Source organism: Melanostigma gelatinosum (assembly GCF_949748355.1).
Source record: "Melanostigma gelatinosum genome assembly, chromosome: 22".
In the NCBI taxonomy this organism is placed as follows: Eukaryota; Metazoa; Chordata; class Actinopteri; order Perciformes; family Zoarcidae; genus Melanostigma; species Melanostigma gelatinosum.
This window is the reverse complement of record NC_136655.1, coordinates 8,265,105-8,551,899: the sequence shown is the minus strand read 5'-3', so window position 1 is coordinate 8,551,899 and position 286,795 is coordinate 8,265,105. Positions and strand designations below refer to the sequence as shown.

The window sequence follows — 286,795 nt, the reverse complement described above, 5'->3', positions numbered from 1 at the left end:
GCTTTCGCACTGTGTCGCTCAGAAGGCTTCTGTTGTGACAAGTCTGAGTGAACAGCTGAGCGGTTTGCTGACTGTCTGTCATTTGAAGAGGTGACAGACTGATTGACTGTCTGCTGCGTTGACAGAGTGACTGACTGGACGTAAATCTGACTGACTGTCGATCTGTCTGTCTTAAGTCACTGATTGGCTGTCTATGGCCAAGTGACTGGTCATGCACTTGTTATTATAGGCTGGACAGCCGTTTTTTTTGCCATCTTCTTATTCCAGTCAGAGCTGCCCCTTCTCTGCGTTCTTCTAATCCGTGTGACGCCTTAACTGGAGCTTGATTAAAAAACATAATTGCATTAGTAATGTCTGTCTGAGTCAGCTGCATGTGACTTGATGTGTCCCATCACTTACTGTCAGAAGCTGATTGAGGAAGGCCTTTAAATGTGTTCGTACTGCGTGTGCTGTTTGAGGTGTTTGCCCATGTCAAAACAGAGGAAGTGATACTTTTACTGAAGCCAAAGGAATATAACAATCAACTTCATCATCCCCTCTCATCTCTGCAGTGAAAAGCGCTCCCCCCCCCCCACCCCCTGCTTACATTCTCCTCTTAAAATCCCCATCTTCCTCACCCTCTTTACAGTATTCCCTCTCGCTGTCCTTTATTTATTTTTGTTCACCCTCTGCCTTCTTTTGGCCCAGCATCTTTCATTCACACATCACTCTCTGCACTTTCTCAGCTTTTTTTTTGTATTTTTCCTCCTCACTGTCTTCCATTCACACGCGGATGTTTTTTGGCAGTCATCTTCTGCCTCCTCTTTCAGACTGTTGGTTTTGAGCACAGCAGTCGGAGAGGTAGAGAAGGTCACTGTGGAGATAAATGGAGCTTGTATCAGTCTGGCATCTCCTCCCCTCCGGCTTTGGTTTCCTCCTACCCTACTCCCACCGATGCAGAATTCATATCTCCCTCGTTGTCTTTAATTGGTGATTTCTGTTGCCGTTTGTCCTCTCTTTCTATCCTTTCACCTCTGTTTTTTGGTTGTTTCTGTTCCTTCTCACTATCTGCTTGTCATCGCGGACCATCGCTGTCTTTAATATTTGTCTTCTTTTCCATGTTTTGATCTTCTGTCTCTTCACGTCCCTCCTGACTTCCTTTTCTTCCGTTTTTCTCGATCTTTTCCCATGCCAAGTTGTTCTGTTGCACAAAACAATTAAGGTTGAGAAGTGAGTATGAAGAAACTGCTGGAAGGAGTTGGCACATGAAAGTTAAATATGGGTCTGTTGTATGTCTGTTGTAATCTCTCTCTCTCTCTTGACGTATGCCTGCATGCAAAGCGTTTGTATTTGTATGAATTCATGTGCAGCAGGCAGAAGCCAACCCGGAAGAATCAAAACTTTATTGGCTTTTCATTGAAAGCAATGGGCGCGATCTTGGGGTCCACATGCAGTTTAATAATACATTCATGGTCCAGGTTCACAGAGCCAGTAGCGCGCTTGTACACTCTCAGATGTTTGTGTATGTGTGTGCGGTCTGAACCCAGATTTATTCTCTGTTGCAACATCATCATTACTACTACTAACCGCTGTTAGTGCCATCATTTTAGCTCGACTCTTTTTATTGCAACCTAATGTCAGGTTTTGTCATGAAAAATGACACGAGCACTTTCTCATCTGCAAAAGAAACTCTGTGGCCTTACACTGTACAATCTGCACACACACACACACACACACACACACACACACACACACACACACACTAACAACTAAGTGTTTCACCTCCTGAATTGCTCCTAACAAATGAGTGTAAATAAGGCCGTTCAGGTGTAAGTGTGGTACTTCATCATTCTTACGCGGCAATAATTATTGGACTTTCTTTTGCTCATTTCATCTCAATGCAGAACCGGCTGGCTGGTTGAATTATGCATGTTTGTTTGTTGGTTTCATTACAGAAGCAGACGTCTCAGCTGGAATAATGGAGGATGTTAGAGTGTTAATATGTTGTTGTATTGTTTTTTTTGCTTCCTCGTGCTCTCTGGTTGTAGAGATGATGAGCACGTTGGGGTGTTCCATTAACTTTCAGCCATGACGCTGTTTCATCCAGAATTTAATATCTGCATTGTAGTCCTCATTTCTCTACACAAACACATCATTTAACAATGCGATGAAGGCGGAGACACTGATCAAACAACCACTGTACATAATGCGTCTCTAAATCACACACAGACTGTTTCCCGTCACCCACAGACATTACAAAAGCAAAGTACTTCCATACTCTGCAGTAGAAATGAACACCAGGGCATTTGATGTCAGTCTCTTTTAGTAAGAAGCGGTGGCAGCTGCAAACTTATATACTTTCCAATAATCAAATTTATATGATAGTTTACGACCCCCAGTGGAGATTTCTCCTACTTCCATCAAACCCGTGCAATAAGGACGTGACCTTTTCAACCCTGCTCTTTCCCCTTCAAGCCTTGTAAAGACTGTAATTGTATTCCTGTCATTCAGACCCAGGCTGTGAGGACATTTGTATGCAAATGAATTGTAACTACACACAACTGACAATCGACACAAACTCTTAAAGAAGGGATTGCTGCCGCTGATATAGCAGCGGGAATTGCACATCACTTGCGACTGCCATTTGCCTCAAAGTCCGATTCATTACAGATATTGTGCGAATGATATTCCTGCGCAAACACACCCAGAAAGTGCAATTTACCCTTTTTTAGTTTTTTATCAGATTGCAATTATCCATGAGTCAAGGTATACATTTTACCACCAACCTGTTTGCAGATACCTGATTTCAGTAAGATGTTTGATTTCTGGGAGGTGCCCATGTGTCTCTGAACCCATTGGCCATCGGTCAGATTACCGATAACACTTTGTCGGCAAGGGGCGATATATTCCTGGTGTTGCCTGCGGATATATTGGACGGATATATACGACTACTTTTACCCTGCACTGCTCGTTGTATTCTAACTGAGATATACTATAAAATGCTCTCAAAGCACTTCTTATATGATTATCAATGTCCCACTCCAGTTATGGATACATGTACTTGGATATTTCCTTATTATGCAACTCCACTTCTAGGAGGGATTTAGTTCTTTTCAAAACTATAACTTAAAATGAGTTTGTTGTTCACAAAAGATTTACATTTTCCATTCATTCAAGCAAGTTGTTCTGGCACACGTGTGGAAAAGAGTCATTGCAACTATCTACAAATGTGCCACTATCACCACTTCCACATGGCTTGCTCATTAAAACTGATTCTCAGTTTAGTTGTCATGCTCTTCGCGCCTTCTAAACACTCATTATTTGAGCAATCGCATGCAAAATGATGCATTGAATCATCGAAATCTGTGTATAGAGCTAGCCTATAAAGCATTGAGCTAGATAAAAATGACTTATTGTACAGTAAGCAGACAGTGTCAACAAAAACAGTAGAAGAAAACAGAGATATATTTATAAAAAATATGTCCAGGGTTGACTGCCAGATCCTATTTATTTTGATGCTTCCTGAAGCTTGACTGTAATATAAGATGAGGCGACTGACTATCCGCAAGAGCAAGTCCCAACATCTCAAAAGGTATTACTGCTGCTCGGTAAATCCATTGAAAACCGAATAAGAACAGTCATTTCTAAAATATATGTTGTTGTTGAAGCTACCGTATGAGAGCAACATTCAAAATGAATGATAACTCCTCATGGCCATTCCTACATGAACACAGAGTATGGTAGAAATGCAGGGTTAGCTGTTCGGAGCTGTCAGGCAGTAGACAGTGTGCCCAGCGAGACCCCGGGAGAGTTAGCTTCTCCATCCCAGCCTCTTCCTTCGTGTCTGGGTCACAGACTTCTCCTCCTCCTTGCTAGTTGGAGGCAACAGGACTCCCCGGGGGGTTTGTAATGAACTGCGGAGTCAGCAGCTTCGACTGTGCACACACACACAGATATGTGTATACTCGTTGACATTGCACCCTTGTCTAAAACCAGGCTACAGTCCAAGCAACGGCCTAAACAAATAACACAAATACAATGTGCAACTCTGTTATCTACTAACAAACAGACACATAGATGACGTTACCTGTAAAGCAGCGTTCTGGCACACCGTGTATGCCCATGTTTGTGCACCCACTCATGATGAAGAGCAGCGCATTGGAGGCAGGAGTAATGAAGCAAGTAACGAGGCCACGCTGAGCCACAGTCTCCTCAAACTCCTCTGTTTCTCTGCTTCGCTTTCTCTATCTCTTTATGTGTTGGTTGACTCCACACATCACGCCTCTGTGCCACTGGATCTCTTCTTCTTGTCTTCTACTCTGTCGCTAGCTTCTACCTGTCTGAACTTAACTTGTTTCCCCAGCTGAGGGATCATGACACGCTTATCATACCAAAGTATCTCTAAATAGACAGATCGATATACAGGTAATGATTAAACTATAGGGAACACACACACACACACACAGATAGGCCCACACACATTCATTGTGTGTATAAGGATGTGCATGGAAACAGGAAATGATAAATCATGCACATCCATGTACGGAGACACTCATAGAGCACACGCTTGGGAATTTACCAAATCATGTAAATAGCAGAGCCAAGCCAAAGTGGTATCACTTCAACCAGCACGCCGAATTGAATTCCAGTCACGCTTCCCCTGTCCAGGGAGGGCAGTTAATGGAGCCGGCAGCAATATCATTAAAAAACAAATACGTCGCTGTGCACATCAGTTATCAGCTGCGTTTAGCAATGATTATGTAGGAAACAGACGATCAAGCGGTTCGAAAAATAAGCACTGTGTTGAATGTTTCCATCCAAATATTCTTCTATCCCCCCCCCCCCTGCCCCGCCTGTCTTTAGCGCTCTCTTTCTGTGACACAGTGACACCTGCTGACCAACTGAGAAACTACATACAGTTAACAGAAATCATGCAGTAGAGAAATCTCAACCATCTGTGCGCTGCTGAATTCCAACAGAAACTGTGCTGGGCTCTTTCAGTGTCAGGCAGACCGGTGCAGGGAGGATGAAAAGACAAAGGGAGAGCATCGGGTGGTGGGTGGCACGCTGCCTCGGTGGCCGGAGGTGAATAAAATGTCACCTCTGAAAACCTTCAATGCCTCGAAAAAAATATTGGAAGTCATCAGATGAATGCCATCAGATGAATGCACAGCAAAGGCAGTTGGAAAAGCACAGACATATATTAGATACACATACTGCAGGTTCACCCACATATTCATCATCATAGTGTACAACATGGCCACAAGGAGCCACACAGCATCAATAAGGACCGATCATTCAGTCAATTATGTTTGCCATGTCAGCCATTCACTGAACCCCAAAATACATGACTGTGGGTGTTCTGGATAGCTCCCAAGTGGGTACAAAGGATATGTAGAAAGGTTCAACTTAGGAATTAGCATATCAGCATATATTATAAACATAAAGAGCTCTGCGTGAAATAATAAAGAGAACATCTCTGCAGAATGAACTTCTCATCGAATTGAAAGTTGTTTTCACCATAATGCGGTTGACTCACAAGAGAACAAAAGATGATGCAGTGGAGTGTCTCCTACATTCACTAATGCAACACTTAGACTCTCTTAGGCTCTCCGTAACAGACCACTTGTCATTGATTACTGCCGATGCCATCCATTGGCATCGCATGATGAAGAAGCTCCTTGAAGCACTTTAAAGTTCTCAGCAGTTTCCTTTAACGCACCTCAAGCAGTTGAGGTTGATGACACTTTTTTTGTAAAGCCGCTGTCATTATCCAGAAGTCTGTGCTCAGCCCATGTCTTTTCACTCTCTATACAAAAGACAAGCCATCACCTGTTACACCCAACACTCCTCAAATGCACTTCCTCCTATCAACAGACAATATCTTTGTTCATCAAAGGTGTATTTGTCTTTTTTTTATCCAAATCACCTCCTCCATCTATACGGTAGTGTCGTTGCACCAGATCTTACACACCCAATCATACAAACCTGAACAGAAGTTAAATACCAGACTACTTTATTCCTTCATTCTCCCTATAATGTACTGAGCTTAACATTCAAGAGGCGACTCCATTCTGATTTCTATCACTCCTCCGATGGCAACCAGCCCCTATAAATGATTCTCCTTATTAACGTAGTCAGCTAACCAATTTTGGACCGTATCCCCAGAACTGTGCGTCATTTGTTGAGGCCTTATCCCGAGTCAGACGAGAAGATCAATCTCAAATTGTTGGTGCAGGATCTGTGACTGGAGGCAGGTTTCCTTTCTTCCATCAACTTTCAACATAACCCTCAATTTTAACATTATTGCCCCGACTCGTTAAATTAGTCTTGCCGTCAAAGAGAAACACAACACGTGCAGACGTGAACATAAAACCAACCAATTGTGTATAAAAGACTAATTATCAATATCTATCTGTGTATGCCACCCACTATAATATGTGCCCCTCCTTTAGGATGTCGCTATAAACATGTGTTTGTGAACTAAATGTCAGGTTCAATAAGTCAGAGTCTTCCTGTGTCTCCACTCTCCATGGCACTCATATGTCCACTGTGTCAGGATCAGTGGCAGGGAGATTCAATCATGTGACGTCATCTCATTCGTCTCAAAGTCACATCTGCTTCTGCTCTCTGATATTCTTTGTTGTTGTTTTTTTTAAATCTCACTTTGAAAGCGAAATAAGATTACCTTTCCCCCTTTAATGGAAGAGTAATTATGCTCTCAATCACAGCTGGGATGAGATTCAAGGGCAACAGGCGGGTAATCAAATAGGCTGAAAGGCGGGATGAAGTTAAAGCCAATAACAGATAAAAAAAAAGACATTCATTAAGATAGATTTTGGAAAATGGGCTCCTGCCAAAAGGTATGTGCAAGAGATGCGAGGAAGGCAAGACTCAAGGAGAGGTGTGGACAAAAAAAAACATTGAGAGAAACAAAAGGAGTAACATAAAGAAGACCAAATTAGAGGAAAACAAAGCACCTTAAAGATTCACTTCATTAGAAAATAAATCAGCCTCTAACTTGAGTTTTTCTAATATAATAGTGAGATCAGGCGAATATACCAGAGGATTTCAGAGAACCTTTCAGTGTTCTTGCGACCCCTTCCCAGAGCACCGGATGGCGCCATTGAGCTATGCGATGGCATGTGCTGAGCCACTCTGAGTCATGTGTTTACCATGTTGCCACAGCCTGGTAAACACACATCACCACTGAGAGCCTCCTGAGGATGTGCTGACATTATTGGACGATAATTCATCGTAAAAGGGTTGAAGCTTAAAGGATAACAACGGGGATTGGTGAAAAGCTCTCAGAGCAACAGCCCATTGTGAGACTGTGAGCAGCGGGATAAAAGCCTCGCGGTGGAACGACACAAACATAAATCTCATTCAAAAGCAAAAAACAAAAACAGTTTCATAGCTATGAAATCCCAACTGTGTTAGTAAAAGCCTCTCCCACTGATCCTGATAGTTCATCGGGACGATTGCACAGTAACGCGGTCTTACAAATTGCAGCTACAGGCTCGCTGATTCACACAATATCCGCCCTTTGTATGGATTTATTTAGAAAAATAACTTTTACAGACAACCGTCGGGAGGTAGAAGTGTAAATAATTTAGATGAGTGAGAGTATGAAAACTGTTTCCCCACTGGAGCCTCCCACACTGTAATCACATTTAATCTAACTGACTGCTTCTATATAATTCACAGAAGCCTCTATGCAGCTGTAGGCTTGTGTTTTTGGGATCTGTTGTCTGTTTTAGTTTAGCCTCTGTCTGTGTGTGTGTGTGTGTCTCTGATTATCAATCATTCATAGAGTTGCATGTGTGTGTGTGCATGTGTGTATAATTTGTATTCCACACAGCCCATACACAGTGAAATCCATGAAATCTTCATGGTGCTAACATGTTCTCTTTGCCGCCTGCATGCCCTACTAAACTCCAGACTTTCACTGTGTGTATACGTGTGTGTGTGTGTGTGTGCCCTGCTGTGTGTACTTTCTATTTGAGTTTCATGTGAGTCCACGCATGGTGTGTGCCCTTGATGTCCCTCTGTGTCAGAACCGTTGAGTGTTTCCACGCATGAGTACATCTGCGAGAGAACCTCTCCTCTTTATCTCCACCCACACACACGCCGACTAGCAAGTCTCCACGGACCACACACACAATCGACATGATAATTACATGTGGAGTGTTGCCCCGTGCCTGACAGCTGATTAAAATGGGAGCGTAAATTGCTGTGGTGCTATTTTTTCCAAGGTCAGATACACAGTGTAATTTAAAGGATTTAATTAACCTGTGAAGCCCAAAGGATGCTGAACATGTGAGTAGCTTTGCTGGGATTGGCTCGCATGTAAAGGACTCATTTAGACATCAAAGGGGGGGAAAAAAAATCAACTGTTTCCATTCATTCGAAAGTAGCCATGCATGACTTGACGCATGCACTCTGCAAAGAAAAGTTAACATGCAAAAACTAAAATATTCCCCATCCATACTCATCTAGGGCTCATCAAAACTTCACATGTAGGACTTCTTTCTTTTAAATTGAATCCAGGTCAGATGAAGATATTGGCAGCAACAGCTCCAGTTATCTATCTTCAGTATTCTCCCCCCAAGTGAAACTTGGCTGTGAGTGTGTGTGTGTGTGTGTGTGTGTGTGTGTGTGTGTGTCTCTCTCTCTGTCTCTCTCATTTCCTGCGTATGTTTTTGGACAGCAAACATGCACACAAATATGTAAGTACTTGCATGTTTATACAACCGTGTGTTTGCGTACACCTGCATATACGTCCATTTCTATGCATGTTTGCATACTTAGATATGTGTGTGTGTGTGTGTGTCTGTGCACATTCATGCTGTGTGTGAATATGTTTCCCCCACATGGTTCAGACTGTATGTGGTCTGAAGCTCCAGCAGTGTGAACTGGAGCAGTACTTAGAACACTTGAGACATATCGTGCTCATTTCATTTAGTCTAGGGCGCGTTGAATTATTGATTGAGCTACTGGACAGACAGCATGGGTTGTGGTTGTTATCGACACATTTCCTTGGATATGTTAGTTTCCATGAAGGGGTCCTTGATCTAACAGGGCTGTGAGGGTATGCTTGACTAGAAATCTTTAGAACCACTGGTAGAGCGGCCATTTATCATTTGATTTTATTTATTTAAGGTCTTCGAACCTTATTTTTTACCATTTAATATTCAAGCTATTCCATCGTTTCCTTTCCTTTAAGCTTATTATTTAAATTGCTGATCCATGACTTTTAGCTTTCAATCTTAACCATTTGTCCACACGTGGTGTTACGAAGGCAGCAGGGCGTAATCCCTGCTCGAGATAGAAATGTACTAGTTTGAGAAACATGCCAGTCTATCAAACTGGATAAATGACAGTAAGACACTGAGAGATGCAGACTCAGAGTCAAGTCAAAGTGCATTATCACAGCGAGAGGTCAGAGTACACTTTACAATAATTATACTTCAACCCACCGACCAATGTTTCCCCTCAGTTACATTTCAGACAACCTTTGCGAGTCTGCAGCTACTTCATATCGCCTCTTAATATAGCCTACAAAGTACCAAGTGGCTGTTTGAAAGGCTGATTGAATTACCTCAAGCATCCTTTTTAGAGAAGAAGAAATATGTTTTGAGAGTTGCCTTTCGTTTAAAACAAGTGCAACTGTCACTCACTCTTTTTATTCATATTCGCTTATAAACTACATAGAGAGGAAGATTAAATGGCATCTGTTTAATGTTGCGCAAGCGTCACACAAATAAAATGTATTTATTAGCACGTCTGTCGGGCGTGGCTGGCTTGCCTGCCAGAGGGGGAGGGGGGGGGGGGGGGGTCTGTAGTCTGCTCGGGGGCTGCTGGATGCTCCGTGATGGATGAGGAGTGACAGATCGGGGTTAGCCGCCAGGGGAGACCATTTTTCTTCCAGCGCCCGGTCCTACCCTCCTACAGAGAGCAGAGGAGGTGAGGCACTGGACGCAGAGGAGGACGGAGCGATTTCAACCCCTCCTCTTTCCACTCTCTGTCACTCTCTCGCTCTCTCTCTCCACTCCCGTGCATCACAACCTAGGGGGGGCTTTACCCTGCACCGCATTGACGCTGCTTCTGCTGCCAGCCGACCCAACCCACCCAAACGAACGCACTGACATCTCTCGCTCTCTAGCCGTTTGCCCACAGCTGGAACCTGGATGAGGTGCGGATTGTGTGCGTGGACATGCAGCGAGACCCTCTCCACCTCTCGTTGCTTCTTTCTCTCTGGATCGGGACTCTGATTGGCTGTCCTGCTCGGTAATGTCAAGACTTTGGAAACGGGAGTGACCCCTGGGAGTGATGCGGCGATTTGGAGATTACTGCATAGTGGCAAGACAAGGCGTCGGGATATAACTTACAAGTTTGCAAAGCTCGCCGAATGAATGGAGCTGTATTCCTTGAAACCGTGAGCTCCCCACTGTGCCGTTTCCAACATGGGTGTTGACTGAATGGAGCAGTATATTCCCCGCGCTGCCACAGAGGTATGAAGATGCATTTGTGAGGATTAAATCTGCGCTCAACCATTCCTGGACCATGCAGATTCTGCCGCCTCGGGCGTTATTTGTGTTGTTAGCCCACGCGCACGTATTATTATCTCTGAGAAACAATGGAGAAGTACGAGCTAAAGAGGACAGAACATCCAGCGCATACTCTGCGAGGACTTTCCACGGGTCTCCACGGGAGAGCCGTCAAAACAAAGCCTGGGACCGCGCGCTCTCGTCGGGGCACGCCACAGGTGCGTCGTCGGCGGGGCTGCAGGCGCAACGGGCAATTATACGAGGGCCCCTTAACTCCACTCATCCCTGGAAGAGGGTGATGGCAGGAGAAACGAGGCGAATTGGACACAACAAGCGCGACTTCAGCAGGACCGTGACACCCGTGGAGGATCCCAACGCCGTCTCACATTGGGACCCGACGCGCCACCACAATAGGAGGATGAAGTTGAATGGCGCTCTGACGCCAGCAGGTGGACACTACAATGCGGCTAAGCCCTCGTCAATGGGCCGGGGAGGCGGAGGAGGGGGGCCCGAGGACGGCGACCGGCACAAGAGGGGCACAAAAGACGAGCAGAAGAAAGCCTCCAAGAGGGGGAGAAGCCGGCTGAACAAAAGCTCGGGGGTTTTGGCTCTGTCTCACGCGCCGCCGTGGGAACCCATCCCCAAGCCGGTGGCCCTCACCTCCACCGACCTGCCCTTTGACCTCTTCACCAGGAGGACCGAGTCCTTCACTTTCAGGGAGGAGAACCCCTGGGACGCCACGCCGATCACCCCTCCCAGCTCGCAGGATTTCGGGGACGAGATCAAGAACCCCTTTTACCCGGTGACAAGTGAGACGTACGGCGCTTACGCCATCACCTGCGTCTCCGGGGTTATTTTCCTGGTGGGGATAGCCGGCAACATTGCCATCCTGTGCATCGTGTGCCAGAACTATTACATGAAGAGCATCTCCAACTCGCTGCTGGCCAATTTGGCTGTCTGGGATTTTGTGCTCATCCTGTTCTGCCTGCCCATGGTGGTCTTTCATGAACTGACAAAGTCCTGGTTGCTGGGGGAATTCACCTGCAAAGTGGTGCCCTATGTGGAGGTAAATTCATTCTAGATTTGTATATTCTTCTCTGGATATCTCGGAGACAATTATTTCATTTCGTAGTGGAGTTTTTGAAGCAATGCATGCAGGCAGCATCGTCATCTGCAGGGATGACAGATGATTAATACGGCTCAATCAGTGCCATTTACACACCATCCACCTGATCAACAGGGGTTTGAAAAATAAGTTTCACACTTTACCTGAGTAAATTGACTGAAAGAGGTGAGTTTCAGGTTTTAAGCCCTGACTGGCCAAGATAGAACACAGGCATGGCTGTAGGATGTCGCTTCAGCCAATAACAAGGAGACTCTGTTTGTCACTTGTTGTACACCTGCTATAGAGAGAGAGAGCCTCACCTGGCCCTCAAGGCGTGTAGACAACATAGAATCTCCCATTCAGTCTGACTCCTGTTGCTTTCACTGTATATACCGTTGATGAAACGTTTTCTAGGTAACCCATATTCCTGCCCACACACACACACACACACTCTCTCTCCTCGTCCTTGCCTTTATTCTGTTGGTTCAGTTCATGAGAAATGGATGGAAGCTAAGATTGTTGTTTTTTTACACGATGTCGATACCTTTCCCTTTGTGTGCTCACCGTAATTACACCAGTGTCAGATTCACCAGCCAGTATGAAACAGGGGTTTCCAGCTCATGGGTCTTAAGCTTGTGTAGCCATTGTCACAACCTGGCTGAAGGAGGGACAAAGAGGGATGTAGAGAGGAATGTAATCAAACTCAGAAGAGACTAATATCAGGGGAGCGAGCCAGGCAGTGAGCCAGAACAGGTGACGCCCTCCGGAGACCACAGAGCCGGCAGACAGGGAGGGAGGGAGGGCTGTCACATAATGAAGTGATAATATGAGCCGGTGAACCACGTTATTGTCTTCCAATCAGATTTGATGCAAAAATGTCCATGCCTGATTCATTTGGGGATGTTGAGCTTTGAGTTTCACAAAATGTGAAGCTCCCATAGCTTCTAATTACGAACAGATGTGAAGAGCAGCTTCTGGAGCTACATCGTACATTCATATTTATTTTAGCGTGAAAGAGACTTTCACCAAATCCAGTCCTTTTCTCTGTTCTTTTGAAATACAGGTAGCGTCCTAGTTGAAGAATGATACCATAGTTCAGCAAGAAAATAGGTCACAACTAGAAATACGAGTATGCTTTGGAGTCACACCCTTAAGTCTGCTCATATTCACATACAAGTGGGGTGGAGTTATTCAGCTGTATGTCATGCCAAATTACTATCAGTTAGAAATTGCTTGCATTTGCACCTTCGTCTCTTCTTTTCTGCAATCTTGCTTGCCAGCTTTTGTCCTCACTGACCACTTACTGTCGTACATCTCATTTGCCATTTCGTTTGCCTGGTTGGTTTTAATGATTGGGGAGGAGAGTGAGAGAGATGGAGCCCCTCCCTGTTCTTGCATATGAGCTGCCCAAGGTCTACGGGATATTATTTAGTAACTTTAATGACATACTTACACGGACCGATGGCTATTCTTAATGCAGTGTGTTTGTGGCGGGGTGGTGTTCACTTGTCTCCGTGCATTTATTACTACATGTGCATGTGTGTTCAATGGTGAAGATCTATCAGGACGTGTGCACTGGGGCCTGACTGTGTTCACAGTGCCTTCAGTGTGTGTGTGTGTGTGTGTGTTAAAACAGGCCTTGAGTAATGCAGCCTGGGGTTCACTCTCTCCCTGTGGAACATTCAGAGAAACACACACGCGCACACACACACACACACGCACACACGGTCGCCCCATGAGTGCCTTTATTCTTCACTTAACCCAAATTCAGCCATGGGGACGATCAACATTTGGCCGGAAACAAAGACACACATGCTTGGATGTACACACAACACTCTCACACAAACATGAAACCTAACTTCACGTGTCCATGCATAATCAGAAGGTGGCATAGATAAGGCATCACCGTCCCCCAGGAGAGCAGCTTCCCGTCGTGCTGCCTTCAGTAAACCTTGTTTTATTCAGTGTTTAGTAGAGCATGGAATCGTCCAAACCTCAGAGATTAAGCAGGTGTGAGATGTGACAAAACGGGACAGTGTAATTGTAAGAATGCGGCACAAATTAAAGATGTGGGTCACACAGCCCGTCTGCATCATTTACGCTCCTGTTTCATGCTGCCGCCGTTGCAGACGACCTCTCGAGGCAGTGATGCACAGAGCAGCAAATTCAGGCAAAACTAATGGGCAATAATTGGGTTTTTTGCACCTGGCAGTTGATTGGAATAAGACTTGAAAGTAGGCTGAAGTAACAAACAACCAGTGCAGTAAGCATATTTTATAAGCCAGAGGGGGGGGAACGAGTCATTTGTCAAGGTTCATTCAGAACTGTGCTGCTGTAACACAGGGATTTCTGTCTCATTACCCCGAAATAAAGAGATGCTTACGAATCACAGTCTAAAAAAGGCAAGAATAGAAGCGTGTGCTTTCAAAGTAATACAAATGATGGATCTTTTTTTGAATGCACCCATTGCTCTTTATCATATAGTTTGAGTTTACTACAGCATAAAAACACTAGTGTTCAAAAGAATACAATGATGACGGTAGTAAATGACACATACACTGCAAATGTTGAACAATATGGTTCCTGACAACATCTGTGTATAAATGATGCATGGAAGATGTAAGTCTTAAAGTATGAATATGTGATACATAATGCAATGTGGAGAATTGAATTGCTTTATGTCAGCTATGTAAAGCTATGTAAAACCCTATTCATGTGGTTATCATGCATGTCTCTCAATTATTAATGACTATGCCCATTAGCGGACAGAGATGGCTGTGTTCACAGCACACCTTCTTTTTCAAACCTGATTAACAGCTAATTGCAAAGCCCCATCGTGGGACATAAATCTAGTGACTCTCTACAGACTCATTGTCTCCTTAGTGGTTTATTGGTAATTCCACGAATAGTCCTGCCATATCACTGTCATGCTATAAAGTGTGAAGATTAATGCCTTTGCTCATTGATAGTATGTGCAACATATTTTTCTTTGGTCATAATATATGTCCCCGGTGTAGGAAAAATAATGTTACCGCAAACATTTTCTCTTGTGCATTATTCTTTTCTGTAATACATGACCTTATTAACTGTCTGGGGACTCCTTTAGTTTGTGCACATCTGTAATGTTCACTGCCCTGTAGTCTAAAACGAATGGCGGACTTTGCAGAGGTACAGTGGGCTTCAGCAGGCAGAGAGACATAGATTGGGAGGAGAGAGAGAGAGAGAGAGAGAGAGAGAGAGAGCTGCATGGAGCCACAGCGCCGGACGTAGACCCATTGAAATCGGTGGTAATGGCAGGACATACATCAACTTGACACATTCACTGTTCCAACTCTCTTTCACACACACACACACACACACACACACACACACGCTTTCAAGTTTGTAATCAGAAATACAAATTCGGTCACTCTGCATTGGTTGTGTAACATCCAGGAATGTATGGCCATTTCACATGCAGGACCAGGAGAGCCAACGTCTAAACACTGTTTTCTTTCTGGTGTTCACATATTCCAAAAACTACAACTTTCCTAATCACCAGATAGAATTACTGTCACTATCACTGAGATGTCCTCCTCCTTCTTGTATCAAGAAAGTGTCTCTCACCATGTACACTTATATACATCCTTTCCCATGTCTGTGTATATATCTAGCCTGTACACACACACACACACATGCACTAAGTCAGGGTGTGCTGATCCACCAGATGGGTGGGATGGCCTTCTCTCTACTGATCACTGCCTCCCTCTCCCTCTCTCTCTCTCTCCCTCTGCATCAGCTATCTGTGATTAGAAGCAAGCCTCGGGGGAAGACGCACTCACACCCACTTACATACAGTATGGGAGCATTTTGGCACGCACACACTTGTGGTAAAACGCTGAATGCACACAAACAGTTACAGCATCGACGCCACAGTAACACATCAACACAGAGCGAGTGCACAAACACACATACGGTCTCATGCCCTCTCCGTTCCTCCGCCCGTCTATCAGACATGCGAATGATCGTTAATTGGAAGATGTGTAAATGCGTCGGGGTATATAATTAGTGCCTCTACATAATGGTGAGGCTATTCAGTCAGCTTTGTGTCCGCGGCTGAGTAGATATTGTGTTTCGAACGACGAGACAAGACCACACAACAGCACGGAGCAAAGATGAGGCTTGCTGTTGGATGCAATTAACCAAATTGGTAGTTATCCACGTAAAATATGAAATATTCATTGGATGATTAGCATTATGAATTAGGTATGTTGGGGAAATGAGTATCAGTTTCAGATCAACACGGAACAGGCCGGCCGGTAAGCCAACCTCAACAGGACACAATAGAAGAGAAGAGAACACTTGTGGGTGTTTTCAGCAGCTGCTGTACAACTGAGAGCGGAATGAATTTAGAAATGTCCGGGGGAAATCTGCCACAAGTCAGGATATCATTTCATGGAAGAGAAATGTATTGTGCAGGAGAAACTCCCTCAGACACACTGTTAAAGACTTTAAAAAGGCAGAACGCCAGAGAATAGAGTTGAACACTGTAATGGATGGTTGCTATTCATTTAATTGAAGCAAGAGAGATGATGATTTGTGAGCGCTCGCCCCGCTTATTGGGGAATTCTATGGATCTCAGTTAACCGGCTGGTGGAGACTGTTCCTTTTGTTCATGGAATAGAATAGAATTGACTGAAACACTTCTTTGGAAACACGAGACAAATTTAGCACGAGGTCCATTGTGGAGCTTTCGATCACATCACACAGTCGTCCCCAGCTGGTTGCCTGGCAACCTGCCGTTGACAACAAGACAACCACACTTCATATGCACACGCCCACAATGAAATACAACTTTTAACAATTCTGCATGAGCGTGGACGCGCACAGACATGCGCATACTTCTAACTGTGCATGCAAGCTCACATACATCAGTGTCCTGTCTCTCCCAGACACACAGCCCAGCTGTTAGACGGATGGTGGCTGTCAGAGGCAGGGTCTCTCTGGTTAGAGTTATGGTCTGCTGGAGCCTGCACTGGGTCACACACTCAACCTAGAAATAGGACTGCAGCTGGAATAACCCTTTGTCTCGATGGCTCGTTGTTATACGACTGTATGCGTGTGTGTGTGTGTGTGTGTTGTTTTTGCGTCTCCACATTCATCACCTGATAACACCCATTACCCCCGACAGTGGCTGTGTAGTCACAGTATGGCCACCCAGGCTCCACCGGTCCTTGTTAAAACCCAATTAATAACACGGGGTCTTTGTGCCACCAGCTCACGGCACCTTTAATCAGTTAATGGGCCGTTATTAAAAGCAGCACACAGGGAAATGTCTCTCACCTGCTGTGCAGATAGACGGCCAGACATGTGTTGTAGATGAAAAGCCTTTTTATGTTATTTTTTTTCCCCCTTGAAGTCCAAGGTTGAGAAGAGAAGTCTAACATCGAATGGAAAAAACGACACTTCACAAGCGTTTATTATCATTTCATGAGTTGGTTTGAATAGAGTGTCAAAAAAATACAATTTACAGATAATTCACAAAACTATGGTAAGGGCATACTCCCACATTTTGGGAAATACACATATTTGCTGAGCGTCAGATGAGATGACCGATACCACTCTCTTCTATGTAAAGCTACAGCCAGCAGCCGGTTAGCTTAGCTTAGCATATAGACTGGAAACAGGGAGAAGCAGAAAGCCTGGCTGTGTCCAAAAGTAATGCCACACAAATAACACCAGAACAAGAAATGACATGTGACCTGTCAATAAGTAAGCTACTGCTAAGCTAAGCCGCCTTGTATTCAGTTCACAAACATGAGAGTGGTGTCTTCTCATCCAACTCTTACAATTTATAATTCCTAAAATGGGCGTAAAAACCATGAAAAGCAACAAAAAAAAAACCTCACTCTGGAAAAACGTATACGTTATTTTTAGAATCATCTTTTCCACCCTGAGGCAAGCATGCCGATCATCTTGCCAGCAGCTAAATGGAACATGACGGGGTCAGGGCTACTTTTTTGCAAGAAATGCCACATTAGCACTGTTAATCATTCTGAAGAGGTTGGCTTATTTCTCTCTTCCTGTCACATCGGACTGCCTCTAACTCACTGACGTGTTCCCTCGCTGTCGTCTCCCGGTCACTCATTCCTTTCTTTCTCCCACTCTTTTTCCTCATCCATTCTTCTATCCCTCTTTCTCCGTCCCTCATTTGCATAACCCCCTTCCACAAACACACGCAGCTTCATCACCCTACCAGGCCTGACTCCTGGACTCTCTCATCTCCCCTCTAGTACAAAGCTATGCTTGTTCATCCTGCCCTTGCTCGCCACCCCAACACGCTGATCAAAGCTGGGTTTCCAGGTCCTCCATGACAGCCTTTAAAACTGTTCCAGCACTGTTGTTCAAGCTATGAAATATTCACTCTGTGCAAGCACCTGTACTGGATTGGGTATGTGTGAGTGTGTGTTTGTGTGTGTGTTCCCTTGAAGCCACCATATGAGAATACAGATGTGCAGGTGTACAGGGGAGATGCACGAGTCGATGCGTAATACGACGCATGTTTAACTATTGTAAAATAGAAAACTATTGTATTTCCTAGGGATGCAATGCCACTGTGATACGAACCAGCTGTCACAAACACCTATTGTTCTCCATTAAATCACAAAAATGTATTCCTAACATGCAGTGTTATAGCGTGTTAGCTGTGGAGTGGAGTGGGGGAAATAAATACAGAGCAATTTCACTGAATGGTGTATATACGCCAACGGATGAGTCACGAGAATGAAGTGAGTAGAATTGCCGTGTGTCCGTATCAGCAGGTTTGTGTTTTATTCATGATGGAGATGAGCTGATGCTGTCAAACTCCTGTTTAAACGCGAGCGCCATCGCGGCTCAAAGCTCACACTTCATGGTTGTTGCACAAAACACAATTGGATTCTGATCTTTTTCTCTAGGTCCAGCAGTATGACGGGCCATTTGAAACGCCATGCTGTAAACAATTCAATGTTTACGACATGTCAGACAGTGACAAAAATGACCGTTTACTGCAATTACATGCATTAATGCCTTTATTAATGTGTGATTTAATTTAGGCTTTGTTTTAGATGGTTGTCTTACAAGATTCCTGTCACTCGTGCAATCAAAACGAAAACAAACCCTTGAACTGAACAAGAGCATGATTGACTCTTAGCTCTTACCTTTTCAAGAGTGCTGCACAGTCTCCTGCATTTGTTCGATTTTTGGTCCAAAGCACGGGTAACGAGTGCACTCAATATGTTGACACCTGCCCAAATCACCTGAAGGCTAAATCCGATGAGAGAGTGAATACACCACTCGCATAAATATGCTTGGCTTAAGTCTTCTCCAAGTTGGTCTGAAAAAAAAATGAATTGCTTAAAAAGCGAATGAATAATAATTGTTCTCACTTTGGCTAAATTTCCAAACAATTAACGACAATGACAGCTACAAGATTGCGGCGTAATGGCATGTAATACACATTGATAACAGCTACTGTCCATAGTGCTGGAGTACGTTTATCTACCCCACTTACCCCTCACTGTTTCCTTCATTCGTCTGGTTAGGCAACCATGTTAGAGGGTCAGAGTGTGTGTGTGTGTGTGTGTGTGTGTGTGTGTGTGTGTGTGTGTGTGTGTGTGTGTGTGTGTGAGGCCGAGATACACAGAACATGTTGCAGTGTGTACATCTGTATCTCTCCAGACAGCATGTGTTTGGAGCACTAAACCCGTGGCTCACTGGGGCCATCTGGAAAGATGGCTGTTGTAATTAAATTTGATATGAACGGAGGGCAGGAAGGAGGGATGTATAAGGGGGGGGGGGGGGTGAGGAGCTAAAGGAGAGTAAAAAAGAGGAGAGATAAGGGAGAGTCAGAGGGAGAAAAGGTAAGCAACATGAGATAGGACGGAGGATTGTGGGGGGGGGGTCAGCGGCTGTTCTGGCAGATGTTTGTGCTGGAGGCAAAACCATTGAAAAAACTGGTTCATGCGCACACACACACACACACACTCCAGCTGCAGATAGATGTTTTACACTCTCCCAGAGTGACTGATAATCCAACAGATGCTTTCTGGTGCTAAGAAACGTTGTGAGCTCCCTCACAATTTGCAGATTAACTGAGAATGTGGAGGCAATTAGTTTGATCGCATGAAGGTTTTGAGTGAAGCATGAGCAGGACAACAGTGGAATGTTTTTGAAAGTGTGTTAATGAGTGAGACTCATCGAACAGGTGGTGTGACAACACAGGAATGAGTGAGTGCAGTGCTTTCAATCCACCCTGTCACTCGCTCGCTGTGTGTGTGGTCTCTGTTTCTCTTCTCTCTCACACACACACACACACACATTCAGGGATGCTACACAGTGAGCAGCTTACAGCCGTTGTGCTTCTGTTGCTGCACTGCTTGTAATTACACCAGTGTCAGGTGCCCCCGAAAGGCCGACGCCACTCCCGTGTGCCCTGCCGTTTATTTTGACGTGGTGTTGGGGCGACCTGCCAACTCGCAGAAAGGCCTTTGTTTGCCTTTGATGCGAAGGAATCTACTCGTTTGCTTCACCGGCAGCCCTCCCTTAAGATTCTGCAAGATACTGGCAGTAACATTTTAGTACACAGGAGATCATTTTGTCAGTTCCTTGTAATTATTGTATTCATTTAAGACGGGGGACCTGACAACCTCGGCATGCTCAATTTGTCAGTTGAAGTGATTATAGTCAAGTTTATTTAAGGAGCACATTTAAAAAACGTTGACCAAAGTGGTTAACTAAGAGATTAAATGAAACACAGACATTAATAAGAGATTATAAGTCAACAAATTAAATCCTAGAAGATACAAATAAGACTAGATTGTCTCCAGTATTAGACAATTGTTAGAATATTAGCTCTCTGGATCACTTTGCTCTCTATTATTCTACAGTCCTCTTTAAGATATAAACAGCATTCTTAAGGCGCATCGATTCAATCAAGTAAAGCCTCTGCAAGCCACCAAGACCACATTCATTGTACACAACGACTAAAAGGACGTTGATTCTGACGAATGATTGTTGTATGAATTTGTCTGTTCCCTCAGGTGGCCTCTCTCGGCGTAACCACCTTCACGCTGTGCGCTCTGTGCATCGACCGCTTCCGTGCGGCCACCAATGTCCAGATGTACTACGAGATGATCGAGAACTGCACCTCCACCACCGCTAAGCTAGCCGTCATCTGGATCGGCGCTCTGCTGTTGGCCCTCCCAGAGCTCCTCATCAGACAGCTGGTGGTGGAGGACACGGGAGTCCCGGACGAGCCTCCCGTCGAGCGCTGTATTATCAGGATATCCACCTCACTTCCCGACATGCTCTACGTGCTGGGCTTGACCTACGAGGGCGCTCGGCTGTGGTGGTGCTTCGGCTGCTACTTTTGCCTCCCCACCCTCTTCACCATCGGGTGCTCTTTGGTGACGGCGCGCAAGATCCGGCGCGCAGAGCAGGCCAGCGTGCGCAGCAACAAGAAGCAGATCCGACTGGAGAGCCAGATGAACTGCACCGTTGTGGCGCTGGCGATCGTCTACGGTGCGTGCGTGGTGCCCGAGAACATCTGCAACATCGTTTCGGCGTACATGGCGGCAGGTGTTCCCGAGCACACCATGTCTGTCCTCCATCTCCTCTCCCAGCTGCTGCTCTTCTGTCGGGCCGCCGTGACGCCGGCGCTGCTGCTCCTCCTGTGTCGCCCGCTGGGCAGAGCCTTCCTGGACTGCTGCTGCTGCTGCTGCTGCTGTAACCACGCTCCCTCCTCGGCCACCGCCAGCGACGATAACGAACACGAGTGCACCACCGAGCTGGAGCTGTCGCCGTTCAGCACCATCCGCAGGGAGCTGAGTAACTACACACCTGCCGGCTCCAACTGCTGAGCAGACATTCCTCACCGGGGATGATGTCACTAGCCTGCTATTAGCCTTTGGCAGACTAAGCTAGGAGAGATTTGCCTTACCTAGTCTCGTCACGTTTTCAAAAATGGGTGCATGAAGGAAGTTGGACACTGAATAATCGCATTCAGCCAGTGTCCTCCATCCTCAACTTTCATTCCTTACAATAATTCTGTACGCTTTACAGTATAACCCAGGAAATCTAGCAAAGAGCAAACTCTTCTGTCATTCGCGCCCTGCTGTGCTCTCAACACAGGGTCAGTACATATTTTTAGCAATCCTGCCCGAAACCTTTAAAACTGACAAACATCCCTGCTGTAGACCTTGTATGCCTAAATATCGTTGGACAGGCTCATGTCTGGTTCCACACAAGAATTTTAATCAAGTTAGATTCTTTAGGTTACATAAAAAAATATTTCCCACATGCCTTGTGCTGTGAGCGGCAGGTAAAGGTACTATTCATACTGTACAATAAACATTGTACAGAATATGTCCCAATATTATCTGTTGAAATTAACAGAATAGTTCAAGACGATAAGTGGGTTATGTATGTATGGGACACTGCACTGTACCTGTATCTTAAGGGAGATATCATCGATGCCAATCACCTTCTAAATGTGTCACGGTTGAAATTATGGGGACTAGGCTAGTTATTCACAGAGTGCAACCTTGAATCGTAACTCAAGCATCCAGCCGTACGTGTGGGCTGATACAACCTATAGAGATACAGGACTCCAGTTACAGACTGCAGCCGGTGTAAATGTACAGTTCATGCAATGCTGCACACATTGGAACAAGGCTTAGGATAATTAAACTGTAGCGCAGGGCGTCTCTGCAGTAGTGACAGTTTGCAAGAGGAAAACACAGAGAGGTCGGCGGATTGGAGGGAGAAAAAAAAATGTGCACACACTGCATATTGTAAAATATCCAGGTGACTTAAACATAACTGGGCTGGTCTCAGAGATATACATAAACACGGACCTTGAGTGGAATTGAAAAGTGTGGAACGGACAAATTGCAATTAAATTAGAGTTGAATGGAATCAAATGAAACACTACAGATTGAATTGAATGGAGAGAATATGAATACAGTGGAAAGTAACGGAACACAACCCCGTGGAATATTAATGTGATGGACTCAGCGTGGACTGGACTGAAAATAAATATCTGCACTCCACTGTTGCATCATGTCACGCCTTACACTTTGGCCTGTATATATACATATATATATATATCTATATATATATCTATATATATAGATATATATATGTATATATATATATACATATACATATATCTACTGTACACTATCTTTGGTGCTCTTATGATGAATGCGCTGTAAACAACAATCTGTTCGACTCAGATTCTCAAGTAATTGAGCTGCACGCTATTTTTTTGGGGTCAAGAAGACGGATTGCAGTTGTGTGTTGAATACATGAACAATGGGGTAAAAGAATACATTTAAAAAAAATCAATGTAGAGTTTCACACAGCTGCCATACAGTCTGGAGAGATTGCCTGAATCGAGTGCAAATACTGCCTTTATTAGCAAGGATGGTAACACTTTATTTTACAGTACAGTAATTACCAGGTCCTGATAAATGAAAAGCTAATTACCATGTTATAAACATTGCAGAGACTTGAACAGAGTCAATAATTAAGTTGTGTTTACATATTTGTATTATTGCGTTGGTACAGAAATATGATTACTGGTAGTTATGAGATGTAACAAAGTGCCAATGCTGCATTGTAACATCTGTACAACTGCTGGACTGTAATTATAAGGGGAATTTATAGTAAATACAAAAGTAGCTTTTTCATTTTCAAGTTATTTATTTACAATTACTGCAATAACTGTAAAATGAAGTGCTACCTCAAGTGTGTAAATTATCTCGAAGGCAACACAACCATTGACTGATTTTAGCGTGTCCTTAGCGCGTAATCATGTATGTAGCCATCAAGTGCATATTTAAGACCCGTTTTCCAAAGTTTCCTTTTTGAAATGAAGTCAGACAGAAAGATGAAATGGTCAGCCGGAGACAGCAATCAACTAACACTGCAAATGTAAGCTTAGTTGGCAAGCTAGTTACAGCTAACAAAATACAGCTGATAGTTGTCGACAGTTGTTTTTTCATTACGGATTACGGCTTTACGGATGCTACATTTTACAGTGTTGTTTTTTGACCTCTTTGCAGTTTCATTACTTGAGTTTTTAAGGAGAACAAAAGAATAGTTTTTTCCCCCAGTGTGTAAATTGACACGTGTATTGTACTGTAACTCTCTTTTCTTAATCCTACCGATCACACCGGGGTCAAAACAAAAGGTTCAAACCACGATTACAACTTAATGCGGTGCAGGTAATTAAAGTCGGACTGAAAACTGAACTGCCTAATAACCATTTAATACATACGATATCATGGCAGAGGAAATGACGCTTGAAAGCCTTTATATTTTGCTTGTTTAACCATCATAAAAAAAATCCAATTTCTTTTAATGCTTATGACAAAAATGAATGGTCGCGCACTCTGTAATGACCCAGGTGTGATGTTCATCGGTATTCTGTATATTGCAATGGATCTTTTGCATACGATTCTGCACTGCCAAACACCGAATCTCTGTCTGTCTCTTGTGGTAGTAGCACACTATCTCTGGGTGTCTCTCGCTCAGCGCGGAGGTCAGTTTGCCCTCAGCACCATCAATACAGGAAGAAGAATTTTACTAAAAAAAAAAACACACATCACAACAGGTTTGACAGCACCCAGGGCCAGTCATACTAAGAATATACGCATGGGGAAAAACTGTGGATGAAGGCCGTTCCGTGCACAACCCTTTTGGCTTCAATGAACTACAGTTTATGAGCTCCAGGAGATGCGGGTGGATGTAGCCTCTGGTTGGCGCTGCCTTCAGTTCTTCGAGTTAATCGAGGAAATGGGCAGAAACAAAGCACCACTGCAACATAATGCCCTGCAGCCTGTTTGACAACTCTTTTTATTACCAACACTATCGTGTAAACCTGTCCAGGGATCTCGGTTTTTATGCCCTTGCACCAGCTCAGTTTTTAACCATTAAATGACTTCAAGAGGGGTTTTTTTTGTATTTAGTTCAGTGAGCTTAAGTCTTCTTATCCCACTTGTTGTTGTTTTTTGGCGTGACAAGTGTAAACTGACCTCCCGAAATGTATCCTCTTTCTCTGCACCCTTTCTGGGAGTATAGCTCATTCTAAATGGCTCGGTGTGTAGTAACGTGGTTCAAACTATTGATGAAGTGATTCTTGTAAATCAGTCAGTGAGACGTTTATTCTGAATTGTGTGAGTTTCCTCTTCACTCCCCAGCAAATCGTGTCTGTATTTGATACCTGAACGTGTAAGCACACAGCCACTGTTGTCTCTAAGTCTAGTCACTGGTTTCTAAATAGCTTTTTATATATATATAGCCAAAAAACTGTCCCTTTGTTTATCAAAGAACTTTATCTTGAAAACTACATTAAAATCCTAAATGTACTATTGCTGTGGTGTTGATTTATTGTGTGTATTAAGGGTCATCTTTATCTGCTGAACTATTTCTGTTATGAGAGTCTACCAAAGAACAGTTGAGTGCTAAGAGAGCCATCGTCCTTTAATCTTTTGTTGTTCCCCTTGACTAAAACAGAACTCTGCATAATCCCATCAGCTCCTCCGGCATGAAGCAAAGAAAGAATCCTGCCTCTATGCCGAATGGTTGTTGGATATAAGTATTATTAAAAGGGATAATCCATAAAGCTCGAGTTGTAGCGCATTGAAGTTTACACATTTTTCAAAGCAGCATTTGTCAATCAGTGTTGCTCGGTGTTCACACCCATAGGATCACCTGCTTTCAGACCGAAGCCGAAGAATGCATCTTAGCTTCTTAGGTCTGGTCTATTCCGGATTCTCTTTGTAGTGTTATAAATAAACCAGGCTGAAGTCACATGGACGGACTGACTGACAGGTGACACAACCAGTTCCTTTAAAGCACGTTGAACATTCTGTTGTTAAAGGTGCTATGTACATGAAGTTATTTTTAAAGCTTCTCTAAATGAAAAGGGAAATTTTCCGTGTGAAACATGAAGAAACTCTAAAACCGGTTCCTCCTTGGGAATATGTCTCAGTGTGTGTCCTCGTGTCCTGTTTCTTTGAGATCCTCCCACTACAGCTGTACTACAGCGAAAAAGTCTCTTCCTTTTCACATAACAGAGGACTCTCTAAAATATTCATCAGCGATGTATCACCCTGCTCTGTTCTCCCACCACATCCTACACACCCTCTCTCTCTCCTCTGTGCTGCCTTCTCTTTGTCTGTTGCATCCAAAGAGTTACACAACGATGACGACAGCGGCCGACGTCCTGGGTCTGTGTTCGAGATAAGGACGCAGACCAGAACTGTTTATGCCTCCTGTAACAGCATTAGCTGTCGTGGTGGAACACTGAGCAGATGCCAGAAAGCTTCCGCAACCACCAAAGATGTTCCACCCGCCCACCCACCCCTCCCTCCCGCATGGACGCTGCGCACTCCCACTGCTATGAGGAGGTGGTCTCTTATTCTTGCTCTGTTTCATGTCAAGGCAGAGAAGTGAGGGGTTGGAGGGACAAGTAAGATAGAAACAGCAGTAGATAAAAGGAGATGTTGTAGAATTTGTCTCAAAAAACAACACTTCTGTGACATTCAGAAGAAAGCACAATTCATCCTTATAGATCTAATAAATAGCATTTTCAAACAGACTCAAAGATGCTCTACTTGAGGTGAATTTGGTTAATCTTCTTTCAGCACCTTGTGAGCTTCAGTTGGGCACACACTGTTACTGTGTGGGGAATCTTGGACCAGAGGAAGGATCTAAATGCAGTCGACAGCAGGAGGCTGCAGGATACATTAGATGTTTTGCGGTGGAAGAATGGATCGGCTGACAGGCATCAACAGCCCAAAGCTGGAGAAGGAGGTCCAGCAGACAAATAACAAGCGAACAAAACACCACATAGCAGGCCTAACAGTGACAAACTGACAAGGAACAAAGGAACTGGGCTGGTGTATGTAGAGCTGATCTAATCAGAGGGAATGGAAGGCAGCTGGGTGCTTGGGCGAGGAGGTGGGCAGGGGACGGCCAGGCAGAGCAGATGAGGAAAGTGGAGTCAGGTGTGCAGAAGGCCGAAAAGTCCGAGAGCCGATGGAAGTGAACAGGAGAAGATAAAAGGGCACAGGGAATAGGGAACGTGGCTGGAGAAAAGAGACACACACACAATATATCAAAAATGACACATCAAGCACTTGTAACATGATTTTAAGAGTCTAAAACGCATTTGGGGTGTCTTATTTTTAGTCCACCAACTCTCCGTGATTTATCTTTCCAGCAGAAAACGAGAAAGCCCAGTTATGAGAGGAATTGTTCACTTTGAAATGCGCATCACAGTTCTGGCTTTTGTCTGCTCTCTCCCCTATCTCCTCCCTCCTGTCACAAGAGAAGCACTGCGTGTGTGTGTGTGCGTGTGTGTGTGTTACGGGACATCTCGTCCCAGAAAAAGCTGACGGGCAATGTGCCACTCATCTTAGTAATTTCCCTGTAACAGTTGGCCTCCTGCCAGTGCACTCGCTCACGCGCAATCAGCCCCAATCAGCAACATACTTGCTAAAGTGCGTGCAGCCCCGACTGTGCGTGTGGCTGTTTGTCTGTCTTTTTTGTCGTTTCATTCTGCGATTGTCTTCGAAAGCCCTTTTCCCCCAATTCAGCTTCCTATTGTAGTCTTCCCATGATCAAACACTGACGAGTTCTGATCCAGCGCTTTCACTGTCTGTCATTGTGCCTCTATTTCTGGGCCCTGACGCACCAATTCTTGGCCTTGATTGTAGCAATAATTTGCAGCAGTGTGGTTGCAAACTGTCTGGATTGTCCTACTGATGTCCTTGTAGTTGGATTGTGAAGCATACAAAATACAATTGAAATTTTCAGATAATGGAAGAGAAAATGTTCCTTTTTTGTTTCTTGTTTTTTTTTTGCCTGTAAATATAACTGCATATAAATTATTTCGACCACTTTCATATTGAATTATGGAATGACATGAGTCACAAGATAAGGTTTCAGAATTTACCGTCAGCATCCGCTGCTGCAAAGCAAAATGGGGACAAAAGAGCGGATAGGGTTGCATAAATGATGTGGCTGTGAGCGTTTCATCTGTAACTGACCACCTTCCAACCATCCGATCTGAGTATTCAAACCCATGACGATGTACAATGTGTTGAAATGATTGTTGTTGATATACAAGTCAGTCATCCAATTTTCCGCTTCATATCCATGTTACAGTATTTTCTGCTTTAGGAATTAGACCTGTGCTGTGGACTGACGGACTAGTGGAGCAAAATGGCTGCCATTGTTGCTGACGGCATATATTTATCTACCCAGGTTTCTCAGTGCATGTCGTATTTTCAGTTGTACGCAACATCAAAACTCAGTCCCCATCCCGCTGATCATCCCGGTTGTGTAATCTTCTATTTGTTGTTTCAATCCACAGAGGGAAGAGTCCATCAAGACTATTTTAAGATTGCTGTGCTGAGATTCTTCTTCTCGCTGTTGTTCAGGCACACTCCCACCGTTCTGTCTTTCCAAGTGTAACTGGGCATTCATCATAACAGGAAGTCCCAGTCAAGCGTTCCGGCTGCGCTAAGGTTTTTCCTGGCTGTGCTTAATGAATGGTTGCTAGGTAACGAGTGAGAAAAGTTACCATCTTTCTAACTTTCTCCTTTAGCTGTCGTGTATCTTGCCTTGCTACAGGCCAGCCGTTCAGGAACCATGCACTAAGTTATCCATATATGAAAGTAATGCGAGTGTCATGGGTGTTGTTACGAATCAAGGTTACACCACTTTGAGGTATTGTAGTATTAAAGCTATCAATATTCTTAGATCGACAACAGAATGGATGAATATATGTTTGACTAACCAGTCTGCAACTCTGCAGTTGCCCTCAGCTATATGGAGCTTTAAAGTTTTGGTTCACTGTCACCTCTTTCATCAGCCTTACAGCCTTAAATAAGTAACTGTCGGCTGTAACATTTACATTTTAACAACGTTTTATGGCCAAAATCAACTGATACTGATTCAAAAAACACAGAAATAAACTGTCACAGACAAAGAAATGCAGTGATAAAAGTTGTTTGAGTTTGGGCATTTTGCATGCAATCTGTCGATACGTTATGAAACGAGGTCAAACGAACTTTAAATTCCATCTTCTTTCCCATCCTACTGATCTGTGTGATCTGTAGAGGCAATGGAAAAGTCAGCCATTGGAAAGAAGTAACTTGTAGCAAACTCTTCCTTTTTATATCAACCACACACACTCAACAAAGAAGCGGCAGACATGCATGCATGCAAAGACAATCATACAGAAACATGCAGACAGTCAGGCAGTAGCAGGGAGCGACGCATGCACACACTACTCGGGAGATCAGGTTCTAAACCAATATTACATTTCAGTCTTTACGAAGCAAGAAAATTGTGTTATATTGCAAAGATATATTGAGATAGTCCATTGGGAAATGCTTAATAATACCCCCCCTCTTCTCCCATCCTCCCACTCCCTCTCTTTCTATACCTTTCCATCTCCTGCTCCTCCATCCATTCATTTCTCATCTTCTCTGAGCTTTACCCTCTCGTACATTTCAATGGCAGCAGTTTTGATCCGCCTGGTCAAAAAAAAACAAAAAAAAAAAACATTGAAATGCATCCGCTCGTATTGAATAAATACATAATTCAGCAACACATCACAGCTACTGTTCGGCGTTGTGGAAAAGACAAGATGAATATTTCCCTTTGTGAGGAGATGAGATGCTGAGTCCTGTGCGGTTGCTAAATGTGCTAGAAGTGTTGTTTTTCAATGGAAGAGAGAACCACTGTTGGATGACTGTTCATCACTTGTTTCATGTATACAATTTTACAGGCACAAGAAAATAGTTTTGAAAAAAAGAACGAAAACGTGAGCATAGATGGAAATGATGCCCTTCGGTTAGTAACTGCACCACTAAGATGTATGCATGTATCAAACTGAGGAACAGCGGTACATTAAAATAGTGTTCGAAACAAACCGTATTACATTATTGTAGCTCTGTCCATCCATCCACACATTGTCTCACTGCTCATCAGGTCGAAGCTATCGCGGAGGTAACCCATATATCCTTCAGCTCCCCCCCCAGTCACTTCCTCCTGGGGGATCCACAGGCATTCCCAGGCCAGATGGGATATATAAATCCTGGAGCGTGATCTGGCACTGCCTTGAGAGTCTCCTCCTAGCTGTATATGGGCATGGAATACCTCTACAGGGGATCAGGTACCCCAACCACCTCAAAGGCTCTTTTCAAAGCAGTAGAGCAGTTCTTCTATTCCATGTTCCTTCAAGATGTCTGAGCAGATATATATACCTTAAGAGGGGCCAGGACACCTCCGTCCATCAGTCACTCTGTTGTTCTTTTTCTAAACTCTCCACATGGCAACTTGCTTTGGCTCTGCTCAGTTGAAAAGCGTGTGTATTCACATTTTAGTTGATTCGTTCATGTACACATGATGTAAGCTTGTCAGGTCTATTGAACTCTACATTTTTACACTGCATAATTACCCTTTTTCCAAAAAAAATGCACATCTCACATTGAACAAACTTGAAAATATTAATTTCCACAAAAACACTGATTCTCAATTTAACACGCAATGTAAAACCGAATTCCTCAGTGTGCAGTGCAGCAACACCCTTACACGGATGAGCACGTGCACAAAGCCGGTTCAGGTCACACACACACACTGTCTGCTCATCATCTTTACGTACAAGACAGAGCCAGGCGAGATGCGACTCAGTGGGTCGAAACCTCATCTCCGGCTCATTTCCAGTCTCTGTGAGTCGACATGTCAGCTGGATGTAAGTTAACGCGGGTGAGAGCGAGAGCAGCGCTGTGTCACGCTGCGCAGTGTGTCTTTTGATTGTCCTCTCTGTTCAGCTGAAGACAATCTTCCTGTCCCTTCAATCTGGCCCTGAACTGAAAAATGCACTTCATAGAGCAATATATAGGACACCTGCTGTGGTATTCACATGCTCTGTGCATTTTTATCATATGGATGCTTTTTGAGGAGGAGGGAAGGTGTTCATCAAATTCATAATTCATTTTTTTTTACGAGAATGAGACCTGGTTACATTAGTGCATTTAGTCTACCTGCTACTTTTGGTAATGAACAGACGATGCAGAGCAACAACAGCTGATGAACCTAAAGAGAAATGTACAACAGACGCCTGTGCTACAGTCATTACTTTAAAAGAGTGGGGTGATGGGTCATAATCACAGCCACCTACTTTTCGGCACCTGATTACTCTTGTTGCTATGGATACTATTCAATGCTATAACCACCACAGCTTTCACCACATCATTCAAGTGACCTCGACTCAAAGCAGGTGTGCCGCCTGTGTCTCTTCTGGGCAATTTCTTCCTCCATATCTGATCAATGTGCAGAAGAAAATCTTTGCTTCGAATGAAAATGCCCATTCAATCCATATTGTTTTGTCAGCAACGTGACATTTCTCAAGGATTTTAAGGTTTATTCATGCCATACAAGGGTAATATGTAGTACAATGAATGTATGCAAGAAGTAAGAAGCACATAATGTCACAAGTGTCTGAAGAAAGAAGCTTTTTCTTCGTCTCTCTGTGTTGGACTGAGCGTACAGAACCTGGATAGTCTAGGCGTGGCAATATGGGTCCTTCATAATCCCACTGGCTCGGTCTCTGCACCTTCCTCTGTATAAATCCAGCAGAGTGGGAAGTATAGATCCTATGGTGTGCTTGTCCAAGCGAACCACTAGTAATAAAAGTATGTTTAAAAAGAAACAGACAGTGTGCTGTTAGAAAGAGTTTAACCGCATTCATTTATTGGCTGGAGTAAAAATAAGTGACATTTTCAACAGGTTGACATTAAACCCTCCTCAGAGACAACGCTTTAAGACATTCTGTGTTCAAGCGCGAGATGAATTTAAGTTAAATTGAACTAGAATTGAAAACACGGGCAACTGCATAATATGTTTCTTTTTGTCAGTTTGCGTAATATCTTCTCCACATATACACAGACTTTGCTTGATGACAGACTTCTTGGCCCTCAGAGAAAGGAGCGAGCTATCGTAGCTTTTGTTTGCCTTGTCGTTCATTTCTAGGTCACTGGGAGAACTGAATGCTTGGCTGAGCTGGAGACATGCTCAATGAAGGATCTCCACGTCACCATTCCCATGTGTGTGTGTGTGTGTGCGTGTGTGCAGTGAAGCAAAGGACCTTCACCCAAAATCCAAAAAGCTCAAGCACTCACACCCAAATCTCTCCGATACACAATTGGGTTTTCGTGTCTCAAACGGCGCCTATCAGCCTTTAGTGCACTAAAAAGAGCTATTTCTTTACCCGCATGCTGTCTCTTTCCATCTTGGAGCTTTAAGCTGTTACTTTGTTGAAGCACTGAGGCTGATGGGGATCCGTTTCACTTCAAAGGTCTTTTCTCTGCCCTCCTCCAGGGCCGAGGATGAGCTGCATGTCAGCACATCTGGGACGGCTTGTTAGAGATATGGCATGGTGGACGTTGCACATTGAATGGCTGTTTATGTGATTCTGAGGTATTTGTGACTGAGCCCTTCACACTTCAATGACAAAAAACAATGTCATCCACTTGACCCCGTTTCGATTATGGCAATAGGAAGGACTGTTCTGTGCAGAACTAAAACAAACTACCTTGAAATCGTCATTCCCTCAGCAGATTATCCTTGTTTAGCTCAGAGGGTTGGCTCTATGAGAGCTTTGTCTGGTTTAGCTCCAATTAGCTGAGGTATTTCAGATTAAGAGATCAGAGGACAAACTCCCCTTAATATGCCCGAGTTTCATGCCAAAGGCAGAGACGAGGTTGTGCAGAAAGTCTCTCCAGACAAAAAGGTGGAGATTCTGGAAAGCCTCTTAGAAGTAAGAGACAGTAAAGTTTTCTTCTGGCTGCAGAAACTCTGAATCGACAAATTTGGGTCACGTCTGTTGGTCTCAATCGTAATGCATTCACGTGTATAGCGAACACGACCCCCATTGTTTTTCCCATTTAAACGTTCAGATATTAACATTGTTAATTTGACAATCTTATTATGGATGTAATAATAATGTTGATATTCTTCTGTATCAATATAACTGTCCCACCAAGGAATGTTTTAACAGCCAAAAACAACATATATTGTAAGTATTTGCTGCATTCAATTTGGGGCCCTTGGTGTTGATCCGATCGCACGGTTTAGTGGCACACCTGAGTGGAGCCGAGTCATTGTTCATGTTACGACTCACACCTGTGCTTTCTGCTCACAGTGCTGATGAGACGACAGCACGCCACCTGCCGCTTTTTGACAATCAAATCACATATGAGCCAGTGATCGCTTCGTCTTGAACGTAAAACTGATTACTGTAATCAGCAGACGAGAGAAATAGTTGCACTCTCTGCGATGTGCAAGTCAAAATTAAAGAGGCAGAACACTCTCACTGTACCACAGTGAGCTAAAGTACCACGTCAGCAAAAAGATGTGAAATGGCTAAAAAGACCCAAATCACCCCAAGCAGCTTGAATAGCTAAATCTAAAGTGTGGGGTCCAAATGGTCGGTGTTTACCACATTATCTCGACATTTAACGACATAGCAGATGCTGCCTTCCAGTGCAATCAGGCAACTTTCTTTTTGCCTCGCCATTGGAGGAAATTATTTTGGGATATAAATGAATGCATTAACCATGCTTTAAGATACAGCAAATGCACTGTGTAGGGCAACATAGGGAGGGATGCTGCAGTGTTGTCCACCCCTTCAGTCACCGTCACTAGAATGTGGTTAAGATCAGCATAACAGACATGATCCACACTGCAGCACCACTTGCTTTGCATCGAATAAAAAGCTCAGCACTTGGAGATAAAATGCTGTCTCACACAAACACTCAAATGATAATATGGGCTTCACTACCTCTTCAGTAGCAGATATATATACAGAGAGTTGGTGTTTGCTCCTGCACAGCTGGTTCCAGACACATTGATATTTGGTTACTGTGTGCAGCACAGACTCTCTGTCTAAACTGCGTCGCCGGTGAGGAGGGAAACTCACGGGCATGCGCAATAAAGCAGACATCCAATGCATGAAAGCACACTGAGGTTAAAAAGCACAATGCATACACACGTGCACGGGCAGCAACACATGCACACGCACAAAGAGTCCCAGGAGTTACAATCACAAACACTGTCAGACTGCATATACTCATCCCTGAAAGGTAATTACTTTACTCTCCGCAGTCATCGTACCCTTTGAGCCTTAATATGAAACCTCACACTGTGACAAACCACTGTATTTATTGTTTAAGGCATCCCAGCTCAGTCATACAGAGAGCCGGTGCTGGAATAGATGGGAGGCTTGAAATTAAGTTTGACTCGTGCAATCACACTGAGAAATGGACTTATTGTTCACATATGGAGTTGCTCTATCGTACCCGAAGACATAGATGCATAGCATTGTGCTAGTCTATCAATTTTACATCGATACAGTGTCATTGTCATTTAAGAGAAAAATGAATTCATATTGTTTTGACTACAGCTATTGGAAAGGTATCGTTCAGCTTTTATCTAGAGTTCATAAAAACAATAATAAAGATGTCTTCAGAAATTCTCCCCTATGTTTTATTGTTAGTAGTAGTAGTAGTAGTAGCAGTAGTAGTAGTAGTAGTAGTAGTAGTAGTAGCAGTAAGACCCATGACAAAAGGACAAAGATGCACAAGCACACATGAAAGGAACAGAACAAGTAGAAATACTTTTTTTTTAAAGAATTTCATATCAGTAAGCTAATCTTGAAAATGTAATTTTCTTTGTTCATATATTTTAAACAACTTAACTCATCTTGGCAGATTGCAACAAAGCTAAATTTCATTTCTATATATTTTTTTACTAGTTTTGTTATTTCATTTGTAAGTTTCTAAATATTGTCCTTTACTTTATTTGTACGTCGCAAAATTTTGAAATATTTGGTTTCTCTCTCACCCTTCTGTATTCATTCTGTGTCCAAGATTGCCTGCTACGGTTTGTGTCTCCAATATTTGTTTGAAAAGGGATGTGAGTACTTTTATGTGGAGCGCAGTCAGAACAGCTGTAACGTATTTGCTTGAGCAAATATTTCATCATCGATGTGCTGCACAGTTCTACCGAAGTTTGCCTCTGAACGAATGGTTGATTCCATCTTCGGTGCTTTGTGCCATGAAATGAATTAACTTCAATACTCTTGAGTTTAAGGGCTGCTGTGAAAGCAATGTGTGACCGTGTAAGAGTCTTTAAGGGCTTGTAAGGTTTGCAGCATCTTTAATTGCACTAAGGTGTTAACACACGGTTGGAAATTGGCTTCATGCTGTTTTTTAATGACTCTCTCCAGCAAGCAATCATTGCTGTTCCAGGTCGGTTTTGAGAATCCTTGCAGTCTAACACGGTTACATAAAGACTAAAACAAATCAAATAACAAGGATGAGGAAAAAAATGCTTTTCTTTTAATAGACAGTATAACTTGCTGTTTCCCAGTTGTTTCAACTGTTGTGTTGAGTCAAATAACAAGGCCGGTCTGATCATGTCTGACAGTTCAGAGCAAATAGCTCGTCCGCCCACTACTTGTGCATCAATGTGAGGCCGCATACGACATAAAATACATCATTAAAAACCTTTTCTGTGTCCAGGTGGTGGACTCTGGTTCTGCCGAGTGGAGCCAATGCAGAAGTGTCTTAAAACTTGTTATTTTCTCTACTGACGAGCAGGGGGCGACTCCTCATTTAGCATACAAGAGACCATAAAGCAGAGTATGCTTCAGTGCGGGCTTACTTTGATTGACAGGTTGCCGCCACTACCAGAGCCGCATACGGCGTCTCTACGTCACTCCTCCGCATTCCAAATATCGTAACTTCTGTTCATTGGTTGCAAAAAAAAAAAAAACGTCACGTTACAGACTGATTGATGGATATCTGTTTGGAGGACGACCACAGACGGACACCTGCTGCTGACTACTTGATGGACCCTCTTTAACGAGCTGCACTTATTGCCATGGCAACCCCCCTACACACACACACACACACACACACACACTCACAGTGGAGCCTGCAGCCTGATCATTAGTCTAGTGATCTTTCTCTTATGTGTCCTCTTCTACCCCCACCGGCCTTCCTTTGAGATCCAGGCAAATTGCAGCCCCCCCTCTCTCACGCCCATCCTCTCTACCTCCCCCTCTGTCCTTCCTTCCCGTCATCAATCCCCCCCCCCTCGTTTGTCTCTAATGGTCCTTTATCTCCTCCCTCCCACTATTAATTTTATCCAGATTCTTATGAGCAGCTCCATCACTCATATCCTTTAAAACTCTTTCCCTTCATCCGTCTACCACTTCCTCGTTTTCAGACACAACCTAAGTTCATCTACCCACCTCCCCTCGTTCCCGGCCTCCCCCTGCGATCCATCCATCATCCCTGCATGTGCCTCTTTTTTTACCCTTCCACCCCTCCACCCATCCATCGCCTCCAATAATTACCCGGCTGGAGGTTTTAATTAGAGAGAGAGGAGGAGCCGTCTGGTGCGACAGAGCTCTAATTGAAACCCCAATTAGCCTCCTCTGGTTGTCTGTATGCCGAGGGAGCTACCACTCCACCGAAAATCAGATTTTCATCAAGAGGCAGATTTTCTGAAGTGATTACTTTGAGTTATAATAAAATATCATAGGGCGGTAAATCAAAAACACAGACAAGAATCAGTCTCCCTCATTGCTAATGTTTATAATTGTCCAAAGCAATCTGCCTCAATCTACTCTGGAAATTAGCAGCAGGAAACTGTGGCAATTGGGTGAGACAAACAAAAACAACAACAAAAAAGTCACGAAGGTAACTTGTTGCCTTGGTGATTACCATAGTGATGGCAAAGTCACAGGAGAAAGCAGCCGCTTTAGTTTGGGGAGGGAAGCGTGGTACGGATGCGGGATTGAAAATGGTTAGTGTGTGTGTGTGTGTAGGTGTGTGTGTGTGTGTGTATGTGTGTGTGTGTGTGGATGGATGTGAAAGGACCCAAACCTAACCAAATGCACCAAGTATGGTTTGTCTAACACACACATACCACCTGTCTCAGTCTCACTCAACCATACACATCAAATCCTCCACACACGTAGCGCCTGATTGACAGCCACAGAGCACAGCACATCCTGATAAGCTCCTATTGATTGGCTTCAGACTGGCTGAAAGGTTGAACACATTGTCGCCTCTCTCTCTCTCTCACACACAAACACACACTAACATGCACACATATTCGCTGGGGCTAAGAGGAGAGAGAGCGAGAGAGAGAGAGAGGTTGATGGAGAAGAAACGAAATTCACAATGACAAAAGCGAGACAAATCAATACGAAGGGGGAGGCTGACTTGTTTGGGCAGATAGCCTACTGCTGCTGGACAGACAGGCCGGGAAAGGGAGAAATGGGGAGAGGGATGCGAATCTGAATGTGGAAGTTTATGAAAAGGAGCTGAGGATAAGACGCACATTAGAGCTACAGAGACAGAAAGACAGGCAGGAAAGGAAACAAACAGGCGGATGGACAGCTAATCAGACAGGCCGACAGCCGACAAACTTGAGTTGAAAAAGCCCATTAAGACAGAATCACTGTCAAAGCTTTTGAAATGTGTCGTTTTGACGAGTAGTTACACCACTGGATCATTAATGACGTGATAACACATCGAAAAAAATGGTCCTGAGCATCAATTAACATTATATCAGACAGGTACGAATACCTTTTTTTTTAAATATGAACCAAAATGAATGATCTCTTTGGATTTCACCAGAAGTAGCATTCTGATGTAGCAGCTCTGGTCTTTCAGTGTGTGTGAGAGAGGGGAAGGAAATCAAAGGAGACAAAGCCAGAATCAAATCCTCGAACTTGCGAAAATGCATTCCGTGCCGTCACCCGCTGTGTCACAAGGACGCCTCCGAATGGAAAGATGGGTTTGTAGCCGAGGGAGTGGACCCCTTCCGTTGCCGAGGTGTGAGTGCGTGATTGTTCCACTCGGCTGCAAGCTGCGGCAGACAGAGTCCTCCTGGGGAGACGGCAGCTGATGGAGGGACTAACTGCTTAGTTGCACCGGCAGCAGAGGGCAAAAGGGAAGCATGGTGGAAAACGGGGTAGAAACTCAGGATTTGCGAGATCGAGTAATCGGTCCATTACGAGATGAGACCAAGACCTTAAACAAGTGGTCTTTGAGGTATGGGTCTCGGGACCAAGACCCGCTCTTGAGTACTACAACAGTGCCTACACGAACAACCTTTATCCTCCAAAAACACATCATCACCTGCGTGCTGTTTTCTACGCTGACTGTAACATTCACTTCTCTTACAGTATGAAAATCTGGTTGTGTGCATTTACAGTCAATAATTCAGGCTACTGTGGCATCCAGGGAACCACTGTTCAAAGCCAGTGTGTGTGCGTGTGTGTGTGTGTGTGTGTGTGTGTGATAAAAAGACTCATACAGAGAGGAAATGTAGCTGTGCCCTCCAGTCAGAGAGAGAACAGCAGGGTACCTTGGCATCACCTCTCTTCCTAGCGTTCTCTCTCTTCCCCCTTAAGACCTCCCCTCCCGTCTCCTTCCACGTTCTTGTTTTTTTTTTTTTTTTTTCCTGGCACACAATGTCTCTGAAAGAAAGGCTAACCTGCCAAAAGGTACGAAGAAGAGAAATCCCCAAACACTGTCGATACAACCGCGTGTAATATTCTGCTGCTCTGTGTTCTTTCTGCAGTTGTAGTTGGAGGGTTGCATCAGATTGTCCTCGACTGTCCTGCTCCACTATCTCTGTTTTGGCCCACAGTCCGAGGGCTATTCATTCGATCGATGTCCTCTGTCTTGCGTCGTCACAATTTCCAGACATGATAATCTTCAGAGACTGGAATCGTTACAGAAGTGACGGTGCACTGATAATGCTAACGGCAGTGATTTGTATTGGACTGGCTGAATGGCTGTCAATATTACAAGAAGTGCCCAGAGACTGGATTGCTATATTCATTCACAACAGGATACAATGGCCTCAGTTAGAAATCAATGGAGCAATCGGTTGATGACAGTCTAAGAAATAAATGTCCCATCAAGAGGTTCTATATTTCATTTTTTAAGGCCATGACATGTGACAAAAGTTTACAATCACAGACTATATTTTAAGGAGTTACAAGCCAAATGGGTTGGGAACTATTGCTTCAACCAAATAGAAATTGTATTATTTTGTGCAACTGTTCTATATTGCATTACTGTGGAAATAAACTGTAAGTCCCACTAATATTGCCTGGGTTTCCGAACAGACAGTGGACCGTGACGATGGCGAGTAAGCTCTTAAATTGTCCAGAACATGTGTGTAAAGTGGGACGATGGCTACATCTTTCAGACAGCTCGATGTTCATGCCTCAAATAGTCTGTCGTATGTTCTGCCTCCTTGCCCTTTCTTCCTCACTGCTCCCAGGTTTATGGCTCACACAACTGTCTTCACTCGCACACAAGGACACACACACACACACACACACACACACTCCCTGAGCACAAATGTCAGCCAATATTTCACATTCTCTTCTCCAAAATGTCAGTGCCTTGGACAAAGCGTGTCTGCCTTCCTTCCTTCCTTGCTTCCTTCCTTCCTTGCTGGCTGTCTGCCCGCGTCCCACCTAAATCAGTTGTCACTGCCTGACATTTCACATGCTCACAGGACAAACTTACCGGCTGAATATTCCTGAAGTGTGTCACGGAAGGTTAGCTTGTGCGTACTAAGGCATGAGAGTAAAATAAACTGAATTCATAAACTACTTACTGGTTTCATGATGTGCACTGATGTGGCGATCCTTAAGTGATATCCCTTCACTAAACCCATAGCAGTTGCAAATGTAGAAAGAGGGATATTGGCAAGCAGAGCAGAGGGTTTTTTGAAGCTCTTCTGGGCCGAGCTCTGAGAGGACCGAAAAATTACACTTAGCTGCAGGCTGACAGGTTTTAGTGCCATGCATTGTTACAGCTCAGCTTCTCTGGGGATTATGTTCATATTGGAGGAATCTGCAGTGCACTATTTCAGTCCAGTGCCAACATTTAGTGCATACGCAGGATGTAATGTGTTATGCTTGAGTTTACTAGCTAAACGCTGATGTTAACCCTTTCAGTATTGAGTCTTTTCCTTCCTTTCCTTTCAGGTTTTTCTTTGCAGAATCATCCACATTGGTGTTAGTAGGTTATTATTATTTGGGTGCCTTACTGTATGTAGCGTAACTCCCTTAAACACTTCATGAAACAGTTTTTTAACAACATCAACTCTATCTGTAAAAAGAGAGACGTAGTCTTAATCTGAGAATGTGTTGGTGGTTACCATGTGCATACAAAGTATTACATCTCAGTGAATATTTTCAACACCCAACCAAATTAAGTGCTACACCTAATTTGCCTCCTCTGGGTTGGAACAAAGGATTGAAAACTGCACATCTGATCTAATTAACAGTGTTGCTTTAAGCTCCAGGTTGGCTCTGATCAGGTAGAAGCCTCTCCACTGCTCTGCCAATCAGCATTAAGACCTTAATTGAATCAGAGGTGGCGGCTGCATTAGGAAAAATGCTGACGACAAGTTTTCATTTTTTGCAGTCCAGCTTACTGACGAGCCCATACGAACACTAAGAGTTATAGGTTGCTGTGTAGCTCAAAACCTAAATGGATGTGAGCCATCATTAGCAACACCTGTGTTTTTCCTTCTGTGACGGGTCAAAATATCTGCTGTGAAAAGAAGCTCCAGTTTAGGGATTTAACATAACCTGTTAGTAGTCTATGTGTAAGGTCTTTGTTTTGCAGTACTTCCCATGAGCCTGTATTTTTTGAAAGTCATGAGCGATTGTCTCATCATCCGCTTGATGGATTTTTCTCTCAGATCATGATGATGAATGGTTATTTTTGTTCCGAGCACAGACATCAGATTTAGGACTAAATCACTCAAAACTGTTATGACAGAAAGAGGAGAAATCTTTCTTTTCTTCTCCATTTTTGTTTTTTACCGTTTCAGCCTCTCGATACCTCACGCCCACACCCTTTCAGTGCAGCGCTGCAGTTTTTCTTCCTGATTTGGACACGAATACGTTTGTTTGATGTAAATTTGGCTGAGAGATGCATGACCCTGCTGCAGTGCCTGCAGACGCTGTTTGGCCTCGACTGGGATTTTATTTGCGTCTTGTTTTTCACCGTCTGTGTCCCTCTACTCGCATATTACCAATCGTTCCTTCTTTTTCCTTCCTCCTAGTTTGTTTTTTAAATAGTTTTGCTCTTATCGGCAGTACAAATATGACAGACAGCAGGATGATGGGAAGCAAAGACGTCTTCATTAATTTGTTCCGTTATCCACCATAATGGTACTTAAACAACAAAAGGGAGTTTAAACCCGGGCCTTAGCATCAGGGAGATCAAATAGAAACCATCATGAAATGATTCGTTTCTGAGACAAATACTGCATTAGAAAAACACTGTGAAGTTCTAATTGAAAGTCTGATTGTAATTTGATAATTACAAATTCATGATTTTTTTTATGCATTGGCACAATCCATGCTGAAATGACTTGGACAATCAGAAACATTAAAAGCCACTCAAAGAAAGAAAGCACCCCCTCTATGCCGAGCACAAAGGCAGATGATTTTAGCCAGAGCCTGGGAAGAGGAACGTGCCATCTTTGCAGGGTTGGCACCAGAACAAACTAAACCTAAGGGTAAGAGGACGGCCAATGTGTGAGTACAATACAAATGAAATACACAGTATTCTTAGTTCATAGCAGGTCACAGAGTGCTCAGCAGACATCTACTTTAGGCAAACGACAAGAATAAACGAAATGTTAGCCAACTGTACAAACTACGTTGTAAAATCGACAGCACTTTCAAACAAAAAGCATTGTATCAATTCTTAAATTCAGTGTTAGATTAAAAATGACAGCAATAACTAACCAGGTTTTTTACCCCACAGTACATAAAAAACATAATGTAAAAAATGTTAGGTTTCGTTGACACCGGAAAGGCGTCCTTGACTTCTCTTCTCATAATGTTCTTTGCCAACGTTATGAGTCTTCGTGTTTGTCATCTAATACGTGGGATACACAGTATATGGAGGCTCTTCAACCTGTAATCATTACTGCATTGCAACCCTTTATTTATATTATTCTCTATGCATCCTAGTTTATTTTATCCACATGTTTTATCCACTGATGGTTACAGTCATGACTAATCCATCGCCGTTTAATTCTCAGGTTTCCTTCCACCTCTACCTTCAAGTCACTGTTGGATTAGTCTAATCCGAACACACACACACCTCCAACACCCACTCTCCAACCCACTACCACGACACTTCAAAGCACCATCATGCACACACACATGTTCACTCACACAGTCTAATCTCCTGGTCATACCTGCCAATGACTCACCTAAAATGGATCAGGGAGTGAGGGACTTTCTTATTTTCTCAGTGGCAGGAGCAATAAAAATCTCGAGCAACACACACACACAGCAAGTCAAGCGGTTATCCATTTTTAATGACGCACTGACAGCTTGACCTAGTATTGCTGGGCTCTGTGTTTGTGCCAGTCTGTGGATACAAAATTGAATGTGAGGTCCTGAAAAGTGTGTGTTTGTTTGTGTGTGCGTCCTAAATAGTACGTGCGGCTTGCAAAAGCCATACTGAAATGAGTCATTTCCTGTCTGCTCACGCACACTGGGATGAAATTAAACACACACCAGTGGACAACAACATGCAGAGTGTGTACCCTAACAATCCACCTGAACATATTTCCTTGTTTCCCATCAGGCCCACCGTAGTGAATGATAATCTCGGTAGCTTTGTGGCCAGGTAGCTAGCTACCTAGCCATCCTGTCCAGATAGAGCTCATGTACTTTCACTCGGTGTCTCACTTCAGTAGTATGAGTCATTCACTCTCACTCTCACACGACACACTTTTCTTTCTGTGCCCTCGGTGCGCGTTCTCCCTCTGGGCCAGCGTTCGCCTGCGTCGCTCTAGTTCTGTAGTCCATGCTAGCTGTTAGCTGCATGGAGCTAGCTGCAGAAGAGGTCTGCCGTCATTACAAATTCTGATTCACTGTGATGATTGATTAAATGTATGCATTTCTTCAATCACTGTCAGGCATCGTCTTTTAAATGATGGGCCAACTGTCGCATCATATACTGCAGCATGGTATCCTACATCATGTATCTTGATTGCATCAGTGCTGCGGCAGAACCTGTACATATTATACATGTTGGTCATATGTAATTACCGCAATGTCCATATTTTGGGGGGGATTTTAATGCAATCAGATGAAATTGATGATGCCAGTGTTAAAGGGAAACACTCCACTCCAACCGGTGAAGCCTTAAAGACTCAGTATGTTGAAAACTAAGTTATTTTCAGATTCTCAAACTCAACTAAAAAGTCATTTGTTGACAGTGGAATTGGGGGGCTTTCTGAAAAAGATTAACTGACAACTATGTGCAGGGATTGACACGGAGAATTGTGAAAGCAAGGTGGGGCTTGAACTTATCTTTTATGCTCTCTTTTTGTCCCATTCTTCACTACATCCCTCTTTTTGTATCTGTTTGATTAAGTTTAAAACCATGAATGCCTTTGAGGAGAGACTGAATGGACAGAATAGGATTGGAATGTATTCTTCACATATCCTGACACACACACACACACACACACACACACACAGATCTCAGATCCAAGACAAATGTTGCATTGGAATTGTATGTCAGAGTACAAGGTTATTTGGTTGTTCAGCCTACTACAGTATGCACATGAAAATACTATTTACACAAGGATTGTGTGTGTGTGTGTGTGTGTGTGTGTGTGTGTGTGTGTGTGTGTGTGTGTGTGTGTGTGTGTGTGTGTGTGTGTGTGTGTGTGTGTGTGTAAGCCACAGGAAAAATGAGTCACTGTTGTCATGGGGAAAGCAGAGCAGCGATACTGGAGGGATTTACTGAACCATGTATACACACAGGCAGACACATGTGCACAATTAAACACAACTTAAATTGAGTATATCGGTCGAATAATCAAACTACATAATAAAGTACTAAACCGCTGCAGCAAGGTAAATGTGCAATCTGCAGGCAAAAAAAAAAAAGAGAAGGTGAGCTGATGCACAGGAACATTCACAGACCTGTGAATAGCACACACACTCGCTCACACACACACACACACACACACACACTGAGCATCTGTGCCAGGTTGTTCGCAATAGCAGTGAGCAGATCAGAGACGCAGATGCTCTCACCACTAAACAAACCAAAATAACACACACACACACACATGCGCAAGAGCATTCAGAAGACTATTTTATCTTCTGCCTGTCTCATGCATGAATGCATACAGCACAGTACACAGTGATTTCAACTAAATCCCTGAACATATGAAAACTCACATGGAGCATGGAGGACACCTCATTAGCCAGAGGTGCCAGTCGCAGAAACTGCAGAAAATCTCCAGTATTTCCAGTTTAGTGGTGCTTTACCATGAACTAAAAAGGTCTGTTATGATCTTTTATGTATGTGGTGAGAACATTTACTCGCCTTATATCTTGTGAAAACAAACCAAAAGCTGTGATAGTTGAGAACTGCATTAATTATCAAAAAAATGTTTTTTGATCAATTTCATTGTTAGTTGCTGGCAGGCAGATGGATTTAGACAGACGGGGAGGCATCAGAGAGCGTGTGTAGTCATGTGATTCGATGCGAACATTGATTCAGAGTGGTGCACAACAGAGAGAAGAATGAGAGTGAAGATGGAGGGAAAGAAAGGGCTCATTGTCCGCCATGTTGATGTGAACATAGATATCTAGAAGGAGAGGTGGATGACAAAGGAGGAGGAATGACGCAAAACTCTGAAGGCGGAAAAATAACTCTGTCTCAACCAAAAAACAAATTATACAAGTTCTAACACTTCAGAATTGTTTGGGCACTGGTTTTTTTTCCGATGTGTATGCTTCCTCAATTCCCTCATTGTCCAGCAGAAGTAATGCACCCACCGTCTCAGCCTTTTTTGTACAATTTCAGTGTGTTTCAACATCATAACTCTCCAGATATACACTGGGGAACGACACTCCTCGCCTGGAGCCTACAGTATAGCGGGAGGGATAGAGCCACACAGAGAGATGGAGAGAGAGAGAGAGAGAGAGATGTGTGATGATGGCCAAAGACAAAGCACTGCGGTACAATGCAGACATAGGCTTCCCTCCATTACAGTGAGCTCATTGTACAACTCTGTGTGAAGTGTTTGTGCAGCAAGACTAACTGGGGAAAGGGATGGAGGGGGTCATCGTTCTGGACATAAAGGAGAGAGAGAGAGGGAGTGTGTGTGTGTGTGTGTGTGTGTGTGTGAGTGCATGGTGGAGAGAGAGAAAGGGAGGGTCACTATTCACTGTCGTCTCCCTGCTGTTTGTGTTCAGCTGTGTATGTGTGTGTGCACTACTGTATGAGGCTCAGCAGCATGTGTGAATGAGCTGCTGGATGAAAGAAAGGGTGTGGTCGTGGTGTGTGCGTGTGTGTGAAAAGGATGGGTCACTCTGGGTCTCATCGTTCATGTTCAGTTGTGTGATAAAATCAGCTAGATCATAAAATATGAGCTGACTGAGTGAATCAATTTAACATTTTTACATATGAACAAGAGATTATGGATCAATCTGCTGGTAAAACAATGCCACAACAGAAAAAAAAAAAAAAAAAAAAGGAAAAACTGAAAAACCCAGAAAAAAATATCACGAGAAAAAGAAACTTTGCGACCAACCATTTGTGACGACACGTTGTGCAGCGAGTCTGTGATGCCGGCTTCTGCAGCTCCTCAGAACTCACCGGCAGATGGAGAATAAAGCCTGGAAGAGAATCAGGATCAGATGTTATTGAATTAATGTAAACATCACATATTTCCTGCCCTAATGGTCTGCATGTCCTCCAGATTCACTCGTGACCTCATTCAACCTCACATGTGATGCATGTACCACCAACCACGATTGTGAACGTTTGTCAGACTGTGCAGTACATCATGTTAAAACATCATGTTATGCATGCATTAAAAGGCAAAAGAAGGAAAGCGTGGCATTATGTGGAAAGTCTGTTTACTATAAAACAGCGCAGTTTTAAATGAGCTGCCCATTATTCTGTAATGTCAGCTACTTTAAAAAGGCCTTTCATGTGAATTCACACACTCGGCTGTAGCTGTTTCTTAAGGTGGCGGTAAAAAAAAGAAGTAATTTGCACAGTCACATGGGCAAGATGGAACAATAGTTGCAGTGTGTTTGTGTTGCCTCGGTGGTGCGATGGTGTGTGGGAGCGATACGAATGGACCAGTCGGCTCTGTGTCACAACATCCACACAGAAGTCTGACCGGCAAGCTCACCCTCCTACATACACGAGCATATGTGCGCACACACACATATATATATATATAGACATGCAGATATTCAGATTCCATACTGTGTGAACGCACACAGGACACACACACAGAACAGAGATGAAGGCGGGCAAAGTTATACAAATGCACGTTCTTTGAAACAAAGTTTGTATAGTTCACTCTGTAAGGCACACACACACACACACACACACAGAGAAGACAAACAACGGGAAGGAAGTGAGGAAAGTTGGAGCATTCAATTTAGGGTTGGCCCTCCGGCAAGAGTTTCTGTATCGTCCTGTGTGTGTGTGTGTGTGTGTGTGTGTGTGTGTGTGTGTGCGCTGCCTTGTGTCCTGTGTATGTCAGTGTGAATGGATGAATGGAGGAGGTGCGGCCAAGGTCAAAGTGGGCGGAGTCTGACATGCTACAGCCTTGCTCTCTGTCCCTCGTATCACGCCTCCTCTCTCTCTCTCTCTCTCTACATTTATATGTCTGCCTCTCCGGCTCTTCGTCTCCATTTCTCGCTTGCATTGTGTTATTTTGTTTGTTCTTGTTCTCGCTCTCTTTTTCAGAAAGCTCAGAAAGAACGTCCGACTGCATTCATGAGGAGCCTGTCACATTCATATCGTTGTCATTGTCATAGTAACCGAAAGGTCTCTTTTTGAATATCGTTCTTTAGAAGCTTTTACGCAGCCGAGAGCCCCGTCATCAGATCTGCTTAAAGACCAGCAACAGAGGAAGTGTGTGCGTGTGTGCCTGTATACCTGCATGTAAATGAATCTCCAGTATTCCCAGTCACAGCATGGGAGGGGTGGTTGAAAGAGAGCGAGAGATGAGAGGGGGCAGAAAGAGAGAAACAAGAGAGAGAAGTGTGCACCGTGCAGGCTGTTGCTAGGTGGAGCAGGGTTGATGCTTTGAAGCAGTTTGTAACCGCACACAACAATTTCTCTCTTGCAAATGCATAAAATGTGCACACAGTGACAGGCACACAAAAAATAAATATGACGGCACGCCTATCTACAAACAGCATCCACGCAATCCAATGCGCAAAACACACCGAGGCCCTGTGACTCAAAGAAGCAGTGTTGAGGATGGAGCCACAGAGCCAGAGAGGTGAGCTGAGGTGAGAATGAAAAACAGGAAAAAGTCAAAGACAGAAGAGCTGAGGGAGCCGATAAAATAGTGGGAGACATTAATAAAAAGGAGATAGTGAGACGACAGAGAGGTAGATAAAGTGAACGGATGGGGAAAGATAGCTATTCAGTGGGGAGGATGGTGAGGAGAAAAAAATGTTTCAGACGTTCACACAGAAAAGTGGAATAGAAAAGGATTGGAGAACAGGGACGAGCTTAGACTGTGTGGATATAACAGAGGGAGAGTGTAGGGACGGAGATATGAGAAACTGTCTGAGTAAAGTGGTAAAAGGAGAAGAGGGGAGAATTAAAATAAGGTATTAAGAATACGAGCAGGTGAAAAGAAGATGACAGAGCTTCAGAGGATTCAGCTCCCAGGAAAAAGGTAGAGTCTGTGGAGAATAATACAACTGCTCCGAGTTTACTGTTGTTATTAAGGAAGTAGAGTACAATAGTTTTTCATATCAAATTCAATATGCTGTAGATCTTAAAATATGACGAGAAAGTTAAGCAAATATATTAACCTGGTACAATGTATATTACAGCTGTGGCTGGAAATGTTTGTTTTTTTATGTTGGCCTTCTCCAGCTTCTCCAGCTGTTTGTGTGAAATGGTTATGGGATGATATCGTCCTACTTTGATGGTGAAATACACAGCTATCTTCACTGTGAGCATAAAGGCTATATTCATTGCAGCACAGGCCTATAATCTACTCTCAGCCGGAGCCTCTCAGCCCCTCTGTCTGTCCTGGTGTCATCTTCCCAAGCACCTGCATGAGTTGGGAGTACAAGTGTTCAGACACGTGCTCACAAGATTCAGACATGTGGCCCGAGATGTCATCGCCGGTCAGTCTTTGACGACAGCGCCTCTGCTTCCTGAAGCGACTGCGCCTCACCAGCCATTTGTTTGCCTTCAATAACGACCAGTTCTCAACGGCTGCGTTGCGAGGACGCCTTTCTGAAATAATCGAACAAGTGATAAGTTTGTCCGACGTAATTGTCTGTCGATCGTGTGACGGATTAGTGAGACGTCATTGAACCGGCCTGGTTATTCATCCACTTCTTTGTCAGCTGGGGGCCTGTGACAATAACGCTTTGCTTCAACAGTGATCAATGCAGTACTTCATGCCAAGAGCCTGTGTAAAAAGAGAATTTATTTGAGGGGAGACAAACAGCCGGACTAAAAGAGGACAAGGACCTCTTACCTACCACAATCTCTGAGTCATCACACCCCTCCTCCCACATCTGCCCTAATACTCGATGGCAGAGGACGCGTGCGCACAATAAAACCCAGGCTGACACTCTTGATGCAGAAGCACATGTGTGCACGTACATAAAGCACGTGTGCACGTACACAAATGGTCACAGAAGCACTTGTACCTGCGTTAGTGCACACTGCTCTATATAGCCATGGATACACACACACACACACTCGTTAAAATCAAAACATGAAGTTGTACACATGAGAGACGCCCACACACACCTAGGCACTTGCTGTAGGCCAAAGGGAGTTCACCATGGCAACAGGAGAGTGGGGCAGCAGGATGCAGCCTCTGACTGACACAGGTGTGTGAACAGATCACACATACACGCATATGCACACACACACAGAGGCAATAAGGGGGGGTATGAAGTCAAACTGCAGGATCAGTTCACAATGTCTGAACAGTGGCAGCCCGCCTCTCCTTGTCCGTTTTGTTATAACAAGTGTGAAGGCATGTTTTCAGCACAGAATAATGTTACATAACTGCTACACGGCCGTGGGTATATGTGAATACCGGATTAATGTCATTTTCAGGTTCAGTCCAGCCACACTGGGATATACAGAAGACTGGTTCTTGAGAAAAACAAATTACCAAAGGACAAAAAAGTGCCGAAGTGTGGCAGTTATAGAGACTTTACAGCCTGAAGCTATAAACGTCCTCTGATGGTGTAGAGCGTGTCAGATATGTGACAGAGCAACGTATGGGTTTGCATCAAAGTCATCCTGACTAAACGCGATTGTGTTGTCACTCAGTGATCATCAATCTACTTCCTGGATATCAGCCAGTTCTGTATGAGAGAGACAGAACAGCAAGGATTAAAGGTGAACTCGTAGTGGTGTGACGTGAATATCAGTAATTAAATAGAAAGTGGAAATAGGGTGCTAGGTTTCTATCTGTCGTGCACTCTGATTTGTGGGCACCCAGCTGTCCTAAACATGGAGATATATCCTGTTAGCTGCAAGTAAACACCACTGGTGGCATCATATCAAGAAAATATCATCTTAGCCACCAATCTCTGAGTGTTCATTTTTTTTTTTTTTTTTTTTTTTTTTTTAATGTGTCACAAAAATGGTGTTACAGTGTAAAGGAGTAGTCTGAGAATTACACAGGACATGATGCTGACTTCAGCTCCCTTTTGGCTGACTCGCTTACTTCTTGCAGGCCGATAAGGAGGCAGTAAGGAAAAATAAATCTTGTGGGAGGCATGCATTTTGAAGGAAGGCGTTTTTATCTATTTCAAGAGAAATATGTTCCCAAATAGGAATCTCTGATGCGACACCAGTATTTATGTTCTCACCACCGTTGTAAAGCCATTCTATTATGCAGTGTGTATATGAAGGCAAATCACTGTCAAAATCCGAGAGCGCAAATGAGATCCGTATTTTACTTTACCGAGCGCTTTTACGTCGCTCCCGAAGCTTTAACCCATTGTTGGAATGCTGTTAAGCATTCCAACAATTAACTTTTGTTAATAAACTATTGTTCTTCGAAACTGTTGTTCTTCGAATCTTTATTCCTCTTTATTTTATATTTCTTCCGTACGCTTTTTGCTACTTAACTCCTTCCACATTCTTTAAGCTACAGAAACCATTCAACTATCAAAATGTTCAGCTCTTTCAGGACACCCCTGCTATATCTTTCAATATTTCTAACCTTTAAACTTTTTGAATTATTAAGCTTTTTGCAGTTTTTTTTGACTGGGTTTCTATGGAGAAAATGTTCAAATCCTCTCTTCAAATTTCAAATCCTTATACTTCCTCATACTTTCAGCTACAGACACCATTTCAACTTTACAATGTTGAGAAAACCCTGAGCTATTGCCACATGATTCAGCTTTTTGATATATTTTACACTTTTTGAACTGCAGCAATTTAACTTATATGATTTTTCAGTCCTTTTCTGACTTTATAATGGGTGTGTATTAGAGTGCGTGATGTCACCGCTAGAGTGAAGAGCAGCTTGAGATTCTTGTGAAAAAAACATTTTGCCACTGTGTCCACAATCTTCACTCTTTATGCATAATTTCTGGATGTAAAAGTAGCTAATCTTGTCCTTGTCGTAGACAAATGACTGTGGAATCCCACAGACTTACACATTTGGCACAGAAGCCTTTAATTGAGAGGAAAACCAACTTTCTGCTCCATAGAGACCAATGTTAAATTTTGCTTCAAAAATATCTTCCACAGAACACGGTACCCCATTTCTAGATCGCCAGAATAACTTTGGAGACCAAACTTAACTAAGACAACACGGAGATGGAGAATTAAACTGGAGTCTTGTATTTATTGAATATTAAAATGTTTGAAAACTTTTTTTTCAACAAAAGTTCAAAATGTAAAAGGGGTAAATGGAGGTGAGTCCAACTATATCTAGCTGGTATCGCTCCACCTCCTGCACCAGCTCCGACTCTTTCCCCGCTAGCGTGGTGACGTTCCACGCCCCTAGAGCTAGTCCATGCCGCCGGCGATCGGCATGCCCAGGCCTCCTGCCCGACCTGCTGCCCGGTCTGCATAGCACCTGACCCCGATGCATGTCCCTGCGGGTGGTGGGTCCACAGGGTGGCTGCTCCATGGTGTTTATTCGGGCTGATCCCGACCGGGCCCCATGGGCAAAGGCCCGGCCACCAGACGCTCACCTACGAGCTCCCCTCCTGGGTCTGGCTCCGGGAGGGTGCCCCGGTTTCCCTGGTCCGGGCGAGGTGGCTAAAGTCCGTGGGCTATCTATGGGTCGTTTTGAACCGCTCTTAGTCTGGGCTCTCCCCTGAAACCTCTTTGCCTTGGGCTAATGCCCCGGACAACATAGCTCCCAGGATCACTGAGCCACTCAAACTCCTCCACCACGATAAGGTGGCGATTCGCGGAGGAGATTTATTTATTTATTCTTTTTTTTTGTTGTTGTTTTTTATGTATATATATATATATACATACTTTTTTTTTTTTTTATATGTATATATATATATATTTTTTTTTGTATATATATATATATATATTTTTTTTTAAGGTTTTGAATGCAGGACTTCTGCGTCTGGCAAATAGTTCATACACAAAGAGTGGTTAGGGTTAGGGGCTCCAGATCCTTGATCCGGTCAAGGATCTGGAACCAGGGTTAAGAATCACTCTTTGTATAGTAACTGTTTTCCAAACTGTCTGATGTTTACTGTCTGATGTTTTGACAGTAGGGAGCCGGGCATTAGAAGAGTTTGAACCATTTTTTCTTCTTCTTCTGCTTGTTCTTGATCTGGCTCTGAAGATCTTTTTCAGTGGCCTGAAGATCTTCGGTGGCCTGAAGGAGGGAAGACTTCTCCTGATGCCAAAGAAAACGTTCAGTTTCGAACAGATCTTCTGTATTTTTCTGGGCTGCTATGATCCTCTTTGTCAGATTCAGATATATCTCCAAGTCAGCCTTGGTGGTAGTTTTATGTTGAAGATGCTCAGTCTCCAGCAGGTCCTGTGTTTCTTTCAGAGCTGCTGCGATCCTGTTTGTCTCCACTCTTTGTTCGTCGAGTTGGGCTTGGGATGCCTGGTCTCTTTTGACCATCTGCGTAGCTTTCTCCTCCAATGTTTGAAGAGTAGCTATGTTCTTCAGCTGGGCATGATCGTGGTCCCTGCAGGTTTTTTCCAGGTGTGCCGTGAGGGATGACTGTTCCTGGGAACGGAGACGCTCAGTCTCCAGCAGGTCCTGTGTTTCTTTCAGAGCTGCTGCGATCCTGTTTGTCTCCACTCTCTGTTCCTCCAGCTGGCCTTCATGGTCTGCCTGGAATCTCTGCAGGGTCTGCTTAGCCTCCTCCTCCATTCTTCCAGAATCAGCTGTGGTCTTCACCAGAGTATGATAAAGTCCCCAGGCTTTTTTATTCCGGTCCAAGTAGCAAGACTTCTCCTGTTGCCACAGTACAACTCTGTTCTTCAGCTCATTCTCAGCCTTGATAAAGGCTGCCTTGAGCTTACTGTTGTCATCTCCCAGTTCAACAATTCTAGCCTGATAGAGATTCTTAGATATCTCCAACTCAGCCTTGGTGGTAGTTTTATGTTGAACACGCTCAGTCTCCAGCAGGTCCTGTGTGTCTTTCAGAGCTGCTGCGATCCTGTTTGTCTCTGCGCTTTGTTCGTCGAGCTGGGCTGTATAGAAAGCCTGAGCTTTTTCCAGCTTCTGTTTTACTGCTTCCTGCTCTTGTGCGCGAATGGATGCGATGACCTGCACCTGGGAGTGAAAGTGGTCACAGTTGTTTTGCTGGCGTGCTTTGAGGGAGGACTTCTCCTCTTGCCATTGTAGTTGTCCATTTGTCAGCTCCTGTTCGGCCTTATGAAGAGCCTCGCTGAGCTGACTGATGACATCTAAGTGTTTATCAACAGCAGCCTGACAGAAGTTCTTGAATACCTCCATCTCCTCCAAGGTGGTAGTTTTAGGCTGAACGTGACGGGCAGACTCCAGCAGGTCCTGTGTGTCTTTCAGAACTGCTGCGATCCTGTTTGTCGCCGCTCTCTGTTCGTCCAACTGGGCTTGATAGGAAGACTTCTCCTCTTGCCATCGCAGATGACAATTTTTCAGCTTCAGCTTGGCGTTAGCCTGACAGAACATCTTAGATATGTCCATCTCCTCCTCGGTCTTTTCGTGGAGAACATCTAGAAAATGTTGAAGACGGTCTTCATTAATTTCTAGGAGGACTCTGTCCTTGGTTGTTGTTCGGGTGAGCCTCGCCTCACTGTCCAACAGTTCACATCTTACTTGTTCCTCCAGTGAACTGAGGTAAAAATCCATTGGAGGTTCAACCTCTTTGGAATTTAATTCCATCTTTGAACCAACTTGGTTTCTGGTGTGAAATACTGTACGAGAGTTTTCCATTGCAATTGTGTTTCTGAACCAACTTGATGAGTACTTTGAGATACTGTATGAGAGTTATCCAATGCAATTGTCAAGTGTGTCTCTGAAAGAATTTGCTATCAGCTGTTAACAACGGTGAGGGACTATATGTAGCTGAGAATCCGTGATGTCATTAGGAAAACATTCTATATCCATGGAGACCTCAACATTAAAAGGCACAGAATCTGTGATGTCATCAGGACAACATTCTATATCCATGGAGACCTCAACATTAAAGGCACAGAATGCGTGATGTCATCAGGACAACATTCTGTCCATGGAGTCCTTGATGGCGTCGTTACTATGGATACCAGATTGAATGTTTATCTTTGAATTTATGAATGTAATGATTTCTCATGTTCCTTACAATATGGCAAAGAAATGAAACTATATATATATATATAAAAATAAAAAATATAAACTCTTAAAATGCTGATATAAATGATTGTGTCATGTTTTATGTAGTTGGGCAGATAGTAGATTAATCGTGCAAATTATGATACAAGCATGAAATCTTGGTATCTGGTCAAACCTGCCTGATTGGCCATTCAAAAATCCAAGATGGCCGCTAATTGGGCCTCCCGAAAATTTGGTTTCTTAATAAAACTTTGTATTTCCCCGATTTTAATGATCTTGGTGTCTTATTTGTAGGTAATAAAAGATGCTTTAATAATTACCCACAACTACAACACTAGAATAATGAATGTGCTGATGTCATTGGACATTTAGTGGAAAGATTAACAAATATAAGTGTCAATTAATAATTCAACTCTTTTATTAAAATAATTTCCTTCAACTATGTTCAAATTGAACATTACAAGAATATGATGTCAAACTGGACAAAACTAACTGTATGGCACTGGACACTTAATTCATCTAACAATAATACATTTGATTTTCAGCTTTTCTCTGAAGAAACCAATTTCAGAACATAATTAATCTTCAGGGAGAGATGTTTTGTGCTGTTTGGTAAAGGTGGAACTCAGTCTTCACTGTTGCGGAAAGTAATTGAGGACAGATGATGATTACAAAACCAGGGACTCTGAGAACTGGCTTTGTCACTTCATCGTACCTCAAACACATTTAATGTTGCCACCTGTCCTGTAAAATGCATTTAGCAGCTGTTTTTGATTTATATTACATTCTGCTGTCCCCTTGGCCAGGACCATATATTTTTCCCTTTCTATAAGTTCACTTGAGACTGTTGTATTCATTTTGCTTTTAAGTTCTGAACAAAAAAAAAAAAGAGAAAACTCTCAGTACTTTTCATTTATTGAAGTCACAGGAGTATACAAAAACATACTTGACCATGTGGTCATGAAAAATACCCATACACTGAACATTATTTTGGATGATTACAAAGAAATGATATCATATATGGGTTTTTTACAACATTTGGATCCACCAATTTGCCTGGATGGACATATTGAATAAAATAATACTCTATTGTAACACACCAAGGTAAGTATAGTTTGCTGGATGAATATGCTTAACTCTGGGCTAGTATCAGATGGTTATATGCAGTGGCGGCTGGTGGAACATGTTCTAGGTAGGGCTGTGCCACATCCAATCAATTTCAGCAAACATCCCAGAATGATGTAATGCAGGGGTCTCAAACTCATTTTCACTCCGGGCCACATCAGCATCATGGTCGCCCACAAAGGGCCGGTTGTAAATGTAACTACTCGTAAAACATGTTGTTAAATAACTGTCTGCATTTGATTATTGTTTATTCAAGTGTAAAAATATTGTACATTGTTTTGTATTGTAAAAAATATATTTAAGCACATTTCTGCACAACTTAAATCTTTTTAATTTAGGGTTAATAAACCCACATTAGTCTATCAAAGATCAAACTATTAAAGAAAATAGCAAAGACAAATATCAAACACAAGTTATTACAATAACTTTGTTCAATGCTTAAAATCCTTTCAAGGGTACGTTTGCACAATCCCACATGAAGTACTTGATGTGTTTTAAAGCCAAGTTTAATAGCCTTCAATGTACTCACAATACATTTCCATGTCAAATACAGAAACCAGCCAAAGAGCTGCTTCTATGACTGTGTGTTTAAGTATCTCATCCTTTTGACTTTCAATCTCATAATTTTGATTAACTTTAAAAAAATAAAAATAAAAAATCGTTTATTTTTTGCTGGCGGATTCGCGGGCCACATAAAATGACGTGGGCGGGGAGTTTGAGACCCCTGCTCTATGTGGTGTTAAGAGAGAAGAATGAATGATTCTGCTAAAAGAGCCTGACAATCTTATACTTGGAGATTGGATATAAGATACATGAATTTACTAGTTATGTGTATGGATGTATCCACCTTAAAGCCACAAAACATATCAGTGTCAGTGGAAGAGCTCCCGCTTCTGTGTGTGTGTGTGTGTGTGTGTGTGTGTGTGTGTGTGTGTGTGTGCGCGCTCTGACGGGGGTCAGATCTACATATATTGATTGAACTCGCCTTGGTAAGAGAAAAGTCACGTGCGAGTTAAATTGAGTGGTGTTCCACTGTAAATAAACTTAAACACTGTAAAACAAGGAGATTGGATACGATGATAGAGAGAATCCATTACAACCACACGGTGACCCTGAGACAGCCAGAGAGAATTGGGTCACTAGCTAATTGGACAGAAATACATCAGCCCGCCTTATGAGCACACATAATGGCAGATACACACGTACTGTACACACACGGCTGGCACGCTCACACGTTCAGACCTGCATGAATACACATGCATTTCAAAAGACTTGCATACAGATGGTATACTGGTCCTCTTTAATTTATATTTCTTCCGTACGCTTTTTGCTACTTAACTCCTTCCACATTCTTTAAGCTACAGAAACCGTTCAACTATCAAAATGTTCAGCTCTTTCAGGACACCCCTGCTATATCTTTCAATATTTCTAACCTTTAAACTTTTTGAATTATTAAGCTTTTTGCAGTTTTTTTTGACTGGGTTTCTATGGAGAAAATGTTCAAATCCTCTCTTCAAATTTCAAATCCTTATACTTCCTCATACTTTCAGCTACAGACACCATTTCAACTTTACAATGTTGAGAAAACCCTGAGCTATTGCCACATGATTCAGCTTTTTGATATATTTTACACTTTTTGAACTGCAGCAATTTAACTTATATGATTTTTCAGTCCTTTCTGACTTTATAATGGGTGTGTATTGCACAGCTTAGAGTGCGTGATGTCACCGCTAGAGTGAAGAGCAGTTTGAGATTCTTGTGAAAAAAACATTTTGCCACTGTGTCCACAATCTTCACTCTTTATGCATAATTTCTGGATGTAAAAGTAGCTAATCTTGTCCTTGTCGTAGACAAATGACTGTGGAATCCCACAGACTTACACATTTGGCACAGAAGCCTTTAATTGAGAGGAAAACCAACTTTCTGCTCCATAGAGACCAATGTTAAATTTTGCTTCAAAAATATCTTCCACAGAACACGGTACCCCATTTCTAGATCGCCAGAATAACTTTGGAGACCAAACTTAACTAAGACAACACGGAGATGGAGAATTAAACTGGAGTCTTGTATTTATTGAATATTAAAATGTTTGAAAACTTTTTTTTCAACAAAAGTTCAAAATGTAAAAGGGGTAAATGGAGGTGAGTCCAAATATCTAGCTGGTATCGCTCCACCTCCTGCACCAGCTCCGACTCTTTCCCCGCTAGCGTGGTGACGTTCCACGCCCCTAGAGCTAGTCCATGCCGCCGGCGATCGGCATGCCCAGGCCTCCTGCCCGACCTGCTGCCCGGTCTGCATAGCACCTGACCCCGATGCATGTCCCTGCGGGTGGTGGGTCCACAGGGTGGCTGCTCCATGGTGTTTATTCGGGCTGATCCCGACCGGGCCCCATGGGCAAAGGCCCGGCCACCAGACGCTCACCTACGAGCTCCCCTCCTGGGTCTGGCTCCGGGAGGGTGCCCCGGTTTCCCTGGTCCGGGCGAGGTGGCTAAAGTCCGTGGGCTATCTATGGGTCGTTTTGAACCGCTCTTAGTCTGGGCTCTCCCCTGAAACCTCTTTGCCTTGGGCTAATGCCCCGGACAACATAGCTCCCAGGATCACTGAGCCACTCAAACTCCTCCACCACGATAAGGTGGCGATTCGCGGAGGAGATTTATTTATTTATTCTTTTATTTTTTTTATTTTTTTTATGTATATATATATATATATATATATATATATATATATATATATGTGTGTATATATATATATATATATATATATATATATATATATATATATGTGTGTATATATATATATATATATATATATATATATATATATATATACATACTTTTTTTTTTTTTATATGTATATATATATATTTTTTTTGTATATATATATATATTTTTTTTTTTTAAGGTTTTGAATGCAGGACTTCTGCGTCTGGCAAATAGTTCATACACAAAGAGTGGTTAGGGTTAGGGGCTCCAGATCCTTGATCCGGTCAAGGATCTGGAACCAGGGTTAAGAATCACTCTTTGTATAGTAACTGTTTTCCAAACTGTCTGATGTTTACTGTCTGATGTTTTGACAGTAGGGAGCCGGGCATTAGAAGAGTTTGAACCATTTTTTCTTCTTCTTCTGCTTGTTCTTGATCTGGCTCTGAAGATCTTTTTCAGTGGCCTGAAGATCTTCGGTGGCCTGAAGGAGGGAAGACTTCTCCTGATGCCAAAGAAAACGTTCAGTTTCGAACAGATCTTCTGTATTTTTCTGGGCTGCTATGATCCTCTTTGTCAGATTCAGATATATCTCCAAGTCAGCCTTGGTGGTAGTTTTATGTTGAAGATGCTCAGTCTCCAGCAGGTCCTGTGTTTCTTTCAGAGCTGCTGCGATCCTGTTTGTCTCCACTCTTTGTTCGTCGAGTTGGGCTTGGGATGCCTGGTCTCTTTTGACCATCTGCGTAGCTTTCTCCTCCAATGTTTGAAGAGTAGCTATGTTCTTCAGCTGGGCATGATCGTGGTCCCTGCAGGTTTTTTCCAGGTGTGCCGTGAGGGATGACTGTTCCTGGGAACGGAGACGCTCAGTCTCCAGCAGGTCCTGTGTTTCTTTCAGAGCTGCTGCGATCCTGTTTGTCTCCACTCTCTGTCCCTCCAGCTGGCCTTCATGGTCTGCCTGGAATCTCTGCAGGGTCTGCTTAGCCTCCTCCTCCATTCTTCCAGAATCAGCTGTGGTCTTCACCAGAGTATGATAAAGTCCCCAGGCTTTTTTATTCCGATCCAAGTAGCAAGACTTCTCCTGTTGCCACAGTACATCTCTGTTCTTCAGCTCATTCTGAGCCTTGATAAAGGCTGCCTTGAGCTTACTGTTGTCATCTCCCAGTTCAACAATTCTAGCCTGATAGAGATTCTTAGATATCTCCAACTCAGCCTTGGTGGTAGTTTTATGTTGAACACGCTCAGTCTCCAGCAGGTCCTGTGTGTCTTTCAGAGCTGCTGCGATCCTGTTTGTCTCTGCGCTTTGTTCGTCGAGCTGGGCTGTATAGAAAGCCTGAGCTTTTTCCAGCTTCTGTTTTACTGCTTCCTGCTCTTGTGCGCGAATGGATGCGATGACCTGCACCTGGGAGTGAAAGTGGTCACAGTTGTTTTGCTGGCGTGCTTTGAGGGAGGACTTCTCCTCTTGCCATTGTAGTTGTCCATTTGTCAGCTCCTGTTCGGCCTTATGAAGAGCCTCGCTGAGCTGACTGATGACATCTAAGTGTTTATCAACAGCAGCCTGACAGAAGTTCTTGAATACCTCCATCTCCTCCAAGGTGGTAGTTTTAGGCTGAACGTGACGGGCAGACTCCAGCAGGTCCTGTGTGTCTTTCAGAACTGCTGCGATCCTGTTTGTCGCCGCTCTCTGTTCGTCCAACTGGGCTTGATAGGAAGACTTCTCCTCTTGCCATCGCAGATGACAATTTTTCAGCTTCAGCTTGGCGTTAGCCTGACAGAACATCTTAGATATGTCCATCTCCTCCTCGGTCTTTTCGTGGAGAACATCTAGAAAATGTTGAAGACGGTCTTCATTAATTTCTAGGAGGACTCTGTCCTTGGTTGTTGTTCGGGTGAGCCTCGCCTCACTGTCCAACAGTTCACATCTTACTTGTTCCTCCAGTGAACTGAGGTAAAAATCCATTGGAGGTTCAACCTCTTTGGAATTTAATTCCATCTTTGAACCAACTTGGTTTCTGGTGTGAAATACTGTACGAGAGTTTTCCATTGCAATTGTGTTTCTGAACCAACTTGATGAGTACTTTGAGATACTGTATGAGAGTTATCCAATGCAATTGTCAAGTGTGTCTCTGAAAGAATTTGCTATCAGCTGTTAACAACGGTGAGGGACTATATGTAGCTGAGAATCCGTGATGTCATTAGGAAAACATTCTATATCCATGGAGACCTCAACATTAAAAGGCACAGAATCTGTGATGTCATCAGGACAACATTCTATATCCATGGAGACCTCAACATTAAAGGCACAGAATGCGTGATGTCAGCAGGACAACATTCTATCCATGGAGACCTCAACATTAAAGGCACAGAATGCGTGATGTCATCAGGACAACATTCTGTCCATGGAGTCCTTGATGGCGTCGTTACTATGGATACCAGATTGAATGTTTATCTTTGAATTTATGAATGTAATGATTTCTCATGTTCCTTACAATATGGCAAAGAAATGAAACTATATATATATATATATAAAAATAAAAAATATAAACTCTTAAAATGCTGATATAAATGATTGTGTCATGTTTTATGTAGTTGGGCAGATAGTAGATTAATCGTGCAAATTATGATACAAGCATGAAATCTTGGTATCTGGTCAAACCTGCCTGATTGGCCATTCAAAAATCCAAGATGGCCGCTAATTGGGCCTCCCGAAAATTTGGTTTCTTAATAAAACTTTGTATTTCCCCGATTTTAATGATCTTGGTGTCTTATTTGTAGGTAATAAAAGATGCTTTAATAATTACCCACAACTACAACACTAGAATAATGAATGTGCTGATGTCATTGGACATTTAGTGGAAAGATTAACAAATATAAGTGTCAATTAATAATTCAACTCTTTTATTAAAATAATTTCCTTCAACTATGTTCAAATTGAACATTACAAGAATATGATGTCAAACTGGACAAAACTAACTGTATGGCACTGGACACTTAATTCATCTAACAATAATACATTTGATTTTCAGCTTTTCTCTGAAGAAACCAATTTCAGAACATAATTAATCTTCAGGGAGAGATGTTTTGTGCTGTTTGGTAAAGGTGGAACTCAGTCTTCACTGTTGCGGAAAGTAATTGAGGACAGATGATGATTACAAAACCAGGGACTCTGAGAACTGGCTTTGTCACTTCATCGTACCTCAAACACATTTAATGTTGCCACCTGTCCTGTAAAATGCATTTAGCAGCTGTTTTTGATTTATATTACATTCTGCTGTCCCCTTGGCCAGGACCATATATTTTTCCCTTTCTATAAGTTCACTTGAGACTGTTGTATTCATTTTGCTTTTAAGTTCTGAACAAAAAAAAAAAAGAGAAAACTCTCAGTACTTTTCATTTATTGAAGTCACAGGAGTATACAAAAACATACTTGACCATGTGGTCATGAAAAATACCCATACACTGAACATTATTTTGGATGATTACAAAGAAATGATATCATATATGGGTTTTTTACAACATTTGGATCCACCAATTTGCCTGGATGGACATATTGAATAAAATAATACTCTATTGTAACACACCAAGGTAAGTATAGTTTGCTGGATGAATATGCTTAACTCTGGGCTAGTATCAGATGGTTATATGCAGTGGCGGCTGGTGGAACATGTTCTAGGTAGGGCTGTGCCACATCCAATCAATTTCAGCAAACATCCCAGAATGATTTAATGCAGGGGTCTCAAACTCATTTTCACTCCGGGCCACATCAGCATCATGGTCGCCCACAAAGGGCCGGTTGTAAATGTAACTACTCGTAACATGTTGTTAAATAACTGTCTGCATTTGATTATTGTTTATTCAAGTGTAAAAATATTGTACATTGTTTTGTATTGTAAAAAATATATTTAAGCACATTTCTGCACAACTTAAATCTTTTTAATTTAGGGTTAATAAACCCACATTAGTCTATCAAAGATCAAACTATTAAAGAAAATAGCAAAGACAAATATCAAACACAAGTTATTACAATAACTTTGTTCAATGCTTAAAATCCTTTCAAGGGTACGTTTGCACAATCCCACATGAAGTACTTGATGTGTTTTAAAGCCAGCTTTAATAGCCTTCAATGTACTCACAATACATTTCCATGTCAAATACAGAAACCAGCCAAAGAGCTGCTTCTATGACTGTGTGTTTAAGTATCTCATCCTTTTGACTTTCAATCTCATAATTTTGATTAACTTTAAAAAAATAAAAATAAAAAATCTTTTATTTTTTGCTGGCGGATTCGCGGGCCACATAAAATGACGTGGGTTTGAGACCCCTGCTCTATGTGGTTTTAAGAGAGAAGAATGAATGATTCTGCTAAAAGAGCCTGACAATCTTATACTTGGAGATTGGATATAAGATACATGAATTTACTAGTTATGTGTATGGATGTATCCACCTTAAAGCCACAAAACATATCAGTGTCAGTGGAAGAGCTCCCGCGTGTGTGTGTGTGTGTGTGTGTGTGTGTGTGTGTGTGTGTGTGTGTGTGTGTGTGTGTGTGTGTGTGTGTGTGTGTGTGTGTGTGTGTGTGCGCGCGCTCTGACGGGGGTCAGATCTACATATATTGATTGAACTCGCCTTGGTAAGAGAAAAGTCACGTGCGAGTTAAATTGAGTGGTGTTCCACTGTAAATAAACTTAAACACTGTAAAACAAGGAGATTGGATACGATGATAGAGAGAATCCATTACAACCACACGGTGACCCTGAGATAGCCAGAGAGAATTGGGTCACTAGCTAATTGGACAGAAATACATCAGCCCGCCTTATGAGCACACATAATGGCAGATACACACGTACTGTACTCACACGTTCAGACCTGCATGAATACACATGCATTTCAAAAGACTTGCATACAGATGGCATACTGGTAGATTAGCATTTGATTTAATTGAGAGGAAAACCAACTTTCTGCTCCATAGAGACCAATGTTAAATTTTGCTTCAAAAATATCTTCCACAGAACACGGTACCCCATTTCTAGATCGCCAGAATAACTTTGGAGACCAAACTTAACTAAGACAACACGGAGATGGAGAATTAAACTGGAGTCTTGTATTTATTGAATATTAAAATGTTTGAAAACTTTTTTTTCAACAAAAGTTCAAAATGTAAAAGGGGTAAATGGAGGTGAGTCCAACTATATCTAGCTGGTATCGCTCCACCTCCTGCACCAGCTCCGACTCTTTCCCCGCTAGCGTGGTGACGTTCCACGCCCCTAGAGCTAGTCCATGCCGCCGGCGATCGGCATGCCCAGGCCTCCTGCCCGACCTGCTGCCCGGTCTGCATAGCACCTGACCCCGATGCATGTCCCTGCGGGTGGTGGGTCCACAGGGTGGCTGCTCCATGGTGTTTATTCGGGCTGATCCCGACCGGGCCCCATGGGCAAAGGCCCGGCCACCAGACACTCACCTACGAGCTCCCCTCCTGGGTCTGGCTCCGGGAGGGTGCCCCGGTTTCCCTGGTCCGGGCGAGGTGGCTAAAGTCCGTGGGCTATCTATGGGTCGTTTTGAACCGCTCTTAGTCTGGGCTCTCCCCTGAAACCTCTTTGCCTTGGGCTAATGCCCCGGACAACATAGCTCCCAGGATCACTGAGCCACTCAAACTCCTCCACCACGATAAGGTGGCGATTCGCGGAGGAGATTTATTTATTTATTCTTTTTTTTTGTTGTTGTTTTTTATGTATATATATATATATACATACTTTTTTTTTTTTTTATATGTATATATATATATATATTTTTTTGTATATATATATATATATATTTTTTTTTAAGGTTTTGAATGCAGGACTTCTGCGTCTGGCAAATAGTTCATACACAAAGAGTGGTTAGGGTTAGGGGCTCCAGATCCTTGATCCGGTCAAGGATCTGGAACCAGGGTTAAGAATCACTCTTTGTATAGTAACTGTTTTCCAAACTGTCTGATGTTTACTGTCTGATGTTTTGACAGTAGGGAGCCGGGCATTAGAAGAGTTTGAACCATTTTTTCTTCTTCTTCTGCTTGTTCTTGATCTGGCTCTGAAGATCTTTTTCAGTGGCCTGAAGATCTTCGGTGGCCTGAAGGAGGGAAGACTTCTCCTGATGCCAAAGAAAACGTTCAGTTTCGAACAGATCTTCTGTATTTTTCTGGGCTGCTATGATCCTCTTTGTCAGATTCAGATATATCTCCAAGTCAGCCTTGGTGGTAGTTTTATGTTGAAGATGCTCAGTCTCCAGCAGGTCCTGTGTTTCTTTCAGAGCTGCTGCGATCCTGTTTGTCTCCACTCTTTGTTCGTCGAGTTGGGCTTGGGATGCCTGGTCTCTTTTGACCATCTGCGTAGCTTTCTCCTCCAATGTTTGAAGAGTAGCTATGTTCTTCAGCTGGGCATGATCGTGGTCCCTGCAGGTTTTTTCCAGGTGTGCCGTGAGGGATGACTGTTCCTGGGAACGGAGACGCTCAGTCTCCAGCAGGTCCTGTGTTTCTTTCAGAGCTGCTGCGATCCTGTTTGTCTCCACTCTCTGTTCCTCCAGCTGGCCTTCATGGTCTGCCTGGAATCTCTGCAGGGTCTGCTTAGCCTCCTCCTCCATTCTTCCAGAATCAGCTGTGGTCTTCACCAGAGTATGATAAAGTCCCCAGGCTTTTTTATTCCGGTCCAAGTAGCAAGACTTCTCCTGTTGCCACAGTACAACTCTGTTCTTCAGCTCATTCTCAGCCTTGATAAAGGCTGCCTTGAGCTTACTGTTGTCATCTCCCAGTTCAACAATTCTAGCCTGATAGAGATTCTTAGATATCTCCAACTCAGCCTTGGTGGTAGTTTTATGTTGAACACGCTCAGTCTCCAGCAGGTCCTGTGTGTCTTTCAGAGCTGCTGCGATCCTGTTTGTCTCTGCGCTTTGTTCGTCGAGCTGGGCTGTATAGAAAGCCTGAGCTTTTTCCAGCTTCTGTTTTACTGCTTCCTGCTCTTGTGCGCGAATGGATGCGATGACCTGCACCTGGGAGTGAAAGTGGTCACAGTTGTTTTGCTGGCGTGCTTTGAGGGAGGACTTCTCCTCTTGCCATTGTAGTTGTCCATTTGTCAGCTCCTGTTCGGCCTTATGAAGAGCCTCGCTGAGCTGACTGATGACATCTAAGTGTTTATCAACAGCAGCCTGACAGAAGTTCTTGAATACCTCCATCTCCTCCAAGGTGGTAGTTTTAGGCTGAACGTGACGGGCAGACTCCAGCAGGTCCTGTGTGTCTTTCAGAACTGCTGCGATCCTGTTTGTCGCCGCTCTCTGTTCGTCCAACTGGGCTTGATAGGAAGACTTCTCCTCTTGCCATCGCAGATGACAATTTTTCAGCTTCAGCTTGGCGTTAGCCTGACAGAACATCTTAGATATGTCCATCTCCTCCTCGGTCTTTTCGTGGAGAACATCTAGAAAATGTTGAAGACGGTCTTCATTAATTTCTAGGAGGACTCTGTCCTTGGTTGTTGTTCGGGTGAGCCTCGCCTCACTGTCCAACAGTTCACATCTTACTTGTTCCTCCAGTGAACTGAGGTAAAAATCCATTGGAGGTTCAACCTCTTTGGAATTTAATTCCATCTTTGAACCAACTTGGTTTCTGGTGTGAAATACTGTACGAGAGTTTTCCATTGCAATTGTGTTTCTGAACCAACTTGATGAGTACTTTGAGATACTGTATGAGAGTTATCCAATGCAATTGTCAAGTGTGTCTCTGAAAGAATTTGCTATCAGCTGTTAACAACGGTGAGGGACTATATGTAGCTGAGAATCCGTGATGTCATTAGGAAAACATTCTATATCCATGGAGACCTCAACATTAAAAGGCACAGAATCTGTGATGTCATCAGGACAACATTCTGTCCATGGAGTCCTTGATGGCGTCGTTACTATGGATACCAGATTGAATGTTTATCTTTGAATTTATGAATGTAATGATTTCTCATGTTCCTTACAATATGGCAAAGAAATGAAACTATATATATATATATAAAAATAAAAAATATAAACTCTTAAAATGCTGATATAAATGATTGTGTCATGTTTTATGTAGTTGGGCAGATAGTAGATTAATCGTGCAAATTATGATACAAGCATGAAATCTTGGTATCTGGTCAAACCTGCCTGATTGGCCATTCATAAATCCAAGATGGCCGCTAATTGGGCCTCCCGAAAATTTGGTTTCTTAATAAAACTTTGTATTTCCCCGATTTTAATGATCTTGGTGTCTTATTTGTAGGTAATAAAAGATGCTTTAATAATTACCCACAACTACAACACTAGAATAATGAATGTGCTGATGTCATTGGACATTTAGTGGAAAGATTAACAAATATAAGTGTCAATTAATAATTCAACTCTTTTATTAAAATAATTTCTTCAACTATGTTCAAATTGAACATTACAAGAATATGATGTCAAACTGGACAAAACTAACTGTATGGCACTGGACACTTAATTCATCTAACAATAATACATTTGATTTTCAGCTTTTCTCTGAAGAAACCAATTTCAGAACATAATTAATCTTCAGGGAGAGATGTTTTGTGCTGTTTGGTAAAGGTGGAACTCAGTCTTCACTGTTGCGGAAAGTAATTGAGGACAGATGATGATTACAAAACCAGGGACTCTGAGAACTGGCTTTGTCACTTCATCGTACCTCAAACACATTTAATGTTGCCACCTGTCCTGTAAAATGCATTTAGCAGCTGTTTTTGATTTATATTACATTCTGCTGTCCCCTTGGCCAGGACCATATATTTTTCCCTTTCTATAAGTTCACTTGAGACTGTTGTATTCATTTTGCTTTTAAGTTCTGAACAAAAAAAAAAAAAGAGAAAACTCTCAGTACTTTCATTTATTGAAGTCACAGGAGTATACAAAAACATACTTGACCATGTGGTCATGAAAAATACCCATACACTGAACATTATTTTGGATGATTACAAAGAAATGATATCATATATGGGGTTTTTACAACATTTGGATCCACCAATTTGCCTGGATGGACATATTGAATAAAATAATACTCTATTGTAACACACCAAGGTAAGTATAGTTTGCTGGATGAATATGCTTAACTCTGGGCTAGTATCAGATGGTTATATGCAGTGGCGGCTGGTGGAACATGTTCTAGGTAGGGCTGTGCCACATCCAATCAATTTCAGCAAACATCCCAGAATGATTTAATGCAGGGGTCTCAAACTCATTTTCACTCCGGGCCACATCAGCATCATGGTCGCCCACAAAGGGCCGGTTGTAAATGTAACTACTCGTAACATGTTGTTAAATAACTGTCTGCATTTGATTATTGTTTATTCAAGTGTAAAAATATTGTACATTGTTTTGTATTGTAAAAAATATATTTAAGCACATTTCTGCACAACTTAAATCTTTTTAATTTAGGGTTAATAAACCCACATTAGTCTATCAAAGATCAAACTATTAAAGAAAATAGCAAAGACAAATATCAAACACAAGTTATTACAATAACTTTGTTCAATGCTTAAAATCCTTTCAAGGGTACGTTTGCACAATCCCACATGAAGTACTTGATGTGTTTTAAAGCCAGCTTTAATAGCCTTCAATGTACTCACAATACATTTCCATGTCAAATACAGAAACCAGCCAAAGAGCTGCTTCTATGACTGTGTGTTTAAGTATCTCATCCTTTTGACTTTCAATCTCATAATTTTGATTAACTTTAAAAAAATAAAAATAAAAAATCTTTTATTTTTTGCTGGCGGATTCGCGGGCCACATAAAATGACGTGGGTTTGAGACCCCTGCTCTATGTGGTTTTAAGAGAGAAGAATGAATGATTCTGCTAAAAGAGCCTGACAATCTTATACTTGGAGATTGGATATAAGATACATGAATTTACTAGTTATGTGTATGGATGTATCCACCTTAAAGCCACAAAACATATCAGTGTCAGTGGAAGAGCTCCCGCGTGTGTGTGTGTGTGTGTGTGTGTGTGTGTGTGTGTGTGTGTGTGTGTGCGCGCGCGCGCTCTGACGGGGGTCAGATCTACATATATTGATTGAACTCGCCTTGGTAAGAGAAAAGTCACGTGCGAGTTAAATTGAGTGGTGTTCCACTGTAAATAAACTTAAACACTGTAAAACAAGGAGATTGGATACGATGATAGAGAGAATCCATTACAACCACACGGTGACCCTGAGATAGCCAGAGAGAATTGGGTCACTAGCTAATTGGACAGAAATACATCAGCCCGCCTTATGAGCACACATAATGGCAGATACACACGTACTGTACTCACACGTTCAGACCTGCATGAATACACATGCATTTCAAAAGACTTGCATACAGATGGCATACTGGTAGATTAGCATTTGATTTAATTGAGAGGAAAACCAACTTTCTGCTCCATAGAGACCAATGTTAAATTTTGCTTCAAAAATATCTTCCACAGAACACGGTACCCCATTTCTAGATCGCCAGAATAACTTTGGAGACCAAACTTAACTAAGACAACACGGAGATGGAGAATTAAACTGGAGTCTTGTATTTATTGAATATTAAAATGTTTGAAAACTTTTTTTTCAACAAAAGTTCAAAATGTAAAAGGGGTAAATGGAGGTGAGTCCAACTATATCTAGCTGGTATCGCTCCACCTCCTGCACCAGCTCCGACTCTTTCCCCGCTAGCGTGGTGACGTTCCACGCCCCTAGAGCTAGTCCATGCCGCCGGCGATCGGCATGCCCAGGCCTCCTGCCCGACCTGCTGCCCGGTCTGCATAGCACCTGACCCCGATGCATGTCCCTGCGGGTGGTGGGTCCACAGGGTGGCTGCTCCATGGTGTTTATTCGGGCTGATCCCGACCGGGCCCCATGGGCAAAGGCCCGGCCACCAGACGCTCACCTACGAGCTCCCCTCCTGGGTCTGGCTCCGGGAGGGTGCCCCGGTTTCCCTGGTCCGGGCGAGGTGGCTAAAGTCCGTGGGCTATCTATGGGTCGTTTTGAACCGCTCTTAGTCTGGGCTCTCCCCTGAAACCTCTTTGCCTTGGGCTAATGCCCCGGACAACATAGCTCCCAGGATCACTGAGCCACTCAAACTCCTCCACCACGATAAGGTGGCGATTCGCGGAGGAGATTTATTTATTTATTCTTTTTTTTTGTTGTTGTTTTTTATGTATATATATATATATACATACTTTTTTTTTTTTTTATATGTATATATATATATTTTTTTTTTTGTATATATATATATATATATTTTTTTTTTAAGGTTTTGAATGCAGGACTTCTGCGTCTGGCAAATAGTTCATACACAAAGAGTGGTTAGGGTTAGGGGCTCCAGATCCTTGATCCGGTCAAGGATCTGGAACCAGGGTTAAGAATCACTCTTTGTATAGTAACTGTTTTCCAAACTGTCTGATGTTTACTGTCTGATGTTTTGACAGTAGGGAGCCGGGCATTAGAAGAGTTTGAACCATTTTTTCTTCTTCTTCTGCTTGTTCTTGATCTGGCTCTGAAGATCTTTTTCAGTGGCCTGAAGATCTTCGGTGGCCTGAAGGAGGGAAGACTTCTCCTGATGCCAAAGAAAACGTTCAGTTTCGAACAGATCTTCTGTATTTTTCTGGGCTGCTATGATCCTCTTTGTCAGATTCAGATATATCTCCAAGTCAGCCTTGGTGGTAGTTTTATGTTGAAGATGCTCAGTCTCCAGCAGGTCCTGTGTTTCTTTCAGAGCTGCTGCGATCCTGTTTGTCTCCACTCTTTGTTCGTCGAGTTGGGCTTGGGATGCCTGGTCTCTTTTGACCATCTGCGTAGCTTTCTCCTCCAATGTTTGAAGAGTAGCTATGTTCTTCAGCTGGGCATGATCGTGGTCCCTGCAGGTTTTTTCCAGGTGTGCCGTGAGGGATGACTGTTCCTGGGAACGGAGACGCTCAGTCTCCAGCAGGTCCTGTGTTTCTTTCAGAGCTGCTGCGATCCTGTTTGTCTCCACTCTCTGTTCCTCCAGCTGGCCTTCATGGTCTGCCTGGAATCTCTGCAGGGTCTGCTTAGCCTCCTCCTCCATTCTTCCAGAATCAGCTGTGGTCTTCACCAGAGTATGATAAAGTCCCCAGGCTTTTTTATTCCGGTCCAAGTAGCAAGACTTCTCCTGTTGCCACAGTACAACTCTGTTCTTCAGCTCATTCTCAGCCTTGATAAAGGCTGCCTTGAGCTTACTGTTGTCATCTCCCAGTTCAACAATTCTAGCCTGATAGAGATTCTTAGATATCTCCAACTCAGCCTTGGTGGTAGTTTTATGTTGAACACGCTCAGTCTCCAGCAGGTCCTGTGTGTCTTTCAGAGCTGCTGCGATCCTGTTTGTCTCTGCGCTTTGTTCGTCGAGCTGGGCTGTATAGAAAGCCTGAGCTTTTTCCAGCTTCTGTTTTACTGCTTCCTGCTCTTGTGCGCGAATGGATGCGATGACCTGCACCTGGGAGTGAAAGTGGTCACAGTTGTTTTGCTGGCGTGCTTTGAGGGAGGACTTCTCCTCTTGCCATTGTAGTTGTCCATTTGTCAGCTCCTGTTCGGCCTTATGAAGAGCCTCGCTGAGCTGACTGATGACATCTAAGTGTTTATCAACAGCAGCCTGACAGAAGTTCTTGAATACCTCCATCTCCTCCTCGGTGGTAGTTTTAGGCTGAACGTGACGGGCAGACTCCAGCAGGTCCTGTGTGTCTTTCAGAACTGCTGCGATCCTGTTTGTCTCCGCTCTCTGTTCGTCCAACTGGGCTTGATAGGAAGACTTCTCCTCTTGCCATCGCAGATGACAATTTTTCAGCTTCAGCTTGGCGTTAGCCTGACAGAACATCTTAGATATGTCCATCTCCTCCTCGGTCTTTTCGTGGAGAACATCTAGAAAATGTTGAAGACGGTCTTCATTAATTTCTAGGAGGACTCTGTCCTTGGTTGTTGTTCGGGTGAGCCTCGCCTCACTGTCCAACAGTTCACATCTTACTTGTTCCTCCAGTGAACTGAGGTAAAAATCCATTGGAGGTTCAACCTCTTTGGAATTTAATTCCATCTTTGAACCAACTTGGTTTCTGGTGTGAAATACTGTACGAGAGTTTTCCATTGCAATTGTGTTTCTGAACCAACTTGATGAGTACTTTGAGATACTGTATGAGAGTTATCCAATGCAATTGTCAAGTGTGTCTCTGAAAGAATTTGCTATCAGCTGTTAACAACGGTGAGGGACTATATGTAGCTGAGAATCCGTGATGTCATTAGGAAAACATTCTATATCCATGGAGACCTCAACATTAAAAGGCACAGAATCTGTGATGTCATCAGGACAACATTCTGTCCATGGAGTCCTTGATGGCGTCGTTACTATGGATACCAGATTGAATGTTTATCTTTGAATTTATGAATGTAATGATTTCTCATGTTCCTTACAATATGGCAAAGAAATGAAACTATATATATATATATAAAAATAAAAAATATAAACTCTTAAAATGCTGATATAAATGATTGTGTCATGTTTTATGTAGTTGGGCAGATAGTAGATTAATCGTGCAAATTATGATACAAGCATGAAATCTTGGTATCTGGTCAAACCTGCCTGATTGGCCATTCAAAAATCCAAGATGGCCGCTAATTGGGCCTCCCGAAAATTTGGTTTCTTAATAAAACTTTGTATTTCCCCGATTTTAATGATCTTGGTGTCTTATTTGTAGGTAATAAAAGATGCTTTAATAATTACCCACAACTACAACACTAGAATAATGAATGTGCTGATGTCATTGGACATTTAGTGGAAAGATTAACAAATATAAGTGTCAATTAATAATTCAACTCTTTTATTAAAATAATTTCTTCAACTATGTTCAAATTGAACATTACAAGAATATGATGTCAAACTGGACAAAACTAACTGTATGGCACTGGACACTTAATTCATCTAACAATAATACATTTGATTTTCAGCTTTTCTCTGAAGAAACCAATTTCAGAACATAATTAATCTTCAGGGAGAGATGTTTTGTGCTGTTTGGTAAAGGTGGAACTCAGTCTTCACTGTTGCGGAAAGTAATTGAGGACAGATGATGATTACAAAACCAGGGACTCTGAGAACTGGCTTTGTCACTTCATCGTACCTCAAACACATTTAATGTTGCCACCTGTCCTGTAAAATGCATTTAGCAGCTGTTTTTGATTTATATTACATTCTGCTGTCCCCTTGGCCAGGACCATATATTTTTCCCTTTCTATAAGTTCACTTGAGACTGTTGTATTCATTTTGCTTTTAAGTTCTGAACAAAAAAAAAAAAAGAGAAAACTCTCAGTACTTTCATTTATTGAAGTCACAGGAGTATACAAAAACATACTTGACCATGTGGTCATGAAAAATACCCATACACTGAACATTATTTTGGATGATTACAAAGAAATGATATCATATATGGGGTTTTTACAACATTTGGATCCACCAATTTGCCTGGATGGACATATTGAATAAAATAATACTCTATTGTAACACACCAAGGTAAGTATAGTTTGCTGGATGAATATGCTTAACTCTGGGCTAGTATCAGATGGTTATATGCAGTGGCGGCTGGTGGAACATGTTCTAGGTAGGGCTGTGCCACATCCAATCAATTTCAGCAAACATCCCAGAATGATTTAATGCAGGGGTCTCAAACTCATTTTCACTCCGGGCCACATCAGCATCATGGTCGCCCACAAAGGGCCGGTTGTAAATGTAACTACTCGTAACATGTTGTTAAATAACTGTCTGCATTTGATTATTGTTTATTCAAGTGTAAAAATATTGTACATTGTTTTGTATTGTAAAAAATATATTTAAGCACATTTCTGCACAACTTAAATCTTTTTAATTTAGGGTTAATAAACCCACATTAGTCTATCAAAGATCAAACTATTAAAGAAAATAGCAAAGACAAATATCAAACACAAGTTATTACAATAACTTTGTTCAATGCTTAAAATCCTTTCAAGGGTACGTTTGCACAATCCCACATGAAGTACTTGATGTGTTTTAAAGCCAGCTTTAATAGCCTTCAATGTACTCACAATACATTTCCATGTCAAATACAGAAACCAGCCAAAGAGCTGCTTCTATGACTGTGTGTTTAAGTATCTCATCCTTTTGACTTTCAATCTCATAATTTTGATTAACTTTAAAAAAATAAAAATAAAAAATCTTTTATTTTTTGCTGGCGGATTCGCGGGCCACATAAAATGACGTGGGTTTGAGACCCCTGCTCTATGTGGTTTTAAGAGAGAAGAATGAATGATTCTGCTAAAAGAGCCTGACAATCTTATACTTGGAGATTGGATATAAGATACATGAATTTACTAGTTATGTGTATGGATGTATCCACCTTAAAGCCACAAAACATATCAGTGTCAGTGGAAGAGCTCCCGCGTGTGTGTGTGTGTGTGTGTGTGTGTGTGTGTGTGTGTGTGTGTGTGTGTGTGCGCGCGCTCTGACGGGGGTCAGATCTACATATATTGATTGAACTCGCCTTGGTAAGAGAAAAGTCACGTGCGAGTTAAATTGAGTGGTGTTCCACTGTAAATAAACTTAAACACTGTAAAACAAGGAGATTGGATACGATGATAGAGAGAATCCATTACAACCACACGGTGACCCTGAGATAGCCAGAGAGAATTGGGTCACTAGCTAATTGGACAGAAATACATCAGCCCGCCTTATGAGCACACATAATGGCAGATACACACGTACTGTACTCACACGTTCAGACCTGCATGAATACACATGCATTTCAAAAGACTTGCATACAGATGGCATACTGGTAGATTAGCATTTGATAACCATTTAATGAATTGCAGCCCAGAGAAGACCCGGGGATTTTTCATTATGCATGACCAAGTCTGACACACAGAGAGATACACTCTATATACCATTAATCACATTGATTATGACCTCATATACAGAATGTGCATGCACAAACGCACACGAATGACATTTCTATGCACTCAGACTTAGAGGCTATGAATAATATTTAGCAGACACTATCAAAATTGTTCACCCCTGAGTTTCTCTGTTGCAGGGCAGAAAAGAGTGGAGGGGCGTGGGAAGAGGAGAGAAGGAAATTAATGGAGAAAGTGTGGAGCTATATCAAGAGAAGGGAGGGAGAGGAGGAGAGCAAAAGACGATAAAAGGCTTGGAATAGAGGAGCGTGACGTCAGAGTGTGTCCGAGCTTCAAAGGGGCAAAGACAAGGACATGAATAGTCCCTAAGACACACATTTACTGCCATTTTACTCATTAAAGGTATTTTTTTGCATTCTGCTGTATCATGCTACTCATTACTGAGGAAGAAGTGGGAGCAGGGTGGGGAGTGAGGAAGGACGAGAGAAAAGAGAGGGAGCACACACACATGCACGTAGACTCACACTCTGAGCCTTGATGCTGAACAGCACCGAGGTTTGAAGCAGCGATACTTTGATCAATCAGATTCCTGAGGATTGTAAGATGACGACGATACTGTGAGACGATCACTGAGAATGACGGCGTCAGTGTTCTTGTCGTATTCGTGTGCCTCTCCTCTATTTCCTCTTTATCTCACACGGTCTGTCAACTCCCTGTCTCCCTTCTTACATTTCCTACCTCTTCCGTCTCATCCTGCACTTCCTCACTTCTTTTCAGCATTTCTTTCCTCCCTTTCCATTTGCATTCCACGTTTTGATAAATCAATTTCGTCAAACAGTCTTCAATTGAAGCTTGTCCATTATGGCAGCAAACAATCAATTTCTAAGGCAGTTCATGAATAAATAAGGCATTATTTTGTGATTGCATGCATAATTTATAGGACACAAGTTGATAGTTTCTCCGTTTTAAGTACCAAAACAAGCACCAAAATGATTTTAAAAGTATACCAGAAGGCAGTCATGTTTTAATGAACCTGCTGCATGTATAACATTTGGACATTTTTTCACTCGGACGTCATATTGTCACAGAAAGCTATAGGATTACGTATCTGCACAGCTTTAAGACCTGGTCGCATCAGCATCAACAGAAAATCACACTGAATATCTAGTCATTCTAATGGAAGTTAATTCCTGTTGTTGACCAACAGTAAGCAGTCTTGACAGCGCTGCTGATCTTTGAGGAGACAGAGGAAGCTGCCTTGTGTGTTAGCAGTCAGTATTCACCAACCGAGTAGCCCATACGTCACCAAATTCTTTGAACAGACTGTTTTGCAAAGATGCACAGGTGGATTTCATTGTTCCACTTTCTAGTGTGACCAGGTCTGTATTCTTTGTTTCTCACTTTGCAGACTTCTCAATTATGCAGCTTTAAAAGCTCAGAGGCTGTACTTTGAGTCGAAAGACGCGTTTCTCATTTACTTATGCATGCGAGTGACAGAGAGAGAATATTGGAGGAAGAGTGAGAAGACAGGCAGAAAGAGAGAGTGGATGAAAGATTTTTTTTAAAAAGCAGAAACATGAGGTGAGAGAGAGAGAATGCTAAGAAAGATAAAGGTCAAAGAGACAGCAGGGAAAGAAGATGAGAGATCATAATGAAGAAAAGAAAAGGACAGCAGGGAGAGATTTGGATGTTTTCCTCTGCACGTCTGGTACAAATTAACAACAGGGGTTGACAGCACACCGCCGGTACCACTGGCAAAGTGTGTGTGTGCGTGTGTGCATGAACAAGACTGAATAATTCAAAAACAAGCTGGGTCTCACTGAGTAAACATTAAGTCAACATGGAGATGCAGCCTCACACACACACACACACACACACACACTCCGGCTCCCCCGGTGTGCAGGGAGACTCTCGGCTCCTCTGGGTGCCACAGACAGATGGGACAGGAAATGTGTCACTGGGTCAAACTCAGGCAGCGGCGGCCATCTTGGTACCTCCGAGCCAACTGTCACCTCTGTTAGCTTCGGAGGGAAAGTCTTTTTTTCCCCTGTTTATAGAGACAATTAACTTCCGGTCACAGAATCCAAGCTGTCCGTCTTCCTGCTACACTGAGTGTTAAACCCTTGTCTGATGATGTCATAAAAGATGTGAGACCGAAGTATTGACTGGATTGGCTTGAAATGTATCATCAGAATAAGGGGAAGTGAAGTAAATCAGACATGAGAAATAAGAAATTAATTTATCAGTCATACACAGCCTGGTACAACATGTGTAAAAATGTCCTCTGTGGCTCAGGAGCTTTGTCAAGTCTGAGAAATTGATGACACCACTTGAGTTACCTCAGCTTGAGCTCAGAGACCACACGTGTTTAAAGTGGAATAAATCTTGCCTTCTTACCAAGAGTAAGACAAGATGAATGCACATGAATGTCAATGCATTAAGTGCGGAACTAAAGCAAGGAGGAAGCAGGCGTAAACAGCCACGGTGCCTCTGAAGCTCACCAATTAATGTGCTGTATTTCATTTTCTTTCACAAATAGAAATGTAAAACAATAACTTGGGATTTGAGAGGGAGTTAGGCAGTGTAACCGTTGACTACATATTAAACCACAGCGATTGATATTAGCAATTTAGCTAGAACTGTTTACTGTTCAGGTTATTCATGCTTTCTTAAAATTCCCAATGTTAAGCTGTCATGTTAGAGAGTGGTACTATGTCGTAACATGGCAACATTTTACATAATCCGTATGTTGAGGCAAAAATAATTAGCTCAGTGATTGAGCAACACGTTTAAACAAAGCTTTGATCGGTACTCTTTATTCTTCCTTCATGCATGAGTGACAAACGGTGTAGCTTGCAGGCTCACTTTGATAAGGAAATATCTTGAGGTTCAGACGAATGAAAAATTAGTGATTTTGCCGTTAATTGCAATGTCCTGAGTAAATGAACACTGCAGTCTTCATGCTGACCAATCCAGAGTCTTCTGTGTCTGTTTGTTTACATCCTGTGTAGTTTAATCATTGACTTTTCAGCTCAACTCCTCCTCCTGTGTGCGACTCCAAGAATAAACCATCAGCAATTCTTTATCTTGTGTTTTCCGCTCTGGTCTGTTGGAGCAGTGCAACATGCGGTGGCTGTCTAACCCCCATCACCTGTCGAGATACGCTGGATGGATGCACCCCGTGGAAATTATCGGCGGGATTATGCAAATCCAACTTGAACTGTGAAGTAAAGAGGCTCGGCCCAGTGACCTCGTCATTCGAACACAGGCAGGGGACGGGCGTACAGACAGATCAACGTACAGTATTCACATACACGCACACACAGACACACACCGTGTGTGTGTGAGAGTGCGTGCATGTGCGCACTAGTGTGAGTCCATTAGCCTCTCCTGCCTGTGTGCATGAGCTGAATTAGAATTTGGTCATTATTGATGTGTCCTAAATTACCACACACACAGTCACGTGTATGCACAGGCCACTGGTTTCTCCAGCTGTGACTGCAAGACTTTATTTGCACTCTCCAACAAAGAAGAATTCTATTTATTTCTTTTAAAAAACACGTAGCCATTTAATGAGGCAGCACAATGCCACACAGGGACTTCAGTGTGTTTTTCCAGTCTCCAAATGGAAAACCACAAAATGATACAAAGACTCCAGATTTAAATCTACGTTTGAATCTTGCCCTATCCAAAACGGAGTTTGTTGTGCTCAGTAACCTGTGTCAAAAGTCTGTGATGCAAATCAGGACTCACTATGCATCTGAGCATGTAGGCAAATATAACAAAATATGAGCATAATCATACTAAACTCGGATGTAATTGAATCATTTATGGCAGATCCAGGCTCAGTGATCTGTAATACATTGTTAACGTTGTTGAACATTAGTGAACAATCAGGCTGGTTTTAAATCAGCTCCATAACATTTCACTGCCGTGGGAAAACTGAATTGATGTGAAATTCTCTTACATTTTGGAGTGTTTAGATTATACAAAGGGCTAAATTATTGTACAAATATATTTATTGTGCTACTCCTACTAAAGATTCCTCAACACATACATTAGTTTTAGTCCGAAGAAGCATGACATCACTAATATTGTGTCAAGCTCAAAAGGTCCTAAATGGAGGATAAGAATATAAGAGGAGGAAAGCATAAGAAAAATAGAACGGCAGAGAGGTGGGTTGAAGAGGAAGACATTTTATCCTCTTTTCATAGATACGGTCCTTCTGCCTGACCTCTGACATATGATGGATCACAGATGACAGATACTTATATACACACACACACACAATGATACATTCACAAGTGTGCTAATGTAATAAAACGTGCATTCACACAATCATACCCATTTGCTCACACGTCCCCATCTTATTTAAGGTTCACAGAGTCTGCCAGGTTTTCAATGCTGGTAGAACGTAATGCTTGGCATTAGCTCAGCATTCCCCTGACATTTCACAGTAAAGGGGCTTCAGCGGCTAAGTGTGTCTGTGTGTGTGTGTGTGTGTGTGTGTGTGTGTGTGTGTGCGCTCACAGGGCCCGAACAGACAGGCAGACAGCAGTGAGTGTGGGTGGTGTGTGAGGGAGAGAAAGAAAGAAAGATGAGAGAACATTGGCAGAGATGGAGACAGGATAAGAAAGGGAGAATTACAGTCGGATAGCAAAACTGAGAAAGAACTAAAAGAGCATAGAAGAGGAGAGAGCGAGAGCGAGGCTAGGACAGTGTGAAAGAGAAATATCTATCCATGCTCTCCCAGTGGCAGCTTGCGACCATCAGTCGCCATCATCAGCATCGCCATAAGCCAGACTGCTAATGTCAAGTTCCATGTCTCAAGTATGTGTCTAATTGATTTCTACTGTCGCCCCGCTGTGTATCACAAGCCTCCATTCCAATTTTAGGAATTTGTCAGATTTTATTTTGAATATGGAAGTTGCTCCTTAAAGAATAATTCCCATTTATTGCAACTTCAGTTCTCTTTACATTTTGCCCTAGACACAGATATTAACCATTATACGATACTATTGTACACCCGTCACTGATATGCAAAACAACAAAGATTCATTTGGTCCAAAATCTCAATTTACTCGTCGCCATAGAGTAAACTACCGAGTGTCTTTTATATCGAGTTCACCGTTTGTTTAAAACCTGTATGATTGTTGGAATTATTTCTTCTTATCGTAGACTTTCAGGAGTCTGATATAGATTCAACTTTTGGGGTTTTGACTCTCTACATGTGTGCGCATCAGTCTTCCCTTCATCCTCTCCAGGATTTACTCATTTGATGTGACACTCATGCCTCTCCCTTTACATGCTGCTTCTTTTTTCTGTCTCCCTCCCTCCCGCTCTCTCTCAACCCCCTCCCATTTCATTGCTGCTTCTCCTCCCCCAATACTTCCGTTTACCCTTCATTTCCCAATGACACATGGGATCATATCCTCTCTCGAGGGAATGCAGTGTAACTTAATACGGGTCAGTGATATACAGAGAAATGCCCGCCCACCCCGAACCCAGTGAGTCACTGAAGTGAGTGTGGCGCTCGGGGTGTGTTTGTATCGTACATATACTGCATGTGGCATGAGTCTGTGCAGCTGTACGTATGTATGTATGTCGCCTGCCAACTGCTTGCATTAGTCAGACAGTAGATACTGCCTTCCACGGCACGCTAAAAGGGTCATTATGACCGTAGCACACTTCCTGAACTCTGCAACGCTTCTTTAGATGCTGACAGCGTGATGCACGATAAGGACAATGATAATGAAGGCCCCTCCAGTTCTCTTACATTTGCAGTTGATTAGGTCAAGAAAAAGCAGAATTTTCAAATTCATGATGTCAATAAAAACACCATGTCCTCGCCGCTGTCCTCTGCAGGGTTCAGGAGCTTTTTGTACATGCAAGGGCACGCTGCTGAGGAGTAATAACCGAGTGGGTTCACGGGTTGTTCTATTGAGGCATATTCCACTTAACTGAAGGTCCATCATTTAACAAATGGATGTTGCATCACATGGGGGTTTTTCTCTGGTATGGATGTGTCATTCTGTGCAAAGGGGAACGCTGTCCGCCATGCAACACGCTGCTGAGTGATCCTAGTCGATGGAGATGAGCAAGCATCACGATGACCTTGATTGGGACTGGCCCGCATCAATACTGCGTGTCAATCGACCAGTAGCAGCACACACCACGAGTGTCTCTTCACCGGCAGATGAACAAAAACAGCAACAAAGCCGAGCCTGCTTTCGAGCTGTGCCCCTAGTCTGAATTTGTGTGTCTGAACATTTATCCAGGTCATTAAACTTCAGTCGTTTCGGTTGTATGGAAACATTTGCTTGTCCACCACAGGCAAAGAAGAGGCCAGGGGTTGACTCACCATCTTCAATCCCGGGAGTTTTCTCATGAGGCTAGACAATGAGTCAAATAGCATCACGCTATTGCTCGTCTATAGCAAGGGTATAAAATGGTTCAAGCTCAGCTTTTCTCCGACAACAATCTCTTCTTGGTGTACTGTAGCTTTCGCAAACCACAATCAATAATACAATTCTTATGCAGAAATGTTTGCAATCGAGTCATCCAACCACTTGAACATTGTAGTATGAGAATAATTATTATCACAACGGTCGAGTGTCTGTGGGTTGGTTGTAATGGGCCAGACACTTTTACCGGTCGGTAGGATATTTTAAATGCACAATACAGACACTTCATTTTGATATTTGAAGCCGTTATGTTGGTCACCTTCGCAGACAAAAACAGGTGGCAGCTGAGGACAAGCAATCTGCTGATCTCATTCGTTTCATGTTTAATGACGCAATTGAGTTAATGGGTATATTAGCACAGAGAATTCAATTTAAAATGTTCTGATTTTGTGATTTCTGTGCATAAGTCGAAGCTTCATCACATGGTTCATCTCGTTGATGAGCAGTACAAGACACTGGCATGTATAAAACAGATGCGGTGTCCTCAAGCGTCGCCTGCAGACAGTTTTTGCTGCTCCGGTCTCCAAGCCGCTGCAGCTAGATGAAGCTTTAATGACACTCATGAGGCAATTGTGCCTTTATTTGTTCCTGCGACATCTTTCTCCCCTTTGGAAACATATTGATGTGTCCCTTGTAGTCAGAAATAATGGTTTAGCACAAGAGCCAGTAATGGTTGATTTATTTTTCTGCTTCTGCTTATTTTGAACTGAAGCCGTGCAGAAAACAATAAATAGGATACATACAGCTACATTTTTTACAGAGCGAGTTCTCAACTGAAGGAAGAGATTGCGTTATATTGTGTTTTGTGTGTGTGTGTGTGTGTGTCAGAGCAAAGTTGAGGCTCATTCATAGAGGAGCCAGAGAGGGGGGGGGATCGAAGACTGGAGGCAAAGAAAACCAAATGAGGAAGAGAGTGTTGCTCTCATAAGCACGTATACGGCATAAACGTTCGTTCCTTGGGGATAGCAACATTTGAGACGTGTCGTGCTGATTATTTATAGATTGACAGACGCCTTTAGGCAATCACCTGTAAGGAAACACATTAGTGTGCAGCTGGTACGATTTACATTCTCACGCAATCGTTTTGAACGATCGGCCCCGGTGATTTATGTAAAAGCAATTGAAAAAGATAGTCATTTGTGAATAATGTTAACGCAATGAGCCTCTGTTGGAGGCTCGCCTGCGGTCACTCATTCATTTACATCTGACAAGAGGTCAATTTTGACAAATGGGAGGCCAAAAGGAAAAAAAACACAACAAGCTGCATGTTTATAAGGGTGTTTTGGTGACTGAAAAATGATTTATTTCGTGATTTATTAATGCTAACGTTGACTGAAAAGCACATGCACAAGTCACTTGCCTGCTTTGGCACTAACCTATATAACATACGTGATGAATCACTTGTAATAAATACATAATGTGTGAAGCTATCTACAGTAGCATGACCTCTTCCTAACCTCAGAGGTTTTCCCTCAGAACAAATAAACAGAGTTTCAGAGTGAAACATCCACTGGGGCATTTGTTTTGTTAACCCGTGTCGGCACGCCACCATGGGACCTCATTAGGGTTAAGGTTTTTGCTTTGTGTTGTTTTGCTTTTCCTCGTAGAATTTCTTTCCGTCGAGAGCAAAGTCGCATCTTGACAGCCATCTTTATTTATTGTAGGAACTTTATTTTAGGATTGTGAGGCATTTTGACATCATAAAGTTGAACAGTGTCATATTTCCATATCCAAGCTTTTATGTTTACCAAAGACACACATTGTGCTAAGAATAGGCTTCAAGGAGCACGAACAGAAGTATCCTTTGCTTGAAAAGTGACACTTGATAACAAAATGGATTTTTCTTTGAAAGGGACCGAGAGATTGTGTCTGTGAGGGTGCTTAATAGTTTCTTCTGAGAATAAGATAAAATCAAACATGAAATATGTTAGGTATGCCTTAATAAAGCATGTAATAAGAGCTGAAAATACTCACATTCCAGCTCCTAGAGAAACCAAAGTATGTATTTCTGTATGTGGAACTTTTTTAACTGGAGTACTGCTCTCGCTTGAAGGGGTTTTGAAAAGCAAATATAAAAAAGGTTACATGACCTGAGTTTAGGTTGGTTGTATTACTGTAGCAGACAATATGCAAACACAAATTATATTAATATGAAAATGTTGCAGACTATTACACCCCCATCCATCTATTAGTATGTTCCTTAACCCTTTATCAAGTCCAGGTTGTAAGGACTGGAGCCTTTACAAGCATGCATTGGCTAAGAGACAGAAAACCCCCATCCAGGTTGCCAGCCTGTCACAAAGCTAACACAAATTGACAAATAAACATACAATTTAATTTCCAATTCATCGAAGCTGCCACTGAGCGCAGACAATGACAAAATAGGTCAGAGGTCAGGGTTCCAGGCTCCTGGTATCACAGTTAAGAGACAACATCCTACGCTCTGCTTCCACTGGATGTCTATACATCAACACATCCCACTGATAACTCGCAATCTCATGCGGTCACTTGTTTCCTCCATATCCCTTTCAATATTCTCTCTCTAACCGTCTGTGAGTGGACAAAGAAACAGACAGAGAGGTGTTGTACTGTACGAAAACAAGTCGACAGCTGAGGGGAATACACAGACAGACAAAAGAGAGACTAAGGGCAAAGAGAATGAGAGACAAGGAGCATCATCAATGATCCATATCCATATCAGTACAGGTCTAATACATGCACTAGCTGATGGCAGGTTGAACCAATCAGAGCGTGATATGACATTCATATGGGTTGGTATCCCATGGCTACAATCTCCCACACACTCCCTGGGGCGTACAGAGGATGGTAAACAGAATGGATGGAATGCAGAAAGGCCCACAATACACAGCCCATAGTAGTGTCGGTCTACTCCTTACTTTCTTCCATCCGTGCAAATTAACACAGTAGTTTTGTCCCAATATGAAACACACACACACACACAAACACACACCAGGTGACTGAAATTGAATTATGCCATCCTCTGCTGCCTTGGCTGTCTAGACTAATATGGAGAGGGCGGCATTGAGGGAGGTTGAGAGGTCCACGCACACAAAGCCAGAGGCAGACAGACGACAGAGACTGTCTGGCAACAGGTACACAGAGAGAATCTGGACTAACTGGGTTTAAGGAGAGGCAGAAAAAGAGGTTTGCAGCAAAGTAATTGGGATGAGCAAAGGTCAAAGGAGGAACAAAATACTTGTAATTGTCAAGAGTACGTTGACAGGAGAATAAGACGGGTGAGTAGAATGGGGTCATATAAGTGTGGAGGATTACGATGGGGGAAATTACAACTACCTGAGTGAAGAGGAAGGAATAGGTCAAAAGGTAGAATGGGCTTTGGACGGGAAAAAGGTGACACATTTGAAGTGAACCAGAGAAGAAAAGGAGATAACACATTTGATATAGCTGGGAGAAGTATGAGAAGTTATATAAAAAGGCGTACAAAGTTCTGTTTCCATCAGAATTAGCCTTTATGGGAGGTTTCTATCTCATACTGTGGGAAAATCAAACAGTGAGCCGACACTGTATTGCATGCATGAATCGTTTCCTGAAAATCCCTTGTGCACGTAAAGGCAATTTTCTATCCAACAGTCAAGTGACTTTTGAGAGAACATCTGAATCGTTGTGTGTGTTCCATCGAACCCTTGGCCCTAATGCAGTCATGAAGCAAAAAGCTAATTTCTTTTTCCACATAAACAAATTCAATTTGGGGAGATTTTCCATTTATGTGCATCACAAAAAACACAATGATAAGAAAACAATACAGAACAAACTTAAAGTGCCAACTTTAAGCAGAAGAAGAAAATGTTTGAGGTGTATAGGAAGGGGTAGAAGAAGAGTAGAAGGTTATGCAACTGGGAGGGGGCATGAGACATAACAGCACTGCAGTTGTGAGAAGAATAATAGATTCTGCTGAAAAGAGGTAAAAGATGTTTTACTAGAGACAATACAAGCTATGTGGTGGGCGGTATGGGGGTTAGGAGGTGAAAGAAAGGGGGAATTAATGTTAGAGTGAGGCTGAAGACATGTGAAAGGATGGAGGAGGTGGTGAGAGGGTTATTTAAGACGACATGGTTAAAAGGAGGGTCACTAAGGTTACTGCAGAGATGAGGAGAGGAGGAGATGAGATGGGTGAGTGCAGGCACAGATTAATTACAGAAGTAGATCCACCGGGACGTACACAGGAGAGTAGAAGAGAGAAAAGAAGTTAGAAAATATATGAGAGGAGAGGAAACGGGTGAGGACAGTTGAAAGACTCCAACAATAGCATTATCCAGTATCAAATGAATATATTACAGTTAAACTATTGCCATCAAGACCTGGAGAAGATGTGGTACATAAAATCATACTGGCAGAGAGGCAGTGACTGAATACAAGATGGGAAGGTGTGAGGGTGAGGAGGACAGGAGAGACAAGGGGGAGTAAGGGAGGAGAGAAGGGTAAGGCGAGGTGAGACTGGAGAGTCTCGGGGTTGCACAGAATTCCTAATGAAGAAGAAACTGCAAACAAGAGCCTGAACTACTCACGGGAATATTGCAAAGCGCCGATTGGGATGAGTGATCTTTGTACTTTCTTCATCCTCCCCCTCTTCCTCCTCCCATCTCTGGAGGGAGCACACGTTTACATACGTGCAGACTCTCTCGCATAAGCAACAGGCACACTAGCATTATTTGATGCATCAAAAATGTATACATTTGGGAAAGGAACACAGACATACAAGCACAGCATGAGCTTATTGGCACACACAAACACTCCCCTATCCCAGCCTGACCATACGAGACAATGCGAGAGCATCGGGCCAGCGGTCCATTCAATAATGGCTCATATTGGAGGAAATGGGTTCTGAAATTACATTTTCAGAGGTTCTCATTTTAAGTGCATGACAGCAGATTCACATTCATTTCCTGCGGGACTCGGTCAAGCGTCGCATCAATCAGACATCACATAGCTTCGTCTTACAGCCAGTCACGGGCTGTAATGAGACCAACAGGATATATCGGATTGGAAAATGTTTTTGTATGCACATGTGGAGAGGCTGTCAAGCACCTAATGTGATATATCTGTTCTAAACCATACAATGAGCCATGGGTAGATGTGCAAGAGGCCGATGAATACATTGTACGACCCTTCAGAACCCAAATGAACATATTCAGGTTTCAGGCCTTATCTAAATAACACCAGCAGTAGAATAAGCTTGAATCCTCCATTGTTAACCTTTCAATCGGCACACGGTGATGAGTATGAAGCAGTGCAAGGCCACAGTACAGACACAATCGCGTGTCTATTCAGGCCACACATTTGAAGTATTTTGCATTGGCCATCATTGATGCACAATTATAAGCACTGTGCATTTAAATGTGCTCCATGCATAACAGTACGAGTAGTTTGTTTCTGTGAATTAACACCTGAGTCAGAGGGGCCCACCCAAGCCATGGGCGAGTGTGCCACACTGCTGCCATCTAGCGTCAAAGCCTGAGAAAACACCACAGAGACATAAACGGCCTTCTTGGGAAAATAATTCTAGATTTCTGGCAATTTGAACACTTTTAAAATTGATTATATGAAGTGTAAATGGGATGATATACTTGTATGGTCTGGTGTAACAAATGCTTAACCAGGAGTTATTGTGCCGCTACATTTTCTGCGCCATTGCCACTCCTGAGCATCCATCACTTGGCGTCCAAGAATCCACCAAAACACATTCAAATGCATAAAACATAGGCTACCCAACATGGAGACCCAAAGAGAACAGACCGGCTGCCTGTCATAAACTCAAGGTCCACAGTGTTTCATCTGGTGAGCGTGGAGACTCAAACTCGCAGACAAGCAGATGTTTCACCGAGGGACTCACTTAGGATCAAAGAAAGTGTAGAAGCCTAACGATTGCATGAAATATCAAGATCATAATCACGTCTTTTATATCTCCGGGGATTTGTCTTGGTGGCACTGGCACACCTCACACAGAGATTATCAGCACAAAGGAGAGACAATGACATCAAGCACACACGGAAATTAGATTCACTGTTTGACTGCTAGTCAGTGAATATTCCACAGTTTGCACGCTTCATAATAAGAAAGCCACTGTGCCAGTCATCCGAGTAAAAGACACGAGGAAATTAATTATCTGTGTCGCTATACGGTGACATCACGAGATATTTTACCGTTCTGCAAAAACAGTGTTATCATCTGAATAACTAATGTATTCACCCATCCATTTGTCTCATTTCACTCTAACTTTCTTCTCATAAAATAATGAATATTAATTTTTCAGGGTATTTGTGTCCTCTTATTAATGAAACTATGGTGAAAAATAGCACACAGTGATACAAAGGGAATCCAATATATATATATGAGACAGCATCAGAGCTAGAAGAGGTCAGTGCAGTTTGATGCGGACTGGCTTCACGCCACAGATTATTGTTATTATTTCAAGACTAGCGTCTACATTCTGAGCATGACGAATTATGGCTATTTTCTGTAGCAATCAGTCGAGGTTGAGAAAATGCACTTTGGCAAGGAGGTGAAGATGTGCATGTGTGAGAGAGAGTCACGACTGACTGGGCTCAGGCTCGAGTTCAATGCAGATGCTGACACTCGGAGCACTCAAGAGCGCAAACAAATGCTGTTAGTATACACTCTGACACCATGAAAGACTGTTCCAAGAGGTAGAATACAAACTCACACAAATCCCTACCCTCTTACACAAACACACAACACCAAACAAACCCTAATGCATGCATTCAGCACACACACTCTTCTTCACAAAGTGTCAGTCAGAGCTAACGCAATAAGGCACATCATAAGAAGAGGTGAACGAGTTACAAACGCCAAACTGCACCATTGACACTCATTGAGCCGCCGATGAGTTTCCTTTGGTGAAAATAAGCCGGATCTCTCACGGACTCAGTAGTGCCCATCTGTGGCCGTCCAGTCATACTGCAAGCCTTCTCACCAAGGTACTAAATACTGTTTACGACCGCAGGGTTTAGATGAACATAAAATGTATATGTGCATCTTTTTGTTTGCACTGTAAAGTACCATATTGATCCTGCGCCATATCGTTATCCCTGTTCTGCTCATTTCTACAAAGCAAATGAAACACTTAAAATCATATTCGTTATGTGTCACTATAAGCTTTCTTCATCTCATTCAGAATACTTGTTCTGGTCATTTAGAATCAAATTACTGCACTTGTTCAGCATCCGTTCAGCCACTGGCGGCTGGTGGAACATGTTCTAGGTAGGGCCATCCTATCAATTTCAGCAAACATCCCAGTATGATTTAATGCAAAAAAAATGTAAGTATCAAACACGCATGATTACCTGGCAGTTAAATATTTAACATGTATTCCAACACGAAAAAAATCAGTAAATAACACTTATATAATATAATATAACATGTTTATGTATTGAGATGCCCCTATGGACCTTGTTATAGGAGGTAAAGATCAGGAGAAGTAAACATGAAGTGTAATTATGAATACTGATGTTAAATTAAGCTATGATGAGTTTTCACTGTTAATTTAACATCTCTATTACATGTTGACGCCTCCAAGACCAAGTTAAGCAGATGAGACTGAGGCTATGTAGAAGAAAAGATGTTCACTTTGCATAATATGTAGCTTGACAGAGTTCTCCATGTGTGTCCTGGTGTTCTCATGTTTCCTTACCTCCTCATCCCTCACTCCTGTAACTGTCCGTGCTGGTTCCGTCCCCGTTGTTTTAAAAAGCTAAATAAATGATTAGCATGACGTCATCCAGCTAGCCAAACCTGTCTGGTGTTCAGCTAGTACAGAAGCTTCGCATGTACTGCTTCCCTTTCCCGCGAGTCTGCTGTCTGATTGTGAGGTCAGGCTGATCTGATATCAGCTCTTTGGCTGCAGAATCTCCGCCAAAGTTCTCCTCTCAAACGGGTCTTGGAGGAGGAGTGCTCGCGCTGGCGCTCGCGCGTAGAGACTTCTCCTGACGAGAACGCGCAGCGAGGGGGCCTGATCGTTCTGGCCCACAGCTGAATCTATTTGAGGGCGCTGATTGGCTAAATTGTATGTCACTCATTTATATCTTGAATCAGCAATTGGCTAAACTGCTTCATAGACCAGTCTCTTTTGGGCCAAAACGATTAGACTCCCCAAGCTGCGCGTTCTCAGAGTGTCGTGCACACAGACAGAGAGCACGAGCAGAGAGCAGACAGGCAGAGAGCACGAGCAGGAAAAGCATATATTTTGCGCAGATATCATATTTTACACAAATTACTGGGTACATTCCATAGTTCAAAAACACAAATATTGACAATTAGTATAATTTATGATTAATATCATTTTTCTTTTTTTGTGTGGCTCATGGTGGGGCCATGCCCCATGGCCCTCTATTGACCAGCCGCCACTGCGTTCAGCATATGATGGATAGTCCGGCTGATTAATAGCCTTAATCTTATCATTGAAACCATGGTCTCATATTGAGATTAACAGTATACATGTTAAACATTGTTGGTCAGTTCATAACCGCAGCAATAGCAAGATAGTAAACAGGAAACCAGAAGAGGAAATATTGTGACTTGGCGGTATCCATTTCATGTAACCATCGATGCCTGACAGTTCATTTATTCATTACACCTGATGTTCAAAGTGTCACTTTGAGCATGAGATTCATGATACAGGCCATCTATCTATCTTAAGTCACACAGGTCTATGTAGCCTACCTAATGGGTGATCAATTCATTCTGATGAAAGATGATAGATTAGTTTACTACAGGGCCGATATTGGTCTATCATATTAACAGAATAATCGCATGTAATTATCATTAATGACTCGTAATTAAACAGTCAGGACGTCGCCTGGGGATGAGAGTTCAATTAATAACTGTCAGAGCCAAAACGTCCCGTCTCCACCACAGCTCTACAGCTACACCTCCATCAGTTCCTCTTATGTTGCCTTCAGGTGCTATTGGAAATTTAGAACATTGTTTTGGCGGTGCACCAAGTGCGTATGACTGAGGTGGCCGCACCTACTGCCACACAGCAGATTTTAAATACCTGCAATCGTCCTCCTTACTTCTCTACTGAGACCTTTTGACTTCATTCACATTGGACCAACATCAGCAAACAGATTTATAATGACGTTGAGCCAATTTGTTGACCCCTATAGAGTTATGTTTTTACAGGGACACGCATGCACGATCGACAGTTGGTGAAGGTAACATGCCAAAACGTTTGGCAGTGCTCCCACAAAGGCAGGAAGAGGACTGCTCGCTAGTAAACAACGTAGAAATAAATAATGCACATTTCAAAATTGGCTACGTTTCATGAGGAACTAAATGTGCTAAACATGAGGTTGCACACAATGCGTTTGATGAATGACACAAGATGTAAACAGAACTTTTGTTTGTTGTCGTCAAGTTGGGTTCACAAACTGGTTTAACAAAAGCAGGTATTTCCGGGGAACACGTGAAGGCAGCAGCAGTTGTAGGGGGTGGTTGCAGACGCAGCTTGCTTCAATGTGCTGGAACAAACAAAGTGTAGGAAGAGTGAAGCTGGATCTCTCTGGAGAGAGTGACCGATCATGGCCAGTCGGTGGCGAGACGGTCCTCGCGGTCATTCAGGAAACCCCACCGGTGGCCTGAATACGGCGCGAATGCCCCGCCAACAAGAAGCGGTCGGAGAGACGGGGGAGGCGGTGGAGTCGCTCCGGGAGCTGCCGCGATGGATGCGGCTTTACTTCTACGGGATGCACGGCGTGACTCTGGATGTCCTGCTCTCATCGGTACAGGGGTTTTTTAATCATCGAGACCCTAAACTGGTGGGCTTTTCCTCTCCCTATCTTTGCATTATACATTCGCTGACCCACTTTGCGCTGGAGAAGATTTACTCACAGAAGAGGTGTTTCCGAGGTCGGCCTGTGGTGTTTCATCTCGTTTTCTACCCGTCTGTCTACATCGGGCTGCAGATTCTTATCGGGAACATCAACACTTTGCCCGAGCGCGTGCGGGTGGTATCTGGCACGCAGCTGCTCGTGCACTACATTCTGTCTCTCTATTTCGCCCTGGTGTTCCACAGAGGCATGTCGAGGCTGCAGTACCACCGCTCCTGCACCCCCGACTGCCCGAGCGAACTCCGCCCGGAGGACAGAGTTCATGATCGGGGGCCTCTTCGCGGTCTCCCCGGCTTCGTGCGTTTCTTGTTCTTTGGGATGCAAGGCTTTCTGGACGAGGTGATTTTCACCTCCATTTTCAACCTCGTGGAGAAGTCTGACCGGAGCCTCAGCGGCCACACGTCCCTGTGGTCCTTCCTGATGTACGGGAGCTGCAGCTTCGTGGTGGAGAAGCTCTACCTTCACTTGCACTACAGCAGAGGCTGGGGGACGTGGCGGCGGCTCCCCATCTACATCTGCTTCATCTACGCCTGGGAGCTCTCCTGGGGTCTGGTCCTGAGGCAGTTTGGCGCCTGCTCCTGGGACTACTCCCATTATCCTCACAACTTCATGGGACTCATCACCCTCCTCTACTTGCCCGGCTGGGCCTGCCTCAGTTTATACCAGGACGTGCTGTCTAATGTCCTGCTGAGAGTCAAGCGCACCAAAGATGTGAATGGTTTGAGCGAGGAGAATGGAGAGGTCAATGGGCCGGTGGAGTCAAAGAAAAAACGACTTTAATTTGTATTCAGATCGGACTGATTTAACTGGAAAAGACGTAAATGTTGATATTGATAATTTAAAAAAAAGGGCAAGAAGTGACTCTTTGGACAGTTGGTCAGCAATGTGACAACAGATGTTGAATTCAACATTTTATGCAGCTCATGTTTCCAGTAAGTTTAGAGTCGTGATGCTTTGGACTCTATTCACTTATTACCAGTATGCAGATGAGACAGTTGTTGACTCTGCAACGCCTGATTTTTCTGGGTCCAGTGATAAAGATAAAACACAACCGAGGACCATGATACACCAAACTTGTGTAAATGCAGTTAACCTACTGCCATTTTATCGAAAATATAGTTTTAATATGAATATTTTTCAAGTCTACAAGACTTTGGAAGTTTGGAAATTCCGTTTTTAAAATGATTGCAGTGGCAGACTTACCATCTTCTACATTGCATGCATTGTAGCAGGTCTAGTTTGAGTTGGATCGATTGTCATTCACATAACCATTGGCATGCTTTAACTGTAGCTCATGTCTGCATGCTGAAAATAAAACATGTAAGGTTTATGGATTAGACATGATATTCATAGTCAGTATTTCCAAGACAAAGTCAAAAACAACTGGGCATTAACCTCTTTTTCAATGTGAATTTATATTTTGAAACAAACTCCCTATTTTCACCCATCTTGGTAATATGACCCTCGACTATTTGCATGACAACTAATAGAGTAGAAATAAACCCGGTAATAAATGTAGCAAGGAAACCCGTGATGATCATTATGAAATGTTTTTACCTTCAGCATTAATGACAGTTAACCAGTTATCATTTGCTCAAATGATCAGAATAACTGGTTACACCAGAATGATGCACATTTAATTACAGCTGATCAAATTTACAGATTTCTGTATCCAACACAACAAAAACAGGTTTTTCGTTAAGTATTCCCTCCAGCAGAGCATATTCTCACACCAAAATTTGCTTTACTAATTAACAGACTAATCTAGGTACCTTGCACTGTGACCAAACAAATGGTGGTACATTTAGCCGTCTTGTCTCCTCTACACAAGTAACTTCGTCAGGTTTACATCAGTCGGAGTTTGCATTGCCAGCAGGTGAACCGGTTTCACTCCCACATGAGCATTTTAACTTTCTGCTGGAATCAGTCCGGTCATTTATGAATCCGCCCTTTAATCATGTCTTGATAATTAGACAATATTTTGTACGAATCACAACTCTGATAATTCGTTTTTAAGATATTGTAGGATTGAGAAGTATTTTCTGAATGTTTGGATAAGCTTGGGATTGAATTTGAAAGAGTTTCTGCTGGAGTTGGGTCTGTTTTGAGGGTTCAGTAAACCGAGTAAAATACTTAAATACAGGGCAAAAGTAATCGGTAAATTCTTTGTGCTTTGTTATTCACCAATTAATAAATAGACCATACTGCTTTTAGAAACCTGAATTTCAATGGCATGTACCGTACGACTTCATTAAATCTGAAATTTCCCTGGGACATGACTGGCATTCCTTTACTTTAATGTTGGTAAAATACCATTTACATCGTTCAGCAAAGTTCTGAGCAATAACCGTCTCACACTGTATCGCTGCAGCAGAGCGGCCAAGCAAGCCTGAGGGAGGAAACATTTGGTTTCACTCTCTTTTCATTTGGTCTCCTGTGTTTAGGCTTTGTTAAAATGTGCCCTAGGCTACCAATGAACAAAGGCCCGCAACCTGTTTGCAGGCTGACTCCTAACTGTCAACATATCTTAGGCATGAAACTGTAGCCACAGCAAAAACTAAAGAAAAAGAAAAAAGGTGCTAAGACACAAACAACAGGAGGTCATGTTGGCTGTATGCTGTGGTGGAAAAAGAAATGTAACAAAGAATAGTTTACCAAAGTACTATAAGCTTGTTAAAGCCTCCCCCTTCGCAGATGTCCCCGTCCTCCTCGGTCCACCGATTCATCCGCCAAGGCCAAGTTCCCAGCCTTGGTATTGTTTTCGCGTGAAGATATGACGACATTTATTATTTGGGTTCAAATTAGTCTGGATGGTCTGCATATATGGGGTTTATGCGATGCAAGTTATAACTAAAACAAGTTAATTGCTTTAATACACTTGTGTTTGGTATTGAGAAGTGTTTATTAGAGCTTTTTGTTTTCTTCAAAAAAAGATGGCAGTTTGGCTACATTTTTGCGTGTTTGTCACAATGAGTCGCACCTTTCACATTAACCTGGTTCACACAAAGGCCACTTGTGCTATCTGGTAACTACTTCCCTGTTGAGATGAACGCCCACGCTTTAAATCTTTAACCGATGTCTGCATGTGTTCTGAACTCGCACGCTCACTGTGGCATCACAAGTTGACGTCGCCGTGACAGGGTAAAACTGAGCTGCATAACCAAGAATGTATCAAGCCTTCCTCTCTCGCTCTTTAAAGCACCCCGGAGATCACTGACGCAAGCAAGCTCGTGAGTCCAGACTCACCTCACACGCTTCCCGCCCAGAAGACACCGTCAATACACCATTGGCCTACAGTATTCCCACACTGGGAATATTAAACACCAACTCCTCCATGCAGACTCATTAGCACCCTCAATCAGCAGTTTACGACTGCTGTGTACAAGCTGAAAACATGGTTTCATGCAGATGAAAACAGGGAGTGAGATTCAACAGTTTGCCTTTTAATTAGTTCATTAACGTTAACCCCAAACTCACGAATACAAAACCTGGACAATTTGACTTGCAAGGTACTCAAGGTAAAGTTCGATGTGTAGCAAAGCTGAGAATCACAATATCTTAATGAGTTCAATCACTCGTGAGGGAGCTGCACCTAGAAGTCAAAAGACACAGAATACACACACACACACCCAAGCACAAACATTCACAGCAGGACATAGAACCATACGTAACATATGACAAAGACAAAGTTTAAAAAAAAACACTCCTGCCTCCATGTCTCTTTTCATTTATTTACATATGGTCAAAACATAAACAAATTCCCAGTGGGATTAATATTGTCAAGCAGCTAATAGTTACTTAAAATAGCACCGCATTTGTAAATTTGATCTTGGATTATGAGCAAAGCCCTGTTCTTTGGCAAGACAGAATATAATGCACATATTGTAAAGATGAAGTGATGCTTCCTGGGTGCTTATAATACTACAGATGAACTGTCCAACGCTGGATTGCGACGGGACGGGTTATTCCCATGGTCCGAATGTACAGTGTTTGGTTTAATTGGTGTTTTTTCAGAAAGCTCGGCAAAAAAACTCATTCATTACAAGCTAAACTTTCAAGTTCTTTTTAAGATTGTCCTTAGTAATACTGGCTTGTTGCGCATCGTCGAACATGGCTTTATTTAGCGTGTGAAACTTCTGGTACAGCCCTTGTTTCACACTAAATACCAGGGCCTTGGCTAGCTCTTTGTATGTCCCGGGTAAGCAGCTCAGTCCTTTGTAGCACTGACAGGTAAACCTCCTGCTCAAAGCCTTCAGGTCTGAGAGGCTAGGTCTCCCCAGGACGAGGTAGCGGTTCTGAACATGCAGGATCCGGAAACTCCCGGGGTTTAGATGGAGGTAGTGACCGGAGTCGTAGCTTTTGCGGACACAGCGGCCATTCCCTCGACACAGGAAGTTGCTGCAGAGCTGGGCGGCGATGGTGACATTGGTGATGTAAGGGTTGAGGGTGGAGGAGAGGTAGGAGGAGAGGGCTGCACAAGACGTCTGGGGAGACGAGAGTGGAAGAAGGAACAGGAAGGGCAGGAAGAGAACATTATTCAAAAGTACCTATACTTTGTATATTTATACACTGTATGTCTGAAACAGAACATCACAGCAAGTCAACAGCCCTGAAATATGTTGATATGTACTTAAAGGAATCGTTTAATATTTAAGGAAATACTTTTACTGGCTGCAAAGAGTTAGAAAAGAAGATCAACGGCACTCTCATGTCCATTCGATTCGAAGCTGAAGCTAGGCGACTATTAGCTTAGCTTAGCTTAACATACAGACTGTAAACGGGGAAGCAGCTAGCCTGTGTCTGTCCAACATGTTATAACATTACGCTACTTTATCCTGTGCAAAAACTGCAAAAAGTGTTTTCGGAAACATGTGCTCAAGAACGTACAATCCCCAAATAACAACCTAATGCAGTGAATAATACGCAATAGCCGTAAGACGATTACTTAATTTGAATTTACAGAGGTATCTTTCAGAAGACTATAAACCGTGAAGCTCACTATCATCAAGCTAATCCTGGCTTCCCTGCCAAATACTGCTACACTATACCAACCAACACTGTCCATCAGTACCCGAGCCACTCAGGTCAGTCAGTCAGTCTCAGAGGCGAGCGGCCTGCTATATCATCTAACTGAACACATTGTCTCCGGTCGTGTCTTTCAGCAGTGCGGTGGAGGTCTGCCGGGTGATGTTACCTGGTCATCATAGTCAGCGCTGGCCCCCCACATCACAGCGCCAGACACTCCCGCCGCTGCACTCTCCCCAATGGTGCTGACCAGGTCTCCCTGGACACAAATTGTATTCTTTATTGCCTTTGTTTAGATACGCAGAAGACAAAAAGCATGCATGGTCCACAGACTTTTACACTGTTTATTTCCCTCAAAACACTCACCCTGCGAGGTGAGAAGAGCGGATGATGATTACGTGCTCGGGTGAGGGTTACCACCTGAGCAGGGTGTTGTTACACCAAGAAACCAAACTCCTCTTAAAACTGGAACCTCATGGAAACGCCTCACTGCGAGGATGAAGAAGTAACCCGAGATGCATCTATTCTAGTCGAGTGTGTGGTCGCTAACGAATGAGTTCTTTCAAAAATGCAATGCTTGTACAGCAGATTTAGAATAGAAATAGAAACATCACTGACTCATTTTTAGAGAGTGGTTGTCAGTCATTTCTCCCAAAGGACAGCTCATACTTCCTCTCATATCGCTCAGAACATTTGTTAAACAAATTACACTCTTGTTTACCTGGCTGAGGAAGCGTCTGTTCTGATCAACAAAGACAGGTCGCATGTAAGCAAACACGGGCGCAGTGCCACTGCGTCTGGGCAGGGCGGATACTCTCAAAGCTTCCTGGACACGGTTTCTCACCATCAGAGCAGCCTTGGGATTGTCTGCCAGAGAGACCTGGAACAATGCAAGGATGCAGGGGGGAAAATAAGGACTTGAAAATTTTGGAAATAATATTAGAGATGCATAAATAGTAAATGTCACTAACCTGCAAGTAGACAGAGGGGTAGAGGGCAGTGCTGGACTCCCACAGCCAGAGCAGCTCATCATTCTGCCTCCTCACCTCCGTGGAGCAACGGCCTGTGTAGTCTGGCCTCTCCCAGCCATAATTGTAGCAGTTAGGAAACAAGTAGAAGCCCCAGAGATAGTTGGGTCTCATGGCTCTGCCCATTGCCAATATCCCTGACATGAAACTCTTGGCTGCCACCTAAAACAGAAGGCAGAAGGAAGAATAACATCTGAGTTCAGAACAAAATTTATTTGTTTTCTGATTTTTTTCAGTTTTTCACCTGGAAGTGTTGTTTGGCTTTCTCTGTGGCCTCATGCACTGACAAGGAGCGGTTTGTCTGCATTAGGTGTTCCACAGATAAAGCCTGGTAGATTCTCTTAGTGCCCCAGTTTCTGTCCCATAGGGGGCGCCATTCCTCCCAGTCTATCACAGCCAGGCCTCGGCTGGTCCTGCGGGGAAGACAGGAGGGTGAGGAAGTAGGTTCACGATCAGCATCAAATGTGTGAAACAATAACGGGTGAATCGCAAGTAGGCTCACTTGGATGGGATGTAGTAGTTGATATCTTCTCTGGCTTTGTTCATACTGGCTTTCAGGTTACCTCTCTGAGGGATGCCGCCATTGAACTGTTTCCTCCTAGCGAGGTCTACATGTGGGTACAGACCCAACCGGTCTGTGTAGAACAGAGACAGAAACTGGCCTGGGACCTGCCGCGGGCACATGACAAGGTATAAGATGAAAATTTCAACAGCTTTATAACCACCAGTTAATGAAGTATCTTTCCTACATGGAAATGAACCTGTATAATTCAGTTAACTTGATGTATTGCACTGTGTTGGCATCATAATAAAACCCAGTTGGCATGCATTTAAAACATGTAGCAACCAATCAAATTTAGAAAACAATTTACGAGCAATGTTCTTCCAGCTGTATGTAAAGTAATTTAGCATGTCATTTGATTACAGCATGTGCTTTGCAACCATGGATTTGCATGTGACTAGAATAGACCCAATGCTGTCAACTCAATCACCACACAACATTCAAAGATGTGTCCCCTTACCTTAGCAGGCGTGGCCACGCCTTTAAAGGGCGAGGTGTCCAGTGAGATGTTGTGCCTGTTACACACCAAATCAGGGATGTTCCAACTAACGATGAACGGCTGGCGCTCAAACAGCGGAGCTGTGGTGTGGGGGAGAGGGGGAGGGGGAGGCGGACGTGGTCCGGGCGGACAAGAGGCTGCTGCCTCTGGAGGAGATGGCGAGGTTTTGGGGAGACGGGTGGGTGAGGATTTGGCAAGAGGGGGTGGTGATGTTTTAGGGGTTGAAGGCGAGAATGCTGTGAAGAGGGATGATGTTGAAACAGGAGAGGGAAGCTTGGGTGAAGCAGTCTGAAGAAGAGGGGATGATGGCAACCTTTGTGGAACGGAAGTAGAGATGGAGGGGGGAAATAGAAGTTTAGCAGTGTGAAGAGGACGTTTTTCAGAGGACACGGGGGTCATTTTAGACCAACGGCATAGGTTTTTGTGCAGAGGTGACCCGATAGTTTCGAGGGGTGATGTCAGATGTTTGCAGGGGTGAGGTAGCGAGTAAACTGAGGGTGAGGATGTGAGGAGGTCTCTAGCCGATGTTTGGTCGAGGAGTGGCATCGTAAACGTAGCTGACATTGATTTTGAGGGTGTTGCGGTAGAGGCTTGTGACGAAGACGTTGGGCTGAGGGTGGAGGCGGATGGTTTTATGGCAGAAGAATTGGTGGATATGTTGGTGTTACCGGCAGGAGGGGTAGAGGTGTTTGGTGTCGCCAGGACAGATAATGAGTAAACAGGCCACCAGACAGCGATGGTTAGAGCAGAGAGGATACGCAGCAGCACGCAGCTTCTGTTCTTCTGTGTGACTGAAACCATCCTTTGCCGTCGCTGAAGACAGCAGAATAGAAAAGTAAAAAATCCAAACAGTGCCAATCAAACGCTACTGTGCATATTACAATAGGCTTACAATAAGTACATATTTGTAGCCAATGTTGCTATGATGAAGCAAGCAAGACAATGCTACATTTTCAAGATATTCAGATCACACTGTTGACTAAGAAGACCTACAAGCTAATGCCCCAAAACTTTTGCTTCTACCTCATCATTTACATTGAAATGAAATGCACAACCTAACTCTCTGAAGTCCTTTTCTCTTCATTCCAACAGCTCTCAGCAGTTTAGTATGATTTCACTCTCCCTGTCTTCCCAAACACAAAAGCTTGATATCCAGGATGTAAACTGGTCTCTATATCTATCCAAGCGTTTCTAAATCAAGATGAGGCCACTTTGACAATCATAAACCACAACATACCAACTCAAAACTACAGCCTACAGACAATGTAAAAAATGTTTTTTAAATAAAACAATACCTGGACATGCCTTCAGTGGACCCGTCTCACCATGAGATGTGTTGACTGGAGCACAGAGGGTGAGAGTGTCCTCACAAAAATGACTCTGTCTGATATAGGGGAGGAGAGGCATGGTGGGCAGAGCCGGGTATGAGGACGCTCTCGTACACAGGCTTGTTTTGACCGCACGAGTCTGACTTGGAGCAGAGGAGGAAGGCACACCTGGGTGTGAGGTTATGGAGCGTGCACTGTCCTCATAGTGAAGCGCACTGGGTGGGGCATTAGTACGGAGCTTAGATTGTTATCGCACTGGGGTTGATGCTAGTGGTTGTGTCGTGTCGCGTCTGGACTTTCTCTGAAGAAAGTCCCTCTCTGGCTCGAGGTCCGTCAACAGAATAGTCGAATCGATTTTTATTTTATCAAAAGCAAAAAGAGTTACATCCAGTTATCTTCATTTGTTACTCTTAGGTGGACATATCACAAGGCATCATTGTTGCACCACACATTCATTAAGTTTCTATTTGGCTTTGGCCTTCAACGAGTAATCATATTGTATCACACTGATCATCGCTAGGAGCGCTTTAAGGCACATTTTTCTCACAGTAGTCACCTGGTTTGGGCTGAATAAATAATTACAACAATGGGGGCGGTGAAGGCAAATGGGATTACTCGATAAACTGACTTTCATCCCTCGATTTTTCCAAACTACAAGCACGGTTGATGTCATCGTCTTTGGGCTCATGTACTCTTGTACAGTCATAGATTTAAAGTGATTTTGTGAGGGTTGTGGCTTCAACCCTTATGTGGAGTCATAGCACAGTAAAACAGATTAAATCCACGCTCATCAGATCCATGACCACCTGTTTTGGTGCAATGTTTATTCCTGGCTGCCTTTTCTCGCCCATTAAGGAATCAAGCAAATGGAAGTTGAAGATTGTAGTTATGGGATAATGGCAATTGCGTGGCATGTTGAAATGAAAAAATTGCAGAATATGCCACATGCTATCAGCAAATTCTCCCCCATAGGAGACGGGAAGGGTTGACACCTAGGTGGCGAGAGAGGAGTTGTGGCATTAATAACATGCGTCCAACGTCTGACACACACACAGTGAAGTTTACAGACAAAAATAACCTCACATATAACTAATAACAGCATGTTTTACCTCCATGTTACGAGTAAATGTAAATCTGGGATTCATACATTGGGCAGTTTACCCTGCATGTGTTTATTTGTCCGGTCAGCGACATGTAACACCAAATGGTGGTGGTCATGTCACAGGTTAGTGGCACAGTGTGAACAGAAGCTGTTTTTTTTAGGAGGGTGGTGTGTGCTTTGCAGAGACAAGTCAACTTTAGCAAAACAAGATTATTAATGTGTCAGTTACAAAAACAATGTCAGTGACTGAAAATGTAACTTTCCCCCTGGTACATTTGGTTTATTTTTTATTTCTTAATGATGAGAAATCAAATCCTCTCCAGAAAGGATCAATGGAGCGAAATGTCATTTTCAGGACCGGTTCTGATATTTCATACAAATTGCTCAAATATTTAAAAAAAAACTTTCCTTCCTGCATGTTTCATACGGCGGGCATGAGGTACAACAGCACACAAATAAAAGACCTGCATGAGGCCAGTTTAGATTAGATTAGAACTAAGCCTAGAAGGTTAGGGAACAAACCCTTTCATATTTTTTGTAAATCATGGATTAAAGCATGTTGGGACAAAACAAAAATCTTGATTCTTACCTCTTTTATTCTTCCTCTTCTTGCATAGCTGGTCATCGTCAGACAGTACACCGTTTTTAAAGGAAGTCCTATAACTAAGTTCATGTCTCCTGCTTTGCAGCTGCATTTGTTTTCCTCCCATCCATGACACTGCAACCTCCATTGTTTCCGACAGATTGGGCAGAAGCTCTTCCCCACATCACTCTCATCACATGGTTGCATGACGATGTACATGCAGGCAGCATTAGGCACAACAGCACGGGATAGTTGTTGTGCTTTGGCCTACATGTTTGGCTCATGTCATTTGATAACCAATGTGCTGAGTGCACTATCCAGCAGCATCAGTGACATAATATCTAGCATAATGCTGCCATCTTGTGGTTATTGTGCACGTCTAGCTTTGACAATAATTCCCAAACTTTTCTGACTTTATTTCTGTGAATCAGTGTGTATGAATGTAATGTGTGTATGTATGCAAACCTCTTTGCTAATCGCAAGGCAAAATGCCAGACTTGGCACCACCCCAAACTTGCCTGTTTGAATATATTCCTGTTGAGTTGACCCCCATCGTGATCTTTCCAAAAGAAATGTTGTAGAACACGATGATGAGATGTGAAAAGGCCAACTTTATTAAATATTCATACAGAGGCCTAGGGGATGTCTTCCTCCAGAATTCAAAATATAATATTCATGTTGTCCTCTTACCTCGTCCTCTCATAACCTCAGTTTGCTTTGTGGAAAGTGGGTCAAATAAATGTTTCACAATCTTTCTCCCACTCTTCTCTTTCTCATTCATTGCCCTTTTTTCATGTTTGTGCATGACGAGCACATGTGTTCTCATAACTACTCATTCAGGATGAGTCATACAATGCTTTACCTTGCTAAGCCCAGGCTAGGTGGAGTAGTGCATAGTTTCACTCGGTGTTTCTCTGCCTGTCTGTAAGGTTTTTCAAGTTTGACAAGATTTCTGTTGAACGGCATGTATTTAGGCTAAACCAGGTGGAAGTAGGTGTGAAAGACCACGTACAGGACTCTTAACAGTAGGAAGCTATTAGTTTATCGCTATGTCCACATTTCCCTCAGATATTAGCCTGCCCTTCACTGAAAAAATATAACCTCACTACCAGCTTTGCTTACAAAGGGATGTACCGGAATCAAGACATCCCTTTTCACTCTTAAATGTGTTGTCTGTCTTTTTTAAAGGCAATATATTGTGGTCTGGTATCCATATTACTCCTGACTGTACGGAGATGAAGGATGAACCAAATAGGGATTGTGTTTCTGTCATGAAAAGCTGAATTTGGTTGCAGCGTCATTCACGACAGGTTCCAGTGACATTTGACTTCATGTCGTCATCTTCCGTGAGCTCCACAGGAACTTTCTCGTCCCCATACTGACCAGGCAAGAGAGGAGAAATGGTCTAAGTTTCTGACACACTCGTATGAGACACGCATGCATGTTACAACAAACACACTCACACACACACAGACTAAAAAAACCACACATGATCATGCACATGTGTTCATGTTTACATGCAAAGAATCAGAATCACCTTTATTGGCCACTTCTGGAGTGTATTTATCACAAGGGAAAGTATTTTCTTCAAATCACCTCTCAAAGACGACCATCCTGCAAACAACACCCATTCATGAGCCTGACTGAGCATGTTGCATGAGTATTACAAACACCCTACGGCACGTTAGTAAAATATGTATGAGCCATCGTGTGTGCTGCCCTTGTTCAAGGCTACTCATAGTAGCCTCTAAGCGTGTCTGCTTGATGGTTGAGCGCTGTTTATTGTGAAGATTAAAATGTCTGACGCAAACAGGGCTCCTGAAAGTGGTGTTTCATTTTGTGGTCTCAAGTCAATTGACACAAATTGTGGAGAAACACACTGAAGTGTACTCGTTGAAGCATATGTTATACCCCAGAGGGCATTGTATAGTAACTGGAGCAGTCTTAATCGTGCTTCACTTTTTTATAGCCTATTTATAGTTTATTGCTGTGAAAGAAAGAGACCTGTGTAACATCCCAGAAGCGTTTCAGTTCAGGGGGCAAATTATTTCATGTCCCAGGGAATGCTTGTGGTCTGGGAAATCCTAGGGCCCGGATGACAGCTCTGCAGCTGAACCATGACTTCTCTGACATCAACATTAAAATAGAGCGTTATAATCATGAGAGTGAAATTACAATTTCCATGATTATTTTGTTCACACTTGTTCGGTATTCAACAATTCCTCTCACATTGAGTGTTGTATGCCATTATCTTGACAACTTACACCTTATTTCTTATCTCCTCCCATTATGCACTCGCACACATTCCTGCCATAAAAGCCACGAGCAGACAGGATCAAACCATCTCCACGGGGAGTGCGCTGAGAGTTGTGATTTTATTAAGCATTATTTCCTCACTCGAATTTGAAACAGAATATAGTTTCGTGTTGAAATTTCAGATGAAAAACAAAAGCCCCACCATTTGCCGTGCCAGAATGGGCTCTTGGTAATTATGTGGCACACAGCTGGGAAAGGTAAACCCCATTCCCAAATAGTGGACTCGTCCTAACACTGCCATGTTGGATGGAACTGGCTCAGGGCTCTCTGGCGGACGGACTTCCCAGGAAACTTTTTGCCGTTTTCCGTTTTCGCTGAGTCGCTGCAATTGTTTTACCTTATTTTAAAGAGGAGCGGGACGTTGCACCGCGTCCCTAAACGGCATACATTCCTCGGCACCCCAATATCCCTGGAGCTCCAGCACAAACCACCGGTGTGAGGGGGGTCGGAGCAAGGCCACGGATGACCGGGGAATTGTTTATGTATCTTTTTTTGTATCTCACACGAGTTACAGTCGGTGCACACTTAACACATTGATTCCTAATAATGAGTGGACATCCGACGCAACGGCGACAAGCAAATCTCGGGTCGATACAACTGACACCGCAGGAAAATGAATGCCTTTTCAACCACCTTGGCAGGAAATGCATCGTAAGTTTTTTTTTTCACCCAATCAAATTGTTGTATAATAGCTGAGAAAAAGAAAGCTAATAAAGCTAACCACCTTGTCTGTGTTTCTTGTCCCGAGACGGAAGACGACGTTAGCTAGGAGGTGTGTTTGTGGCCTTTAGTTTGAATGTTGTGATATCGCAGACAACGTGTCCGTCTTCCCTGGGAACCACTTGATACTTCTAGCTGAAGAGGGTGGTTTGTTTTGACAGTGACTGTGTCCGGCGTCCCGTTTTGGGACGGTGACATTTTGGGCAACAGCAAGTTTTCATTACTGCCTCCGCTCGTGCGCCCGTAACTTAAAAGCTCGAGACACCTGGGCTGTTAAATCCATCAGCGAAAAGTCATAGGTTTACATAACATAGCTGAACCTTGGTTGTTTTTCGGGAAGTGTGTATCCACTGTGAGGAATGCACCGGCCAGACAGCGCTGACTAACGTTAGCTATAAAGTCCCGCTAATGCCAGTCAACACAATCCCAGGGGAGCGCAGTGGAGGGGGTGTGGGCTGCGGGTACCAGTGTGACTGCAGTCGAGACCAGTAGTGCACTGTCACGACTCAAATGTTGTGAGATAGTCAGATATTACGGAACACGTGTAGCATCCTGCTGACTCATTTTTATGTTTTTGTGGAATATGGCATAGCCTGCTAGCCCCATGCACAGCAAATTGTAGCCACATTTTAAGTAAAGACGTTTGCAGCGGCATCAAGCACCATGACTCAGCATAGCTTAATGTCATGTTTCTTTTATATGTTTGCTTTATGATCTGGCAGGACAGGTTTTTTCCCCTTAAGGCTCATCCACTGGGTGAACATTTGCATATTAATAAACTATACACAGACACTGGCGGCTGGTGGAAAATGTTCTAGGTAGGGCCATCCTATCAATTTCAGCAAACATCCCAGTATGATTTAATGCAAAACAATTTAAGTATCAAACACGCATTACTACTTTGCAGTTAAATATTTAACATTTATTCCAACACGAAAAAAGCAGTAAATAACACTTCTATAATATAATATGTGTATTTATTGAGATGCCCCTATGGACCTTGTTATAGGAGGTAAAGATCAGGAGAAGTAAACATGAAGTGTAATTATGAATACTGATGTTAAATTAAGCTATGATGAGTTTTCACTGTTAATTTACCATCTCTATTACATGTTGATGCCTCCATGACCAAGTTAAGCAGATGAGACTGAGGACAACTATAGAATAAAAGATGTTCACTTTGCATAATATGTAGCTTGACAGAGTTCTCATGTGTGTCCTGGTGTTCTCATGTTTCCTTACCTCCTCATCCCTCACTCCCTACCCTGGTGTTCTCATGTTTCCTTACCTCCTCACTCCCGTAACTGTCCGTGCTGGATCCGTCCCCGTTGTTTTAAAAAGCTAAATATGTTATTAGCATGACGTCATCTTGCTAGCCAAACCTGTCTGGTGTTCAGCTAGTACAGAAGCTTCGCATGTACTGCTTCCCTTTCCCGCGAGTCTGCTGTCTGATTGTGAGGTCAGGCTGATCTGATATCAGCTCTTTGGCTGCAGAATCTCCGCCAAAGTTCTCCTCTCAAACGGGTCTTGGAGTAGCGCTCGCGCGTAGAGACTTCTGACGAGAACGCGCAGCGAGGGGGTCCAAATTGTTTTGGCCCCACGCTGAATCTATTTGAGGGTGCTGATTGGCTAAATTGTATGTCACTCATTCATATCTTTAATCAGCAATTGGCTAAACTGCTTCATAGACCCGCCTCTTTTGGGCCAAAACTATTTGGCCCCCCTAACTGCGCGTTCTCAGATGTGTCGAGCACACAGGCGGAGAGGACGAGCAGGAAAAGCATATATTTTGCGCAGATATCATATTTTACACATATTACTGGGTACATTCCACAGTCCCAACACACAAATATTGACAATTTGTATAATTTATGATTATTATAATTTTTCTTTTTTCTTTTTTTTTTTGTGTGGCTCATGGTGGGGCCAGGCCCCATGGCCTTCTATTGACCAGCCGCCACTGCACACAGATACAACTAATATTAACAGACAGCATCAGAACAAAGGTTGTTTGCCTTCCAGAGTAGTTTTAATTTGTACTAAATATAAATTGTCACCCAGTGTTATCAGGTGGAAAGAATGTCGCACCTTCACCTGTTAAATAGCCTTCAGATAAGACTTTGATTTGTTCTCAGGTCACTTCCCCATATTGATCATGCTTTCCTTTTAATGTGCACACTCAAGGTGGCGTGACAGAGAAATGGCTCCTCACCTCCTCATTCTATCGTGAACCAGTCATGTGCTTGTTTTTTTTTTGAGGTCTCCGTGTTTGCTTTGGAAAGGCTACATTTCCTGTCCCCGTGACATGGGATGTCAGGCCTGTATGTGGCCTGTATGTGGTCACCATGTGGCGGGGTGGGGGAGTCCCGCCTCCCGCTCTGCAGCAGGTTCCCGTGGCGTGTCTTCCCACACCTATGTGACTTGTTTTAAAAAAAAAAATCCAATGATGTCTTTCCTCTGGCATTCTGGCAATTGTGTCATTGGGCATGTGACGGAGAGATGTGGAATCGGGAACATTCCTCAGTCCTACGCGCTCGTGTGTCCGCACACATCCTTGCATGCAGAGAGAGTTTGGGAGAGAGGCGGACTGTGTGTGTCTTTATGTGTGAGAGAGAGAGTGGAAGAGGCGGACATTGTGCGTCTCCCCCAACAGTCTAATTAGAATGCCCACCAGTGATTTAGTGGCCGAGTGATCGCGCCTTACATAATGTGTGGTTATTGTGCAGAAAATGTGAGTCACAATCACCTTCACTTTGTCTTTTTATTGTCTGCACAGCCATTACTTGGCTCAGTGCGGCTGAATTAGACTCGATTTATTCTAGCAGTAAAGGGCTTGTTGTGTGCTTGCTTGAAAAACAGTGATCCAAAGGGGCAATGTTATTGCACTACATTGCTTGATTTTGCTATATATATATATATATATACACACATACACATACACATTTATGGTCACCACGTTTGGCGAGACAGTTCAAGGTAGCAGGACCTATTCCTGTAAATGTGTAACTACTTGGATCATATTTTAGGAATTGAAAGTACTCCAGCCTGTTTTTTGGCTTGTGTGAATAATGCAGCCACACACACACACACATACACGTAAAGAAAGACAGACTCACACAGGTACACACACTGGTCTTACTCATTTGGTTTTACTCATTGGTATTCCTTCTGCTGTTTTTGCCATCAGCAACACTGTTTGACTGAGCAAGAGGTGGAAGGGGTCCAATTCACACTGTGTGGGTGTGTGTGTGTGCGCGCAGACTGCCTGATCAGCACTCCTGTCCTACAGGAAGTCCCGTGGTCGGCCTCCTCTGGGGATTTGTGCTGGAGAAGTGCAACATGACTCCTCTTTTGCTTCACTTTACTCCCTTTCTCTCCTTCCTTTCTCCTTTTCATTCATCTTTCTCCTTCAGCGCTTCTTCAAGCCCGTTCTTCCTTCAATTTTTTACATCACGTCCCACACTGCCTCTCTGCATCAACAACTTGTCCTGTCTTCTGTTTCTTCCCACTCCTTCTAATCTAATCAGAATAAAACTTCTTCAAGACTCGCTACTCGGAGACAGAAATTGCAACCCTCCTCATTTCACCATTACGTGTGATTACTACTAGCCAGATGGCGTGTGTGGCTTGTATTGTTTTCACCTCTAGTGTGTGTGTGTGTGTGTGTGTGTGTGTGTGTGTGTGTGTGTGTGTGTGTGTGTGTGTGTGTGTGTGTGTGTGTGTGTGTGTGTGTGTGTGTGTGTGTGTGTGTGTGTGAGATCATGGTAAAGCATGGTCCTCATTGGAGCAGGAGCTACCGCAGAAGCCGTTTTAAGTACTTTGCCACGTGTTTCTATGTCTGTGTTTCTGTCCGCCTGTGGACAGATCTTGTCACGAGTTGAGATGAAATTGAAGGCTGTGTTTGAAGATGGGTGTGGTTCGAGCAAGGGGGGTAGGAAGTGGGAAAGGGGCCGTTGCCCCCCCCCCCCCCCCCCCTGCCCCTGGTCCAATTTGGCATCGCGGCTGGTGGGATCACGTTGCAAGATTCTCACATAATTATCTTTCAGAAACCTAAAGGAGTGTTTTCCACCTTCAAACACTTGAGAATTGTTCTCTGACATGTAATGTTGTGTGGTGCCTACCAATCTCCTTGAAGATATTATTGTGTTGTTCAGATGATGGGCGTCCTTATAGTAGCAGAGAGATGTAGAAATTGGAGGTGTTTGACAACAAGTAAGCGAGAGAGAGAGAGAGGGAATTAATGTGCAGGACTGTGTATGTAAGAGTGAGAGAGTGTTTTTCGATGGGTTCCGATGATGTCACAGACAGAGCTCCACTTCCTGCAGCCTTTGGCCCTGTCGGGAACAATCAGCGCTCCACGGGCGGATGAAAGCCCCGGGCCTCAGAGCCTGGACACAGTTACAGTCGCTGTTCAGAAGAAACCCCGTCACCAAAACTCTCTTCTTAGTCTCCTTTTGATCCAAATCCACACGATCCAGAGCTGTGATGCTGCTCTGAGAGTGAATGTTTGTATAAATATGATTACGAATATCTTGGTACATCTATGATAGAGTTTGACACAGATGTGGGAGGAAAATAAAAAAAGTTGCGTGCCTTTCAGTTGTGGGATTTTGTGGATGAAATCAATATCTTATATTGTGGGACACTGATTGGATGATGTGTTCTGCAGCGTCATTCATACTGCGAGGTCTGATTTTCGCACTATGACGTGACTGTCCCTCTGCATGCGCACCTGTTCTGTTGCCTGTGTTGTGAGCACGTTACTGTAAATATCAATATTAGGATAAGGACAGGAATTTCTCCTAATGTTACTGATGTTTGACTACAGCTGTACTGTTGCTCACGTCTTGAACAGTCTGAAAAACGAGCAAGATGAAAAGAAACGAAAGTGTGGAAGCAGAAAGATAACCACAGAACGATCCTCGCTGCTCTAGAAATGGGTGTCTTGCTGTCATTTGTTGTTTTGTGGGCTGCGATGTTGTCTCGCGGTAATTCCTGGAGCCATCGAGTTGAAAAGGCCCTAAAGATCAGCAAGCATTTCCCTTCTCGGTGCCGTCGCTTTCATCTGCGAGGTAATGACTGTGAACCGGGGCCCCTTGGTGTGAGAGAACCCCTCCAGCAGCCTGTAAAACCAGTGAGAGGCTGATCTGGTCATGTGATCATGGATGTGTTTGCGGGTGTGCGCTACAGGTGTGCTCTTCCCTGTGTCTGTCTGTGTGTGTGTGCAGTTTAGTCTCAGGCTTTGCTTTTTATACGTGGCATTGATGGACTCTCTTCTGTGGGGCCCCCACCGAGCCTGCGTTTGCTACTCGGCCCAATTCGGACGGTTTCAGTTTTAAAATGTGCTCTTGTTTGCCAATTTCGGCCTACGTTGTGAAAAACACTGACTCAAGCTCAGGCCGTTTAGCTGGAGAACATGTGTGAACAGCTGTATTTAGCTGACACCACAGACTCTCTGAGATTCTGGTCGGGACTCAAAGAACAATTCTTGTTCTGAAGCTATCTCTGCGTAAATGCGACGTCAACAACCCTGTTCAAAGAGTGGCACTAAACTGCACCTTTATTGATCTCCTTCTCATTGTTTTGTCTTATCCTTACTTATCTCACTGTGGCTGCAGCTGGAAAGCACACGGCATGTTGCCACCACTTCATTTGCCATGGTAGCAATGTTGTTAGGGGATGGCGAGTCCAGCAATACATCGGGTTTGGAGGAATGTTATTACTATATCATACTATTGACATATATTGATGTCCAAGAGTCATTTAACTATTTTGATCATCCTAAAGATATTGGGCTTCACTCAACTAAGTTATGGGCTTGGTGAAAATGGCATTGAGGAGGCAGTGATCCCTAAATTAAGTTGAAATTGGAAAGAAGTCATGGTCACCTCCTCGTCCCAACATTTTGAGGCTGCTGTGGTGTTTTTGAGCGTCAGTGGAGTAAGCAGCAGTGCTGTATCTCCACCATCGCAGCTCACACATCGTGAGTTTTGCAAACTTGAGCTTTACAGATTTAAACGGTTGACTAGTTCACAGAAACATTGAAGTCCGTCTGCTCTCGTCCTTTTGAGGCAGACGGTTAAATTAGCCAAATAAAACGACAAACGATGTACACAGTCAATCGCCAATACATTCGGCCAATAGCCCAGCCCTATACAGGATGCATTTCATTACTATCGTCTGCTGTGCTGGCTTACAACCCCTGTGAGATGCATTAACATGGCTACAAATAGTATCAATTAAGCAACACAGGATAAACGTGACTCTCTCTCTCTCTCCCTCCAGTCATTGTCTGCAGCAGTGGTCCAGGTGTTCACGTCAGATAGGAACTCCAGCTGGACCAAGAGATGCTGCGGGGTGGCCTGTCTGGTCAAAGACAACCCCCTGCGATCCTACTTCATCAGGGTCTTGGACATCAAGGTAAGTAAATAGAGCGCCGGGAGCAGTCCTGCACTTCACATCGTTGTGGTTCCTCCCTGTAGACTCTGGCAGACGATGCTACCGCCGCCATTTGATCTTCATATTATATTTTTATCGCCACACAATTAAATCTGTGGGGACGTCTTTTCATTTAAGACCTCTAGCATTAAGCTGCTTGTTGTACTAACCGCTTCCTAATCCTTCATTCAACTTTGCCTTTGTGTGTGTTTTTTCCCCCACAGGATGGTAAGATAATGTTTGAACAGGAGCTGTACAACAACTTCAACATCTACGTCCCCAAACCTTACTTCATCACATTTGCTGGCGACGTGAGTTTCCCTCGCTACAGCTTTCTCTTTTATTTTATTCACGATCCTCTGTTTCCTTCATCATCGTCGTCATAGACGAGTACTTTTTCTGCTTTTTTTTAAAAATTGTTTTTATTTATTCAAGAAAAATGTAGCCGGAGAGGGAAGAGGAGGGGGAACAGCATTAATTGAGATAATCTCAGTGTTTGCCGTCAGAGATCCGTCATTGAGTGTTACATTTGAGTCATCAATGAGTCTTTGGACCCAACCCTAATAAAAACCTGTGTAGATTTATGGAGATGATTTTGTGCAACCAAATAGTCTCCGAGTTTATATTCTTCTCCAAAAAACTAAATCCAGTAATCCTATTAAAAAGCTGCCACGACAAGCACTTTGCCCACCATAAGACGGTGTGTCTATTTGCATCACACGGCCTAAAACTAAATAGTGTGTAGAACTCCGAACTCTATGTGAACTCCAAAGCGCTTCTTGTGGAAAGACGTCTTTATTTGTGGGTCAAACGTGTTATCTGGTGGGAACGGTGGCTCAGACTGCAGCAGACCATGAGGTATGTGGGGCAGCCGGTTGTGATGATGATGATGATAATAATAATAATAATAATGCTGGGAGTGTGTGTGCACATCATGGTTTTTAAATTCTGCATGGGAATTAGGTAGTTTAGGGAGGTCCTTGACAAAACATGCATTGAGTTCTGTGTGTGTGTTTACAGACATGCCAAGTGGGTCTGAACTTCGCCAGTGAGGAGGAGACCAAGCGTTTCCATAACCATCTGGCGGAGCTAATGGGGAGAAGACAGAGGAAATCTGGTACCATCTTACCGCTGCTGCTCACTTGCCTACAAATCCTACCCACTCACCTAACTCACTGGAAAAATGACATGTTTCGTAAATTCATATCTCGTGTTCAAAATAATCCCGCAAACCATGTTAACACAGGGATGTTACGTTCTGTAATGTCTGCTTCTGTGTTTGCTTTGGTTCGTGTGTCTTTAAGAGGTGAAATGACCTGTTATCTAATATCAGTGTGAGCACGAGATACATTTCATTTCTAAACGTGTCATTTTGGAAAACTAAATGCTCTGAACTTTCCCTTCTTCTTCTGATCTCCTGCGATCTCTTTTCACTCCTCAGCACTTTGATAACACACATGGCCGTTTTCAGTGTCATTAAGCTGCTCAAATCCCCAAAGTAAACAAAGGGCACTCCAGTTTCATGTTCAATGATCAGCAGTGAGGACTTCATCCCTCATGAGTGTACTATGTCCAGGTGGAAGAGCATGAATTGAACGAGGACGGTTTCATTTACCGTTTTGCCCTTAAATATTTTAACTCGGATAATACATTAGTAGTACTCAAGGAATGTAGACTCCGTGACTGAGGCTTCAATTGCAAACGCATTGCAAAGCCGCTCGGACGCCGTCTTTAAGTAATTAGTGGCACTCGGTCCTTAACTTTCATCCTCTTCTGCTTAAGACCGTCCGTCTTCCCTCTTCTGCGAGTCATCTCCTGACCCTTCAGTTGGATCATTCTGTCATCTTTCACCCCCTCAGCCCTCTGCACAGGGGGCCTAATCTTATCTCCGAGGCGTCTTCTGATGGAAATCTCAATGTGTGTCAATGGCATTCCTGTTTTAGTATTTATATTCTTTATAGTACTAAATGAGAGCGAATGAGAGATGAGTGTACCGCTGCAGAGTTTAGTTTCTGCAGTGTTGAATTCATCTATGTATATAATGTCAGCTGCCGTATGTGTGTGTAAGAATGTCTGACTAACGTCTCCTAAACCAAACAAACTTTGGTTTGCAAACTTGCCGATCTTTCCAAATAACTCTCCGTTCTGCGCAGCACGTGCACAATCCTGCCGAGCCGCGCGCGAACAAACCAATTCTATCTCTGTGTATATCTGTGCGCTGACGCACTTCCGACACACACTTCTCACTAACACAACCCACTGCTGCCCGCTAGATGAGATTGTAACGACTGCATTTGTCTGTGTGTTCACAGAGAAGAGACGCGACCCTCCGAATGGTATGTTTTCCACTGTTTCCTGTCGATTAGCTTTCAGGAATACACAGACGACGTGTAAACCAGAGTCAGACCTGCGTCTGACGGCATTGGCAACATTTTTAATCATCTAAAATCAACAGCTGTCCAAAAACTACGTTTTCACATCAGCTGTGTCAGATTTCCATACAGCATAACTCTTAACCAGGTGTGTTAAAAAGATTACGTTTTACCTTCTCTTCGCAAAAAATTGTCATTCTCAAATTTCAGTTTGACTCCTAGACACGACCGAGCTTCCTATACACATCGCTTACACACTAATGCAGGATTGAGAACTTCTAGGAAATAACTGGAGTTGTTTCGGAATTTCGAGGGAAATAAAGCGCAAGCTCATAATACCGTCACGATCCGATTACACGTGGAGTGGAGTCTTGATCCGTGAGCTGCATGCCCTTCATGGCCCGGCCCTCGCTCGGTGCAGTCTGATGACTCAACATTTGTGGACATGCACACATTTGTTTAACACGGCATCGTTTGACAAGCCAGCTTTTGACTGACAAACGGCATGATTGGATGCAGCTGGCTTATTGATATATCTGTGTGTGTGTGTGACACAAATATGACACATTTTTGCGTTCAGCCGATGCTCCTATCCAGAGCCGCTTAACGTCATTGGGCCTGTGGATGCTTAGTTTTGGGTCACATGTGGTCAGACGGCCATATATGACGTGTCGTACATGACGTAAGCCACCATGTAACTGCGAGCTACACGGTGAACCATTTTGGGGTTGGATTCAGAATTATTTTGGCTTTGTGTTGGTGTACTATGATGCAGTTCACTGGGAAGGAGAAAAGGGACGAGCGTTCTCTAAAAGGGGTGTGTTCCAGTTACCTGCGCAGAAACGTTTCTACCAGTTCCTGTCTTGGATCTTGTGTTTTGAATTGCTTCCATTCCAGAGGAAGTCATCCTTGTCTTCTCTCCGTCTCCATCTGTTCTCACTCTCACTTCCCATTACCGCATCAGAGCTCTGTTGCCGTCTGTCATCTCCAGCCTGGTTCTTGCTTTCCATCTGTTCTGCCCTTTTCTCCTGCTGCCCTTTCCAGCTCTTCCCTTCTCATCATTTGTCCCCTTCGTCCCTCTTCTTCTCGTTGAATCTGTCTTCACCTTATCCCCCCCCCCCCCCCCCCCCCCCCCCGGAGATTAACGTGGGATTATGCGTGGATGGGTTTTAACGGTTACGTAAAAAAAAATAAAAATCCAGCGCTAAACCCAGAACAATTTGCTGGGATTAGGTCCATGCGTGTGTTTTTGCAGAGAGCGGGAGGAGACTGTAGCGGAGGTGGAGCGGGGGAGCCAATCCCAGCAAGATAATCTGACGGTGCTCCCCGCTGTGATGCAAAGTCAACGGAAGAGAAAAATGATTGCAAAACAGATGCAAAATATGCAGAGCTCAGGCAGATGGATAAAGCAGGGAAGCAGAAATCTGGTGAACAATTTGCACAGAAGAAAACTTGCTGTGATGGAAGGAATGTGTGAGCGACGGTAAACTTTGGCTGGCTGAGCGTCGGTTGTCTGGTCTCCCTTCTGGATGGCAGTGCTGGATATCTGCCTTCACAGCTCAGGCGGTATGCGCGTTAACCCCACCAGATGTCTGATGAGGACATTACTTCAGTAAACGCAGACTTGCGCCGTCACAAGTTGGCTTATTTTCCCGTGCTGGTGTTGTGGTCGTGCTTTTGGAAACCTTTGGGATCATCTTGTATTGAAGTGTCTGGCCACGTTAGGGATGAGGACCTCCTGGATTCGGTACTTCCGAAAGACAACATTTCGCCGTTGACTGAGAAAGAAAACCTCTCTGGTGCCGAAGAAGCAAAGGCTGCATCTGAGCCACAAATCTGCATTCAAAGCTCTTGTTTGACCCAGGATCTCCCTCGGTGTCTCCATCTGAGCTTGTTCTCGCAGTCAGCTGCAACGATGATGTTCTGCACCACCTTCCTGTCTACTCCCTCTGAGGAACTTAATTGCGAAGGCAACGGTGGAGGAGGAGGAGGAGGAGGAGGAGCAGCAGCAGCAGTAGGGGGTGGAGGTCTGAGCCCCGGGAGTTGCCTGTCCTCATTACACTGCCTGGTCCCCCCTCAGGACGAACTGTACCCGTCTCTCTCCGACCCGACCAACCGGCTCTCCGCGTCCCCCGAAAAGCGAGCTCACAACTTTGTCGGCGAAATGCTTCTCGGTGTCGGTATGAGCGCCTGCGAAGCGAGAGGAGGCGGTTGTATTTGGGACCGGGTGAGAAGGCGATGCAGCCGTTCGGCCTCGCCTTCGCCCAGCAAAACACCCAAAGGTAGCGAGAGCGCCAAAGGTATGTGCTGCCGCTGAGGCACCGGTACCGCTGGCTGTTGATCAGAAATCCACATTGTCTGGCTGCACGTGTATGTTGGAGTTACTCTTGCGTGGACCTTTTTCCCCCTCAGACATCGTTTTGTTTTGTCTTGTTACGTTTGCTAACTCCTTGTTATTTCTGCCTGTCGAGGCCTGATTGAGATTAACATCTTAATGAGGGCCTGGTTAAATAACGGTTAAAGTAAATAAAAGGAAATGCGTTTACACAGAGAACAATGTGGATGATTAATCGAGACTCACCAAACTGACAGAACCAGTTTGACAACAGATGCCTGAAAGACACTTGTTTGGTATCGGTCTGTAATTTAGTTCAAATAACCCGAAGTAATGAGATGATGCTATAATCCCACATATCCCCTCTTCACACCCACTAACCCAGATCAAGAAGCGAGACCTCTCTGTGCCAAACAGTCTGTAACAGCTGTTAAATAATGACTTACATAACTGATACAATACTGCTGGCCCTGAAAAGCCCCACGCTTGGTTGTCAACATTCATGACGTTTTAAACAATTGCCGGAGATATCATTTGTATCCATTCATTGTAAAGACGGTATACGTGTTATTTAAAAAGCACTCTTACTCGTTGCTCTCGTGGGGGGAAAAAAAAACCACAAGTTTGTGTCTATATATTTCCTCATCCATGCATTCCGGTGCTGTGTTGTCATACAAACCGTAATGTCGTCGTCGTCTCTTGTCATTTCTTCTTTTTTTTTTTTTTTTTAAAGGCCCGACGTTGCCCATGGCTACTATCGACATCAAAAACCCGGAGATCAGCAATGTTCCACGTTTCCACAACAACTCTCAGGTGATCAACAGCGTGCACTCGTCCTTCCGCAAGAGGGAGAAAAAGGGCAAGGCGAAGAAGAAGAGGCTCACCAAGGCAGACATCGGCACACCGAGCAACTTCCAGTGAGTCGGCACCGGCCTCTCGTAGGGTGGGGTTCAAATCAGGTGGCGCTACATGAACTGATACGACCATAACTCAGAGTTCATCCCTTATTAAAGCCCTTATACTGCCAGTCAGGATTAGTGTACATGCTCATGTGCTTCCATGCAGAACAAGATACAGATTAAACATTTGTGTATACGCACCTCCAGTAGACGGCTATGTGACCGCAGGTCTTTAAAAGGTTATTGTAGACGTTTCCAATACGACATGTTGGCCCAGAATCCCTCTCGTCCATATAAGGACTGGTGAATCAGGCCACGGTATTAATCCAGGCCGTCTTCATTGAGAATCTAATCCGACAGAATGTGTCGTGTGATTGGTAATGCAGGAAAATCTGTGCTGTGCTTTCAGGGAACGGTCAGCGGCAGCTCTCAGTCTGTTATGAGATACTGCAGGTTACAAACGGGCCATCTGGGTAAAATGTACTCCTCATTTGATCTCACATGCTCTCTCTCTCGCTTTTGCTTCTCTCACAGGCACGTTGGGCATGTAGGATGGGATCCAAATACAGGTTTTGATGTAAGTGCAATAGAAGAATGCAACGTTAATGCTGGTTTATACGTCTCTCTGCACACGTGGGAGTATGTCACCTCGAGATATTCTCAAAACTTGGCACCTAGTTTATCTGTTAGTCAGTCACTCATCCCTCTTCTAGAAAGATTTATTTCACAATATTAAGCGGAGCCGCGTCGTCAGGGCCGTTGCACACGGAGATTCTGGAGCGAAGAGAATCAACTTTCATTTGCATAATCCATGGACTCGTTCCCCCAAAAAAATCGGTAATTCTGATGGACTCTGGATGATTAGTATGAGATCATGCAGGTCAGAGGACTTACTCTGTCGGCTAATGAAAAAGATGAAATTCAGATGATTTTGCGTTCATAAGTTAATGTTTTCAAGGACTTATTTGAGTGGGTGACGTCAGAATAAAGCTCGCTCACCTCTCAAATCCTCAGGCTTCAAACTGGAGCACAAATAAGTGGATTCACAAATGAGCTCGGGATGTATTTTATAGTCTTACCGGCTAATATTTGCTTTCCTCACTCCATAGATGCAGATAAACAGTGGCGGCTGGTCAATAGAGGGCCATGGGGCATGGCCCCACCATGAGCCACACAAAAAAAGAAAATTTATAATAATCATAAATTATACAAATTGTCAATATTTGTGTTTTTGAACTGTGAAATGTACCCAGTAATGTGTGTAAAATATGATATCTGCGCAAAATATATGCTTTTCCTGCTCGTGCTCGTCTGCTCATCCTCTCCTCCTGTGTGCTCTCTGCTCGTGCTCTCTGTCTGTGTGCACGACACTCTGAGAACGCGCAGCTTGGGGGGCCTAATCGTTTTGGCCCAAAAGAGACGGGTCTATGAAGCAGTTTAGCCAATTGCTGATTCAAGATAGCTTAATTTAACATCAGTATTCATAATTACACTTCATGTTTACTTCTCCTGATCTGTACCTCCTATAACAAGGTCCATAGGGGCATCTCAATAAATGAACATGTTATATTATATTATATAAGTGTTATTTACTGATTGTTTTCGTGTTGGAATACATGTTAAATATTTAACTGCCAAGTAATAATGCGTGTTTGATACTTACATTTGTTTTGCATTAAATCATACTGGGATGTTTGCTGAAATTGATAAGATGGCCGTACCTAGAACATGTTCCACCAGCCACCACTGCAGATAAAGCACCCACTTTTTTAAGTGATAACTCACCAAAAAGTAGTAAACATTTCACTGTCTGTGTCTGCCTGTAAGTGTTACCCCACACCACCAGGTGGCAGAATAATCACTGATATTGTGGTCTCATTTGAGCCATCTTCATATCTGAGTCCTCACAAGGGAGAGTGTAAGAACAGTTACTTCTCACATACTTAATCTTCCCTGAATGAACAGCAGCCAGTGTCAAACTAGTTTGTCAAATGTCTTTTTTTTAATCCCAACTGAACCGAACTCAACTCCTGCCACGTCATGTGTTACTGAGCTGCAAAGCTCTTGAATATCACCAGTGAGACAGAATGATCCGTTCTATATCCTTTAGTTTCTTTAATTAGACTCTTTTGTGCTGATTCCGTACAGTAAACCCGAGGCACAGAGTGAAGTTCTCCTGTTTTTCTTTCTTCAGTTGAACAACTTGGACCCCGAGCTGAAGCATCTGTTTGATATGTGTGGCATCTCTGAGGCTCAGCTGAAAGACAAGGAGACCTCGAAGGTCATCTACGACTTCATCGAGAAGAAAGGAGGCGTAGAAGCTGTCAAAAACGAGCTACGGAGACAAGGTAAGGCCGACGCACCGTCTGGAATACCCTAAAAAAAACAAGTTTACTGCCATAGAAGCAAAAAGGTATTACCAGATTATTTTCTTTGGACAAAAAACATTATTCTAAAGGGAAATTAAAAAAGGTAACCTCTCACACGTCCACAGTAAACTGCACTATAATGTGATATGCATTTCAAAGGGTGACTGTCAGTTTAACCCGTGTGGTGGTTTTATCCCCAGGTCCGCCCAGGTGGATTGGTAGGTTTCTGTGCATGATCTGTGCACGTCAAGTTGAACTGTAATTAACGATTAAATGATAGCGAGTGAGGGTTTTTTCCTGTTTCTGAAGTGAGTTCAGTGTTTGCTCTGTTACACTTGTTTGTATTTGAGTTTTTCTTTTCATCATTGGCTGACATCGTGTTGACGTCTGGAGACACTAAAAGCTTTCAATAGTGAGCTCCTCATGAGATACATGGGGGAAGGCTGCCCCCAGTGGTTTGATTGTATAACTGCATGATGCATTGACACTTAGCAAGAATTGGGCAACTGATTTTTGACAGATGTGCCGTGAAATAGATTTTTGACGGATATGCAGTTGTTTTTTGAGAAAATGTGAAAAATACATTAAATCTGCAGTGTGATCTCTGAAGGATCCGCAGTGATGATTACAGCGCTGCTCCTTTTTTCTCTTTTTTTCCTCCAGCTCCTCCGCCCCCTCCGTCCAGAGGCGGCCCCCCTCCCCCGCCCCCGCACCACAGCTCAGCCCCACCTCCTCCCCCCCCTCCAGCCCGGGGGCGAGGTGCCCCGCCACCTCCTCCCCCCTCCAGAGCTCCCATCTCTGCACCCCCTCCTCCCCCTCCATCCCGACCGGGCCTGTCCACTCCACCGCCTCCCCCGCCCAGCCGGGGCTCTCTCCCGCCTCCCCCTCCGCCAGCCCATGCCTCAATTTCGGCAGGGCCTCCCCGGCCGCCTCCTCCTCCCTCATCCTCCGCTCTGTCAAGTACCGGAGCACCGCCTCCCCCCCCTCCGCCTCCGCCGCCTCCCGGCCCTCCGCCCCCTGCCCCTATGCTGCCCACGGAGGCTAACGGCGGGGACAGCGGTGTGCCCAAGTCGGCACTGCTGAATCAGATCAGAGAAGGCACCCAGCTGAAGAAGGTGGACGCTAAAGAGAGGCCGGGGTCCACCAACACCGGCCGAGACGCACTTCTGGACCAAATCCGACAAGGAACCAAACTCAAAGTGGTCAGTAAACATGCGACGCACGCCACACGCCTCTCAATCAAACATGTGTTTGTCTTAATCCTGTGCTTTAACGCGTGCTGTCTTCTTTACAGAGGGATGAAAATGATTCAGTCCCTTCCACCCCGGCCCTCTCGGCAGGCATCGTGGGGGCGCTGATGGAAGTGATGCAGAAACGGAGCAAGGCCATTCACTCTTCAGGTACACAGAAACAGACACCGGTCGCTGGCACTCAGACTATGCATCATTGACTGTGTGTCAGATGACGCACTGTCGCCAGAATATAGACTTTCACCACTTCCTCCTCAGTCGTGAACAACCTCGTAGTTCCTTTTTTTCTATTTTGAGACGGTGGAGGAAACTTTTCTTCCCATGATTCAGAGAAAGTGAAGGTTTACTGTTAAACAGACAGAAAAATATATACGAACTTTATCTGGAAAAAGAAGTGCTTTGGAAAATGCCAGTTTGATATCTAATAGGATAATTCGTTCAGTGAATTTTATTATTTCATTGCCTGTAAGAACACTTCAGCTGTTTTCGTTATTCTTCTTGTGAACGGCTTCTTCTCTTCCACAGATGAGGATGATGACGATGACGATGATGAGGACTTTGAAGATGATGATGAATGGGAGGACTAGCGAGATATATATATATATATTTTTTTTTTCTTTTTTTTTTCTCCCCACTCCACCCCGTGGATGATCATGACACTAAAATAACTCTTGTCTTTCCATAAAGAAATCTTTAATTTCAAAATTCTAAATGGAAAAGTTCTATCAATTTGCTGTATATTTTTGTTGCCTTTATGCTTTTTTTTAATTATTATTAATCTGTGCAATACCTCATTTAATCTGTAAATGTTTGTCATTCTCATATCTAAGGCTTTTTCTTTATCGCTCCGTCACGTCTGTCTCCACTCTGTCGCCTCCATCTCGTCTCTTGATGGCAATATGTCTCATTTTAACTGTGTTCGGCCTTTTCCATCGCTCTGCATCTCTTTCTCCTCCTCCCACATTCCCAACCTCGCCTCCATCTGTTACTCAGCCATCTTTCACATCTGCTGCCTCTTATCATGTTACCGCATGTTCACTTCCTGTCACTCTCCCGTGTTCCCATTCCCCAGATTAACACAATAATTTCGCATCAACTTGTCTCTTGAACCGTAGAGTTAAATGTTTTTGTTTTTTTTTGGTCAGTGATTGAAGGGGAAGGGCTTAGTCGCCAGAAATCCTTCATCAATCGTGTCTTCATTGTTTGTCAGGAGAAAAAAAAAAAAACTATTTTCATACCCTATTGCGCTCTAGTTTATTTTTACTTATTCAAATTAACCTAGTTTAGCACTCATATTTTCTTAAAACTGAGAAGAAGAAAAATGCTCTTTTTTGGAATGTTCAGCTTCGTTTGCTGTCGACTGTAAATTTGCTCCAGAGTTTGAGTCTTGTTATATTTTTGCACAGATTGAAAGAGGAGACTCGCTGCATGAATACAGGACATTTTCAGGTCTGTATCGTTATGGAACATTCATATGCTTTAAGTAATGAGGCACTTGTACATTAAGCATTTTTAAACCGTTAACCCACCACACTACATACAGTACGCGCAAGGAGGTAGCCCACAGTTTTATGGCTGACTATCTCTTGTGAATTTTATTTTATTTCTTTATTTGGTCACTATCTCACTTCAGATGCTGTTGAAATTTCGTTTTATCTTTTTTTTTTTTACAATAGCAAGCAGAGTATTAATAAATGTCTGTTTGTTGGAATCAACATGTTAAGCTTAAGTAATAAAGACATTTTAGTTTTACACACCTGATGCTTATAATGGGTCCATATGCCAAGTTGCTGTACAGAGACAGCGGGGATAAAGTAGTATTTGTCCTGTTGTAGACACTAAGTGCTGACAGTTTAGGGAGAAACACTAGATTCATGGCATCATTCAGTATCCACATGTTCTTGACTAACTAGTAAATCATGAGGTGTAATATAGGAATAGTTCGAATGACTCGGTGGTCAATTATTCTCTACAAAGACCAAATGGTCAGATGTATTTTATTTAAAGGTGGATTTTTCACACGGGACAAGGCTTTAAATGCCAAATTGTTCCATCAATGTCAAAAATGATTTTAAAAATCTGCTTATTTTTGACAAAAACACAACTGCAATGGCATGACTTGTCCTGGTGTGGTTAAAGTCTGACTCAAAAGTACAAGCAACGTATTAGGAACTGTTATTTCCGCAGTTATTGCGACTCTGTACTTATGGATTGCTCGCTAACCAACGAGGCGCTAATGCAGCCACAAGTGACAATTGTGGGGAGAAATGCTATAACCATACTGTAGCAGTAGCACAAATGGAGATACCGTATATCTATCTATGGTTAGCTAGCATTAGCAAGCATATGCTAACTGGTCATACCAGGCCGAAAACTGCAACAGCAGCAAAACCCCTGAGTGTATCGAATTTAAAGCAAGACTGCATTTTATTGCTCATGAATTCTACTTTAAATTTGTACGGGGTACTTTTTCAAAAGTCTCACTTTAACTCCAGAGCCGGTTAACTGCTAACCCCGTTTTCCTTTGAGCGTCAAACACAGTTTGGCCTTCCAGGTTTTCTCAATGTTAGCATTTTGCACAGGCTAACGAGTAGCATGCTAACATTGCTATCATGTTTTGGCTTATAGGAGAGCTAATGCCGAAACGTCTTACCCTCCGTGCAACAAATATCCAGAAAAAATGACATCAAAATGGGTTTTTTTTGTGTGTTTTTTCATTGTTTGCAGAAGAGGAATGTTTAAATTCTGTCTTTTAGAGACAAATTGCCACTTGTTTGATGTAAGAACTGACCTCTTGTCGAATGTCAAGATACTTTTTTGGGGGAAACCTTGCCATGTTTTCACTGATGTTAGCTTCTGTAGGTGACTCGGTAAATAAGGACACCAGGCCTTCTCAATGAGGCTTGACAAATCATGAACTCTTACATTGTACACTCCAATAAAAGGTTGATATTTACATATGTTGGTTTTTGGGCTTCCTTTCCCTTCACAGCCTGTTTTTTTTATGGATTTTTCTTCCCAAGGCTTTTTATGGTTGAAGTTGATTTAAGTTTGTAGAGTTGACCTTTTAAAGGAGAAAAAGAGACCCAATACTTAATGTGCACAGACTTTGTTGCACTTGTGTAAGAGAGCACAATAATGTCTGTCAGGTTTGTAATTCCAGTATGTGCATCTGTTTGTCCGTGTGTGTGTGTGTGTGTGTGTGTGAGAGAGTGTGTGATGAAAACAGGCCTCATCACCGGCAATAGACAGCCATACAGGAAGTTGGACAGATCTGGGAACAGCTGAGCAGAGGATTATCACACCCTTTACTGCTACCATGTCACCCACTGAGTCAAGTAGAAAGGAAAACTAGGTGAGTTAGGACAAAGCATAGTTCGGCTAGTAATTTCCAGTTCACCCGGTACACGTTGTGTCATGTAACCGACCTGATTCCGGTTCCCAACGAGGAGTATTTCTGTTTCTCCGTGGGAATATGTGCAGGCCCGAGATGAGATGAGAGCATCCTCCAGGAAATTAACCTTTCAACAATAGTTTTAGAAGCTTATTTAGTGTGACCATCACAATAACGAACGCAACAATTCTATGCCTCCATTTATTTTTAGTGTACGGTCCACATCAGCTGACTCCACACCCTGTATTCTCTGTGCTGCAGAGTTTATGAGGGGGATTAGATCAGGTATGACACTTTCCACTTGTGTGGCTGCTTGCTTCCATAGAGATCCCGATCAACACCAACAGGACACACATGCACATAAACAAAGGCATTAATAGAAGCCATGGAGCGCCGTTTGTCTTTTGACCGTCGATCTTTAAACTCATTGTATATAGAAAGCATAAATAATTGTATACATTTTACAAAAATGATTGTTGCTGTTAAAATTCAGCCAGATGTCCTGAAGCTAAATAGAATGAGACAATTCGATTTATTGGTGAAATTGCCCTTTTATGCACTTGAAGCTAGGTTTTGCATTTTATGATTTATAGGTAAGGATAGTCTGCTTAATATTAGCACAGTGAAATAGATTGTAAATCGGCAACAATGCATACATCCGTTGGGGAGGAATGCAAAGGTTCAAAGGGTGTGAGTGCTGTGACTGAGAAGCTAGAGGCTTTTCTGTAGGTCAGTGTTAAAGGAATACATGTTACCGTGTGTACCCAACAGTCTGGTTTGTGGTTAACAGACATTAAAACCATTAAAACCTCTGTCCATCCTGTGAGGATAGTGCAGAGACCGCATTTACAAGCAGGAAGTCCTTCCATATTCTGGAAGGATCCCCTGTTGACAGTTTGACAGATATGGCAAAGTGCTGTGCTTGAATAGAGGAAGCTTTATTCTTAGGACACTTAGTCGAAGGAATGAATTATGCATACTGAGCCTATTTACTTGGGAAGGCTATTTAGTGTACTGCTTTTGGGGGAGGGGGTGCACTGCATATGGAGATGAACTCAGCGCTGTCTTGTTTAAGGTTGGATTTTCTTCTAAATACTCTTATCACGCAATATACCATCTCATATCCTCAATAGTACTGCCCACCATTTTCCTGTGCATACCACAGTTTTTAGACTAATGGACTTAATTAATGGAATGCCTTTGAAGCCAGACGTCGCTCTAAAAGGGTCTGGAATTTATGTAATTGGTAGTTTTCTCATTGTTGCCACCCTTGAGCCCCTGACCGTGTTGTCTTTTGTTGGATTTCGGAGACTGGGAAGATTTCCAAGAAGCATAAACAAATGCAGGACCAGGATTAGGATGCTGATAGCTCACATCCCTCAGTCTCTTGCTGTCACTCTCTCTTCGATTTTGGGATTTTTGTTGCAAGTCGATGTCTCCTCTGTGATGTCAGTGGAGCTAGTAGTGGGTGTCTATTCCTTCTCTTCACTTGTCATGCATTGTGAATTGTTCAAACGAAGTGCGCCAAAGCCCTGCTCTAATGCGTGCTGACTGGCGTGGGTGTGTTGTGAGTGGGAATATGCATCAGTGGCGCTTGACCAGTAAGATGACTCACTGATGTAAAAAAAAAAAACACTGCTGCACAACAGCGTGACCCTTTTCTTTTTAAGTGGAACTCATCCAGAAACCAAAGAAAACAGTCCACGGACAAGTATTGTAAACACCAAATGGCTATATTTAGAAATGGACACATAATTCAACCAACAACCGATCATATTTACAATTTTACAAGAAAACAGTGAAATAGGAAACATATCAGTAAACAGTTCAGTCAACTAACTGCAAATTAATATACGAACACCATAACCAATTATGCTTAAAAACTTAAAAAAAACAACTTGTAAAGCTATAACTGCTGTGCAAATTTCCAGTAAATTTTCTTTTTCACGAGTCAGAATTCAGTTTTTTTTTTGGCTCCTCGGCAATCCCAACATGCTTTCATCCCTCGAGCGTCGTCATTACGCAGACTCCATGGCCGTGAGGAGGCCTCTTTTACGTTTGCTTTTGTTGTCGTAGATGATGTGGGACTTCCACCTGGAAAATGACAATGCTATGTCAGTTTTAAATACAGGCATGAATGCGTTTTAACAGATGTGATGGTGACAGCAAAGATAGGGACGAGAGGAATGGACATAAGTCGGTGGTCAAGTTATGAGCTCTGAGCCATGGCTACAAGAATGAGGTCTTCAAACCACTTTCCCCATAAAATGGCCTCGTTTCATTAGAAGGGAAGAAGCTCATTTATTGTTGCTATTTCTTTCTAGTTGTTGGCAGTGTACAACCTCGCTACAACTACTTTAATTGGCTGCAACATTGCTTAACAAAAGTTCAAGCAACTTAAAGAGATTATTTTACATGTCAAAAAAATATAAGAGTTCAATGAAAAGAATGATAGAACCACGATATGATGCTGTAGCCGGCAAACGGTTAGCTTAACTTAGCTTAGCTTAACATAAAGACCAGAAACAAATCTTTTTTGTTTAATATGCACAAATGCCAAAGTGTAAAACTAAGGTTGTGGTTGTAATAGATATATCTTCATTTGTGAGCAGGAGATGGATTTTGTCACCTTTGTACGCCAGGCTAGCTGTTTCCCCCGTTTCCAATCTTTATGCTATCGCTAACCCACTGCCGGTCGTGCACACTTTTCTAATTGTTGGCTTTTCAGATGACAATATTTGCGGAATCATGGTTGCGGTATGTTATTTAAAATAATCTTTTGATTATAATCTTTCCTGATAAGCATGCAAGCCTGGACATTGCATCCAAATATGTGCGTGACATCCTTAGTGGTGTCAACAGATGAAGTGCTAGTGGGCTGTTGTTGGAGAGTGTGCGTGCTGTGGTAACGACATGTCATGTCTGTTATCAAAAAGCTCCTCTGGACGGTTTCTATAAATACCTTCACTAAGTGGCAGGAATTTCACAGCTAGCAGACCCCGTAATCTCAGGGCAGAGCTGATTTTCCACTAACAATGTTACAAGCTGTGCTAAAGCTTCAGCCAAGGTAATACTTCACTCTCTTCTCCAAGATAAAAAAAATAGCAAAAAACCCCGTTTCTGATGTATGAATTACATTTACAGTGAAAGTAACATACTGCTTAAAGATAATTATAAGATAACCCAGAATGCTCTCTATTTGTTTGTCTCATTCTCTTTGTTTGAAATCCTTTTTGTTTTTACTTCTTTGTTCAGCTTATATTGGATTTTCTGCATCTCTCTCGCTCTGTCTCTCTCTCTCTGTGTGTGTGTGTAGACAGAACATATATGACTCAGACACCACTGACTCTGTGTCACCCTCATCTAAATTAAACCTCCCTCTTGTTCAGTTTGCCTGTAGGGGCACTTAATGCAATTTGCATGAAGTCCATTGCTCTGCTTGTGCAGGATGAACGTTGTTTTTTTCCCACTCAACATATTTCTAAATAACCCAGCTTCAATCTGATGCAGTACTCAGGGGATAATAACATCAGGTAACGAACATCATTTAAACGTCCCTGTTGCTGCACACTTCCTTGAACTTACCCGTTTCAGGCTGCCGGTGCTGCTGTTGCGAATGGACTCCATCAGCTGGTCGTGGGCTGACCTCACCGGCGTGGACGGCCTGCTGGCCTCCTCCCCTCTCCTCTCCACCGACACTGGCCTCAGCGCGTTCTTGAGCTCCCTCAGGATGCTGCTCGTCTCCGCTTTCTCCGTCTCCTTCCCCTTCTTGCCCTTCTTACCCTTTGTCTTCCTCACCTTCTTGCTGCCCGCCTCGTGCGCCCTGATGACCTCCGCGATCATCCTGGTGGGCTTCTTCTTCTCCTCCCGCGGCGGGGGAGGCGGTGGCGGAGGAGGTGGGGGAGGAGGCGGAGGTGGTGGAGGGGGGGGAGGAGGTGGAGCAGGAGGAGTCTGTTTTTTAGCCAGGTCTCTCCTGGGGAGTTTGGGTGAGGACCAAGGAGAGGCTCTGGGTGAGCTGTAAGGGGATGAACGAGGAGTTCCTTTCTAGAGACAGAGCGCAAAGTGGATTGTTACAAATGCATTGAGAACGACTAAAGGCTAGTGGGATCGCAGGTGTAAACACGTCTCATAGTGGAGCAAAGTGACATACCAGTGCGCTGGTTCTGGGGTTCACAGCTCCCTCTGGCGCCCCCTGTTGGCCCTCCTGCTGCAGCTGTCTCTGCTCTTGTAACCGTTTCTGTCTCTGGCGGTCCTGGTTCCTGGTGAGGATCCCCGTCATGCTCATCCTGGGACCAGGCAGGTTGAACTGGTAGCCCAACTTGATCAAGGTGTGGTTTTCCCTCAGTATCTTCACCATCTCCATCTCTACCTGAAGGGGGACGGGAGGTAGACATTGTTACTCCATGCAGATAAGACAAGACAAGAAGAACCGCGTTGTGAAGAACTCACCTGTCCGCCGCACATGTGTCTCTGATTGTGGAACCGAAGCTCAGTCAGGGTGTTGTTTCCAGGAAGTGCTTGAACCATCGCCATCACGCCCTTTCCACTCACATAGTTGGACTCTATATTCAGACTGGTGATGGACGAGTTTTCCCTCAGCATCTTAGCAATGGCCAGCGCCACTGGGTCGTCGGCTCGGGTGTTGGCGACGCTGAAGACCCTAACGTATGTGTTGGACCTCAGTGCTTCAGCAAATCGGATGAGGGTTTCCTAAAAAGTAGATTATAATATTCTCAGCATGAAGCAAAGCTGATGCAAAGGTCAATTGCCATCGAGTAAACCACGAGGTGATGTAAACAGTCTTGTGTAAACAGAAACGATGTCAATGCGGTTCATTTTTCCAGTTGTAAGAAGTGGTCGTGCTAAATATATAACTATGCTCCCTCCATTTACGTATCACGGCAAGCAGCCTGGTTCCAAAAATAAGCTGGCACACAATCAAAAGTTACTCAACAGTAAAGAGCCGGATGCTAGCAAGCGGCTCTTCGTACCTTTGAGATGTCGTCAATGTTGTTCAGATTAACCTCCGTGAGCTCAGGGTCGTTGCCAAGAGCTCGTTGGAGAGCGTCGTCGACGACGGTTGGGTTTCCCATCGCATTCGGGTCGACGGGTGGAGGGGGAGGAGTCAGTCTCACAGGCTCCACCCTCTGCGGCTTGAGTAGCTTTAGGGTGTCGGCCCATGAGGGCTCGGGTTTTAATTTATTATCTTGTCCCTCCTCATCATCATCATCATCATCGTCATCTTCCTCCTCCTCCTCATCTTCCTCTTCCTCTTCCTCCTCCTCTGTTACAGCTTCCTCCTCTTCCTCACTCTCCTCTTCTTCCTCCTCCTCGTCCTCTTCTTCCTTCTGCTTTAGCGCTTCATGCTTTCTCTGTTCTTTCTCATTTTCAACATCTTTTTCCTCCTCTGCTCCGCTGTTTTCTTCTGTCACACACTCCTCTTGTTCTTCATCCTGTATTGTGATCAAATCATTCAGTGTTTGAGATGAAACGCTGTAATTATAAGTATTTGTGTTCTGTAAAGCTAATTAACGCAGATGTTGTTTAGGCAACTTTGGTAGAAAGTGATTTATAATGATTTTCCTTTTAGTGAAGATATTACTTTTAAGTCATCTACGTAATCTGTTTTTCCATTTGATAGAACTTCAAACAAGCTGGCTTCACCTCTGCCACATTGTGCAAATGCCAAGCAAATCTAATTAAATATCATTACTGACCGGTTTGGGGCTTCCTCCACAAATCTCGTCCTCCATCAGTCTACGTGTCTCGTTTTCCCAATACTTCATGAGGGCCTCTCTGCTGAAGGTGCCCGTTGGGGTCTTGTCCGTCTGGTCTCTCTGTCTGAGTCCTGTTGGCACGTTGGCATCAGGATCGATATCCACCAGCTCCTTTTCCAACTCAGCCAGCTCTTCGGGGGTGAGGGAAGCCAAAAGCTCGTCCTCATCAACATCTTCGTACTTACTCAACTCTCGGCGGTACCCAAAACAGCTCATGGCCAAAGTGAGATTAGCACAGATAAGTCAGTTCAAACTGTGCGAGTTATGGAGTTTCATGCAGCCTGGACCCCAAAATGAAGTAATGATATGGGGATAGAGGTTCAAACAAAAGACTAGGTCCACCGTGAGGTTGCTGGAGATCCACGGACATAAGAGGTCCAGTTTAGGTGATCCTTGACGAGTGAAGCTGTTTGGATGTACCCACTCCAGTTTGAACCGGATCTATCCTGGCCGGCCACGTTGCTGTGAGTGTGTGTGTGTCGGTGTCCTCTCCTTTCTAATCTCGCCAGCTGCTGTTTAGGCCTTAAGAGAGGGATCACAGGGGAACGTACCAAAGTGTGGGCTCCATGATGCAGCGTCTTTTTTGGGAGGCACTGCCCTCAGAGACACAAAAAGCATGTGAGCTCAGAGACGTAGCAGTCTGTCACCACGGCCTGAGCGTCTTCGTTCATGGCCAAAAACACCAGCGGGGCCCAACAGAACAGAACTAGAAAGATAAACGGAGATAATTTCTCCAAAATCTTGATCTGTATGTCCATCAGAGGTGTTGACACGTCCTCTGTTGTTGTTGTCAGTTGATTATATGTTTTCAAAACTGCCATAACGTGGCAGAGATACATATGAAGGGAGGAGCAAAGAAGTTAGTTACGGGCCGATTGGTTTATGAATGTGTGTTTATGAATTTTTTGCAATAGATAATGTGACTTCAGGGCTAACATGCCATGCTAGCAGCTTGTCTTTAGGGATGGCGATGGTCTGGCTGTTCCACTAGACAACAACAAAACTAAACTTGCAAAACTAATGACATTACTTTGAAGAAGCTTCACTTTGTGTTTGGTGCTAATTAGCAAACGTTAGCATGCTAACACGCTAAACTAAGATGGTGAACGTGGTAAACATTATACCTGCTAAACATCAACATCTTAGCATTGTCATAGTTTGCATGCTGTCATACCATTAGCATTTAGATTAAAGCACAGCCTCACAGAACTGCTCTAAAGTATGAGTGATATAAAGTAGCTTGACCTCACTAGTAAGTTTATAATTTTCTCTTTTTTAGAATGTAGATCTGGTTCAGAGCATATTTACTATTTACTTAGCTACTCCACAATCACTACTCCAAATCTTTCACTCTGGCGCAGAGAACACGATGAAAGAAGCAGCATTATGCTGACATTATTGAGGGCTTTCAACAGCTGATAGTTCTGTCTGTGCTAACCTGCTGTTACGTCACAATGTGTGGTGTCGCTCAGCCAGACCAAGCTCAGAATGGTTAACACGCAGAGAGAACAAAACATTATCGCTGCTTTGTTTATTTCAACTTTCAGTAAACTTCAGTAAACATGAGTACTCCACAATTACTCCAGTTTTTACTGGAGTTTTTACATCATTGTTCATTACAAAAAACTTATAATAAATCCAATGCAATATTATTATATATATATGTTATACAATATGAACACTTATAGCCAGCACAAAGTGAGAATAATGTTGTCCACCCACACAGGTGTATTCACTTAACCTGCCTGATTAGACCTCCTCTCAGGTCTGCCCTTGATTGACATTTCTCTCCCACTCCTTTGCACCCGTTGGGGCGGGACAACTCATACTTACTCTGATTGGTTGACGCAGTTTGGTGACCTCATAGAACTTCTCCTTGAGCAGAGGTCTAATTAGTGTGAAGTGAAAACACCTGCATGAGTGTACAGTACATTTAAGACAACTACACTCGACGCAAATAGAAAGAAAGCGGTAAGGCAACACAGAATATAATATACTGCATCTGTTCAGGGGTAAACTAGGATGGATTTCAAAGCTTATCATCTCAGTATTTATTAGAAAAAGGGACATAGTGTTAGGACATGTCAATGCAAAACAAGAAAAGAGACATTTTAATGCCAAGGAGGAAATATGAATCTTCTTTTGTGACACTTAAAAGAAATGGTAGACATAGTCGCACACTGCAAGGCACTCCAGCTCATATAAAACTTAACAAATTAAATACAAAAGGACTTTGAGGGAAAATATATTCCCATCGGCTATTTTTACAATTAGTGTTTCAATCACGCATGAATAAAGGAACGTGTGTTTCACGTAGAGGACTGTCTGTAGGTCAGGTAGTTCTTCAGTCTCGGGGGATAAGGGACAGCAGCCACGGCTTCAGGGTCATTCAGCACCCTGAGGCTCATGTGACCTCTGATTACCAGTCGACACAACTGCTGCAGAGGACGCGGCTTGCCTGGGAACACAAACAAACACATTCTTAAAAAAACACCCATGGCTTTTAACACCGTGTAACTGTTTTTTTAAAACGCAGGATTTGACGTTTTACTCAGTGTGTCAGAAATCTCGTCCCACTCGGGCGTCTTCTCCAGGACTCGTTTGAGGACGGGACAGATGTCGACGTGGCTGACGTACTCCAGGAGCATCCTTACGACACCGCCGATCAGATGTGTGAGCCACGACACCGATACAAACTCACAGAACTGAAAGAGAAAAAAGAAATGGTGGGTTATTGGTCACTTGATGAGCTGACTCTGTGTTCATCTTTATTACCAAGGAGTCTACCACAGACGTGTATGTATGTCTGCCTGGATTTGCTCTTACTGAGATGACGTCAGGTTCGCTGTAAATCTGGTAGGCTTGGTTATGGAGGTCAATCCAGGTACTGTCCATTTCTTCACTCTCACCATGGAAACAATGGAAGCACCTACCACAGACAGTGTTGCGGGGATGACATGTTCAAATGGAAAACGATTTTAAACACAACCTCTCAATCATCTCAGTGCTTGAACGTGTTTTACTGACATTCCTAATCACAGAAAGCATCTTTAAACTTAAATCTTTAAAGTTGCTCGACTTACCTGTAAGCTTGATATCCACTGTTGAGCAGCAGTCGCAGCATGACCGGGTCCCTCAGGCTGTACTGCAGGGCAGTAGGGAACATTGTGTTGGTGATCACTCTGAAGTAACAATTCACCTCTGCTCCATAGGACAGCAGCAGCTGGACCAGTTCATGCCTGGAAATGGCCAAACATCAGACCAGACCAACTGTGTACGTGAGCTATAAAATGAATGCCTTGTGTGTGTGTGTGCCACACACACCTCTCGGCGCGTATAGCGACCAGGATGCATTGCAGCGGGTCCAGGTCAGTGCTCGCTCCAGCTGCCAGCAGCATCTCGGCACAGGTCGCATCACCGTTTGAAACAGCAAAGTACAGAGGAGTCTTTCTGAGGTCCCCGTAGTTCTCTGCAACAAGATTCACATTTCATCAGGGGGCCAGGTTAAAAGATGAATAAAGTCATGATGCTACACTTGTCTCGAACACCTGAAAGATGATGCCAGTTGAATGTAATATGCTTATAATCAACAGGATGCATTTATAAAAAAAAAAGGTGCTATTTAGAAAAGCTTCCACGGGTTACACCACAGCAGGAAAATCAAATGTTCTCACCATAGTGAACAGTTATAAATCTTTAGCAGTGGCAGTTTTAATTAGTTTTTGAGCAGGTGTGCGGGAGAGACGGTTTAGCATCCAGCTGTGCCCCACCAGAGATGTGTGTGCCCAGCAAGGCGTTGACGTCATATCCGTTCTGGAGAAGCAGCTCCAGACACTCGACCTGTCCCCCATCGGCTGCTGAGTGGACGGGGTTCTGGCCCGAGAGACGGACAGCTCTCTTTGCAGTGATGGGGATGAGAGTCCTCAGGACTCTACACACACACACACACACACACAGAGAGAGAGAGAGAAACACAGTGAAAAACAAATGCTAAAAGAGGAAAATGGGACATCGAGAAAAATGTTCATTAGATTGCGGTTTGAGCCACAGTGTTGTTCGGTGACAGAACTGCAAAACAGCGATAAACAGAAGGCTCTTTGTGGAAATGACTACAGTGACAACACTGCAGAGCTGTGAGGTGCAGAGAGTGACATGTTACAGTCTGATCAGGCTGCAAAGAATCAGGAAAATAATGTTAATTTGTCTTTCTGTCTGTCTGGAACTAGATTATCTTTTCTTTTTAAACAGATATTCTTTAGGCGTGACAATATGCTCATATCCAGGGCTTCGGGATGATCGGGGTGCTCTTTTGCGTGGAGGTCAGCTCACAGTGCGTGTCCCTCGTATGCAGCTCTGTGGATGGGCAGCTGGCTACGTTCGGGCTGGCTCCGTGCTGCAGGAGCAGCTCGACACAGTCCAGGTTTCCAGATCCAGATGCATCGTACAGCACTGTGTCTCCATTGCTGGCCTGGGCGTTCACGTCACCACCTAGTGGAGCACGGGGACAAATGCAACACGGTGAGGAAAAATGGTTGTGTGGCGTTACTCCTCATACAAACATGACAGATGTGAAGCAGTACACAATATATGTTGGTGTTTTACCTTGCTGTATCAGTAGATCCAAAACTTCAGAGTTGCCATATTCAGCTGCGATCCCCAGAGGAGTCACCCCATGCCCGTCTCTGGCAGTTACTTTGGCTCTGTGTCGAAGCAGCAGCATCAGAATAGCTGGACAACCCACCTGGTGCAAGCGATAGGAGGCAAGGACATAAAGAAGGTATAGGAAAGAGGGTATGAGAGGAGGGAAGGAGGACATGTGAACTTTATCCTGGATCTTGAGTTCTGATTCGCTCATTGTTCTAGCCCGTATCAATGCAGCGCTGTTCACCTTCGCAGCTTCATGGGTGGTCGTCCACTTGGTGAGACACACCTGCTCCACAAAGGCCCCGCCCATGACGAGCGTTGCAACCATGTCGTACGACCTCTGTCTCACTGCTACAAAATGACGACAAAACAAGGTAATGCGGTAAACGGCCATACTAATGACGGATGAAGGATGTCTTATTCATGACGGAGTTGATGTTAAAAAACTTTATTCGGCTAATGTCTACAGCAGTTACAGATGTTTTAACAAGGCTTAGACTACAGCCACGCCAGCGGCTCTGTGCAGCTGCATTTTAGGGACCAGCGGTGCTTTAACAGCATGTTCCTAACCTGCTGATGCTTAGCCGGCATAATGTTTACCACGTTCAACATCTTAGTTTAGCGTGTTGGCATGCCAACATTTGATGTGTGTGTGTGTGTGTGTGTGTGTGTGTGTGTGTGTGTGTGTGTGTGTGTGTGTGTGTGTGTGTGTGTGTGTGTGTGTGTGTGTGTGTGTGTGTGTGTGTGTGTGTGTGTGTGTTACCAATCAGCAGAGGAGACTCATTGCTGCTGTTGGTGGTGTGTGGTGAAGCTCCGTGCTGCAGCAGCATCCTGATGTTCTCCACCTGGCCGGCCTCTGCTGCCAGAGTCACCGATGTGTCCCCACCCTCTGTCCGCTCCTCCAGGGCCACGTCTGTGGACGTCAACACTGCTTACGAAGAGTACAGTAACGCTAAAGTTGAAAATATGTTCACTCCTATGTACATTCCTTTAAAGTGCAGATGCTGAATGGTGTTCGGTTAAGCCTCTCACCCTGCAGCACCACATGCAGGATCTCCGGCTGCGGCTGCACAGCTGCAGCGTGCAGAGGCAGCTGCCTGCTGCTGTCGCTCTCTCTGAAGGCAGACGCACAACCTGACAGCTCCCGCAGCGCGTACACATCACCTGTGGAGACACGAGCACGATCCACGCAGGACTCCCAGGGAAGCATTTTATAATATTCATGGGGTGAACACAGCGAGTTCATGCATACAGACACGAACGTTTGTGTTTATTTGTAGGTTAACTTTCGTAGGAATGAAACTTCAACGCCACGTGCACTTATTCTTGGGCTAAAACAACGATATAATATAATGATACAATATAATACCTTTGTGAATGGCTGCCATTATCATCATGAAGTTGTCACTGTTTGCTTCCTTTCTACTGATGCAAAGGAGAATAGTGAGTCAAATAAAAGGCGTTGATTACCCTTATATTATTTAATTCAGGATTTCCCGTGAACTTAGAATCAACATCTTTTGTAAAAGTGTTCATTAGCCCATCACTCAATTTGTATCAATAGTAAATATTAAAGAAGTCCTTTTGGTAGCCCCATCCATAACCCTCTTAGTTAGAGCATTTGGGACATTCTTGACTCTCTCATACCCGTTAGTTTGTATCAAACATGGCAACTTGTGGGCATCTTGAATGCTCTCTCCAATGGCAAACTTGATAAGTTCCTCATTTATGCCTTCCTGCTCAAAGACATCCATTTCTATATCAAGGGGGAAAAGTGAGGAGTATCGTCATCAAATCAAAACAACAGTTCCGTGCAAAAATCGAGCAACATGCACAACTTCCAACATGTTACGGTTACATCTATCTGTACTTTATGCTTTTGTCCACGGCTGCAGGCATGCAGCCTTGTTTATCAGCAGAGGGCTGCTGGCACAGTGTCACCCCTGCTCGAAATGTGAGTACTTGAGTATGAATCTGTTACATCTGAGATGACACCACAAAAAAAAAATGGAAGTTGAATTTTGTTAGTCGTATCAATCCGTCTCACCTGACGATCTGAAAGTGCACCCCAGCTCGCAGCCCGTGTGTTTTTCTTTCTCGTGGGGTTCATAAAGCTCGTCTGGGTTATATTTAGATGTGACCTGCTCCACATGTGACATGACTCGGCTCAGAGTGCCTGTTGCGTTTTCTAACTTGGGTGTACAGAGTTCTCCTTTTCACATTAGGTCATTGTGCACACGTTGAACACAAGACACCACCAGCCTGTGCTTCACTTGCAGAGCATTGCGTGTCGAAACAATTATGAAGCAAAAATGATGGCTGGAAATCAGCTACCCTCATATTGTCCTACATGAACAAAACCTCTTATCATCAAATTTTCACTTTCTTAAAACAGCTTTAGGAATAGCCTTGACATATTCTAAGCGAGATATTCCCTCAAGAGAACAAGCGCCCACTTTCTCCTGACCAACAAGTTGATACGTGGGAGTTTGTGGAAAAAAGTCTGACAGCGTCAGTGTGTGACACAGTGACTCAGCCTGTAGGCGGCCTCTCCACCGCGCCAATCGACTTCACCAATCTGTCCGGGGTTGGAAGCAGACCAACCAGCTCCATCGTCAAGTTTCACTACACGCTCGGACACCATGCACACAATGAGCTCTGTCTCTGAACTGAAAAGACTTCATTTAACGCACCGGATTTGAAGCAACCACGGATTTTTGCTCCATATGAGGAAGAAAGTAAGTGGTAGAATTTCCTTTCTTTCTGTTTTTTTGCACTGATTGTGTGTTGTAAAATCGTACAGACTCATATACTGATGCAGCTGTATCACATGGCTTAATTCCCAATTCCCACATTGTGCTTTTTAAATGGCTGAATGAATATTTGTGTTTGGAGTAAGGGTGATATCAGAAAGAATTACAAAGCATCTCGCTGTGTTTCCTCTCTAGTTTTTAATGGTTAAATGAAATGTTGCCTATTTGATTTCTGAACATCATCCACTTTTCAGTGTAAGACTAAAAGTACTGAAGAATACTTCCTTTAACGGTTTCATTAAGAGGTATTTTAATGCGTCTAGGCTTGGAAAAAGGGTACATTAAGTGAAAGGACACCGTTTGCTTTCACTCAGTATGTTTAAATAGAGAGGATATCATGTGTGCTCCCAGAAGTCCATCTGCATAGTATCTTCATCCTGCTGCGAGATAATATTTTACGAGAATGAGAATCCCCTTGAAGAGAACCACATTCCTGCCTGTCGTCCTGGCAACTTTGAAGCCGGATTCATCCGATTTGAGCTCGTTACATGTTTCGCATTTTAGTCTTTAAAGATGCAAAGAAACCCAACAGTTGTCAGATCAACGTTAGTTTTTATTCCTGTGCATTTGTACCTCTACTGTCATGGTGCTGAAGTGGTTCTTTTGATTATGATGAAAGGGGTAAAATGAGTTTGTATTTTGGATTAGGGCTGCAATTAATTCATTTTTCAATTCATCTGCTGAATATTTTCTTGATTAATCGTCACAAAGGTTCACAATTCAGGATCAGAAAATGTTTTTTTTATTATGTATCAATGAATCGACCGATGGTTGATACAATATAAAACCAAGGAGTAGTTGTACTTTTGAACGAAAGTCACCTGCATCCTTGTTAACAAAGTAAAAGTACGAAATTGAATTGGATCCTCTGTTTGAGAAATAGATAATGCTCCGTTTTTTAACATATATAGTATTTAGCGTTTAATTTCAGCATGTGTAGACTGATTTAACAAGCCCTAAAGAAGGGGCTATTAGGGTTGACGCTCAGAGACTTGATATGCTTCACAGAAATAGTTCATTATTGAGTTTTAGTTAACGGTATGCATGTTTAAGAACAAAATCAGACGACGAAAAGCATCCTCAGTCAAATTAGATACACTACTTAAAACCCTACTTTCAATGACCTGTACCCTGTATACACATACTGTTGTCTGTTTTTCTGTTAGATCTTGAAAGCACCTTGTCTCCTCTTGAGTCTGTTCACAAGTTGGAATCTCTGCTCCGGAAAATTTGGGACGCCGATAACCGACGATGTAAGCAAGCTGTCATTATTGGTGAGTTTACTGAATTGCTACAGCTCCTCATACATATCAAATTCATGTATCACATTCACATGTTTGTCACATGATCTGTGTGTCCGTATGCCAAAATATTGTCCCAATAAAACCTGTTTCTGTTTTGATCTCCGCCGTAGAAGCAGAATATCCCCTCCGATTATGTGATTCCTGTTAGTTACATTCCCAAAGAAGTGGTATGTATAGGAAGATGTGAAAGCAGAAATAATGTCAAACAGATGATATAACTTTGAGCGAAAGAACGCTAATTTCTTTGGTACCTACATCTTCAGGCTGGCACGTGCTGGGTGGTGTTGAACATCTATCCTTTGGAGCAAAGCCTTCGGAAGCTGGCCGGCATGTTCGGTGCCATCTCTTCCAACAGAGAAAACATAATTGTCTTCATTGCAATGCTGAAGAGTCTGCGCTTCACCTTTGAGCATGAGGAACTGGTGAGTAAATCCTGATGGATTGTGCAAATAGGCACTGCAGCTCAGTTTTGGGGAGGAGTGCGTAATATGTTGGTCCTTCGGGGGCCGTTCTGCGCATGTAATTGCACATTTGAGAAATATTTCAGGACTGCTTGTTGTCTGATTCCCCAGGAAACAGCGATGCAAGTCTTCCAGTGTCACTATCAGGAAGGGAGCTTAATATCTGGTCTTTACTTTGACTACATCAAAGACGTCTTACATGCCGCCTCTCAAGGAACATCCGGCTTCTCGTGCAAGCCGCCGCCGTGCCTTAATCCACAACAAACACCAGGTACAACCATTCATTAGCATTTACATTTTAAATATTTAATGGCTAAAGCAGCTTAGTGGCCTATTAGTGGGCAGATATTGATTTAGGGTCAAGGACACACAGCTGGGGATAGGAACCAAATATGTAAGCTTGAACACACAGTCAATTCAGATGATTTAAGGAATTATTTAATCATTAAAAGTCTCATGCAGCTAGTACGTGTGAAAGCCTGCTTAGTACGTTCTTATTATCTCACAATGGAAGAAAAGTCCGTATTTGTGAGTGATGGAACCGTCAGAATCGTCTCTACTTGGCGAACCCACCATCAGATTTCTACAGTGCAACTGTAGTCTGCGAAATTTCCAATCATATTTCCGTCTTCCAGGGGGTCGGGAGGAGGGTCGCGAGTACAGCTGGTCCAAGAGAACTCCCTTGCTTCTGGCTCTCATCCCCTTCACAGCTTGTGTTGTTCTCATCGTGTACCTGGTAAGTAAGTGAACCAACTGAGAATACTTTTGAGAGATACAGAGTATTTTTTTTTTTCTTGTAACATGAAAAGCTTTCAACCAGCACCATCAACAGGTCACAATTTCAAATGGTCCAAGCAAACTATTATTCTTTTACACGAGACTAAGATGGTGAAGACGGTAAACACACCTGCTAAACGTCCATATGTTCGCATTGTCATTGTGAGCATTGGAGCTGCTACACCTGTCTGCAATTGTAAAAGCTCCTTTTGTGTTCCTTCATTGAGTACATTGGAACTAAGTCAACACACTATCCAGGCGGATAATTGCATGTATGTATAAAAGGGCAATAATGTCAAACTCATAAGGCATGAATAAATTATACACCACAATGAGCTATGATTGCAACTTCTAAAACTCGCTATTTTCAGCATGGCCTCCCGGCTCTTCAAAGATGAAAAGTTCTGCTGGAAGCCATTTCACAATAAGTTATTCAGTTTGTGTACAGCTCAAATTATAGTAGTTCTCTTGGGGTTTTAAGACCTAAGAGCCCCCCCCATCTAAAATTTCCGTCCTTAGTGGTAAAATTTCCATCAACGACACTTTTGTGCCTTTGGTGGGTCAGCTAAATAACGACCACATGATAATGTGCCTTCACTTTGGTGAGCACTTTTCCAGGAAGGCAATTCTTGTAAAAATGAACAAGTGCTCATCAAATATTCAGCAGTACTTTGAGGCTGTTGATACCGAATGTCATGATTTCCGCTTTGGAGAGTTTTAGTATCTGTCATTTGTTTATCATAGAAAACCGGATTTAAGAACACTGTTCAGATTGTGAGTGTGATTTTTATTTTTTTATCCTTTTTTTTTTTTTTTTTAGGTCAAGTCTGGGAGGCTTTTAGCAGTGTGCAACACTGAAAATAGCCAAATGGTCCCTTCTGACATGATCCCAACGGTGTCTGTCTCCATCCCACTTCAGACACTCACCCACGCTGCTGACACTCAGCCAGTGGGGGAGGCAATCCCTGAACATGAGAGCGGATGAAGCATGATTAATACAAGAGGGAAATCTGGACCGCAGTATAACAACTCACTCTCCAGGTTATTCTGTTAGTGGCAGGAGCCTGCTGGATAACCCAGTGTGGTCTGACACTCTTCCTCTGCTTTCACTCATCTGAGTGCATGGACCCGAGCTAGGAGAGAAAACTCACCTGCTGTGAAGGCAGCTTGCCCGGGCACTTCTTGCACTTAACCATCCAAAGAGGGGCTTTTTTTTTTTTTGGAACCAGAGGAAGAACTCACTACACAATGGCTGGTTATGTCCCCAAATGGCTGGTGAAGTACATTAATTGTCTCGTCTTGGCCAGTGTTTAGCGGCATCTGGCGTGCCTTCTCTGAGCAGATCAAGTTTTTTTTTTTTTCATTGCTGCCACTCTGAACCATTGCCATTGAGGGTGTTGCCAATTCTCCAGTTTTGAGCTGTGATCAAACGTACCGCTGGAGCCTCACATCCAAATGATACCACACTGTTTGGGAAGATTTCATTCTGAGTTTGAAATCCCATCATCAATTTGTTGGCTGTGTCCCGATGGTTACAGAGACCTTTGTCCTTTTACTGTTGTAGAGTCAAGAGTCAACACACTGTTCCCAAACCTGCTCCTGTGTTCGGGCTTCTACTGAAACGCATTAGGGGTAAATGCAAAGAAGTACATGCATAGGAGGTAAAAGCTCGATTAGAGAAGCTGCATGTGATCTACTGCAGCTTGTCTTATACTTGTTGACATTATTCTGATCTGTCACAAATTGCAAACCTTCTCGTCGCAAACAACACTTCAACAAGCGTCCCACTTTGTGTATCAAAGATCTGACCAGATGGCCTGTAGCCACCAGCAGAGGCCCTTTGAATCCCGTCATTGTGTCTCAAAGCTGTTGCCCAGTGATCTACAGCTGCTGCTCGGCCACAGCGAGTGTGTTTTTAATGCCTTATTCACTGAGTCAATCATGTTCAGTCATGAGAACATGACTCCCCGAGTGAGAGCGCTCTTGTACTGTATGTGTCAGAGCGAGGGATGGGCGGACAGGACGAGGGATAGTGAGGGAGATGGGGATAGATGGATGGATGGACGGATGAGCTCAGCGAGAAGCATAAGGAGGGCTTGTTCTTGCCACAAAAGAAGTGGCCGTAGGCTGGAGGAAATGCCAGTTACAAACACGACTGATGTCGGCAGATCCCTATGAATCAACAGGCTAAGAGTCTTTCCCAACCGCAGGCAATGGAGCCTCATCTTCAGAGGATGGTTAGTATTTCAATAAGTTTTCTGTATTCGAAAGATTTACGTTCAAAACTCATCAATGAAATGTGGGAAGATATACCTTTATTAAACTGTTTTCAGGTCTACAGCTGTTTCCTTGTCTTTCTGGTGAACAACTTGTATAATTTGAATGTCTGTATTTTGTGAAAGTGTATTTGAGATATTTAAGTTATTTTGTTACAAGATACATCACTTACAAAATACAACTCACTTTTTCTACAATTCTAATGTTGCAAATATATAATGGACCGGTTCAAGTCACGAATGTAAAGGGGGTGGACAAAATACTGTGAACATTCTGTGAAAACACATTAGGACCTTGATGTAACTAAATCAGCATTGCAAAGCTTGCTACAATAAGTTGTAGCAGATTACAAATGGTGATTTGGTCGATGTCCCTTTATGTGAAATGTTTACATTATTTAGTGTACCCCCTGCAAATGGCCCATGCACAAAATAATGTCAGTATTATATGTATGTTTTATGACTATTTGTCAACAATGTAAAAAATATACGGTATATAATGATACATCATATTATTGTTGTCAGTAAAACGTTGTCTGAATGTGTTCTTGACATCATTTTAATTAAAAGAATAGAATAATACACAATACTACTTTAAATAAAACAATGTTTAGGTTCAGTTAACCAGACGGAAAGGGGCTTGATAAAAGTCCTCTATTCTTGTTTTTTGAAGTCGCATATTTGTGCATGTACAGATCCCAGAACAGATATCAAACTTCCATGTATTCATTGTCAGGTCATTTACTCAGTTCTCTATGAACTTTGATGTCATTTCAAAGATGATGGACAGCATCAATAAAATGTTTTGGTGATATTACAACTGCATTTGTGTTTGTTATGCAACACATGGAGCAATGCTTTTGATCTGGATCTTGTATACTGTAACTCCTTTTCATTGGACATTTGACTACTTATTTTTAGTAAAACTTAATTTAGACATGTAAAAGGACGAGTGCATACACTGAACCCTTCAACAAGGCAGGAATATCGGTATTATAGGTAAAATACGTTATGAACTAAGCTATAACCATCATAACTCATGTAACTAATTGCGTTTCCGTGTTTTTTGCGCCTTCGCAGCAAATTCAAAACAGTGCTTTTATTTTATATACGAACATCCGCCGGAAACACTCCAGCTTTTGTTTTGGAAAGCCACTCCGCAGTGGTCGCCATTATTCTTCCTGGCTTGACTGCCGGGAGAAAGACGGTTATCTACTTTAAAACATGATATTGCGGGGTAAACTGTAACATTGCCTGTCCTATTTGTGCAGTCGCTTGATTATAGCTCATGAATTAGCTCCACACCCTGGGCTCAGAATGGAGAAACGATCTGATACCGCGGGTAAGTTGCTAAGCTAACGTTAGCACGCTAACAGTAGCTGGCGGTGAGAAAATGATCCGCAACGAACGACATCTGCTGCCGTAAACGGACTGCTTGCTTTTAATCACAAGTCAACGTGCGTGTATTAAAGTCTGTTTGGTTATTTTGGCGATGTTTGGTGGTGAGCTAGCTTTAGCGGGGACAGTCCAGGCGGCTTGTTTTTTTTAAATTAGACCATCCTCCCCTCCGGATGTCCCGATCGAGCGCTCCATCGCGTTAAATATCAACAGTGATGAACCGGTGAAAGCACGCAGCCCCGCACCGTCGACTGGAAGTTTGAATCTTAACTCTGCTAACGTTACAGTTTGGCGCTCGTTCTCCCTACTACTTCGCGTGCACACGCAAACGTGCACACTTTCAACCCATCAGCACAGCTTATCTGCAAGCGATCAAAGCAGGGTTTAGCATTGCAGCGCCCCCTACAGCCGCTAAAGACTCCCCCTGCATAGCATGGTCTGTTGCTGGTAGTTTGTATTAAACACCCAGTATACGAACCCAATGGACATTATCACTGATAGAGGGGGGACATTTATGAACTATAAGTTAGTTGCACTGCATTGAAACAGAAACACACAAAGTTCAAAATAGAAATAAGTGAAATAGAGTGCACAAGTTAAAGCTAATAAACGCGTGTAGATGTGCTGATGCTACCTTTGTGTTATGTTCTACACAGGTGGAGGTTCCCTTCCCCTGTCCTCCCTCCGCCTCATGGCGTCCCCTCTACAGCTGACGTACTCGTACATATGGCAGGTCATACGGCAGAGGAACGTCAAGCAGTACGGCAAAGTGGAGGAGTTTGTGACCATGGTGACGCAGACTGTTCCCGATCTCATCACCTTCAAGCAGACCGCCCAGCTCGTCCTGGGGCTGCGAGCCAGGGTGAGATTTGTTTTTTTTAACCATCAGAACAGCTGACTTATTGTTTGTGTTTACAGCAGATATGCCGCAGATTCATAACTTGTGTTTTCTACTGTAGATCATTTTGGATCTGCTTCACAAAGACGGACCACCAGATTCCAGGGCTATTCAAACCCTCATAAATAAGTTGAAGGTCTCTTCATCTTTAGGGGTAAGAAGGGGAACTTTATTTTAAACACGGCGTGCATTTACGTCTGTTCAACACACTCGGCCCTACAATCATAATGCGTGAGTATTAACACAGTATTTGCTGTGTTACAGAAGGATGCAGAAGTGGAGAAATCTCAAACAAACTTCATGGTGCTGGTCCAGAATCTGCTTAAAAACCCAGCTGAAAGGAAGCGCTTCTTCCAGGTATCGGCATCTTTTAATGTCATTATTACTTTGTCTTTTATTCCAGATGGTGTGCATTTATGTTATTGTTCCACATCCGTCTTAATGTGGTTGCTGGTTGCCATTTTCCTGTTTGAAGTACACGCTTGCAGCTCATTAGGATGTGAAACACCGAGCATGTGGCGATAAAGCACATTCAATTCCTCTATCTCATTTTCTCACGGTTTCAGTCACAGTGACGTGTAACTCCAACACATTTCTCTCCCTGCAGGATGTGTTCCCTGTTCAGTACGGCACAAAGTTTGACACGGCGCTGCAGGCCCTGACCGCAGGTCTGGTGTGTAAGCTGGAGCAAGTTCTTCCTGTCCCCAATCTCTCCCAGGTGTGTACAAACACGTGAGGTAGAAATACAACTGTACTGTTAACTAGGGGTGTAACGATACGCGTATTCGTATTGAACCGTTCGGTACGAGGCTCACGGTTCGGTACGCATGACGAACCGAATACGTTTGAATAAATAAATAAATAAAAAATTTGTTTTTGTTTTTTTAAACCTTTATTTAACCAGGTAGTCCCATTGAGATAAAAAATCTCTTTTGCAAGATGTAAGTAACAATACAAGATGTAAGCAAGATGTAAGTAACAATACTACATAACATTAAGGAGCAGTTTTTGTTTTTTATGCTTATGTGTTGCTAAGAAGACACCCCAGAAGATGGGTCACTCAGGTATAGTTCCATCATTGTTCAAAGTCAAAGAATAACTTCACAATGTTAGTTGTAATGAATAAATGTATTTTAAAATCAAGTACATTTCTCTGGCATTTATAGTTTTCTACTGTACCGAAACGTACCGAACCGTGTCTCCACTGTATCGTACCGAACCCAACCGTGGATTTTGTGAACCGTTACACCCCTACTGTTAACTCGTTCGTTGTTTCCATTTCCTGCCTCTGTACCTCAGCTTGGTGCCATGATCTCGGTGGAGCCCTCTGTCCTGGAGGCATGTGGAGGCTTCATCCCCGACACCAGGGACCTGAAGACGCTCCTCCTGCACCAGCAGTCCAAGGGACTCCTTGGTGTTAAAGGTACACTTCAGGTTGATGAACACAGAGAGAAAAAGGAAGTCATTGAAGATTGACAAGTTAATACGGTGAAAATTAATTTGACAAAGCCTTTATCCATTTCTGCAGCCACAATCTCATCCTCGGTGGGAAACTGTGTGCTCTCTTCACTCGCCTTCCGGCCCAAACCAGTAGAACCACCGCCGCCGCCACCAGAGTCGCCAAAGCGACTAGAGGTCCCTGAACCCACCCCGGCCCCCCTCAGTGACACTGAAGACCCGGGAGTGATGTCGGACGCCTCCGACAGCCCGGCAGACCCAGCTGCTGGAACACGGGGGAGAGGGCGCCACGCTCATAAATCAGCCGATAACGCTGCTGAAAAGGAAAAGAGTGTCCCCACAGCAGCTCAGGGGGAGAATGTGATGCAAGAGAAAAGTTATGCACAGGAACAGCCTGCCATGACTCTGCAAAGCACAGGGGAGGGCGCGGCGGCAGATAAACCGGAATCACAGCGGCCTCCCTTGAAATCCATCCCCTTCCGGGTAGTTCCAATGCCGATCAAACCCGCACAGAGTGCAGGCAACGCGGGAGCGAAAGACGGCCAAAAGCCTCAGACCCAGCGGGTCACGTTGCATCAGTGGGTGTCGCAGATTGCCACGAACTCGCTCTCCCTCCCGGCCCTGCCGCCGCTCCCGCCGGCCAGGTTCGGCGCAGGGGACGACATGAAGCCCAGCATTCGAAGAAAAAAGCAGATCCGGCCCCCGGCGGACAGATTCTCTTGCGCCGTGTGCGACAAGAGCTTCCCGTATCAGTCCAAGCTCATGGACCACGAGCGCATTCACACGGGCGAGAAGCCGTTCGCGTGCCCGGCGTGCAGCAAGAGCTTCAGAACGCAGGCGTTCCTCAACAACCACCTGAAGACCCACAGCACGGCGCGACCGTACGCCTGCGGCCAGTGCGGGAAGTGCTTCAACAAGCTGCAGAGCCTGACGAAGCACATGCTGGCCCACAGCGGCCAGAAGCCCTTCTACTGCAACGTCTGCAACAAGGGCTTCACGCAGTCCACCTACTTCAAACGGCACATGGAGTGCCACACGAGCCAGATGACGTTCCCCTGCAAGCACTGCAGCAAAAGCTTCCCGACGGCGTTCAAGCTGTCGAACCACGAGCGCTGGCACACCCGAGACCGGCCTCACATGTGCGAGCGCTGCGGGAAGCGGTTCCTCGTGCCCAGCTTGTTGAAGAGGCACATGGGCTACCACATCGGCGACCGCCAGTACCTCTGCTCCCAGTGCGGCAAGACCTTCGTCTACCTGTCCGACCTGAAGAGGCACCAGCAGGACCACGTGCCCAAAGCGAAGATCCCGTGCCCCGTTTGCCAGAAGAAGTTCTCCAGCAAGTACTGCCTGCGGGTTCACCTGAGGATCCACACCAGGGAGCGGCCTTACCGGTGCTCCATCTGCGAGAAGACCTTCACCCAGGTCGGGAATCTGAAGGTCCACATCCGGTTGCACACCAACGAGCGCCCGTTCAGCTGCGACGTGTGCGGGAAGACCTACAAGTTGGCGTCCCACCTGAACGTCCACAAACGTACTCACACGTGCAAGAAGCCGTGGACGTGTGAAACGTGCGGGAAGGGATACTCCGTCCCGGGCCTCCTGAAGAGGCACGAGCTGCTGCACCTGCGGGACGCAAACCCCGAGTTCGCCGGTAAGCGGAGACACCGGGGTAAGCACAAGAAGCACTCGCTCAAGAGGAAGTACGATGAGGAAGACGAGGGCAGCGACGATTATTAATCAAAGAAACACCATTTTGTATTGAATAGGGAGGCTCGGATTAGGGGTTCCAGAGCTGGTGCGGATCACCGATATAATCAAGACGAACTCAGTCAGATAGCTACTGCGGACATGTCCCTTTGGACCGGGTCATTTTCAAAGGCTTGAAGTTATTTCAAGGTTTGTTAGCTCGTGGTGGAGATCAGGTCACTATGATGGTCTGGGTAGTGAAAACATTTAGAATGATGTTAGAATCATGTTCTTTCTTCTTATCAGCAGTTTTAAAGATCACTTTGAGTTATGATCGGTGGCCTCAAGTCTTTTTCCGGCCAGGTGGAGCGTCTCGAGTAATCAGTACTGTTTTTCACATGTGACAAAACGAGTTTTAGGAAATCAAGTTACCCTAAGCTGGCACACTTTGAGAGATCATCTCCTTATTATTTTTGCAGTTGTTAATTACTGGTGATCATTGTAATTACAAAAAAATGTGCATTATGTTAACAATACAACACAAAATATTTCAGTGCATGTGACTTTGGATTATTTGTATAATGTAACAAAATGTTGTAGTGTCTCCAGGAAACATTTTATCTTTGTGGAAACTGTAGAGATTCAAAATGACCTTTATCACTCTTTGTATGTAACCCTCAACTGTTAACCTTACAATTCCTCTGCTTTTGTTTGAGAGTGAAAATAGGCTGATTTGTGTTTATTAGGACTTTTTTTTTCTAGCCGTAGGTGCCGTGATATTGCTGCAGCACAAGAAAGTATGATCAGTTTTATTTCGCTTGGACACAGTAAACTTTATGCAAATGTACTGTGAATCGTATCTACTCCATTACCTTCTGCTATAGTGAGCTGCCGTGTATACAAGCCATGAAGCAATATAACTTTTTGATGTTTTGGAGAAAAATAAATGGCAGCACATAACAAAGGACTGGTTTACTGGTTTGTCTTGTGAAAGATTTAACTGCAGCCTTGACCAACGAGCCTTGAAGCGGTATTGTTCTGTGATAAGTCCTGTTTTCATTGGTATGTTTAGTAGTTGTAATTGACCTCACTCACCTAAAACCAAGTTTATGATGCAGGCAAGGGGTCCAGTGACCCACGCCAACCCCTTTGCTGGATCATAGACCAGTTCAGCATTACCCAAAATATAGCCTCCTCCCACCCAAGTGGCTGCAAAACAACAGGACACATACAGGCAATATGAAAGAGATTTAATGAAACTAGGGCCACCAATTATAAATTGATGGAATTAAATAGATTAAAATTAAACATTTGCTTTGAGTCCCCTGATTTCAAAATGAATGTCCCTGAATGGTTTGCTCTTACAAACGCATAAGGCCCCATTCAGTGACTATGAGAATCTATGATGTTATTGTCATCATCATTATTTTTACCTGTCATAGTACAGATGCTGACCCAAAGATGCTGAAAGAAATGTGAGGAATAAGAAGAACATCTTCAGTTTGGGTGTGCATCTGCAAACAGTGAACCAGTTTGAGAACATGCCCTTAAGACACAAGCCGTCTTTACAGTCAATTATCCAAACCACAACATAGTCAAAACTGAAATGTGTAAAATGACTGTATCATGCTTGCACACTCACTTTACATCCTGGGGCCACCGTGCAGCCCACAAACTGTCTGTTTGGGACCCCTTTCTCTGATCGGCCCTCTCCCTGTTCGAGAGTCTCCTTTTAAAAATTGCTGCAATTGTTGAAAATATGCAACGTCAGGGTATAGGGGCAACGCTGTGCCTTGCCTCAAAGGAAAATAAGACTCATAACCAAAATATTATTCGATTTATTCATTTTGTATTTATCAGTACCTTTAGTCAGTGATAGGGTTTTAGACACAACCCACTCTCAAGTTGGAGCACCCACATGCATTGTGAAAAGTGTTCAAGTAGAGCGGATAAGTGAGGCTGTTCTTTCAGTCTCCTCCACATCCGTTTGGACCGGTGCCGTGTAAGTCACGTGTGTGTCTGTTTCAGCGTCACTTATTCTTCTCAGCAACCCCTTCTCAGACAACCACGAAGCAAAGCATGATACTACTAACATAGTCGCCATGGTGGTGAGCATGATGGCAGTGCGGAAAGGGAGCAGGCGGTATCGGTGACCGTCCACCATCTTGTCCCACGGCAGGGGCAGGATGTCAGGAAGGCCTATCGCTGGTTCTCCCACCAGAGCTCTGAGCAGTAGTGCCAACACAAAGCCAGCAAAGGCGCCATAGTGGTTCACCCTCCGAGATAAGTAGAAGATGCATATCACCTGGGGAGCCATCATTGAGTATAATATATCTGCACTGATGAACCACAACAGATAAACAGACTTTGTTGTCATGGCCAGACCTGCTCCCATTATTCCACACAGGAGGATTGACCCTTTAACCACGATAATAATCAGTTTTTCTGACGCCTGAAACAGAGAAAGTCATCAAGGTATTTACTTCTATGAAACGAAAATATGGATCACACTCTTGGTTTCCTATAAATTTAAATGTTGGACGCATCATTATATGTGAAATGCTTCGTCTCTCATGTCATTTCTACAGTAATGTAAGAAGTTACCCCTTTGTAGAAGATGTTCTTGAAGATATTTCGGCCCAGTTGGGAGGCGGCAGACAGAAGTGCAGAGTCAACCGATGACATCACAGAGGAAGCAAGTGCTCCCATACCAATCACTGAGATGTAAAATGGGCAAAGATGCTGAAGGGCAATCGGCAAGATCATCCCGGCTTTGCCCTGTTCGTATGGGCTGGGAGAACCGTAGCTGGTCTCATTCCAATCTGACAAAAAGACATTGAACACATCTAATTACAACAGACATGTTCACATTGCTGCACAATTTCAACTCAGCAGGGTCATTACTCATCACAGCTACTATAACACTGAAGACATTATTATTCCAAGTTAGCAAAGACAATAGGAAGCTAATTAAATGTAGGTACTGGTAGATGCAGCTGCAGCCCCAATGACGATTGACGGGATGGCAAGGATTGGGCATAATACTGCTGCAGCATAGCAGGTGATTTTGGCTTGCGCATCAGTGGCTGTGGACAGGACTCTCTGGTAGAAAGCCTGGTAGCAGAGCCCTCCAATGGCCTTTGAGAGGAATACAAATCATGTTGGGGAAACGTCATGTTTGTTCTACAATAAGTGCTGAACTCAAGTTTAAAAAAAATGGCTGTCCATGAAACACTTAATTAAGGTAATGTGGTTTATGTCATCACAGTGCAGTCTTTCTTGTCAATCTTGCATATTTACTGTAGAATAGGTTTCAGTGGAATTGCCTTTTTAAAGATATGTACTTTGGGGCTGTTACAAGTGTTCATTACCATTAGCAATAAGTTATCCATCCAGCGACCTGCTTCTTCCGGCTTTAGCCTGCCGATCCATGGCTCCTGGTGCAGTTTGGTGACTGCAGCAAGAGTGATGTTGGCAGAGGAGGGGTTTGCCAGTATGAAAGGCACGCAGAGCCACTGAAATAGGCAGCAAAATATAATTGAGTTACAAATACAGCATATTCGTCCCGCACGAGCTGAACAGCATTAAAGTCAAAGCACGTGCTGCATTCTACTGAAACACGCTCACAATAACGATGCGAACGGGCTGATGGGCAGCAGCTATAAAATCACGAGTTAAAATGCTTTGAATTCACTTAAAAATGTAGTGTTTGTACCAAGCCAATGAACATCAAGCCAAGTTGGACGACATCAGTGTAGGCCACAGAGTACAGTCCTCCCATTAACGTGTAAAGGACTGCCACAGCAGCAGAGATGCCCACGGCCAGCGAGGAGGAGATATCCACGACCACGCTTATCGTCCCTCCTGTAACCATACAGACTGAGGTATGCACAACTTTCCAAAAACTCCAACTCAGATGCTTGTTTACATACCATACTGACTCCCAACTCAACTGTTTTCTCTGTGTATATCTCAATGTATCTCATCTGTCATACTTATGGTAAAATGTCTCTCTGCAAGGACTTAGTTGTTGGAATGCTGTTAAGCATTCAAATCTTTATTCAACTTCTTCCGTTACTTCTTCCGTACGCTTTTTGGCACTCTTCTCCTTCCACATTTTTTAAGCTCCAGAAACCGTTCAACGATCAAAATCTTCAGCTCTTTCAGCTCATGTCTGCTATGACTTTTCATATTTCTAATCTTTAAACTTTTTGAATTATTAAGCTTTTTGCACATTTTGTTTTGAATGGGTTTCGAGGAGAATATTTTCAAATCCTCTTAAACTTCTTCAACTTTCAAATGTTGAGAAAACCCTGAGCTATTGCAAAATGATTCAGCTTTTTGATATATTTTATACTTTTTGAACTGCAGCAATTTAACTTTTATGATTTTTCAGCCCTTTTCTGACTTTATAATGGGTGTGTATTGCGCAGCTTAGAGTGTGTGATGTCACCGCTAGAATGAAGAGCAGCTTGAGATTCTTGTGAAAAAAATGAATGGGATCTCTGTGGAGAAAATCTTCAAATCCTGTTCAACTTCTTCACCTTTCAAAGCCTTCTTCTTCTCATACTTTCAGCTACAGACACCATAGTTAGACATTTCAACTAGAAGGGTTTTCAGCAGTGCAGTTTAAATGCTTTCGGGCTTCAACGTTTTTCAGACAGGTAGTCTCCCATTTCTTAATTTTCAGCAACTTTTTCACAATTCATTTCAGCTTTCAGCATTCCAATGCATTTTCAGCAGGAAATGCATTTTCTAGTTCATTAAGTTGTTGTTTCTGACTTACCCAGTGCGCCAAGAATACATGCTATCCACAAGATATCGCCTATGAGAGAGGGAATGAAAAGGACAGCAGCGGCAGCGTTGCCGTATTTCTCCTGAAATGGGTCCATGAGGGTGACATAATTCTTCGACCGAATAGGTTTGACAAAGAAGAGTGCACCTGAAGTCACACAAACGGAAACATTTAAGTTAAGTTTTCAGTCTGACATATTAATCACCAATAAAATGTCCTCCTCTTTAGTGGTTCTGTGATAAAGTCCTTCTGTTTTCATTGGTATGTTTAGTAGTTGTAATTGACCTCACTCACCTATAACCAAGTTTATGATGTACGCAAGGGGTCCAGTGACCCACGCCAACCCCTTTGTTGGATCATAGACCACTTCAGCATTACCCAAAATATAGCCTCCTCCCACCCAAGTGGCTGCAAAACAACAGGACACATACAGGCAATATGAAAGAGATTTCATGAAACTAGGTCCACCAATTATAAATAGGCATGGCAAGGCAAGGCAAGTTTATTTGTATAGCACATTTCAACAACAAGGTAATTCAAAGTGCTTCACATAAAACCATTAAAAGCATCAAAACACAAGGCAAAAGAACAGGATATTTCAAAAACAATTAAAAAACAGTGTAAGAAATAAAATGCAGTAGTAAAATGCAGAAATGCAGGAAATTGATTAATATATGAATTGAACGTGGTTCAATTAAAGGCAGCAGCAAACAGAAACGTCTTCAATCTTGATTTAAATGAGCTGAGGGTCTCAGCAGACCTGCAGCTTTCTGGGACTTTGTTCCAGATATGTGGAGCAGAAAAACTGAACGCTGCTTCTCCATGTTTAGTTCTGACTCTGGGAACAGAAAGTAGACCGGTCCCAGACGACCTGAGGGGTCGGGATGGTTCATAAGGTAGCAGCAGATCGGAGATGTATTTTGGTCCCAAACCATTCAGTGCTTTGTAAACCAACAGCAGGATTTTAAAGTCAATTCTTTGTTGGACAGGAAGCCAGTGCAAAGACCTCAGAACTGGAGTGATGTGGTCCACCCTCCTGGTCTTAGTGAGGACTTGAGCTGCAGCGTTCTGAATCAGCTGCAGCTTTCTGACGGACCTTTTACAGAGACCTGTAAACACACCGTTACAGTAGTCCAGTCTGCTGAAGATAAATGCGTGGACAGGTTTTTCCAAATCCTGTTGAGACATAAATCCTCTAATCCTTGATATATTCTTCAGGTGATAGTAGGCTGATTTTGTAATTGTCTTGATATGGCTGTTCAGGTTGAGGTCTGAATCCATAACTACACCTAGATTTCTGGCTTGGTTTGTGGGTTTTAACATCAGTGACTGAAGCTGAGCGGTGATTTTCAATTGTTCGTCCTTGGTACCAAAAACAATTACTTCTGTTTTATCTTTGTTTAATTGAAGAAAATTCTGGCACATCCAGTTGTTGATTTGTTCAATGCAGTTACCCAGCCCTTGTATGGGATTATAGTCCCCTGGTGACATAGTTATGTAGATTTGTGTGTCGTCTGCATAATTATGATAACACACTTTGTTGTTTTCCATAATCTGAGCTCGTGGAAGCATGTAGATGTTGAACAGAAGAGGCCCCAGTATTGAACCTTGGGGAACACCACATGTCATTTTAGTCAGCTCTGATGTGTAATCAGCTACAGACACAAAGTATTCTCGGCCCTTCAAGTAGGATTCAAACCAGTTAAGTGCTGTGCCAGAGAGTCCCACCCAGATGTTTAGTCTTTCTAGGAGTATGGCATGGTCGACCGTGTCGAATGCAGCACTGAGATCTAGTAACACTAAGACTGAACTTCTGCCATTGTCTATGTTCAAGTGAATGTCGTTGAAGACCTTAACAAGAGCAGTTTCAGTGCTGTGGTGCTGTCGAAAGCCTGACTGGAAAACATCAAAGCAGTTATTTACGGCCAAGAAGTCGGTCAGCTGTTGGAAAACCGCTTTTCAATTATTTTACTTAAAAATGGGAGGTTTGATATTGGCCTATAATTTTTCATCGTTGCGGAGTCTAAACTAGCTTTCTTTAGGAGTGGTTTAATAACTGCAGTTTTTAGGGCTTGTGGGAAGACACCTGAGAGAAGGGATGTGTTTACAATTTGTAAAAGATCAGTGGTCATGCAGTTTGAAATATTTTTGAAAAAGTGTGTTGGTAGAATATCCAAACAGCAGGAGGATGACTTCAGATGTTGTATGATGTGTTCTAGGCTTCTAAGGTTGATTGAATGAAATTGTGTCATGATATTTGAATGGATGTTATTCAGAGATCGGGACAACACATATCCTGTGGTTGATGTGGAGGCACTGACTGCTTGTCTAATTTTCTGAATTTTGTCAGTAAAAAAGGTGGCAAATTGATTGCATGCCCAGGTGGATTGGAGTTGGAAATAGATGGAATTAAATAGATTAAAATTAAACATTTGCTTTGAGTCCCCTGATTTCAAAATGAATGTCCCTGAATGGTTTGCTCTTACAAACGCATAAGGCCCCATTCAGTGACTATGAGAATCTATGATGTTATTGTCATCATCATTATTTTTACCTGTCATAGTACAGATGCTGACCCAGATGTTTAGGTTCCGCCCCCCAACCATTGTGACTTCACTGCGGTTCCCCGTGCACTTCTTCTCCTCACGTTTGGACTTCCTGGATGCCCAGATACCCGTGCCCAGTATCATCATGTAAAACACTCCTATGGACACCAGTCCTGGCCAATTTACCGCCATCTTGCGAGTCTGTGGGGAAAGGACACAAACAAAATAACATTTTATATATCCCTTTTCAGTGAATGCTGTACATTGAGCGTGCATTGCTTGCAGCTATATACGGTCATATGATTACATGTAAATTTCCCTTTGCAGCAAGTTAAGCAAAGTTCACACTTTATCATGTTTTTTGGAGACCAACCCAAATGTGAAAGCCACAGTTCTGGGTTCATGTTCTGGGTTAAAACTATCATTTAAATTGAAGAAATTAAATTCTCAATTTGAACGCCTTATATTCACAATGTTACTTCTTCACAGATTTCTTTAAGAAAGGGGGAAAAATAAGTCTGACTGACTGCCACTTGAGTAAACATTCACTCAGCAATTTACCAGTGAATGTTATTCAACTATAATACGCCGTTGTCTTGTGTAAGTCTGTTTTTTGTTGTTTAAACAATACAGTCCCAACCGTCCCCACCTATCTGTCCCAACCGTCCCAGGGATAGAAACGTTGTCTTGGACCCATGTGTTTGCTCATCACAAAAATTCAGCTTTACAGCTATAACTCCATATAACACTATCAACTTTTTTGTATATGGAATAACTAAAAACAGTATGATGGAAGACAAATAACAGACAAGCCAAAAATGTACTGTTACGTGATATGGGGTGACCCCGCACGATTTTTTATTATTTTATTTGATCATAAAAATAAATAAAAATAATTAATTAATTCATTTTTTATTTGTATTCATTATTTTAATTTGATTCATTAAAACGTGTGGCATCACAAGGGGACAGGTTGTGGAGGGGCGCTACATCCTCACCCAGGATCAGGGCCCACAACCCAAAATGGCCACCGGGCTAGAGACTACAGCTCCCAGACTGCCTCATCATGCACCCAGCTGCAGGTGCTTAAGGCCCCTAATTGAGGCAGGGCTGGGAAACGGAATAAAGGGGAGAGCACCACGGCAGAGGGGTGGGGCCCGGAGTAGGAGAGAGGACGCATACCTGGAGGAACCGAGACCAAGGACTTTGCAGGGTGGGAGTACTTTGTTGGATGAAGAAACCCCTTTCTCCTCCGGGACACTTTAGGTTGATTGATGGACTTTTTTGTTTGAGGTGTGATTTTTGGAGTTAAAGGAACTGCCAGTGAGATGGGCCAATAAAACCTTTATTTTTGTTTCTACGGTCTGATTGTGCCTGTTTGATGCTCTCTTTTGCAGTGCCCCACCCTAGGGACAACCCGTGACACTACAAACTGTATTCCCTGTCAAAATTTTTAATTTATCAGGAAATAATTCGTAATAAACAAATAGGAGGCCTTTTGTTTGAAACTAACAAAAGTGAAACAGGAGTAAATCCTTCAGTTATTGATGCCCAAACTGAAGGGCCTCTCTGTCGGTGATGAACAAACCCTTGCGGTCCACCAGAGGGACCACGACTCCACGAGACTCTTGCCTCGAGGTTTGGTCCCTCCCTGTAAGGCAAGGCAAGGCAAGTTTATTTGTATAGCACATTTCAACAACAAGGTAATTCAAAGTGCTTCACATAAAACCATTAAAAGCATCAAAACATAAGGCAAAAGAAAAGGAGATTTAAAAACAATTAAGAACATTCATTAAAACATTTTAAAAAAACAGTGCAAGAAATAAAATGCAGTAGTAAAATGCAGAAATGCAGGAAATTGATTAATATATGAATTGAATGTGGTTCAATTAAAGGCAGCAGCAAACAGAAAAGTCTTCAATCTTGATTTAAAGGAGCTGAGGGTCTCAGCAGACCTGCAGCTTTCTGGGACTTTGTTCCAGATATGTGGAGCAGAAAAACTGAACGCTGCTTCTCCATGTTTAGTTCTGACTCTGGGAACAGAAAGTAGACCGGTCCCAGACGACCTGAGGGGTCGGGATGGTTCATAAGGTAGCAGCAGATCAGAGATGTATTTTGGCCCTAAACCATTCAGTGCTTTGTAAACCAACAGCAGGATTTTAAAGTCAATTCTTTGTTGGACAGGAAGCCAGTGCAAAGACCTCAGAACTGGAGTGATGTGATCCACCCTCCTGGTCTTAGTGAGGACTCGAGCTGCAGCTTTCTGACGGACTTTTTACAGAGACCTGTAAACACACCGTTACAGTAGTCCAGTCTGCTGAAGATAAATGCGTGGACAAGTTTTTCCAAATCCTGTTGAGACATAAGTCCTCTAATCCTTGATATATTCTTCAGGTGATAGTAGGCTGATTTTGTAATTGTCTTGATATGGCTGTTCAGGTTGAGGTCTGAATCCATAACTACACCTAGATTTCTGGCTTGGTTTGTGGGTTTTAACATCAGTGACTGAAGCTGAGCGGTGATTTTCAATTGTTCGTCCTTGGTACCGAAAACAATTACTTCTGTTTTATCTTTGTTTAATTGAAGAAAATTCTGGCACATCCAGTTGTTGATTTGTTCAATGCAGTTACCCAGCCCTTGTATGGGATTATAGTCCCCTGGTGACATAGTTATGTAGATTTGTGTGTCGTCTGCATAATTATGATAACACACTTTGTTGTTTTCCATAATCTGAGCTAGTGGAAGCATGTAGATGTTGAACAGAAGAGGCCCCAGTATTGAACCTTGGGGAACACCACATGTCATTTTAGTCAGCTCCGATGTGTAATGAGCCACAGACACAAAGTATTCTCGGCCCTTCAAGTAGGATTCAAACCAGTTAAGTGCTGTGCCAGAGAGTCCCACCCAGATGTTTAGTCTTTCTAGGAGTATGGCATGGTCGACCGTGTCGAATGCAGCACTGAGATCTAGTAAGACTAAGACTGAACTTCTGCCATTGTCTATGTTTAAGTGGATGTCGTTGAAAACCTTAACAAGAGCAGTTTCAGTGCTGTGGTGCTGTCGAAAGCCTGACAGCACCACAGGTGTAACAGGTGTAAGCACCCCTAATGCAATAAGCTGCTGCTAGAAGGAGGAGACAAGTTTTTCAGTTCGTTCTCTATATGATTTGGTCACCTGACCTTACTGGGAAAAGGGGGAGGAAGGATCCCTTCTTTCTTGTCCCTGTTTTGCCTCGTGTACTGCCCTACTTTAAGAGTGACCTCTACCGGGAGCTAAGTTTCCACTAAATAGTCTTAAATTGCAGACACGAGCCAGGTCGATGGCTCGCTTGCTGTCCCATCCGAATCGCCCCACAGTGACTCACATTGATAGTGTAATCGGTCGCTCGGACGAGCAGTCTGTCTTATAAAAGTCCTGTATTAACTTTTGCTTTCATTTAGGTTTTTTTTCTTAATCCTTTTTAAATTGATCGGTCCCTGCTTTTAGAGCCCAAGCAGATATAAAGCTCTTTCAAACACAAGCGGGCCTCTCCCGGGTGTCCCTGCCTAAACTAGAGCGAAACTAATTAGAGCGAAACTAATCAGTGTGGATTGAGCATACCAGGAATGCAATCAGTGGTGTACCGTGCTGGATCGATCACAAACTTACCTCAGGGGCTGCGGGAAAATGAAGAAACAGACTCGATCGAAGAAACTAATTCGTTACTTATTTATTTGTGTTCAAATCAAAGTATACTCTCTTGGTCCAAATACAGAGAAAAAATGGTGAACTGAAAAATATAAGAAAAAATCACCAAAGTGTTTAAAAACCCCTTCAGAGCAGTTTACAGACAGAGTCCAATTGTACGGAGAAAAAGTTGAAATATTAACTAATGCAGCAGCCTTGCTAACGTCCCTCTCCCCCACACAACTGCTAAAACTCAACAAAGGATCTTTAAAAACTCAGCCAGCAACCTGTCTCCCAATGTATGGAGGAAAAAGTTAACGATTAACCGAGCGCAGGTCTAGACCTGGTTCGCTTCTCTCTTGACTCAACTCAAAAAATCAGCAAAGTATTCGTTAAAACTCTGACTCTCAAAGTCCGGAGATCTGCCAAAAGTTAAAGTTTTACCCCGTGTGGGTAGGGACCCACACGGGGTAGACTCATGCAGTAAGGAATCTAGGGGGCGGGAGGCGATAGTTGCTATTGTGGGAGAGTACCTCTGGTGTCAAAATAGGGGTAAAGGTTTTGCTACAACCGGCCAGCCTCCCCGGAAGCCTGAGACACTGAGGGACAATAACCAATCGTCAATTGTTGAAGAGAGAAAAGGCAACACAGTGCTAGCCACTACACCACCATGCAGTCCACAAACTGTCTGTTTGGGACCCCTTTCTCTGATCAGGCCTCTCCCTGTTCGAGCCTGGGTGGAGTCGGGTCATCAGGGAGATTTAGCTCACCTGGTCTGGCTGCAAGACTTTATGAGATGGTGTTCACAAAAGTTTAGTTTGAGGTTCTTCTGTTGTCTTAAAGGTTGAGCTGATTAAGTCAGTATGAGCGCAACTGCAGAGGACATTGTTGAATAGTGTGTGTTTGCCACTCTAGTAAACAGAGGTCAGGTGTGAATGGTCCATTGGTAATGCCATTCCAGGTCCTGTAAGCGGGGCCTCCTAAGACTGACAGAATGCTCACAAGCTGTTTTCATGTTTTGAATCAACATTGGATTTTGACCCTTCACTCAACAATACTGTCACGCACTTCCCCACAGTGTTGGAGGATTCCTGGCCTTCCTCCGCAGACAGTTGGTTGACATGTGAGGGCCGTCAGCTGATTAAACTCACCTGCGCATGTAGGTTATAAATGTTGGCCCACATTGTCGCTCTATTTCTCTTATCCCACATCCACCCTGCACTCATTTCTTCTGGTTTGCACCTTCAGCATTCCTTTATGCATTTGAGTTATTTTTACCAAATTACTCTAGTTCTGCGTATAACTTTCGTGTGGACTCCCATCAACAACTATTTTTTAAACTGCTTGTAAAAAAACCAAACAGTTTAAAGATTAAGGCTGGTGGTATTTTATTTGTTCAACAAATCCCATGAAATATCAAAACCAATCCTGCGTTAGTTTGTCTCTTCATACTTTATATCTTCACTACCCCTACCTGTAGCACCCAATGCTTGGCTAATTCGTTTCAATTGAAGATACAAATCTACAAAACTGCATAATTAAATTTTTTTATCAACAATAAAATACATTTCTATATATAATGTGAAAGGGGAAACAAGCCCACAGACAATAATCCCCTGAATCTGCAGTTCCCTTCAGCTGTCTGGAGCGTTTTTGCATAATTGTTTACGGTTTTGGTTCAGTTGTCCGATCAAGCTGCCTCAGCTGGTGCTGAAAAATGACGCCTTCGTAGAAGTGCCAAAAACTGCAGTTCCTCAAATGGCCACTTGAGTTTGGCTCCAAAAGCCAGTCAATCCCCATAGACCAGTGGTTCTCAAACTGTGGGGCGCGTAATTAATACCGTAAATACATGGCGAAGTGCCTGTACTTTCGTGGAAATGTTTACGTTACGCCGTGAACGGGTTACGCTTGCGCATGCGCGACGGCCATGATCCTTGGCGACTCACATGTGTGGCTACGTGTTCCAAATGAAGAGACATTTGGCAGGCGGGAACAGAAAAGCAACTGCAAGCGATGCATCCAAGACTACCAGCAAGCAGCCAGGAAGAACATACGATGACGCCTATCTTGCTCTGGGTTTCACAGTGAACGCGGTAGGAGATGAGGAGAGACCAGTCTGTGTTTTATGTCTGAAAACTAGCTGCGGATAGTATGAAACTTGTTTTGTTTAGTTTTTCACAGGTTGCACTTTATTGTTATCTTGAAAAGATGTTTAGTGCAAAACAGGTTAATTGCAGCCAATTGCAATAAGCAATTTTTTGGCCAAATTGTAGTTCTTTTTTGCACAGATATAACTTTATTTGCATTGTTCTAACAAAGTGATTGCACATTTTATTTGTTTTTGTCTGATGGAGCAATCTGGTTTACTTAAAAGTGATTGCAATTTTCTTTCTTCTATTATTTGAAACAGATGGAGTCACAAAATGTTGTTTCAATAAAAATTCAACACAGACCATTTTGTTGGGGCGGTGGGGCATGAACATTTTTGTGGGGCGCGACAGAAAAAGTTTGAGAACCACTGCCATAGACCACCATGTTAAAATGCCTGGTTCGAGTGACAGGTGGGTGCCGTTACAGGTTGCTAGCTTTCTGCTCTGCTGCTTCACTCAGCTCCACCGACAATCCACCTCTTTGTCCATTTTTAGTTGGAGTTAGACTGTGTCGTCTCTGCCAAGGTGGCGACGGCCGGAGCCATCCACTTTGAGCTTTACAACGGCCCTTCAGAAACCTGACGTCATGATGGAGGATTAAATCGGAAACTGATTGCTGACGCGTTTAACAGTCAGTGCTTTTGTTGTCGCTGACACCGCTCTATTGACATTGTTACCATCATCCTCACTGCAGAGTGTGTACCCCTCACTGCCGCTGACCCCAGCCTCTTACAGTGAACAGACAGTCAGACAGGCAGTCAACAGAAAATCACTGGCCACTCGTCTGACCCCAGAAGGAAACCCCCCTCTGGACCGGCTCATATAGAGCCAGCGACACTGACTCAGAAAGCCCCCACAGTGAGCTCACTGGGTAAGTCTGCTGCTGTTGACTTCTATATGACTATGTGGGATTGTTGTGGGTTCTTAGTCATTCAAGTCATATGCTGTGATGACTTGACCCTGCTTGAAAAAGAGGCCCATAGCTGAATGGAGCTGAATGAATAGAAGAACATATGGCTAATGTCGTGTTGGAAATATGAGAAGCATGAGTGACATGGAAAACATATGACTATGTTACAGCTGCTTGTTATGTTAAAGTTCACATGAAGAAATGCGTTGTGAATTATGGATAAAAACACGCAAAACAATACAGTCACTGCCACCATCAAACACAATACTGCCAACTCGGCTGTTTCCAGATGTGTCACCAACCTCATATTTAATGGCTGAGCAATTATCAACAACTCAGCACTCCAGTACAATCCAACATCTGTCCCCAGTTGTGAATCGGGATGTAACGTCTCAGCTAAATGTAACACAGGACGTGTCATCGACCACACTAGAGTTTCAGCTGACCCCGTCTGGACAAACTGAATTAGACTCTTCGCTCCCGACGTCCTCGTTTGAGCCCTCTGAGATGACGTTTACACCAGCTTTACCTTCGGCGCTTGGCTTTTTTAGTCCACAACTTGAGACAACTAGTATTATGAATCCTGTGTCTACAGTTGAATCTCCCAAAGTCTCATCGTCTACGACACCGCCATTGCAGACATTCCATAAAGCTTTGCCACCTGATATTGGCGGCTCATCTTTGCAAAATAATCTTGAAAGCCCACTTGTAACAGATTTACAGTCACAATTAGGCACAGAATTATGTTTCGATCAAAATGCCCCCATGCAGACGTTAAGCTCAGACATTTTATTGATGTCCCTACGACCAACACACCCATCTTTGGCTCTTCACACTAAACTTCCTTTAACTAAAACCCTTTCGGTCCCAGTACCTATGCTCAAAGACGAGCCCTCTAAAGAACAACCGTTTGTCAAGTCGGCTCATGAGTGTGTGCAATTCATGTCGTCATTGCAACAAATGATCCATACACTGCCGTTTGGGGAGTCACAGCAAATTGATACGTTTTACCACATATCCTGTCATTGCAATCACAACAAGCATGCATTCAAACACAGCAGCAGGCCTAAGTGTGGCCGACCCCGTTCCTCTTACACTGAGAACACTCGAGGAGTGTCCGAGGACCATTTTGATCCAACTGCTCCCTCTACTGTTCAGGAGTCGTACACCATATCCTTCATCCATCAGATGCCGCTACAGACAGCAGTGGGCCATTTACGAAAGGACGTCCCACCCAGCAGATTCTGAGCACGTCTTTGAGACGATTTTATGGGACGTCAACTGTGTTTGTGACATCATTACAGGCAGAAGAGAGAGCTCAGTCCAGGCAACACCTTCCTCAGCTTCCATCTCAAGTAAGTATGATCAAGGGCACCGTTACCGTTGACCAAGGAACTTACTGTAAATACAGTCTTAAATACATGAATACAGTTTTTGTTGATTAGTTATTAAATGTGTACCTAATACGTGTTTTATAAATGTAAATATAGTGATTTGACATCAGACTTTGGCTTAAACGAGATACCTTTTTGCAACAGCAAAATCACTGGAGTCCGTTTTTGACTTGGATCAATTAGATCTTATGTTTTTTAAACACAGTAATGATACTATTTCCCTCAAATGCAATGTCCTATTTTAAATCAATGACACCAGACATCACTTCCATATTAAACAGCAAAATTCTCTATTGACAGCTTTTATTGTGTTACACAATATGTGAACAGCATACATACAAAACCATGAGTAAAAAAAAAGAAACAGTAGAAAGTCCTCGTTAAGAGTTCACTGTTATCTGAGGCCCTGGTTCTGGGAGTACGAGGTGACACCCAACTCTGAAAAAACTCTGTGGCTCAAAATCTCTGTCCTTGGCAGGGGTGAAGCAATGGATCGGTGAAAACATCATCTGGAGGCCTTTCCGTTTTCGTGAACATCCATCCTGTCAGTAGGGAAAAAGACACGTCTGGTTAAGACATAGCGAGCAGACATGACACATTCAACCCATAAAGTGACAGATTGATTTTTCTCACGCACCCATTTTCGTCTTTGAGCTGCTGGTACAACTCAAACTTGTTGTTGACGGAGCTCACTCTTCCGACAAACTCTTGGTGCTTCCTGGAATTTGCTACAGTGATGCGATTGCTCCACATGGTGAGGAGCGAGACCGGACCTGAACAAACAGCGAGACAAAGACACAGATAAAAAAACAAAACGCATATAACCAGTCGGTCCCCCGAGTGATGTCATCAAGTGGCATTTGCCAGAATTGGCCCTCACTGGCTCAGTGCTTTTCTGCCACTTTTCTGGTCTGTCAGTGATTTCTTGGGGTGGTGTCTATTCTAAGCAGATATGATGGTGGTTGGTACCTTTTGCTCTCTCTGGAGGCTGAACCTCCTCCGTGCACAGGCGCGGCTTCTTGTTGAGCGGCTCTGGAGAGTCCGGGGAATCCTTGATCACCTCCGACTCCGGCTCTTCTTTTTCCAGCAAACCTTTAAGTCTTCAGGTTTAAAAACAAAAACAGAGTGAAGCACTAGAGAGCAGAAATTTAACAGACACATCCCATTCTTTTTGATACAAAATATAGGTTATTATTCACATCTATATGATACATAAGACACCCGAGCAGCACCGACCTCTCCGACTCCTGCCAGCTTTTGTCATCTGTGTCCTTCGTGCCATTCTTCTCTGTCCTGTCTTCCCTCTCCTCCCTCTTCCTCCCTCTCTTCTTCCTCTCCTCTTCCTCGGGAGGTTTGCTGCGACAGGCAACGATGCAGTCCAGCACCCGCTGGTGTCTGTCGGTGGCCCCGGCGTGAGTTTTCACTAACGTCTCAAGCTCGTTCCACATTGTACGATACTGTTCATCTCTGAGAAGAACAACAATGCGGATACGCATCAGTGACTCTGCCGTTTACTTTCATGAATTGCGATGTTGATTTTAGAATAAATACCTCTTGGGGCCTTTGCCTCTGGATCCCACGGTGGAAATAGGGAGAGGGTCGTTCTTCCTCTCCATGTCCACCAGGTTGTAAACGGTCTTCTGGCAGGTCAGAACATCCTCCTCAGACAAAGTCTCTTTCACTATCAGGTTCGCTAAAGGAACCACCTAGTGGAGGAAAACAAGAAGACACCCAGACACAGGAATGACGGATGATAATGATGCGGGCCAATAGGCATAGAAACATGGGAAAGAGGTCATCTTTTATGTGCAGGAAACAACAAGTCAAACATTTTGGAGCGTGATGGAAACTTCACTTGTACGATAGAAATCTAAAAGGAACCACAGTATCGCTGCATGCCGCTCACTCACTGCCTGCATGTTGAAGATGGTGGTCTGGGAGATGATCATTGGCCAGTATCGAGTGTGGCGTTCCAGCTGAGCTTTGGCCCTCTCCACCGGCAGCTTCCCCGAGGGATCATGGGAAGACTCTGAAACAGGAGTGAGCCGGTTCTCCCTCATAAATTCCCCAAAATCCTGAAACAGACAAAAAAAAAAAAAACAACAGTTACCATTTGAAGCTTAATGATGTTTATTGCAACCGGGCTGGTGTGAGCTGAACGTACGGTGATGCGGTAGTCGGTCACCCGGCCGCCGCAGCCCTCGCTGATGGAGGGCGGGTCCTCCAGGGTGGAGCGGTTGCTGTTGAGCACGTGCAGGAAGATCTCGCCTCCGTGGCTGCTGAGCATGTGGCTGATGACCTTTGACCCAGACTTCCTCGGCTGCTCCAGCAGCACCGATCGACCTGCGGTGAATCGAGGAGAGAAGGCACAAACGGTTACAGTCAATCAAGAGATTAAGACAAACAACCGGATGAAGAGAAGGGTTTACTCCCGCTTACCGTTGAGGAGGAAGTTTGTCAAACAGGAAGAGGGACGACTGTTTACGTCTGTGGGGGAGATGCGGTAGGCTCCTGTACAGTAATGCAGTTCTGAGGTGGGAAAATAAAAACACAAATCAGGCATCTCACATCACGGCTGGGTCAGTCAATGCGGCAATGATTAATCTGCACAATATACTGACGAATAGAAGCGTGACTGTGCCCACCTATGCTGTTGGTTCGTGGCGTACACCATTTCAGTGTAATCGTCTCTTTGAGTCCATTTTCTCGCGTACTGGTGCCCGCCATGTGCAAGTCTCCTGCACAACACACAGACGACATATGAATTGGTCATTTCTGATGAGAAATTGACGGATTCCAAAAAAGAATAAGTACACATGAAATACATGCAAAAACAATCATGACGGATGTCCAAGAATCTGCAAACGGATTTCCTTACCCGGTGCTTATAATGTTAACAATGAAAGCTACTTCGAGCACAAGTTATATAAAGTTTGAGGTTGTTTCCTCACAAAGTATTTGAATGGCTACTTCTTCATTTTTTTGTTTCACTCGAGTTCTCACCACTTTTGAAGAACTCCAGGTGAGCATCTCGGTGATGCAGGAGCTCAACGTCATAATTGGCCGAAGTGTTGGCGTGCTGCTCTTCCTGTCCATCCGCAGAGACAATAACACATACGGGTCAGCATGAAGTCAGCTCTCACAATGTGCAAACTAATACACTCTCACACACACTCACACACAAACACACACTAGCACTGCTGATTTCATGTTTCAAAGGGTAAATGATAATGACCAAAGTAAAAGAAAAAAAGCTCTCTGGGTGACTTAAGTATGTTTTCTTCTACTCACATCACAGACTAGTGTTTAACGCAAATGTCCTTAAATTCACACAATACTGAGCCTGTACTTGTTTAACATAAATCATGGATTCTCAATCTTACAAACAGCTCTATATGTTTAGGCCCAGGCCCGAAAATGGGGTCTGGCAACCGCTGATCTAAAAATAAGTTTGGTTTTTAATCAATTAAACGCAAGCTTTAAATTTGACAACTTCCTACAGATGGAAAAATAGCCGTTTTAGGACAGCTAAAAAAACAAGTTATCCAGACAGCACAACGGACCACACCAAGACACTAAAGGGGGAAAGGGGGAATGGGGGGAGGGGGGGGAACAGAGACCAGGGGACAGTTTAGGCAACTTTTAACCCGACAGACACTGACAGTATTCAACAACTCAGAAGAGGCAACGCTGGTCAAAGATGTTCGGACATTAAAACGGTTGAATTCAACATTCTTATTTTGCATTTTATATCAGTCTTTGGCATGAATCCTGAAGCCAACAAAACATTTTCAAAGAACAATTTGGATTAAAACTAATAATAATAATAATAATAATAATATCATTTAATTAAAGAAAAGTTAAGTTTGTAGACTCTCAAACTCTGCACTCCCCGGGTGTCCACAGGAGACCAGAGTTGCCTGTCCTTTACTGGAGCCTCAACTCCGAACTGTCACATCAAAACAAATTCATGACACTGTAGCCTGTTGCAACAGTAGCGCTCCAAACATACACTGCACACTACGTGGTGTAAACTCTGACCCTTCCTCACTTTGATGTGTGTGTGATAAGAGTACTAACCTGGTCGCAAACATTTAATGTGGGCTAGCAAAACAGAAAATACAGCATGAAACCAGCAGCAGATTCACAGTCAAATCAACATGCAAATGAGATAAACAAAAAGATGAGACTGTAAAGTTTCATGAGTAATTATCGGTGAGGAAGGGCTCACGCGTAAAGATTAAGCAAGCAAAAGAAGTAGTGCGAGAGAAAGATAAAAAAAAAATAAAGTAAAAAGAGGGAATGGTCTGTATTCTGGACATGACAACATTTGTGTACGAGCAAAATAAATTAAATATTTAAGGTTGATGTGAGATGTAATTCTGGTGTGGCATGTGCAAGGCCAAACAAAGGGCAAGAGGCCCCTTACCTTCATGGGGATGTTTGTTATGGTGGTGGAGGCCAAGTCAAAGTGCTGCTGGACCAGAATGTTGAGTTTGGTGGAAAGGTGCCGCCCGGCACGGACGCTGTGGACCTCGCTCGTGAGCAGAGGGGAGATCTGAGACAACCGGGGGAGGAAGATTGCAGTGAGAACTAACAGCTGTGACATGATGGCGCGGTGTCAGCATTCGGCGCCATGTTTTTCCACACAAGCTCGTGTCTTCTTTGTCAGCACTCACCTGTTTCTTCGGCCGGTCAGACACCAGCGTGTCCTCCCCCTGTGGGTGGATGTGAACTAGGACCAGGTCACACTGCTGGATGGCCATCAGCCTGAAACGCACAACGATGAGCTGTGAGCCATTTATCACGTGCTCAAAAAAGGGAAGAAACGCTACAATCATCACATCAGCTGATACTGACCTGTCTGAGCCCGCTGCCATCTTGTTTTGATCTAAAATAGTCTCTTGGATGCAGTCTTCCAACATCCGCACATGAGTATCACTGTGAGATAGAACACAGAAAGAGCACTGCATTACAGTGACAATACAGAGTTGCTGAACGGGAAATCAAACGATCAACATCTGGCTGATGGCTAAAGTTGATTTTATTTTCCGCCACGTCAGTGTTTACCTTTTAGCATTGGTTAGGCAGATAATACGACCCCTGTTGGCAACTCTCTCGGCCGTGTCCATCAGACTGGTGCGTCTCTCGTGCTGCAACTCTGTGATCTTGCATAGCGACTCCACGGCAGCAACCAGGCCGTGCAGGATGCTGCAACACTCGGGGTCCTCGCGCGGGTTAGGCGGCCCGACAGCCGCAAGCGCTGACATGAGCTGCCAGGGAGGAGGAGAAACAGGATAATCAGTCCAGTTCTGCTGGAAACATGTGGTCACTGATGTTCATATTAATGTTGCACTTCTCCAAAATACGGCAAACTGGAGGTGTGCTGAAAACACTCTCACTGCAGGACCCACCGTGGACTAACAGTCATATTATATATCAGGTAGAATTGTTATTCCGTCACTGAGTGTTGTGGGCAGTGGAATACCTCATGAGTGCTCTGGTCTTCCTGCCTCCAGCTATTCAAGATGTGGAACTCGGAATCACTCACAAGGTAATTAATCTGTAAAATAAAGAGAAGTCAGAGCGCGTTTATTGAATGTTGAAGTAATTGGTACACTGTAACTAGTAGCTACAGTGATTGCAACTTTCTAAGATATTCACACTCGTTTAGTACATATCTTAATTGGAACCAGTGGTGGAGAAACAGCTAACACATTGATTAACACAGAGATAAACTAAATAAGAAGCTAACCAGTTTGTGCAGTGGATAAACATCGTAGAGGATCCGGCAGTACTCCATGGAGCACTCCACAGCACAGGTCCACAGGGACTTGGACACGGGGGCCAAAGGAATGACCCCTTGAGCTCGACTCTTCGTCAGCACATCACACTCCACCTGCTGACGACTCGACTCGGCCATGTAGGGACAGTGGTCCACCACAAAGACCGTCTTGTGAGACACCGAGAACATCTTCATTTTGCAGAACTCCAGCGTGCCCTGATCTGTAAGGACAACGGTAAAAATACACAAGTGTGAGATTCTAATAAAGGCACACACACATAAATGTTATTGAGTATGTTGTAAATATGTTATATGAAATATGTATGACAGCAGTCACATTTAAGTTAGATAAACAGAAACATTATAAACATAACACAACTTATTGCATCATGCATCTTCCTTTTACCACTACAGAAATAGAAGGCACAGTAATAAAAATACTATTTGACGGTTGCTGGGGGCAATATCTACTGATGCGATGTTCATAAATTCTTAGTGTCAACTCACCTGTAGAAACCCTTATCAGGAAATGATATGAACCGGCGAAAAGCCGAGGGCGCTCGCTTTAGGTCGAGTTTTGACTGTTAAACAGAGACCCAATCGGTCTCAGAATACGTTATTTGCCAATAACTCCAAAACGTCAGCAAGCTAACATGACTACTTGCTAAAGGAGCGTGACACTAACCATCGCGTTAGCCTTTTAGCTAAGCTATCACTAGCCGGAATCATTTGTTAGCTGATTCGCGTTTATTACCGCTAACATACACATTTAACCCTTATGGCATTTGTGCAATACTAAACTGAATGTTTTCTATTTAATGTACCTACAGGTGACCGTTTACTAAATATGTACACACTTGGATTGACTAGCACGAACAATACGCTTTAAATCGTGTCAAGCTAGCGTCTTGTTATTGGCGGATATTTGCCCACTAGTGTTCCGTCACCGTTTTCCTTCCCCTGAAAGACGGGACGCACTGTTTAAAAGGTTCCTACCCCCCCCCCCAACTCTGTTTTTTTTAACTGTTTTGTTAACTGTTGCACGTAGCAATGGGTTGAAACTGGGACATGTTGGATTCAACGCCCCCAGGAAATCATGTTATCATTCGATCATTTCGGGTAGACACGATAAAATCTTTGCTTTACAAAACTGAAACTGCATGATGGGTAACGGTTGAATGCCGAAGGAACGCACATGTTATGTGAATGAATCATGTGGAATGAATTTAGAGCAGCGTACGAAGCACTGGTTCCCGCTGTTGAGGCTACCTGAATGCCAAACATCTCGAAACAAAAGACATATTTCTCCACGTGCACCGAGATGTCAAGTGTGTTCATGCGTTACATGCATCAGCACGATAAACAACAAACTTCAGAGGAATTGAGTGGGCGTAACGTAACTGTCAAATGTGGCTGAAGAACAGCAACACCCTCCTCCTCCTCCTCCTCCTCACCCTCCCCCTCCTCCGACCCCGCCCGTGAGACTTCTTCCATTCTCTCAAGTCGCAACTTGGGCGAAACTTTAACCGGCTCAATCCATGTTGAGAAATAGATACAGCATGCGTGGAGGACGGGGCTGCGCGTCGAAGCTATTGTCGGTAAAGCAAAGTTGTTGTTTTGTTGTCTAAGTTTTTTTGTGAGCCGGACCCCCGACAAGGACCATGAGCAATAACGACATCCACGAGATGGACTCCGTGTCTGAGACAGATGAGATGGAGTGTGATGCTGTATTGGGCATGATAGACGAGGAAGTTGGTAAGAGGACCGCTTTGATTTCTCGAGATGTATTGTCTGTGTGCGCGCTGTGAGGGTTTACTCACATGTGATACTTGAAACACATCTAGGTCATGTTCACCTCTGGGTGTGTTAGCTGACCTCCCACTCATTCATCCACTGCTCCAGCCTACTTTATAGTTTTAAAGTTACTCAAAAAGCGGTGTAACGTTAGTCAAGTAGCCGACATTAAGTGCAATTTTCTACTCCTTTGCGCCATTTGTCTGCGTAATGAGTGCTTTTTTACTTTGGGCACATTTTGTTGCTAATGATTCCAGATTTGAAATGCACTTCTACTTATTCTCTATCACTGTTCTGGTTGAGAGGTCTGCTAATAGTACACTGTTCATGATTTCCTGAATGGACACATTATGGTTTACCCATTTATGCCATCATGAAACATGAGGTGTTGTCACCTTTACAGGGTAGATAATGAGTAGAAGTAAATGGGCAGGGGTCTTCGCGGACCCCCTGTTGAAGACCTCTGGTCTAAAGCTTTAAGTCATGCATGCTGCATATAGCAGAACAACTGTGTGGGTGTGGTGCACACATTTTTAAGGAAGCACAAGCTCACAACACCACTTCTGCCTTAGAAATTGATATTAATAACAGATGTTGGGGGATTAAAACTGCCCCCTCCCCCCCAAAAAAACAGCTGGAGTCCCTGTTTTTGTCAGATATGTCTCCCGTGGCCCTTTGGGAGGCTTCAAACTAGAACGGATCTCATTTCTAAACACTCTTTTGTTCTTTGCATGTCTTACATTCCTGACGCTCCAAACTGAAACTGCAACTTAACTTTGGAATCGAGTAAATCTCTGCACAGCTTCCACAGTTGTGGGAAATATTTCTCAATTTATACGCTTCTTTCATGTCCTGTCTTGCCCACAATGACAACCGTCTGATATTGCATGTATTTCTTCTTCTTCTTCTTCCCACACCTGAATGAGAGATAATTGGTCCTTTGGGTGAACGTAAGTTGTGAGGATGTTGTGACATTGTAGAAGGCCCTGAGCACATGGAAGTGTCTAATGCTTTTCACTAAGTGCACTCTATTTAATGGAGCCTATATTCACTTGTTATGAATTATTGCAGCCACGCTTTGTTGCAGCCTGTGATGCAGTGATTGCAACAGAAGAAACATCAGCAAAAATAAGATTTGTTTTGTTTCAACTTAATAATAATGTGCAAAAGTAATTCTATGGTGATACAGGAAGTCTGATTATTAACATGTAGCCAGCACATCGGTACAGTAAACATGATGCATTGGTGATTACAGATTAGCATGTTAGGGTGAGACGGCTATGTCTCTCGACTGCTGGAAGCAAGTTCTGGAGCAGATTCTGTTCCTGTGAAAGACACTCGACTTGTCACGAAATGATCCACTTTTTGCTGCAGAAAGGAATTTCCTGTCATATGTGCGATGGGCACTGTTTTTTTTTGGGCTTGACTTAAGTGTTTTAAATGTCAGCCTTTTGGTCAAATAAAATGTGTTTCGTGCTGCACAAAATCAAAGTTTGGAAGTTAAAAACAATACATTTTTTTGTTCATGCCTTTTATTGTTTTGCGTGTTGTCATGGAGGATGTTCTCTAAACAGGAAGTGAGCGCTCTGTGGCAAGAAAGCAGATTTTTATTGCAGACAGCTCGTGGGCATTCAACATGCTTTTCAAAAGAATCACAGTGACTGACTGTAGGGTGCAGAGGTTTCGTAACAGCGTTCCTGTTGGGTTTAATGACTCAGGAGCCCGTGCACATTTCATTTATATTACACACCAAAGTAGTGACTGTAGAAAAAAACAACTAATCGGGTACAGTGTGACCTCCAGTCTGCAGCAAACAACTAAAACACATCATGTGACATTACAGTCATGGTACCGTGTACAGGGGAGGATTTATGCCCACAGTACATCAGTGTAAAAACAAAAAGTGGGGTTAGCCTTTCGTTACTGGCTCAGCATTTGAGTTCAGACTGTTACCCTGGAGGACTTTGTCAAAGGAAAGTCTTGTGATGAACACTTATTCCACTGTGAAGTTCCCCCGAGTGTTACTTTGGCCAGTGTTTTGAAAACAACATCTGTCTTCAGTTAGTTTTGTCATCGCGCTATGCTTTATGTGGAAAGATTAGAGGGCCTTCCATGTTGGATGTCATCTGTTGTAAAAAAAACAAAACAAGGCATGTATCATTTAATTATGAAGCATAAAACAATGCATGTGATGTTGGTGGTATTGTTTGTTAAGCTGTGATGCGGTCAGTGGTGTGAATGCTGAGAGCAGATTTCTAAATGAATCTTCGAGTGTATTTTGTAAATGTGTCGTCCGCACTGCAGTAGGCGGTGACCGAGTTCTTCTCTTTTTCCCGGGGAGTAATATGACATTGTGGCGAGTGGGCCATTGTGTGCAAGGCAAGCAGTAAAAGCAAAATGCAACAATAACAGCGTGAGGCTTGTGTTAGGAGGGTCACTGGTTATAAATGAGCAACAGTCGTCGCTGCTTCAGTGAGCACCGCTGAGGTGGAACATGAATGTCGTCCTGGTCAGAGTTTGTGTGGATGGGAAGTTCTTGTGAGGTCAGCAGCACCTTTACCGGCAAATACAGATAAAACAAGACGGACATGCTAGCAGCTGAGGCTGTCTGGTAACAGAAGATCAGCTGTTATTCTTTTTAAGTTATGTAAACGTACGTACACGGCATAAATGTGCCGTATACATGTGCTAAGTTGGACATATTTGCTCTGCTGCAACAAGCACTGCAGCTGAAGCGGATGTATGACGGGGGCACGGTAAGTCCGTCCCCCCGTCATACATCCGCTTCAGCTGAAGCTGAACTGCAGCTGAAGCGGATGTATGACGGGGGCACGGTAAGTCCGTCCCCCCGCAGGTTGACTCAGAGGAGCGTCACATACTGTACTTCTCAGAAAATAGTAGTGAAGGTAATGAGTTCTGTCGTTCACCTCTAAGAGAGGGATTTAAAAAAATCGAAACAAGACACAGCGATGTGTACAAAAAAAAATAATTTTTAACAGTGAAGTGCAACATCAATCATCTCTAAAATGTTTTTTGTTTTTTTTACAATAATATTACAGTACTCACAATACACCTATGATTTTTTTTGCTGGCTCAGGTGAAGCTGCGTTCGCTACTGACAAACAGACCTCAGTTAAGAAGACGAGCCTTTGAAAAAATAAATAATGCCATGAATCAACCTTTGTTTGTTGTGCGTTTTGCCTCTTTGTTGGCAAATTAATTACACTCTAAATATGATCGGGAGGTGGAGAGAATGTAACCATTGAAGATACACAGGATTATTATATCTAACTGATCATGTGTTATTAACAGGATATCAATATTTCATTTTTTTTAAACCGTCTTCCTGACACTGTGACACACCTAATATACATTTACAAATATGCAAAATGCAGTGAAATTGACATAATGGTAACAACATGATAATATCAGCCTGCTAATGTAGCGGTCGGGCTCAAGTGCATTTGTTTATTGTGACGTCTGTGTTCACATTTATGTGTTTTGGTCTTATTTTCACAGTTTACACCCAGGAGTTTTTACCGACGTATCACAGTATTGAAGAAGGAGCAGCAGTCACCAAAGCAGTACTGGTGAGTCAACACCGCAATGTCGATGCCAGCTACAGTAGCAGCAGATCACTCAAATGCACCTGTATTTCTAGTGATTCATATGAATATTCTGTTCTTGAAGCACGATAATTTAGCAAACAGATGGCGGATCACTGGACCACAAGACACCAAATCACTACACAAAGCACACATGAGATGAAAGCCTTTACATATGAAACCTGGTAGTTACATATAAAATGCATGCGTGCAAGCGCTTTGTATATACCCGGTGATGACACAAGTGTGATTGTGTGGAGAGAGAGAGAGCGAGAAAGGGCGGGTGTCAGAATGTTTGTTTACACTTCCCACTCCTCCTGAATGGCCCACATCGCACATTAAATAGGCCGGTCAATGTCAGTATTCAACAATATCTCACGCACACGGACCTCTTCCTCACTTCCCGTCGCGTCTCAGTGTGCAACATGTACGGCACTATGGAGGAAGATGATTATCATTATGAGTCTACGGCCGTACCTGACGAGCTTTCTCGTTGCCCTCAGGTCGAGTTTAATGACAAACCCGACTCCTTGTTCTTCAACGACGGCGTGAGGAGGATCGACTTCATCCTGGTCTACGAGGATGAGGATAAGAAGGATTTTGATAAGATGTACACGTTCCATCAGCACAAGGTATGTCTTTCATTTTATTTCGATCCTTTTTTGAGCCGGGTGGTTCACCGCAGAACAAAGTAATCTACTCACAAAAAGAGAGCCGCTGCCAAAGGTGGTATGTTTGGGTATTTTAGTATTCTTAAGAAATGTTTTGCCATTGTTAGATAGCGTTGAGAAACTTGAACCTGTCAGCATCCCAAATCCTGAGGCAAAGAGTTTTAAAATTAAGATTCGGCAGCAAATCATTTGTCTGAATGAATAACATACTATTTGTATCAATCTAAGTCGTAGTTTTCTCATAGAACCTAAATGTAAGTCATATTCAGGTGACATGTCTTGTGTGATTAATTACACATGCAAACTCTATTGTTTGTAAAGGGAGTTTAAATGAAGTACTCGTGTCTATTCAGCACAGGAACTTAAATAACGCTTTTAATTATCCAGCAACGGGAACAGCTTGGCATACATTGTTCTGAAAGTGCCTTTCCACTGAACTTCTCATTCATTCAACACGCATTGTGACTCAGTTCCCTCAGAGGGAAGTTGAGCGTTACTCCTTCACTTAAATCCCCCCAAAACGTACTGAAAAAACAAAACAAAAAAACCCAGAGCAGTCTGGTTGTAAGTCTCCTGAACTGAATCGCTCGCAGCGCACCAATGAAGAACACTGAGACATGGTTACGTGCCCAGGTGTGTTGTTTGTTGCTGCCAGTGTCTTTCACAATAGATGTACAGTGTGATGGATGTGTCTTGTAATGCTTGTAGATCCACATATCTTCGAGATGTTACCTGCAGTGTTGCAACCGTATCCCCCAAGTGGTTTTGAAATGGAAACTGTGTCCTGTAGAGGCTAAAATCACAAATAAAATCATTTTAAGAACGGACAAAACGTTAGGTATTTAATGTTTGGTATGTTGTTTTTCTGAAGCAGTGAATGGATGTAATGGGTGTAAGACAGTTCCTTGAGAAACGGCCGGCTGGTAGAGCTCATGAAGGAGACACAGATTCACCACAGATTCACTGGGACTGAGGCAATCGCTCATTCGTAATCATCCCAAAGCAAACTAAAGCCAAAAAGTGATGGGGGAGAGCAGCAGTCTCTACCAGGCACTCCCTTTACTTTGTTTTTCCAGAGCCTAACCTGTGTCAAACACAAGTTGCTCAACCTTCTGCGCCGACTTTAACTGCTGGAAAAGGGTGTGGCTCAGTTCAGGTCGTGTTTGCTAAATCGCTATCTTAAAATAAATCATGTGGGGAATGTGTTCCCCGCGTGTCGTGAAAACATCCACCCCGAAAGCAGCGACTATTTGACGTTTTGCTTTGTCTCTCGGAGGCATTCCTCAGAATTGACATCAAGCGGAAATGTGTCGAGGTGTTACATGAAGGTTGATCCCAACTCATCAAACAACAAAGAAGTTGGAACAATTAATTCTACCGCTCTGTGTTATTTCTTTTGTACTTTTTCATACTGATTCATGCCTTTTCACGCGTCTTTGGTTTTTGGAAAGCATGTGTAGCAGTTCAAAGATTGTGTCCGGGATTCAGTTCCCCGTAACGTTTGATGACATGCCACCAACAAGAACCTGCTCTGACTCGCTTTGCAGTGCCGCCGTTCGTTGCCTGTATGTGCAGCGGAAACATCTTAGGGAAATGTCATGTGTCCAAATAAATGAGCTCTGTTATAAACCTAAACAAATAACGGCAAATTGAATCGCATGAAGGTGATCAAAGTGATAACGTGTCGGCACATTATTTACCGAAGATGTTACGACAGTATAAGTAAAGCCATTTCATTTTGTGTATGTAGATAATCCCTCGTGAAAGTCCTTTTGATAAATGCTCACAGTATTTACACTGGTATTCACCCGGTACATCAACCGGATCATAATTGCCAAAGAGGAGGAGGGAGCATTAATTCAGGAAGTGTTTTTCACTGTAGAGGCGGCGGGAGTACTTCGAGGCCTCCCTCATGAAGATGGGAATGGAGCTGGAGGCGACAAAATCTGTAAGTAGATTACACTTTTCAGAAGGTTTATCTGACTGCAATCCAATACTTAACGCACTGCGTATTTGCCCTTTGCAGGTAATAGATGAGAAACTGCTGTTTGTGAAAGTGCACATGCCGTGGGACGTGCTGTGCACCTACGCCGAGGTCCTGCACATCAAGCTTCCCATCCAGCCCAACAACCTGTCCTCGCAGCCCTCCCCGTGGCGCTTTTTCTCCTGCATCACCAAGCACTTCTACCCCAACGAAGACCTGCTCACCAAGGACGCGGAGTTCTTCACCGCCCCCTTTGACAAGGACCGCCTGGAGCACTTCCACGTGACGGACAAAGACGCCTTCTTCACCGCGTCCATGAGGGGCAGGATGGCAAGTGGCCTCATGTTGTGGCAGTCGGTTTCAGGCTGCCTGCAACTTCCTCTCATATTTCAGTTTTATTTTGAAGGACGGTGTTTTGGCGGTTGTAACCATCCTATTGTACGTTTGATTGGTAGCTTGAAGACGAAAACCTCTTCTTCTTCCAGGCATATTACATCCTGAGTCGTGCCCCCTATGAAGTAAAAGGGAAGATTAAGAAGTTTGGCATCACCAAACTGCTGGATGGAGAAGTGTACAAAGCTGCCTATCCCCTCCATGACGTAAGTTACATGTTACAGTCATGTTGGTTTGGGCCTTTTCCAGTTTGTAACATCCATATTTAGCATGGCGTAATGCAATTAATGAACTAACAATGTCCTAAAAATTCCCTTTGTTTGTATCGTTTTCATTATTTCAGGGCAAGTTCAATACCAAGTCCGAAGAAGAGAGCTGCCCCAACGAGAGATTTCTGCTCTACCAAGAATGGGCCCATCCCAAAAGCTTCTACAAGATGCAACCACTGAACCACATTCGGTAAACACAAGCCTTACTTACTGACTCTCTGATGAGGTTTCAGTTCAGCTCAAACTGAAACGCTGTTGTACTGTCCATAAACAGTTTTGGACTGCATGTTGTATTCCCTGTGTGACAAGCAGGAAGAAATACAATCGTTTTGATGTCTTTTGTGAACAGTAGAGCCACAGTAGATTAACACTCGTTATTTTTTTCCACAGGAAGTATTATGGGGAGAAGATCGGCATTTACTTTGCCTGGTTGGGTTTCTACACAGTGATGCTGGCTGTGGCTGCTGCTGTGGGAGTGGGTTGTTTCATTTATGGATACAGCACCCAAGAAACCAGCACCTGGAGGTACGTTTCCTTGGAGATTTTGAATGATGGACTTGTAATTTGATGACGTATGATATTTTGGAGATTTGCCAGTCTGATCATCTCTGTTCTCATGTTTCAATTGCCGCAGCATGGAGGTGTGCGACCCTGACATTGGAGGGAATATTGTGATGTGTCCGCAGTGTGATAGAGATTGCCAATACTGGAGGTTGAACAGCACCTGTGAATCTTCCAAAGTGAGTTTGACTTCATGTGTTTCTACAAAGCTTTTGTCCGCTGATGTCGCTCAATATGCAAAAAAAAAAAAGAACTGATTTTTGCAAGTTGTAATGCATGCTGCTATTTCCACACAACCTGGAACTGATTTGCGTGTAAGCAGGGCAGAACTGTGACAATTTTGATGTCCACGTTTGTCTTTTTTTCCCATTTTCTTTTAGGAACTTTGCATATTTGATAACTTTGGAACCATCGTGTTTGCAGTTTTCATGGCCATCTGGGGTAAGTTGTATACAATGTCAAAAACATACCAGGTAATGACTCCGTTCATGTTCACGGTTCCCATTCAGCGTGTGCAAGCGTGCTAACTGTCACTGACAGAAGCTGTGTTTATAACTGACCATTTGACATGTTTATTTTGTGCTCGTCTTTGGCATTGTCAAAGGCAAAACAGACACAGGAAGACACTGACAATACTCTCGCCCTTCCTGTTGTTTTTCCTGCTCCTGTTCATTTCCTGACTGCAGTCACTTTGTTCCTGGAGTTTTGGAAGCGCTACCAGGCGGAGCTGGAGTACACGTGGGACACTGTGGAGTTTCTGGAACAGGAAGAGCCAGCTCGCCCGGAATATGAAGCAAAGTGCACCCATAAGAGGAAGAACCCTATCACAGGGGTAAAAACCACACAAGCACGTTTCATTCGATTCTATTTGCAGCTAATAACGTAGAACTACACCAGCCAAGAAAAAAATACAGATGGATTCAAAAAGTATAAACTATTTGAAAATGCTATGTTGTCATGATGAGTTTTAAGTCTTGCCATGTTGTTTTTAAAGCCCAGTATATGACTGTGTTTGTGTGTGATTTAGGTCGAAGAAAAGGTGCCCTATACAGTCTTTGGACGATGTGTTCGGGTGTCGATAGGAATTTGGACAGTCGTATTCTGGGTAATGTAAATAAATGTCATTTTTATTTCAATGTCATCATTTTTTTTCTTGCTAACACTGTATTGTTCCTGTCAGCAATTCACTATCAAGCTCCTAAGAAGAATATGTTATTTGGTGCTAATGATTGGGAAAATACGATATATTTTTAAAGAAAGGTACATTTAAACCCATGTAAATATTCATACATTACTCATTTATCATGAACATATATTGTTTTTGCATGTAGCTAACGTGTGCATTGAATTCTCAGGTTTTTCTTAACTTATTTATTGGAAGTATACTACTTGAACATGACCTCTACTTTACCTACAATTAGTACCAAATTCATCGTTCTTTCCAGTAAACTTCTATAAACTAGAATAATTAGGACATGATTCTGAAATGACGGACCCATCGAATAAAGCTTTTCCCCATTTTTTTTCAATTTCAGAACAAACACAATGTTGAATTGATGAATGAATCTTTCAACTCTGTTTTGTCCTTTAGATTCTGTTGATCCTGGCGTCCATTGTGGCCATCATTGTTTACCGACTGGCTGCCTTTTTTACCTTCTCGGCTAAACTCAGAACTCACGAACTGGAGCCCTTAAAGGAGTATGTGACGCCTCAGATGGCCACTTCTGTCACAGCCTCCATCATCGGCTTTGTTGTCATTATGATCCTCAACATTCTCTATGAGCGGGTCGCCATCTGGATCACGGACTTTGGTGAGTTTGAATTATACTTTTCCCCCAGTATTGACTTGCATGTGGTTTAATCCGAACATCCGTTTCTTGTCTGACACAACAACAGAGCTGCCACGGACCAGGACGGACTACGAGAACAGCTTGACCCTGAAGATGTTTCTCTTCCAGTTCATCAACTATTACTCCTCCTGTTTCTATATCGCCTTCGCCAAAGGGAAAGTGGTCGGCTATCCTGGAAGGCCTGTTTACCTCTTGGGAAAATACCGGAACGAGGAGGTGCAGTTTGTCCGTCCACCTTGTTTGTTACATGTCGAACGTATTCGCGTGTTGTTCCTGACTCAGGCGTGTGTGTCTTGCTGTCCTGCAGTGTGATCCAGGTGGTTGTCTGATTGAGTTGACGACTCAGCTCGCCATCATCATGGGCGGGAAAGCCATCTGGAACAACATCCAAGAGGTCTTCCTACCGTAAGAAGTCAGAATCGAAAAACTATTTTACGTGAAATATAAAAACGATACAATTAAGCAACACAGTGTCGGCTCATAGAAGCAGGTGAACATCAGTGAACGTGCTGCTTACAAAGAAGGCTAATAGCTCATCATGCACCAGCGTTCCATCGTCATACTGAGCTACTGTTGCTCTATGATCTCTTTCACCCCTCCACAGGTGGGTGAAAAATTGTATCTTCCTCTACAATCGTGGGCCTTCAGATAAGGCGATTCCACGCTGGGAGCAGGACTACCAGCTGCAGCCCTGCGAAAAACTAGGACTGTTCCATGAATATTTGGAGATGGGTAAGTCCCCGTCTGCCACGTTTAAAGCTGCACCTGGAGCCGGTTGAACAAGCTGTTAAGTTCAGACTTATTCGACTCGTGTATCTCGATATTACAAAACAGGTTGCACCACACAAACTAAGTCCTTCAGACAGTCGTGGTTAGCTCTTACTCAATGTTTTAGTGACATTTCATTGAAATATTCAATGATGTTCAAAGACATATTTTGAGTTGGACAAGAAGATTACCACCACTCTCACGGCGTGTCTTAAGCTTTTTAATAGTGCAAGCCAATTCAGTAAACTGGTTTGAAACCAGTTAGTAAATAACCAAGAGATACACACAAGTAGTCAATCTACAAATACCTGCTGCAACTAAATTGTGGGGGGGGGGGGTGGGGGGTCTCGTCTCTTTCAGTCATCCAGTTTGGCTTTGTGACCCTGTTCGTTGTCTCCTTCCCTCTGGCGCCGCTCCTGGCTCTGGTCAACAACCTGTTTGAGATTCGGGTTGACGCTTGGAAAATCACCACTCAGTTTCGCCGCATTGTGCCAGAGAAGGCGCAGGATATAGGGGCCTGGCAGCCCATCCTCCACAGCATCGCTATAGTGGCTGTCGCAACAAATGTGAGGACACTGTTTACGCAGAGTTATTGCCGACAATTGCGACTACATTTTCGCTCCGTTTACCTGGCGTCCTGGTGTCTCAACAGGCCATGATCATCGCTTTCACGTCCGACATGATTCCGCGGTTGGTCTACTACTGGTCGTTCTCTGTGTACCCATATGGAGATCACTATAACAACACCATGCAGGGCTACATCAACAGCTCGCTGTCTATATTCAACATCAGCGACTTCTCCAACGACAGCAAGCCCATGAAGACGCCTGACAACATCACCACCTGCAGGTACAAAGATTGGCCGTCTGTGTGTGCTGAATTAAAAAGAAGGCCAGTTTCCATATTACCTATCAGCCATTTCAAAATGTTTTGCCGACACAAGACGAATAAAATAGGATGGCAAGCTCAATAGATTACTGGTGTCAGAAGCAGCTTTGTGACAAATCGTGTTTTGAGTATGAAATTTCCTCCTTTAGGTATCGAGATTTTCGGTATTCTCCTGGGCACCCGAGGCAGTATGAGTACACTGTCTACTACTGGCACGTGATCGCTGCCAAAATGGCTTTTATAATCGTTGTAGAGGTGAGTGTGAACATAACAGGAAATCTTTTCTGACACTAAAACAAATCTTTCATCATCAAAACGTATTAATGTCTTCTACTCCTCACAGCACGTCGTTTACCTCACCAAGTTCATCCTGTCCTACGTGATCCCAGACGTCTCGTACGCTGTCAGAGAACAGATCAAACGAGAGAAGTACTTGACCCAGGTTGTCCTACATGAGACCAATCTCAAGCTGGTGACCAAACGTCTGAAATCAGTCGACGACGGGACTGCCAAGGACACGAAGGTGAACCTGACATGGAAGGAGATGGAGTAAACTGTATGGAAGAAGACACCAGACAATACTGTATATACATGACTACCCAGCTTTTTCCAGCACTCACCCATATCTCTTCAAATACTGACCAACATCTTTAACAACAAAATGAAGACCTGGAACAAGGTCTGGACTTTAAGGGACTGTTGGACAGAGAAAGGAGAAACCACTTGTTTAGTCTTCACCCTTGTCTACTGTCCTCACACTCTGGACTCCCGTCAGGTGAAAGCATGCAAAGGGAGAAAGAACAGTGCATCTAGCCTCATTCACCTCTCAGGGAGTCTTTTTCTTTTTTACTTTCCTCTCATACTGACCAATACAACAGACAGGTTGACGTATTGCAGCTGGCAGTGCCACTGCACAAACTAGGTGTAGGACAATCAAGTAACATGGCAGTGTTTTGCACTACCTTATCAATTAGGGATGGAGTTCAATTTGTTGAAATCTGAAGCCAGAATTGAATTTTAATCTTATTAGATTTAGTTTTTAACAATTTTAAACAACGTAATATCTCAACACAAAGAACTCAGATAGCATGACACACATTAAGCTAAATGACTTGCTGGATGTTACAGCAACGAGAAACCGATGTCAAATCACTGCCTCACATTTTGAAGCTTAATAATTAACACCAACTATTTGGTGGACGAAGCAAAAAAATACAACCAAACAAAACAATCGTAGCTTAGCTCTTCCAGGGCTTTCAGCAGTATCACATGGTCTTCATTGGCAGATGGAAATTTGCTGATGAAGATGTTTCGTCCATAGGACTTCTCATCCATGTTGGCCTAAAATTAAAGATTATATTGTGGTTGAAAGCTCTGGAAAAAAGCGAGTCAATAGACCTTGGTTTTTTTTCTTCTAGTTTAATGACTATATTGAATTTTAACTCAGCACAGCAGCGCGTCACTCCGTCACACCGTTTTAGTTTAATGCTGTCATGAAACATCAGTATTATTGTTGACAAAAAATGCACCACTTTTGAATGCAATGTTGAGGATTGATGTACCGGTGGATCTTTTTTTTTTTACCCTTCCATTTCTGTTACTCAAACTAAAGAGCTGAGGTGATCTGTCGAACAACTCGCAATGTTACACAGGTGTTGAGATACCTCGAGTTAGAATAAACATGGACGAACTGACCTAAAGCCACATATACTGACTAAATGCGCCTTGAACACTTTTATCTCTGTAAGCCTTTCAAATGGTTTAAACATTGTTATAATGTTTGGAGGGGATTCAATTACAGTTACAATTCAGAAAGTCAATTTATTAGACAATTCCAAAGTGATGCCATATCATGGTTTGACGTATTCAAGTTTACAAACCACAAGAATAATTTAAAACTGAATGCTGTTTCGGTATTACACCAACATGCGATTCAGTTTAACCAATATTTTTTAATTAAATTAATTCATTGCAGCCCTGTGAAGTGGTTCAGTTGACTATGGAAGTATAGTCTGTCTCCTTCTCTATTCATGTACTCTCATCGACTGTACTGTTATGCACTTTTTACTTACAGAGTTCCACTCATGTGCCATGACCACTGCAATGCACAACATGTTGAGCTGCAAGTTATATCCTGTGATATAGGCAGTACAGTAATTCAGTCTTCACCTGTGTCATTGCTGAAATCTTAGATCAACACCTCTGCTGCATTATTGCCTCGCCTTGTGATTTAAACTATGGTACTATCTCCAACATGTATGCAAACAGTATCATATACCAGCAATATCTGATGATGCGTATCCGTCTTGTCTTTTTGTTTGATCTTGTCAGTGCCATGAAATGTGTATTAAGTCTTACCATAAAGACTCAAAGGATTAAAAATACTTTCCACCATTGTATGTTTTATGTATTTATCTGACCACTCACCTGGGATGTATTTAGAAGTGTGCTCTGTTGCACCTGAAATAAAAACACATCAGTCATGTCACAGTGTATTGACAATCACTGCAGCAAGATGAAAATTTTTAATAAAAAACAGCCTCTGCATGAAACTACATGATGTCATGCTGATACAATCTTCATTGCTTAACAGATGCGTTGTGCAAGTATGCAAAATAAGCCTTGACCTGGTTGGTACAAATGCCAGAAACTATATCAACAAAACACAACAATTCCTGAACAGAAGCTGCAGAATCTTTGGGAAATGTCTCATGCTGAAGCTGCTTGGAGTTGTATTTTACAGGTTCTTGCTCCAGATGTTAAAACACTTTACAATATTTAAAACATATCTATCATCAAAGCAGCACTGTATGTTTTAAGACATAGCAGCTCAGTGGGTGGCTTTACCGCTCTACATTTTTGATCAGGCATATTTTCCAACGCTCTACTGACGTCATCTAGAAGCGACACAGGCCCCATTTTAACTCACATGTACGCTCATTTCACTGTTTGCTGTGCCTGAGGTGAAACAATTTTGACAACCGATACATGTGTGCATATTGTGTTGTATTTGATCGATAAACGACACGGTTTCTCCGAGATGAGTGCCCAGATTACTTGTGTCGGATGGGTGGGGAGAGGCGTTGCAAAGGAAACCCCAGACAAAGTAAGTTCATGTTCAGCTAGCTACTGCTAGCAGACAGGCGGCTAATTTGTCAACATGGCAGGAGATGCACTATATGCTACCATACTAATTTAAATGACCAATACTCTAAGCATTTTGGCTGTAATTCATATTCTAGGTGGCTTTAAAGGTAATGTGTCCCTCGACCATTTTTTACATGATAATATAATTGAAATTACCCTCATTTAATCAATGCTACAAGTGGTTAAATTGCCGCAAGGGAAATGTTACACTCTGCGTTGTAGAATAATTACAAACGTGTATTAACTACGGTATGTAACAGGTTATAAGTAATCGAGCAACTGAACCGATGTTGATGCAGGAACGCATTTTAAAATGCACTTAAGGCTGTGGAAACGTAATGAAGTGACCTAACGTTAGCCCAAGTTACTGTATTTAGAAACTTTAAGCCACGTTTTTTTATTCCATTTCAGGTTGAGTTGAGCCAAGAGGAGCTACAGCGCATCATCACTGATGCAAAAGACGAACTGGGGTATGTTGGAATAAAACGCACATTACTGCAGTGATCTATTGTCCAAATGTGAAAAGCATGACCTGTCATCGAGTGCTGAATAGAAATTGAATATTACAGCTGGTGTCATGTTTTTTTGTTTGTTTTGAATTTTATCTACTCTCCTAAATCAGTCACCGAGCAGCCGAGGAGGATGAAGACGATGATGAAGGTATAGCCTGTGAGGAGAATCCTGATGGTAATACAGCGGACATAGCTGGAGATCCAAAGGGGGACGATGAAGATGGAAAGGAGGAAGAAGACGAGCTGGCAGAGTACGGCCTGGATAGATATGATGAAGAGGATGCAGGTGAGTGGGGAGGTGTTCATGTACAGTGTGTGTGTGTGTACAGAAAAACGAATTGCTGCTCATTCTGTCCACTTCACTTGTGTCTATTTAAAGATATCTGAGAGTCTGACTGTATATCTGCTGTTCGTTTGTCTTAAATTTAGCGACCGCTAGTCTCGGCGACAGTCTGGCTGGCCTTACAGTGTTCAGCTGTAATGAGGAGGATCCTTACATCACCCTCAAAGACACAGTAAGTGCACTCCATGATCACATCAATGCAGATTCAGTATCGTCCCACCTAAAGCCTAATTTCAACCATGAAAAAATGAAAGTAGAAATTTGTATTTCAGTGCAAGAATGTCATTAAACCTATGAAAAAGCCTTCAAATTGTGTCTCTGATGTTTTAGCTCTGATATTAAGGGGTATTGGGCAAGAATAATTTGGAAAATTTTACAAAAACAATTTTGATACCCATTGTATCTTGTCTAAGCCAAATTGCTCAGCTGTCTTTGTTCTTCCCTCAAGGACCAATATGAGCGAGAAGACTTCCAAATCAAGCCCGGTGACAATCTCATCCTTACAGGCAGGGCAGAGAAGGACTGCTGCAATTTGGAGATCCATGGTAAATGTCTTCATAAGTGACATGATGAGATGACAGCGGGTTTTCTGAAGACACAGAGAAATGTCTTCTTTTGTTTGGATGCTGTTGTTCCAACTTAGAATATAAGCTAAATGCATGACGTGTGTAAATGTAAAAATAAATGATCAATATTTGTTGTAAACCTTTTCTTCTCAAGTCTACACTAAACACTTGATCTCTTGCTTTCCAGTTTATAACTCGGAGGAGGACTCTCTGTATGTTCATCATGATATTCTGCTACCAGCTTACCCACTGTGTGTGCAGTGGCTAAACTTTGACCCCAGTCCTGGAGAAAAACCCGGTAAGAAAAATTCAGCTTTGCTCTCACGAACCTTTACAAAAATCCTGTTCCTCTCCAAACCAAGCCTCAGTTTGTATTAACATTTACATGACAGTAATGGATTTCAACAGAACTAGTTCTCAGCGTCATATTTAATGTTAACCTAAAACTAAAAGGAATTGAATCTATTTAATGTGCATGTGCTACTGTACTTCTCTTACCATGTTCTGTGTCCTTATTACAGGAAACTATGCTGCAGTGGGAAACATGACTCCTAAGATCGATGTGTGGGACCTGGATGTGGTGGACTGTTTGGAGCCAGTCTTTTCTTTAGGGAGTAAACAGCCATCCAAGAAGAAGACAAAGAGCAAGAAGGTACAAACCTGTTCTTATACTGTCTTAAACAAGCATCTGTATGATGAGAATGGGGTCACATTGTAATGATTTTCATGCCTTTTTATTTAATGTTTGACACCATTGATAGTCGACTTGCTTGTCTCGCCTGTATTTCCTGCTTTGTTATATATCATGAACACAATGCTGTGTGTTCTCGTTGACGCCAGGGGGCAGCAGCAGAGCCTGTCGAGGGACACACAGACGCAGTGCTGGATTTATCCTGGAACAGACTGATCAGGTCAGGATGGATATGTTTTTTTTATAGCACTGGAAAAAAGATGATCCTAAAATGCACCAGATAGCCGTCAGATGTGCAGAGTTATACAGACGTATTTCCTTCTTGTGTTTACGTACCATGACTGTGTATGTGTACACTCTCGTCCTTAGAAACGTGTTGGCCAGTGGATCAGCAGATGACACGGTTATCTTGTGGGATCTTACTCGAGGCAAACCAGCCACAACTCTGCACAGGCACACTGACAAGGTGACTAATGAGAAAAATAATGATGCTGGATGTAATTTAAAGTGTGTTGTTGCTCATAATTTGCAGGCTTCAGCTTCTGGGATTTTTCATTATTTAGTTTCAATCTTTCAGGTTCAGACGTTATCATTCCACCCATTCGAAGCACAGACTCTGATATCAGGATCATATGACAAGTAAGTGTCATCTCTGATTAGTTTATAGAATGAGGTGAAAGGAAATGCAAAGATTTTGTTGTCAAAGATTGACATTCACAATGAGTTTGAGACACAAGTGTTTTTCTTTTCAGGACAGCTGTCCTGTATGACTGCCGCAGTCCAGACAACAGCAACCGGACCTGGAGGTTTAGTGGTCAAGTGGAGCGGCTGACCTGGGACCACTTTTCACCGTGGAACTTCCTGGTAGATGCTCAAATTCTTCTGCTCTATTTTAACGGAAATAATCCAACCACTTTCCTTTTTTAACCTTAAACGGTTGTAAATATTCATTACGAATACGCCTGCTGTGTACGCTTTATGGTCATTGTGCAATAAACCTTGTTTATCCCGCTTGTTCTATTTCTGTCACAAGCTCAGTGCTTAACTTGAGTTTCTGGTCGCGTTTCAGGCCAGCACAGAGGATGGATTCATCTACTGCCTGGACGCACGCTCGGATAAACCGGTTTTCACACTGAGGGCTCACGACGAAGAAGTGTCAGGTAGGAAGTGGAAGTAGAAAGGCTCTAGCGGTGCGGTCTAGCCATCGTTCAAACAGCACCAATGAGTCGCCACTTGTTGTTCTGCAGTGTGTGGTGAGACAGTTGGTCATGAGTAATTTAGGATGTTGGTACTTACCAGAGTAATTGGGGAAATTGGTGGCGGCTATGTTTTCAGTCAGTCTTTGCCCATGCTTTGGTTCTAGGTTTGCTTCATGGAGGAATTCAATTATTTCAAAGGCACATTGACTGTACAATGAAAAATCAAATCCAAACAATTCCGCAGGTTTGAACCTCAGCAGCCAGATCAAAGGATGCCTGGTCACCTCATCAGCTGACAAACACGTTAAGATTTGGGACATTTTGGGCAATAAGCCCAACCTGGTGCACTCGCGAGACATGAAAATGGTAAGAACTTACATATGCAGCGTGTACATCTCAGATTCTTCCACCCCAATCCATCTGTAGAAGTATTATGCAACGTCAAAGTTATAACAACTTACTCCCCGACCTGTTGACAGGGCGTACTCTTCTGTGCGTCATGTTGCCCTGAGCTGCCCTTCGTCTATGCCTTCGGGGGACAGAGGGAAGGCTTGCGGGTTTGGGATATAAGTGATGTTGCAGCAGGTATAGTTTCTTTATTTTTCTTTACATCACACGCTTAAACATCGCAAAAGGAATGCTGTTCATTGAAATCATGTTAAAAAGTTAAATACGGGTCTTTACACAGTTCAGCACTGACCTGTATTCATGGAGTCAATAGTTAAATTGCTAATGCTCACATGTTATTGTGATGTTTCCCTTTTAGTGGCTGAGGTGTTTGGCAGCCGGGAACGCTTGGTGCCGAACACGGGCTCACAGGTATCCAGCACTGCAGCCACAGCGGAGATGGAGGTTTCCGAGTGACGCGTCAGCAACCTGTAAACATGAATGAACTTGTTGCTGTGTTCCTTCATAGTGCAGTAGTTCATGCAAAAAGGATTTAAATAAATGAAGCTGCATTTCCTGAAGGATTTGAAAGGTTGGCCTGAGTGCAAACTGGACCCAACATACCTGAAAAACTTGTTCAGCTTGTCTCTCTGCACAGCTAACAACAGCAGCTGGCACACTTGAAGTTGTGTTAAGAAAAGAAGAGACATATCTTTCTTGTATTCATATTAGTGAATATTACAAAGAATCTTATTTGGGCTTTTTATTTGGAAGCAGTGATTCAAATATTTGAATTGTTCAGAGATTGTTTTCAGTTCCTTCATACATTTACAAATGTAATATGCTACTAAAACTATTTTCACATAAACATTGCATACCTGGGTTTCTTGGTATAATGAAATATTAAAAGAAGCCTGTGTTCTTACATTTGGCTAAAGTGTGAAAAAAATAATGTCTATTCAGTAAATAAATACAGTTCATAAAATGTGTAAACCTTTTGTTCTTTGGAATATTTGACCCACGGATTTTTTTCACCGTCGTAGTGGATGATGTAAAGTGACATAATATTTTTGTAATGTATTTTTTCCTACATAACCATCATCAAAAACAGTAATGGAATCAATACAGCCGATTATTTATACAATATATATGAAGTATCTCTTACCCTCTTCTAGTTTAGAGTTTGAATCCTGCTGTTTGTGTTTTGTGAAAATGTTACCCAATATGGAAAATCTGTCATTCCCAACATTGCCATCTGAAGCAATGTAGAAGATTGGCCTTTGGAAAAGGTGGTAACATGTGTTACATTTACACTCAGAAACCATTTCAGAGGACACATGACTGCCATCGTATACATGTAACTTCACTGAAACACTATTTAGCCCTGCAAAGTAAAGAGTGGACACAACTCTTAAATGTGTTTCATACAAATAAAGTTTAAAAATAAGAGACACAAGAAGTGAATCGTTTGTTCAAGCGTATAGTGCACGTATCCGTTTAAAAAAATAATAATGTGCTGTGGTAGGATTGGGGGAAAAGGCAAGTTATATTTGTATGGCTGGTAGTAGAGTAGTGGAACTAAACTGAGTGAGTCTGAGCGCTAAGACGGAGCTATTATAGTGATGCACACTAGAAAGTAACTCCGCAGATCTTAGCATGGCGTCGGGTCATTTGTGCAAGCTACATAATCTCTTAACGCGACTTTCTAACGGGACACAGCTACGACACGTACAAAGTAAGTTCTGTTGATATCTGAGTCACAAGGTATTTGATGGAGGTTGTTATAATTTGCTGTTTTTAACCTTTCGCTCATCGGTGGTGGGAGTAAAAGCTAACAGAGACTAACCTTGAGAATATGTTCAGCAGGTAAACACTTGGATTTGGCTTGCACTCAACGTGTGTACTGTGTATTTTATGTAAATCAAATAAAAAATCGGTAGGGATGTAATTAAGGTGTCCTAACTTATTGCTCCTCCCTCTGTTTTAAGATCATATAGAAAGCGTTGGCGGTGGTCTGAAGATTCATGCTCTCAAATGTGGTGTTTGAGTTCTACCTCAGAAGTCCCGTGAAGTGTGTTAAATGCACGAGTTAGTATCTGTGTCTCACCTGTCATTTCTGCTGCAGCATGTTTGGTGCCAATGAGACAGAAGTCCAGTGTCAGTGGTCCTTCACTTGATGCCCCGAACTGGTATGTAATAAAAAAACGCTCATATATATATATATATATATATATATATATATATATATATATATATATATTCAGTCTAGCTATGGTTTGGACTTAAACGCACCCATACAATAATAATAATAAAGTAAATATGATATTGTGATCAGGACAATGACCTCTAATTTTCTTGGGTTTAGTAATGTGGAAATCGGTGTGACTTCAGATGGAAGAACCATAGTGTGCTACCATCCCACTGTCGACGTTCCCTATGAGCTTACCCAGGTAACAGAGCACTTTCTAGCCTCATGAATATCAATGTGTTGGTTGTCACTTCATCTCATTGAGTAGCACTAATTTCCACCAGAGAAAGACTTTTTTTTTGTGACATAAAACCCTGCAGATTATTTTCCCTGCACAGCTGATATTCCTGCCTCTGGTCTGACAGGACGTACAGTTCATTGCAGGAAGTAAACATAAAATGTATAATTATGTAAGAGGGAACCTTGTTCATGACGGTGAATCTTTGCAGCCGATAGAACGACCAGACCCCCTGAACAACTCGGTCGAGACCCACGACCAGATTTTAAAGGCCCACCTCAGCAAAGAGGTGCTGAAGGACAGAAAAGGGCCCACTATAGAAGAGCTAAGCAAGATGTTTTTCACTACCAAACACCGGTGGTATCCAGTAGGACAGTAAGTACACGCATACAATTATCTTGAATTGATCTGCCTTAGTATGGTTGTAGTGCTGCCCCATCGGGACTAGCGCATTCGCCAACTTTGATAATGACACCTTATGTACTTCGTGTAGGCTTCTTATAGTCCTTTTTTGGGGGGCTCTTCCATTGCACAATAGGTGTAACTGCATTATATAACTGAAGCAGAGTGTAAGAGCTGACAAAAACATATCAGATAGACATTGATCAAAATGAATTCCCTTCTGTGTCACTGTTCACAGGTACCACCAGAGACGCAGGAAGAAGGATCCCCCAAAGGACAGATAGTTGACGGCCAAAGTCACAAAACAGCAAATGATGTTTGTGTTTTTGTCACAATGATGTATAATAAACTGTTAAATACTACGTAGGTTGTCATGAGTTTTTAAGTCAGTGCTGCTATGGAACAATAATAAGGCTTGGAAATTATACTTTTATTTTGTTTCGTCTACTCTGATACTGTATAAATTTACTGCCCTGGATGTTAGGGGCTTTTTTATAACTACTGCAAATATAAAGCTAATAGACTGGCACCAGTACACCATAAAACATATTCTTGGTGAACAGATTATAGCTGGGGAGTAAAAGTAGTTTTGATTATCATATTTGTATGGAAAACAAGAGGGATATTATATACGTGAGTGATTTTTGTTAATTTTATATGCTAACCACTCAACACCAAATCTGTATCAACACTTAAAATGCTCAGTAATGCATCCTTAGGATTTTTGTATCTCAATTTTAATATCCCAGAATATACATGAGTTTGCTGAGCTTTAATATTTATTCATAAATACTATCATTCTGTGCCTGCAAGAAAAACAAAACTGTAGACGAGTGTTTTATAGCGTGGTAAAGGTCTTGCACACCACAACACAGGTTTACAACAATATGATTGAAGAAAACAGAAAATCTATCTCCAAATGAACAACTACTGACAAAAGCTGGTGTATTTTACAAGTTCGTCTCTATAAGACTGAAAGAGATCGTGACGACATTAAATATTTAGGTGGTCATTTCGAAGCCTTTTTTATGTGCTGCACAGACGGACCTTCTTATGCTCTACCCATGCTTGCATGTGGTAATTAAAAGCTGGTTCTCCCCCACAGAAAGCATATGCCTTAGCTATAGCTATAGCTTTTCACTGTATTTTAAAGTACCACGAAAAAGAGCACATTGTCATCGCTCGCCAACAATCTTTCACTCCAGAGGCAGGAACAGAAAGTAATGGTTTTTTTAATTGTTGATTTTCCAACTGAGCTATTCTTTTTTTTATTTCGACAGTTTTCAACCTTAAAATACGTTCTCATTATCTGTATCACAACAAAGACTTAAACAGCGTAAATAGAAGATATAATATATATTCTTATAACAGGAAATATAAAACTAAAAGGAAGAGACCAGCAAAACAGAAAAATATGCAATAAAAGCAGATGACATTGGTTAATGCAATAACATATCATTTAGTTTATACTATTTTGTTTTATGTATTTTAAACACAAATGTTAAGGCTGTAAGGAAAAAATAAAACATATGCTTTATTTTAGAAAAATACCATTTGTGAACAAGAAGCTTTAAATTCTGTTTATAATGTTGCCAGTAACAACTAAAACCTGTAAACCAGTAAAAAACAATCTTGAACAGCAGCGTATGTCCTTACGTCATCTGAAGCCACCGGAAGTGAGAGTTATCTGGCCCCGCCCCGGCAGCGCAGTCAATCCAACCTGAAGAGAAGGCGAGTCCACGGCTAAAAATATAATAGCTAACACAAGATGACCGGTTTGCCTCGTAGGATTGTAAAGGTACACTTTACACCACGTATTGTATACATTTCTTAACGAGGCAGTGTGTGGGTATTGTTATGATCGGTTGGTGAGAATGTTGACGCAAAATGACTGCCGTCTAACGCTAGCGCAACTAGCACGATTAGCTCTTATCTAGCTAGTTATCAAGCTAGCGCGCTGGTCTGCGTCTGCGAGTGTCTTGTTTGCCACTTCCGTTCACTCGCGTCTGCTCCAATTGTGGTTTCATTTGTGTTCGAGTACATTTGTTGTTACTTAAATTATAGTTTTCACATCACGTGGTTGCTAATTTGTACTATTGATCAACAAATTGTTACAATTTGCCCTAGTCGCCATATGAATGGATTCGCTATGTTAGCTAAGCTAACGTTAGCTTAGGTGATTGGTACACATGCCTGGCGATGATGTGTACGCTGTTCGCTGTGGCCTCGAGACATTAAAGTGCTTGTAATTAGGAAAACATGTTCGTGTTGCTTCTGGTGTACAAACCGAAAACTAAAATTAGAAAGAAATGTAAGGCCCGATGCGGTCTCCTCCGTCAACTTCGCTCAGCCAGGCCCGTCTGTGGGCGCGATCAACCAGTTCCGCCACATCGAGCTGCTATTTCTCGGGTTTAGCAGGTTTTCTCACAGCGTTGACTCAGTGGAAACGCGACACGAGCTTCCATCATGGAAAACCTGTACTTTTGGTTTGCAATCTTAACGAACGAGGTGCACAATATTTACTACACGATTAATGCAGTTAACGTTGCTTGTTTGCTGCATATGTTGTGGTGCACCTGCTTTACCAAATGCAGAAATACGAAAAACGCTCTACTTCCTCATCTTGTGTCGCACACTTCTTTATTGATTTGCGGTACTCCTCAGAATTCTCCAATTCCACTAATAATAACATAATTTGTATAGGCCTACACCAGAAAAACAGTAGTCACCTGTGTACTGAATTATTGTAATCAAATGGATCTTTATAAAGTTAAAGCTGAAACAGTCAATTAATCAATTTGAATCAGATGGTTGACAAAAAAATGTATCTGCAACTATTTTGATAATTAATTTGTCAAATGCTAGATATTCACAGGCATATTCTCTAAACGTGAATATGTTCTGGTTTATATGTATGCCTGTGACAAAACAGAACTCACTTTGGGTTCTTAGAATTTATGCACATTTTTCTAATTTGTTTTCTGACAGTTTATATAACAAATGATTAATAAATTAATACATTTTAATGAATTGGAAGAGTTTAATGTGGTGTTTTTAGATTATAGTAAGTCTTTGTGCAGTACGTCACAATTGCTAGTCCCTGTGTTAAACGGTAGATTGTGGAATGTGGTTTTGTTTGCGGGTGAGTTTGGAAGTGTGTGACTAAGCAGGGCGAAATTGTTCGTCCCCGTCCATTATATACTCGAAAGTCTACACCTACTCAGAAATGTCAACAACAGTGTTATGTGTTTCTCCTTCTGACCACACTCAGGAGACGCAGCGGTTGATGGCGGAGCCTGTTCCGGGGATCACGGCAATGCCGGACGAAGCGAACGCACGCTACTTCCATGTGATCATCGCGGGGCCTCAAGACTCTCCCTTTGAAGGAGGCACATTTAAACTTGAACTATTTCTTCCAGAAGAGTATCCCATGGCAGCTCCCAAAGTGCGATTCATCACCAAAATCTACCACCCCAATGTTGACAAGCTGGGAAGAATATGTTTAGACATTTTGAAAGGTAAGAGAACCTGACAGTAAAATGTAAATAATATATTGGCGGCATCGATAGGGAACCACACTTAGCTTATCGCAGGATTTTAATTTAGCATTTTTGCTTGCATTGTTTTCTCTCAAACCTTGAAATTAGCAATTTCTTAGTTGTTTCAACCCTTTCACATTACAGTGCTAATATAAAAATATGACCTATTTGCATTTAAGTAGCACTGTTTAATTGGAAATTTCTCTAAAAACCTGACATTTTTATATTGTGGATGAAATAAATATTCAGATAAAAAAAAAATAGAAATTCACATCAGCTTGCAACTACCAAGAGCAGAGCAGCAGTGAGGTACCTAAACATGATCTACGGTAATAAAGATACATAAAACAGTGCAACATTGTGATTCATTGGCACAGTAATTAATAGCCAGCTCATATTTGATTCATTAGAACTGCTAGAGCCAGATGTTGTTTTCTATTAAGTAGCATTAGGGAAACGTGGATCTCGGAGCAATTCCTGCACGGGCATGTAGTGTCTGCGTGGCCATCTTTACCCACTAACACCCGTAACATGTTTCCCTCGTTCTTTTATTTTTTTATTTTTTTAAAGCTGTTTCTCTTTTTTACATGTTGTTCCGAACTTCCACTCTTCCAGATAAATGGTCTCCGGCTCTGCAGATCCGCACAGTGTTGCTATCTATCCAGGCGTTATTAAGTGCTCCCAATCCAGATGACCCCCTCGCAAATGATGTTGCAGAGCAGTGGAAGAGAAACGAAAGCATCGCCATTGACACAGGTGAGGATCAGTTGGCGTTCTATTTCAACACTCATTATAGCGTGTACTGACCTACACTGCCGCGGTCACAGGTGATTTAGATTCGTCTGGTGGTGTTCTCATTAATGGGAAACAACTCAGTCAGGATGTCGATGGTTTCGACCAAGTCTGTAAATACAGACAAATGTGGCAGTAAGTAAGCATGGATGGAATCGATGCAGTTTTGGTGTCTGTAAATCATCTGACTGAGATAACGGTGTAATGTTTTAACTGGCCCCTGTGTTACATAAGGAGATAGGTTGAGAGTAGTGCTTACAGTTGTTTGTCCCGTGGCTTTATGGCTGGGCAGTAAAGTAGTTACTGTTACATAGATGATATTAAACCGCTTACAAACAAAACTACTAAATACCAGGCGATGTTTTCAACTGTATGGTAGGTGTGTATAGACGTGTCTTGTAATTGTTGGGTTTTCTGTTGCTGAAGCTTGACTTCTTGCTGCCATGTAACTATCCAGAGCTAATAATAATAGTCATCAGAACTGAACCGAAACTTAATTCAATTTAATCTAAATTTAATGTTCACCGGCAAAGAAAAAATGCTGTGCAAATTGTTGTGATTGGGCTGCATTGTGCATCAACCCGTCATGGTTTTTATTCAAAATATTCAAGTTACAATGATAAAACAATGAACACCAGTAAACCCTCAGACGGTATCTGTAACTAGAGATTACTTAATCAACAAAAAATGAATCGGTAACTAATTTGATTATTTAATCCATTATTTTTCAAACACGAAAGATCATTGGTTCCAGTAGATGTGAATCATTTCTGCCTTCATTGTTTTTCTATGATAGGAAACTGATTATTCCATGATTCATGAAAATAGTTGGTAGATGAATTGATAACACATCTAAATCCTTAGCTGATACCCCCGCTGTTGGCACGTCTGCCTGCTAAACTTTCTACGCAACAAACTGATCATTAAAATGTTCGGTAATCCCTTTTCTGTGACTGACTAATTGTTTCGGTTGTGCATGTAGAAATACTATATAATCGGACCGGTCGGTTGCTTTCGGTCCGATCGTCTGTGCACACTCTGCAACGCTCCTTATCTGCAGTCCTGCACCATATCGTCCTCACGCCCTCCACCACCATTTTGTCTTTCTCTGTCTCCCCACAGCCCGATCATGGACCAGGCTCTACGCCGTCACCGAAGTATAGAAGAACAGACACGAGGCTTCTGAATGTGATCCACAAAATGTACTCCTATTCTGTCAACATTCAAATTTAACAGACACACAAAAAAAAACAAAGAAATGAAGAAGAAAAAAAAAAGATAAGTCCAAATCTATTTGAAAGAAACGACAAGATGTACGGCTGCAGACCTGGGTGACTTATTTTCCTCTTTAAGACGCGTTAAGTGTGTGTTAGCCTCTTTATTTTTTTCCCGTGTTGCTATTTAAATGCATGGACAGAGAACGACGCCCTCCCAAACTACAGTCTTAAAAATAACATGTCTCGAACAAGGCGCATACTGTTACGTTTGCAGAATACACACATGCATTAAAGCTCTTCTTCTTTTAACACATGCATCATTTGTCAACACATCTGCACATCTTTAGTGGGAGATGATACGCTCTGTTATTTCAACACTTGGTGGACAGCTGTCTCCCACTAGCAGACGAGAAATATGAATACCAGTGATTAAGTTTGCCGTGACTCTTTTTATGGAATGCAAAGAGGTTTTTTTGGGGGGAAATAGCCCGTTGCGTTCAACAAGAAGGTTAGTGTGTCTGTGCATACCAACATGTCACAACACTGAGTATCTAGCTGGTGGTGCAGCTACTGTAGTTCATCTCAGCGCTTTTACCAAATGTCCGTCGCACAGCAGAGACTGTCTTGTTTGTACGATTGGACCAGGGCTCCACACAGGAAATGCTAACTTATAAAGCGTTCAAAAGACACTTTCTGTAACTGCAGCGCCAATCATGTTTTATTTTAACGAAGCGGTTATTAGACACTGAAAAAAAACAAAATACAGAGGCTCTCAGAGGGCAGGGACGAACCGGTTTCATCCACAGACAACTGAGTAGAGAATAGAGCCACACAGCTATCATTCAACAGCATGGAGTCCATCCAGTGGATTTGTGGCCCCAGCAGATGTCGTTTTATCTCTCGCCATCCTTTTCATCTCGGTCTTAGGTTGATAAAAAAAATCTACAGGTTAGCGTGTGATTTAGATGCTCGAGTCCAATTAGATGAGGATTGTGTAATTATTATCAATCCAAGATCTCATGATTTAATGTCGTGTAATGTTACATCAAGCGGTCTGTGGTTTCAGTGAAAGTTGGACAATTTGGGGAGGGTGAGCCGATTAGTTCCACATGGTAAAAAAGAAGCCATTCCCAACACATTGAGAAAGGTAGAAAGACACAACTTGTTTTATTTCCTTTATTGTCCATGTTGTCCATGCTATCTATGTTGCTTGTTCTCTATTTTATTTCCCGTGTTACTTTATTAAAAAGGCATGTACCATAACCAAACTTATACCATGACGATTCAAATTAGTTTTCTTCCGGGTGTTTTTGAGAGTCGAGGCGTTGGGTTGTCTTTAAAGGGAAAGTTCAGGCTTTTTTTTTTTTTTTAAGGTGTCGTCATCGTCTGTATCAAAGTTGTCTTTCACCATGATTTTCCGGAGTTGGCCTCACCTGCTTTTGCTCTTTCTATGATACTGATCTGTGATGATTATGCAAGTGCATTGAATTGATTGGGTCATTGTGGTGGCAAAAAAAAAAATGAGATTACAAATAAAAAAGTATTAAAGATTAAAGGCTATTACAGATTTTCTATCAACTAGAGTCCCTTAAAATTACACACACGACATCTTGTGGCTTCTTCTAGACGTCTTTAAACTCGCCCAGAATGAACAGTTTCTAACTGCTGCATTTACTAAAGTCTGGAAGATGGAGCGCAGCTTAAAACCTGGGATAACGTAAGTTCTGCCGTTAAGTTTTAGTACATTTCCATACACGGCTCTTCAAACAACTAAACTGAGTAAGTACGTAGAGTCTTGTCTGGTTTATGTGCAGTCTGTGTTCGCCTGTAGGAGCGAGGTTACAGCAAATACTTCATTCATAGAGATATGAACTTAATACGTTTCTCGTAGGAATTAATCTCAATTTGCAGCCCACAGAATCTGATGTAGGTTTCTGGGGTGTTCTGTTCAATAAAGCTTTAATTAGGCAAACTCATTTTTTCATAGGGATAAGTATATAGCATGAATCAGTGCCACTTACTGGGGTTCATTGTTTGTCCCTAGATGGGCCTTTAAAGAACACAAATGTCAACATGAACACAAAACTCTTAAAAACCATCTCCACTTGGGTTTTTAATGATCCTATTATGGATTCTGCTAACGAGGTTTTACATTTCCCCCCCAGACACACACCTGAGTTACTGAGTCTGAAACACGAAATGATCCGAGGATACCTGGAAGTGAAGCTGGATCTTATAAGCAAACGGATACCTGAGTGAAACCAAATCACTGCTTGTTGCATATAAGTACCACTAAATTCATCGCATATGAGTATTTTACTTTGAAAACCAGCTGTTAATGGGATTTTACGTTCAGAATTCACAGGGTGCTAAAGAAACGTGTGTTTCCTGCTGTGACATGTCAACGTGTGTGCTCTGAAAAGGTCTATTTCTCCTGCTGTTCCACAGAATTTCACCAGATGGTGCTTAAAACATATTTCCTGGATCAGACAACTTCACACCTGTTGGTTGCCATAACTGAGGTGCCTCATAAGAATAATTATGTTTTCAAACGTGGGGGACGTGTTCTTCCTCTGGGTTTACGTTCATTCATCTGAGACGTCTTTACATTACATCCTCTCAACAGTATCCCAAGTCCCTTGTTTGTCCTATCAAGATGTTTGGATCCCTGAGCAAATACAATCACAATACACAGTCTTTGGCAATCGTTTTATAGCGTCCGCCTTCCTACAGGAGGCACCTATCCTCCATGTTTGTTTTCTTTCATGTTTCCTCACCAGAGACAAAGATTTCACAATGTTTTATGATCATGGCCTGGTTTATATGGCAACAGTGAGTCAGTCAGGCTGCTATGCAGCCTTTCTTTGAGTGCAGTTGCAGGAAATGATTCCCCTCACTATCTGAAACACCTGACAAAACATTAACTATCGTCTCAGGGCTGTTGTCTCTCTCGTGTGTTGTCCATCCAAGTGATTGCGGCTTTCCCCTGCTCCCAGTCTTTATGCTAAGCTAACCGGCTGCTACAGCTGGAGCCTTATATTGAACGGACCGATATGAATGTGGTGTTAATGTTGTCATCTAACCCTCGGCCGGAAAAATCAATTTCCCAAAATGTCCCAAAACTATTCCTTTAAATAGACTCTTGCAAGGAATCAACATGCAGTTCAAATGAACTTTTTAAGAATGTGCTTCCCTTTTGTACAAACATTTGCCCCCAAAAATTATGTATTTAATGTCACATTTAATACCTTTTATCTGTAATTGTCTGTTTCCACTCTTTTCGGGCAATTGCTCACTCCTGTCTGGTGTTATTTGAAGATTATAGTAACTGTAACTCATACAACAACAATTCTAGGCAGAGAACCTTGAGACTGTAAATACGCTTGCACTTGAAATACCGGTTGAAATAGTGCACAAGAGCAGTGCCACAGCAAATAACCAGGACCGGTGAATTGACAGACGAAGTGTTCCCGGCCTCCAGTATAGTGCATGTGTCAAACATGTAACAATAAGCGAGTGATCGCTGCCACAGATGACGTGGAGCCAGCATCCTAAACATAGCCCTGCTCCTCTGACGGATCATCTCTCGCTGTGATTGCTGACAGCAGGTGAAAACATGCTCGTCACATGCCGCTGGTGTTGGACTGACAGTTGACGACAAGCGTCCTGTTCTGACTGGCGCGTCGTCGTCATCAGTCGGGCCCAGTTTAGACCCGACACCCGCGGTGCTCAGTAGTTGTGGTGCGTCTTTATGAAGTTGAGCGCTTGTTGACATGATGGTTGTATGTTCCTTCTCCTCTTCTATACCTGCTTTTCTCTCTCTTTTCTCTTCCACATTTAATCCCTCTTATTTCTCTCCTTTCATCCCCACTTGTCTCCCCCTTTATCCTCCTTACTTTCCTTTCCTCATCTCTTTCACTTTTTCCCTCCTTTATTCCCTGTCTTCTCCTTTCATCTTCTTTGATCATCTCTCCTCTCTCCCTTTCCCTCATCTCATCTCCCTCTAGTCCTTTTCCTCTCCTCCCGCTTATTCATCTCTTTCTCTCCTCTACCCCCTCCTTCTTCTCTCTGCTCTTTTCCTTCTTCCACTCTTGTTTTCCTTTTGTTTCCCTTTCCTCTCCCCCTTTTTACCTCCTCTAATATCTTTCCTTCCCACCCCTCTTTTCTCCTCTTCTGCTCCTAGTTTCTTTCTTTTCCTCTCATCACTCCCTTTCCCTCCTCCTCTTCTTCTGTCTTCCTTTTCCTTCCATATCCTCTCCTTTCCTTTTGTCTTTCTCTCCATCTTCATCTCCAACAGTTTAATCTCTTGAACCTGAGGCCGTTCCTTTACGCTCTTTATCTCTCAATGTGGTTTGTCCCAAATCTATGTGAGTCCACTCAACTTCATACCAGATGTGGTGCGCTTCACAGAGGTACACAGGATATTAATGCTACAGTTAGGTATACATATTTAGCAGGGATTAGGAAATACACAATCAGTTTAGAAAATGTCAGCACTGTTAAGAACAAACATTGCAAGTCCCCAAAAGAGAAACCTGAAGGATTTTGACTTTTTTTTTAGTTGATGCCATTAAGAAAATATAACTCAGCTGATTATTTTTAGTGCTAATTGGTAGATGTTAGCACGCTAACATGCTAAATTAAGATGATGAACCTGCAAAGAGTGTGTGTGTGTGTGTGTGTGTGTGTGTGTGTGTGTGTGTGTGTGTGTGTGTGTGTGTGTGTGTGTGTGTGTGTGTGTGTGTGTGTGTGTGTGTGTGTGTGTGTGGTGATGGCTGGGATTCCTCTTCTGCTCCTGTGACTTTTTCATCCATCCACAGTGAGAACAGGTTGTCCTGAGCCATCCTTCCACTTCCCCGCACTCTCTATATACAACAGCCACTGCAGGAAGGGAAAGATGTGCGTGTGCACCTGCCTGCCTGCCTTTATGTGTTTGCAGAGGCCCCCGAATGCAAGTGAAGTCACATATTATGAACGAGAGACATGTGCGCTGCCACCACTCTGTCCTTTTTCTTGGTGGAGCGTGAACTCTAACATTTTACAGTTAAATGGCCGCGTGTACTGTAAAAGGAGTTCAGTAGTCTCATTCTCTCGTCTTTTGCGTTTATTAATTAATGATTCCTAACAAGTAACTCCCTTTGATTTGTGTTGAATTTAAAGGGAAAAATAAATCAAACCTGATCACACACTGATCTCGTCCGATGTTGACACACCCACAAACACATGCAGTACATACTGTCGTTAGGGGCACGGTGGCAGTCTCGCCCGGCGGTGTTAAATGTACATAATTAACAGTCTCCAGTCATTGAATCTCTTTGACACCACCACCCAGACATAAAATACCCCCCCCCCCGGGCTGTGCACTTATAGATTACAGTATCGGAGGGAAGTCATGCTGCTGCTGACGGTGCTGATCAATAACGTATCAAGCAGTGTGCTGATAGAGAGCTTTTAGTACTCAGGGTTCAATATGTCTCGTCTGTTTGGCGGATTTGTGCTTGAGTGGGTTTCTATGGAGATTAGATCAACACAGCCTAGAGATTTATTTGCAGATTATCGGGACACCAGGTCGCGATATTTGACAGAACACATTTCCTCGGGATCGGTAACACTGACTCACCTGACGTCACAATAAACGTGAAATATTAATCCACTGACGTTTCAAATCAGTAGAGACGTCAACTTTCCGTCAGAGGAGGTGCTGACCTTTGAACTTCTAATGCTATTGGATGGACAGCCATACAATTTCACATTTTTTACAATGATTTGGTTTATGACCACCTAACTAGCACATTTGTAGCATGCTAACATGCTATACTACGACGGTGAACAGGTTAAACTACTGATACGCACTAGCAGGTTCGCATTCAGCTCAAATCGTCTCTGTAGAATGTCTGTAGCCTGCCTTGTTGATTAGAAATGACAAACAACGATCATTCAATTGTTTAAGCTCTTGTAATTATATTTATTGACCACTATCACTGTTATAAAACCAAATCTGATTGATTGATTAGCACTGAACTGAGATTGTATAGATATAATAAACCTTGCACAACCAACACAAAGGACTAAACTGACCATTCAGTATGCTGTAACCATCCAGTTTATATCCCTAAAACACAAACAGCCTTTTTTAGAACGCTTTTGTCCTTTAGAAACATGTTGTACTTTTTCCAGATTCAACACAAACAGTCTTTCCCTCTCTCAGTCGAATGAGCCTCAATCAAGAGGGAACCATCTGTTGTTGGCCGCGTTGTAAGCTTAAGTGGACTTACTTTGTGAAACTACAAGTATTGTCCTGTGAGGTGGTGAGTAACTGGCACAGTTTGGATAACCACGGAGTCGCTGCTGGTTATTATCAGGTCATTATGGTGATTATACCTTGAGCATCTTGATAAACACCAGTCTCCAGCTTTGGTGTGATTACACCAAATACAGCACGCATTTATAACGTGTGATCTAATTCCCAGCCGCTGTTATTTAGCAGCTGACAACCGCAACAAAAACGCGGATCATGTAGCTCACCACACGACGGCGTCACTTGAATGGCAGCCATACGGTACTTCCCTCTCTTTCTCTCTCCCGCTGTCTGTATACAGGTCACCTTTCCTTGCATAACAGCTCATTCATAAAACAGCACCACACCTCAGGGAATGGATGAGGAACAGACTGCAGACGTGTAAACGTCTACACGGGGAGGGATTTTACTGCAGTTGTTAAAAAGCGGTGTCAGGCTATAGTGCAATGTATTTACTGTAGCTGTCAGATAAAAACCTTGTATCTCTGGTCAAGTCAACAGCAGTTTCTTTTTTGCAGAATCTGCGTTTTAAGTATAGAGTTTCCAACTCTGTTATACTGTAAAAAATACTGTATTCATGAAGGGTTAGTTCTGAACGCAAATAATATTTTCAAGCCATATGAAGGCTCTGTAGTGATCTTGACCACTGACCATTTTTTTTGTGTTTTAAATCTAACAATACAGATAATACGCTTTGTGTGACCAGGGCCTCGAAGGAAACTTAAAACACAACTGATGAAAACCCGAGGTGCTTGCACATCATGAGAAAAAGAAGGCGAAGGCAAACAATAACCTACTTTAAGAAGTACTCAAACAGAAAGTAAAATCATGTCTTCTGGTTACATCAAGATAATTCCAGGAATGATATGTAAGCTCAGATAGCTGGAACAAATGAATCACCATGGGCCAACAAACTGTCCTCCGATGGGAGAAAAGGGAGGACGACTAGATCAATGACGTCAGGTCCAACATAGCCACTGTGGCTGAGTCTGAAGAGTTGCCTTCTGAATACAATGTTCAAAAATGCATGTTGTGACAGCTGTTTGTTTTCCCCACATGCTGCAAGGGCAGATGTAAAGTTGATGTTTGATTTTAACATCGTTCATCCATGGCACCGACACTCATTGTTGAACACCTTCATGGCTGACTTCTAGGTTTTTCCTGCAAGTGTTATTTGTGTCAGAACTGATGGTCTCAAGAGCAAATCCTTTCCTTTTTCTGCTGCTTAGTTTTGTCACTTCCTGTTTGTTGGTAAACTATTTCAGAAATGTCCATACTAACTAAGTATGCTTAAGTAGTATGTGACATTTTTTACAAATGTTGTTCAGGGCAGCTTTCAGTTAAGTGTGAAAGTATGATTTCCAGTCACTGCTACAGGCCTCACTTTGAGTTTTAAGCTACTTGTTTCGGTAAATGGCATCGTTTTCATTCTCCCCTGTATCATCATCACTGCAGCGTTTTCTCTCAGACAGCTTTCCCACATGCTGGCTATCACACTGTCACTGTCTGGTTTTGTTTATGCCCCTTAAAGCCTAATCGTCACCTGATTATAGAGTGTGTGTGCTTTAGTTCTACCTCAAGGAGACAGAGGCATCATTGTGAGGGGAACATTTGCCCGCAGGTAGCCTCAACAGTCTGAGCAGCAGCAGTCAACAACAGCACATTTCATGGAAAAGTCTAGCAGTCACAGTAAAGTCATCAATATCAAGTTTGCATATATTCTTTGTCATTTTATATTATATTTTTATATTAAAACGCACATGCTTTGACCCCACCCTATTTGTCCCTGTATCTGATCCCTGAGTGATGTTTATCCATGTCTGCTTTATTCACATCTATCATCATGACAGGCTTTAATATGCACCAACAGGCCCCCATTGTGTCCTTCAGCCCTCACAACCAACTTATTGTCATACTTGCATCTGCGGCCTTGAGACCTGTATTTATTCTGTTGCATAAACTGTTAAAAGAGATGTTGATGTGAGTCGTTTTCCACAGTGATCTCACAGAGATGGTCACAGAAATGCGGTGAGTGTCACAAATGAAATGCCATTCATCTACAAACATACAACACCTGGACCGAAAAAACCCATCGAGATGGATACCACCAGAGCTTATTGAAAAAATAAGTCGTTTTAGTCGTTCTTTGGGTTCGCCGACCAATAATAAAAGATGGACGAGAGAGGCCACGTTGCACACGATGCTACCCCAAATAATCAACAGACATCGTCCAAAATACGCTGTCTGTTAATGACAAAATATTTTCATTAGTTGTGTTTTTGATTTTCTTAACACTTCCTTTCCTGTAATGGGGGTAAATCTAACTAAAGGAATATGCTATAGTACAATAAAATGTGTTTTCCTTATTACCTACCACCTGTATGATTAGCTAACTTAGCCCTGATCCAGGACTGCCATAAGCCTTCAGGCGTGTTGACCCTGGACTAAGGCTACCAGTTAGCTCGTGAGCTAATGTCACCTGCTACCTCCCAGACCATTGGGCTAGCAACGATGGAGTTTTAATTGCCGTTCTGGTTAAGCTAACAAAAGACTCGGGACAAAGCAGAAATGTTCTCCGAGCGCTCTGTTGCTGCTTTGGTGGATGGCGTGGAGCCATTAGCAGATGCCGTCACAGGCTCCATATCCCACAGTGGCAGCAGCTCACATCCATCCCAGCAGCCTTGGAGCGGCTGACAGGAGCTCACTTCATCATTGGAGGAGCTCCATCCAATGGGTACATTCACCTCACCCCGAGCACCTCCGAACAACTGGCCTGTCTTTGTTTGTCCTGGTAAATATACAAAGCAAGGCTAGGAGATTGCTAAAGCTCTATTTTAAACTGAAGTGTCTAATAATGGAGACATTGCAGGATAACAGATGGCCCAATCTAAAATTAGCCGACTGCATGATTATCCATGCACTAAATTTAGGAGGGAATAAATGATGCCTCATTGTCGTCATCTTGATCGGACCAGTTATATCTTTTGTGTTATAAGGCATCACAGCTTTTTGTGGCTCTAATTGTCCCTGTCTGGCAAAGAAGCCCTTCCCTCACATGCCTGAAGGCTCGGTGATGAGGTCAAAGAGGAAACTTCTGGGTGAGCGGATCAGCTTCAGGATGTTATACGTGTGAGTGGATCACAGGCAAATGAGGAGGCAGATTATGAGAGTTTCTGTATTTGCATATCTGTACGTAACTAGATACGAGTGAATATATACTGAATATGGATTTGCGTGTAGTTTGTGTTTGCGTGTGTTGTTGCAATGGATGTCGTGACGTCAGAGAGCAGGTGTCATGTGACGCTCCTGATAAAGTGAGGACAGCGACAGGCAGCCATCCAGTTCTGGCTCCTTCGGTCCCTCCATCCGTCGTGATGCGAGCCTGGAGAAACTGGATTCTTCCCCCCCCCCCCCCGCACCTCGGCTAAAATGGGACCTCCTGCCTTCTTTTGCAATGCAAGACGATGATGACAAACCGCTTCCAGTAGCACGATGACATAAAGATTTATTTTCCTCTCAGGTGACTGATGCATTGAGATGATGGAGCGTGATGCTAATTTTAGTCCATAATAAATTACTCACCATCATATATTATATGCACACGTCATAACAATTCTATAAATACATTCATTTTCTAACATGCCTCCCAAACCCTGATGGCATTGATACAAACTAGAATCCTCTAAAATTGTACCAATCCCAGAATAATCCTTCAAAATGTTCAGACTCGCTGATATAATACGATTTTTTCAATCAGTTCTGGATTGATGACACCTCTACTGTTATATCGTATGTTCTTTATTCCCTTAAACTCGATAACTATATTTCACACTATTTGTTATGGGCTGCAATTATCATGAATGTAATGACATGGTAACCACATCAGTATGATGTCGTTATAACCCCGCTAAAACAAGATGACGATGCAGTTTGACTTCAGCAGCATGTGACCTGCAGGCTAATTGTATTTCCATCTAAATTCAGACGATGACCACCGTTGTTGAAATGATAACGTGACGTGACCTTAGTGATTTTTTCATCAACACTGAGGAATTTCTGGGTTATCCGGAGAGCAATTATCTCCACAATTCACTCAATATATGTGTGCAACCTAAGGGGTGATATGGGTGAAAGGGGTTAGAGAGGTCAATGTGTGGGGACATTGTTTCTCAAAGTTTTGACCTGATGATGAAACAAGATGAAAAGTTGCTGTGATCACCAAAAGTTAGATTTTATGGCAATCCATCCAGTAGTTGGTGAGGAAAAAGTCAGATGATCGCCGAAGAAGATTCGAAGGATTCTGTCTTCTTCTCTGACTGTGTTGTAATCAAAGAGTGTGTGTGTGTAACTCCAATCTATTGTGTGTTGATAGTAAATTTGATGACCTGTGCGAGAGACAATATGTCCTGTGCACATATATCGCTCACGTTCTGATGAAGGTCTTAGTGACCGAAAGCTTAGAAAACAATTTGCTGCAAAGGAGACAAGTGTGCAGATGTTTTGATCGTGTTTTTTCGTGCAAATCCATCTGAAAGTTGGTAAAAGGCAGTCAGATACGACAAAGAATCACCGGCAACAACACTTGATCACCTCAGCAAACAAGTGGATCGTCTCGCTCTTTGACCCACTTTGATCAATCTCATTCTTTGGTTGATCATTGTCTCCTGGAGGTTTTGACTTTTGACGTTATCTGTGGAGTTGCAACATGCGGATCCTCCTGCAAGCCTGCAGGTCAAAGGTGAACTGAGGAGCGGTATCATCCACAGCAGCGACCATGTCATTTGATTGTCATAGTGGGAATTGCATCACTGAAACAGTGACTGCGTTTAATCAGTTAATAAGTTACAGCTGCTTACAATGCAATCACAGTTTCTTACAGAGGGAAGGGGTTCACTTTGAGTTTAACATGAAGCCAGCGCCAGCATGGGAGCGCCATCAGATATGAGTTGAGACAGATTTGAATGTGTTTAGTCAGGGGGAGCAGTTAGGAGTGGTGCTTATTCACAGTGACAACTTTACCACAAACCTCAAATATGTCATTCCAAATTTGAGCATTAACCTATATGTGGAAACACATTTTTTCCCTCACAGATTGGGACTGACGCGCTCAGAAAACACAAATGACCACAGTTACGATGTTAATTCAATGACAGATGGGAGTCACTGAGTGATTTCCCAACACGATTGATAAGATGTGACTATTCCATGAACTATTGAACATGTAGCGCAGGGTATTTTACGAAAAACACTCTCATAATACTAGACACAAAAGAATCCAGGAGGTGTTACAAGAAACATTGGAGTGATCAGTTTTCAGCAACCAGTTCGAATAAAAACTTTATGTGACATCATAGCTTTCCTGTCGCAAATAAAAAGTGGCAGAATGTACCATTACGTGCGTGCAACAGGTGAAACATGATACTCCCAAAAAAAACTGTCTTAATAAGCAAGTTGAGTGAGTAACCCTGATGTAGAGTGACTGAGTTTCTCGCTATACTAAAAACCCTATGTAGCATCTATGTAGTCTATTTAAAAGATATTTTTTCTTCTCAAAGTGATTTGAGATCCTATATATTTGGTGTCATGACAAGTTATTGTACATATTGCACCAAGCACAGAACAGCCCTAAATGAAAGATCATTAATTAGTCGTCATAGGTGACCCCCCGACACACACACTCTGAAACAGGTTGTCAAATGGTCCCATGTTCTGCAGCGCCAGTCCGGTGGAGATCAGCGCAAATTACGCATTTGTTTGTTATCGCTTCTGTGACCAGAAGTGTAGCGCCGCCCACTGAGACTAACCCAACCAATGAGCTCATTCCTGTTACAGAGGAGTGATCTGTATATCTAAAACTCCAGTCTGCCTGTTCATTGTACTGAGTCAGCGGCCGTGCGCAAATGGAACCAGAGCAGGGCTGTGCTGTGTAGGCTACATACGATCTCTGCCTGCAGGACTTCACACGACTGCAAATCACAGGCAGCAGCTCGAGCTTTGACGTCATCTTCCACAGATTGTATGAGGAAACCATAAATCCAGGATAGCCTGACGGGTACCCCGGTTGGGATCTCTCCAACAGCCCCCCCCCCCCTCCTCCTCCTCCTCCTCCTCCTCTTATTACTGACCATCTCGGACCACCGATGCAGAGAGCAGCAGCGATGCGGCGGCTCTGCTGTTAACTCGCTGGTCCGTTTGCTCTCTGTTGTTGCCTGGGGTTTTTTTTTTGGTTGTATCTAAAAGGAGGCAGAATAAATCCACAATGAAGCTCAAACCGAACCAGACCAGGACATACGACGGCGAGGGCTTCAAGAAACGAGCAGCATGTCTGTGCTTCAAGAATGAACGTGAGGAAGAGGTAAGAGGTTCCGCAGAAACTGAACCACATGAACAATATGCAGGGGTTGTGTATGACTTCGTGGCCTAGTCATCCCCGGTCTGCACCCAGTCATTCAAACAGCGCAGGGGTGATTATGAACCAAATAGAAAATGATATTTGATATTGCACATGGGTTTAGACGTGTGGCGCCAGATTCAATGTGTTGCTGCGTTAACACTGTTTTCTGTCTGTCACAATGCCACTATTTTGGTGCTGTTGATGCGCCTTGGGCCATCCAGTTTAAGCTAGTTTGAGGAGCGCGTAAAGAAAGGGGGAAAAGGCTGTTGTCGAAGTATCTACCACTAATAAACGACAACGGTGACACATTTCAAAACAAAACACCCGATCAATACCTCATTCGAAACTCCATTGAGTTGAAGCAAAGCTCTTATTTTGAAGCCTGGTTCGCTTTACTTCCGGTTAACTTGTTCTTAGCTTGAGGTGGCTAACACGGAGGGGGCGAGGCACTCTGTTGCACGTTTCCCTTTAATTTTGGGGGTTTACGTCGGCGTGTGTTGAGAGAGGAGTTAAGAATGAGGGCCTCGATTGTATTATTAAATATATCTATAAACTGTCGCGTCACTTGACCACATGGGTCAAGTTATACCACGACAGGGAGGGTCCAGGCAGTGGCCATTCATGATTGTGCTGCATCCCACCGGCCTTGAGCGGGCAGCTGCGTAGCAACTATGTGAATGAGGATTTAAAGGGGCCCTCGCCATGTAAATAATGAAAATGGACTTGCGTTCAAGCGGATTTCCGTACCGTAACAGCGGTGTTTTCCCAAACCTAATAAAAAACACACACGCTGTGATAGGCTATTACAAGTGTTTTTGTGTGTTTTGGGTTAGTCACTGTCTTTATTTATTTACACACAAAAGAACAACAATATTAACAGTGACTCATATCAAATATTCAAAACGGTACAAAAACTACAGAACATTAACAAAGTAAATAGAATCACATTTATAAAGGTTTATTCTAAGTGAGTCAAAATTAGTCTGAAAATAGACACGCACACAAATAAAAATTTTCAAATTTATTTTGGTTTTCCTTTTGCCCCCCCCCCCCCCCTTAACTTAAAACATGTTAAGAAGGGTGACCATAGGCAGAGGGGTCTGAATGCAGCTGCGTGTCACCCCCCCCCCCCCCCCTCCCTGTGACTGCATTCAGACTCACTGTACAGACATTCTTATACAGAGAGCCTTTATTAATATAAATTACTTGTTCAAGTTAAGCTGTTTGTACTGGTTCCCTTATAACTAATTGTAAGAGCCATTTTGTTGTTTTTGTGTATGTACAACCTCGCACCACATAGGGCGGTAGTGGCGCTGTGAGTCAGGCCACAGGTAATATAATCAGTGGGGTCATTGGGCACAGGTGTTGCTCATAGGTCGAAGCAAACAGTTTTTGACCGTGCAGACGTAACAAAGGCAAGTGTTATGATTTATTGGTATAATGGAGAAATGCATAACTGGAAGAGAAAGTGGTGAACTCTGATTATGTGAGGAATAAAATACCTATATTCGAAACTGGACACTGTTATTTATGGCACGCGTCAGAACAAGCATTACAGCAACCATAGTGACTTTTTTATTGGGAAGCAACGGTCACGACACCAATAATAGTCATGTATGCATATGACTATAAATTCATATATGTCCAAATATCCGGACCATATCTCTGCTTTTGTGGCATATTCTCTCATGTCTAAATTTAGCCTCCTCTTTGAGCTTTGCATAAACGAACTGTTACACAATATCCAGTCAAAGCAGCCCAGTCTGGTGTCCCAGGACTGGCACAGAGAGCTCTGCCTGAGCCCTCCAGTGTTTAGCTGTACAACACACAGATTATAAGAGTTACACACACACACACACACACTCTTATGTCTGTCCACTTACACAAAACCTGTACTACTGCACTCTTGCACAATTTCCTTCAGAATTTGTTTGTACATTGTGATTAATTTCTCTTGACTTGCAATCGCTGGACAGGACAGTGTGAGAACGTTGTGACAACAAGAGAGTGCAGGTGTGACCATCACCCGCAGGATATTCAGGCTTTGACAGGCATGTCTACTCATGCAATCGCATGGATGGCACTGCCTGAAATATGAGAACCAATCTGGTGATTATTGTCAACAATGGCCATTTTTCCCGTCTAAAGAAGGTTGAGATATGGAGCTTTGTGTCATCAAAACTCTCCTTAAACACATGCCTGATACATATACAACCAGTTCCTAGACACAGCAGGTGAAATGAGTCATACATGCTTGTTGGACTGTTTTGTTTCGGAGAGGAAAGGCGAAAGCTGAGCCCACAGGGAGAGGTTCTGTATGACCGCAATTAAACTCCCAACCGGGGAAAACGGGAACCTCACAGTGCAGAGGGATGCCAGTGATAACTGAGGGCACCTGAGTAAAGGAACAGCATGCGAGTTGCTTGGGGCCTGTGTGCCAAGAGAGCTTCTTTAATTATCTTATGTAATAATAGTGCAGTGGTCGGTTGCAGAAACCCTTAGTTAAATAACTAGCCCTAGAAGTCGACTCATTCCTACATTTAATGCAAATTTAAACAAGTCAACTTTATAATTCCATAACACTTCCCCTGCTTTATGTTTTCACACATCCACAGTTATTCATATCAACTTAATATTGTCAGCTTGTTTCCACTTCCCCCAGCTGTCCGTCATGTTAAATGTTGCCAATCTGAATTTGAACCGTTCAAATTTAGTTGTTTGTTTCATGATTTTAGAAACAACCTAAAGTGCTACAAACTGTGCTCGGCAGTGTTGAGGCTTTGTTAAAATAAGCTTTGTGTAATGTCACAAGTTCATGCATAATTTGGAGGGAAGGGAAAAGATCCGATCGAGGCAACAGTTCTTCTTTTATTTGACAGCTCCAGGCCTTCCGCCTCCTCCCCGAGGTGTTAATGTCCTCCAGAATATCCCTGCCTGCTGTCCCCTGTTTGAGGCCATGCCAGAGGAGTCTCTGTCATAGCTTGTGTTTTACTACCAGTGGTAGTTCACATATCTCAAATTATGATATTAAGTTAAGAGTGACTGATCTGCCTCTTTAAATCAGATGCGAGACTATACAACAGATTTCTGGATAAGAGAACGGTTAGCTAACGCCAGGTGAGGGTGGCATTCGTCCACAGGGTTTTTTTTTTATTACCCCGGGGGAGATTTACTGCATGTTACCTCAGAATTTGCCCTGGTCCTTTTTCACACTGGGGGTCCCTGGGAAGTGATACCAGTGGAATGTCCCCGGGAAACACTGCAGTGTTTCCTCTGGGGTTTCTTCTTCTCCTCCCTGCCCCTCTTTCCAAATACAAGTGTGTTTCTGTGCTCCGAGTTCAGCTGTCAGCCTATGTTTCATGGCCGTGTGAGTTATTTTGTTCACCCTTTTAACCGTGGCCTATGTATTCTGCACCCCCCCCCCCCTTGTTTGTCCAAAGTTAAAGGAAAGGTCAGAAAGTGGAAAGTCTTGTTGTGCTTCTTAGTCAGTGACTCCCAATCAGCGGTTTCTCTGAAAAGATTTGGAGAAAAGTAAATATATCCACAAATTAAGTCGGCTGTAACACCTGAACACCACATGCTAAGATTGTGAGTTGTTGACAAGTAGTTAAATTAGTCTAAACAGCTCAGCTAAAAGTAGAAATATGGATGGTATAGTGAATGAACTTGAAATGCTTCTCACTGGATTTCTTCAACTTGTCCGATCGTCTTGGTGCTCGGCGAGATGAACAGACGCTTGCAGGCTTGATTTTGTTGCCATGACGAATGCCTCGTGGCGATGGAGTGCTTAAAGGCAACGCCAAACCCCCGCTGCTCCCTCTTTGTGAACTGTATTCGGCTCAGATGCACATGTGAAGAAACGACTTCTTAATTATACTCAGTTTGTAATATGTTGATTCGGTGCTCTACATTCCTAAATGTATTAAAAGGAAAACTAAATGTGGGACAACAGGGAGAGAAGATAAAAACGGAACGACCAGAGTTTGTCCTCTGTGTCCCATAAGCTCTGTAGCTTTTGTTTTGTATACATTTGTATACATCTCACACTTTATGCTTAAATAGCACATTATGCTGCGGCGATACGCAGCATAATACCCGAAACACAAAGAATAAATCTTTTATTATGTCATATCACTGAAATAGCCCACCCCGGATTTACAGTCGGCACTCTGCTGAGAAAGGCGTCATGTTCTGCCCCAGCTCTGTTTGTACTATCGGTGTAAATGCCCCTTCCTCTAACACACGCCCCCATACGCTACATCAGACATACACCTGTTGTGTGTTTTTTTTTTTCTTCCTCCCTCGAACCTTTTGACATCTACAGGAAATGTGTGTGGAGCGTGCGCGCGCTTAATCCACACCGGCACGCTTGACATGGAGAGCTACCCCACTGCCCTTCATCCCCCCCCCCCGATGATGACGTAGTCTGGGAACAAGCAGGTGTGCTGGGTTTGATGAATGTGAGAAAGATGGCAGCCGACAGCGCTCGCTGTCAAAGCCCCAAGTATTCGTTGTCCACTTTGGTTTGGCCCCCCTGGCCCCCCGCGGAGCACTCAGAACGGCTCCGGGAGCTGCAGCCACGTTTGTGTGCGTGTGCGTGTGTGTATGTGTGTGTGTGTGTGTGTGTGTGTGTGTGTATATGAAATCAGCTGTTCATATCAATACCATCCCGGTCCTGTCACAGATTGTGTTTTAAAAAAAAATGAGCAAATGTGGTGATGTTTACAGCAGGTGTGCTTCTGTCTGTTGTGGTTGCCATGTGGATACTGCTAGAAAACGCAGACACGTTATCTGATCCGTGTACACTGCAACTGTGGTGTAATTCAAGCCCCAGCAGGCCGCTTAGGGAAGCACTCGCAGGCTTTGAGCGGCTCATGCTTGGTTTACATGCATTGTTTGCCGGGCTCAGTGTGTGTTTGTAAGCGCCTCAACGCGAGCTTAGATTGAGCTTTAACCAGCCTAGAAGTCCAAAATGGGTGAAAGCAGGTGAACGGGTACATGCTGAGGTCCCCCAAATGCCTCAGTTTGTTCTCGTTAGAGTGAGCTAACTTCTGTTATCCAGGTTTGTGTGTGTGATATTTTACAATAATTGAAAGTAAAGTAGCATGTTTCAGTGTGTATCGTTCTCATGAACATGTATTCGTCTCACTCAGAAGACCATCCACACCGTGTCAGGATGAAATGTTTGACGCGACGAAGGCCGTGGTGGATTTAGGATCCTGTCTACAGCAACAGAGAATAAATAGCAGAGGCAGCACCAATCATCAGCTGTCTGTCTTTGAGACTTGAGTCAAAGGGGTCAAGGGTCATGTCTCATGTCAAGCTCAGTTTCTGTGTTTAAGTCTCAGAAACTCCGGGGACTTGTTGCTTCCTTATGATGTGACAGATTTCTATATCTAAAGGGGCATTCTCAATCTGATGGTAAAATAAAGGAATTGACATTTTGTTTTTCTTTCTGTTCCAGGTTCTGCTGGTCAGCAGCAGTCGGCACCCGGAGCAGTGGATCGTCCCCGGAGGTGGGATGGAGCCAGAGGAGGAGCCATGTGGTGCCGCAGTGCGAGAGGTGTTTGAGGAGGTGAATAAACGCGAGAGTTCATTGTTTCTCATCACTAAGTCAGCTCTCTTTGTGCGGTGCAGAGGAAGTCTGCGTTGATGGTTGAGCAACAACAAAAAAGCCCTTTTATACTGCGTTTAATTTCAGAGAAAATGTTCACAACAAACTCCACCGCAGTTTGATTTGTAATGCAACTTAAAATACTTTATTTTGTGACCCATACTTGGAGCCAACTTGCGAAGCAAAACTGCTTGAACTATACCTATTACTCCCATTCAAGTTTCAGTATGTTGTCTCTCTGTGATTTAACAGCCTGCCATACTGTATTTAATTTGGCATCCAAAAAAAAACCACCGGTCGGTTATATAACAGGTATTCAAAGCAGCAAAGAATTGACTCTTTGTAAATGTCGTGGTGTTGTAAAAGTCCTCACAGAAGTGGAGGTGGCATGGTTCAAGCGGTTGGCTGCGGTGTGCATGCTACGTGTGAGATTTGGGACGGGACGCGGTGTCGGTAGCTGGGTGAACTACTGACACCTCTGGTATTCCAGAGGTCCCTCTGGTTGAGGACCTTGTGTTCTCTCGGCCAGCGGCCAGCGGTCTAAACTCGGCTCCTCGGTGGATTCCTGTGCATCCACGGACCCTGCGGCCCGACCCGCCGGACACATCGGTGCGACAGAGTGACACTTGTGAAGTATGCTGAGGGGGAAAGCACAGATGTCATATGTCCTGGCAGTAATTTGAGTCCTGTGAATTAATAATGATGTGTTGTGAAAGGGACATAATTACATTTCCGCAATAATATTCGTTCAGGATTTGAGCCAGGTTTGTTTCTTCCATGCCAAGGGACATTACCAAGGATTGATAATGATACTTATTATTATAATTACTCAACTAGTGGAGATAAATTCCATATAGAAGTGATTACACCTTTTTAAGAGGCTGATGAACTTCTATTGAAGCAGCTGTGAGGCCACAGAGGACAAAAATGAACTCTGCGCAAGGATTTATTCTGCAGTCCAGTTCTCAACGTTGTTTTTCGGTAATTGTTCGTCAAGCAATACATCCAAACAAAGCCTGGGAGGTTCCAGTGGAGCTCAGTACATAGAGCCCTTTAAACATTGATACGTAATACACAATACCCATTGTTTTACCACAGAACATAGTCTGTTGTTTGAACACTGCTTTTCTAATGTTTCCACCCTCTATTCATCTTTTTGCAGTGAATAGAACACTCAACACTTTAAGAAAATCACACAAAGAAATGTCCTTTGCCGTCTTTGCTCCGTGCACCAGAGCCAGTAGGGGAAAAACTAAAATAAAAAAAACAAACGTTCTTCATTTATTCTTCAGGCCGGTGTGAAGGGCCAGCTAGGACGTCTGCTCGGCGTGTTTGAGGTAAGCTTACGCGGCTTTATCTTACTTTCAGTCTATTCTACCAATGCAACCGCACATTAAAGGGTATTAGATGCACAAATTCCCATCTTTTTTTTATCATGCAATATATAATTTCTGTGTAACATCATTTTGTTTGGAATAGTGTTGACAAGAGAAACATGCATATTTACAAATGTTTTTGTATGATCATTAAATATTCGGTTTCTTTCCCTTGCGTTCCCCTCAAGCAAAACCAGGATCGGAAGCACCGGACGTACGTGTATGTGCTGACTGTCACAGAAACACTGGAGGCCTGGGAAGACTCCGTCAACATAGGTACAGGTTCCCCTTCACCTTCCCATGAATGTGTGTGTGTGTGTGTCTTTCATCTAGCGCACCTTTTTACAGCACAGTGTTTTTTATTTATTTATGTGGAGGCCAGTATAGTGCACGGGGACTATATGGGCATGCACATATGTCGGTATATATGCCATGTTTTCATGTGCAGATTAAAGCATTTATGTATGTCTGTGATCCTCAACTACTACAGTCACCTTCAAAAGCGCCCTTTTAACTCATACATTGTGCTCTGTCTCCCCCTGCAGGTCGTAAGAGGGAGTGGTTCACCGTGGACGAGGCCATCAAAGTGCTGCAGAGCCACAAACCCGTCCACGCCGAGTACCTGCGGAGGCTCCAGCTCAGCTGCTCCCCGACCAACGGGAACTCCATCCTCCCGAGCCCGCCACCCAACGACAACTACCCCCATTACAGCGCCACCTCGCCCTCGACGGGTAACGTGTTGGGCTCCTCCTGCAGATAAGGGACTGCACCGGAAACCGCGTGCGCCGTCCAGCTCGGATGGTTCACTGAACGTCTGTACAGTCTTTGCATGAATCGAATGACTTTTCAGAGTTGCGGCTCTCCTGTATGTATCATTTCTATAGTCTTAGCTGCAGGACGGACCAAAGCCGTCACCTGAACTGTGTTGGGAGACTCGCGTGACGGGGCAGGAGACGTCTCTGACAGAAAGACTGTGAATATCTCAAGAACACTTTTTCTTTTGCTGGCGAACACCAGACCGAGGAAGCTGCACACTCAGCTGGCGTGAATGAGCTGGTGAAGGAATGCCTTACAGAAACCTTGTATGAATGTTGTATTTGGGTTGTTTTTCTCTCACTAATGGTCTTTTTTTCTTTTTTTTTAAGCAGAATGCAAATGCTTTCTAGTCAATAAAAGACTAATTGACCCCCAGAGGACATCCATGCGGGGATGAGACACCAGAGCATTGATATCGCTCAAGGTTTTCCTCTGTTAATGTAGGTTGGATCTCCTTTACACCGTGTAATAATCAATTGTTGACATATTCCAAACTAAGCTAATTTGATCATAATGTTAAAAATATAGATATAAGATATTTTACACAATTAAAACAAACTAAATAAAATAGAAAATCTCATGCCAGAAATGGCTTGTGGTCGTCAATGCCAGGGTCAAGGGTCAGAGACGTGTTATCTGTCAGGATAGCGCCAGCTGTCGGTGAGTTGATACCTCAGTAAACTGGATCGGGGTCGTGCCGGCGTGTTCGATGTCCTTTTGACAAAACGCTGCTGTGTTCATAGCTAATCTGCAGCCCGTGCCCACAGACGTTAGGTCTCCGCTAACCTCGACCGATCCAACAAACTGGACTGTTGACTTGTTTGAAGCCACATGCCAGTGTTACGGTTTCCCACGTTTTTTTTTAAGTGAAAGTATTTACTGGTGTAAAGTCTTTTTCCTTCGGTTTGAAGTGCTGCTATCGGGTCAGTTGAGTTTATCACAACTCTGGTCATGAAAGAAGTGGATTGTCTTTAAACGAAAATAATCATGGTTGACTGCTCTTTGCATTAATGTTGGCGTTTTCATCATGTCTCATTTGGTAAAACAGACCACCAAATGACATCATTTCCATGTACGATATGATTGTTTTTTCTACCATCTGCTACGATAAGGTCACTCGCACTTTGGGCTCCGACTAATTATTTTATTTCTGGATTCATTTTGGATTATTTTCTTGGTTAATCTTATAATGAGCTGGTATATAAGCGTTCCTAAATTGTGAAAAATCATGGATTTTAATACAAATATTTGGTCATGATTTTGGGTGTATATATATATATATATATATCCAAATCCAAAGGCTCAAATTGGCAGTTTTTTTTGTTCATATAACCGTTGAAAAGAGACACCCACTCGCTCCTGTGTTGACCGCTAAATGACGACTGGAACCCGTACACAGAGATCTGTAAATAGCTTTGAAGAGAAACATTTAACGTGTTTTTAACCTGAATGTATACCTGTACAATTTCTCTGAATATTTTATATCTTTTTTTAACAACGTAGGCCTACAAATGGCAGGATAGAACCAACGTGTAGAAAGCCCACTGAGAACCGTATGTACAGTATATTTGTATCGATGACAATGTGCCACGGGTTCAGGATGTAAAGGTTGGCTGGTGGTTGAATTAACCCGTTCTAAGTCATGATCTGGTGGAATCAGTCTTTGTGAGGATGGTGTAGAAGTTAACTAAAACAACAGACTGGATCTGGAGATGCATTCTTTTTTTTTTCCTTTTTAAGAAAGTGTATATAGCATCCTGCTAATCAACTTGTGGGTGTCAGATGCACAAGACTGAGTAGAGACATGAATTATGAGATGGGTTTTTTAAACATTTGTTTGGGGGAAAAACAAAATCAGTTTTTGAAAATGAAGGCAGGACAGTATGATCAGGGGAATGTTTTGGAAAGATGATGAAAGACATGTTTATGTTATTGTTTATTCAACTGCAATGAACCATGTGACCTAGATGTACGTTTCAAAACTCTGCAATATCGAAAGCTTTAAAACACCAATTCCAAGTTCCATAAACTGTCAGCCTTGTTCGATTGGTAATGTTAGGACTCCAGCCACCTCAAGCCTTTGTGTGTGTGTGTGTGTGTTTTGATGAACGTGAAATATGATGTGCCAAATTGCAAAAAGTGTTAGGTGGGTAAATTTGTAATGTCATAATATACATATCATTTTTGGCCGACTGCTTTGTGAAAAAGAATAACGATCTCAAACGTTGTAATTTAAGAATATAATCATTTAGAGATTGAAATTAAGACTAAGGAATCACAGGCACCACGTATTATTCTCTTTTTTTGTACCCCATGCTGTGTTTAAATTCCACTTGTCACGTAGCTGAGCATATAAGACTTCACTTGAATCAAAATAACATAAATTGAACTTAAACCCGTTCATCTCGATGTTTTGCAGCTGAGACATCTTCCGTCACTTCCTGGAGCCTTTTTGTTTGATGCTCGGGGTCTATATGCTGATCTGAGAACGCTCCATTTATGAGTGAAGCATGAGAGTCGGGATAAGAATCCCACTAATGAAATGTCTGTGCTCATGTACAAAAAAAAAAATGAAGACGGTCTGGACACCAGCGTCCACTAAATGCACGGTGGATTTGAACAGCTTGATTGTCTGCTGAACACATTGTAATGTCACATGGCTGTAAACCAGAGCATTTTACTCAAAGCAAACTTAAGCTTTCTCACCGTTCTGTCACCAATATTATGCACAGACAAGTTTAAGGTGAAAGGGATTCGATGACGTAGACTGGAAAGATTGTTTTTGAGACAAGATTGCATTAAAAGGGGGAAAAAATCGTATCGTAGCTGTTGAATTCTCATTTATTTGAATCAACTGTGCCGTCTGTGAGGCAAACTGTCACGAGAGTCAAGGATCATTCGTTGGAGACCTGTCGATGCGAGAGTAGCTGATGAGCCATTATGTTGATATCAAGGAAAACAAAATCCTCAACGGTTTAGTGTTTCAATAGTTTAGGAGTCATGACTAGATGAACCTGCTGTAAGGCCCCTAGGGTAAAGACGTGCGCCACTTCCCGCCCACACCCCCTGTTCTCTGCAGGGATTAGCTTCTGTTATGATACGCGTTTATTGGCTGGCATTTTTGTCTCGGCCAGTTTGCGCGATATCGGATGACATTTTGAGTCTGGGACTAGATCCGCAGGGCCTATCATTTCTCAGACAATCATTCTTGACTGCTGGATGTCCCGAAACTAAATCTGCATTTTATCCACAAGTACCACAATCACACTGACACAAAAACAATCCAGTTTTGTTTGGAAGTAGCATAATTAAACAATAAAATATCTTAACAATGTAGTTGAATTGAACAGAAGTCTGTAAGGCCAAACAGCTGGCTATATAGTATCAACAGTACAAAGTGCAAATGGAGGCCTTTGGCCACATTTAAATACTCCAATATGTCTGTCTTTAACAGGTGGGTCTATAAAGTTTCCTAACTTGTGTAAAGACAGACTGGCTCCTTGGGAAAACACACCTGGTGGGAAAATGCCTGCTGTGTCAGGCTTCAGCTCCCCTCACACCTCAAGCCAAAGAGGGCGGGGCTGAGGTCCAGAGTTGAAAACTGATCATCCGGGCAACTTCTGACACCGAAGGTGCAACATTCCAAATTTTGCCCCTAAATATCCACCAAAAAATCTAAAGTAAATATTGATACATAATGTCGTTCAACTTTGTGTGCCTTGGACAAATAAGGTTAATTCATGAAGCAATGCATTGCAATCAGAGGTTGAAGCAATATTCAAACGTCATAATACCACAGTTTAATATAGTTGCAAATGAAGGTCCTGCTTCAAAGTTGTATCAACAAACTTTCCTTTCAAAAGTGAATTAAAAACGACATTTTAAACTGTTTAGCACCAAGCTATAGATATGTGAAATATGTATCGTTATACATTCAAGTAAAATACAATTAAGTCGAAATGATTACAGTACTTGAGTAAATGTTGCTACCAACCGACACCAGCCGGCAGAGACACCTGACACCTCAGGTGCGTCGCCTCTAGCCCCGCCCCGCCGGGTGTCAGCAAGGCAGGTCGACCCACCTACTGATCCGAGGGACAACAAAGCAGGACTGATCAATCCACAAGCAGTACACCCATCCGTGAAGCCACCAACTTCCACGGATTTTGGGGGGGGTTAGTCCACGATGGAGGAGCAGTTCTTTAAAACCGCGTTATCTGCGCGAGACTCGTTCGTGCTGGATGACACCAGTCTGGCTCTGCCGGCCGAGCCGACTCCAAGATCCTCGACGACGGGGAGCTCAAATGAGCGGAGTCAGCGCGTTCACCAGCAGGTTCAGCTCACACTGGCACGGAAAGCGAGGAAGACTGTGTCAAATGGTGAGGTTGAGTTTGAAGCTCTTTATGTGATTCATGGCTGAATTACACCGAAGAGGCATTTTTGGACACGCCGCGCTCCTGTTTGACAGATGTTGTAAGCTACACCTGAAAGGATCTTTTTTTATATATATATAATAATAATAATAATAATAATAATAATAGAGGAGGTGTGGCAGCTCCCTCCCACTATTCATAATTACAGCAATTAATATTTATCTACAATTAAATCTCAGTTTGACCTTTAGTTCGGGAAGCAGTGTATTAGACAATGAAACCATATTATTGTACAATATTCCACCATTTTGAGGCTGGTGTGACCTCTTTGAAAGCAGCTTCTAACCCATTGTCCCTGGTTGAATATGTTTCAGAGTTGCGGGAAGTTCAGCTACACCTCCTCGGGTTGCTTCATTTGATTGTTACATTTTAACGAGTAAAGTCTGAAGAGGTGAAACTGTATTTTTTTTTTAGAGAAAAAAAACAAAGATTTGAGCAGCAGAACAATACTTTTTCTTCTTTTCGGTCCTGTTAATCATTTACATCTGCTGTTAACCTGTGATGCATGGTTTTGTTTTGTTTATTACTGTTATAATGTCATCTCTCTGCCTTGTTACTGCTTTTATTGTTTCCCTATACAAATACAATGCGTTATTATTATTATCATCTTGTGACCCTCTTAACGGGTCCTCATCCCCACTTAGATACCAAACCCCTGTACATGTCCTTCTCGATCCAGTAGATGCGCTCTGTGTGTGGCCTTGATAGTCTACTATCATTTTGGAATGCATTCCTCATAGCTGTCTGCTTGTCCAACCGGTTTCTGCAGTTTTATGTATACGCTTAAAGGGAGATGGATGTGACAGCGGACAGAGCTTGAATTTAATAATAGATAATACATTTTATATATTGGCCTATATATTTTCAAGACAACATTGATTTTGCTCCATGAACGATCAATCTGTCACGTATTACTCGGTGTATTTCATGTGTTTAAGATGATTTAACATGGTGGGCCACAAAAGGACTGACAGATTTCCCTGAACCAAGGTTGATATCTTCAAATGTCTTTTTTTTTTTTGTCAAATCAAAAGTAAAGAAAAAAAAGAAAAACGTACGCATATTCAGCGAACTATCATATTTTACAAAGAACAGCAGCAAATCCTCACATTTGAGCTGCAGGAACCGGCAAATGATCAGGCGCTGATTCATGTTTATTGTGATGCAGTTAATAGTTTCAGGTCTGCGTAACAATAATACAGGTATGTGTTGCATTGATTTGACTAAGAGTACTTTGTAGCTCAGGCAGCTAGGCTACGAGTCATCTCCCTGATCTGAGGAAGTATTGGTGTTGCCATGCGTTTAGGTAATTACAGTGTGAAACAGTGCACTTTAACCAAACCTCCTCAACTTGTTCCAGGTAGTGTCCATTTACAGAAAAACACGGCAAAGAGCTTTGATGCTACCGATGGACTTTTACCAAACATGAAGGTACCGCACTCTCTTTACTTAATGCACAAACAAACAAACACACACACACACAATTTAGTGGCATTTATCATCTTCATGTCTCACTAAAAGGTACGACACAATCTTATTGTCCTTTTTAACCTGATAAACTCTTAATTCCGTGACAGATAGCCATCAAGTGCAGCCAGTTCCATCGGCTACTTTGCATATTTAGGATGGCCTCCCTTTGAATTTTGTACCTACCCATTATGAAAGCACCTCATGGACGTAGTGTGCTGTAATTTGAATGTAGTGAAATGGTGTGCTGCTGCTTTATATTCAGAGCCTCCAGCCCATTTGAATGAATCACTGTGTTTTTAGCTCGACATTCGAGTTCATTTGTGACTTTTAAGTGTCAGCTCGAGGTGTACGGAGCCCTGAAACTGGCACGATAGAATAAACAGAGTTAGTATTGATTTTGCCAACTGATAAGTGGTCAAATAAAACACTCATCAAAAATATATTCATTTTTGTGATACAGTCACAGTAGCCATTGGTACATTGTATAACTCGACAACTAATTCATTCATTTTGACTCTTTACTGGCATCAGAATGACCTTTTGTACAGTAAACTAGAGTGCAACACTGCAAGTTGGACTCCTCTGCCGTTTGAATTTGAAGTCCTCTCCAGAGGAATTCAAAGTGAGAGTACCAGCAGAATAAACAAGTATCAAATTGTGGATTGTGTTTTCTTTTCACAGGTAAATGGATTGGGCCTCACCCACCGCTCTCTATCAAGCAACAACGTGCGGAGGCCACCATCGAGGAGGGTGGAAGTGTCTCCACCCCCGAGCCCGGAGTTACAACGCATTCGCATCAATCGTAGTGCCTCCCGCTATGGGATGTACACCCATCCAGGACACAGTCAGTCACACAGGGCGAGCACTATGGTGGACTACTCGCGTGGATCGGATTTATTTCGTCGCTACGCCTTCTCGGAGGCGCCCCGTGGCACGCGGCCGCTCGCATCCGGGACCCTCCATCGGAGGTCACTCAGACAGACGGCGGCAATGCAGCCTGTGATTGCGAGCGCAGCGTTTCAGCAAAGTGGTGATTACGACTCCCGCTGGAGTAACAACCAGACTATCGTCAAACGGGAGAAACACGCCGTGCAGGGACAGAGTGGTGATAAGATGCTTGGTGCTGTCCCGCCCGAGGAGGGCTTTCCCTGGTTGGCTCAGGTCAGGCGGGAGGGGATCCGCAGGATGAATTCATACCCGCCCTCGGTCACCAGCGTGGAGGTGGACATGGGGAGGCAGATGGAAGTCCCCATCCTGCAGATGCTGTAAGCTTGTGTGTTTTGTTTCTCTTAATTCAATAATTTGACATTTTCTTGGATGTGCCATGAAGCAAGTATTGTGAGACATTTGCAGGATGGAGCAATTTCATTCACAGCCGTCTTCTCTCTCTCACAGGCAGTCGGAGGTCAATCCTCCGGAGATGACGTTGGAGAGGGCCGTGAACCTGCTTACTCAGGATGATGAGGACACGCTGATCTCTGCAGCCAGCCACATACAGAGTCAATGTCTCAAGAGTGCTGATGCTAAAAAGATGGTATGTTTACTCACGTGCAGTGTATGATTTTGCAGTGGCATTTGCATCCTCCAGATACTTTTTTTTCACAGTTTGTAGGCTTTGCTGTCACATTTCAACAGCGACAAGCAAAGTTAAGTTCTGTGAAATAGCGAATCTAATTTAGCTACATGGCGTTGAAAGTGATATCAGCCCTTTCACGTGCCAATAAATGTCTTTGACAGCCGAGGTAAACATTTATCGTGTCGATTCTGCAGCCGTGTGTCGATGAATCTTGTCAATCGGCGATACACTCTTGTTTCCAGGTGTACTATCTCCGTGGGATTGGAAAGCTCTTGCAGCTCCTGTGCAGTGCCGATGAGGCGGTGCAGTGTGTCGCCGCTGGTGCTCTGCGCAATGTTGTTTACCAGAGCAGCGAAAACAAGATGGAGGTGAAGGAAAATGATGGGCTGGCCATCATTTTGCGTGCACTGAAGAGCAGCCGTAATTTGGAGACCAGACGAGAACTTACTGGTCAGTTTTTTACTTGGTTTCAATATATACATAAAGCACCCCAACTGGCTTTACTTTCTTTCTTTTTTTACTGTGTATAAAACAGTGTGAAGAAGCTGTCAGACCTTAACATTTTTAGATAACCATCTTTGCCTTTTATGAAGTATATATTTCCATCTCACTCCCAGGTGTTTTGTGGAACCTCTCCTCTCATGACCTTTTGAAGGAGTGTCTCGCCAAAGAGGCCTTGTTGGTCCTCACCCAGTCAGTTCTGATTCCCAGTTCTGGCATTTTTGAGGGCGAGAACCCAAAAGACGAGCTCCTCGCTGATGCCGATGCTTTCCACAATGCCACTGGCTGCCTGCGGTACGCTCCTTTTGATCTCTTTGAAAGTAGATACTCCGCTATTGCTAGCATTAGCTAAATGGCACTGCTGAGGCTGATGGGAACGTCATTAGTTTCGCTGGTATTTAGTCATAAACCAAAGTATCAAACAAATTGAAATGACCAACAGTTAAATCACAATCTATCTGCTGTGGTCTAAGACTATAAGGTGTTAAGATCACCTCTGTGTTGACCAAGCGGGAGATATCGGACTCGCTGCTCCCTAGGCAACCGGGTCAAATGAGCGAGAGACTGAATTATTCATCGAGCTCTCCTCTTTCTGCTCGGCTGCGCTGAAATCACTCGGTCCTCGCTGGTTATCAAGTTCTCCTAAACACGGTCCCCAGCCTTTTGAGCTCCCCGTGGATGAGAAAAATGACGAGTTCCTCTTCAATTTATATTTCATCACTGCACAAAGAACATATTGTGTGGAGTCAGAATGTTAATTGTTGTATTTTCCTTGGGAAGTTGGATTACATGAAAAAATGCTTTTGTTATTTGTCATGATTGCTTTGGAAAGTCCTGCGATCCAAAACAGTGCGTCCATTGACTTTTTACAACTATGCGGTTGACAGAAGGGGACCTCGTGTTTTTTTTTATTTGTTTCACGATAATGTGGGACTTTTCTAAGATGGCGCAATGGGAATGAAAACTGTGTATCTGATTGAAACACACACACACACAAATCACATTACCTGTGTTGTTTTCACTGTTTTTTCTCTCCAGAAATCTGAGCTCCGCTGGTCCAGATGGCAGGAAAGCAATGAGGGAGTGTGAGAACTTCATTGACTCGCTGGTCTACTACATCCGTGGAGCCATAGCTGACTATAAAACCGATGACAAGGTGAAATGGCAATGAGTATCATTTCAGAGAAAATGTTCACAACGGACTCCACCGCAGTTTGATTTGTAATGCAACTTAAAATACTTTATTTTGTGACCCATACTTGGATCCAACTTGCGAAGCAAAACTGCTTGAACTATACCGATTACTCCCATTCAAGTTTCAGTATGTTGTCTCTCTGTGATTTAACAGCCTGCCATACTGTATTTAATTAGATATTTATCTCTATATCTGCTCGGAAGTCCACAGAGAACTGCGTCTGCATCCTTCACAACCTGTCTTATCAGGTCGAGGCCGAGCTTCCCAAGAAGTACACCTTGGATCTTCGAAATTCTCGACAAAACTTTGCTCCCGAGCAGAAGGCTGTTGGCTGCTTTGCTTATCGCAGTGCCAAGATCAAAGAGGTAATCCCATCGGACAAATAATCCATATTTACAATCCATAAAACATTTTTTTTTACGGTCTGATATTTGAGAGCAACAGAGCGAAGGATACATTTTACACTCCTGCTCTGTGGAGTGGTTCTGCGCTACCAGCAGAAATACCTGCTGTTATGAACGTGTTGTCGCAATGCTTCATTAAAGCTAATTTAATCAACATTTTAACGGTAACAACATATCAAATGACTGCGTGTAATATAAAAGGAGTTGCCCGTAGTCAGAAACCCAGAGAGAATTCCCATAATGCTACTTTAAGTGTCCTGTAATGTGACATATTTCTGAGTGAAATATGTCGCATAATAGAGTATCTTTGGAAATGTAAACAAAGTGTTTGCTGACTTAGATCCAGACACGCACTAAGCTACGACCACCCATAAGGTGAAGTGGGGCTTTATTCATATTTGACTGAGTACATACATACTGTATACACACCCAACATCAAGAATATGCATCAAAACTATACAACTTTTGATTTAATGAAACACTCCTCACGAGTCTTTGCATGTCAATCAGACCCCTTAAACAATCTGCATTGCAGCTACTCGGTCTTTATGATGATGTGAAATTACAGCATGATGATGCTGCAAAATGGCATTAATGCTCAGCCTCTTCCTGGTTAAGCAAACTTAAAATGCGCAATCAGAGCGAGAAGAAGAAAAAACACAAGACAAAATAAGTTACGTAAATCAGTTATTGTTAATCTGCTGCATAATACAGCTGCCTCCTGTTGAACCCAGTGATGAGAAATCAACTGCAGCTCGTAAACTGTTTCCTCCCAGCAGTTGGAGCGACAGTGCCCCCTGCTGGAGGAGAAGGCTAACCCCCGAGGCATCGAGTGGCTGTGGAGTGCCATCACTATCCGCATGTACTTGTCACTGTTGGCCCGCAGTGTGCGTCACTACACCCAGGAGGCTGCCATCGGAGCCCTGCAGAACATCACAGCTGGGAACGGAGCGGTAAGACGGGACGGATGTCAACTTTGTATTTTGAGTTTTGTTCTGTAAAGAGAAAAACACTTTAACAGTTTAAAGAGTCACAAGTTTAACCGAACAAAAAAATGATTGATGTAAGCAGACCTTTTATCAGCAACATAAATCAATTGTTAATATGTATGAATACAATTCAAAGTAACACATTTGATACATTTTTCGGTGGCCTGACAGGTGACTGAAGCCATCGCCGTCACTATTGTTCAACGGGAAAATGGCCTTCAGCATGTCAGGAAGATGTTAGAGGAGGGCGAGAGTAATGTGAAGAGGATGGCCATATCTTTAGTAAAAAACCTCTCGCGCTACCAGGAACTGCACCCCGACATCGGTAACTGTTTCCACTACAAACTGAGATACTTTGAGTTATTTTCCTCCACCAAGAGTTTGATTGCCGACCATTTTGTCTCGCTTTGGACCCCGAGCCGCACCTTCTAATTCGGCACACTTTCCCGTTCGTTTCCTCCTCCTGAAGTGAAGCAGGTGTTGCCCGAGATAGTCGGGATGCTACCCAACGACGACACCGGCACCGACCTGCCGACCGAGGCGACGGCTTCTCTGTGTCACACCCTGACTAACCTGAGTCAGAGTGACGCGCAGCACGTCAGAGCCGTCATCAACCAGGGAGCCCTCAAAAAGATCATCAACATCAGCAACAAGGACAGCGGGTTAGTCTCATTACGAGCTCTTCTATGACACAGAATCGTTTCCTGTTTGATTATCACTGTATGAGTTATGACTAATGGATGAGGACCTCCTCCCATTTGCACCCAGAAGCAAATAGTAGCAATTGTTTTATTTGAACTTTTAAATGTCCTAGTTCTGGACCAACCAGAGCGGGTCAGGCTGCTTGCGTCTTGCTGCACACCATGTGGAAACACAGTGATCTCCATGGCGCCTACAAGAAGGTGTGTTGCTACGATATCCATGCAGCACATTACAGTACAACACATGCTTTCTTAAAGGATAACCACCCTGTACGTGTCACTCATCTGGGCTCTGCACACAGTGATTTTATTCATCAACAAAACTCATCAGTCGTCTGTTATTTAGGTCTGTTGTTTCCACCGTGTCTTTTCCTATACTGCCACCGGGGGGCACCGATGTGAAACAAATTCGATCCATATTGGATTTCAAAAGCCTCTGCAACACAACATAGATACACTGTCCATAATCCACACTTTGTCTCTCAACAGTGTGGCTACAGGAAAGCGGATTTCATTAATGCGAGGACAACAAAGGCTGTGAACGCCAGATGAGCCTGAGCCGAAGATCTATTGCAAAGTCAAGCTGCACCTGTTTACAACAACGGCAACAATCATTGGCTGTAATGGGCCGCCTGTGTTTTTTTTTACTTCAATGCTGCAGACAATATGCCTACATTCCCCTTAAAGGGCTTTAAAGTTGTACAAGAGCAGGATGTTAAAGCAACAGAACAATAAACCTGCTCACACAATACGTTTTTTGTTTGGTTGACATTCCTTATTAGATACATCAGATGCATCTTCATGCCGCATTGTTAGTAAAACTGACAGACGAATGTAGAAACCTATCCTGAAAATGCAACGTGTCTCGAATGAAACTGAATGCATTTCTTTACGATTGTGTTTGTTTGTTTCCTGCAGTTGAAGCTCAACAGTTGAGGAAACTGTTTTGTGTGTTTTGGTTTATTTGAGCATTTCAGGTGACACAGTAACTGAGCAACAAGAACCACAATAAAGAGATTCAAATATTCACACTAAAGTAATCGTGAAGGATGAAAAATCAAAACAGCCTTATTTCTGTCAAACCACTGAACTGTTTAATGAATAAATGTATATAAAATGTGTTTTTTTTAATAGAATGATGTCCTACTGTAACACACATCAAAAACAAGCTGATTTCTTGCCGTGTGATTTGATTCCTCTGATGAATAAACTGTTTTGAATGAAATTATTATTTAGTGTGTTCTGGTAAACTTTGTTCAGTACAAAAGCTGTAAAAAAAGAAAGTAGTAGAACTGTTTTATTATGCGCAGTAAATTCTTTTCCCCTAATAAATCACTCTTAACTTTATGAGCGCGGAATAAAAGGTCAGGGTGTTATTTGATGAAGAATGACTTGTTTTGCAAAGTCTATTAATATACTGGAAATATCCCGAGATGCTGAAGGTTCAGAGAAAGAAATGTCCGTGAAAAGATTGCCTCATTTATCAAAAACTATCAATATTTTATATATATATATATAAATAAATAACTTGACTTGCAGTGCAAGGACAAGATGAGAAATGTAATTGTAGGAGATGAGGAATGTTCAAGAGCCTAAGACATCTGATGTTTGGTGTGTACACTCACCCGTCAGGCCCGTCTCTGTGACTTTCAGGCCCTGAAGCAGCGTGAACCTTGCAGGGAGCTGGCAAGAGCTGCACTGCGGTACAGATGAAGAAGAGGGGGGAGGGAGGGGGGGCACAGAATGATGCAGTGATACACTGGACTATAAGATCAGAAATAGTGTGTGACAGAATCTGATAATGAAATACAGGTGAGCATGTGTAGAAGTCACAGCTCACAGGAACTGATATAGGACCCTCATACTCAGAGCCATGGTGGTCTTGCTCAGACATGTTTTATTTTAAAAAGATACATTCTCCCCGAGACTTTTTTTGTCGAGTGAAGCCGATCCCAACTGGGAAATCTACAAAGCCCTCACTTGATTTCAGGCGGTGGTTGAATTGTCTAAATCACTCGTATGGTTTTCTCTCCCCTGTTTTCTGGCTTTGTTGAGCTGAAAGTTGTTATGTTAGAAGTGCATCTGATATGATCCAAACTCATGTGTGCATCTATTACAAGACAAGTAATTCTCAAAGGAATAACTGAGTGGATCCACCTTTCCGATGGGATTACGCTCCCATTAAAAGATGTAGAATCCTTTTTGCAGGTAAATCCAGTAAGGCCGATGCAACTTTGTTGTTGTTGTATCCTGCAGAGGGCAGTGGTGTAGCATTAACACAACTGCTCACCAGTCACCTCAAAGAGGAACAGAGAAAATATCAGTTTTGATCTGTAAAATGTTCCCCAAGTGGTACTTTGTTCCCACATTTGTTTCTCATATTCATAAACTCTTGATCCCGCATGTTTCAAAGTGGTTTAGCCCTCAGATTAAACCCCGAAGTCTTTCTATTTGAGGAACTAAACTCTGCTCTTTCCTCTTTTTCGCTCATAATCTCTAATTCACCCACTTTGTGAACTTTTTTGGTGATAAAGTCCTCGATTTCCGAGCTGTGGTTTTGGCACAAGGAGAGAAGAAAAAAAAAGCTCTGAAGAAGCCAAATCCTTTTAACAATAACCTACTTGTCTCTCTACGGCTTATGAGGATTGGTACATTTTTTTATTTCACAAGGAAAGCCTCGTTCTCTTTTAATAGGATTAATTAGATGACCAGACAAAAAGACAAAAGGTGATTCAAATCAACACATACATGGTCATTTTACAGTCAAAAGCGCCCGAGATAAGTTTCTTTCCTTGTCGGTATATCAGCCGGTGTGTGAGGGATTAACCCCCCTGAAGCCTGACGACCAACAGAGAAATATTATATGTCCAAAACACCAAAATAGCCAACAGTAACAGGTGTCATGACACATGCGAATGGGTTTGTTTTGCTCCTGGAGAAGAGTAGAGTGAAGAGGACCACACCACATAATGAATATGTTCAGTAGACAGAGCTCAGAGACAAAGAAGGGATTCTTTCACAGGACCAGCATCAGTGGAAAACAGGCTGAAGGGAGGCCAGTTTCACTTCTTTTTTTTCTCATTACACTGACGCAATTGTCGACATGTCAGCACTCAAATTGCTTTCTGCTGACATAATCACTCAAGAACATTGGGGATCTAAAATGAAGTGATTTTTTTTTGTCTGGAATGAAGTACCACCCTGTATTGTCACAAAGTCAGACACAGCATGCTACGCGTTTTAAGTCAGGACCAGACAAGTACAGAGCTCATTGCAGCTTCAGAAGCACCATAGACACAGCTGTGCAATGAAATGTGGGAGAACTGTGTTCATTGTTTTCTGAAGTTAAAAGAATATTTCGAAAAAAGAACTAAGAAAAAACCATCAAGCACAACAAAAATACAATAGAAAACAATAGAACTGATTCCTGCCCACTTCATGAAGCAGCTACCATTGTAGTTTTATACTTGATTGATTTCAAGTTTAAAATCCTCCACCACTACTATACCACCACTAACGAGCTCAGCTGTGGACCCGCCTGCTCATTAGGGGACATTTCCTTCAGCTGTGCTGAGTTTTTAAAAAGCCTCGGTCTGCTGGAGCACATGGTCACTTGTGCTGTGGGTGAGATAGTGTGTTGTGCACTCTTTTTTTAAATTTCTGGCTCAGAAATATATTTTGGCAGCTTGGGAGTCAACCCAAACCAAGCGCCCCTTTCTTTTTTTTGGCTCAACACCGGCTCTTTAGAGAACCCATGTCCCCCTCAAGCCCAGTTATTTATGTTTATTTCTGTATCTGTGTTTGAGTTGATCTCTGTCCTGGGGAGCAGCAGAGGACTTGGTCAAAGCACAGCAAATTAAAAACATCCAAGTTTGCCAGATAGCAGGCATCCTCCTGATAGTCAGTCATCAACTGGCAGAAAACAAAGCAATCACTAAAACAGGGAGGCAGAACAGTCCGATTGTATGAAAGTGGGACAAAGGTTTCACCAGTTAGTGAGACCCTCTCGAGACAAAGCACAATTTCCCAAGGATGTGCAGTCACAAGTTTGGAAATCCAAACACCTGAACTGAAGCTAGACATTAAAAAATGTAAGACGACAGCAGAGAAATACCCAAAATGTTCTCTTGAATGAAAAAAGTTGAATTTTGGTTGTGACAAACTGATTAGTGCCGTTAAAAAAAAAACGAGGTGCATTTTCCTCCGACATAATACAATTAACGTAGAAAAGGAATTCCTGACAAAGTCACAAATACCACAAGGGGTAAGAAAATAAATCTGAGTGGTTGCAAGAGAGAAGCAAAGCTGAAAAGCATTGAATCGACCCAAACTTTAAGACTTTCTGCTTTCTTTTTCCTTTTGAATGACGAGATAACTTTACTACTTCAGAGAAGCCCAAAAGGCTGGGTACCACTGGTTTAAAACGTATATATTCACTCTGAGCATGGATGGGATCAGAGCCTCTCCCCACAACCCAACACCAATACTTCATGTTGTCCCCTTGGAATTGTAGTCTAAGCCTGATACTTCTCTCACAATTTCAAGTTACCAGACAACAGGCTTCAGTGTTGGAGCATTAGTGTACGTAAGATGCAAAGAACGGACATTCAGTGGCACACAGAGTATAAACTGGCCTGAGACATGCTTAGATGAGCACAAAGGTGCAGTCTTTGCAGATAAATATGCTTTTTGCTTTAAAACAAGGTGTAAAACCAGAAAATATTGACACTTAAACCATTTTTAAAAGTCCTTATCGACTATAAAGACAAAAAAAGCGAGGACCAATTGCTGACATCACTGGTGTTTTCTTTGGGAAGAAAAAAAAGTTGTTCAGTGTCCTTGAGTCTTTTGCTAGAACACAATTTATTTTGATGTACAAGGTTCCTCTTCCCCTTAGTTTCAGTTGTCTCATATGTCTTCAGGGTGATGCAAATGTCAAATACTATAGAAGTAAAATGAGTCAGCCTGAGACATAAAATAGAAAGAAAATCACTTCACTACTTGAAGAGCAAGGAGGGAGCCAAGGACTGCACGTACTTCTGAAGTATTCCAACAATGAAACCTGATAGATGCAGTCAGCCAGGTAGAAAGACATCATATGCAGGTGAATTCTCAGATCTCGAGGTCTGCAGAGGTGACAAAAAAATGAAAAGTCCTTTTTGGAATTCAGAGAGTAAGAGTGCACTCTCGAGTCCTGGTTGATTGGGGTCAAGGAGGTTGTGTCGTGTCTGGCGCAGAGAAGGCATTTGAAGAGTTTGATCAAAAGAGTGATTGTAGTCTGTAGGTCCAAGATGGGTCAAGACCAGCGAAATCTAAAAGTGTGTGCGTGTCGTAGGGCGATCACTATATGACAGTACGATAACCGTAATATTTAGAAAAGGCGGGTCGTGAAATAGTCCCGAAATGCAATCTATTGGTCTTATGTACATGTGTTTTCGTGGGGACACACGATTACACGCATCCAAGTGACTATGCGATGGACAGAGTCGTGACGTATTAAATGTAGAGAAAGGCTGTAGAAATAGCAGTTTTAAGCCCAATCATGATGTTTTTCCTAAAAACTCAGTGGTTTTGTTCCCCAAACCCAACTTTCGTTATAGCGGGATGTCTTTTACTCCTCATTCAAAAACAGCTCAGACATTAGCAAGCTAACGTTAATTCTACCTGTATTTAATTTAACGACGCAAAACCTACCGGAGTGTCACAAACTCATTTGATGTGGTGGTGCGACCAGTTTTAATTCAGTAACAGATAAATCTCCACTTGCAGCACTTATACATTATAACTAGGTTTGCACTTATGAAGAGCAGGTGCAGCTGCACTCAAACAGGTGTTTCCACATAGCTGATTAGACCTCTGCTCCGCTTCATGCTTGGTGGAGTCCTGCAAGGGAGGAGGGTCTAATGAGGCAAAGTGACAACGCCTGTAAAGGGACCATAATGACTGTTTCTTTCAGACTGAAATATGGTGTTTTGGGCTTGAAATGGTCAAATGCTCTATAACGCTGCATCTTTCTGTGATGAATAACCAAGCTTTTGCTTTTAAATCATGACCGTGACGCTATATAAGCAGGAGCCTGTCAATAGTGCACATTCATTTCAAAGACGGGGCTTTAAATCCTGAAAGTATCCGTCAAACGTTTTCACCACTGCCTGCAAGAAAACATCAATCCCATATGGCTTGATTGTCACAACAGCTGAACCATATGTTGGGGGATTTAATTGCAGAGTTTGGCTCTAAACTGATATGTAGGCCGACAACGCTGGAGCGATCGAGCGCTATTATAATTAAAGCTGGCTCGAAGCAGAGCCATATTGTGGGTTTTATCAAATTTATGGCTCATGTAAAGACATTTGCAGAGAAAATGGGTTTGCCAGAGACGGCCTAATTGAGCGTCAAAGAACAGATGAAACACTAGATGCAGCAACTGTTGTGTGCAAGTGTTGTGCACAAAAAAATAAAACGTCCTGCGTGATATCATAGGATGTATATACTGAAAGGCTGAAGGTCATCTGTGAATTAGCTTGATCAGCAGAACAGGCGGCTGTCATGATTAATGCCGTGAGACACGCGTGTGGCTGGAATTTAAATAAGGACACAGACACGCACATGCATCACACTTTTTAAGAAAAGACTTCTCTTCAAGTAAAACACATCTCTCAAACATAACACGCTGCTGCTCTCATCAGGCAGAATTATCACAGATGTGCATGCAATGCAAATGGCCAGTCGGCGATATGTCATAAGAGCACTGAGAAGTGAAGCTTAGTGGCTGTTGCCATGGAGCATCATGACATGAAATATATGCCAAGAATGGGAATCATTTCACTTGAATTATTGATATTCTTTTAATAAATCTTAAACGATTGAATAACTGAAATCTTTGCAGAGCCTCCAGGGTAGAACGCTAACTTTAATATGTTTTTTGACTTTGAGATGGGAATGACGTCATTTTTGCTCTGTCTCAAAGTCAAATTTCTAAGTTTTTATCCAAAACACTGCATGAAAAAGATCTGTATTGAAAAGCAGCCTTTTCAAAGGGGAATTTAAAGTCCCCTGTGTTTTGCTTGTTGTTACATTGACGGATGTTTGAGCTCGTGCAGAATGACGGCCGCCTATGTGTGCAGAGTTTGACACCAGAAGGCTGTTTTCACAAAGTTTCTCTGTGCGCACAAGAGTTCAGTTTTAAGACGTGTGTGTACGCGGGAGCAGGTTTTTGTGACATCACAACTAGTTTGGAGCCAATCACGGGTCAGTATGCAACTTCCACAAGTTTTGTGTGGAAACTTACACCGAGAATAGACTTTGCAGTGATGTAGATGACATCAGTTAAAGTTTGGAAACGTATATTAATACGCACGTTATTATGCATTTGTCAACAAGGGAGAAGGAGTGGAATTGGGCTTGATGTCGTGAACAACTTTCAACTAGGTCAGTTCACTTTTTCAGATTAATTCAACGCAGTATTTTTTCTTTACATGAATTTAAAAAATTATAATTTCAATTGAAAACAGAAAATAAGGAACTGCACAAATCCTAAAGAAATAAAAACAGATCAATAAACACATACCCCAATTGGATTGTGACATGAACAACCGTAGAAATATGTGAACAACACTTTTTATTTATGGGTACAATGTCACCCTGAAAACGCTGCTTTTCACCTGACAAATAGAAACTGCCGATACAAATCACTCTCCGATCAAAACCGCTTCAGCCGAGTGCATCTCGGGGTCCATTTGCGTCGCGTTGCAGCTTTAACCGGGTCCATCATGCCTTGCGGTGTTCCCAGTTCAGTTCCGATGCAATTGACAACGCGCCCTGTGGTCTTCCCACACTTGCGGGGCAGAGCAGCGGGCTAACGGGCACAGCGGCAGATGTTGAGAGTCCCCCATGTCGGATGTCCAATAAGCGGCCGGACGCATGGTTTACATCCACACGCGTGATACAGGCGGGGGGGGACGTGCGCACACTGTTAACTCTAATGCAGGCTCGGATCAGCGCGGAATGAACAGGATCTCCCGCATGTAACCCGCAGAACAAGCAGCTGAAAGTACCGGATTTTTGTTTTTTATCAGAGAGAAACACTGAGTTGAAATGCTCTTGCACGCAGTGATCCAATGCTGAATACAGGTATGTTGTTGGCGATTTCCGCTGGGCTGAATGCAGTCAATGTCTCCAGCTTGAATGCGTCAGTCTCGGCAACATTTCAAATCTGCTGCCAATAAGACAAGGTTGTGGGCGATTCAATGACCTCATTTATGTCATTTCATAGTGAATGTCCAGTTTGTTATTTATTTAGAAGACGGGAAAAAACCGAGCTATCACTGGTCAGCTGGAGTTGCATAACTTTATTTCGCAATTGGGTCAGATTTATTCATGTATTTTCTCCTTATCCTCCCTTTTTGAAATGCTAACGTGGGTAGACTATTTTACAACGTTTATACATTCACACAAGAATACATCCTTACATGGGAGTGATTGTGGTGTTCCACCTGGTGACATACTTGATGCACGAGCCAGCAGGACATTAGTGAGTGGTCAGTGGATCTGCTGAGCACTGCACTGATGGATCTCTTAATAGAGTTGGGCAATAAGCGCTCACTCAGCAGTGGCTTTAATCAGAGTTCCTTCATCTGAGTAGTGAGAGAGCAGGAAGTCCTTGAAGCGCACCTGTGATATGGAAGCAAGGGCAAAATGCACTGATATTGTGTTTGTGGTTGGGAAACAATGGAAGAACAGTTTATTCACGTGCAGTGCAGGGCAATACAACATATAAAGTTATGTTATTGCACGAGAGAATTTGGCTTCTGCAAAAAAAAAACTTTTGTAGTTGAGAGATATCCTGCCCAATAGTCCATGTCTCCTGTTTGGATTGTGTCTAATAGATGTTTAAAGACCATTTCTTGTCAAATAAAATGCTAACTAACAGCAACTAGAGCAACTGTTATTTTCTCGATGTATCTTTTGGTCGATAAAATGTCAAAGAATACAAAAAAATACCTGCCACAATTTCTTAAAGCCCAAGGTGCCGTCGTCAAATTGCCTGTTTTACCGTACTAACAATTTCTGAACTTTTATACATTCAGCAGCAAATAAAAAAAAATTGCTTGTTAATTTTCTGTTCTTTGCTAATTCATGAATTGCTTTAGGTCTGTATAAGATAGCATTAAAACAACTAGAATAAACAATACAGTATTTTTATCACCTTTTTAAACTAGAAAGCTGGACATCAAATCTCTTCATCAAAATGATTGATCTCACAATGCTTAGCTGTATAATAAACGAGTAAACATGTCCAACATGCGCTCCTAAAGCACAAAACTAGACATTGCAGTGTGAATCCAGTCAGACTCCCACTCCCATCACCTCCATGTCAGCTGAGCTCCGAGTCTTACAGGGTTAAAGGCTTATTGTCTCCACCAAGCTGATTAGTTGTAACTTTTGAGACTGCAAGGTGGCAATTGGGTCACCCAACTTCAATATGGTGATTGATCCCAGCACTTGTGGAAATTCAACAAATATAAAGTTATATTTTGAATTTTTTTCCCAATATGTCTTCTGCAGTTTAACAACTTATTTATGCACATGACAGTGGAAAGCGTGATGAACACATGTCCACTGCCATATCATATGTTTTCAGATTAAGATGTCCGCCAAATGGCAGGTGTTGCATCCACGTAAAACTCCACTGCCTGTTTGTTCACAGGAAAATCTTCCGTTGTATCCTGAATGGAAAGCTGTTCTGTCCGATTACTCCCTGAATCTTTTCACTCGGCTTCTTCCAGCTTTGTGTTTAACCTGCAGCCACCTCACTCTCCTCAGCTGACAAAGTTGAAGTGGCACACAGCTGCAGCTAGCAGAGCACGCACGGAGAGATTGAAGCGGAGGTCGTAAATTGAAGAGAAAATGGGAGGTTGCAAGGTGTCTGTTTTGATCCAATTTCACGTTTGAATCATTTTAATATCTTTGTCAGACTTCAGGGTGGACGAACAGTGGATGTAGTGGGAACAGAGAGGAGAAACAGGAAAGATGAGATGGTGTTGTATGATATGAGGCTGTGTGCCAACTCCAAATCACAAAGTCATGAGCATAGTACTGCGACGCTCAATCAAGAAAAGTGACATTTTGTCAGCGGACACGGGTCAAATCCTAATTTAATTAGCTTTTTATGTTTGAAAAACCTGCTGACATAAGCATATCTTGTGGCGCGGCTCGATGGATGGCAATGTGGCTCGTCCACTTTGTTACAGACCGAAACATTTGAACAAGTTTAAAGTTGACTTTGTGTTAAGCTCTTTTTAGCAAATGTTAGCGTGCCAACACGCTAAGTACAAAGGTGAACATGGTAAACATTGGGCCTGACGTCAGCAGATTTAGCATGCTGCTGTTAGCATTTAGCTCAAAGCAACACTGGGCCTAAATAATCTCACAGAGCTGCTGGCATGGCTGTCGACTTGTGTTCACATATTTGCTTTGGCTAAAGCATCCGAGGCGTCATATTCACAGCACTAAACATACTTGCTGTGTATGTTTTACCTTTGTTATAGTTTGGAGAAAAAAAACTTACATTGTAATAAATAAGGTGTGTGTTTATTCACTTAAATTGCTTGTACAGCCAGAGATGAATTTCCCCTTTTGGAGGTCAACTAAACTGCATGCCGGCTCGCTTAATTTCCACCAACAGACAAACTCCTGAGCTTGAGAATCCCCGCTGCTGCAGTAGTAGTATACACCTCCACGCTTTCTCGCAGCCCACATTCAGAGGAAACAAAGAGGAAGTGACAGGAAAGTAGGGGTTGCTTCTTAATTGTTCCTGATTGTTTGGTCTACTTTCCCAGACCGTGCCCTCCAATCAATCCAGTCATCTGTGTAAGGCCTCGGACAAAGCCAGAGCCGCGTCGCCATGGTGAGGGATTGTTTGCATCCAGTCATGCCGCTAGCCATGTGGGCTCACACACACACGCACGCACGCACACACACACACACACACACACACTGTAGCATGCTCTTTTGTCTGTGCACCACTTGTTTCCGTGGACCCCCTCCTGCTGCCTCAGCCTCCTTATTGCTTTAAAAATTGTCCCCTGATTGCGTCATCGTTGTTGTTGAACTGCTCCGTGCTGCTTTAATAAAACGCCACGTCTTCTTGATACACAGTCACTAAAGTCACATTTTCAGGTCTGTTAGTAAAATATAATTTGACTCCGAAGTGTGCTATGCTTTCTGCACTATAGAAATGGTGCTACATTCAATATACTATTAGCAGTTCTTTAAAAAAATACAGCATCAGCACCAAAAGATGTACTTCAACACACCTACTTACAACTCGATAGTGTCTCAAAATAACTGAAATAAAAACGTATTTAGGTATATTTCAGTAATTATACATCATTAATACATTAAGTATGTTGTTAGTATGTCAGAAATTGCACACTTCAAGTACAATTTTGGTTAAATGAACCACAATGTATTTATTTCCATAAAGCTTTACCCTTAATGATAATTAGATTGTACAGAGACACTCGGTAATCATCATTTTGTTGTGTCCTGTTTGTTGTTGGCAGACTGCTGGTGAGGTGAGCCAGGCCTGAAACTCAATCAATGAGTTTGTTAAAGTGCAATTAAGTAATGGAGTGAGAGAGCACTGGGCTGAAGCAAGGCAGGAAGTTAACTCTTTGGTTGGTGTGTTGAATTTATTCAAACCTACTTGTATCGTTGGTGTGACGTCAAAAGCTTTTCTTTTACATCTTTCAATCTTAACATCGTTGTACCTTTTCAATGCTTATCTCAAATATTAAAGGGGCTTTAAATGCTATTTTTGTGCCGATCCGTTGAATAAATATCCCTCCATGTTTGAGGAATGACGTATAAGAAGCACTGACTTGCCATGAACTGTCCCCTCCCAAGATCTGCCTTCCTGTGGCATCCCGAGAATGACACTTTAGGGGCGGCTGACTGAAGTCACCGCTAAGTTTAGCTCAACAGTTAAGCAGAGAAGAGATCGTCTTCTTCGTGCGTGAAACCACACGGCAACAGCAAAAGCTGTCCCAAACCACAAAATGTCAACCCCCAAAAACATACACATGTGGCAACTTTGTCTGTTAGAATTTACTGTCCTGGATTATAAATGGATGACTATGTGGAGGATTCAGTGTGCAGTTGGAATGTGAAGCACTGAGTCTGTGTGTTTGTTAAACTGTGACGAATGGAAAAGGAAATTCCAACGGCACCTTTCCCAAAGGTTCAGAGGTTACTCACTCTGGAGACGTGTCGCTCAGTCCGACACTAAATACGGAACGTATACATTTACAAGGAACTGGACTGAAATAGAACCACTCGTGTTGCGGCATACTAATTTGTGTACACTCGCCATCTAGCGTGCATGATTTATTTATTTACACTCTGGCAGCGGGGGGGGTTGGAAGTTATTAGCGGGGTAAAGAAAAATCGAAGCTCGTTTCCACAAGAAACAGACTTGACAGGGTTCAGAGAATTCGATTGGTCTGACATTGACGTACCCTTACCGTCGGGTCACAGCTTCTATATCCTGTGTACTTCTGCTCTCTGGTACATTTACTGTAGATCCCTGTGAAGTCAGCTATTGAGTGGTGAAGAAAATGCTGTTTCATCATCAAAGATCAAAGTGTAAAAACCCTGTAGGAACATCTGCGTCTGCACAGCTGCCTGCTCCTATAGCCGCTGCGTGCTGTTACGAGCATATGTTGTGATATGTGTGTCAGAGGGCCAGTGGGAGCATGTGAGTCAAGGAATTCTGGAAATTGTACAAAATAACAACACAGAAAGGCGTGTCAGTGTGATAAGTTTTTCATGTTTTCTCGTTTTGATGGTCATGTTTGATGTTGTTCGTGTCTGCAGTAGTGTAGCCAAGAGGTGTCTCCAAGGATCTGAAGTTTTAATTCAATATAACTGTTACCTTGATGGAAAAGGTGACTTGTAGACCTGAAAAGACACTCCAAGCTGTCTTTATGTGGCAACCTGCCCTGCTCGACTCATGTCTCTTTTTTATGTTTTTTACAATAATAATATAATAACGCCTAAATCTTCCACCTTTCATTCATGAGCATTTGCGCATTAAAGTCTCTCATAGTTGACTCAATTGGACTTCAATGACATTTGGCTTTGCTGCAGCTTAATCTTCTTTCTGTTTTGAAAATAGGTTTATGATGATTGTATCACTGAGGAGTGAATGACTTCAGCACGACGTCGCACACAGATGTGCGCATACCAAGTGTGTGTGTGAAAGAGAGAGAGAGCGGTGAAGCAGATTCACAAGCTTGTGTCAACACTTGCTCTTCTTCCTGGTGAGAATTCCAATATCGACCGTCATTGAGTGAACGTTGCGTCGAAACATTTCGACTGCAGCTGTGACAGTTTTAAAGGCATCGTCACATCATCTCTTCGGGTATTGTGCGTTATGAAACCATGTCATGGAGCTTTTGTTATTGCAACAAGTTTGTTTTGAAATCACCGTCAAGTCCAACTTTTCCAATGAACAGTGCATTCAGATTAGAAATGCTTTCACTGAGTAGATCGTTCATTAAACGTGATGTGTTTCCTGCCCTGACTTTCTGCCACCACCAAAATGAATATAGTTTCATATCTTTTTCATCCCAAAAGTTTCTCGTAGCTACCCTAAAACCTTTTTCTTTGCATTGTTGATCCATCTGTCCCCTTCCTGTTTCACCTTCATTCCCCCTTTATTCTTTAATTTCCCCCCTTTCTTCCCCCATTCGGCTGAGCTCTATTCACGGATATCGTCTCATTTACCGGCATCTGGGTTCAGATGCATCTTGCAGTAGCTGTCTGCGGTTACAAATCATCCCGTTCCCCACCAGAGGCGGGCCTTGCCCTTACCAGATGCTTCCAGTGCAGAGGCGTGAGCAACGTAATGCAGTCTCAGTAGGAAAAGGCCTCTGGGGGGGGGGGGATTGGGGTCCCATTCCAGCTGTGATGGAGATGGAAGGCGCCTAACTTGTTAAGGGAGGCCTCAAGCGAAAGTCAGGGATCAGAGCTGAACTGATGGCCCATTCAGGAAAAAGGAGGGCTGCTGCCCAGTAGGGTTGCAATAGTTTGCGCATTAGGCACCAGCTCCTTCACTGCTCTGTTGCACAGGCCCCGTCGTCGTGGCCTTGCCAGGTTCCTAATGACTGCCTCGCTGCTGAGGTGCTTGTGTCAGCGGTTTGAAATGGCTCTCATTCTGCAACTGCTGTGAGCTTTCCTGCACCGCCACCAGCAAATGAAAAATATATTGGATGTAGACGGTCACAATCACTGCACCACAAGTGTGTTCTTGCAGCAATTCAACAGCAGCATTACAGGAAAGTAGTTCAGAGGAACATGTGTTGTAAGTTGTTCGTTTACAGGAGGCTGGTGTCACTCCACCATGTGTTGCTCGGGTTGATATTTTTATAAAGATTTGAGCTCTTTCCATCTGTATTGTATGGGTTGTCTAGTGGTTGTAAAGTCATGGGGAAGTAGGAAATATTCGGGATATGTAGGAATATTGAGTTTAAGCAGAATGATGTTGGTGTTATTGTCATTATTTTGCAATGTTAAATGCTCCTCTCTGTTCAACAGCTTGTTGCAGGTAACGTTTTGTGGCTTTAGAGCATTGTAACTGAAAGCAGCTGCTGAGTGAACCCAAACAGTAAAGCTTTTTACAAATGTTTCCAAGATCAACGAAGTTCATTGCACTCAATAATGTTAATTTTTTCCTTTTTAGCGATGGCCAGTTAAACGTGATTAGCACCCCCTTGTGGTGTGGAGGAATGAGGGCCTCTGGATGAAGGCCATGGAGCTGAAAGTTTGGGTGGACGGAGTGCAGCGCATCGTGTGCGGCGTCACAGAGTTCACCACATGCCAGGAAGTGGTCATTGCTTTGGCACAAGCCATTGGTAAGCTCAAAGAGACTTCGCCGAGTGTTCACAGGTGATCGATGCTCGACAAAAGATCTAACGGCACAAGAATATGAGCTGTAGATGTCAATTACAAAACAACTAATACCATGACAAAGACCCCCAACAAGAAGAGTGGATTTTACCCTGTGAGATGAAATCTTCTCCATCTGCCTCCTTAACTTTAAACTACGGTGGTGTGAATAATATTTAGTCCCACATAAATCCCAATGGGGATTCTTATTTGCTACGTGGGTTGTGTCCGATATTGGCCGGGCAGTTTGTCAGAAATACTGGAGATGATAAATTGCAGTAAAATGAAAAGTGACAAGAGGGCACAAAGAGATTTCCCCCATAAATGGGCTGCTCGAAACGAGATGAGTCATGCTGCAGACGTTGGTCTATTTACGTGCTGTACAATTGCAGAGAAATAAGTTACTTATTGCATGGATTGCATTGTGCTTTATAGCTGTGAAGTCAAGAGCATAATAATATGATTTCATCAAATTGAAGGCTGTGCACTGCTTTTAAAATGGACAGATTTTCAAGGTATTTCTCACGAATCCCCAAACACAGATTTGTCTCAGAGCCTAAACCCCGTCTTTCACGGTGCCAATGTAGCAGAAGTAATGGCGTCCACTGTCCTTTGTGTTCTGCTGTGCCTTTTGTCCAGGCCAGGGCACTTTGATGTGAATGGCTGTAGTGATGAATGCGCCTCTTTTACAAGGACCCTTACTGTGTGAGCGGGCGAGGGTACGATGGGCAGTGTTTTACTCTTATCTATATTTGCACAGGAAAGAATGCAGGCGTACACACACACATAGAGCTGTGAACCACTGAACAGAGCCCTTTTCCCAACACAATCACTGTTTGTTGAGTTGAATGTTCCCACTGTTAAGTTCTTTTACGAAACATGATTGTGAAGTTCTTTGAAATTACCAATGCTGCACACGGGTGGGAGAGGTATGTTCTTTCTTTCCTCTTTCTTGCAAAGCTCTTTTGAAGTTCATTTTCAAAGCGTGCTTACGGTAGCTTCTTACCAATGGGAGTTTCAACCATGACAACATACACAAAGAAGTACCAAGCCATTCAATGATGCAAGTTACTTTACAGGCCAGAAATCGTCAGCAGCAGCATAACAATAAAAGTGAACAGTGTTTGTGATTCATGAGTAGAAGGGGGCCAAGAACAGGTCTTTGGGGTACGCCCCGGGTTAAAGGGACCCCCCCCCCCCCCCCCAAAGGACAAAGCAATGACAACTATACAAAGAGAGTTTCATTGAACAAGTTTGAGCTGAATCAGCTGAAGGCATCATCTCTGTTCAAACGCAAAAGTAATAAAACAACCCCACAGCCGTCATTTAGTTCAGATTCAAATGTTGCTAACTGGTGATAGGTGGATGGAAGTTTGTGACATCACCTGTAAACTGCCACTGAGTCCCGCCCACTTAAAAACAGGGAGAAGAGGACGAGAAAAAAGTTAAATACAGAAAATCCCGAATGAACGAATCACACCTGTTTGGAAAATGACTGTGTTCTGTGATCTTGTAGAACCCCATCGCTCATAGGAAGAAGCTGATTGAAAATAGATGTTATCGTGGCCTTTAAGATGTCAAAAATATTCTGAAATAAAGCGCCATATGCCATCAATTTTCTTGTTTTGTCCCAGGACGCACTGGCAGGTACACCCTGATCGAGAAGTGGCGTGAGACAGAGCGTCACCTGGCACCGCACGAGAACCCCGTGGTGTCTCTCAACAAGTGGGGTCAGTATGCCAGCGACGTCCAGCTCATCCTCCAGCGAACCGGCCCGTCTGTCAGCGAGCGGCCCGCCTCTGACAGGCAGGCTCGCGTCCCAGAGCGAGGCTTCTTCCGGCAGAGCCTGCCACCTCTGGCCAAGCTCCGCCCGTCGGGGACAGACCGCTCGCTCAAACGAAGGGAACCCAAACGCAAGTCTCTGACCTTCACCGGGGGGGCCAGGGGTCTGCGGGACATATTTGGGAAAAGCAGAGATGCTGAAGGTAGTGTGTTTTAGTTTGTTCAATACATTCAAGCTTACTGTTGTCAGTAATAGTTGTTCCTAGTTGTGCACATACTGTCAAAAGCCCTGGTTTTACCGTCATCCTTCTCTTTCATTCCACAATCGAATAACCATCCTTTCATCCGTCCACTCAGCCAAACAGCCTCAGCAGCGGGGGGTGAGTCTGAACCTGAGCAGGGTTGGAGGTGTTGGAGTAGCATCTGTACATGGGAGTCCAGCCAGAGAGCTGAGCCGGTTGGTGCAGCTGCAGAGAGACAAACTCCAGGCCCTGGAGAGCCGTCTGCTGGGCTGCGAGGCCGAGCTGCAAGACTGGGAGGAGGCCGTTGGCGAGGTCGATGAAGTGAGTCAAACCACAGCTGCTAGTGCTGTTACTTACAGGAAAAGATTATGTGTGCAGATCCATAACACCTGCACTCTAAAACCCTCACAAATGTATTCAGTTATATGGCATTCACACAAAGTAGGAGACAGTCACTGGCCTCTCATTCTCTGCTCCAGAGTTTTCACATGGAACTATTTTTCTCTTGCCAGGGAGGAAACTTGGAGGAGGACCTGCTGCTTTTCGAGCAGCAGGTGAGGAGGAACGATGCAGAGATGGAGGAGGAGGAATTCTGGCAGAACGAGCTGCAGATTGAGCGCGAGAGCGAGCGGCAACTCCGGCAACAGCTAGTCGAGCTGCAGGGCCGCGTACGCGACTGTGAGGCCAAGCTCTCAGAGTACTTGGCACACATAGAGGTGAGCTGCTGGGTTCAAAAGCGGCGCGAAAAGCGGAATTACTTTTTCCGTGACGACTATGTTCATGCCAGTTATTCCATTTGATTAATGATCTGCCATGTTCTGTGTAGAGCATGGAGGGAGGCCTGGAGCAGGAGCAGCAGGAGGCCGAGCTCAACCAGAGGGTCAATGAGGAGGAGGTACGATCTAGTCTATCATGGGCTCCAAATAAACACCCACATTTAACCACATTACAGCATGAAAGAGCCCTCCTACATCTCCACTGTGAGGATCGGTTTACGTTTGCCCATTACTCCTTCAACAAAAGTTTTGATGAGCTTCGGCTTTCTCTCCTCACTTGCCACTCTGGATTACAGGTGCGATCCCAGCTGGGGAAAGTGAGGGCAGAGCTTGAAACGCAGAGCCAACACACGGCTCGGCTGGAGAGCAGCTGCAGGGCGTTGGAACGCTCACTTGGCCAGTCCGGCAAGAGATTACAGGTCAGCTCAGATTCTGATTATTGTTTTTTTTTTACACCAAAGCCTGAAAATTTAATTTAAAGCTACCGTGGCAGCTCAGAATACGTGGGGAGGATGTTGAAGTTTTATTCATTTTTTTTGAAAATGGTTTTAAAATGTTTTAAACGTTTCAGTGCGGGGAAATTCAGTCCTCTGCTCACAAGTGGAACCATAGAAATCGAAGCTCATTTAAGTTGTGGGCAGTGAAGCGAAGTTTTAATCTCTGGCTCGCGGGGATGTGCATTGGCTCCTTGGCTGCTTGCGTCCTATGAAGCGATGTGCTCTATGTACAGGCCAGGTCCAGCAGGGTGTGGGAAGCATGAGGTCAGGGGAAGGGGAAGGGAGAGAGGGTATTACAGCATTCTTGGTCTGATTAGAGAGCGGCCTGAATAAGTACACAATCCCTCGCTTGCAGTTACGTAACCATCTGGGAGCTAACGCCTCTCTTTAACTCTCTCAACTTCAAATTATGAATTCTGGAGAGATCCTGAGCACAGTGGGATCCCATATTGATTTCCACATATTAAATCCACCTCAGTTAAAAAGCAAATACATAAATGTAGTTTAGCGAATGCAGAAAAATATATCCAAATTAGGTACAGGGGCTGAACTCATGTTTTAAAAGAAGTACTCATTTGAATGCACCGTGAGTGTATTATTTATTAGCCTTGGCATAGACTTAATTTAGTTGTCATGGTGGGTTGTTTTTTTTTCCAACACAGGAGAAGGAGCAGGAGCTGGAGCAGCTGACTAAAGAGCTACGACAGGTCAACCTGCAGCAGTTCATTCAGCAGACTGGTACCAAAGTCACCGTGCTGCCTGCTCAACCTACAGGAGAAAACAAGAATGGCACGTACACACACACACACACACACACACACACGCGTACATAGACATGCACGTACACACCAACAGAGACTCAGACCCTTGCCACATAACGATCACCTTGTTCATAAAGGGCAGTTTCATAGCGAACCATATTTTGACTGGAATGCTTTGCACACATTGTCCTGGCATGTGTATGTACACAGTGTCACCATGTGGTCATCCTGAGAAGGACACGTTGGACTGTAGACTTGAGCTGCAGAGGCCAGGACTGTTGTGAAATGACAGCTTAAGTCTGTAACCCCATGACATGGACCAAATCACTGGCAGCCCGGAATGCTGAAGAATTTCACAGTTCGTCAAAATGAAAATCCTCCCGGCAAACGTTTTGTTTTCATCAGGAGGTGGAAGAGCGTCACGGGCCAAGATTACAAGAATGTCATGTCGGATTGTTGAATCAAGCTGTTTTGTTTTTGTTTTTTGTTGCTTGCTACAGACGTGGACTCTGGTTCTCTGAGACGACTTGGCTCTTCTCGGCTTTTACCCAGCGACCTTCGCACCCTTCAAAGCGGCGGAACCTCCAGCCTCAACCCTGAAGGCATCTACGTGTGACCCCAATGTGGGAGACATGATTTGAGCAGCAGGGTCGGCCTGATGTTGTTCTGACTGGAAGACTCCCCAAACTGTTGAAATGCTCTTGAGCAAGGCACTGAAACAAAGTATGGAGGATGAGTGGGGGGGGGTACAGTTCTCACATCTGTTTTGCACCTTTCTTGCTCTGCCTCCTCTTCCGTCTTACTAGGACTGAGAATCAAACTGATGTCAACATCCATTTGCAAACTAACATTCAAACCGTCTGTACTCCAGTAGGTGAGGGAAGATTCCTCTCACAACTCTAAACTTCCATTTTCTCAGAATAAAAAAACAACTACAAGCCAGCAGATGTATTGTTGTTGCCGAAGGAGGCTTCAGCCAAACAGATACTTTATTTTTTATGTTGTAAATCATAACGTGAAGGATGCAAAGTTTGGACATGTATAAACATAATCCATGCACGAGCATGCACGAGCATGCACAAAACACCACACCTGTGCTATAACCACAGCCATATCGTATTGCCTTACTCTGGTGTTACCAGATGTCTATAATGTTAAAAGAGAAGTCAAAGGTAGCTACTAAACTATGCGCCATAGAAATTTGGTAAAATACTTGGCACCAATTCAGGTGATACCTAGTCATGGTAACTGATGTCAGTGTAACTCAGTGTCTCAATCTTTTTTTCACATTTTTACATTTGTTATGAACAGGAATGCATTTGCTTTATATTTCCTGTGTTTGACAAAAATGTAAAAAAAATGTTCGCCCATCATATAAAACAAATGATAGAGGAGAAAATAATGGAGGAACATCTTCAACTATTTGGACATTTCTGGTGAAATTGTTTGGCTCCAGGTTCAGTTTTATGTCATATTTGTTGCAGAGCCATTAATCTCCTTTGTTTCACTTGAGCACTTTCTCCAAAAGCTCTGGAATATGAAAGAAGCGATGAGGATGAGTGATGACGGAGGCCTTTGTGCCTGCAGTGTAAATCCAGCTTGGAAAGTTGTTTTTTAACAATGACTTCATACCCAATGTGACCACCAGGTGGCGACAAAACATCTATTATTCAGACGCGTGAAAGTTAACTGTGTGAAAGTTGCCTGAGGTCTGATGTTATCTGTCTCTATTCATTGTCATGGGTCAAACATGGCTGGATATTGTTTTTGTTTCAAAGCTTCAGCACTTCATAGTTTATAATCTGAAGTGCCACTTGGATTGTTTGACATATTTCACTGTGTTCTTCAAGCATGCACACACTTCTCAAAGCAGTATTACACCCACATACTGCAGTCTTTTGTTCCATCTGATTTTTTACAATGAACTAAAGATGTCTCTTATGAACCAAAGCCAGTGTGAAAAACTATAATAGTTAGATGAATGTACTTTTTTATGTGGATGCAACTTATACCCGCGAAATATACCAACTCGAGTCCAACAGTAGACACGCTTTCAGGTTTCATGGTTTGCTGTGCCAGATGGTTCAGCTCTGTCTTGTTGCAACTTGACAGAAGAAATTGACAGAAATTTGAGGGGTTTTTTTTCTTCATCAGGCTAAAACAAAAAAAATACCCATTTCTAATTTGATGATTTGTCAACACAGAATAAAAGGATATTTCTCAGAGGATCTCTACGATGATACTGACACAAACTGTGGTGGAATGTATGTTCTAATAAGGGTCCATACGCTTTTGAACTTGAAACAATTTCAATGTTTGTGGATGTCAAACCTGTGAAACAAAAAGTCTCAAAACGATGACTGTAGAAAAGATTTGCGGATGTGAGAATGTCTAAATACTAGCAATAGTGAATGCACACAAATGCCTTTTGGTCCTACTTTCCATACTTGTGACTTAGTTCTGTGTGTGCATGTGTAACTTTAGTGTCGAAAAACACTGTGGGAATTTAGAGTACCGAGATTCACACGCAGCTTTCTGATTTGCATCTGTGCTCAAATATTCACAAGCAGTTCTCTTGTTTCAGAGTTTGTGCAGCCTCATCTATAAAGTGGTTTGTTAATTGATGTAATATAAGGAGTACCGGTACTTTTCCACTGACACTTAAAGTATATTCTGATGCTAATACCTGCCCACTTCTGCAATACGGTGGTGATTCTTCTTTTTTTTTTTTTGAGCAAATTACTTCCTCAACCACTGACAGATTTTTTTGGTACACATTGTACATTGTTCTACAATCATTTTTTTTTACCAACTTCCATTTCTCACCGGTTTACAGAGAGCGATACACGACCACGAGCTTTGAAATCATTTCACCAGCTCGATATCTCATTGACCCTCGCTCGAGCCCACAGGAAGACACTCGTGTTTGCGCCGTGAGCGATAACAAAGTGAATTCCTCCCTCCGGTGAGACGGATCTTTGTTGTTTGCTCTGCGGTGCAAAAGGCAAACCGGAGGAATTTCACGTCACGACTTTTGCAAACTATTCCCAGAAATGAACAAAAAGTTTTCTTTTCTCGCCTCCGCCTCCCTTAGTATGCAGCATTATTGTCATGACAACAACTTCAGCTGTAGAGACTGTAACCCGCTAATAAAGGAATCGCAGTTGACTGAACGTTTTTTGAATCATGGCATGCCTTATCGAAAAAAAATAATTGCAAATAATGTCTACAGATCACAGCAGTTTATGGACTTTTTGTTTTTTTTAAGTATAGATTGAAGTCTGAAATATGCAGAATGCTACAGAGGTTGGGTTTTAATGCTGTTGTTTAATAGGCAGCTGTGCGTGCATGCAATAATGTGTGATTGGTTCATTTGGACTCCCAATTACTGGCTGTCAAGGATGCAACAATTCATCTGAGAATGATTTTATTCGGGGTTTGTTGTGTCCCTTTCTGCCTTGCTGACATTTACACTGTGGAGATTTGATCTTTGGTAAAGAGCAGACAGCTCAGTGTATCACGAGCGGAACAATGGGCAAAACCTGCACATTACTGTCATTCCCTTTGATTCAATTCTGGCAAAGACAACATCTATGGATGTAAAAGAGATGCGTGTTGCATTGAAACATGACAGTAAGTTCACAGATATTGTTCACGATTGCTTTTTTGTTGGTGCTTTTCAAACATAGAGCATAAACAAACGATGTGATGGAGCCATTATGAAAACAGCCATCCAGTGGTTTTGAAAGCTAAAGTAGAAATGCTGCGGCTCAGGGATAACTCCAGACACAGAATTACCCAGACAAGAATGGGCAGAAGGTAATTATGGATGAACGCTGTTTACGTCGCCAGCATTTTGACAAGTTCAATTGTGTATTTGCTCTCACGGGGACTTGAGCAGCTGTTTGACAAATGTAGCATTGGCTCCTAGATGCAACATGTCAAATGCAAAAGAGGTAACAAGTTGGTTCTCAGAGAGGTGGAGCATTATTTGCAACACAGTCAATGATTTGCAAAGTAAAAGTCTATCGGCTGGGGTTAGAATCATTGAGATGAACTGTGCTCGGCTAACTTCACTATATAATGCCATTAACTCGTTGTGTAGACAAATTATTGTACAGTAAACATGTTATGATTTTGTATTGTTCACACACAAATTCACCAACCAGATGTTTTTAGCTTTCAGAATTGAACACGTTTTCTTCTTCGGGTCATCTTTCAGCCACACATTTAAGAAATGAAAATCAAACTCAAGAGAAATGTAAAATGTACAAATAAAATGAATGAAATATATTTAAAAAAACATGCCAGAAATGAATAAACTGATATACAGTGGTCAATACTTTTTTTTTGTGATTTGTATTTCATATTTCTCATGTAGGAAATCCACAGGATTTGCATCTTCACCTATCAGGGAGCCCCACTGCTGTTGAGCCCAAAACTACCCCACACACCAAACTAAACGTGTCAAACTAAAAATAATGAAGGTCTTTTGACATAAATCTCGACACATTTGACTGTTAGCTAAGCCCCACCGCCCTTGGTTGCTGTTGCTGTGCCTTTCAAGCTTTCATTTCCATACAAATGACGTCGTTTACAACTATAATAGTGACAGTTTTACCACGACAACACGTTTAATCATTTTAGAAAACAGTGGGTCCTCGATTTCACAAAGACGATGACTGAAGCGACGTTGGAGGAATCCACGTGTAGACCAAAGAAACAAGTTTAATTAAAGTGTGAGGGCTGAAAGCCTTCCAGTGTTGTATCCCCGAAATCAAAATGCTTGTCACCATGTCACGCAATGGTGATAACACGACATTTTAGGGACACCCATCCTACAACAAAATGCAGCTTTATTTTGTTCGGGCTCTTACTGATGCTGCTGCTGCTGCTGCAGCCTGAAGGAGCCGGAGACGTGAGGGTGACTTATGCAGTTGTCTAAAACGAGATGCGATAAAAGCGCGGATGACCTTCTCTGAATCTGCGAAGGATAAAAACAACTTAATATTTCATATGTTTCTGAATTGCAGGAAGCAGAGTCTCAGCAGCCTCTTTACCTGCACTTCAGAAGTCAAGTAACTGTCAGAATCACTCTCAGCCCCCACGACCAGTCGGCTTTGTGTTCGAGAGACAGACACACAGACAGACTTCTGCCAGGATTGACTGGAATAAAAGTTTCTCCAAACAACAGCCAGCTTCAGATTCATTTTCAACTTTTCATACTGTACAGAGTCGGAGGACTTATCAGACCAGTTTTGAGCGAAACGTCTCTCCCAAATGTATTTCTGCTTCAACACTCTAATGGAGCTCAACAGCTGGGTCAGAGGGGCTCTTATTACATCCGTGACCCTCTCACACCAGACCACGCTTGACGATTTGTAGCCTTAAATGCCGTTACATTTTTAACCATCGTTGTCTCCTGTGGTTTATAAGGTGCCATCTTTAGGTCTCATGGTTTTTCTTAAGCAGGCATCACTTTTGGTGACGTATTCTGCAGTGTATCTCATTAGGAAATAAAACTCCCAAGTAAGTGACAGCAGTTTTCAGCATGCAGGCACCAGCCAAGCCTCAAGTCATTACACCACGACAGCATTGTTCAGTTTAAAATCTTGTTTTTCGAGATCAGTGTGGTGTGTTAAATAGAGGCTTGTGGAGGAATCTGGATTTTAAATGATACATATACAACATATTTTTAAATAAAGAACACTGTAAGCCCCTCTTAAACACAAAGTTGTGACACCCCTATACCCTAAACGTTTGTCTTTCTTCAATACCCAGTGAGTATTTTATTGATAGCCATGTGTGCACAATAATAAATGCAATTTCCAGGCTGTAAACCTGTCATAAAATTCTTATTATAAATCAAACCAAACGACTCAGATTCGGAGTCAGATTTAGCTCTTTATTGGCTGCTCTACTTCCAAAATGTTTGTTCGGTGGCAATTCATCCCATATTCGTACAACAGATCCATGCCTCTGAGCTGTAATCGACTCCTTTCTCTATCCTGAGCTCTGCTGATTCAATCGCAAAGCTGTCATTTGGCTCGCAATATAACATCAAAGTATGTTTGATTTTATCAGAGGGAAATCTGTACCGTGCCGTGGTGTCGCAAGACTTTTTTTTTAAGCAACCGTGTGGATGGAGATCAGAGATTTCATGTGAGTTATCTGAACGTCTTCTAAAAGGCACAGGATGAGTAATCGTCTTACAATCATGGAGCCTAATTAGTTAACCTCAATTTGTGAATTATGATGCAAATGTTGCACCTCAGATGGATTAAACAATTGTGTTTAAACTGAATTATAGTTGTGCCTGAAGATTGATGAGACTATATTTGTTTGTGTGTGTGTGTGTTTGTGTGTGTGTATTTGCACAAGCCAGGGCTGATGCTGTCATTAAATAGCCCCTTGGCCCCTCTCCTGAATCTGTTTATTCTGCACTGGGCATGGGGGGAGGTGGCAAACAGATGGACATCCATGAATTATGGAAATTATGGGCTTTGATTAACCACCACACACTCTGTTGGATAAAAGTAACTGCGGGGTTGCCAAGTTATGTGGTGGTGCACTGGGCTGTGCCGTCAGTCAGGCAGCAGCGTGATGGACCTGATGCTTCATTGATGTTGTTTACTGCTCAATCTTAAAAAGCGGGGAACCGCTGTATTATTTAAAGTAATTCCTGTTGAAGTTTGGTCCAAGGTGAAAGAGCAGTTTGACAAATATACAAACGTATACAAACGTATACCGAGAGTTAGATGAGAAGATTGATACCACCCTTCAGCCAGAAATCGTTTGTCTTAGCTTAGCATAAAGCCGCGGCACAAGGGGAAATGGCTAGCCTGTAAATCGTACACAACCCCTGTGAAGCCACATCTTGTCCTTTTCACGATTTGGTTTTACAAACTAGCCGATATGTATTTATTATTAAGTGTTATGTTGGATATGTGTACAGCTTTAGAAATATATTTTTGGCTTCTTGTTTCTCATTTGCACCATAATCCACTCTTAAGAATGAGTGTTTGAAACTCTGAACATATTCATTAAGTAGCGTGCAGCAGGATAATTAATCATCTATATCATCATCATTTAATTCTTCAGTTACTTTCATCAAATTAAGTCAGATTTCGAGAGTGTTTAATTAAAGCTCTTTTAAAAAGTATTTGATTTGTTTGAAACAGGCACCAATTATCTCAGTATTGGCCTTGCAACTTGCCTGCAACCAACACCCCCCTTCAGCATCTGATCCCCCCTCACACACACACACACACACACACACATACATACGCGCCATCATCAGCCGTCCCTCCACACACCACTGTCCCCATCTCTTCACGTTCATAAATGAAGAGAGACAGCCTTATCCCGGAACCAACACGGAAAAGCAATTAAAAAGGAATTAAGGGTGTGCAGGGAGAAATTGGATATGATACCCGACGCCTATTGTAAATGTCAACGTTATTACTGTGTTGTTGTTTCCCATTCCTTTGGCCGCCTTGCCCATTTTCAGGAGTGACAGCCCATAGTCTGCTGAGCTTAATGAAGCCGTCTCAGCAGCCAGGGTTTTGGTATGTAAGGTGAAGAGTGCTGCTTATCCCCTTCTGCATGCAGCTCTCATTAGACGAGTAACAGCCCCCACTTCTCGTCTGTCTTCTGTCCTCGAGCAAATGTCTGTTCAACTTATTTAACACCACTGCCCTAATGCCGTGTGAATTGTTACTGTACTTTAGGTTCACCTCATTGTGTTTTCAGCTCAGCTCGCGCCGAGAAGGAGCAGTGATTGCCTTTGACATTAACTGATGGGGTCCTTGATAAAACACAGTTAAACAAACACCCGTAAAACTGAATTTTTACGCTTCATATTGACATTATTTTGGTCTGTTAAAAAGAAAATATCCATAGCTCCTGAGGTTTTCAATGAGAGACTTAGGTCACAGAGGTGGATTCTCATTCACTTATTTGTTCCTGTTTTATGGGGTCATTGGCTGAATATTCAGATGGTTTTCTACGCCGGTGATTCTTGGCATGGTTGAGCTCCAGAATAACATAGGGGTCCGTTGTCTTATGTTGCCGTTATGGGAGCTCTACCAATAATCACCTGATGTGTCACTGGTTTTCACTCTTGTAACCCAAAATAAATGAATAATTCCTCGTAAAAATGCAGCCATGGATTATCCTCTTAAAAGGGAATCTACCTGGAAACGGGAGTTTGGAGACACTGAAAAGCAATTTTAATTTCCCCTCACTGCTGTCTGAGCTGTCACTGGAAACATAAGAATTGATTCTGACAGGAGAGGGTGAGAGGAATTACCCTGGGATCTGAGACGTCCAAGGTGAACACGGCCGGCCGTACCACTGTAATATATGAATGTCCTGTTTTATCACTCTTTAATTTCCCCGAGGGACTTTTACTTTACACCGCGTAGCCTTGGCTTAAGTTAATTGATATTCCGCTGGATATTGCCTAGATTCAGATTTCCTTTCAAATGTATCCTGGTTGGGGTTTTTTGCTGGCTGCTTTTTTCAGCCTTGTGCTTCAAATGCATGCACCGTTCACTCAGTGCAACTGTAGCAGTTGCGTACTCTCCGTTGCGTTGTGTTTAATTCAGGACACGATATCTTTTGATGGCTCCAACCAGACGTTTAGTCATCGGACAGAATATTGCTGGTAAAAGACAGAACAGCTTCAGTGACTCTCACAGACAACGTTGTGGTCACAAGCTCCGGAACACTGTTAAATCAAAAGGGACAAATACTTAAGCTAACTGTGGTTAGCATGTTACTCATGCTAAATGCTAAATGCTAAATCAGTTAAAACCATTTGCTCTAGAAATTATAAATTACACGAACAACAATTATACGAACAAAAAGGGACTTCTAGACATCTCTATATATCTCTCTCTCTCTCTCTATATATATATATATATATATATATATATATATATATATATATATATATATATATATATATATATATATATATATATATACTAGAGTCTGCAAGCAGCCAGCAGAGGGCGCTGTTACACACAACCCACTTGTCTCCATGGGGAACTAATGATACGTTGTAAATGATATTTAAACGAGGAAATAACATGAAAATGATAAGGATTAGCAATAACTTAAATAATATAGTAATACTAGCAACCAATGGCCAGTGATGGCAAGTGGAATCATTAACTCTGTTACACAACCACAGTCTGATGCTGTTTGCCACTGAGCAGCTCCACTGGAGCGATTTGGGGTTTAAGTGGCCTCCTCAAGGGCACCACAGTGATGTCTTGTTTTTTTGAGTGAGCTGAGAGTGTTGCTCGTTCATATTTCACACCTAGATATCCCCAAAATGAACGGTCCTGAAATCTAACATAGCAAGTTCAAGCAAGCAAGAAGGATTCATTTCTCGGTCTCAGTGATTATACGCGTCCAACCAGTCCAGTCTAGTGTGTGTGTGTGTGTGTGTGTGTGTGTGTGTGTGTATGTGCACGGACGTTTCTCGGCTTCCTTTGTTCTCACCCTCCCTTCTTACAGTCTGTCTCGTGTGTCCCACTTCATCTCCTGTATAATGGAAGTGGATGACAGCCACATTTGAAGTCGAGATGAAAGACATCATTTAGAAGTCGGTGTCTGCTCTCCTTCTGTGTCTTTCTCTCTCTCTCTCTCACACACACACACACACACACACACACACACACACACACACACACACACACACACACACACACACACACACAATATATGACACAGTGCATACAGCAATGGACCAAAGCATCACTAATATCACAAAAACACAACCGTACAATTGTTTATTTCTTTAAAACCTGACTCCTATTCCAATATAACTGATAAGATATTATATGAACCTTTTTTTCAACTGACAATTGTGATTATTATTTTGAGATTAGAACACCTGTTACAATAAATGCATAACCCATAATGTAATGTGAATGTTTACTGTTTAATGTTTATATATTCCATATATATGAAGAATGTATAGTTTTCAATAATAGACGAATAAAGAATCTACTCATAATAAAGCTATAAAGCTTTTCGTTCAAGGGAATTCCAATTTACCCCCAAATAATCAATCATGCAATTCCAGAAATCTTCTGAGGAAAATATCAGCAAATCATTAGGAAATTACAGATCCATGATTTAAAGTGTCATCAAAATAATGAATCGTAAAAAGTAAATCATTTCGTGTTCCAAACTGCAATATTTAAAGCATTTTGCCCCGGTGGTGTTAATGAGAGGGGAAAGTCGGAATGCTGTTCGGAGGAAAGTCGATATTCTCGGTGAGGTTGCTGTCAGGAAATAAACACAATCATTGACAGTGACATCAGCATGTCATCCACCTCCTGCAATGGAAGGAGTCTTTTTCATCCAATTACGAGGAGACATAACCTGCCAGGTCTGATTGTGTTTCCGTAATCTCTGCAGTTCCTCGTCTCTGCATCTGACTGTACCCTGTGGCGTGCACAAGCGCCACGAGGGGTTAGAGTACGACCTGCACTGGCGTCAACCCTCTGCACCTTGTCCTGATGCCCTTGAGCGGTAATTGGTCGAATCCCTTCAGAATCTGACTTGAGGGCACAGAAATCCACAGCTCCCCAATCAGCTGGCTGTCAATCATTCTGCCAACTAAACTAAAGCCGGGGATAACTAACAGGCTCAGATTGGAATTTAGAGTGAGGGAGACATAAATCTTTTCGACAAGTTTGTGCTCGGCCAGGTAGTCTTATAGGCACCAAATTGGATGATAGGGATGTTGCCAACATGGTGGTTAGGGGGAAGCCCAACATCCAATTTGGCTTTCAGAGAGACAGGATGTACAATTTTCTTGTTATGTAAAAGTGACAACACTGAGACGTCCCTCATAAGAATACTGAATAAATGTTTAGCTCTCGTTCATATCTAAATCTAAACATATGGGATTTGGAGTCAAGTCTCTCTCTTATTGCAGTATTTGTACCTAAAGAGGCACACAACACAATACCATATTTAACCCTTTACCGACCCCTCTCATCTGTTTGATAGAGCACTTTCTGAATCGTGAAATCTTAGTTGCACTTAAGCCAATCTTTGCTCTCTGTTCAAAGATGTTTGACCCCCAAAAAATTGCACTGTGGTTTTCAGAAACAGACCTTTTCAAGTGGCTCCATTTCTCCAGTTTGTGCATATAAAGAGATGTAGATGGGCCCTTTATTCCACTTCTATAGGGAAAGATGTAGATGGTTGAAAATGCACTTTTGCTGTAAATGTAAATCTCTACCTTTTGGTAAATGAGTTTAAAAAAAAGAGAAAGAAAAAATAACTTGTGTTGATTAAATGCAAAATATGAAAATAGATCACTTTCCTTTTTTTTCTGGGTGGGACCAAGATATTCTCCAAAATGGTAGCACAATATCCAGCTCTGCTTCTCAGTACGTCAATAAAGAGCCGTTTATTTTCTCTTGCATGCCTGAATATCTTGTGTTTTCTTCAGCACAACAACAGTAGAGAGAAGCCTTGTGACAAATCATCCTATAAGCCATTAAGTCCCACATTCGATCCTCATGACCCCCGGTGTCCACCGTGAAGAAGTGTCCTTTTAATCACAACTCTAAATCACTGGGTCCACGAGTGGCTGACCCTGCCATCTGACCTTCCCGGTGAAGGGAGGCAGGTGGAAACACAACCGCTCGGGGATCTATAGATAATTAGTAAGTTCACAAGGCATTTTGCTGCCGTTGGTTGATCACAGCAGAAGAACAGCAGTCGACGGTAATCAATGATGATCAATACGGCAAAATAATGATTCGCACAACACAATCGTTCTTACGCCTAATGGGGATTCTCGCTATTTTTAAATTAAACGATGGTAGCACGAGCACAAATTGTACCTTTATTTAATTGTTGAACACACTGAATGTTTTACAAATGCCTCATACTGAGCCACGTCCAGGGAGGACCAGCTGTTTCTCAGTAATATACCCTTTAGAGCAAAATAGACCATAAAGCAGGATGTGCTTCAGGGCGTGGCTACCTTGTGATTGACAGGTCTCAACCACGGTGTTGTCGGGTCTGAGAGTGTTTTTGTCTTACAACTTGAACTCTTTTACAGTATGTTTTCAATTCATGAAAGTTAATCGTAACATTTTGCTCAGCTCCGACCTCCCGTGTCACTTCTGGTTGCAAAAAGCTAAGTTGGCAACGGGCAAAAACCAAAAGATGGCGACGATAAAAATGCTGAACAGGCTTCAAAGCATCTGTCCACAAACCAACGGGTGACGTCATGTAACTACGTCCACTTCTTACCTACGGTCTATGGGCAATACACCCAAGAGACGCTCAGATATTTCAGTCTGGATCAAAGTGGTGGACTGACAGACAGACAGACACATCGACCCTCGAGACATGCCGCTGGCGTGGCTAAAAAGCTGTAGAAGAATGGATTAACTGGATCACATTTGGACCAAACGTTGTGCATCATTTTATTCCAGCGTTTGAGGCGGTTTACACCGTCTCCGCCTGGCATCATGCAGTAGACTCACGCTGAGCACCACTCACTCACACACTCGTTCAAATTCAGATTGATCAACTCTATCCCATATTCCATTTCTGCTCTGGTGGGAGCGTCGTCACGAAGCACAAGTGGCCTTCCAGTTGTCTGATGAGCATGATAATTATTTCCACCATATGCCAAGGCTTTCCAAAGCACCTGATCTGAACCCAACATCAGGCAGCGATGGACAGAAGACACTGTTTGCCACTGGCAAACCATCTTTATTGGTATTCTCTTTATTCATTATTTGCTCCTTTATCTCTCGCTGTTTGCCTTTTTTTCCTCTATCATTCTCCTCTTTGCCATTCCTTCAACCGACTCCCAGTTCCCTCTCTCGCCCCCAACCCCCACCCCTATCCCGCTCACTTGATTATGTTGAGCCAGAGTCGGGGAAAGTGTCACTATGGAAACAGGGGCAGAGGCAGCGGAGGGCTCTCTGTGGGAGAGAAGGAAAAAGAGATGGAGGGAGAAAGAGAGAGAAAAGGACTGATAACTGGCCAGTGCTGAGGAATCCACGAGTGGTCATCTGACTCAGAAAGATAACGAATGAATCCTATTCACCAGCCAGTGGTGGAAACACACAGCTGAGTGACATCCTTTAATTCAACGCACCTTACTGAGCCATAAGAGCCTCCCGTTTTCCTTTCAGCATTCATAAATCCACTTGTTTGTTTTCACGTTACAGTGGGAAAGCTATGAGCAATGCACCAGATGTGATGAGATGTAACCACTGGATGTACGAAACATGAGCAACAGCCTTTTGATATTGGGTGTCGGCCCCTTTTTGCTAATCTTCAGGGTGTATGAATTATGTGAAATCTTTAAAATAATTCACCAACTCAACTGCTTGTCTCGACATCACTCCCTCTGAGATTTGTATCATTTTAATAAGGGAAATCAATGAATAAATTGACCTCGTACATGCAATAAGCGAGCAACACTTGGACCACCGTTTGAGTCCGCAATAGCGCTGAAACCATCAATCCATCTAAAAATATTTTTTGATCAAATCTGTGAATTTGCTGTTTTTCTCTATCATATTTGAGTCTATATTTTAGAGTTTTGGACTGGTTGGTTGCATAAAACAAGCATGAGCATACGTCAAGTTGAACTCGGGAATATTGGGCATCTTTCCATTTTTTCGGACCTTTTATCGACAAAACAATCGTTTGATTGGAAATATAATCAGAGAGTGAAAATCATTGTAAGTTAAAACTGTAGTCTACTGTGCAATATAACATTCTGTAATGTCATCACAGATTTAGCATTTTCTGATCCATGGAATAGAGAAAACTGACATTACCTAATGTTTAAAACAATAACTTTATGTTCACATTAAAGCAAAAAAGCAAAACTAATTTTGTGGAAAAACTAACGATGAAAGACTTGGTTTCCTTTGTCAGCCTTGAGTTTGAGGAACAGGGTGGTGGAGGAGAGACGGGAGGCGGGAGAGCAGGTTATAGGAAAGGGGAGGAGTAAAAAGAGGAGGGGGAGCAGCATGCGAGGGAGGTATGATAGTGAGAGGGGTTGAGACGGTGGCAGAGCGAGCCAGAGGCAGGGAGGAGGCAGCTCTCCTCCTGAGTCTCCATCCCAGAGAAGACGGAGAGGAAGAAGACCGAGAGAAGTCGACAGTCCCGCTTCGCTGCAGCATCCCAGTAGCTCCTGAAGTTAAAACCAAGACGTCCACTGTGAGGTACGTTACACTGGCTACTCTGTGGCTCTCCTCCTTTCATCCCTCTCCCCGTCTTTATCAGGACTGTGGACCAGCAGCAGTCAGGCACTGGGTTTTAAGTAGTGCATGCACAAAGATCCTGCTGAGGCTTTTCAGCAGCAGGTTGCTCTGTGTGTGTGTGTGTGTGTGTGTGTGTGTGTGTGTGTGTGTGTGTGTGTGTGTGTGTGTGTGTGTGTGTGTGTGTGTGTGTGTGTGTGTGTGTGTGTGTGTGTGCGTGAGTACATGGAGCAAAACAGGGTCTGATTCATCGAAATGTCAGCAGAGATTCTGCTGAGATGTGGTTTCTTTGACATTTGAAGACCATCAGACTGTTACTCAGACTGATTGTGAGCACAGTGTGACCTGATGTTATAAAGGACACGAATCACCTCAAAAACTTGGCACCGGTGTTTCTATTCTTCTCTTCCTTTTACTCACAGTTGGTGTGAAGGACAGAACACATCACTGACACTCTAAAAATTTGAAACTTTTCATGTGCTTGTTGTAACTCCCATATTTTGATCGGCGTGAGATTTTACGGTTTTCCACTCGTTTAAAAAAGGTCACATTCATCATTTGCACAAATGCACACTTATGTCTGATAATTTACTTTTGGATTCTCTCAGAATTTCCTCCATATCAGTTATTAAATCTGCTCTTGTGATCTTGATCTATTGCCGAAAACCAGATATTTTGTACGATTCCTTAACTGTAAAGAAATAATGAATAAATCCAGTCGTTAATGCAACTGCAGTCATTGGAATACATTTAGAAATGTGGCAATCATCTAAAACCCCATTTGATGTACTGGCTCTGCAGCTAACAGACTGTTTCTCTGACCTAAGTCTGCCTGAGTATCTGTCAACCACTCTCTTCATTAGTGCCATTAAGGATGGTTTGATGTTATCAGGCACATTGGCGGTATTGATCTGCTAACCTGTTCCCAGGGGGGCAATTGCCCAGACAAGCTCCAAGTCTTCATTTCTAACTGTGCTCTTCATATGCAGCATTATACCATTTCAGAACAGAGCGGAGGATTATTGAGTGGACTAGCGCAGGGTCCGTCTTTGTGCAGATGTCATGATGTCACAGTAACTGGACCCTCTCCATCCTGGCTGCACAGGAGAAAATGTCTTAATATTAGAGAGGAATGAACTGTCCCGTAATAACACCGAAGTACGGTCGTCATTTCTGCTTTATACGGATGATTTCAAGTACAAGTCAAGAACTGCGCAGAGCCTTTTGTTTTTCAGTGCAGCAGCAGTGCTTTGGCTGCATAACATATGATGTCATGTCTTGTTGGCTGCTCCTACGAATCTTTCAGCAAATGATTGTTTGTAATAAATGAAGAGAAGGTTGATTATACTGTTTGACATTAATTGAAAACCAGAATTGCATTTGGTTCTGTTGGGTATTTGTGGGACTGACTAATTATTCCTGATTTCAACAAGTATTAATTAATGTCATTTCCATGATATCCGCAGCCTCGTGGAAGCAAATAAGAGCTTTTCACCGAGCTTTTCACCGCTTTGTTCCAGCTTGCAGTATAATTCAGTATTAGTATTCCTATCCTGTTAGAGAAATAAGCTCATTATTCATTTTCAGTGTGAATCATTCTGTGTGTACTCGTAGCTCAAACAGTGTTTATTTACTTGTTTGGTCTATGACGATCAGGGATGGTGTGTTTTGAATAATACCTGTTGATAAGACCATTAAGTCCAAGATCCTTCATGAGTTAACTGAGATGATATGATAATGTGATAATTGTGATATTCGGCCCGTCTTTTTACAGATTGCAGACATTATCCTTCCACTTATTAATTGTGTGATTGAGGATTAACACATATAGTTTTAATACCAGGGCTGCAACTGACAATTGTTAGTATTTTCATTAATCTGCAGATTATTTTTTTGATAAAACGATTCATCTTTTAGTCAATAAAATGTCAGAAAATAGGGAAAATGTTCATTACAAGTTTACAGCGCTCGAGCTGATGTCTGACCAATCATCCAAACCCACAGATATTCGGTTTACTATCACAGGAGACCTTAAAAAACACAACACCAACATTGACAATTGAGGGGAACTGAATCTGAGGCAGTTTTGCTTCGAAAATGACCATATAATTAATCGATTTATTCAATCAACTGGTCTTTTTTTCAGCACGATATCTGACAGAGCATACCATAAAGCAGGTATAAGCACGGTGCACTGGCAATTGTTGCAGTGGTGAGGTCAGAATGTGCTAAGTAGGAGTAGAATGTATTCATGTGCCTGTGGGCAGCATCTGTGTACGTGCGGACCTGCGTGTGGATGGCAAAGAAAGTATATGGAGATCAATGCAAGCAGCTGTTCTCTCTGCACTTCAAACGTTGCTCTGTTGTTGGCGCGTCAGCGCTCCGACAGGCCTCGCGCAAGGGGATCAAAGGCTAATGAGACAGCCATCGCACAAACGCACCCGGCAGACCCATGAATATTGATACGGCTCAGGAGAGAGATGGAGGCAGGGTGTCTTCAGCCGCTCAACAGCCACCCCGATGAATTAAAGAGGGGGGGGGGGGGTGCAACTGTATGCTGGAAAGACTTTGGGGTTTTACGATATTGCCAGAATGCGTGGTCACTGCTTAACAGGCTGACAGTTCTCACTGAGGTTTTGAATAACTGATGATTGTGTTGAGCTTTTTTTAAAGGCCTTGGCAGAGGGTTTCAGTCAAGTCAAGTCAGCCAAAAGATGAATTGATTATTTTAAGAAATAACTGCTGCTTGTTTGTTGATTGTTTGACAATGAAAATAATTGTTAATTGCAGCCAAATAAGGTCTGTTTTATTGTATTCTAAAGGACGTGTCTGAATAGAACACACATATTTCTCTTTGACAAAAACCTCATCTAAATGTCACACTTTTAAAAGCAATTATATTTTCAGTAATTTCTGTGAACTCAGCTACACTGCAGTCGGCAAGCGAAGCGTGCCGAGTCTGTGCCATCCGAATATTTGCCTTCCTCTCTGCCCGATGTCTGCTACGACAGATAGTGTGCGAGCGTGCGATTGCCTGAAGGTGATTGTGCCATTGTGTTTCTTGCAGGGCGGGTTGTATAACAGCACAGTTAACCTGCTGAATGTCACCAGTTTGTTTCTCCCAGTGGTCGACGGCTACATGACATGTTACAGTTAACACTTTCTCATCCATTATCTATCTTAACGTTGACAAGCATCCCCCCCCAGTCTGGCCAGGTTTCTCAAAAAAATAACCAAGCTGAAGGTGACATTTAGGACTTCACTTTAAAGAGAGAAATGTTTTATTCTGGGTGGTATGTCATTTCAGCCCATTTTAGCTGTCGACAGGCAGGCAATAGACACAGGAAGGAGGACATGTACAGCGGCAGGCAGGCAGGCCGGCAGGCGAGGACAGGGAGACTGATGCGGCAGGAAGGCCGTCCACAGTACGTGGGCGACTGTGCCTCTATCTGGACTTGGGCTCGTAAATCAAGCCTTCCCTCCGGGGGCCTATCATCCATTCTCAGACCTTCACAGCAGCTTGTTCTCCAGCCTGTGACGAGAGGAGCTGTTGTCACAGCAGCTATCGATCGTATGGGATGAGTTTGTCACACCGGGGGATTTCACCCATCTGAGCGTGGTCACTGGAGTGTCCCGTCTTGTCTCTGTGTCTGTCTGTGGGCTACATGTTCCGTCTTTTAGCCGAGTCACTATAGCTATCTGTCTGCTGCATCTCACAGAGTTTCTTTCCAAAATTAAATCTCTTAGATTCTAAATAAGTGATTCACAAACTTAAAAGAAGTATTGGAGACTATTAGACCTAGAGAGTCTTTAGAGACTGGATCCATTAAATGTAATGACTTGAGTCTGTTAGAACTGCTGGCGACTCATCCAAGGTGTTTCCCTGCCTTTCATCCAGTGCATGCTGGGATTGTTTCCAGACACAAGTGACACTAAACATAAAAAAAGTTGGTGGAGATATATAAATTTAAAGGAACAGTTTGCGATTGATACCACTCTCATGTTTGTTACTGCAGGCGGCTGGTTAGCTCAGCTTAGCATAAACATTACAAATGAAGGGGGACTGCTAGCCTGTGTTTGTTCACCAGTACCCCTAAACCTAATTAATATATTATATGTTCTTCATTTAATACAAAGAAAAACAAAGTGTAAAACACCAAATTGTGTTTTTACGTTCTTGGCCGGGAGTATTAATGCAACCAGCTGTGACTCCAGGAATTATTTTTTGTACTTTGGTTTGTGTATGGAACATTTTGTGTCAACAAACAAGATATTCAAAGTGTTATTTTATGAGTTTTAATGCTGCTGGAAGACAGGCTTTGTTACCTTTGGACCTAACCAGGCTAGCTTCCCGCTAGTTTCCAGTCTTCCGGCTAAGCTAAGCTAACCATATTTCCATTTTAAGCACATTATTCTTATAGTTTTTTAATTTTTAATAATGCAAACAAAATGATTTCAGGAGCAAAAAAATGACAAAAGATCAAACACACCTCTAGTATGTTTGTGGTAACAGGCTCATTAATCGTGTTACATTATTCACTCAGAGGATTATTTGTAGTTTAATCTCCCTGGATCTGTTGTTTACTATGCTACACCACAGTGCATATGCAAATGATTTTTGGCTGATGTTCAGGTACCAGAGAATATGTTTACAAAGTGCTACAACATAATATTAATCAAAGTAAACCCAATGCAGAGAGGTGAATAATTCTCATTATGTGCAGATTCTGTCATCTATTTGATTTGTATTCATACATGACTAGACTGACAAGATGATTTACTGGATGAGAAACTAAATTCAATTGCAAATTGCATTTTTTGACAGTGGCTTTAAAAAAAAGCAAAGTTTAACCCTGCACGGTAATGGATTTCCAATAATAGTACAAGTCAGACTTTAAAACTAAGTAGTTAAATTATTCACCGGCGCTCACTCCACCATTTAAAAGCCAATTAGGTGAACGTTTCTTGGAAATCAGCGACAGTATTTTATCTCCTGATGTCGTCTTGAATTTGAGAGGGAATAAATTACACAGATTTGACAGCTCAAAAATGAAATACCCCAATCCATCTGACACTCCTGTCGGGTGAATACTTAACAAGATAAAATCCCCTTTTATTTATTTTCCACATAATCTTTCTTTTGCTTCATTTAGAGTTACAGTGAGTCAACACATATTTGATACACTAATATCTGATTTATAGCATGAAAAGATGTCGTTTAATTATAAAAAAGACAACAAAGAAAGTTTAATGTCCAACAAAAAAGGTTATTTTACACAGCAACCCTCTCAACCTAGTGACAGAGAATGCTTTTTGAAACAAAAATGTATTTGAACAGCACCAGTCTGAGGAAGTGGTACGGAGAGGGAAATGATCACAGCGGCAATATTGCGCCACCGTGTCACCAGTGCCTCCTCGTCATTTGTCCTCAGGCAGTTTCAAAGCATTTCTTCATCTTGTTTCCTCACCCTGAAAGCCTAGTTTGTGAAACTCCACCAGCGCTGCACACAAGAGCACTCCCACTCAACCGCCCTGCCTGCTGAGAGCACTTGAAAGCAATTTTCTTTTAATCAAGTTCACGATAAAGGCCCCTCTGATGCCAACCTCAGCAACACTACCATTTTGTTTTGTTTTTTTCAGCTTCAACTCTCCCTACATTACATTGATTTCTTCATGAGCGGTATGAAACCCTGTTTACTGATGTAATGAGAATTCTAATGAGTTGTTTTGCTCTTTCAGGTCCATGACCCTTATCTTCACATTGACATTTCTACATTAATTAGACACATCATATACATATTCAGATCTTTACTTAAGTACCAGCACATATCAAAATACATTATAAATACAGTAAAAGTCCTGAATTTAATATCTTACTTAAAGTACAGAAGTATTATCAGCAAAATGCACTTTTAGTTGACATTAACGAGTACTTTTTAAAACTAACGATTATTTTCAACATCAATTAACTTGCCAATTATTTCCTGGACTAATTGATTAATCATATTTACGAAATGACTTGATTTCTTTTCACCTCTTGCACTGCCTAATGTCCTCAGGCAAAGACGTATCTGCTGTATCATATTAGTGACAAACATATTTCATAACCACTTGGTAGTCACTGACCTCGAGAGCGATATACACAACAGTAGACAAGCTCATAGTCTACTCAAACATTAGGGAGAAATGTTTGTACAAACTCCTCGTTTTGTTTGGCTAGAATGACACTGAATTTCTTGCCGTCTTCCTTTGTACATCTGTCTTCAGGTCAAGAGGACACGATGTGCAGTGAAGACTGGCTGTGACTGGACCTCCGGAGACTCAACACAGAGGTGAGCATTACTAGCTACTCTTACTGTCTCCTGTCAAAGATCAATGTCAAAGATCCTTGAAATGATGGATGGTAACCCAAAGTTTAGATCGGCCAATATGAAGAGTGGTTGATGTGTTAGAAATGAAGAGACCCCAAGTGTATTTGTGGTGCTTCATAGCAGTGGTAACAGTGGCGTTCTGGTCATGGCTTTAAGGTTTCATGGCTTTAAACATGATCTACTGCAGAAGAAACAGAATGAAATGCTAAATCCTAAAAGATTTCAGTCCTTTAGGATTTATAGATAGCAAGCGTGATTAGCAATGAAGACTACTAATAGAGGTAATGACATACATTCATGTACAGAACACAAATGATGTCTACAACCTGATTTGATTTCATGAAATGTATGACTTTAAGATGAATAATGCATTTACTGTTCATTGACTGTATATTTGGAAATACTACAGTGCACGTATGATTGGGAGAAAGTCAACCAACCAAGTGAAAAAGGTCAGAAACTCAGAGAATGGCGATCAATACTCCACAACAGTAATCCTCACCCGGGACTTAGCTGGACTGTTCTTTCTATGAATTGTCAAGTGGTTACACATGCAGCCATCAGAGAAGCGGCACGTTCCACTTCCTTCTTTCACTCCCCTGCTGCTGAATTGATTCCCGAGAGGAAACCCTGTAGAGCCATCCAGGATTGAAGCCGTGTCGTCCGATTTTTACACTGAGAGCTTCAGCAAAGTGACTTCTGCCTGCAGAGACTCAGACTGCGGAAATAATCGCTATTTCCTACATTATATAGCCTTTATAGACGAAAGTAGGCATTTTTATTGAAACACCGTTGTTAGCTCTGAATCAACGAAACAGTAATGTGGGTTTTTAAATGAAAAAAAAATATGAACTGCAATAGAAAGGAAACGTTCACTTGATTTAATGTGCAAATACAAATTAAAGTAAATTCTAACACTCCATATACGTCACATAGAAAGTTTTTAAAAATGGAAACACTCACATAGAAAATGGTTTAAATGGCTAAGACATATATAATCGAATTATCTAATCAGGGGGTAATAGTTTAAGCAGAACTCTTGTCCCATAGATCAAGTATGGAAATTACATCCTACCCAGCTGCCTCATGTGTTTTAATGAAACCTCCAAAATAACTTTAAACTGGCACAAAAGTACTTCACCAATAAAAATGAAAAATGAAGCCCTGAAACATCTATTAGATATTAAAGTGCATTCCTTGTGCAGCAGAACTTTGTGAAAATGTGAATCTAGGTGAAAACAGAATACAAGCTCAGACATTAATAGGTATACGCTTCCTTGACTTTTCCTATTTTCAGCTCCAATCTTCCGTATCAATTTCCTGTTTTCTGTGGCCCAGTTTATATTCAAGGGAAAAGCAGCAGCGCTGCAAAAACCCGAGGTGAATGCAGAGTTGTGCTGAGTTCACCTTCCAATCAGTGTTAACGAGAAGTCTATATGCAGTCAGTGTGCATTCAGGCAGGACACATATCTGCAGCTGAAGAAGCACAGTATGTAGGAGCAGTGAGTGCCCAGCAGTGCTCTGGGCAACCCACCTCGAGGCAGTTATACAGGAAAGGAGTGTGTGACTGGAATGGAGCATTTGCATTCCAGGACACGAGCTTAAATCATGTGTTTTGTACCAGTTTTAATGATGGTACCCTCACTAAACTCAGGTTGCGTCGTACCAGCGCTGACCCTCATGGGCTGAATTCCGGTGACACCTTCCAATCTGTGTTAATGAGCTGACTCCACTCCGTCTACGGGTCATGGTGATATTTACAGAAACCGTTGTAGCGGCAGACATCCACGCCTCCCTGTGGTGCTCCCTTGCCTCATTTGCATAGCTTTCAAACTTCCCTTCCTCGCTCTCCCTCTTTCCCCGCTCTCGTTGTGCTCCACCGTGATCGACAGGCTCCTTCGCACTTCTCTTCAGTTTGTGTCGCACATGTTAATTAAAGCCTCTAATTAGCTTTCCCCCACTAAAAGGCCGCATTAAATCAGAGTTGGAATGGCAAATCATTCCTGGCATTAGCATAATTGTGTCTTTGAAGTGTAAAGATTTGGGCATTAGGGATGCTAGCACGCGTTTTTGTTTCAGTGATTTGTTGTGTTTGGGGTTCAGGTCCTAAGGGGCCGCTGGATGTTGGCGGTGTGGGTTCAGGGGCCCCAGGACCCTACAGGGCCTACACACTAATGAGGCCTGCTCCTCTCCGATGGAGCAGATACAGGAAAAACAAACCTGTGATGTGGCACCCTCGGGTGGTCCTGAGAGACTGGCAGAGCGGAACAGGACGCTGGTGGAGTGTGTGTATGTGCGTGTGTGTGTGTGAGACAGAGAGAGGAGACTAAAGTTACGACTATTTCCATTATTATTGTCAGAGAGTTGCAAGTCTTTAGCCCAATGCATTCTGGGATTGGCTTAAAGCCCCAGTGACACTGAACAGGCAAAGATGGAATATAGATTAGTTGATGGAATGGTCGACTAATGGTAATGATCAATGTGCGTAGTTTCACATAGGGCCACGTAAAAAAGTTCGTAATTCATTTTTTATTGAATGTACAGGTTGTTAATATTGTATAAAAATACTTTAAGGCCTTACATTACTTGTTCACAGTCAAAATATTGATATGTCGTACAATGAAAAAATACCAGTTGCTCACGGTTGAAAAGTTGTAAACTCCAGATGAATGAAAGGTGCCTTTGAAGTCAAACTAGTCAACGATAGAAGTATTAATATGTTGAAGTTGACTCCTACAGGACACAACGTGATTATACTTGAACTATAATTCCAGCCTAAATATCCTTATATATGTCCATCAGCTGGATTGAGACGTTTCCGTCCAGGTGGAACAATTACTTTCAAAATTGAGCCCCTTGCTGGCGTCGGTGAACACACAGAGACTCTCGTGCTCCGGGTCATGTCCTCCATTACATTGTGATGAACCTGGATTCACTGGTGATAAGTGCTGTGTGTACATCCTCAGCTGTCACCATTCCATGAAGCACGCTCGGGGTAGACATGATGTACTTTTCAGGAACTTCCTCTGGGCGAACTCGCTCACTGACTCTGTCTGAATTATTCAGGGTGAACTTGTCTTGAGGCACAGTGGTGGAACAGTGACAGTTTGGGGGTTGTGTGATAGCTGAGAGTGTTGTCATATGAGTTATTATTGAAGCACCCAGATATGGATTAGATTCCCGCTCCAGCCTAGAATCTGCTTCAGGCATGAAAAGCCATTCAACTGCATTGGAGGAAGCATATTGACGAAATGATGTGAGGAGGAAGAGGCTGCCTACTTTTAATTTGATTAATTATCATTAAATGATTTTTTGTGCCAGTATTCAAATAATTTCTGTTCCTTTCAAAAAAACTACAGTTGATTACATAAGGACATACCGCCATGTTCCTGAGCTGACACATGCAATTAAGTGGAATGATTTTTTTAATGGCACAAAAGCACAGCAAAGTGTGTTTTTAAGTGTGAGAGAGGAAGAGAGAGGCAGAAAAACCGAGCAAGAAAAAACAAAAGACATAGAAAGCAGCTGAGGAGAAGGAAGAGGAGGCTACTGTGGTGATTAGTGGTCCATCATGCGATGACAGCAGGTGTAAAATTATAAACTGCCAAAGTTTGAAACGTAAATATAATAATTCAAAGAAAAGACATGATTCAATATCATTAATGAATTAAAACCAGAGTCTACAGCCATGCTAGTAGCACTGTGAGACCGTGCATAGGCACGCCAGTGTTTTGAGCTAATTGCTAATGCCTGTATGCTAATATGCGCACAATAACAATGCTAACATGCAGGTGTTTAGCAGGTGCAATGTTTATATTCACCATCTTAGTTTGTTGTGTTAGCAAGCTAACACTTGGTAATTGGCACGAAACACAAGTACAGCAAAGGAATGTTGTTCGATTTGAAGGCATTTGGACGAGATATTCAAAATTTGGTTGAAGCATGAGTGTCACACAATCAAAGGTCTGTGTGTCAACATCAGATCATTCGACTTTCAATGAACCATGGTGCGCTTACAGGTGTGTGTTTATGAGCCGTGTTGCAGCAGCTCGGAAAGTGACTCAGCAGACCAGAAGACCAGAACTGAGGACAATTCAACAACCTGATTTTTTTTTTTACTTATCACATCGCAAGCCTGCTCTTTTGATAGAAATATAACCTGTACAACAAAAGAAAAATCTCATTACCTGAAGTTCACCCTATAGGTCGGTACTGATTATAAATGATCAATCAAGGACGAGTGGCCTTTAAAGGTGCTCTCATTTATTTTGTGCCACGAATTCTATATTGACTATTGAGCAAATGAAGCATATTCTTCAGTTTAACTGAACTGATTATACATTCCTAAAAGATGACAAAATAACAAACAAAAGAGTGAAATGTGTGTGTTCACCTTTTAAGAGCCGGTGACTGACAAGCTCGATGGAAACAAGCTGATGACAAGATGACAGGAGCAACAATAAACTGATATTTTCATAAAAAAAAATCCCGGGGCCTCATTTATGATAGGGAGAGGGAGGAGGGAGCTCCACATATCACGTCTGGTAAACAGACACACACGTACACACACACACACACACACACACACACACACACACACACACACACACACACTGCAGCCCTGATTGAGTGTAAGCGTCTGCGTCGGCGGTCAAGGTCAGCTGATAATGGGAGAGATTGAGGACGGGGGGGAAGGGTCGGCAGCAGTCTCAGAGTCTCAGGTAATGAGATTTATGACCCTGAGCTGTCACTGCCCCCCCCCCCCCCAACTACACTCTCCACCCCCACCCCTCTCCTAACATGATTTATAGATCTAATAGACGTCAGCGCTCCCGCCTTAGATAGAGGCTTCACATCATCACCGAGGGAAAGTCATCCGTTCAACAGGGCGAGAATACAGAGACGACTCAACCAAGACGTCCCCGTGTGTAGGTGCATGTGTATGTGTTGGCTTTAAAGATCGCACAATAACCAGACTGTACACGACCTGTTCAGCCCGAAACAGTAGACGGGCAAAGTTAGCAAATAGCTTAGATTCATGAAGTGTCCAAAAACACACCTCCAAATAATGCTCCACCAAATTTTATATGGTATACATTTTATCAAAGTAACAAGTTGTTGTAATCTTGAAGATTCAAAAAAAAAGTCTGGTCAAATGTGCCCAAAAGAACACACATATCCTAAATTCTGCATTAGTTTTGCATCTAAAAACAATCAATGCTATTTTCTTCGAACTATGAAGTCAACGTACCCCTCCAGCATTTAGGACGTGTCAGGACGCCGTGTCAGCTTGCTACATGCATAGTGTCTTTAAAAAACAACAACATAGGTTTACATGCACAGCAAAAGTACTTGGTTCGGCTTTAGAAAAGCTCATGATTTGGATAAAATAAGTATGTTTGTTATGTAGAATTAGTGTATAAAAAGAACTCAGAGGGTGATTCGCTGCCACACAGAAGTAATGGGATTACTCTAACATGCCACCGTCCATGCTGGTGGAGCTCATTGCGCTAACATTCTAAACAAAATGACATTCAACTGAAACAACACACGCCGCTGTTCCGGTGGGCTGCACAAGCCAGCCGTGGCACAGCAGCAGCAAGAATGGAAGCCATTGAACTTACTGCTCATTACCAGTGCAACCTCTCCGAGAGCAGCAAAACAACATTCATTGTCTGCTCGGCTCTGCTGACTGAGCCTTCTGCTAAAAAGCAAAAAAAAAACAATATGGTGACAGCTAGATAGCCTCCCAATAGATGTCGTGCTAATATTTGCACTAGGCCTTCTGTACGTGTTGGAAAAGATGGTAGAATGGAGTTCGAGCACAAGCTAACACACATACGAACACCCCTTCAGTTGTTTGCTCTCATGCAGTCTCCCATCTCTGTGTATTTTGAGAATTAAACCAATAAGCCCCCCTGCAAAGCCCAGCCCGGCAGTTATTGATGCGCTGTCTTTTCATTGTCTGGAAGCTTATTCTGTTCACATTCACTGTGTCTGCCTCTGTGCCGAGTAGAAGTTACTTTAAACTGGCTGACACTGAAGGGCTCCGAGACGCCACGGCAGCTGTGGAATTGGAGGCAACAAATATGTTGTGGATATCACATGAATGCTCTGATATCTGTTTAGCACTCGGGTGTTTCTGAAATGCTCCGATTGCGATAAAAGTTTGCACGTACATTTTTTAAAAAGGTCAAAAACTTGCGGGATATTTTCAAACTGAAAAACCTTTTGCAGATGTGTTACAACCAGGTACTGACGAGAGTTTCTAGCTAAAAGGGACTCAGAAAACCACTCTGGAAGGCATTTATTCAACCATATTCCAGCTTTTTCCAACTCCAGCTCAAATGTTACCTCTCATTCACATCTTATATTGGTCAGCTTTGAGCATTTTAATTGTATTAATATCTTCTCCATAAACTGCTTCTGGTTCTTTTTTTAACAATGTGTGCAGAGGAATGTTTGCAGCTCATTTGAATGAACAGAGGAATACAGTAGCACATGAAATGTTCGTTTAAAACTGAACCTGCTTCCATTTTAATATCTCATTTTAGTCTCATTTTGAGTCACATGAGGCCAGAAAGTCATGATTCTGATTCTTAAACGCCCCTTCATTTTCAGGAGCGGAGTATTGGAATGGAAAGTCTTAGGTTACTAAAGTCTTAGGTGACTAAACCACAAAGTTTTAAAAGAAATTAAACAAAAGTCTTCTTCAATTCTTCCGAGATTTCAATAACCATGTTATTGAAAGTAGCACAGAACGGATGCTCTTATTACTTTTGTTTATTTGTCCGCTACTCAGCTCTTTCCCACCTGAGGTGAAGTTCTCGGCTGCGAGGACAATAATTAGTGATGTTGAAGCGCCTCCACAATTTCCAGCTCAACAGAGCAAATGCAGTGTTGATTTCTCTGCGGTGTCGCGGCTGCTTTATTGGCAAAAAATGGGCATTTTTTGTCCTTCTGTTTGAACCTCTGTTAGTGAAAAAAACTCAGTCTCCTGAGCTCCACACAGAGTATGAATACCCGGAGGTTACAGAAGTAATCAACTTGCATTCCACGAGGGAGGAAAATAACACTGCTTTAAGGTGATGCCTCACAAATACAGAATAATACTGTTGTCTGCATTTTCTTGTACCTCAGCCGATCTCCAAATGTACATTTCTACGAGGCTACATCTTTTGTAAATGTGACACTGGTTTCCTACATGCCAGCATTTCATTTTTGATACTCAGATGAATTGACACACACTCACTAAATACCACAGCCGCTTTCAACAAATGCATTCAAACAAGTACAGTAGCAGCACTTCAATGCTAAAAACACTCCAGCTTTGTTTCAACGCAGAGGAGGACGAGTGTTGCCAGAGAGAGAGCTTAAAATGGCTGCTGAAAGTCAGAATAGTGGAGCTGAACCAAGCCCAGCAGACGGTGGACAGGCTTGCTGTTGGATGGCTGGGTTGGAAGGCAGCAGCTTGTTAGGGTGGAAATGGATTAGCGAGAGGCACAATGGGAGTCTTAGGCGTGTCTGCGGTGTTGTGTTAAAGCCCTGCCTATGTCGTCCTGGCTGCTAGACTCATTTATGCCCAGCGGTGCATGCAGCAGCCAACTCTCTCTCACACACACACTCACACACACACACACACACACACACACACACACACACACACACACACACACACACACACACACACACACACACACACACACACACATACTGGTGGATATGTAATAGGCGGACTTTTTCGCCATACAGGCCCGGTTGTGGTTTGGATGGACTACCCTTTCCTGAGGTCCCACAGCTTTGGCAGTTCGGTTAAAACACTTTAAAAAATCTGAAAAAAATTCAGCTCACTTTAGATTTCAGATACAACCAAAACAACTTCAATACACAGCAACCTAATTCTATTGTGGTATAGGCAGACATTTCTATTTTTGACAAAAGTGTGACTTATGAGGACCAAAAAAACACTGTTGGGTCTTTAAAGGGACAATAAGCCCGCCCTCCTCATTAACATAAATACACACACCTGACAGGACACAGCATTACTGGAACAGTTAATTTAATATCAAAACTAATCTTAATAGATGACCAAATTGGAGGCATGCAAGTTGGCCACCTCCAGAGTGAGACAGTATGTGTATAGATAGATCTATCTATCTATCTAGAGAGAATCAGCGAGTGCCTGAACCTGGCTTCAATATCTGGCTTTCATTTAACATGAAAAAAAACAAGAGGTGGGGCGCTTTATCATTCAGTCAAGTTTATTAAGTTCAAACTCAGGCCACAGACTTAATTTTTTGTAAACAACTCTTGACAAACCGAAGAGAACAAGAGAGAGCGACAGAGACAGAGAGAGAGAGACAGCGACAGAGAGAGAAAAAGAGAGACAGCGACAGAGAGAGAAAAAGAGAGACAGCGACAGAGAGAGAAAAAGAGAGAGAGACACAGACAGAGAGAGAGACACAGACAGAGAGAGAGACACAGACAGAGAGAGAGACACAGACAGAGAGAGAGAGACACAGACAGAGAGAGAGAGAGCGAGCGAGACAGAGCGAGAGAGAGACAGAGAGACAGAGAGAGAGCGAGCGAGCGAGACAGAGAGAGACAGAGAGAGACAGAGAGACAGAGACACAGAGAGCGAGGGAGAGAGACAGAGCGAGAGAGAAAGAAAGAGAGAGAGACAGAGACAGAGAGCGAGAAAGAAAGAGAGCGAGAAAGAAAGAGAGAACGAGAGAGAACACATGAACATTAACTTTCCTGCCAAAAAAAACAAAATAACAAAAAAGGATATTTGTTTACAGCTTCTGTGACTGTCTTTTTTCAGCTGTTCCCCGATTCCGAACGAAGTCTCTGACATTTTGCACAGTTCTTTGTTCCAAGACTGGTCCTTCCACCAACTTGCAGTGACTGCATTCGTTCTTGGAGGCCAGGTGACCTTTACGAATGTGATTTTTGAAGTGCCGCATTACTGCTGCAACCTCAGCCTTGGACCACGCTTTCTTTGTCCCTCTTCTGGACCCAGCATCTTTTCCTGGAAGATATACAAAGTAGACAAGACGATCACACAAACAGAAAACAAAATGTATTGGCAAAATGAAGCAATCAAGTACGGACACTTAGGAATATGTTAAGCAGTAAAACTTACAACAAATTACTGTGATAACATCTTTAACATTTTAAAGTGGCTGAACCTTTTTATATTTCAATAGATAACTCATTACAGTGCATGAGGGAAACCATTTCTGTTTTTTTGGTTCTGTACTCTAACACACTAGATTGGAAATTAAAGAAAAAAAACAATGTTGAGTTAAAAGTCTCAGTGAAGCGTATTTACCTTCTATACTGTGACGCAATCTCCAATGAAACAGAATATTTGAGCTGTGTACAGTAACAAGTGGGATCAAATTCTTCACATTTGATTGGACAGCTAAAGAGTGGGCAGGCTTAGAGTTTAGCATGATATGGAGCTACAGAGGACTGTTGGCTTTACACACCTCACCAGTTGGTAGAGAGATGGAAGGGAAACCTTGCAGATTTTGAAACAGCACAGTATCACTGCACCGTAGCCAGTACATGCAGATGACCGGTACCTAGAGCTCTCTGCTGAGCCACTGACAACGCAGACCGGCGGAAGTACATTTTCTTCCCACCGATATTCAAATGCACATCTCTTGTTGTCTGTCTCCACATTGTTACCAAGATCAACAAAAAGGTGATATCACTGGTGTGGCTACTTCGTGGCTCAAAGTTTTGTTTGATCGGATACATTTTGAAGACTTCAAACATTTGAAACTGTTTTGCTGAGAAAAGAAAGGGACTTTATGGGGATTTTGATGAAAGTTACCTGGATATTGATATTGTTTTACATATATTTGGCATAGAACAAGAAATAAATGAACAATCAACACTGGAACTTTAATTAAGATCCAATTCACAGTTAAAAAAATTATTGAATTAACATCCACATTGGATTAACAGTGGGAATTGGGCCTGAAAGTTCAATATTGACCTTGAAAATATTAGTCATAATCTTCAGACTATGGTCTGCTCTGGAAAAAGGCAAGCTGTGTTGATTTAGTGTCGGTGCTAGCACAGAGGGGAAAAGCAATGCCACTTCATCCAGCAAAATAAGTGCCAGCATTTCTGGTACTAATAGCTATTTACTACAACGTTTTGTACCTAACGGTTTGTGTCTGTCCTGAGACTGCAGATCGAAAGCAGCGGAATTTGGTAAAATGCATCGGTCTCCTTGGATGAGATTAATGTGTTTTGTACATGAATGATAATGGTTTGTTGCCGTGATAACTTCCTTCTCAAAATCCTTCCATAAAGTATTATTAGCCATTGTGAATGTTATGGCTTCTGATAAACCTTAAAACTATTACTAAAACCCGCTTAAAGCTATTTCCAAGAGTCGAGACAAAACAATAAAAAGTGAGTCAGTCGGTTACTGTATAAATATGTATGGACTACAACATATTTTAAATAGGATTAGTCAAGCCTGCAATTTTCTTACCAGACCAGGAGTCTCTGGTCACAGTGAAAATCAGGGTGAAACATTTAAATGGGTCCAATGAGTGTAGTACACTCATTCGTATGTGTGCCTGAAACGGGTAGAATGAAATTCACTACGGCCATGTTATGTTTTAGTTTATAAATAATGATACATTTTTTAACAGATCTGGTATTAGTTATATTTACCACAATCTTCAATCCCATCTTCAATGAATTAAGGGATATAGATAGATAGAGATATATATATATTCATACCACTTTTTAAAATATTTGTTTTGCATTTTTCTTGAAAGTGAACTTTAGCGTGAACTACTTGGGCGCTCCTCACTCTTTTTAAATCGTATGTCTTCTCATTTTGCCTTTTCTTTCTTCTATACCTTGCATCAATGCCTTTTTGTGTCTAATGTAACTACTTTAAAAGGTGCTCTACCATCAAACTTGGCTTACCTTCAGAGAGAGGGGCGGTCTCAGTTACTGTGGACGACACTGTTCCTGCTAAACACACAATTTCACAATACTTTAGTTTCAAATTGAATTTAAAGAACATTTGGTGAACAGCGACAAGTATAAAGTGAGGGAACCTACCTGAATCTTCAAAGTCATGGACCTGCTCTGTGATTGTAGATTCAGATGTAGCATCTACAGGCTCGCTAGTTCCAAACTCTGATGCTCTGCCTGCTGTGCCACAGTTATCGGATTCGCTCCCACTGTCCTCGTCTTCAGTGCCGCTGAATGCAATTTCATCTGGAAAATAGTATTAGTAGTTCTCGCATGAAAAGCTGCACATAAAAACAAATCAAAGTTGGAAATATTTTTGCTTATTATATGGCAGCATATATAAAATTTAAAACAGTATCAGGTGTGTTGTAAGTGTTAATTTCTTTACAAACCGTCCACTTCAAGCTCATCCAGTGATTTTCCCTGCATGCTGGAAAGATTCCCTTTCTCCATCGATAAAAGCAGTTTGGAAATCTTGGCCAGTTGTGTTGTGGGAACTGATAATCTGTAGAAATCCCGGTGAACACGGATGTCGTGACCCATGAAATCTGCAACCTGATCAAGTTCATTGTTTTTCAAATTAAGGACTTGTGAGAGTGTGGCGACGTGTTTCCTGAGCTGTGTCGACCTGAGGTACTCGGGGTGCTTTGCTCCACACTCGCTTGCATAAACACGCAAACAGTCCTGTCCCCTGTAGTGGCTCATCGAGTTGGGTATCGCAAACAGGAAGACATTTGTGGCACAAACACCACAATCTGTTCTTTTACTGGTAAGGAGTGACAGAGCATCCATCATGCTTGGTGTGAGCAGAACTGCAACCTTTCTGCCCCTTTTTCCCATGATTTCGATTCGGCTGAAATAGTTGCACAGTCTCTGTTCAGTCTTCGACAACCCCATGGCAACATCTTCATGAAGCTTTGTATCGTCTCTTTCATGGAAACTTTTGAGGCGCATTTTTGAAACCTCCCCAGCACGTCTTCGATTGAACACAATGATTTGTGTAAGTGTACTCTTTGCAAGTTGAGCATAGTTCTGAGTACTGGTCTTCTCCTTCAAGTTGCAAAAGGCAGTTTCTGCAGACTTCTCGAGGTGCCGATGAAGGCTCTGAACATCTTCAGTGAAGGGTAATGTTGATGGCTTGTTATATTTTGCGTCACTCAGTGTGTTCAGGGCACTGTGAGACACCATCTCAGACCACTTGGTAGTGTACAGCTTCTTGAACATGTCAGTGGACTTGATCAGTTCTTCATCTTCTGCCATGAGGCCCCTACAATGAACAATGTCACAGATTTTCTGAAGTGCATGTCCCAATTTCAGCGCGAGGCTTGGTCTTGCGTATGAGTGTTTTTCTTCATCAAAACCTGAAACTTTCTTTACAGCTTGCACAACCCTCTGGAAGTTAGCAGGTTTAACAGCCTCCTCTAGGTTATGTACAGAGAAGTCTTCGCGCAGACATAGCAACAAACGCCCCACTTCACGGAGCTTTTGTCGTATGTACTCATACTTGGTAGGATCTTGTCCATGTTTGTTATAGAGTGACTGAGCTAAATTAATAATGGTGAGGTCATTTCGCACAACTGAGGCAACCGCATCCTGTTTCATGACACTAAGGATCCTCCACACTCCACTTGAGATCTGCTGACAGAGTGCAGATTCTTGAGCTTCAGCCAAAGCCAGTACTTTGGTTCTCCCAGGTTCTTCATCTTTGTTTTCTGGCTTAAAGGGACATCTGCGGGCATGTCTCCAAAGTTCCTTACGAATGTACATGCCTTGACAGTACATACAGTGAATAAACTTTCCAGCCAGTGCTTTAGCCTTTGGTTTTCTTTTCACTTTCAGTGGTCCTGTTCCATCTTGTAAAACTTTAGTGTTGTGTCTAAAATTTCCCTTATTCCTCATCTTTTCTACTAATATCTTGCGATCTTTTGAGTGCTCAGGGAGGGAAAATGCTTTTACAATTTCAGCATGTGTCTTGTGTGTTTTCAAATGGCGGGAAATTTTGCTTTGTGGCTTACCACAAACATAACAGTAATTCTTTTTGGTCATAGTCAGATGTGGTACTTGTTGTTCGTGAAGCGCAACTTCACACTTTTCCTTTGTTGAGTCTTTGGTAGGATTCAATGAATCAGATGTTTCAGCAGCATTGGCAACCATGTGATCTTCAAGAGGTGGGAAACCTTTTACTGAAGTGGACACAACTGGGACGCTCGTGTCTGACCCATAAGATGTTCCAACATCAGGTAGTACTGGTTTTACTTGAATCTGTTCGGCTTTCAACTGACTAGGCATAATGGGGATGCTTGCATCTGAATCATCATCTTCTGTTTCTGAGTCTGGTATGTATTCCTCATCGGACATGCACTTATCATCATCTGATATTTGATCCAGAAACTGGTAAGAAAACAAAGGATTTCACGTGATGATGGACAGCTACAGACAGTTAAGAGTTCAACAAACCATATGTGCTCTGTTTTCTGTGTCCAACTCACCTGTGATGAGTATTGGAAGTTATCATTTTTAATTCTTCTGAGGCAGGATTTATGCCAGACTCCTGAACAACCTGTAAGACATTTTGAATATACAGTACAAAGTTTCAATACCACATGTTTATTCAAAAAGTCTCCCTTTTAAAGAGATAATTGATGCCCATGTTTGCACTTGTAAGTGTAATAACAGGTGCATTGGAGTAAAACCTCTAGCATTAAAACATAACAAATCTTGTCAGTGCCAATGAAGCAAAATAAAACACCTTTAAGTAATCTGAATGATATCCCACACTCTTAACTACTTCAACTTCATCATAACACATGTTTACACATCCTACAATTTTGAGAACTAGTTGATATATTAGCCTATGTTGTGAACCAAGGATTATTTGTCATCAGTGTTTCATTGTTGAATGGTTTGTACATTAGAACAGCAAATATACCGACCCAATACCCTAAGACAAACTCTGTACCAATTCAATAAATATCTCACCTCTGCATTCATAGCCAATCCACTTGTAGGAGGATACAGGTCCCACACAATGAACACACTTGTCCAAGGAGGATATTGTTGCGCACACCAGGCGATGATTTTGACACTGTTAAAATTAAGTATAACTTATTACTGACAGTTTTACATTGACATCTACTAAGTTGACTACATTTTCCAATTGACCTTCTGAATCAGATTTTTCTTTTAGGAACTGTAATTGTTCCATATACACCATATGAGGCAACTGCACTTACACACACTAATGAAACATGATTTCATGTTTTTTCATAAATAATGTAATTAAACTTAAGTTTACCTTTTCAACCCTGTGGAAGGGATCAAGTTGTGGACATGTTTGAGTCAGGCCATCCTCAGAGGTCTCAATCTTGTCAGTCGCTTCACTCTCAGCAGTCTCAATCAGCTCACTCTCAGTTATCATCTGTAGCAGGCAAAAAAGGAGGACAATGAACAGAGAGAAACTGTAATGTACCATTACAGACACTATTTGGAGTTTTAATGAGAGAAACAATCCTACTGTTGCTAAAACTATGTTATGGACACCAAACATTTCCAGAGGCATTTCCTTATCAAGACCCTGAAAAAAAGGTCTTATCATATCTATATTTATTGAAGACTGGGTGCTTCTTGTGTAACATTATGTGGAAGTTATGACTGTTTTTGCCTTCATAGTTCTTATATTAGCTGTGAGTGATTAGTTAAACAGATATACATATCACATGCAGGTTGTGCAAATATTCTTAAAAAACAAAGTGCTTGACACACACACAAACAATACTGACTTACACTTGGACAAGCATTTAATGAGATGGCTGTCCCACTAAAACATACGACAGTCAGGCAGCTGCACACACACACAACCATCATATTGGTATATTTAGACAATATCTCATGTCCTCATATACCACCCGTCTCTATAAACCATGAGAGGAGACTACACACACACACACACACTAATGAAACATGATTTCATGTTTTTTCATAAATAATGTAATTAAACTTAAGTTTACCTTTTCAACCCTGTGGAGGGGATCAAGTTGTGGACATGTTTGAGTCAGGCCATCCTCAGAGGTCTCAATCTTGTCAGTCGCTTCACTCTCAGCAGTCTCAATCAGCTCACTCTCAGTTATCATCTGTAGCAGGCAAAAAAGGAGGACAATGAACAGAGAGAAACTGTAATGTACCATTACAGACACTATTTGGTGTTCAAAACATAGTTTTAGCAACAGTAGGATTGTTTCTCTCATTAAAACCCCAAACATTGTCAGAGGCATTCCCTTATCAAGACCCTGCAAAAAAGGTATATCTATATTTGTTGAAGACTGGGTGCTTCTTGTGTAACATTATGTGGAAGTTATGACTGTTTTTGCCTTCATAGTTCTTATATTAGCTGTGATTGATTAGTTAAACAGACATACATATCACATGCAGGTTGTGCAAATATTCTTAAAAAACAAAGTGCTTGACACACACACAAACAATACTGACTTACACTTGGACAAGCATTTAATGAGATGGCTGTCCCAATAAAACATACGACAGTCAGGCAGCTGCACACACACACAACCATCATATTGGTATATTTAGACAATATCTCATGTCCTCATATACCACCCGTCTCTATAAACCATGAGAGGAGACTACACACACACACACACACACACCCACCCAACATATTGGTATATTTAGACAATATCTCATGTCCTCATATACCACCCGTCTCTATAAACCATGAGAGGAGACTACACACACACACACTAATGAAACATGATTTCATGTTTTTTCATAAATAATGTAATTAAACTTAAGTTTACCTTTTCAACCCTGTGGAAGGGATCAAGTTGTGGACATGTTTGAGTCAGGCCATCCTCAGAGGTCTCAATCTTGTCAGTCGCTTCACTCTCAGCAGTCTCAATCAGCTCACTCTCAGTTATCATCTGTAGCAGGCAAAAAAGGAGGACAATGAACAGAGAGAAACTGTAATGTACCATTACAGACACTATTTGGAGTTTTAATGAGAGAAACAATCCTACTGTTGCTAAAACTATGTTATGGACACCAAACATTTCCAGAGGCATTTCCTTATCAAGACCCTGAAAAAAAGGTCTTATCATATCTATATTTGTTGAAGACTGGGTGCTTCTTGTGTAACATTATGTGGAAGTTATGACTGTTTTTGCCTTCATAGTTCTTATATTAGCTGTGATTGATTAGTTAAACCGACAGACATATCACATGCAGGTTGTGCAAATATTCTTAAAAAACAAAGTGCTTGACACACACACAAACAATACTGACTTACACTTGGACAAGCATTTAATGAGATGGCTGTCCCAATAAAACATACGACAGTCAGGCAGCTGCACACACACACAACCATCATATTGGTATATTTAGACAATATCTCATGTCCTCATATACCACCCGTCTCTATAAACCATGAGAGGAGACTACACACACACACACACACACACACACACACACCCACCCAACATATTGGTATATTTAGACAATATCTCATGTCCTCATATACCACCCGTCTCTATAAACCATGAGAGGAGACTACACACACACACCCACCCAACATATTGGTATATTTAGACAATATCTCATGTCCTCATATACCACCCGTCTCTATAAACCATGAGAGGAGACTACACACACACACACACACACCCACCCAACATATTGGTATATTTAGACAATATCTCATGTCCTCATATACCACCCGTCTCTATAAACCATAAGAGGAGACTACACACACACACACACACTAATGAAACATGATTTCATGTTTTTTCATAAATAATGTAATTAAACTTAAGTTTACCTTTTCAACCCTGTGGAGGGGATCAAGTTGTGGACATGTTTGAGTCAGGCCATCCTCAGAGGTCTCAATCTTGTCAGTCGCTTCACTCTCAGCAGTCTCAATCAGCTCACTCTCAGTTATCATCTGTAGCAGGCAAAAAAGGAGGACAATGAACAGAGAGAAACTGTAATGTACCATTACAGACACTATTTGGAGTTTTAATGAGAGAAACAATCCTACTGTTGCTAAAACTATGTTTTGGCCACCAAACATTTCCAGAGGCATTCCCTTATCAAGACCCTGAAAAAAAGGTCTTATCATATCTATATTTATTGAAGACTGGGTGCTTCTTGTGTAACATTATGTGAAAGTTATGACTGTTTTTGCCTTCATAGTTCTTATATGGGAAAAGTATAGATAAACTAAAGCAAGACAAGCTAACAAATGCTACAGAGAAGTGGATACAAACTGCAGGTTAGTGTTGTGGAAGATGTCGGTCTGAGGAATGTTCTCAAGGTGCGTTCGCGTCACGTTTGGTGTGAACGCAGCTTTAGGATCGGAACGAATGACGTCACGTATGAGCCTCAAGACGCACAGTCACAAGAAGAATGCACGAGTTGTGTTAAAGTAAAAATTTGGACTACCTTGCATCTCCACGGCCAGTCTGAGTCACCATAATTATAGGTGATCTCCTCTCCTTGACTGATGTCTCGTGCTGCAAACAAACACAGATGGGGCTTCCCTTTGATGGTTACGTACTTCATCTTGCCATTAGGGTTTCGATTATCGTCGTTTACAAGCCTTCCAAGCGACCCATCCTCTTTTGCTGCATCAACACTACAAAAATACAAGTGAATATTAGTTTCACAACAGTAAATATATAAAATAAAGGCAATGTGTCATTTAATTTTGATTGGACTAAGCATTGACATAATACGCACCACCATAGTTTGCCATTAAAATGGAACTCAAACATGAAAACCTTAAGGCTGTTGTGGTAGATTCTCTGTCTCCGCTCACATTCTTGCTTGCTTATCAGTTCACCTCTATATTCTAAGAGAAATTCTCCCTTTTCAAATGGAGTACAGGTGAAGATGCCGCGACCTATTTCATACACAGAAAAATATCCGTCAAGTTTATTCATACTTAAATCATGATTACAAAATCAGAACATTCAACTTACCTTTGAAGGCATTGATGTATTTGACATCAAGTCCCACTTTGTCCGCTCCAGTGTCAGTGTAGAATTTTGCATCATCCTTTGGATTTATACGTCTTCGCCGTTGCATATTTTTTGCTGAAATTACCAAAGAAGATGGTTGTCAGGATTATCATCTTTATTTGTAGAACATGCATGTTCAGAAAACATTGTATAGCCATTTAAACCAGTAATATACTGGGATAAAGGTGAGGAAGGCCAGCAGCGTGCTGGGGTGTCCACTGGATACTGTGGAGGTGGTGGGAGACAGGAGGATGATGGCGAAGCTCTCATCCCTGATGAGCCACGCCTCCCACCCCATGCAGGACACTCTCGCAGCTCTGCACAGCTCCTTCAGTCTCCCCGCTGCTGTCAGGCTGCACAACAAACTGCTCTCGGTGGACCACTAACACACTGAACACGAACACTTTAATTCATTCACCTGGTGCAATATCTTATCTAATCCGTGCAATATCCAACACGTTAAAGTATTTACCTGATCCGTCTGTATATTCTGTATATACTGGTATATTTAATACTCTTCTTTACTGTCTTATTTTATTACTGTTTTACTGTTTAGTTTATTATATTAATTGATTTGTATCTTTTATTTTATTTACTTGTGAGCAATGCTGCTGTAATCCTGTAATTTCCCCACTGAGGGACGAATAAAGGATTATTTTATCTTAAAAAATATGAAGAAAATGCATAACTGCTCCATTCATATTTGTAATTGACACTGCTTCACTTTTTAAGAATATCATTAGACCATCTAAGATTAACTGTCCTCTCTGCAGGCACAGAGTAAACGCACTATCGCACTATTATCATATTGGATAACCCGGACCACCCTCTCCACCAGCTCCTGCAGGGACAGCGGAGCACTTTCTCCAACAGACTCATGCAGCTCCGCTGTCACAAGGACAGATTCAGAAAAACATTCATGCCCTCTGCCATTAGACTTTATAATAAAACACTCGCTCGCTAGCTCGCTAACACGCTAGTTTGCGCTCGTTCGCTAGCTCGTGCGTTGTCATTGCTAAGGCCAGTGTTGAGCCACATCGTGTGTCAGCTAATGTTCGCTACATCGTCTGTCAGCTAATGTTAGCTTGTTCGCTAATGCTAGCTAGCACACCACATGACTCAACTGCCCTTAAAAATCACAAAGCATGCCATCATATCTCACCTCACACTGTCTCATCTCCTCCAGTCTCACCTGTTGCGAGCTCCGTTTTATACATACAAATAAAAATGCTTACCTGGTGGTGGTGTCTAATCCTCCATGAGTCCATGCGTCTCTTCCATGCCTGTCTGTGATTAAAGGGCTCCTTGGACTTGATGTCCGTAACGTTACATCGCTCCGACGTCCCTCCCTCGCGGGAAAACCAGGACGTGACGTCCCTACGTCACTCCGACGTACCTCGACGTAAAACCAGCCCGCGAAATTTAACTTGTGTATCAAAATGTGTATGAAACTGCACCAGCATGGTCAAGCCGATAGCAGGCGCTGTTCTATACACAGGGATACACAGAAATCAGGTCAACTGGTAAAGGTGGACTTAAGAGAATGTATGTTATTTAGACACTTATAAGGCGTTTACACTCTTTGTTTTATGAGGATCAGAAATCAGGGCTGCTGGTAAAAAAGGACTTTCCACGAAAAAGAGATTGTATGTTATTTAGACACTTATAACGGAGTTTACACTCTTTGTTTTATGAGGACCTCAGCATGGTCCGCATATACCAACTAAGTTCTCATAATGCTGGTGTGTAATCAGGTGAACAGTCCAGCCATAACATATCCACAGACACACACACACACACACACACACACACAGGGCTTTTCTAATTGCCACGGTTTCTTCTGCACTTGCAGCGACAGCCTCCATTCGGCATCCGTCAAAGCAGGGAATAAACCTGCGGTGCCGCGCAATTGTTGTGTCACATGCAGCTGGGAGTGGAATTATTTCTCAAACACTATTGTGTTACATTGTGGGAGACGCTGTCGTGAGTTTTGCAGTAGGATGGAGAATGTATTGATTGTGAGCCCGTCCCCCTTACCTGCAAATACAACTAGATTCATTTGTACTGCCTTGAAAATGCTGATTATAACAACATTTTCTGAGCCAGTATGTCTTGGTTGTGACCCTGTTTGGTGTTGGTCTGTCCTTCAGCCGGCCTGTGACAATGCCAACATGCTAATCTGAAAAAATATGTTCACTGTTCTGAAGTGACAACCTCCCTGAGCCTCACTGGCATGCCTGTGGGCTCGTTATTTTTGTATAAATTAATGACAAAAGTGATTCAACCTCTTTCTTATAACTTGTACATGAGCCCATGAAGTGCCACATTATACAAGCAGCAGTTACAATCATTAATTTGCTCGAAAATGCATTTGGAATCAACAATGTGGCGCCCATTACTTCTCTTGCTAGGAATTCTACAACACAGCGCTGCACCTTTTGATCGATGCATAAATAGCATTATGTGACACTATACCTGTCAATGTTGACGCAAAAGGAGGATTTGTGTCGGAAATTTAAGTTTGTTGCTCACAGTGGACTAAACTACAGACTGTTATAGGAGATGGTGAATGAGCCGGTGGAATAATGACAGGAAAAAGGGATCGGGGCTTTTAGACTTGTGGCAGTGGGAGAAGTGCAGGTGTATTTAATC

General features: G+C 42.8%; 18 protein-coding genes and 1 long non-coding RNA gene across 24 annotated transcripts; 12 read left to right on the top strand and 7 right to left on the bottom strand.

The window, feature by feature from the left end:
• Positions 1-10,545: 10,545 nt before the first annotated feature.
• On the top strand, positions 10,546-21,512 carry gpr37b (G protein-coupled receptor 37b; the record flags this gene model as incomplete). The annotated part of the gene is made up of 2 exons (XM_079294739.1): positions 10,546-11,595; positions 20,694-21,512. 2 exons carry the CDS (start codon positions 10,546-10,548, stop codon positions 21,510-21,512), a joined length of 1,869 nt encoding a protein of 622 aa, XP_079150865.1.
• Positions 21,513-89,289: 67,777 nt separating this feature from the next.
• tmem229a (transmembrane protein 229A) lies at positions 89,290-91,877 on the top strand. Its single transcript, XM_079294929.1, has one exon. The coding sequence runs from the start codon at positions 89,354-89,356 to the stop codon at positions 90,440-90,442; it is 1,089 nt and encodes a 362-aa protein (XP_079151055.1). The 5' UTR covers positions 89,290-89,353; the 3' UTR covers positions 90,443-91,877.
• Positions 91,878-93,708: 1,831 nt separating this feature from the next.
• Positions 93,709-98,183, bottom strand: LOC306796097 (hyaluronidase PH-20-like; the record flags this gene model as incomplete). The annotated part of the gene is made up of 8 exons (XM_079294875.1): positions 93,709-94,146; positions 94,857-94,946; positions 95,409-95,567; positions 95,659-95,877; positions 95,960-96,128; positions 96,218-96,384; positions 96,738-97,012; positions 98,102-98,183. The coding sequence occupies 8 exons, from the start codon at positions 98,181-98,183 to the stop codon at positions 93,709-93,711; spliced, it is 1,599 nt and encodes a 532-aa protein (XP_079151001.1).
• Positions 98,184-102,361: 4,178 nt separating this feature from the next.
• LOC306795552 (actin nucleation-promoting factor WASL-like) lies at positions 102,362-121,426 on the top strand. 4 transcript variants are annotated; one of them, XM_079294091.1, is made up of 12 exons: positions 102,362-102,756; positions 109,111-109,245; positions 109,488-109,574; positions 110,284-110,380; positions 111,576-111,599; positions 114,704-114,887; positions 115,404-115,446; positions 117,064-117,217; positions 117,439-117,456; positions 117,902-118,440; positions 118,533-118,638; positions 119,014-121,426. In XM_079294091.1, exons 1-12 carry the CDS (start codon positions 102,652-102,654, stop codon positions 119,073-119,075), a joined length of 1,554 nt encoding a protein of 517 aa, XP_079150217.1. In that variant the 5' UTR covers positions 102,362-102,651; the 3' UTR covers positions 119,076-121,426. The 4 variants fall into 4 exon arrangements, with proteins under 4 accessions (XP_079150217.1, XP_079150219.1, XP_079150218.1 ...); XM_079294093.1 differs by lacking the exon at positions 111,576-111,599; XM_079294092.1 differs by lacking the exon at positions 117,439-117,456.
• Positions 121,427-123,649: 2,223 nt separating this feature from the next.
• On the bottom strand, positions 123,650-127,957 carry lmod2b (leiomodin 2 (cardiac) b). The gene is made up of 6 exons (XM_079294926.1): positions 127,600-127,957; positions 126,874-127,335; positions 126,332-126,592; positions 126,033-126,251; positions 125,468-125,926; positions 123,650-123,976 (listed from the first exon to the last, which is right to left on the bottom strand). The coding sequence occupies exons 1-6, from the start codon at positions 127,873-127,875 to the stop codon at positions 123,935-123,937; spliced, it is 1,719 nt and encodes a 572-aa protein (XP_079151052.1). The 5' UTR covers positions 127,876-127,957; the 3' UTR covers positions 123,650-123,934.
• Positions 127,958-129,202: 1,245 nt separating this feature from the next.
• Positions 129,203-134,390, bottom strand: asb15b (ankyrin repeat and SOCS box containing 15b). Its single transcript, XM_079294927.1, is given in 14 exon segments — positions 129,203-130,117; positions 130,211-130,364; positions 130,486-130,588; positions 130,743-130,898; positions 130,984-131,128; positions 131,430-131,590; positions 131,989-132,031; positions 132,034-132,147; positions 132,262-132,400; positions 132,548-132,654; positions 133,067-133,231; positions 133,336-133,467; positions 133,673-133,725; positions 133,951-134,390. Coding segments are annotated over 14 exon segments (1,728 nt in total). The 5' UTR covers positions 134,058-134,390; the 3' UTR covers positions 129,203-129,968.
• A 555-nt stretch (positions 134,391-134,945) lies between these two features.
• Positions 134,946-139,490, top strand: LOC306795994 (uncharacterized protein). The gene is made up of 7 exons (XM_079294749.1): positions 134,946-135,041; positions 136,283-136,390; positions 136,531-136,587; positions 136,684-136,842; positions 136,993-137,152; positions 137,517-137,617; positions 138,479-139,490. The coding sequence occupies exons 1-7, from the start codon at positions 135,030-135,032 to the stop codon at positions 138,641-138,643; spliced, it is 762 nt and encodes a 253-aa protein (XP_079150875.1). The 5' UTR covers positions 134,946-135,029; the 3' UTR covers positions 138,644-139,490.
• A 1,605-nt stretch (positions 139,491-141,095) lies between these two features.
• On the top strand, positions 141,096-146,321 carry LOC306796028 (uncharacterized protein). Its single transcript, XM_079294796.1, has 7 exons — positions 141,096-141,276; positions 141,989-142,194; positions 142,292-142,384; positions 142,495-142,587; positions 142,838-142,948; positions 143,530-143,653; positions 143,759-146,321. Exons 1-7 carry the CDS (start codon positions 141,252-141,254, stop codon positions 145,423-145,425), a joined length of 2,319 nt encoding a protein of 772 aa, XP_079150922.1. The 5' UTR covers positions 141,096-141,251; the 3' UTR covers positions 145,426-146,321.
• A 989-nt stretch (positions 146,322-147,310) lies between these two features.
• Positions 147,311-152,907, bottom strand: LOC306796095 (high affinity choline transporter 1-like; the record flags this gene model as incomplete). Its single annotated transcript, XM_079294873.1, has 8 exons — positions 147,311-147,826; positions 147,979-148,196; positions 148,359-148,512; positions 148,746-148,889; positions 149,090-149,238; positions 150,161-150,316; positions 150,464-150,577; positions 152,724-152,907. The coding sequence occupies 8 exons, from the start codon at positions 152,905-152,907 to the stop codon at positions 147,311-147,313; spliced, it is 1,635 nt and encodes a 544-aa protein (XP_079150999.1).
• Positions 152,908-161,121: 8,214 nt separating this feature from the next.
• On the bottom strand, positions 161,122-167,540 carry ints13 (integrator complex subunit 13). Its single transcript, XM_079294768.1, has 17 exons — positions 167,128-167,540; positions 166,591-166,841; positions 166,324-166,398; positions 165,906-166,108; positions 165,696-165,776; positions 165,515-165,605; positions 165,265-165,393; positions 163,839-163,923; positions 163,481-163,573; positions 163,275-163,364; positions 163,000-163,178; positions 162,746-162,910; positions 162,387-162,541; positions 162,072-162,302; positions 161,805-161,935; positions 161,473-161,608; positions 161,122-161,377 (listed from the first exon to the last, which is right to left on the bottom strand). The coding sequence occupies exons 2-17, from the start codon at positions 166,813-166,815 to the stop codon at positions 161,341-161,343; spliced, it is 2,106 nt and encodes a 701-aa protein (XP_079150894.1). The 5' UTR covers positions 166,816-166,841; positions 167,128-167,540; the 3' UTR covers positions 161,122-161,340.
• A 600-nt stretch (positions 167,541-168,140) lies between these two features.
• ano6 (anoctamin 6) lies at positions 168,141-181,797 on the top strand. Its single transcript, XM_079294140.1, has 20 exons — positions 168,141-168,375; positions 171,934-172,004; positions 172,523-172,651; positions 174,573-174,638; positions 174,717-175,004; positions 175,160-175,273; positions 175,411-175,526; positions 175,727-175,861; positions 175,971-176,076; positions 176,278-176,338; positions 176,584-176,729; positions 176,925-177,002; positions 177,489-177,708; positions 177,794-177,963; positions 178,055-178,152; positions 178,352-178,479; positions 178,876-179,081; positions 179,168-179,364; positions 179,553-179,658; positions 179,747-181,797. The coding sequence occupies exons 1-20, from the start codon at positions 168,282-168,284 to the stop codon at positions 179,954-179,956; spliced, it is 2,739 nt and encodes a 912-aa protein (XP_079150266.1). The 5' UTR covers positions 168,141-168,281; the 3' UTR covers positions 179,957-181,797.
• A 536-nt stretch (positions 181,798-182,333) lies between these two features.
• On the top strand, positions 182,334-187,631 carry pwp1 (PWP1 homolog, endonuclein). Its single transcript, XM_079294678.1, has 15 exons — positions 182,334-182,509; positions 182,962-183,020; positions 183,173-183,348; positions 183,492-183,577; positions 183,854-183,950; positions 184,159-184,269; positions 184,493-184,623; positions 184,812-184,882; positions 185,032-185,128; positions 185,240-185,301; positions 185,415-185,526; positions 185,732-185,822; positions 186,106-186,227; positions 186,341-186,446; positions 186,628-187,631. Exons 1-15 carry the CDS (start codon positions 182,444-182,446, stop codon positions 186,723-186,725), a joined length of 1,485 nt encoding a protein of 494 aa, XP_079150804.1. The 5' UTR covers positions 182,334-182,443; the 3' UTR covers positions 186,726-187,631.
• Positions 187,632-187,872: 241 nt separating this feature from the next.
• mrpl42 (mitochondrial ribosomal protein L42) lies at positions 187,873-189,498 on the top strand. The gene is made up of 5 exons (XM_079294604.1): positions 187,873-187,983; positions 188,374-188,437; positions 188,614-188,698; positions 188,946-189,109; positions 189,375-189,498. The coding sequence occupies exons 1-5, from the start codon at positions 187,905-187,907 to the stop codon at positions 189,418-189,420; spliced, it is 438 nt and encodes a 145-aa protein (XP_079150730.1). The 5' UTR covers positions 187,873-187,904; the 3' UTR covers positions 189,421-189,498.
• Positions 189,499-190,825: 1,327 nt separating this feature from the next.
• ube2nb (ubiquitin-conjugating enzyme E2Nb) lies at positions 190,826-196,239 on the top strand. The gene is made up of 4 exons (XM_079294213.1): positions 190,826-190,934; positions 192,408-192,654; positions 193,291-193,431; positions 194,590-196,239. The coding sequence occupies exons 1-4, from the start codon at positions 190,905-190,907 to the stop codon at positions 194,628-194,630; spliced, it is 459 nt and encodes a 152-aa protein (XP_079150339.1). The 5' UTR covers positions 190,826-190,904; the 3' UTR covers positions 194,631-196,239.
• Positions 196,240-206,960: 10,721 nt separating this feature from the next.
• nudt4b (nudix (nucleoside diphosphate linked moiety X)-type motif 4b) lies at positions 206,961-217,203 on the top strand. The gene is made up of 5 exons (XM_079294436.1): positions 206,961-207,337; positions 212,841-212,951; positions 214,283-214,327; positions 214,555-214,642; positions 214,912-217,203. The coding sequence occupies exons 1-5, from the start codon at positions 207,242-207,244 to the stop codon at positions 215,124-215,126; spliced, it is 555 nt and encodes a 184-aa protein (XP_079150562.1). The 5' UTR covers positions 206,961-207,241; the 3' UTR covers positions 215,127-217,203.
• A 2,165-nt stretch (positions 217,204-219,368) lies between these two features.
• On the top strand, positions 219,369-227,521 carry pkp2 (plakophilin 2; the record flags this gene model as incomplete). The annotated part of the gene is made up of 13 exons (XM_079294452.1): positions 219,369-219,561; positions 220,976-221,046; positions 221,767-222,350; positions 222,439-222,619; positions 222,904-223,111; positions 223,279-223,456; positions 224,201-224,318; positions 224,561-224,722; positions 225,538-225,714; positions 225,922-226,075; positions 226,220-226,412; positions 226,565-226,652; positions 226,941-227,521. The coding sequence occupies 13 exons, from the start codon at positions 219,369-219,371 to the stop codon at positions 227,001-227,003; spliced, it is 2,370 nt and encodes a 789-aa protein (XP_079150578.1). The 3' UTR covers positions 227,004-227,521.
• Positions 227,522-234,389: 6,868 nt separating this feature from the next.
• On the top strand, positions 234,390-249,763 carry rassf8b (Ras association domain family member 8b). 2 transcript variants are annotated; one of them, XM_079294194.1, is made up of 10 exons: positions 234,390-234,584; positions 237,293-237,360; positions 241,198-241,369; positions 243,038-243,388; positions 243,543-243,748; positions 243,940-244,143; positions 244,254-244,322; positions 244,500-244,622; positions 245,363-245,489; positions 245,962-249,763. In XM_079294194.1, exons 3-10 carry the CDS (start codon positions 241,258-241,260, stop codon positions 246,075-246,077), a joined length of 1,308 nt encoding a protein of 435 aa, XP_079150320.1. In that variant the 5' UTR covers positions 234,390-234,584; positions 237,293-237,360; positions 241,198-241,257; the 3' UTR covers positions 246,078-249,763. The 2 variants fall into 2 exon arrangements, with proteins under 2 accessions (XP_079150320.1, XP_079150319.1); XM_079294193.1 differs by lacking the exon at positions 237,293-237,360.
• A 24,670-nt stretch (positions 249,764-274,433) lies between these two features.
• On the bottom strand, positions 274,434-281,241 carry LOC306795575 (uncharacterized protein). Its single transcript, XM_079294124.1, has 8 exons — positions 281,123-281,241; positions 280,411-280,533; positions 280,095-280,200; positions 279,605-279,675; positions 277,508-279,506; positions 277,203-277,361; positions 277,065-277,112; positions 274,434-275,133 (listed from the first exon to the last, which is right to left on the bottom strand). Exons 2-8 carry the CDS (start codon positions 280,531-280,533, stop codon positions 274,898-274,900), a joined length of 2,742 nt encoding a protein of 913 aa, XP_079150250.1. The 5' UTR covers positions 281,123-281,241; the 3' UTR covers positions 274,434-274,897.
• Positions 281,242-283,571: 2,330 nt separating this feature from the next.
• LOC306795832 lies at positions 283,572-285,784 on the bottom strand. Of its 2 annotated transcripts, XR_013773011.1 has the most exons (4): positions 285,379-285,784; positions 284,105-284,218; positions 283,863-284,025; positions 283,572-283,758 (listed from the first exon to the last, which is right to left on the bottom strand). It is a non-coding gene; the product is annotated as an uncharacterized lncRNA (long non-coding RNA). The 2 variants fall into 2 exon arrangements; XR_013773010.1 differs by having other exon boundaries at positions 284,105-285,784.
• Between the last annotated feature and the right edge of the window lie 1,011 nt (positions 285,785-286,795).

What these genes read in the sequence shown, in the direction of transcription:
- tmem229a (XM_079294929.1), top strand. Translation starts at nt 89,354, where the DNA reads ATGGCCAGTCGGTGGCGAGACGGTCCTCGCGGTCATTCAGGAAACCCC.
- LOC306795552 (XM_079294091.1), top strand. Translation starts at nt 102,652, where the DNA reads ATGAGTGGACATCCGACGCAACGGCGACAAGCAAATCTCGGGTCGATA. An exon ending in GGCACACCGAGCAACTTCCA is followed by an intron (nt 114,888 to 115,403) that starts GTGAGTCGGCAC and finishes CTTCTCTCACAG; the next exon opens with GCACGTTGGGCATGTAGGAT. An exon ending in CAAGGCCATTCACTCTTCAG is followed by an intron (nt 118,639 to 119,013) that starts GTACACAGAAAC and finishes TCTCTTCCACAG; the next exon opens with ATGAGGATGATGACGATGAC.
- lmod2b (XM_079294926.1), bottom strand. Translation starts at nt 127,875, where the DNA reads ATGAGCTGTTTTGGGTACCGCCGAGAGTTGAGTAAGTACGAAGATGTT. An exon ending in GTGGAGGAAGCCCCAAACCG is followed by an intron (nt 127,336 to 127,599) that starts GTCAGTAATGAT and finishes ATCACAATACAG; the next exon opens with GATGAAGAACAAGAGGAGTG. An exon ending in ACATTGACGACATCTCAAAG is followed by an intron (nt 126,593 to 126,873) that starts GTACGAAGAGCC and finishes TCTACTTTTTAG; the next exon opens with GAAACCCTCATCCGATTTGC.
- LOC306795994 (XM_079294749.1), top strand. An exon ending in TAAGCAAGCTGTCATTATTG is followed by an intron (nt 136,391 to 136,530) that starts GTGAGTTTACTG and finishes TCTCCGCCGTAG; the next exon opens with AAGCAGAATATCCCCTCCGA. An exon ending in TTGTTCTCATCGTGTACCTG is followed by an intron (nt 137,618 to 138,478) that starts GTAAGTAAGTGA and finishes TTTTTTTTTTAG; the next exon opens with GTCAAGTCTGGGAGGCTTTT.
- LOC306796028 (XM_079294796.1), top strand. Translation starts at nt 141,252, where the DNA reads ATGGAGAAACGATCTGATACCGCGG. An exon ending in GAAACGATCTGATACCGCGG is followed by an intron (nt 141,277 to 141,988) that starts GTAAGTTGCTAA and finishes TGTTCTACACAG; the next exon opens with GTGGAGGTTCCCTTCCCCTG. An exon ending in AGGTCTCTTCATCTTTAGGG is followed by an intron (nt 142,385 to 142,494) that starts GTAAGAAGGGGA and finishes GCTGTGTTACAG; the next exon opens with AAGGATGCAGAAGTGGAGAA.
- ints13 (XM_079294768.1), bottom strand. Translation starts at nt 166,815, where the DNA reads ATGAAGATGTTCTCGGTGTCTCACAAGACGGTCTTTGTGGTGGACCAC. An exon ending in GACAAACTTCCTCCTCAACG is followed by an intron (nt 163,179 to 163,274) that starts GTAAGCGGGAGT and finishes GATTCACCGCAG; the next exon opens with GTCGATCGGTGCTGCTGGAG. An exon ending in CAGCTCAAAGACGAAAATGG is followed by an intron (nt 161,378 to 161,472) that starts GTGCGTGAGAAA and finishes CCCTACTGACAG; the next exon opens with GATGGATGTTCACGAAAACG.
- ano6 (XM_079294140.1), top strand. Translation starts at nt 168,282, where the DNA reads ATGAGCAATAACGACATCCACGAGATGGACTCCGTGTCTGAGACAGAT. An exon ending in CAACCACTGAACCACATTCG is followed by an intron (nt 175,527 to 175,726) that starts GTAAACACAAGC and finishes TTTTTTCCACAG; the next exon opens with GAAGTATTATGGGGAGAAGA. An exon ending in GAAAATACCGGAACGAGGAG is followed by an intron (nt 177,964 to 178,054) that starts GTGCAGTTTGTC and finishes GCTGTCCTGCAG; the next exon opens with TGTGATCCAGGTGGTTGTCT.
- pwp1 (XM_079294678.1), top strand. Translation starts at nt 182,444, where the DNA reads ATGAGTGCCCAGATTACTTGTGTCGGATGGGTGGGGAGAGGCGTTGCA. An exon ending in CAAAGGAAACCCCAGACAAA is followed by an intron (nt 182,510 to 182,961) that starts GTAAGTTCATGT and finishes ATTCCATTTCAG; the next exon opens with GTTGAGTTGAGCCAAGAGGA. An exon ending in ATATCAGGATCATATGACAA is followed by an intron (nt 185,302 to 185,414) that starts GTAAGTGTCATC and finishes TTTTCTTTTCAG; the next exon opens with GACAGCTGTCCTGTATGACT.
- mrpl42 (XM_079294604.1), top strand. Translation starts at nt 187,905, where the DNA reads ATGGCGTCGGGTCATTTGTGCAAGCTACATAATCTCTTAACGCGACTT. An exon ending in TCACTTGATGCCCCGAACTG is followed by an intron (nt 188,438 to 188,613) that starts GTATGTAATAAA and finishes TCTTGGGTTTAG; the next exon opens with TAATGTGGAAATCGGTGTGA. An exon ending in CGGTGGTATCCAGTAGGACA is followed by an intron (nt 189,110 to 189,374) that starts GTAAGTACACGC and finishes CACTGTTCACAG; the next exon opens with GTACCACCAGAGACGCAGGA.
- ube2nb (XM_079294213.1), top strand. Translation starts at nt 190,905, where the DNA reads ATGACCGGTTTGCCTCGTAGGATTGTAAAG. An exon ending in TGCCTCGTAGGATTGTAAAG is followed by an intron (nt 190,935 to 192,407) that starts GTACACTTTACA and finishes GACCACACTCAG; the next exon opens with GAGACGCAGCGGTTGATGGC. An exon ending in ATGTTTAGACATTTTGAAAG is followed by an intron (nt 192,655 to 193,290) that starts GTAAGAGAACCT and finishes CCACTCTTCCAG; the next exon opens with ATAAATGGTCTCCGGCTCTG.
- nudt4b (XM_079294436.1), top strand. Translation starts at nt 207,242, where the DNA reads ATGAAGCTCAAACCGAACCAGACCAGGACATACGACGGCGAGGGCTTC. An exon ending in AGAATGAACGTGAGGAAGAG is followed by an intron (nt 207,338 to 212,840) that starts GTAAGAGGTTCC and finishes TTTCTGTTCCAG; the next exon opens with GTTCTGCTGGTCAGCAGCAG. An exon ending in TGCGAGAGGTGTTTGAGGAG is followed by an intron (nt 212,952 to 214,282) that starts GTGAATAAACGC and finishes TTTATTCTTCAG; the next exon opens with GCCGGTGTGAAGGGCCAGCT.
- rassf8b (XM_079294193.1), top strand. Translation starts at nt 241,258, where the DNA reads ATGAAGGCCATGGAGCTGAAAGTTTGGGTGGACGGAGTGCAGCGCATC. An exon ending in TGCTTTGGCACAAGCCATTG is followed by an intron (nt 241,370 to 243,037) that starts GTAAGCTCAAAG and finishes GTTTTGTCCCAG; the next exon opens with GACGCACTGGCAGGTACACC. An exon ending in TACAGGAGAAAACAAGAATG is followed by an intron (nt 245,490 to 245,961) that starts GCACGTACACAC and finishes TGCTTGCTACAG; the next exon opens with ACGTGGACTCTGGTTCTCTG.
- LOC306795575 (XM_079294124.1), bottom strand. Translation starts at nt 280,533, where the DNA reads ATGATAACTGAGAGTGAGCTGATTGAGACTGCTGAGAGTGAAGCGACT. An exon ending in CCTTCCACAGGGTTGAAAAG is followed by an intron (nt 280,201 to 280,410) that starts GTAAACTTAAGT and finishes TAATTTTAACAG; the next exon opens with TGTCAAAATCATCGCCTGGT. An exon ending in GGATGAGCTTGAAGTGGACG is followed by an intron (nt 277,362 to 277,507) that starts GTTTGTAAAGAA and finishes ACTATTTTCCAG; the next exon opens with ATGAAATTGCATTCAGCGGC.